Source organism: Balaenoptera acutorostrata, chromosome 4 (genome assembly GCF_949987535.1).
Source record: "Balaenoptera acutorostrata chromosome 4, mBalAcu1.1, whole genome shotgun sequence".
In the NCBI taxonomy this organism is placed as follows: Eukaryota; Metazoa; Chordata; class Mammalia; order Artiodactyla; family Balaenopteridae; genus Balaenoptera; species Balaenoptera acutorostrata.
Window position 1 is genome coordinate 132,623,110 of NC_080067.1, and position 254,265 is coordinate 132,877,374.

Below are 254,265 nucleotides of genomic sequence, written 5' to 3' on the forward strand. Positions count from 1 at the left end.
AAACCAAAATTAATGCTCTGGGCTCCAGAGCATTACACGTAATTGTGCATTCGTGTCTCCACTTGGATATCCAATAAGCATCTTAGCTCAATGTGTCCATCTTCCTCCCAATACTCTTTTCCTATATTCCCTGTGTTTTTCTCTTCTTCGAAACCAGAAACCTAAGAATCATCCCTGACTCCTTCTCCCTGACCCATATGGTCAGGCATCAATTACTACTATTTCTACTTTTCAAATTTATAGCTTCTTCTCTGATTCCCCACAACTGGCTTAATTCAAGTTCTCATAATTTACCAAACTGGATCATTGCCAAGGTCTTCCATCATCACCATTCTTGCTCCACTCCAATCCATTCATTAGATTCCTCACAGAATTATTTCCCTAAAACATAAATATGATCATGCCACTTATATACTTCCATCTTTTGATAACTCTTCACTGCCTTGAACAGAGTATTCAAATACCTAACCTGGTATACAAGGTAGTTTCTGATCTAGCCCCTTCCATTAACTGCAGTCTCATCACTACCCCAACTCATACGCACAGGCTCATGCAACTATTTTCCCTAACAAAGCACTTTCTCCCTTTGCATATATAGTTCCCTCTAACTGAAAATTTAAAAGTCACCTTTTCTTCCTTACCTGAGCAATTCCTACTTATCCTTTCAGATAGCTCATATGTTATCCCCTATCCTCTCTACTAGTGTGGATCTGACAATTTCATCCCCCAGTCTGGGTTACATTTTTTTTCAAGGGTTTATATCATCTTTATAATCATTTTTATTGTCACATTTATAACATTTTAAATAACTGTCTCCAATATTCCACTAAGAATTCAATGAGGGCAGGAATCATGTCTTACAAATCCTTCTGCCCTGATGGCCTGTCACCAATGCCCCATGATCAAGATATGGATTTACAGATTTATATGAATGAACAACAAGTAGTTCAGCATAGATGTATTATGAAGACATACAGGAAAATAGCCAGATCATGAAAAAACTTGTGTGTCAGACAAGTCATCTTAACAGGAAAGGATATGACCAAATGTACATGTTTAAAACCTCATCCTCATGGCCATGTGGTAAATAGACCATAGAAGAATAGAACTGGAGGAAGCAAGTGCTTTGAAATGGTTCGAGTGAACAATTATGAAAACCAAACTGATGACAACAAGGATAGAGAGCGGGAAGCAGATATAAATGACACTTGGAAAGTAAAGTGAAGAGGAGTCAATGGCCAATTCAATATAGGAGTTAATGAGGCATTACGAACCATGAGCAGCTCCAAGATTTCTGGCTTGACTGACTCGGAAGATAGATTACTCATTTTGTAAATCATCAAGTCATATTAAGCATATGCTCTAAACGGGCAATGTACCGGGTGCTTAGACCACGAGATAAATAAATAAAACATAGCCCCTGCCCTTCACAGTGTGCAGTGAAAGAGATAAACACACAATAGAACATAATCAATGTTATTATAGATCTGTAGGCAAGGTCCTATGGGGGAAAGAAAAGGAAAGAAAGTGCTTAACTCTGCTTGGGAATAAGTAGTTTGTAAAACTACCTAGAGTGAAATAAATGCCAAGAAGAACGAGGTACAGTCAACTGAAGTAGGGAATTTAGGAAGTGGAGCAGAGTCTGAAGGAGGAAGGGAAGACAATTGGAAGTCGAGATTGAGGGGCCTTTGGGTAATCCAGGTGCCAACCGTCAGGCAGCCAGAATGCAGAGTTCATGGGAAAGAGCTGAGCTACAGACTTCTTACACCAGGATTACCACAAGGGCCTAGTATTATTTTTTTCTGAAGCTGCCGTAACAAACTACCATAAACTCAGTGGCTTGAAACAACAGAAATTTATTCCCTCAGAGTCTTGAAGGCCAGAAGTCCGAATTCAAGGTCTGGGCAGGGCCATGCTCCCTCTGGAGGTTCTAGAGGAGAATCTTTCCTTGCCTCTTCCAGCCTCTTCTGGAGGCTGTCAGGGTTCCTACATTTGTGACCTCACCACTCCAATATCTGCTTCCATGGTTACATTGCCTCCTCCTCTTCTATCCATCCCAAACCTTCTTCTGTCTTTCTCTTACAATTCAGGATGATCTCCTCATCTCAGGATACTTAATTGTATCTACAAAGACCCTTTTTCTGAATAAGGTACGCTTCATAGTTCTGGGGATTAGGATGTGGACATATTTGGGGGGAGAACCATTCAATCCACTACAGGCATCCTAAGTGAACTCCTTGCTTTCACCACTGTGTCCTTCAGTCAATCCTGAAAACTGCAGCCAACGAGACTCAAAACTTAAGTCACAGATGTAGAAAACAAACTTATGGTTACCGGGGGGGGGCGGGGGGGGGAAGTGGGGTGGGGGGGGAGGGATAAACTGGGAGACTGGGATTGACATATACACACTACTATATATAAAATAGATAATTAATAAGGACCTACTCTATAGCACAGGGAAATCGACTCAATACTCTGTAATGACCTATATGGGAAAAGAACGTAAAAAAGAGTGGAGATATGTGTGTGTGTGTGTGTGTGTGTGTGTATGTATATATATATATATATATATATATATAAAACTGGTTCACTTTGCTGTACACCTGAAACTAACACAACACTGTAAATCAACTATACTCCAATAAAAATTTTAAAAATAAAACAAAACAAAACAAAACAAAACACCTTAAATCAGATCAAGTCACTTCTTCGTTCAAATCCCTCTATTGGCTCGCACTTCCAGTAACAGCCCAATGGTCTACCAAGCTTGAGTATATCTGGCCCCCAGTTACCTCTCTGGCCTCATCTCCTACTTCTGTTCCTCATGTTCCCTCCATTCCAGACACACCAGCCTCCTGGCTATTCCTCAACATGACACACACACTACACCTAATATACCATTGTATGATGGTTAATTTTATGTGTCCCCTTGACCAGGTCATGAGGTGCCCATACATTTGGTCAAACATTATTCTGAGCGTGCCTGTGAGGGTGTTTCTGAATGAGGTTAATACTTGTTTTAATTTTATCAATAATTTATTGTCAGTAAGAAGACTGGCTAATGGTAGTTTTCAGTAAAAAACCTTTACAAGATCACTGCATCACAAGTATACAGACACTATTAAAAAAAAAATAAAACTGTGTCATGGTGGTTTTGGTTCTAAACAGGTATGCAGAAGGTCCCCCTTACACTTTCCAATAATGAAAAATGCTTATAACTCTAAATTACAGCAACCCATTTAAGACATGTCCATGTATCAGATCTTTCCTCATCTTACATACCGCTAGAAATGAATGATTATATTGAAATGTATCAGTGAGATGCCATACTTCAGTGGAAAATGGCAAGTAGTGAAACCCCAATTATATTAAAAAATCAGGGTGCTAGGCAATGACACTAACACCATCAAAATTTGGCCAAAGACAAATGCACAAAACATCTTGAAAATCTAGTTAATACGATAAAAACTCAAATCTGTATATAAAATTTATCTTAAAAAAACAGGAAAATTAAAATGATCGAATCTATATAAATACATGAATCATGTTAACAAGATGTCAAGACTGATTTTCATTTCATGATTTTAACACAAATGTAAATACAAAAAAGATGTTCATAAATGGCACCATCAATGTAAATCTCATCCAGTGACAGTAGGCTAGGACACTAGAAATGATTCACACATCAAGAACTGTGGAATTCAGTACAGCCATGCCCATTTTAGCTCACCAAGAAAAAGCACTTAAGCACAGCTGCAAAAAACAATGCAGAAAATTACTTATATAATCTCTGGGTTCATTAAAATCCAGGCACTTTGCGGGGAGTTTGAGCATCAGACTTCCATACGTTGTTATGAATCTAGTGGAGGAACTGTCACCTCTTCAAAGTGGCCGCCATTGCACTCTCATGGACACTCATCAAGACCTCAGACTCCGAACATGCCGACATATCTGGGGAGGAAGGTGTGGGCATGTACACAGACATAGGCATGTTTTCTACAGTGGAGGCTTCAAAGTTTCTTTGATACCCTGAAGAGCAAGGGGCATAGTGTTCTCTACCAGTACTGTTCTCACCAGTGCCTACTTTTTGAGGTTCAGACGTACTGACACGATAGAAACTGGGCAGATAAGTGATTCAAGTTGAACTTTGGCCGGTTTCTCAATGAAGAACCCAAACTACCTGCAGCAAGCATGTCTCTAGGAGGGTTTATGGATTCAAACTGATCACTGAATTCTGGAGGTCATGTTGATGGTTCATCAGGCACACGAAAGTCTTCTAGTGATGGCAGAAAAATCACTTTCAAAGTCATAACCTCCAGGGTAATAGTTTGTATCAACAGCATTTGGATATGCTGAGTACAGGAGTGTCTGCTCATCAATAATTGGGGAATTCTTATATATGTGGCATAGGAACACTTGGCATCCAATCCGATGTATCCCAGTGATACCCAGTGTCATCACATGATTCAGACGGAAAGGAGCTATGGGATTGCCTTTCAGACAGGCTTTCCCAGGCACTGTATGAGTGAGAAAGCCTTTCCTCTAGAGGTTTCTTGGAGAGGCAAGGATCTAGATCCACTACTTTAGTGCCATGGTGGATGGCTCTGTTAGGATTCTCTATTGAGTCACTGTCAGGAGGAGAGTTCAAAGGAGGAGAAGGAGGCAAGTTTGGGGCTATGTACAGACATCTACTGCTTTTCGATGTCTGTGCAGAGACTAAGGGTTAAAGGTATTGAATTCAGGATGCTCTGGTATAACAGATCCTTCAAAGGAATTTCTGTAAAGATTGTTCCAAGAGCCACTTGGAACACTTGGATTGTAGGAAATAGGATGGATAGACACCTGGGGTGGTATGTCTGAGTAAATGTTCTTATTTACCTTTGAATCAAACTATGGTCTTGGCAAGAAAGCTGTGGTTGGTCCCAAGTGTCTGTCTTCAGGTTCAGCCTGGTGTTTCTTCTTTCAGCTAAACATCTTATGGCAAAGAACGAACACCACCACCAGTAAAAATATCCTTGTTATAAAAAATATTCCTATTCTTTCAGCCAATTTAACATGCCATGGAGTCAACACATGTTGATAGGAGGTGGCATTCTCACAGTATTTTCCTCTGTACTCGTGGATGCAGTTACAGTGACAGGAGCCATGTGTATTCTCACAAAGGGCCCTGTTATGGCAGAAGTTTCTAGCACATTCATCGATGTCACTCTGACACATTTCTCCCCTAAAACCTGAATCACACTGACAAACAGTACCATCCAAACTGTCAAAACACGTTCCACCATTTTTACAGGGTTCATCTTTGCAGCATGGACTAAGCTGGCATCTCTGACCAGTACATAATTGTCTACATTGGCAAACAAAGTCCATTGTCCACAATGCATGTATCACCATATAGGCATGGATTGGAGGAACACAGATTGATGTTCACCTCACCTATGTTTAAGGCATTGAATTTGCAGTAATAACCTCCAGTAGGTGATGAATTGTAAATGCCTCCATCCTGGCAGGGGTTACTTGAGCAGTCCCCTATAGCTGTTCATAAGCACCCAAGAGATATATCCACTGATTATTCAGTGTGCACATAGCTTCTTGGTTTGCTGTTTAAAGGGATCTCCTGCCCATTCAAATAAATGGAATCCATACAACCCCTGAAACCATTACTAACTTCTTCCATGCCCTGTGCCTTGCTGGTGGATATGACCCCCTAAAACACATGATTATCCAGGTTTTGATAATTATGTATTATCCAGGTTTTCAGAGCCCCTGGGGCTGTGCCTGATGCAGTGTGGACTTGGTCTAGAACCAATCTGGCATAGTTTCCATTCACTTCAAGTGACACTGCATGTCACAGCCCATCATTGACTTGAATGCTTCAAACACACACAATTCCAGGGCCACTTCTACAGTTAAATTTGCATTGTAGTCTTTCATTATTAATCTCCACAATGCTATAGTCAGCTACTTGTGTATACATTACAACTGCATGAGTAGAATATGTTCTAAGCCTCAGGGTCAGTTTCATCTGTAATTTGTTTTTATTTTCAAGATTTCCATTTTAAGAGATAGACTGAGTAAAGCAGATTGTCCTCCCTAATATACACGGGGCTTGTCCAATTAATCAAAGTCCAGAATAGAACAAAAGACTGATCCTCCTGAATAGGAGGGAACTCCTTCTGCTTGACTGTCTTGAGTAGGGACATTGGCTTTCTCTTGCCTTCAAGCTCAAACTGAAACACAGGCTCTTCCTGGGTCTCAAACCTGCCAGCTTTTGGAATGGGACTATGTCTTTGGCTCTCCTGGTTCTCAGGCCTTAGGACCCAGACTAGAGCTAAACCATCAGCTCTCCTGGGTCTCCAGCTTGCCAACTCACCCTGCAGATCTTGAGTCTTACCAACTTCCATAATCGCATCAGCCAATTTTTTATAATAAATCTCTTTATATGTATACCTTCTATTGGTTCTGTTTCTCTAGAGAGCTATAATACACATATCTTTTACCTATTTATCTTATTGGCTGTCTCCCACTGGAATGTAAAATCATGAGGTCAGGGATTTTTCTGGCTTGGTCACTGGTCACTTGGTCACTTTTAGAACCTAAAATATGTCTGGCATATTGCATGCATTCAAAAAAATCTCTTATTGGATTAATTCACGGATATATACAAATCTGAGAGTACTAACCAAATACTATATTTTCCTTTCAGTTTAAATAACATAGTACACAGAATATTTCTTGTAATTTTCAGTGGATTCTGGTTCACCTAAAATATCAGTGGTCTTTGGCAGGAGAGGTATGTAAGAAAAGAATTTAACATACAGTAAAATAAAAAGAAAGACAGGGGCTTCCCCGGTGGCGCAGTGGTTGAGAATCTGCCTGCTAATGCAGGGGACACGGGTTCGAGCCCTGGTCTGGGAAGATCCCACATGCCACGGAGCACCTGGGCCCGTGAGCCACAACTACTGAGCCTGCGCGTCTGGAGCCTGTGCCCCGCAACGGGAGGGGCCGCGATAGTGAAAGGCCCGCGCACCGCGATGAAGAGCGGTCCCCGCACCGCAATGAAGAGTGGCCCCCACTTGCCGCAACTAGGGAAAGCCCTCGCACGAACCGAAGACCCAACACAGCCAAAAATAAAAATAAATAAAAAATAAATAAATAAAGTAGCTATTAAAAAAAAATTAAAAAAAAAAAAAAAAAAAGAAAGACAGGAAGGCCTTGAATCATACAGTATGAAGGCACTAAATACCCAACAAAAAGAGGAAGGGACAGATAAGAATATATATCTTGTGAGAAGAAAATAAGTCAAAAATAGAATGTAATTGATAAGAAGTTTTAGATTATGCCTTCAGGATCAAATGTTTTTAAAGAGAAGTTAACTAGAAACTTCTCTAAATGTCTGTGCATAATTATATTTTTAGACTGCTTTTTCTGAAAGCTTTCTGGTTTATAGGCTATAAGGCTTTTATGAAAAGAGAAAAAGCCATTGAATTATATCATTTAAAAATTTGAAAGTTCTGCCTTCAAATAGAAGATGGTTGACTAAACGTACACATTTCCTTTTCTTCCCACCACAAATCCTTCTGAAGTAACACAATATAAAAATATGGATAAATATGGTAATGCAGGAAAGCCAGGAGGCCTTGGACAGAAACAATGAGGATTTCTTGAACATATGAAGGAGATAAAATGGATGCTGAATGTCTTTCAAAACAAGATATAAACAAATTAGGTTTTAATTCAAAAAGTGAGTCTTTTTTCAGAAGAAATCCTGAAACAAAATCCTAAAAGGAGAGAGGGCAGACAGCAGAAGCAAGAAGAACTACAATCCTGCAGCCTGTGGAAAAACAACCACATTCACAGAAAGATAGACAAGATGAAAAGGCAGAGGGCTATGTACAAGATGAAGGAACAAGATAAAACCCCAGAAAAACAACTAAATGAAGTGGAGATAGGAAAACCTTCCAGAAAAAGAATTCAGAATAATGATAGTGAAGATGATCCAGGACCTCACAAAAAGAATGGAGGCAAAGATCGAGAAAATGCAAGAAATGTTTAACAAAGATCTAGAAGAATTAAAGAGCAAACAAACAGAGATGAACAACACAATAACTGAAATGAAAAATACACTAGAAGGAATGAATAGCAGAATAACTGAGGCAGAAGAATGGATAAGTGACCTGGAAGACAGAATGGTGGAATTCACTGTTGCAGAACAGAATTAAAAAAAAGAATGAAAAGAAATGAAGAAAGCCTAAGAGACCTCTGGGACAACATTAAATGCAACAACATTTGCATCATAGGGGTCCCAGAAGGAGAAGAGAGAGAGGGGGGACCCGAGAAAATATTTGAAGAGATTACAGTCGAAAACGTCCCTAACATGGGAAAGGAACTAGCCACCCAAGTCCAAGAAGCGCAGAGAGTCCCATATAGGATAAACCCAAGGAGAAACACGCCGAGACACATAGTAATCAAATTGGCAAAAATTAAAGACAAAGAAAAATTATTGAAAGCAGCAAGGGAAAAACGACAAATAACATACAAGGGAACTCCTATAAGGTTAACACGTGATTTCTCAGCAGAAAATCTACAAGCCAGAAGGCAGTGGCATGATATACTTAAAGTGATGAAAGGGAAGAACATACAACCAAGATTACTTTACGCTGCAAGGATCTCATTCAGATTCGATGGAGAAATTAAAAGTTTTACAGACAAGCAAAAGCTAAGAGAATTCAGTACCAACAAACCAGCTCTACAACAAATGCTAAAGGAACTTCTCTAAGTGGGAACCACAAGAGAAGAAAAGCACCTACAAAAACAAACCCAAAACAATTAAGAAAATGGTAATAGGAACATACATATCGGTAATTACCTTAAACGTTAATGGATTAAATGCTCCAACCAAAAGGCACAGGCTTGCTGAATGGATACAAAAACAAGACCCATATATATGCTGTCTACAAGAGACCCACTTCAGACCTAGGGACATATTCAGACTGAAAGTGAGGGGATGGAAAAAGATATTCCATGCAAATGGAAATCAAAAGAAAGCTGGAGTGGCGATACTCATATCAGATAAAATAGACTTTAAAATAAAGACTGTTACAAGAGATAAGGAAGGTCACTACATAAAGATCAAGGGATCAATCCAAGAAGAAGATATAACAATTATAAATATATATGCACCCAACATAGGAGCACCTCTATACATAAGGCAACTGCTAACAGCTATAAAAGAGGAAATTGACAGTAACACAGTAATAGTGGGGGACTTTAACACCTCACTTACACCAATGGACAGATCATCCAAAATGAAAATTAATAAGGAAACACAAGTTTTAAATGACACAATAGACCAGATAGATTTAATTGACATTTATAGGACATTCCATCCAAAAACAGCAGATTACACTTTCTTCTCAAGTGCGCACGGACATTCTCCAGGATAGATCACATCTTGGGTCACAAATCAAGCCTCAGTAAATTTAAGAAAATTGAAATTATATCAAGCACGTTTTCTGACCACAACGCTATGAGATTAGCAATCAATTAAAGGGGGAAAAAACGTAAAAAACACAAACACATGGAGGCTAAACAATACGTTACTAAATAACCAAGAGATCACTGAAGAAATCAAAGAGGAAATCAAAAACTACCTAGAGACAAATGGTAATGAAAACAAGACGATCCAAAACCTATGGGATGCAGACCAGAACCAAGATGGTGGATTAGAAGGATGTGCTCTCACTCCCTCTTGTGAGAACTCAGAATCACAACTAGCTGCTGGACAATCATCAACAGGAAGACACTGGAACTCACCAAAACAGATACCCCACATCCAAAGACAAAGGAGAAGCCACAATGAGACGGTAGGAGGGGTGCAATCACAATAAAATCAAATCCCATAACTGCTGGGTGGGTGACTCACAGACTGGAGAACACTTATACCACATAAGTCCACCCACTGGAGTGAAGGTTTTGAGCCCCACGTCAGGCTTCCCAACCTGGGGGTCCGGCAACAGGAGGAGGAATTCCGAGAGAATCAGACTTAGAAGCCTAGTGGGATTTGATTGCAGGACTTCGACATGACTGGGGGAAACAGAGACTCCACTCTTGTAGGGCACACACAAAGAGGTGTGCACATCAGGACCCAGGGGAAGGAGCAGTGACCCTAGGGGAGACTGAACAAGACCTACCTGCTAGTGTTGGAGGGTCTCCTGCAGAGGCAGGGGGTGGCGGTGGTTCACCATGGGGACAAGGATACTGGCAGCAGAAGTTCTGGGAAGTACTCCTTGGCGTGACCCCTCGCAGAATCTGTCATTAGCTCCACCAAAGAGCCCAGGTAGGCTCCAGTGTTGGGTTGCCTCAGGCCAAACAACCAACAGGGAGGGAACCCAGCCCCACCCATCAGCAGTCAAGCTGATTAAAGTTTTACTGAGCTATGCCCACCAGAGCAACAGTCAGCTCTACCCACCACCAGTCCCTCCCATCAGGAAACCTACACAGGCCTCTTAGATAGCCTCAACCAGCAGAGGGCAGACAGCAGAGCAAAAAGAACTACAATCCTGCAGCCTGTGGATAAAAAACCACATTCACAGAAAGGCAGACAAGATGAAAATGCAGAGGGCTATGTACAAGATGAAGGAACAAGATAAAACCCCAGAAAAACAACTAAATGGAGTGGAGATAGGCAACCTGCCAGAAAAAGAATTTAGAATAATGATAGCAAAGATGATCCAGGACCTCACAAAAAGAATGGAGGCAAAGATCAAGAAGATGCAAGAAATGTTTAACAAAGACCTAGAAGAATTAAAGAACAAACAAACAGAGATGAACAATACAATAACTGAATGAAAACTACACTAGAAGGAATCAATGCAGAATAACTGAGGCAGAAGAACGGATAAGTGACCTGGAAGACAGAATGGTGGAATTCACTGTTGTGGAACAGAATAAAGAAAAAAGAATGAAAAGAAATGAAGACAGCCTAAGAGACAACTGGGACAACATTACATATAACAATATTCGCATTATAGGGGTCCCAGAAGGAGAAGAGAGAGAGAAAGGACCCGAGAAAATATCTGAAGAGATTATAATCGAAAACTTCCCTAACATGGGAAAGGAAATAGCCACCCAAGTCCAGGAAGCGCAGAGAGTCCCATATAGGATAAACCCAAGGAGAAACACGCTGAGACACATAGTAATCAAATTGGCAAAAATTAAAGACAAAGAAAAATTATTGAAAGCAGCAAGGGACAAATGACAAATAACATACAAGGGAACGTCCATAAGGTTAACAGCTGATTTCTCAGCAGAAACTCTACAAGCCATAATGGAGTGGCATGATATACTTAAAGTGATGAAAGGGAAGAACCTACAACCAAGACTACCCTACCTGGCAAGGATCTCATTCAGATTCGATGGAGAAATCAAAAGTTTTACAGACAAGCAACAGCTAAGAGAATTCAGTACCAACAAACCAGCTCTACAACAAATGCTAAAGGAACTTCTCTAAGTGGGAAACAAGAGAACAAAAGGACCTACAAAAACAAACACAAAACAATTAAGAAAATGGCAATAGGAACATACATATTGATAATTACCTTAAATGTGAATGGATTAAATGCTCCAAGCAAAAGACACAGACTCACTGAATGGATACAAAAACAAGACCCATATATATGCTGTCTACAAGAGACCCACTTCAGACCTAAGGACACATACAGACTGAAAGTGAGGGGATGGAAAAAGATATTCCATGCAAATGGAAATCAAAAGAAAGCTGGAATAGCAATACTCAAATCTGATAAAATAAACTTTAAAATAAAGAATGTTACAAGAGACAAGGAAGGACACTACATAATGATCCAGGGATCAATCCAAGAAGAAGATATAACAATTATAAATATATATGCACCCAACATACGAGCACCTTGACACATAAGGCAACTACTAACAGCTATAAAAGAGGAAATCGACAGTAACACAATAATAGTGGGGGACTTTAACACCTCACTTACACCAATGGACAGATCATCCAAAATGAAAATAAATAAGGAAACAGAAACGTTAAATGACACAATAGACCAGATAGAGTTAATTGATATTTATAGGACATTCCATCCAAAAACAGAAGATTACACTTTCTTCTCAAGTGCACACAGAACTTTCTCCAGGATAGATCACATCTTGGGTCACAAATCAAGCCTCAGTAAATTTAAGAAAATTGAAATCATATCAAGCATCTTTTCTGACCACAACACTATGAGATTAGAAATCAATTACAGGGAAAAGAAAGTAAAAAGCACAAACACACGGAGGCTAAACACTACGTTACTAAATAACCAAGAGATCACTGAAGAAATCAAAGAGGAAATCAAAAAATACTTAGAGACAAATGAAAATGAAAACATGACGATCCAAAACCTATGGGATGCAGCAAAAGCAGTTCTAAGAGGGAAGTTTATAGCTATACAAGCCTACCTCAAGAAACAAGAAAAATCTCAAATATACAATATAACCTTACACCTAAAGGAACTAGAGAAAGAAGAACAAACAAAACCCAAAGTTAGTAGAAGGAAAGAAATCATAAAGATCAGAGCAGAAATAAATGAAATAGAAACAAAGAAGACAATACCAAGATCAATAAAACTAAAAGCTGCTTCTTTGAGAAGATAAACAAAACTGATAAACCATTAGCCAGACTCATCAAGAAAAAGACGGAGAGGACTCAAATCAATAAAATTAGAAATGAAAAAGGAGAAGTTACAACAGACACCTCAGAAATACAAAGCATCCTAAGAGACTACTACAAGCATCTCTATGCCAATAAAATGGACAACTTGGAAGAAATGGACAAATTCTTAGAAAGGTATAAACTTCCAAGACTGAACCATGAAGAAATTGAAAATATGAACAGACCAATGACAAGTAATGAAATTGAAACTGTGATTTAAAATCTTCCAACAAACAAAAGTCCAGGACCAGATGGCTTTACAGGTGAATTCTATCAAACATTTAGAGAAGAGCTAACAATCATCCTTCTCAAACTCTTCCAAAATATAGCAGAGGAAGAAACACTCCCAAACTCATTCTATGAGGCCACCATCACCCTGATACCAAAACCAGACAAAGATACGACAAAAAAAGAAAATTACAAACCGATATCACTGATGAGTATAGATGCAATGTCCTCAACAAAATACTAGCAAATAGAATCCAACAACACATTAAAAGGATCCTACACCATGATCAAGTGGGATTTATCCCAGTGATGCAGGATTCTTCAATATAGGCAAATCAATCAATGTGATACACCATATTAACAAATTGAAGAATAAAAATCATATGATCATCTCAACAGATGCAGAAAAAGCTTTTGACAAAATTCAACACCCATTTATGATAAAAACTCTCCAAAAGGTGGGCATAGAGGGAACCTATCTCAACATAATAAAGTTCATATATGAGAAACCCACAGCAAACATCATTCTCAATGGTGAAAAACTGAGAGCATTTCCTCTAAGATCAGGAACAAGACAAGGATGTCCACTCTCGCCACTATTATTCAACATAGTTTTGAAAGTCCTAGCCATGGCAATCAGAGAAGAAAAAGAAATAAAAGGGATACAAATTGCAAAAGAAGTAAAACTGTCACTGTTTGCAGATGACATGATACTATACATAGAGAATCCTAAAGATGCCACCAGAAAACTACTAGAGCTAATCAATGAGTTTGGTAAAGTTGCAGGATATAAAGTTAATGCACAGAAATCTCTTGCATTCCAATGCACTAATGATGAAAAACCTGAAAGAGAAATTAAGGAAACACTCCCATTTACCATTGCAACAAAAAGAATAAAATACCTAGGAATAAACCTACCTAGGGAGACAAAAGACCTGTATGCAGAAAACTATAAGACACTGATGAAAGAAATTAAAGATGATACCAACAGATGGAGAGATATACCATGTTCTTGGATTGGAAGAATCAATATTTTGAAAATGACTATACTACCCAAAGCAATCTGCAGATTCAATGCAATCCCTATCAAATTACCAATGGCAGTTTTTACAGAACTAGAACAAAAAATCTTAAAATTTGTATGGAGACACAAAAGACCCCGAATAGCCAAAGCAGTGTTGAGGGAAAAACATGGAGTTGGAGGAATCAGATTCTCTGACTTCAGACTATACTACAAAGCTACAGTAATCAAGACAATATGGTACTGGCACAAAAACAGAAATATAGATCAGTGGAACAGGATAGAAAGCCCAGAGAAAAACCCACGCACATGTGGTCAACAAATCTATGACAAAGGAGGCAAGGATATACAATGGAGAAAAGACAGCCTCCTCAATCAGTGGTGCTGGGAAAACTGGACAGCTACATATAAAAGAATGAAATTAGAACACTCCCTAACACCAGACACAAAAATAAACTCAAAATGGGTTAGAGACCTAAATGTAAGACCAGCCACTATAAAACTCTTAGAGGAAAACATAGGAAGAACACTCTTTGACATAAATCACAGCAAGATCTTCTTTGATCCACCTCCTACAGTAATGGAAATAAAAACAAAAATAAACAAATGGGACCTAATGAAACTTAAAAGCTTTTGCAAAGCAAAGGAAACTACAAACAAGACGAAAAGACAACCCTCAGAATGGGAAAAAATATTTGCAAACGAATCATTGGACAAAGGATTAATCTCCGATATATATAAACAGCTCATGCAGCTCAATATTAAAAAACCAAACATCCCAACTAAAAAAAATGGGCAGAAACCCTAAATAGACATTTCTCCAAAAAGGACATACAGATGGCCAAGAAGCACATGAAAAGCTTCTCAACATCACTAACTATTAGAGAAATGCAAATCAAAACTACAATGAGGTATCACCTCACACCAGTTAGAATGGGCATAATCAGAAAATCTACATACAACAAATGCTGGAGAGGGTGTGGAGAAAAGGGAACCCTCTTGCACTGTTGGTGGGAATGTAAATTGATACAGCCACTATGGAGAACAGTATGGAGGTTCCTTAAAAAACTAAAAATAGAATTACCATATGACCCAGCAATCCCACTACTGGGCATATACCCTGAGAAAACCATAATTCAAAAAGACACATGCACCCCAATGTTCATTGCAGCACTATTTACAATAGCCAGGTCATGGAAGCAACCTAAATGCCCATCGACAGACAAATGGATAAAGAAGAGGTTGTACATATATACAATGGAATATTACTCAGCCATAAAAAGGAACGAAATTGGGTCATTTGTAGAGACGTGGATGATTCTAGAGAATGTCGTACAGAGTGAAATAAGTCAGAAAGAGAAAAACAAATATCGCATATTAACATATAGATGTGAAACTTAGAAAAATGGTACAGACGAACCGGTTTGCAGGGCAGAAATAGAGACACAGATGTAGAGAACAAACGTATGGATACCAAGGGGGGAAAGCAGCGGCAGGTTGAGGGGGGGTTGGTGTGATGAATTGGGAGATTAGGATTGACATGTATACACTGATGTGTATAAAATGGATGACTAATAAGGACCTGCTGTATAAAAAAAATTTTTTTAATTAAAAATAATTTTAAAATCCTAAAAGCATAGGCCGCTAAAGCTGACCCATCTATTAAGCTATGAGTTGGTTGGTAAGGAGATTAAAGCTCCATAGGGCTCCAAGTTCAAGTTGTAGTTGAGTACACCTTAATTTTCTCTATCTGCTAAGGTCCTCTTACAGCATAGTAAACCCACAGCTGAGAGAACAGGAGGACTACTATCAGTAAATAAGGGATTCAATAAATTTCTGGAACACAAAAAGCATAAGAAGGAATAGCTATTGATGATACAGAACAGAGGAAGATATAGCCTAAAACACACACACACACACACACACACACACAGACAGAGGCTGTACCACTGGGAGGTGTCTACCTGGTCTGTTGGTAAGACTCAGAAATACTACACTTGGTACATCAAATGGTTGAAGGGAGGTGCAGGCCCTAAAAACAAGAGGCTGCCGAGAAACAGTCAATCCTCTCCTGACAGCAAGGCGTTTCTCCTTAAGGAAGAAAAAAAAAGTGGGGAATTCTCTTTAAAAACGGAGTAAACTCTCTGGGAAAAACTGAAGTAGCTGGGAGGCAGCACCCCAGAGACCCCACCACTACCTCCAGGTTCCCTAAAAGAAAACTTGCCAGCTGACAGGTCCCACCCCTGTTCACAGACCTCATGGTCAGCTTTTCTATTTTCTCATTTTGAAATACGAATGGAAAACCAAGGATCACCAGACATTTGTGGAAAAAAACATAGTACACTAACTACAAATAACCTCAAGGAAACAGATAAAACCACACATAAAAAAAAAAAAAGGCAGAAAATAACTTAGAAAATGCTAATTTGTACCCTAGGAGAAATTAAACTAAGATAAAAATCTCGGTTTTGTGTAACCTAAAGCTTAATCAATACTGGGGGTCCTTTTTAAAATATAAAATTAGAAATATAAAACTTGCTGCAAAAACGAATATTTGTATATGAAAAATATGTCACAATTTAAATTACATGATCTTAGAGATTCCAATCCCTCTTTTTTGAGATCTATTCAGCCAGAAGTGCTTTCATAAAACTGTTTCCTGATTGTAACATAGCTTTACCTGCCCACTTAGAATACTCTACAACTCCCAGCAACTTTCTGAACTCAAGTGTGGGGTCATTAGTTTTGTGGTAAATTTATTCTGGCAAAGAAAAAAAAGGAGGGGGAGGAGAATGAAGATTAGAGAGCAAGAAAGAGGTATTTTTAATGTTACTGCCAAAAAACAAAAATCAATAAAAAGTTTTGAAAGACATAGTTGAGGAAACCTCTCAAAAAATAAGTCAAAGAACTCCTCAAAAAAGAGAGGAAAGGGGTTTCCCTGGTGGTCCAGTGGGTAAGACTCTACGCTCCCAATGCAGGGGGCCTGGGTTCAGCCCCTGGTCAGGGAACTAGATCCTGCACACCGCAACTAAGAGTTCACATGCCACAACTGAGGGGTCCGCATGCCACAACTAAGACCTGGTACAGCAAAAATAAATAAATAAATATTTTTTAAAAAGAGAGAGAGAAAAGATTAGACACAAAGAGGATTAATCCAAGTGGCCCATCATCAAACCAATAAAGAAAGGTTCCAGAAAAACGATTAGAGACAGCAGAACAGATAAGTATAAAATGAAAGAGGAGAATTCCCCTGGGTTAAAGACACACTCAGATTTTCAGACTAAAATATCCCCCCACATGCCCAAAAGTTGATGAGTAAAGACCCACACCTGTACATACTATTGTGAAGTTTTAGAATGCAAGAATTAAAGACAATATTCTAAATATTCCCAGTTAGAGAAAAATCAAAACATAAAAGGAAGCCACATACAAAGAAACAAGAATTAACCCAGCATCAGATTTCTCATTTCCAACACTAGATGCAAGAATACAATAAAACGTGGCTTCAAAGTTCTAAAGAAGGGATTGGCAAAGTACATCCCGTGGGCCAGACGCAGCCTGCTGCCTCTTTTGAAAATGAAGTTTTACTGGAACACAACCAGGCTCATTCATTTACCTCTTGTCTATAACTTCTTTTATGCTACAAAGGCAGAGTTGAGTAGTTGCAACAGAAACCATATGGCTCACAAAGCCTAAAATATTTACTATCTGGCCCTTTACAGAAGTTTGCTGACCACTGCTCTTCAGGAAAATGATTATCAACCTAGATTTCTACAACCTTCCAAACCATAATGCAAGCTGGAGGGTAAGATATATTTACAAACATGAAAGAACTAATAGCTTAATCTATCATTCCCTCTTGGAGAATGGAATACACAAGTGGAGTCATGACACAGAAAAGGAAAGGACGTGTGATCCAGGAAACAATGGCTCTTAACATCGGAGAATAGTAAGTGTAAGGATGACAACTGTGTAGCAAGTCAGGGCACCCAATCCATACTGTGTTGGGAAGACAGAGGAGAGGTCTCTAGGAAACAGAACTTGACAGGATTGACATAACGAAGAGACTGAGGTAGCGGGGAAATGAAGCTATGGTGAAGGCAATACTCTTCAAGGAGAGAACTCTATTTTCTCTAATAATGTAAATACTGACTATTGAGTTTCAATGTGTACCATGAGCCTGTAAGCAAACATGGAAGATTCTATCATGACTGCAAAAAAGAAAGTAAATGTCATCAATCATTACAGTGTAAAAGGAAAAATACAGATCAAGAAGGCTGAACGATTAAGGGGAGAGGAGACTTAAAGGAAAGCTCTCTTCTCTTTGTAATATCTTCATCTTACAAAATGAGGCAGGACTCTGATGTATCAAGTAATAAAGGTACAATGCTGACCAATACAGAAATCAAAAGTGATAATGGAACTATATTGTAAAGAGAGAAAAGAGGGAGTATGTGGTATAAGTGAATTAAAATGTCTAAATCTGATCAAGTAAGTAACAGTGATGTAAATGTGTCATTTAGAAGTGGGTTTTATAGAATTTTTTTTTCTTTGTTAAAATGTTTTAATATCAATGTAAAATGAGATCAGGGTTTTACAAGCAAGTTTCAGAACACGAACATCCTTTCCTAAAATGATTTATCTTCCTTTCAGAAGTCTAAATATGAACACATATAAATCTTAGGGATTTTTTTAATATCATGGTATTTTTTCCCATTTTAATACATCTGCAATTGACAAACATGCAAAAGAACTAAGTTCCAAATCAAAGGCCTCTAGTAGAAACATCCAAATTATAAATGAAGCATTTTAATTTACTTATTGGCCATACGCCCAGCAAGAAACCATCCTTTCCCCCACACCTCAGAAAAATAACCACCAATTCATTTCTAGGGCATTGATGGCATTAACAGTATTTAGCCCTCCCTTGTCAGCATCCAGACAGAGGACTTGAATAGACATATTTCCAAAGAAGACATACAAATGGCCAACAGGCACATGAAAAGATGCTCAACATCACTAATCAGGGAAATGCAAATCAAAATCACAGTGAGATATCACCTCACACCTGCTAGAATGGATATCATCAAAAAGACAAGAAATAAGTGTTGGCAAGGATGTGGATTAAAAGGAATTCTCATGCACTGTTGGTGGGAATGTAAATTGGTATAGCCACTATGGAAACAGTATGGAGGTTCCTCAAAAAAAATTTAAATATAACTACTATACAATCCAGCAACTCTACTCCTGGGTATTTATCCAAAGAAAACAAAAACACTAATCTGAAAGATATATGCACCCCAATGTTCATAGCAGCATTATTTACAATAGCCAAGATATGGAAGCAATATAGTCTGCTTCCAAAACATGAATGGATAAAGAAAATGTGCCGTATATATACAACAGAATATTACTCAGCCATAAAAGAGAATGAAATTTTGCCATTTGCAACAACATGGATGGAGCTGGATGGTATTACACTTAGTGAAATAACTCGGAGAAAGACAAATCCTGTATGTTTCACTTACATATGGAATCTAAAAAATAAAACAAATGAACAAATATAACAAAACAGAAATAGACTCACAGATACAGAGAACAACTTAGGGGTTACCAGAGAGGACTGGGGTGGGGGCAGGCAAAAGAGGTGAAGGGGATTAAGAGGTACAAACTACTAGGTATAAAATAAATAAGTTACAAGGATGTAATTGTACAGCAAAGGGAACTTAGTCATTATTTTATAATAACTTTCTATGGAGTGTAATCTAAAAAATATTGAATTACTATGTTGTACACCTGAAACTAATACAGTATTGTAAGTCAACTATAATTCAATAAAAAATTAAGGAAGTTTTTGGCCCTTAGTTCTTCAATTTTTTTTTTTCTACTCCTTTCTCTCTCCTCTCTTTCTGGAACTCCCATTACATGTATGCTGTACACTTTATGTTGTCCTAAGGTTTCTTTTTTCTTCAATTTTCTTCTTTTCATTTTTCAGATTGAATTATTTCTATTGATCTTTTTCTTCCTTCAAGTCTCTTATTTTTTTCCTCTGCCATTTCAAATCTGCTGTTAAGCCTGTTTGATAAAATTTTTTATTTCAGTAACTGTATTTTTCAACTCTAGAACTTACATTTTGGTTTCTTTTTATACTTTATACTTCTCTATTTATATTTTCTGTGTATTAAGTCATCATCATCACATTTTCCTTTCATTATTTGAACATAATTTCCTTTAATTCTTTGAAAATATTTATAATAGCTGCTTTGAAGTTTTTGTCTATAACCCCAAACTTGGGCTCACTCTGAGCAGTTTCTGTGGACTTTCTTTCTTTTTTACTTTTTTTTTTTTAACTGAGTATGGGTTATATTTTCCTGTTTCTTGCATATCAAGTAAATTTTGTTTCATAAAAATAAACATTTTTAGATAAATATTATAGGAATCCTTGATTCTGTTTTATCTTTCTTAGGGTTGTGGAGTTTTTTTAACTTTTTTTTAGTAATTTATCTGGACTTAAGCTGTGGAATCACTGATGTCTATTCTCAGTTTTTTAATTATTTTTTTAGACTATTTATCTAAAGGTCTCCCTTTTATACACATAGCTTTTTGGTAAGCCAATGATGTGGGCAGAGGTTGAGCTCAAATTCCTCATTCCCATAGGACTTCCACCTCTGTCAATTGTTTTTTGTGTTGCTTGCAAAATGCAAAGTTACAACCAGTTCTCAAGTTTTCCTTGACTTTCACTTTTCACCAGGCTCTCTCAGGTCTCCCCCATGCATGTATAGTTTTATAGTCAGCCAAGAATGTATAGAGAGTTTATATCAGGCTTTCTATGGATAACTCATTTCCAGGGTCTCCTCATTAAATTTCTGGCTAGTCTACCCTTCACCCCAACCAGAACCACAAAGTCAGGCTTGCAAAGCTATAGCTATTCTCCATTTATTCCCAACCATGTCCACCCCTTTTAAACAACAAAGCCAAGTATTTTCACCCCCCACCCAAATTTAGTTCACTTCCCTTGCAGCAAAGCTGTTTGTTTCAAGATCATCCCCATGCTGATAAAACTATCATTCTTGCCAGCCAAGTTCGGGTGGGGCAAGTGCAGGAAGGATGAATACAGTCCCAGTCAAAAGGCCACATTCTACTGTCCTTACCTGAAGTTCTAGCATTTTTTCAAGAATAAATGCTTCTCAATTTGTTATCTGACTTTGGATGATTTCCAGTGCCCAACCTCTTCACAGCTTCATAACTGGATTTGCCTTCCCTCAAAGAGATTTGAGAAAAAATACCACCTAAAAACACAAGAATAGACTGTTATAAAACAAATCACACCAAAAATCTAGCCACTTAGAAATGTTTGAGTCTTATGAAAAGTGCTTGAATACTAGGAAATTTAAACTCTGATTATGGACTAATTAGAAATTAATAAAATTAGGACAACACATATAAAAACTAATGAAATTGTGCCAGAGTGGTACACAAAGAAGTATTTTTAGCTTTACAATTATTTATAAGAAAGAAAGAAAGAGAGAGAGAAGGAAAGAAAGAGAGAAAGAAAAGGAAGGAAGGAAGGAAGGAAGGGAGGGAGGGAGGGAGGGAGAAAGGTCTTAAGGAATTAGAAAAAGAACAATAAAATAAACCAAAATAAAATAGAAGAAAGAAAAGCATACAGTTAAAAGAAGAAAGTAATGAAATAAGGAAGAGAAAATGAATCTTGGAAAATAAATATGGGAACTGGTTCTTTGGAAAAGAGCAATGAAATACACAAACTCCAAGCAAGTCTAATGAAGGAAAACATCACTAGAATTAAGCTCCATGAGAGCCTTATTTGCCACTGCATTCTCAGCACAAAGAAAATTGCCTGGTACATATAGGTACTCTGTAGGTATTTGTTAAATCAAAAAAAATGAATGAACAAACATTAAATTTCTTAAAGAATATAGAAACAAATACAGAATAGAACTTTTAAAGCACATGCTTCTCACTTGTAGGTCTGCAAGTTGGCTACGTATCTGCTGGACTATGTTGAGTTCCAGATTCTGGGGTTCAAGCTCTAAGCCCCAAGGCTCCAGGCTAAATGCTATGTTCAGTTCTATTCCATATATCTTCATCTTCATCTTGGACCAGAGACTGCTCATTGAATTCTCTTCTCATGACAGATCACAGACATACAAGAGGACAAGCAAAATTATGCAAGCACACTTAATGCCTTTACAAGCATCCATCCACTAACATTCTATTGTCCAAAGGTAGACAATGGGGCAATGTCTTAACCAGTTCAGGCTATAACAGAGTACCATAGATTGGGGAGCTTAAACAACATATATTTCTCACAGTTTTGGAGGCAAGATCAAGGTGCCAGCATGGTCAGATTCTCTTCCAGTTTGTAGATGACTGCCTTCTTGCTGTATCCTCACATGGTGGAGAGATCATCTCTCATGTGTCTCTTTTTATCACGGCACTATTCCCATTCATGAGGGCTCCACCCTCATGTCCCAATTACCTCCCAAAAGTCCCACCTCCAAATATTATCACACTGGGGATTATAACTTTCACATATGAATTTTAGGGGGCAAAAGCATTCAATCTGGGGCTTCCCTGGTGGCGCAGTGGTTGAGAATCTGCCTGCTAATGCAGGGGACACGAGTTCGAGCCCTGGTCTGGGAAGATCCCACGTGCTGCAGAGCAGCTGGGCCCGTGAGCCACAATTACTGAGCCTGCGCGTCTGGAGCCTGTGCTCCGCAACGGGAGAGGCCGCGATGGTGAGAGGCCCGCGCACCGCCATGAAGAGTGGCCTCCGCTTGCCACGACTAGAGAGGGCCCTCGCACAGAAACGAAGACCCAACACAGCCATAAATAAATAAATTTAAAAAAAAAAAGTGGGACTCCTGATATTCATCCCACTTAAAAAAAAAAAAAAAAAAAAAAGCATTCAATCTATAGCAGGCATGAAAATATACCACACCCACTCCAGTGCACTATATGGTTATATGCCAGAAGGAAGTAGTAATGGATTAAGAACAGTAATCCAATATACCACAAAGCTCAATTTACCACAATAACTAACATGAAAAATAAGACTACAGTGAGGTAACATTTCTCACCTATGCAATTGAGAAAAATCCTAAATATATTTTCTTGGTGAGGCTATGGGGAAACAGGCATTCTCATACGTTAATAGTTAGAATACAAAACAGTCCCTCTGAAAGGGAATTTGGCAACCTCTAGAAAAATTATATATGCATTTATACTTTGACCCAGCAATTCCACATCTAGCAATCTATGCAAAAGACACATTGGTGTGACTATCAGTTTTTATGTGTCAGCTTGGCTAGATTATAGTCCTCAGTTATTCATTCAAACACTAATCTAGGTGTTGCTGTGAAGGTATTTTGTAGATGTGATTGATGGCCATAATCAGTTTACTTTAAGTAAGAAGGATTATACTAAGTAGTTTGAATGGGCCTGATTCTTTCAGTTTGAAAGTTTTAAGAGCAGAAGTTTCCCTGAAGAAGAAGAAATTCCCACCTGTGAACTAGAACTTCACCTTACAAGCAAGATTTCTAGCCTTCCTAACTCCCTGCCCTGCCGATTTCAACTGACCTAGTCAGTCTCAACAATCACTCAAGCCAATTCCTTGCAATAAATATCCTACTAGTTCTGTTTCTCTGGTGGAACCCTGACTAATAAAATTGGTAAAAATACCAAAAGGTATAACACAAAAGTATTCATTATAGCACTATTTATAATTGCAAAAAATTGAAAATGTCCATCAATATGGGGACTGCAATGGAGGACTATAGCTATGGACTATATACTAGTGTTCCCCCAAAGTTCATATGTTGAAACCTTCATCCCCAATGCGATGGTGTTTGGAGATGAGGCCTTTAGGAGGTAATTAGGTCATGAGAATAGAACCCTCCTCATGAGATTAGTGCCTTTATTAGAAGAATCAGGAGACAGTTTGCTTCCTCTCTCCATCATGTGAGGACACGAGAAGGCAATATCTACAAACCTGGAAGAAGAATCTTATTACACCCCAGATCTGCTAGCACCTTGATCTTGGACTTACATCCTACAGAACAGTAAGAAATAAATTTCTGTTGACCTAGTCTATGATATTTCTTATAGCAGCCCAAACTGTATAAGACAATTATGCATCTAAAATAAGGAATAAAGACTAACTCTATCTTCTGCTATGGTGTGATATCCAAAATGTATTGCAAATCAAGAAACACAAGATAAAGAAAAGTGTAGACAGTGCACTGACATTTATGTAAAAAAGGAAGATATATGTTCAAAAATTGAAGGATAAATTATAAAAATATATTTTAAGGAAAGTAAAAGAAGAAACAGAGAGAAGACAGGGAGAAAAGATAAACTTCTCTAAATATACTTGTTTTCTAAATTTGAGTTTGAAACCATGCAAATGACTTACGAAAATACATAAAACAAAAATAACTCAAAATATAAAAGCAATACATAAAAATTGAAAGTAAATTAAAGAAGTGAACTTAATTGTGAATCACGTTATTAGCCAACAGGGAGAAATTACTTCAAGTGACTTTAAAACAAAGTATTTGGACTATACATCCCCTGTGGGCTATCCTCTGAGGACAAAGAGAAGTGAAAAAAAATTATAAAGTATTAACCTGTTTTCAGTAGTAACATTACCAGCAACAGTGTTGGTGTTATACACTCTGGTGTGTGTGTAGTAGGGTAAAGTAAACAAGTAGTAATGTAAAGATACCTGGCATGGGAGAGAAGAGATACAGGTGTGACATCAAAGTAAAGTAATACCATGTAGTTTTAAATATGAATTAGAAATATTAGTGAGAGGTAGTAGTTAATGATAAGGGTTAACTTGTCCAAGAATGGTTACCTGCAAGGAGAAGGAGCTGGCCTCTGCGAAGCTATGTGACAACTGGCTACAACCCAGCCACCCAAGGCAATCAATCAGTCCTGGCCAAGCATGATGTTTAGACCTAGCAACTCCCTCTGTATTAGTTTCCTATGCTGCTGTAACAAACCTCCACACACTTAATACTTTAAAACAACATAGATTTATTATTCTACAGTTCTGAAAAGCAGAATTGTAAAGTGGATCAGCAGAGCTCTGTTCCTTTAGAAGGCTCTAGGGGAGAATCTGTTTTCCTGCCTGTTCCAGCTTCTAGAAGCTGCCCACATTCCTTGGCTCATGGACTTCTTCCATATTCAAAGCCAGTGATGGCTGGGCCAGTCTTTTTCACATCAAGTTATACTCTGATACCAACTTTTTTGCTCCCCTTTGTTACATTTAAATGACCCTTGTGATCAAATTGGGCCCACCTGAAGAATCTAGTATAATCTAATTTTAAGGTCAGCTGATTGGCAAATGTAATTCTAACTAAAACCTTAATTCTCACTTTCCATGTAACATAACATATTCACAGGATCCAGGGATTAGGACGAGGATATCTCTGAGAAGACCATTATTCTGCTTACTAAACACCTCACCCAGGACATGCCAGGAAAGAGGTTTATGTTTCCCCAACTACGAATGCTAATGTGGCGAATTCTGTCACTAACTTGTTAGATCATACAGCTACAACCAGAAGGCTGGGACCCTGGCCCCCGATCACATCAGGAGAAAGGCAAGTGCCTCCCTAATCATGACGCTTAAAGCCACACAGCCCAGGAGTCAATATCACTCTCCCAAAATCTAAGTCTTTTCCTATCAGGTTTCTGTGACCCACCTTAGAATGTGAATGGTAACAAGGAACCTTCACATCTGCTGCTGCCAATGTACTCATGAATTTTCCCCAATGAACACCAACCCAGCAGCTTTGGTTCTATTAAATTATTTGCTCCATGGAAACTGAATACAGCCTAGTGCTTAAAGCATTCAATCGTGGTCAATCAAAATGCTTGGATCCTGCCCCATCAGATAATTTTGATAAGAGCAAACGAAAGTACTTAACACTCTAGCGAATTAAAGTGAACATTTTGTTACAGAAGGTAGTAATGTAGTAATGAGAAGAGAAAAGAACAATGACAGAAAACCTACACTATCCAGAACCCATATTCACACAACTCAGAGAGACAAGAACAGTAAAACCGAATGGGTGGTCAGCTACAGCAAGAACAGGGCGCTTGTAGTTTCTCTCGTTGGGATGAGACAAAAATGATCTTACTATCTTCATGGTACCAGGCTTCTTAAATCCCTAGAAGTCTCATAATTAGTTACACCAGTAGCTATTTCTAGAGCTAAGTTTGCCTGTTGCATAACATATTTTTTTAAATTTAAGAATATGCAGCATGAACAAAAATTAATTCAAAATGGATCATAGACCTAAATGTAAAATGTAAAACTCTAAAACTCCTAGAAGAAAACATAGAAGACCAAGAAGATCTTGGGTGTGTTGATGACTTTTTAGATACAACCCTGAAGGCTACATGATACATGAATGAAATAATTGATAAGCTAAACTTTTTTAAAATTAAAAACTTCTCTGTGAAAGACAATGTCAAGAAAATGAGAAGACAAATGACAGGCCTGGAGAAAATATTTGCAGAAGACCTAACTGTTGAAATACTGTTATCTAAAGTATACAAAGAACTACTAAAACTCAACAATAAGAAAATAAGCAACTGATTAAAAAATGGGTCAAACACCTTAACAGATACCTCACCAAAGAAGATATACAGGTGGCAAGTAAGCATATCAAAAGATGCTCTACCTCATATGTCATCAGGAAAATGCAAACTAAAACATCTAGATACCACTACACACATTAAAATGTCCAAAATCCAGGACATTAACAGCAAACGCTGGAGAGGATGTAGAGCAACAGGAATTCTCATTCATTGCTGGAAAGAATGCAAAATGACACAGCCACTTTGGAAGACAGTTTGGCAGTTTCTTACAAAACTAAACATAATTTTGCCATACAACCCAGCAATCATGCATCTTGGTATTTACCTAAATATCTAAAACCTAATTACCTAAATTCCTAAAATGATCCTAAAACTGAAGATTTATGGCCACACAAAACCCTGCACACAGATGTTTACAGTAGCTTTATTCATAATTGCCAAAACTTGGAAGCAACCAAGATGTTCTTCAGTAGGTGAATGAATAAACTGTAGTACATCCAAACAATGGGATATTATCAGCACTTAAATGAGCTATCAAGCCATGAAAAGACATAGAGGCATCTTAAATGCATATTACTAAGTGAAAATAGCCAATCTTAAAGGCTATTTACTATATGACATTCTGGGAACTCTAAAACTATGGGGACAGTAAAAAGGTCAGTGGTTGCCAGGGGTTGGAGTATGAGGCAGGAATGAGTAGGCAGAACACAGGATTTTTAGGGCAATGAAAAACTCTGAATGATACCATAATGGCAGATATATGTCTTTATACTTTTGTCCAAGCCCACAGAATGTACAACACCAAAAGTGAACTCCAAGATAAACTATAGATTCGGGGTGACTATGATGTGTCAATGCAGGTTCATGGGTTTTAACAAACATACCAATCTGGTGGGAATGTTAATAATGGGGCAGTCTCTGCATGTGTGAGGGCAGGGGGTATATGTGAAATCTCTGTACCTTCTGAATTTTGCTGTGTCTCTGAAACTATTCTTTAAAAAGTAGAGTCTTTAAAGAAAAAAAGAATACACAACTTGTCCTGGATTCTCTTGTACATCCTTGGACACTTGCCCAGTAGATTCATGATCCCAGCATATCTAATGCCCTAAAAGATTATATGAGTGTTTGCACACAATTTATTACTCCAAGGATGCCAAAGTTATTAATAAACTAATCTATACACACTTTTCTCCATATGAGGTGGGAATCTCCTGTTTTCTACAAATCGACCTAATGCAGGTAGAACTTCTTGAATTATTTTACATTGTTTCTCAGTATAATTTGCGAATATGATTTCCAAGTATAGTGGTAAAGACAGCATGTAAATGCAAAAGTGATCATTTAATGGTTAGAAGAACAACAAGAATAGAACAAAGAACTTTAAGATTTAAGGTTGTCAGTCTCTTCAGCAAGTGGTGTTGGGAAAGTTGGACAGCCACATGTAAATTAATAAAGTTAAAACACTCCCTCACACCATACACAAAAATAAACTCAAAATGGCTTAAAGACTTAAATATAAGACATAACACCATAAAACTCCTAGAAGAGAACATAGGCAAAACATTCTCTGACATAAATCATAGCAGTGTTTTCTTAGGTCAGTCTCCCAAGGCAATAGAAATAAAAGTAAAAATAAACAAATGGGACCTAATCAAACTTATGAGCTTTTGCACAGCAAAGGAAACCATAAACAAAACAAAAAGACAACCTATGGACTGGGAGAAAATACTTGCAAACAATGTGACCAATAAAGGCATAATTTCCAAAATATACAAACAGCTCATACAACTCAATAACAAAAAAACAAACAACCCAATCAAAAAATGGGCAGAAGAACTAAATAGACATTTCTCCAAAGAAGACATACAGGCACATGAAAAGATGCTCAACATCGCTAATTATTAGAGAAATGCAAATCAAAACTACAATGAGGTATCACCTCACACCAGTCAGAATGGCCATCATCAAAAAGTCTACAAATAGGGCTTCCCTGGTGGCGCAGTGGTTAAGAATCCGCCTGCCAATGCAGGGGACACGGGTTCGAGCCATGGTCCGGGAAGATCCCACATGCTGCAGAGCAACTAAGCCAGTGCGCCACAACTACTGAGCCTGCGCTCTAGAGCCCGCGAGCCACAACTACTGAGCCCGCGTGCCACAACTACTGAAGCCCGCGTTCCTAGAGCCCGTGCTCTGCAACAAGAGAAGCCACGGCCATGAGAAGCCCATGCACCGCAATGAAGCGTAGCCCCCGCTCGCCACAACAAGAGAAGCCCGTGCACAGCAACGAAGACCCAACACAGCCAAAAAAATAAAATAAAAGAAAGAAAAAAATTTTTTTTTAAAAAGTCTACAAATAATAAATGCTGGAGAGGGTGTGGAGAAAAGGGAGCCCTCCTACACTGCTGGTGGGAATGTAAACAGGTACAGACAATATGGAGAGCAGTATGGAGGTTCTTTAAAAAACTAAAATTAGAGTTACCATATGAGCCAGCAATCCCACTCCTGGACATATATCTGGAGAAAACTTTAATTTGAAAAGATACACGTGCCCCAATGTTCACAGCTGCACTATTTACAATAGCCATGACTTGTAAGCAACCTAAATGTCCATTGACAGATGAATGGATAAAGAAGATGTTTTATATATATATATATATATATATATATATATAAATGGAATACTACTCAGCCATAAAAAAGAATTAAATAATGCCATTTGCAGCAACATGGATGGACCTCGAGATTATCATACTAAGTGAAGTAAGTCAGACAGAGTAATACAAATATCATATGATATCACTTATATGTCAATCTAAAAAATGATACAAATGAACTTATTTACAAAACAGAAACAGACTTACAGACATAGAAAACAAACTTATGGTTACCAAAGAGGAAAGGGCAGGGGAGGGATATATTAGGAGTTTGGGATTAGCAGATATATATATATAGTATATATATATTATATATATATATTATATATATTATACATATTATATATATTATATATATATAAAATAGATAAGCAACAAAGTCCAAGTGAATTGCACAGGGAACTATATTCAATATCTTGTAATAACCTATAATGGAAAAGAATCTGAAAAAGTGTATATATATATATCCAAATCACTTTGCTGTACACCTGAAACTAACACAATATTGTAAATCAGCTATACTTCTATTTTAAAAAATTTTTTAAAAAACAGGCCTGGAGAAAAAAAATGGCCATTGGATGGGGGGCAAGATGGCGGAAGAGTAAGACGCGGAGATCACCTTCCTTCCCACAGATACATTAGAAATACATCTACACGTGGAACTGCTCCTACAGAACACCCACTGAACGCTGGCAGAAGACCTCAGACCTCCCAAAAGGCAAGAAACTCCCCACGTACTAGGGTAGGGCAAAAGAAAAAAGAAATAAGAGAGACAAAAGAATAGGGATGGGACTTGCACCAGTGGGAGGGAGCCATGAAGGAGGAAAGGTTTCCACACACTAGGAGCCCCTTCGCGGGCGGAGACTGCGGGTGGCGGAGGGGGGAAGCTTCGGAGCCATGGAGGAGAGCACAGCCACAGGGGTGCGGAGGGCAAAGCGGAGAGATTCCCGCACAGAGGAGCAGCGCCGAGCAGCACTCACCAGCCCGAGAGGCTTGTCTGCTCAGCCACCAGGGCGGGCGGGGCTGGGAGCTGAGGCTTGGGCTTCGGTCGGATCGCAGGGAGAGGACTGGGGTTGGCGGCATGAACACAGCCTGAAGGGGGCTGGTGCGCCACAGCTAGCCGGGAGGGAGTCCGGGAAAAAGTCTGCAGCTGCCGAAGAGGCAAGAGACTTGTTCTCACCTCTTTGTTTCGCGGCGCGCAAGGAGAGGGGATTCAGAGCACCGCCTAAACGAGCTCCAGAGGCGGGCGCGAGCCGCGGCCATCAGTGCGGACCCCAGAGACAGGCATGAGACGCTAAGGCTGCTGCTGCCGCCACCAAGAAGCCTGTGTGCGAGCACAGGTCACTCTCCACACCGCCCCTCCTGGGAGCCTGCGCAGCCCACCACTGCCAGCGTCCTGTGATCCAGGGACAACTTACCCGGGAGAACGCACGGCGCGCCTCGGGCTGCTGCAACGTCACGCTGGCCTCTGCCGCCGCAGGCTCGCCCCGCCTCCTCCATACCCCTCCCTCCCCCTGGCCTGAGTGAGCCAGAGCCCCCGAAGCAGCTGCTCCTTTAACCCCGTCCTGTGTGAGCAAAGAACAGACGCCCTCAGGCGACCTACACGCAGAGGCGGGTCCAAATCCAAAGCTGAACCCCGGGAGCTGTAGGAACAAAGAAGAGAAAGGGAAATTTCTCCCAGCAGCCTCAGAAGCAGCGGATTAAAGCTCCACAAACAACTTGATGTACCTGCATCTGTTGAATACCTGAATAGACAACAAATCATCACAAATTCAGGAGGTGGACTTTGGGAGCAGGATATATTAATTTTTCCCCTTTTCCTTTTTTTGTGAGTGTGTATGTATATGCTTCTGGGTGAGATTTTGTCTGTATAGCTTTGCTTTCACCATTTGACCTAGGGTTCGGTCCATCCGTTTTTGTTTTTTTTTTTTTACTTAAAAAATTTTTTTTCTTAATAAATTTTTTCTTAATAATTTTTCCTTATTTTTTATTTTAAAAAATTAAAAAAGTTATTTCTTAATAATTTTTTTCTTAATTTTTATTTTAAAAAATTAAAATTTTTTCTTAATACATTTTTTCCATTTTTTTATTATAAAAAATTAATAAATTTATTTTTAAAAACTTTTAAAAAACTTTTAATAAATTTTTTCTTAATAATTTTTTTCTTATTTTTTATTATAATAGCTTTATTTTATTTTATTTTATTTTATTTTATCCTCTTTCTTTCTCTCTGTCTATTTTTTCTCCCTTTTATTCTGAGCCATGTGGATGAAAGGCTCTGGGTGCTCCAGCCAGGCATCAGGGCTGTGCCTCTGAGGTGGGAGAGCCAACTTCAGGACACTGGTCCACAAGAGACCTCCTAGCTCCACATAATACCAAACGGCAAAAATCTCGCAGAGATCTCCATCTCAACATCAAGACCCAGCTTTACTCAACGACCAGCAAGCTACAGTGCTGGACACCCTATGCCAAACAACTAGCAAGACAGGAACACAGCCCCATCCATTAGCAGAGAGGCTGCCTAAAATCATAATAAGGCCACAGACACCCCAAAATACACCACCAGACGTGGACGTGCCCACCAGAAAGACAAGATCCAGCCTCATCCACCAGAACACAGACACTAGTCCCCTCCACCAGGAAGCCTACACAACCCACTGAACCAACCTTAGCCACTGGGGACAGATACCAAAAACAACGGGAACTACGAACCTGCAGCCTGTGAAAAGGAGACCCCAAACACAGTAAGATAAGCAAAATGAGAAGACAGAAAAACACACAGCAGATGAAAGAGCAGGGTCAAAACACACCAGACCTAACAAATGAAGAGGAAATAGGCAGTCTACCTGAAAATGATTTAATGATAGTAAAGATGATCCAAAATCTTGGAAATAGAATAGACAAAATGCAAGAAACATTTAACAAGGACGTAGAAAAACTAAAGAGGAACCAAGCAATGATGAAAAACACAATAAATGAAATTTAAAATACTCTAGAAGGGATCAATAGCAGAATAACTGAGGCAGAAGAACGGGTAAGTGACCTGGAAAATAAAATAGTGGAAATAACTACTGCAGAGCAGAATAAAGAAAAAAGAATGAAAAGAACTGAGGACAGTCTCAGAGACCTCTGGGACAACATTAAATGCACCAACATTCGAATTATAGGAGTCCCAGAAGAAGAAGAGAAAAAGAAAGGGACTGAGAAAATATTTGAAGAGATTATAGTTGAAAACTTCCCTAATATGGGAAAGGAAATAGTTAATCAAGTCTTGGAAGCACAGAGAGTCCCATACAGGATAAATCCAAGGAGAAACACACCAAGACACATATTAATCAAACTATCAAAAATTAAATATAAAGAAAACATATTAAAAGCAGCAAGGGAAAAACAACAAATAACACACAAGGGAATCCCCATAAGGTTAACAGCTGATCTTTCAGCAGAAACTCTGCAAGCCAGAAGGGAGTGGCAGGATATACTTAAAGTGATGAAGAAGAAAAACCTACAACCAAGATTACTCTACCCAGCAAGGATCTCATTCAGATTTGATGGAGAAATTAAAACCTTTACAGACAAGCAAAAGCTGAGAGAGTTCAGCACCACCAAACCAGCTTTACAACAAATGCTAAAGAAACTTCTCTAGGCAAGAAACACAAGAGAAGGAAAACACCTACAATAACAAACCCAAAACATGTAAGAAAATGGGAATAGGAACATACATATCGATAATTATCTTAAATGTAAATGGATTAAGTGCTCCCACCAAAAGACACACACTGGCTGAATAGATACAAAAACAAGACCCGTATACATGCTGTCTACAAGAGACCCACTTCAGACCTAGGGACACATACAGACTGAAAGTGAGGGTATAGAAAAAGATATTCCATGCAAATGGAAATCAAAAGAAAGCTGGAGTAGCAATTCGCATATCAGACAAAATAGACTTTAAAATAAAGACTACTACAAGAGACAAAGAAGGACACTATATAATGATCAAGGGATTGATCAAAGAAGAAGGTATAACAATTGTAAATATTTATGCACCCAACATAGGAGCACCTCAATACATAAGGCAAATACTAACAGCCATAAAAGGGGAAATCGACAGTAACACAATCATAGTAGGGGACTTTAACACCCCACTTTCACCAATGGACAGATCATTCAAAATGAAAATAAAGAAACACAAGCTTTAAATGATACATTAAACAAGATGGACTTAATTGATCTTTATAGGACATTCCAACCAAAAGCAACAGAATACACATTTTTCTCAAGTGCTCATGGAACATTCTCCAGGATAGATCATATCTTGGGTCACAAATCAAGCCTTGGTAAATTAAAAAAAATTGAAATCATAGCAAGTATCTTTTCCGACCACAGTGCTATGAGACTAGATATCAATTACAGGAAAAGATCTGTAAAAAATACAAACACATGGAGGCTACACAATACACTACTTAATAATGAAGTGATCACTGAAGAAATCAAAGGGGAAATCAAAAAATACCTAGAAACAAATGACAATGGAGACATGATGACCCAAAACCTATGGGATGCAGCAAAAGCAGTTCTAAGAGGGAAGTTTATAGCTATACAAGCCTCCCTCAAGAAACAGGAAACATCTCGAATAAACAACCTAACCTTGCACCTAAAGCAATTAGAGAAAGAAGAACAAAAAAGCCCCAAAGCTAGCAGCAGAAGGAAAGAAATCATAAAGATCAGATCAGAAATAAATGAAAAAGAAATGAAGGAGACAATAGCAAAGATCAATAAAACTAAAAGCTGGTTCTTTGAGAACATAAACAAAATTGATAAACCATTAGCCAGACTCATCAAGAGAAAAAAGGAGAAGACTCAAATCAATAGAATTAGAAATGAAAAAGGAGAAGTAACAACTGACATTGCAGAAATACAAACGATCATGAGAGATTACTACAAGCAACTCTACGCCAATAAAATGGACAACCTGGAAGAAATGGACAGATTCTTAGAAATGCACAACCTGCTGAGACTGAACCAGGAAGAAATAGAAAATATGAACAGACCAATGACAAGCACTGAAATTGAAACTGTGATTAAAAATCTTCCAACAAACAAAAGCCCAGGACCAGATGGCTTCACAGGCGAATTCTATCAAACATTTAGAGAAGAGATAACACCTATCCTTCTCAAACTCTTCCAAAATATTGCAGAGGGAGGAACACTCCCCAACTCATTCTACGAGGCCACCATCACCCTGATACCAAAACCAGATAAAGATGTCACAAAGAAAGAAAACTACAGGCTGATATCACTGATGAACATAGATGCAAAAATCCTCAAGAAAATACTAGCAAACAGAATCCAACAGCACATTAAAAGGATCATACACCATGATCAAGTGGGGTTTATTCCAGGAATGCAAGGATTCTTCAATATACGCAAATCAATCAACGTGATACATCATATTAACAAATTAAAGGAGAAAAACCATATGATCATCTCAATAGATGCAGAGAAAGCTTTTGACAAAATTCAACACCCATTTATGATAAAAGCCCTGCAGAAAGTAGGCATAGAGGGAACTTTCCTCAACATAATAAAGGCCATATATGACAAACCCAGAGCCAACACTGTCCTCAATGGTGAAAAACTGAAACCATTTCCACTAAGATCAGGAAAGACAAGGGTGCCCACTCTCACCACTATTATTCAACATAGTTTTGGAAGTGTTAGCCACAGCAATCAGAGAAGGAAAAGAAATAAAAGGAATCCAAATCGGAAAAGAAGAAGTAAAGCTGTCACTGTTTGCAGGTGACATGATGCTATACATAGAGAATCCTAAACATGGTACCAGAAAACTATTAGAACTAATCAATGAATTTGGTAAAGTATCAGGATACAAAATTAATGCACAGAAATCTCTTGCATTCCTATACACTAATGATGAAAAATCTGAAAGTGAAATTAAGAAAACACTCCCATTTACCATTGCAACAAAAAGAATAAAGTATCTAGGAATAAACCTACCTAAGGAGACAAAAGACCTGTATGCAGAAAATTATAAGACACTGATGAAAGAAATTAAAGATGATACAAATAGATGGAGAGATACACCATGTTCTTGGATTGGAAGAATCAACATTGTGAAAATGACTCTACTACCCAAAGCAATCTATAGATTCAATGCAATCCCTATCAAACTACCACAGGCATTTTTCACAGAACTAGAACAAAAAATTTCACAATTTGTATGGAAACACAAAAGACCCCAAATAGCCAAAGCAATCTTGAGAACGAAAAATGGAGCTGGAAGAATCAGGCTCCCTGACTTCAGACTATATTACAAAGCTACAGTAATCAAGACAGTTTGGTACTGGCACAAAAACAGAAACATAGATCAATGGAACAGGATAGAAAGCCCAGAGATAAATCCACGCACATATGGTCACCTTATCTTTGATAAAGGTGGCAAGCATATACAGTGGAGAAAAGACAGCCTCTTCAATAAGTGGTGCTGGGAAAACTGGACAGGTACATGTAAAAGTATGAAATTAGAACACTCCCTAACACCATACACAAAAATAAACTCAAAGTGGATTAAAGACCTAAATGTAAGGCCAGACACTATCAAACTCTTAGAGGAAAACATAGGCAGAACACTCTATGACATAAATCACATCAAGATCCTTTTTGACCCAACTCCTAGAGAAATGGAAGTAAAAACACAAATAAACAAATGGGACCTAATGAAACTTAAAAGCTTTTGCACAGCAAAGGAAACCATAAACAAGACCAAAAGACAACCCTCAGAATGGGAGAAAATATTTGCAAAGGAAGCAACTGACAAAAGGATTAAGCTCCAAGATTTACAAGCAGCTCATGCAGCTCAGTTACAAAAAAACAAACAACCCAATCCAAAAATGGGCAGAAGACCTAAATAGACATTTTTCCAAAGAAGATATACAGATTGCCAACAGACACATGAAAGAATGCTCAATGTCATTAATCATTAGAGAAATGCAAATCAAAACTACAATGAGATATCATCTCACACCGGTCGGAATGGCCATCATCAAAAAATCTAGAAACAATAAATGCTGGAGAGGGTGTGGAGAAAAGGGAAACCTCTTGCACTGTTGGTGGGAATGTAAATTGATACAGCCACTATGGAGAACAGTATGGAGATTCCTTAAAAAACTAAAAATAGAGCTACCATACGACCCAGCAATCCCACTACTGGGCATATACCCTGAGAAAACCATAATTCAAAAAGAGTCATGTACCAAAATATTCATTGCAGCTCTATTTACAGTAGCCAGGACATGGAAGCAACTTAAGTGTCCATCATTGGATGAATGGATAAAGAAGATGTGGCACATATATACAATGGAATATTACTCAGCCATAAAAAGAAACGAAATGGAGGTATTTGTAGTAAGGTGGATGGAGTTAGAGTCTGTCATACAGAGTGAAGTAAGTCAGAAAGAGAAAAACAAATACAGTATGCTAACACATATATATGGAATCTAATAAAAAAAGGGGGGGGGCATGAAGAACCTAGTGGCAAGACGGGAATAAAGACACAGACCTACTAGAGAATGGACTTGAGGATATGGGGAGGGGGAGGGGTAAGATGTGAGAGGGTGAGAGAGTGGCATGGACATATATACACTACCAAATGTAAAATAGATAGCTAGTGGGAAGCAGCCGCATAGCACAGGGAGATCAGCTCCGTGCTTTGTGACCGCTTAGAGGGGTGGGATAGGGAGGGTGGGAGGGAGGTAGACGCAAGAGAGAAGAGATATGGGAACAGATGTATATGTATAACTGATTCACTTTGTTATAAAGCAGAAACTAACACAGCATTGTAAAGCAATTATACTCCAATAAAGATGTTAAAAAAAAAAAAAACAGGCCTGGAGATGCAGAAGAGGGTACAAAAGAGCCACCGGGAATATTTAGATAATTTAAAAATAAATCTCTGAAAAGAGAAAACTGAGGATTATTTTATTTATATAAAAGAATACAGAGAGAAAACCAAACACCATTATGATAGTCGTGTGCTATGGACTGAATTATACCCCCCAAAATTCATATGTTGAATCCCTAGCCCCCAATGTAATTGTACTTGGAGATGGAGCTTTTAGGAGGTAATTAAGGTTAAACAAGGTCATAAGGGTGAAATCCTAATTCAACAGGACTAGTGGTCTTATAAGAAGAGAGAGACATCCCTCTCTATGTGCATGCTCTGAGGAAAGGCCCTGGGAGACCATGGCAAGAAGTTAGACATCTGGAAACCAGGAAGAGAGGGAGTCCTCACCAGGAACCAAATTGGCTGGCACTTTGATCTTGTACTTCCCAACCTCCAGAACTGTGAGAAATCGATGTCTGCTTTTTAGGCCCCCCAATCTACATTAATTTTTATGTCAGCCCAAACCAACTAAGTTAACACATCAAAGTACCACTGAGTTTGCAGGATGGTTCCAGGGCCTGGTTTGTACACACTGGTCTTCAGGCAGAAACAGAACACAGGATTGGATAGTGCTGGCGCTCAGAGAAGTCTCTCTGGTCATTTCAGAGAAGAAGAAAAAAAAAAAGTCAGTGGAGAGTGATTTACTGCGAGTGACTCATCAATTCACCAACTGAAGCTGAGAACGCTGGGCCAGGCCAGTAGAGATAAGAGCTCGGCTGGGGTCAGATACTGAGTGAAGGGAGTGCCGTGGGGGGGGGGGGGGGGGCTGAAGGAGTTTTCTCTATATGTGATGATGGTAGACGGGGAAGCAGAATGGTTCCCTGCCAATGTTGTTCATAAACCAAAATATTTTTAGGATCTCCATTCAATCCCAAGACCTTAACTCTTCCTTTATTACTTGAAATTTTCCAACACACTGTGACAACCTGGCTTCCCAAAACATAAAAAAGGAGAAATTGTCTAAGAGCAAAAAGTCTTCATTACCATAAAGTTTAAACACTAAGGTTATAAAATAAGTTATCTACAGAAAGCAGGCAGCATATATATAGACAAAAGGATTCTCATGAGGTAATTGGTGCGTACAAATGATTGACAATTAGGGCATAGCTAATCAGAGCCTATAACTCAGTGCAACGAACACTACTCTCTTATTTAGATGTCTGACTTCATTCCACTGTCCTTTTGGAAGGGGTGAAAGGGAAAGACAAAGTTGAAAGGTTAATTGTAATTTGTAAACTTCATCTCTTTAATGGAAAGAGATTTAAAAAGGAGAGGGGGACATGCCTTTATCCTCTGAAGGGGAAGACAGGCATCCCAGCATGGAAGAGTATCATGTAACACTCTAAACCAGAAACCCATTTACGGAGGAAATGCCGGTAGGAAAACATAGACTTCAGATTTACTTCCAAGACGTTATAACAGTGAAAGGAATAAAAGTTAAATTATGATGGGAAAAAAACCCAACTTCTGATGCTCTATGTATGAAAAACAAAAACAAACACCATTCATTAAGTCTGGACATCTTATGCAGGCAAATTTTTAGCCTTGGGCATTAATTATGGTTGTGCCACTGATGGGGTCTAGAGGATGCCAATTCAACCCGTTACATCCCCAGGAACGGAAAGCATCCACAAGTTCATGGAGTAGTGAATTATCTCCATTTTATTATTCAACTGAAACCCTGTGCTACATTACATAAGCTGGCCAAGCCTGAAATGTCAGTCTATTTCTTCACCCACCATCTAAAAAGTATGATCCACTCTGACAAATGTCTCTTTCTTATATTCTTCCAAAAGTCTGAGCTTCAAGATGAGTTTAATACTAAGCTTCCGGGAATTATTTTTAATTTTTTCCATGATTAATTTTTAAGGAGAGAGGTTGTAGGTTGGTTCCTAATCATTCCCTGTGATTATTGTGGTTTCTGCAGAATTTCATGAACTTATGGTGTGTTCATAAGTTCTTCTTCATTGGTATATAGTTGTGTCAGTTGCCACAATCTATTCATCATTATCTATAATAAGTAATATCAACAAGTAGACTGTGTCTGTGATCTGGGAGGTCACTGGTCTGCTCAGCCTCTGGTAGACATGAGTCATGAGGAGAAGGACAAGGATGCCAGCCAGATCAGCCCTGGACACACATACGGATTAGTTTGCTAGAGGTGCTGTAATAAAGTAACACAAACTAGGTGTCCTCAACAACAGAACTTTATTGTCTTATACCGTTATGGAGGCTGGAAGTCCAAAATGAAGGTATTGGCAGGGTTGGTTTCTTCTGACGGTTGTGAGGGAAGGATCTGGTCCAGTCCTCTGCCCTTGGTGTGTAGATGGCCATCTTCTCTCTGTGTCACTTTATATCATCTTCCCTTTATGTGTATCTTTTTCTCTACACACGGCAATTTTTTTAAGGACACCAGTCCTATTGGAATAGGAGCCCACCTTAAGACTTCATCTTAAGTAATTACATCTGCAATGACCCTATTTCCAAATAGGGTCACATTCTAAGGTACTGGGGTTAGGATTTCAATGTATAAATTCAGGGGAGATGCAATTCAACCCATAACAACATCCATGAAACAACACTTGTGCCAGCAAGTGGCTCCTACTTTCTCAAGCTCTCATTTGAAACAGGCACTGTGTATACATCATCTTATTTAATCATTGTATCCCTGTCTTGATCTGCTAAGGCTGCCGTAACAAAATACCATAGACAGGTGGCTTAAACAACAGACATATATTTTCTCAGATCTGGAGGCTGGAAAGTCCAAGATCAAGGTCAAGCAGGATTCGGTTTCTGGTGAGGACTCCTCCTGGCTGAATTTTTCTTTGCGTGAGTGTGGAGAAAGAGAGCTCTGGGATCTCTTCCTCTTCTCATAAGCACACCAGCCCTATCAGATTAAGTTCCCACTCTGATGACCTCATTTAACCTTTATCACCTCCTCACAGACGCTATTTCTTAATACAATCACATTAGGGCTTAGGGTTTCAACACACGAATTTGGGGGAAACAATTTGAGGGAAACAGTTCACTCCATAGTAATCCCTAATGGAAGACATTATTATCTTCATTTTACAGATGAGGAAACTGAGGCACAGAGAGGTTAATCCCCAGGTCCCACAGCTAGAACTAGTGTAAAATATCAGTCAGTTCAATTTCCAAAAACGATTTATCAGACTTCCCTGGTGGCGCAGTGGTTGAGAATCCGCCTGCCAATGCAGGGGACGCGGGTTCGAGCCCTGGTCCGGGAAGATCCCACGTGCCGTGGAGCAACTAAGCCCATGAGCCACAACTACTGAGCCTGCACTCTAGAGCCCACAAGCCTCAACTATCGAGCCCGGGTGCTGCAACTACTGAAGCCCGTGTGCCTAGAGCCCGTGCTCTGCAACAGGAGAAGCCACCACATTGAGAAGCTCACACACCGCAAGGAAGAGTAGCTCCCACTCGCTGCAACTAGAGAAAGCCCGCGCACAGCAACGAAGACCCAACGCAGCCAAAAATAAATAAATAAATAAAATTAAAATTAAAAAAAAAAAATTTACCTATCTACCATTACTGTGTATTCCAAACTAGGACCTAATATGAGAAAAGGGAATTTGGACAGGCTTTGCAGGTGTCTACAACCAGCAGGGGGTATGACCCACCCTGGTGGGGATCATGATTCCTTTCCCCACCACACTTTACCGCTCTTCTCCAGCTCCTGGACCAACGTGGATCTGGCAGGGAGATAGGACTGTGGAGACATACACCTGAGGTAGAGCTGGGTTTGAATCTCTTTTTGACTTCGTACTATGACCTAGGGCAAAGGGTTTAATCTCTCTGTGCCTTTGTGTCCCTCCCTCTTACGATCACACTGAGGACCAAAAGAATTAATACATGTAAGGAGTTTTAGAACAGGGCCTGGCACATAGTAAATGCTTTATAAATGGTATTTGTTATTATAATCATTCTTTTTCGAATTACAAGGAATAGGGAAAATGTAAGCATTAAGAACAGCGGGTTTTAAAATGTCTCCAACTTCCTTAACCAACCTGGGCCGTCTGTAAATTGACTACATCATTTCTAGCTTCCATGCCATCAGGCATTCTAGAAACTAATTTTCTGACATCAGCTTAATACAAACTATTCTAAAATGTCTCCTGCCCCACCTTGGGATGGAGATCCCACTATAGGAGACTTGTGCTGGAATCCAGCACTGGTCCTGTCTTAGCCACAAAAAGGTATGAGTCACGTGGCTATGGGGCCAAGTCCATTCCTGACTTTCCCCTCCTCCTCTCCACCTCTTCCCTCCCCCTCAAATTTCTTTCTTCTTCCTTCTTACGGTCTAAAAGTTTATTGAACTGAGGCTCAAAAATGAGTTACTCAACTAGGCTTGCAGTATACACGTGTCATGTTTTAGATTGATTTTATTCATTTCCATCCAATGTGTCAAAGGACCTGCTCCAGGAAAATGCCCCCCAGCTCTTGACAGGATGAGAGAAAGTGAAGAGAGAGACAATGAAACCAAAATTAAAACTCAAGTCCTTTGTGCTCCAGGAGTATAACCTTAGAGTGGGAATGGGGGGTTGGAGGAGGCGGGGGTGAAAAAATATTGGTGAGGCCAAAATTAAAGAAGGTCGGGGCCCTATATCCTACCACCCTCAAGTATAAATGTGGGTAACAGGCAAGGCGCGAATGCACTCAAACCCCGGGGGTACATCCCAAACCACACGCTGACTCCTGAACGGTACCGAGGGGAGGGGTCACATGGAGGGGTTCGTTGACCGTGTCTCCCTCTGTTGGGACCCGCTTGCCTCCAGCCGATTCCGGTGGGAAAGAAAAAGTCTCCCACTTGCTCCCTCTTCTTTCTCATCTGCAAGGATAGTGTAAAGACACCCCTGTCACCAGTTAGCTACTTCCCCTCTGCCCGCCGACTGAACGCTCATTTGAATGCGTTTCCTTTTCATTAAGAACAAAGGTTGGAGTCCGAGCCTCGCAGCGCGGGGGCCGGAAAGTACACGACGTGTGTCGAGAGCAAACACACACATACACACACACACACACACACACACACACACACACACACACACACACACAATGACCCACGAGAAAGGGAAAGGGGAAAACACCAATCCCGCGCTGGGCTTTTTCGACTTTTCCTTTAAAAAGAAAAAAGTTTTTCAAGCTGTAGGTTCCAAGAACAGGCAGAAGGGGGGGCGAGGCGGGGGTTTACAGAAAAGGCGCCTGGTCGGTTATGAGTCACAAGTGGGTTATAAAAGGGTCGCACGTTCGCAGGCGCGGGCTTCCTGTGCGCGGCCGAGCCGGGTCGCAGCCCCGAGGTCCCGTCGGGCCGCCTCCAGCCTCGGGACGCGAGCGGAGCCGAGCCCAACGGTGATCACGCGACGCAGGGAAGGAAGGAAGGTACGCCGACTTTGCCCTCTGCTTCTCCGCGCCGGGACGCGGCGGGCGGCGGCGGCGGCGGCTCCCGGGTCACCCCCCACGCCGGGCGCCGGGGGCGGGGGCGGCGCGCACGTGGCCACCACCTAGCGCCCCGCCCGGGCCCGCGAGCGTCCGTCCGAGGGGCGCCGTCCAGGGGATCTCGCCCGGGCCATCAGGTGGCTCGGGATGGATTTCCGGGGAGGAAGGGGGAAGGGGAAGGAGGGGTGCCCAAGACCCAGCCCTCGGCTTCTCCCCAAAGTTCCCTTAGTTGGTAGGAGGGGTACCAGGGACGTGGCCCTGGACGAGCTTAGCTAATGGAGCGGCCAGACAAGTGTGCAGAACAGACTTGAGGGGCAGGGTGGATTGGATCAAAAGGGACTGCCTTCAGGACAGGAGCCTTTTCTATTTTCTTTTGAAAAATAACAAATAATATACCTTCATTTTATAAAGTTAGAATCATAACGTCTTAGATATCAAGGTCTTTATTTAATCGACGTGAGGACTGAGCAGACGTTCCGTGAGCTTCTGTTTTTATTTGCTCGCATCGTGCCAGGGTGCACTTTGGCAGAAAACGTTGGTTAGCTCTCTTTATTCCCACAAAACCCCCCGTATGTGTCTGTCCTCCACGTACCAAGGGTGGACCAGTTCTTTGAATTTTCTGTTATCTAAAGCAGGCAGATTGGGATGATTATGAATAAAATTTAACCTGGAATTACTGAAGTTGACAGCTGACAAACGTATAAGCCAGAATCCAATCCTTTAAAACGAGAAGACTGAGGACCCGGGAGGTGAAGTTACTTTTCCAATGTCACACAGCAGATCCAAGACCCCATGTGATTTGAAGAGGCCAAAGGTATCTAATAATGCTCATAATTTAGTCTATATTTTATGTCAAATAGTTGAGGTCAAGTGGAGATATTCTTTTCATATGACCTTATGTAGAAGATTACATAAAGCCGGAGTTACTCTTTCTCTCCATTCATCTCTCTGAAGAAGTAGTGCCTCTGACGTATGGCTTTAACATAATGTATACTCTAAATGACTGTAGGGCAGCTGAACTTTGAATAATCATGGGACTGAGCTTTTAAAAATGGATACGTATATAGTATTGAATTGTCTATCCATGTGAACAGTAATATAAGCTATAAAGTTGCCAAGGCAATTTCCTGCCTATTGTCTAGTTTGATAGAGTCATCATAATAGAAAATTAGCAGGGTAGGTGGTGTTATCCCCATTTTGCCCATGAGGACTTGTGGCTCGGGGAATTTATGTTTTCTCTGGTAAGGTCACTAGGTCCTTAGTATAAAGCCTGCTTCTAGGGACGGATATGGGATGTGTGATGTGGGGCGTGGGGCTGTTCAGCCCAGGAGCCTTTTGACTCCATTTAAGCTCATGTCCATTGTACTTGCTGCCCCACTGATTTCTTTCAGGGGGCCAAAGCACCCTGAGTAATTACTTCTGCTGCACGGACTAGTGGGTAATGGCTGGTAATAACCGAGTTTCCTCATGCAGTGGGTCAGCTCTCCCTGGCCACCGGACCAAGCTTCCGAACCACATATATTAACAAAGAGAAACCTGAGCGCGGGCTGAAACCTGCGCTCTTTCAAGGCAGGACAGTGGCATTGGCACAAACTTCTAGTCTTGTTTTTACCTAACTAATCATGCGTAAAAAGTGTAACTTCTTGGTCTTAACAAAACAAACAAACAAAATCCCTGAATGCCATTGCTGTGCATGCAATTCAATTGCAGTAACATAACTAGTTAGAATGTGCTGTGAATTTTGTCATTCTGTACTTTCCAATCGCAAACATGGAAAATTAATAACCTTCATCTTTCTGCTGCTGTCGTCAAATCGGTCTTCTGTGAATCAAAAAAGCCACCCAGAGAAGCCCTAAGTTTTAACTTTTGAAAGGTTTTTTCATCAGCTGTTTTATGTCATGACTAAGAGCTACCGTTCAACTGAAAGGAGGTTTTTCATATCAAAGTAATAGTTCTTAACTGTTTTTTTCCTATCTCAGATCTAATGGAGGTTATGTATGCTTTTCCCAGATTTTTTTCTTTTTTAATGTGCATGCTCACACCCAATTTTGCATTCAGCATCAGGATGCTCCAGGCTTCCTTGAATCTCAGTCATGATCCTCCTGGGGGTGGAGTTTCATAATCTCTATTCTAAACCTAGTAGGACTAAAGAGCTTGAGTGGTAGAGACTGGTGGGTGGACTCTTCCTTGCCCCTGGATTGAGCACCACTGTCTTTGACAAGCTGGCGTCTCTACAGTTTTGTGAGGTCATTGGCTATTGCTCAGCTGAAGCCATCGATTTTTATACCTTCGTTGCTTTGCTGTTAGGCCTCCGAAGCCTGGTATTATGGAAAGAGCACCAGCCTGGGAATCATGGCAGGTTTCTAAGTCCCAAACTCTGAGCAAATGCCTGTGCCTTATTCTTCTCATCTCTAAAATGGGTGGCTGGGATTAAAGTCATTTCCAAAGTCTCTTAAACTGATGAAATTCTATGATTCCAGCGTGACTACCACTTCATTTTCATATAGCTCCTAAGACACAGCTGGGCTCAGTGAATTCATACCCTCTATGTCCAAAGAGAGCATACCAGTAAGTACCAGTATAATTGACTAGAGAATATATGTTTGTCTTTCACTGATCTTACTGCTTCAAAACTGTCACATGTTGGCTGAAATTGGCTAGAATAAGAAAATTGTGAAACATTTTTCTCAAGGAAAAATATTAAAATTTTAAATTTTAAAAGCTGCTCTTTATCCCACCTTTTGAATACATCTTTATCTCAGACTCTTAAGTAAATGCAGCATTTTCAATTTGATCACTGCTGTATAATTTTCATCTGCTGTGAAACACTTAAGCTCTGTCCATCAATCTTGTCTTTGGGTTTACAATACCCAGGGCCTCAAGCAAAACCACCCCAAAAGCACATCTATCCTTAAATAAATATGCCACGTGTCTGAACAGTTCAACACCCTCACTCACAACTCCAAGGCTCACAGCAATGTGGAAAAACACTTTGAACCAAAAGGCACAATTCCCACCCTTATGCAAGATGACACACTAGCCAGAAAATGGGGCTTAACATCAGTCGGGGGGCATGGTACTACATAGACTGTGAATACAACTGTGCTAATTCTGAAAAACAGGAACCACGCGTGGGTACATGGGGTTAAGGCACTGGCAGAAGGCAAGATTACTGAAGGCTATCAGACAGCTGATTTCATGAAATTGTGAAGCTGATGTTTGGATAAGGACAATGACAGATAATAACGTTTGTGTCGTGACTCCATAAACGAGAACGTTCTATACGCAGTAGAGGTTCTTGGCTGTCTTAACAAAATGCTATGCTCTTTTATGTGGCTCAGCCATGGTCAGGCCAGCATTGTGGTTCAGAGCACGGACGCCGGTGCCAGATTGCCCTCGTTGGTATCCCAGCAGTTTAACCTTGGGCAAGTTACTTCACCTGTCTGTGCCTCCTTGCCCCCAGGTGCAAATGGGCAGGTGATAATACTCATTCCGAAGGTTGTTAAGAGGAATAAGCCAGTCAGCATACATCGAGCAGTCAGACTGCTGCCCGGTCCAGAGGGTGCCCTGAGTGAGTGTTTGCTATTATTATGAATACCTTTATGATCTTTTATATTTCAGGAAACCAATTTGGAAAATGAGATACAAAAACAGCCTAAGAAAGTAAAGTATATATGTACAAAGTGGTCTCTAAAAGTTCTTGACAAAGTAAAAAGTTGTTTGTTTTAAAGAGCTTCTAACAGTCTCGGAATGCATTTCTCTCCTGATCCCAAAGAAAAACTAATGAAACATTTTAGAAAATCATTTCCAAGGAAACATCTTGCTGTACCTTTTAGCAGTTACTTATGATTTAGAGATTAGGATACCAAAGGATTATTTGGCTTCTACAGGTTTTTCAATAATCTCTAATTTATATAATGATTCAGTTATACAGTAGTAAATGTATCTTGACTTGTACTTTTAAAACAACAAGTGCAACAGTAATAGATGTACAGAGATTTACGGGCATTCGGCAAGTATTCATGACTGCTGCCATTAGCACTGTGGCTCGCACCCATTGTGATTATGAGCCTAGCACCCGACAAATGCTTTACGTTCATTGTGTCACTTCATCTTCACAACGACCTTTTCAGTAGGTTCTATCATTATCTCTATTTTTAGAGAAACAGCTAAAACTTAAAGAGGTCAATTAAATTACCAAGTACCACACAGCTAGTAACATTGCTGGCGTCAGGAATGGAACCCAGGCAGGTTGAAAACAACAGAACAATAACACCCTGGACCTTTCACTTAGATTCAGTCATTGTTAACATCTGCCACGTTTGCTTTATTTCTCTCTGTCCCTATCCGCCTCTCTCTCTACGACTGTATCTATATGCAGACCTGGCATCTCACCTCTAAATGCTTTGGCATGTTGTCTCCTAAGAATGAGAACATGCTCCTACACAATGAAAACACATGATTTTGGCATCCAACTGTGGTTCCAAAAAAAACACAACAGGAATGGAACCTAGGTTTTATCCACGACTTCAGATAATTATATCTGGCAGAATTCTCCAGCTTTATCCTATAATGATGATACTTTGTAGACTGAGATCCAAGCCTAGAATCTTCTGAATGTAAATGGTCTATTACTCATCTGGAATACCAACAAACCTCATTGATCTGCTTCCACATTTATAAGCTTCTACTACCCTAACTCTCCAAGAATCTGCATATTAGTTAAATCTTACTGAAACGCTCCCATGTCAGATCCAAGCCAGTTGTGCAGACAGAAATGCCTTTGGAGGATCTCAAGCACTTATTCAAAGCATTTACTGAGCGTGAGCTATGTATCAAGTACTGCGGTAAGACCGAGTCCCTGCCCTCAAGCACACCTCAGCACTAGTGAACGACATATCTCAGTGCTGTGTGATGAGTGCTCTGACCGAGCATGGAGAGAGGGCCGACCACCATGGGGGAGACAGCAGGAGGGAGGGTCACATCAGAAGACAAAGAGAACCCAGCCTCCAGGAGTTTGCTCTCTGCCAGAGAAAGAGAAAGAAGGCAAGGCGGACCAGACTATCTTCGAGGAGAAATTTGGAGTAGGAATATCTAGTGCCTAAGAGTATGTATGAGATTATGTCTAGAGATGACTTCGTGTGGAGTAGCAGACGTAACCCTCATTTGGGGTGTTACAGCCCTGACTAAAATGCTATGGGGGTGGAAGAAGTAAATGGTATGGTGTTTGCCTTGTAACACAGGGTATCCTATACACGAGGCATCTTAAGAAAATTAATTTTTAAATGGGCAAAACTAAACTGTTCCCAGAACTTGCTCAGTTTGTCTAACAGTTCTCTGTACACAAAATTTTCCTTGCCGTGATGGTGTGTAGAAATAGAAATTTATGAACTGTGTCTTGTAGAAAAGCTGATTTTTCCTATAATGCCAGACATAGGGGACCGTGTACATATAACTAACAAACAGGTTACACATAGTAAGTTCCAAAGGAGGCATCTTATTGAAATTCACTGTTGAGAATAGGCACTATAAACTCAAATGCACAGAGGAGGCCTAGAAGAGGTGACCCTTGAAGGATGGCAAACACCCAGAGTTGATACCTGCCATCACCTTTCCTTTTTCCTGAGGCGGGGGAGGTGAGGGGAAGGGGAGAGAAAAGATATTGAAAATAAATTATAAATGAAAAAGAGAAAATTATGATTAAAATTCTCTTCTGGAATATGATACTTTAAAGTTTAAGTTGTTAGGCACGTGGAAAACCTTTTGTGTAAATATGAAAGAAGAATGAACGGCTATGATTTAAAGCAATAGAATGCATCTCCCCTGAGCTCTCTCCTTCCCGACCCTTGTTTTTATCCATGATTGTTTGATAACATTTTCCCAAAGTTTCAGGCCTGAAGCTGTGCCAGTGTGAGGTCGGGGCATGGAGGAAGTCCCCACTGTGATACACTGGTCCAGGAGTCGGGCTGGACTCAGGCTGGCTCTCAAGCTACTTCTCACTCCATAGAATGACTCTGGGGGAAAATATTTCTAACCTGTTTTTTTCCACATCCTTATCTGAAAAGTGAAGGTATTAATCTCTGTCCATAATAGAACTATTGGGAAGGCTACTTAGCTTGTAAATAAGTTCCAAGGGAGTTTCACTAAAACTTCCTGGTTTTAAAATTGGGAAAAGCAGAATAATCCTCTAAGGCCAATATTCTTTCTCATTTGCGTATTCACAATCAAATGGTCACTCGGTATAATGTTTCCATGGTGATCCTGTGTATCCACACTGGCTTTCTTCTGAGACAGTTCAAAAGTATGAAGTACTTAGTTTTATGTGTTAAAATCATTATTGGCATATATCTTTAAAAACTCATTTTCTGAATTTCAAAATACAGAAACGTACACTCTATTAAAGCTGTTTCATGTGCAAACCAGTCTTTCCAGTAAGGAGCTCTTAATTTAGAAAAAGTAGGTATTTTCGTTAAAGAATTCTTAATTAGAACTATTAAGAAAAGGGATGTTCAATTTTTTATGGAAGCAAATGAAAGAATCATGACATAGTGAGTTTATAATATTTTTCCCAGCAATGGCTTATACAGGGAATTTCCTTAAATGTAAAGTTAATGATATGAAAAGTAATTTTATCATTTATCAAGAGGTCAGGGTATGGGTTATTTCTACAGAACAATCCATTTTACTTTTAGAAGATGCATTTTTGTGCTTTTTTTTATTGAAGTATAATTGCTTTACAATGGTGTGTTAGTTTCTGCTGTACAGTGAAGTGAATCAGCTCTACGTATACAGGTATCCCCACCATCTCAATCAGTAGCAGGTCACACCATCAATCCCTCTTTAATGATGGAATTCATGTGAATACAAGAGGAACATAATACTCTTTGCCGCATTTCCTGACAGCACAGAAGTTGACTTAACTCTAAAATGAGTTACTGAGATGTAACACAGAATAATCATATTCTACAGAAAACGAAAAAAAAAAAAAATTCACACGACTAAACACACTTTAGAAAACCAGTCACTTAAATATTTCTTTTTGTCACCAAATATTGAAGGTCTTTATGAAGAATTATTGAGAAATTGAACAATTTATATGTGGTTTTATAACATGTAGAGGTTGAAACACAGAGGACTAAACTAAAACTCAGGTGAGACTGTTTTAAATACTTAATTTGTGGCTCTTGTAGGCTGGACATGAAAAGAATGAGCTCTCGGATGATTTGAGGGTATATCCTCATCTTTCCTCCAAATCACTCTTTATCCCCATTAAAACTTACCCACCCTGGTCCTCCCTCCTCAGTCCTTGATCTCTGTTTTCAGAGATGACTAGCTAACTAACCTAACAAACAAGTCTAAGTTGAGGTGTCCATGGAGGGACTTCAACCCCACCCTTCTCCTCCTTCTCCAAATAACTGATTTGCCTTTCAAGGACATTTTACCTGAAACATTACCTGCCATCGTGGTTCTCCCACCCAAAGGAGATGGTTCTAATTGTAAGAAATTCAGACTAAGTAGAAGCGAAGGGAAGCACTACTATGTAGAATTGTTAGAGGGGCAGGTCCTTGGGGCATCACGTATGCAGGCACCCTAGTCAAAAGTTAATCAAGAAATTGTTCTTCCAACGATGAACAACGACAAACTTTCTCAGGATCTTGATTTTTACATACCTTCATTAATCTTCACTGCTTAGTTTTATGACCTAAATCAATACAGCAACTTCAGAACATAGGGAATTAGAGAAAGTTCTGGTGGGAAAGCCAGATACTGCTTTCTTATGCAATTATATGCTAGTCGCTTTCAGTGAGCGGATCCAAATAGGAATCAACATTGAATACCATTTTAATGATTATGTTTTTTACTGGTACATAAAAAAATTAAATAAAAATGGGGAATATTTAAAGGAAGTTATCTAAACTTAATCAGTTTAATTTTCAAAAGCATAATTACATTACTTTTCACCTATTAAAATGGCTTTGGAGCTAGGATTTGTATGGCTACCTCAATATAGGATCATGCCTTTCAGTAGAAATAAGTGTATATTCACTTTGTAGCAACAAATTAATAGTTTCCAAGTATTTTTACCTTTCATGGTGAGTAAAGTCAGGGCTGTCTCATGATGGCTTGGTTATGAGAGTCAATCATTGTGACTCTTTTCTTTTTAAAGAAAATTTCATAGCATGCAGTTCTTTTTTTTTCTTTCTTTCTTTTTTTGTTCACTTATTTTTAATTTTATATGCATCAAAAGTCCTTTGAATTTGTTTCCTTTTTCTTGAGTTTATCTGAAAGTAATATGCACACTCAAACACTAATAAGAGTTGTAAACATGTCCACATTCATAATTCCCATCAAAAAAGAGATATTTCTGAAAAAGGTTACAGTATTCTAAATTTTCTTACCAAGAGGAAAAATATTATGTATTCCAAATTCATGTTCATTACCTATTATAAAAGCCTGGTGAAGTGAAATATCTTGTGAATCCATATCTATTTCCATCTATATCTATATCTTTATATCTATGTCTCTATAACATTTGTTATATTGACAGACTCTTCATATCTGTTACATCAACAATTCAGATTTCTGCTTTTTGTTGTTGTTGTTGTTTTTGTGTTTGGGTTTATTAGAAGAGGATATTACACTAAAATTCTTGAGGCTTTCTATAATAGGAAAGGGGTAATCTTTCAAACTGAATGACAAGAGTTATGCAGGACCCATGAAAGAAGATACTGGAAATGCTTGGTATTCATTCATTCATTCAACAAGCATTACTGAGTGCCTACTATATTCCAGGACCTCTGTTAAACATAGGAATAAGAAAATGAATAAGACATTAGATTGTCTCAGTGTAGTAAGAGAGACTGATAAACAGGTAATTTAATCATGGTGTGATATATTCTATGACAGAGGTGCAGAGTATTATCGGAGCACTGAAGAAGTGTTCTTTTCTTGTTTTGAGAGATCAGAAGACCTTCTCCGAGAAGGTGATGTTTTCCAGAATGAGAAGTTATTGGCTAGGGGAAAAAGGAGAGAGAGGCACCCCAGGCAGCAGAGACACCGTATGCAAAGGTGAAAGTAAGGCTCCTGAGAGATCAGGCAGTGGAATGACTTGGTGCAGAAGGCCTGGGTGGGGGGTGTGATGGGAGATGGGCTGGAGACGGAGGACAAGTCACAGGTATGCCCTGCTAACAGTGGAGTAATCTGAAGTCAAAGGCTTCAGGATAAGAAGGCAGGGGCAGTGAGTATGGAGAAAAGAGCATGGATCTTTGAGTCAGCTAGGATGTATAATAACAATAACTCCCGGAATGCAGTTCTTTTGGTATGCAAATATGAAGTGGTTGGTGCTGAGAATAGCAGCAAAATAAGAAAATATATAGGTCTATAAAATTGTGGAAGGATCTAACTTATGATTCATATATGAAGAGATCCTTAGTGACAAACTTAAGACATATTCTACTCTGAATGTACAGCTACTGACATCTTTCCTGGCAAATCAATAAGGTAAGAAGAAAAGGATATATTGAAATAATATGCCCCCCCCTACAAAAATCATCCTTCAGAAAAGCATAATTTAAAGAAACTTTCCCCAGAGTGCTGCCTTCAGTTTAGTGCTAACTACCAGAGGGAGGATCGATCTGCCATATAATGAAAAATATCTATTGTTGTCATTTATCTAGTATATCTAGAGCTTCATTTTGGTAGATTTTTATTGACGATAAGAAGGAATGGTTCTGACCCTCAATTACTGAGTAATAAATTCTGTCAAGTACTACATTGAACTTGGAACCTATCTTCAGCTACTGAAAAGAATTGTGCTATAGTCAAGTTTATATTCACAATGGACATTTCCTGCTGTGGGCCTAAAAGTAGTGTGGGTCACAGGGTTTAAAGTATGTCTTTAGAACTGCCCTAGTCAAGACCCTCACTCTCATTTATATTGTATAATCCATATGAATTTCTCTGTATTGCTATACATTACACATTGTGTTTGTTACAGTCTTATCAAATGGTTAGCAGCTGTAGCTGTTGATTGCTGGGCCTATAATTATATACAATTCTTCTGCCGCCCTACCAGCTGGGCGGCTGTACTGATTCCAGAATCAGCCACTTCTTTTCTTATTACCTCATGACATCATCCTGTGCCCAATGCCTTGACTAATAGACTAGCCTTTGTTGTCTGTGATCACTAATTTCCACTCAGACTCACAGAGCAGTTCTGGTTTTGGTTAGCTTGGGTCCTCCTTGCAAACCCAGGCAAAAACAGTGAAAGCGAGCACAGCTTCACTGCTGGCTGAATGACCTTCTGGTCGTTCTAATATCTAAAAGTCTACTGACTATACTTTTAAAAATACTATTCTGGGATAATTTCTCCTTTATTCTGTTTATTGGGATTAATGCTTTTCATCTCTTATTATGTTTTAAATGAGATTTAAGATCGTGTAGTATATTTAGACAAACTGCTCATTCTGTGCAGTTTTAGGAATTCATCATGTCTGAGGGGTCTGCCTAGATAACACAGTACCACAGTTTCTGTCTGAGCACTATGAACAAAAGGGGCCCTGTGTGGTGCTTTTATTTCAGCATACCTTTAGTGTTTGAACCAATAAAAAAAGCTGTTAGAATTTTTAATATAGTATTGTGAAAACCATTGTCACTTTTCTGAGCACTCTAATAGGGCAATTGTGAAAGAAGATGAAAGAGAAAAAAATCTGATTATTATACTAAATGCATTTCCTTTAATACCTGTGCTCAGATGTCACCTTTAAAGAACAGGAGTAAAATTTATGGGAAGAACAGTATGCAAGCAATTCACCTTAAATACGAATTAGACACAGCTCTTTAAAAGAAGGTTGAATGATATTGGCTGGAGGAACTAACATTAGGATATTAATATACATTTATTGAGCATTTACTGAGTCCAAGGCTCTGTGGAAGGGGAAAAAAAGTCCTTATTTTTATAAGCTTTATTGACTGAAAATCTGTATAAGTAAACTAGAATCCATTATTTAATTCAAAGCTCTTCATCATTAAACTAATTCATCTCAGAAAACAGCAAAGTTAAAGAAAAAAAGTACTATCAGTAAGAATGACAAATTTCCTTGGTCTGGAAATTTCCAAACCACGATATTCTGCCCTGTCAAAATATATTCACTGGGGAATTTTTAACTTTATACATTCCTTTTGAACTTAATCACAATTTCACATCGAGCTGGCTTCATGATTAAATAAAAGAGAAGGTGATTCCCCTCTTGTGCTAAAGGCAACCACATACTTGAATGATACTCTGACTTCTAGGTTCTGCTATAGTAACACCGAAACCAGAAGCTTGTGGGAGAAATGTCGCTTTATCTGAGAGAGTAAAATCAGACTCTAACAGGAAGTAGCAAATTCATCTTTTTCTTTTTTCAATCCACTCTGCCGAAGGCAAGTAGTTTGAAACACAGCACTCTGTAAGTCATACTTCCTTTACGCAGATCAAAACCAAAGCCACTGGGTAGTGCTTCCCCCTAAGGAATCTCTAAATAGAAGATGGGGCCATTTTATGATGGATTCATTTGTAGGCAAGACCTCCACTGCCTGTATCATATCTCCTGAAAAATAAATAAATAAAGGTAAAACCACAACTATTTATTACAGAATGAAAATCTAGCCCAAACTCCTCTGTAAAATAAGTTAATTCTGTTTTAATCTTCATAAATCATTAAGTACCATTTTTAATATTTTGGCCTTTTACCTCAATTACCTACTTCTCAGGTGAGATATAAATCAGAAAAGATAGTACTATGTCAGAACGCAAGGTCTCGCCTTTGCATTTTAGCATTTGGGGACTTTGAAGAATGGTTTCATTTTTGTTTTAAAGATGATCCGTATGTGTAAATAATTCAGAACTATATTAGAATTGAAAACATAAATTTTAAAATAGTCTTCCAATACACTTAAAGGTAAAAATATCATCCTTTAATTGCCATTTTCTCTACCCTGAACAAATGACTAACTAGGATTTAATGAACTCTCTCCCTTAAAGAAAAAAGAGACTGTCTTTGCTTTCAGATTTATAGTCTGTGACTCCAACTTTATAACTGCATGTGCGTACACAACAATTTCTGTTTCTATTGCAGGTGGCACAGACCAGGAAGGGGAAATCTGTGGTTTAAATTCTTTATGCCTCATCCTCTGAGGGCTGGAGGCTTGCTGGAGGCTGTATGCTGTTAATGCTAATCGTGATAGGGGTTTTTACCTCTGACTGACTCCTACATGTTAGCATTAGCAGGGTATGGTGCCTGTTACTAGCATTCACGTGGGACAAACGACCATCGTGGGAGGATGGCAAAGAAGCGTGCGTCACCCCGTTGAATAAACTCAGACTTCAGGCTTTATTATTTTTTGTTAATCATAATATGGTCACTGGGATGTTCCACCTTAAATTAAGTGTTAAGAGTAAGGTCATTTAAAAGACTTATCAGCTGTATCCTGAATGCCAACATTTTTACTTTAATCCTCAAGCCCACATCCTTGTTTTTATCTTTAATGGAAAATATATTCGTGTCATTTTTAATTCGAAGTTATGGTTTGTCCATTGTAACTGTTCATGAACACTTTCAATAATTCAACTGGAAAAAATATGGCCTAAACACATTCTGAAACAAGCTTCTAGGATATCCTTGTAGTTGAAAATTAAAAGGACTACCACTATCCACTAGTTACATCATGGATTGTCCAGAAACGTGTATAAAAAGATTTAGAAATTGGTATTTTCCCCCATGTAACAATTCTATTTAGACAACTTTCGTGTAAGATGGATACTTTTATTTGAATCTTAAGGGGGAATTGAAAGGCTATGACAATTATCAATAATTTATCTTTTATATTTTTAAAAATTAGTATGGTGATTGACATCTGAGAGCTAACCCCTGTCTTTTCCCTACAAGATACAAAGATTTAATCAAAAGTTTAATATTTGAAATTAAGTCCCAAATCTAGCCACATAATAACACCGTGAGGTCAGAGAATCCACTTTTCTTCTCAGTCTGTTTCTCCTTCCACAGAATTGGGCTAATACTTTATGATGTTGGTGTGAGACTTACATGAGATAGAGAACTAGTTTGTAAAATATAAAGTGCTACATTAATGTTATAGTAAAATTAATCCAAGAACTAGTCCCCCTACTTTGTTAGAGAAAAGCTAATGATATGGTTTACAGAATTTTTCAGGTTTGGATTTCTATGCAACCTTTCTCGATAATTATAGAACTATATCACTTACCAATATGTAGCTAGTTGTAACTGTTAGCATATTTAATGTGTATTTGTATTAGCAACTCTTCTTAACGTTTTGTCAAAGGGGTTATGCACTGTAACCAAATAAATCTCTTGAGCCTTTAGTTGATTTAAAATAATTTTTTTGTTATGGCTTTTCTTCTTTTGCAAAGTACAAACTGTAATTTCAGAGGTTATTTACACACACACACACACACACACACATAAAAAAAAACAATGGGAAAAAATTATGCGAATACTAAGGGGAACATTCCTGACTCCTAGGACACAGTATTCTCATCTGAGGGCATCCCCTTGGCCTGTCCCCCATTTCTGTTCAAGTTATGTGTTACCAAGGTAAATTTCTCCTCAACCCGGAACATTTGGCTCCATGAAGCCCCCATGTAGGTATGTCACGTTGAAGGGTATTTCTTCGGACTGTGCGTCTCATCTGCACTGCTTGTCTACAAGAAGAGTCCTTGTTTTGAGTCCCAACTCTTCCAAGCGTGCTACCTACAGCCACCAAGTCCCATAGTGTTGGGCCTGGAATACACTAAGCTCGTATTACCTTCCTGCTGTGATAATGAAAAGCTATGACCAACAAAAAGGCAGATTAAGAAAAACTGTGCTGTGAAATGCTTCCTTTGAAGAGCACTAAACTACCCTACATGAAACTAAAGGGAGTTACTTAATCTCTGTAAGCCTCAGTCTCCTCATCAGTAAAATGATGAATATATTTCATAAGGATGACAGGCCTAAATGAAAGTGTTTGTAAAGAGCACCATGTCCACTGTGCGTTAGGTGTTAAATAAACACTAGCTTTAAAACTTTTAAATTTCAGTCTTTAAATCAAGTGATCTACCATAGCAGATCACCCCAGTAACTTCAGTCTAACCGTAAGCCTATGATGGCAACCAAGAGAACCTAGATACTGCCAGGGCCACTGGGTTTTCTCTTGGCCCCTTCCTCTCAGGCTTCTAGTTCCTGATCTCGTGGTCTTAGATGGAGTCCTTCTGACCAACATATTCGGTCATTTCAAAAATTCTTGGAGCATGAGTAAGACTGGGTGTGTGTTTGGGTTGAAGGAAGGGGTAAGTGACAAGAAAGAGTGTGTGTGTGTGTGTGTGTTTTGAAGTGACACCTAAGGATGGCTGAAGAGAAAGTCAGCTCTGTGGTAGATGGTGTAGGGAAAAGGAACCCAATTTTGTACACAGAATAACTGAATTGAATGAAGCACTACATTATGCAGGACCTGATTTCTTTAAAAAAAAAAAAAAATTGAAGAATGTCAAGATGGTTTTCTACGATCTGACCCACTTCCCCAGAAACTTGCTAAATTAGAGACCAGTCCTTTCCTATCCACTGTCAGCAGCCAGATAGACCCAGTAGCTTAAAAATAAAGGGAAGGAACTTCCCTGGTGGTCCAGTGGTTAAGACTCCACGCTCCCAATGCAGGGGGCCCGGGTTCGATTCCTAGTCAGGGAACTAGATCCCGCATGCCACAACAAAGAACCCCCATGCTGCAACTGAGAGCCCGCATGCTGCAACTGAGAAAAGATCTCACATGCTGCAATGAGGATTCCGCACACGGCAATGAAGATCCCACATGCCACAACTAAGACCCGGCGCAGCCAAATAAATAAATAAATATTTTTTAAAAACTAAAATAAAGGGAAAAGAAATAGAGGAATAAGAAGAAAAAAAATGAAGTCAGGGGATTAAAGAATGTATAGAAAACATGGAGTATTAGAATTTCCCCAAAAATAGAGATGAGCCAGGCTTTGTTCAAAGAAGGTGGGGAAACCTGAAGAGGAAAAAAGCTTGAAGAAAATAGAGCCCATAAATGGGCAGCACTCAAAAAAGCTGACCCATTATGTGGTTCTCCACTTATAATGACCAGAAAATGGTGAAACCAACTGATGAAACTTGCACATAAGCTTTCCACTTTATATTTCAAATTCTCTTATATGCAATGAGTATAGAGAAATAATATACACGTAAAAGATTTGTTGTGGTGGTGGTTATTACTACTGTATTTTAACTAATCTAAGTGTTCCAGTATTAGTCTTCAGCTGGCTAACACATACATATTCCTAACCACTTAAGTAATGATTTTTTTTAGGTGGATTTCTCAACTATCATCCCAAAGATGTCTTCTCTATCTTGGATCACTCTTCCACCCTTCTTTGCAAAGCTCAGGGGTTTCCCAGATCACTAGCACTTAACACACTGTATCCTAATTTGTTTTGGGGTGTGAATGATTGCCCTAGAGGAAGTGGTACCCCTGAGGGCCCATCCACCATCTTGCATTTCTGTATCCCACTCAATGTTTACTGACTTAATCACACCACTATCATTCCAAGTCCAACTGTAAAAACAGAAATAAGTTTAAATACAATAAACATTTCACTTTATACTGATAGGCTCAAAGAGGTGATTTTGGGTAAATAAAGGTTCATTATAGCAAACAAATGACTGGAAAGTTCTACATATAACTGAAGAGCTAGGGCAGTGACTCTCACCTTGGAAACTTGTCAAGGTGCAGGTTCCCAGGCTCCCACTCCCCAAGGTTCTTATTCTGTAATGAAGCTGAGGAAACTACCTTTTTGCCAAGCTAACCAGGTGATCCAGATGCAAGTGGTTCATAAACTGAGTCTGAGAAACAGTAGTTTATACCCCGTGCTGCTGTTGGTGTGGCAACTAGGAATGATGCTCAGCAGAAATCCTGCAACATACAGGTGTAATGTCTGTTTACACACCATTCACTCTGTGTAATGAGAGGTGCTGCAATGTGGGCTGAGTGATGAGATGCCCTTATCGTTGATCTCTTTGGGGGATAAGCAGCAATAAATTTCAGGTCCCATTATCCTTCCCTGCCAAAATCATCCAAACCATCTCAATAAAATCCAACTGGCTTGAAAGTTGCCCACTGAAACCAGCTATAACCAATCAATGACCTCTTACTATTTAGGCCTAACAGATCAGCTGCTACTTAGAGCAGTAGTTAGGGAGGGTCAAGTAGAAGGAATTGGGCGCAGTTCCTGACAAAGGAGTGGATTGACTAAAGAAACAAGCATGAAATGTCGCTGCCATCCTATCTCACCCTCTCACCCCTGGGCTGTCAAGGCCTCACCAACCTTTATACCCAGTCTCCGCTTAGGAAAATCCTACCCTTTCCCAAATGCTGACAGTTCAGCAATTTCTGACCCCTTTGCCCATGCTGAGCACATAGGAAAAGAGCCCTGAAAAGAGTTGCACCCAAAAGTGATCCTTCTCCTCTGTTATCCCAAAGTACAGTTTGTATCTCATAAAAGTGCTTCGCACTGTGCCCCGCGTCCATTATTTGCATACATGTTGTCCTCTCTTCTAGATCATGAGCTCCTGTAGGGAAGAAATATCATTTTAAACTTTTCTGTATTCCACTCAGCTCAGGGCCTTGCTCACAGTTGCTTAAGTGGAATGGGAAAATGTATCCAAGTCTCCACTGACTTTGGAAATACAGCTTGTTCTGATGCTGGAGACTATCTGTACCTGGCATATGTGTATGTCCAGACCTGAGGGATTGTTTTTCAGGTTGACTTGTATGGACTCATTACAGACAGCTCAAACATCAATTTGGCTTTTCCTAAATTCTGCAGCTCAAGAAGGCAGTCTCCATATTCATTTTAAGAAATTCCATCATTAAAAATATATATATGAAAATTTGTCCTTTCTCTCTCTCCAGGCAGGCTTGGTATAATAACATGCAACTTTGAGATCCCTTAGAAATAACACTGCAGTAGTAGCCACCCCCAAAACTATAAATATTTTCCCTTTCTTTCAATATATTTAACCATGTATGAAATCTAAAATCTAATTGAAGAAATTTATCTTCAAAAGGATGTTATCTATATTTTTCAAAACTGAAAATACACATACTCTTTGACCTATAGGATCACCCACAAGAATTTATATTATAGGGCTTCCCTGGTGGTGCAATGGTTGAGAATCTGCCTGCCAATGCTGGGGACACAGGTTCGAGCCCTGGTCTGGAAAGATCCCACATGCCACGGAGCAGCTGGGCCCGTGAGCCACAATTACTGAGCCTGCGCGTCTGGAGCCTGTGCTCTGCAACAAGAGAGGCCGCGATAGAGGCCTGCGCACCGCGATGAAGAGTGGCCCCCGCTTGCCACAACTAGAGAAAGCCCTCGCACAGAAACGAAGACCCAACACGGCATAAATAATAAATAAATAAAAATTTAAAATAAAAACAAACAAACAGAAAAAACTCTTCCAACACTGGAAGTTTCTCTTAAAAAAAAAAAAAAGAATTTATATTATAGAACTACTAGCACACGTGGAGCATCATATGTACAAGGTTACCAAATGAAGCATTATTTTAATAGCAAAAATTTTAAATCAACCATCAACAGGGTTCTAACTAAATAATGGTACACCTTTATTTAACACAAATACAATATTCAGTACAAACAGAATACTATATACTGAAAGAACAGAAACAATGTATGTAACTTCTAAAACAGAAAGGAAAATATAAAATTAGGAAAATTGGATCAATCCACTATATGGCAAGAAAGGAGAGTAAGGAACAAAGAAATGGTAATCACAGGAAGGGGTATATGAATGAAAACCTACTTCTTAAAAGATAGTAATTCCAAAACTGGATTTTAAAAGAAAATAAGTTTTATGCTGTTTATAAAAGAAAGCCTTAAAACATAACAACATTTAAAAAGTTGAAAAGGGAAAGAAAAACATATACCTTATAAATACTAACAAAAATCTAATGTAAAAACAGAACCAGATTAAAGAAAAAATAGATTGAGGAAACCAGATTAAGGGGGAAAAGCATTATTAGGGATACAGAGGATGCTTATTTACTGACAAAAAAGAAACAATTTGCCACCAAGTTATAAAAATTCCAAACCAGAATACATAATGCTAACAAAATAGTATCAAAATAAAATAAGCAAATATAAATTGTCAAATCCACAATCATTGTAGGAGAATAGATTTAAGGCAGAAAAAACAAACAAAAAAAAGATTCCTATGTGCTTTTTTAAAGAGAAAACCTAGGGCTTCCCTGGTGGTGCAGTGGTTGAGAATCTGCCTGCCGATGCAGGGGACATGGGTTTGAGCCCTCGTCTGGGAGGATCCCACATGCCATGGAGCAACTGGGCCCGTGAGCCACAACTACTGAGCCTGTGCGTCTGGAGCCTGTGCTCTGCAACAAGAGAGGCCACAACAGTGAGAGGTCCGCGCACCGCAATGAAGAGTGGCCCCCGCTCGCTGCAACTGGAGAAAGCCCTCGCACAGAAACGAAGACCCAACACAGCCAAAAATAAATAAATAAATAACTTTATTTATTTTTTAAAAAAATGGTAATAGCCATTTTGAAAAAAAAAAAGAGAAAACCTAAAACATAATGATATGAAAAGTTAAAAGGAATGGAAAAATATTTACCACTAACCTAAAGAAATCTCATGTAGAAGTATCGGTATCGACCAGAGGGCAGACAGCAGAAGCAAGAAGAACTACAATCCTGCAGCCTGTGGAACAAAAACCACACTCACAGAAAGACAGACAAGATGAAAAGGCAGAGGGCTATGTACCACACGAAGGAACAAGATAAAACCCCAGAAAAACAACTAAATGAAGTGGAGATAGGAAAACCTTCCAGAAAAAGAATTCAGAATAATGATAGTGAAGATGATCCAGGACCTCACAAAAAGAATGGAGGCAAAGACCGAAAAGATGCAAGAAATATTTAACAAAGATCTAGAAGAATTAAAGAGCAAACAAACAGAGATGAACAACACAATAACTGAAATGAAAAATACACTAGAAGGAATGAATAGCAGAATAACTGAGGCAGAAGTACGGATAAGTGACCTGGAAGACAGAATGGTGGAATTCACTGCTGTGGAACAGAATAAAGAAAAAAGAATGAAAAGAAATGAAGACAGCCTAAGAGACCACTGGGACAACATTAAACGTAACAATTTTCACATTATAAGGGTCCCAGAAGGAGAAGAGAGAGAGAAAGGACCCGAGAAAATATCTGAAGAGATTATAATCGAAAACTTCCCTAACATGGGAAAGGAAATAGCCACCCAAGTCCAGGAAGCGCAGAGAGTCCCATATAGGATAAACCCAAGGAGAAACACACTGAGACACATAGTAATCAAACTGGCAAAAATTAAAGACAAAGAAAAATTATTGAAAGCAGCAAGGGAAAAATGACAAATAACATATAAGGGAACTCCCATAAGGTTAACAGCTCTTTTCTCAGCAGAAACTCTACAAGCCAGAAGGGAGTGGCATGACATATTTAAACTGATGAAAGGGAAGAACCTACAACCAAGGTTACTCTACCCGGCAAGGATCTCATTCAGATTCGATGGAGATATCAAAAGCTTTACAGACAAGCAACAGCTAAGAGAATTCAGCATAACCAAACCAGCTCTACAACAAATGCTAAAGGAACTTCTCTAAGCGGGAAACACAAGAGAAGAAAAGGACCTACAAAAACAAATCCAAAACAATTAAGAAAATGGTCATAGGAACATACATATCGATAATTACCTTAAACGTGAATGGATTAAATGCTCCAACCAAAAGACACAGGCTTGCTGAATGGATACAAAAACAAGACCCATATATATGCTGTCTACAAGAGACCCACTTCGGACCTAGGGACACATACAGACTGAAAGTGAGGGGATGGAAAAAGATATTCCATGCAAATGGAAATCAAAAGAAAGCTGGAGTAGCAATATTCATATCCGATAAAATAGACTTTAAAATAAAGAATGTTACAAGAGACAAGGAGGGACACTACATAATGATCAAGGGATCAATCCAAGAAGAAGATATAATAATTATAAATATATGTGCACCCAACATAGGAGCACCTCTATACATAAGGCAACTGCTAATGGCTATAAAAGAGGAAATCGACAGTAACACAGTAGTAGTGGGGGACTTTTACACCTCACTTACACCAATGGACAGATCATCCAAACAGAAAATTAATAAGGAAACACAAGATTTAAATGACACAACAGACCAGATAGATTTGATATTTATAGGACATTCCATCCAAAACCAAATTACACTTTCTTCTCAAGTGCGCACAGAACATTCTCCAGGATAGATCACATCTTGGGTCACAAATCAAGCCTCAGTAAATTTAAGAAAATTGAAATCATATCAAGCATCTTTTCTGACCACAACACTATGAGATTAGAAATCAATTACAGGGAAAAGAAAGTAAAAAGCACAAACACACGGAGGCTAAACACTACGTTACTAAATAACCAAGAGATCACTGAAGAAATCAAAGAGGAAATCAAAAAATACTTAGGGACAAATGAAAATGAAAACATGATGATCCAAAACCTATGGGATGCAGCAAAAGCAGTTCTAAGAGGGAAGTTTATAGCTATACAAGCCTACCTCAAGAAACAAGAAAAATCTCAAATATACAATATAACCTTACACCTAAAGGAACTAGAGAAAGAAGAACAAACAAAACCCAAAGTTAGTAGAAGGAAAGAAATCATAAAGATCAGAGCAGAAATAAATGAAATAGAAACAAAGAAAACAATAGCAAAGATCAATAAAACTAAAAGCTGGTTCTTTGAGAAGATAAACAAAATTGATAAACCATTAGCCAGACTCATCAAGAAAAAGAGGGAGAGGACTCAAATCAATAAAATTAGAAATGAAAAAGGAGAAGTCACCACAGACACCGCAGAAATACAAAGCATCCTAAGAGACTACTACCAGCAACTCTATGCCAATAAAATGGACAACCTGGAAGAAATGGACAAATTCTTAGGTATAACCTTCCAAGACTGAACCAGGAAGAAATAGAAAATATGAACAGACCAATCACAAGTAATGAAACTGAAACTGTGATTTTAAATCTTCCAACAAACAAAAGTCCAGGACCAGATGGCTTCACAGGTGAATTCTATCAAACATTTAGAGAAGAACTAACACCCATCCTTCTCAAACGCTCCCAAAAAACTGCAGAAGAAGGAACACTCCCAAACTCATTCTATGAGGCCACCGTCACCCTGATACCAAAACCAAAGATACTACAAAAAAAGAAAATTACAGACCAATATCACTGATGAATATAGATGCAAAAATCCTCAACAAAATACTAGCAAACAGAATCCAACAACACATTAAAAGGATCATACAACATGATCAAGTGGGATTCATCCCAGGGATGCAAGGATTCTTCAATATACACAAATCAATGTGATACACCATATTAACAAATTGAAGAATAAAAACCATATGATCATCTCAATAGATGCAGAAAAAGCTTTTGACAAAATTCAACACCCATTTATGATAAAAACTCTCCAGAAGGTGGGCATAGAGGGAAACTACCTCAACATAATAAAGGCCATATATGACAAACCCACAGCAAACATCATTCTCAATGGTGAAAAACTGAAAGCATTTCCTCTAAGATCAGGAACAAGACAAGGATGTCCACTCTCACCACTATTATTCAACACAGTTTTGGAAGTCCTAGCCACAGCAATCAGAGAAGAAAAAGAAATAAAAGGAATACAAAATGGAAAAGAAGAAGTAAAACTGTCACTCCTTGCAGATGACATGATACTACACATAGAGAATCCTAAAGACATCACCAGAAAATTACTAGAGCTAATCAATGAATTTGGTAAAGTAGCAGGATACAAAATTAATGCACAGAAATCTCTTGCATTCCTATACACTAATGATGAAAAATCTGAAAGAGAAATTAAGGAAACACCCCCATTTACCACTGCAACCAAAAGAATAAAACACCTAGGAATAAACCTATTTAAGGAGACAAAAGACCTGTATGCAGAAAACAATAAGACACTGATGAATGAAATTAAAGACGATACAAAGAAATGGAGAGATATACCATATTCTTGGATTGGAAGGATCAACATTGTGAAAATGACTATACTACCCAAAGCAATCTAGAGATTCAATTCAATCCCTATCAAATTACCAATGACATTTTTTACAGAACTAGAACAAAAAATCTTAAAATTTGTATGGAGACAAAAAAGACCCCGAATAGCCAAAGCAGTCTTGAGGGGAAAAAATGGAGCTGGAGGAATCAGACTTCCTGACTTCAGACTATACTACAAAGCTACAGTAATCAAGACAATATGGTATTGGCACAAAAATAGAGATATAGATCAATGGAAAAGGATAGAAAGCCCAGCGATAAACCCACTCACCTATGGTCAACTAATCTATGACAAAGGAGGTAAGGATATACAATGGAGAAAAGAGAGCCTCTTCAATAAGTGGTGCTGGGAAAACTGGACAGCTACATGTAAAAGAATGAATTTAGAACACTCCCTAACACCATACACAAAAATAAACTCAAAATGGGTTAGAGACCTAAATGTAAGACCAGACACTATAAAACTCTTAGAGGAACATAGGAAGAACCCTCTTTGACAAAAATCACAGCAAGATCTTTTATGATCCACCTCCTAGAGTAATGGAAATAAAAACAAAAATAAACGAATGGGACTAATGAAACTTAAAAGCTTCTGCAAAGCAAAGGAAACTACAAACAAGACGAAAAGACAACCCTCAGAGTGGGAGAAAATATTTGCAAACGAATCAACAGACAAAGGATTAATCTCCAAAATATATAAACAGCTCCTGTAGCTCAATATCAAAAAAACAAACAACCCAATCCAAAAATGGGCAGAAGACCTAAATAGACATTTCTCCAAAGAAGACATAAAGATGGCCAAGAAGCACATGAAAAGCTTCTCAACATCACTAATTATTAGAGAAATGCAAGTCAAAACTACAATGAGGTATCACCTCACACCAGTTACAATGGGCATCATCAGAAAATCTACAAACAACAAATGCTGGAGAGGGTGTGGAGAAAAGGGAACCCTCTTGCACTGTTGGTGGGAATGTAAATTGATACAGCCACTGTGGAGAACAGTATGGAGGTTCCTTAAAAAACTATCAATAGAGCTACCATATGACCCAGCAATCCCACTACTGGGCATATACCCAGAGAAAACCATAATTAAAAAAGACACATGCACCCCAATGTTCACTGCAGCACTATTTACAATAGCCAGGTCATGGAAGCAACCTAAATGTCCATCAACATATGAATGGATAAAGAAGATGTGGTAGGGCTTCCCTGGTGGCACAGTGGTTGAGAACCTCCCTGCTAATGCAGGGGACGCGGGTTCGAGCCCTGGTCTGGGAAGATCCCACATGCCACGGAGCAACTGGGCCCGTGAGCCACAACTACTGAGCCTGCGTGTCTGGAGCTTGTGCTCCGCAACAAGAGAGGCTGCGACAGTGAGAGGCCCGCACACCACGATGAAGAGTGGCCCCCGCTAGAAGCAACTGGAGAAAGTCCTTGCACAGAAACTAAGACTCAACACAGCCAAAAATAAATAAATAAATTTAAAAAAAAAAAGATGTGGTACAATTATACAATGGAATATTACTCAGCCATAAAAAGGAACGAAACTGGGTCATTTGTGGAGACACGGATGGATCTAGAGACTGTCATACAGAGTGAAGTAAGTCAGAAAGAGAAAAACAAATATCGTATATTAACGCATATATGTGGAACCTAGAAAAATGGTACAGATTAACCGGTTTGCAGGGCAGAAATAGAGACACAGATGTGGAGAACAAACGTATGGACACCAAGGGGGGAAAGTGGCGGATGGCAGTGGTGGTGGGATGAATTGGGAGATTGGGATTGACATGTATACACTAATATGTATAAAATGGATAACTAATAAGAACCTGCTGTATAAAAAAATAAAATAAAATTCAAAAAAAAAAGTATTGGTATCAGAAAAAGATTTTCAGACTAGCACTCAGAAGTTGACACGCTGATCCAACAACCATCACAATTTTGAAAAAAAAAGAATAAGAACTCACCATACCACAAATTAAAATGTGTTATAAAGCTGTAATAATTAAAATTGTGTGACAGTGGTGCAGGGATAGACGAATGGACAAGCAAGGTGCACCCAGGCATTTAAAGGAATCTGATACATGTGTGGTATTACCTCTAAGAGTAGGAAGAAAATAAATGGTACAGAATAACTGACTATCCATGTGGGGGTGGAGAGGATTCAAAATTAGATCCCTTCCCTCACTCTATATGCAAAATTAAATGTCAAATAAATGACACAATTAAATATGAAAAGACTTTAAAATATTAAAAAACACAAAATACCTTATAACTTCAAGTTAGGGAAGGCTTTTAAAAATTTCCTAAACACATATAAATCATAAAGGAAAAGATGAGTAATTCTGACCACAGAAACAGCATCAAAGAAGTTAAAAGGTAAGCCAGACTAAAGATATTTGCAGTGACAAAGGTTTAACTTTCTGAACATATAAAGAACTTGTATTAAAAGGACCAAAGAGGGGACTTCCCTGGTGGTGCATTCGTTAAGAATCTGCTTGCCAATGCAGGGGACATGGGTCTGAGCCCTGGCCGGGGAAGATCCCACGTCTCAGAGCAACTAAGCCCGTGCACCACAACTACTGAGCCTGCACTCTAGAGCCCGCAAGCCACAACTACTGAGCCCGCGAGCCACAACTACTGCAGCTTGCTTGCCTAGAGCCTGTGCCCCTCAACAAAGAGAAGCTACCACAATGAGAAGCCCGCGCACCGCCACAAAGAGTAGCCCCCGCTCGCCGCAACTAGAGAAAGCCCGCGCCCAGCAACGAAGACCCAACGCAGCCAATAAATAAATAAATATATAATTTTATTAAAAGAAATAATAATAAAAAAATAAAAGGACCAAAGATCCAATAAAAAAATAAATGGGGCAAAGCCTTAAACTGATAACTCACAGAAGAGGAAATCTTATTGGATACTAAACAAAGGAAGAAATGCTCATTGTCACTATATGCTCAGTATTAAACAAATTAATTTAATTAGATAGGATCATGCATATCCAACCGACCAAATATTTGAATGTGTGACAATGACAAGTATTTGTGAGGGAGTAGGGAAACAGGAACTATCAGACTGCTGATAGGGAGTAAACTGGTACAACTACTATGGTGACTGACTAACAATATTTAGTAGAGTTGAAGATGCATGTTCTACTTCTAGGTATGTACCCTAGAGATACTGTCAAATGTGTACACAAAGAAACATAAACAAGAGTATTTTCTGCAGTACTGTTTATAATACTAAAAAGTCAAGACCATCCTCAATGGTCAATAAGAGAATGAACTAATTGTGGGATTAATCATACAAATGGGATACTATATACTCCTACAGGTATTAACCAGCTCAGCACATATACTAGCTCTACATGTATCAACATGTTAAATGTGAACACACAATACTGAGCAACGGAAGCAAATTTCAAAAGGATATGCATATCATGAAACCAATGTTTAGTATAAAACACAGAGAATAATAGACATTGCAAATCATGAATGGTAAGGATATGCACAAAAAAAGGACAGTAGTTCTTCTTGGAAATGACATGAGGAAAACTTTCAATGGATAGGCAGCTTTTTCTTTATTTAAAAACGAAAGGAAAAAGGTTAACAGTGGTTAATTTGGATAGTGGCTGTAGGTCAACATTCTTGGTTGCAAACAAGATCTGTTCTACTAGTTTAAGCAAAAAACGGCTCACAAGGCTGAGATCAGGTTACAGGACTCAAAGAAATGCCCATTACTACAGCACAGAGCAGCTGCAGGGAGAAAACCACTGAGCACAGCCCCACACCTTGTACCACGACACGGGACCCTCCGCCGCTGCTGCCTTAAAAGCCACATGTCACTGTTCCCCTCGACAAACTGGATCCCATGTGCCATGGTCTTCACAGCAGCGCTTTCAAATTTCACACAGGTGTGTCTAACTAGTGAGCCTAGGATGCCTGTCTGGGCGCTGACTGCAAGGAAGGTTTGGAAATTAAGTTTCACTCTCCACTTGGTAAGACACATAAAGGGGGAAGTCACCAAACAGTGGATGTTCAAGCAGGGCTAGGTGCCCAAAAAGCATGAAAAATATCCATCCAAACAAGGGTTTGTTAAATTATTTTTTGTAAGCTCAAAATATTTCACAGTTTTTTAAAAGAAAAAAAATTTCAAAGTATAAATCCACCCAACAACAAAGGGGATGGGAGAGGAAAGCAGCAGCAGACAAGAAATTTCGCCCAGTTGCTAAAAGATGGACAGTGAAGTGACCAATGCAACAGTAGAGGATGTCACCGCCTAGAATACATGCGGGAGTCCAGCAGAAGAGAGCCGACCTGCCCAGCTGGCCTGGAGAAGCTCAAAGATGGTGGAGGACAGAAGACAGAAGAGGGGCTAAAGAGAATGGGATCAACTAAAGGTCTATATACAAACCAGTTGATCTCTACCCCATACCCCCTGCCTCCAAATACAGAAGGGCCTGAATCCAGATATTTGCCCACAGGTAAAATACTGGAGGGATCTCATAAAATAAAAGGACAGTCTGGGGAGAACGAGAATAGTCATTACAGAAACCAGTCACCAAGACTGACAATCTCTTCATTCTAGCGTTAGAAAATCCCCATCATAACAGCCAGCTTCACCTACTCATCTTTAGAGAAGCCAAACCACGCCCATACCACAGAGCTACCACTCAACCTCCCTACAGCCGCATTTTCAACTAAAACTAACAACCAATAATCGCTAGATTTGAAAAAAAAAAAAAAAAAAGCCTGAAACATGAAAGACTGAGATAAGCAAAAAATCCAACTCTAGAGGAAAGAGATCATTCAGGGACTAGGAAATAGATGAACGAACAAATCAATGAATATAACTCTATTAGTATCTTCAGAAAGATTCACAAATACATACTGTAACTGTTAAACATGAACAAGAGAGTGGTACATAAGAGCACGTCAGTGAAAGCACCTGGGTCCAAATTCCAGCTTTGCTACTTGCCAGTTCTATGCTCCCCAGTTTCCTCATTTACAAAATGGAAACACCTTCTCAACAGGTTGTTGTGAGGATTAAATAAGAGACTCCATGTGAAAAGCTCACCACAATGGCCAGTATATAGGAAATACTCAGTTACTCAGTAAATAGTCAATCCATCCACAAACACTTGCCACTTGGCACAATGATGTTTACTGCATCACTCTTTACAACAGTGAAAAATGGAAACTAGGATGGTCCTATTTATGTTTGTAAAAGATGGCATTTGTATTTGTGCATATATGTTTATACATGTACAAAAAAGGACTGAAAGGAGAAAACATGCCGAAGTGTTACATTCGGGGAGAAGAGGAGACAGGGTTGTTTCTGTGTAAAATTTTTATTGTGAACATAAGTTGTGTTATCCTTTAGAGAAAGGAAAAAGTAAACATCAGTATACATCTTAGGGAGAAAAAGACAAAAAGCACACACAAACATTACATAGAAAACTTTTATTTTAATTTACTATACATATCTAAATTTGAGGAAGTTACTAGGCAGATGCACTTTCCTCTGTAGGCTGAGTTTGATCTTCAGTTACCTGTAAAAACATAAATAGCTTTACTTTTCTAATAAACACTTTTAGTTTTACCCTTCACCCACCATTTAAAATCACTGCACAGCCTTTCTCTTATAATGACCCTGTCTTTGTCTTTCTCCTTCAAGAGTAATTATTATAGAAAGTTAAGGAGAAAGAGAAGAAAACTTACATGACCAATTTCCCAATATAAATTACCAAGTACAACAATTCCATTAAAAATACAACCTGAGGCATATAGCTAGGCTTCTCAAGATGGTCATTTTATTTTTCATCTATAAAATGAAATCATTAGTATAAGAAAAATATCAGCAGTGCTGCAACAAGGTATTTTAAATCAATCTATTTTGTTGGAAAAAATCAATAATTCTACTTTGAACATAGTATAATACAGGTTTAGTAGAAAAAGATATCTGTATGTTAATATTTCTATTATATATCACTCAGACATAGCAAACAAACAGAGCTAAACTGTATTCCTCATCACCCCCAAAACCTGCCCTACTTCCTGCATTATCTATTTCAGTGAAGGGCTCTACCCAGGTGCCCAAGCCTGGCATGAGAGAATCCACAGTTCTCTTACCTGCATATTTAATCAACAGTCCTATTAATTCCGCCTAAGTAACTCTCACAGCCATTTTCACTGCCCTGCCAGAAGGAACTTCAGGATCTCATCATCTACTATGGCTTAAGTCACAGTCATCTTCCATGCTGCCCCCAGAATGAGCTTTTACACAGGAATAGTTTACCAATAGGTCACTTCCTTATTCAAATTCTCCAGTGTCCTCCAATCACCTTCAGGAGGGGAATGCAAATTCTACCTCACGGAAGACAAGCCCCTCATATTCTATTTCCAACAAACTGATCTGGACTCATCACCCACCCTACATGTGACTGTGCATCCAGATTCATCTTACATTCACCACGCACTCCATTCCTCCACGCCTCTTAGGCGAGTAGCTTCCTCTGAGATAAACCCATCCTCAAGCAAATTATCTGCCTGGCCCACTTTTATTCACCCATTAAAACCAGCTTAAGAAACACCAATTCCTGGGAAGCTTCCTGAACGAACCCCTCACAGCTGGGTTTGGGTCTTTCTCTTCCTTACACCAGAGCCCCACATGTACACCTGAATTGTCTGCTTATAAGTCTAGTTATCTTGTTCAAGTAACTTCCTTGAGGACAGCAAGAAGATTTTGTTCATTACTGTACCCACTGTTCCTGGCACATAACAAACATTCAATAAGTCTGTGTAGTTAAATCAATGAACCGTATGTTTAACCTACTCCCTTTAGACGAGCAAACAAACAGTGGAAGAAGGAAACTGAACCAAAATAAATGTTGCAAAAACAGCTAATCACTGATTTCTACTAGATACTCTAGGTTACTGTCTCTACTATTTTTCTACATTTCTTATAGACTCATTTTTTTCTCTAGTTTCTTAATCTAAAATGGACATTGTGACCAACCAAAGAGACAAAGTTATTCTCCCTATTCAAAAACACTTTCTTCTCATGAGAAAAAGAAAATTTACATCACCTTTACACAAAAACATTATAGCTAAGTGCCTAAATAGTGAATTCTATCTGTAAAGTCATTAATAAAGACTAGGTTTACACATCATCATGCAAAATAATCAATAAAAATTTATTGGGTAATCCCCATTTGCCAAGTGCTGTGTTCAAACTTTGGCATTACACATAGTATACAACAAACCCTGAATGGGTTAACACAATGTAAATGTACTAGCAAAAATAATCAGAAAACAATATGAGGAGGTATACAATCAAGCAGAAATTGCAGGGGTGGATATTTGTTCAGAGATTACTCTGAGAATGCTACATGGAGAAGGTAAGATTTGGACAAGGTCTTGCAGAATGAGTAGGATGTAGATAGACAGGAGGAGGATGGGAAACAGAGTCTAGACATAACTGTCATACAGAAACAAACCTGAGCATAAGTTTGAGTTAACAGTATGCAATACATATTTGAAAGTTGCTAAGAGAGGAGATTTTAAACATTCTCACCATAAAAAAAAGCTAACTCTCTGAGATAATGGATGTGTTAACTAACCTTATTGTGTTAATCATTTTGCAATATATAAATATAACGAATCATTACACAGTATACCTTAAGATTACACAATGTTGTATGGCAACTGTATTTCAATAAAGCTGGAAAAAAATGAAGTGACAGAAGAAGGTAAACTAAAACAAAAAATAAAGAAACAAGAAAGTAAGTTTGATGTGTACTTGTAAGCTTGACTAGAGTGGAAACTTAGGGTAACTAGGAAGGGTTCATGAGGCCAGGTTACACAGGATAGCTATCAGATAATGTAAGTAAAAAGTTAACACTTAGTCTCTGAAAGAGTGAACAGGGATAATCGTGGTCAAGAAATATAATCATTCCTATTTGTGAAATCTAGATGCTAGTGACACAGAATAAATGACAGTAACACAAGTATTCAAATTTGGTTCTTCAGGACATTTGCATATTTAATATGTCAACTGTCGAGGCAGTTTTAAATCATATCTGGCAAATCTTTAAATGTTCATTAAGTTTACCAAAAAATTATCAAGACCTAATTAACACCATTACAACCATTAAGAACTACAACTACTATACGGTAATATTCTTATTTTTCTTCAAGTTCTATATCATTCCCATGATACTAACAAATAAAAACGAAAAGAATTGCCAAATGACAACTTTTCTCTTGCCAAAATACTAACAGGGTCAACAACCACAATACCACTTTAGCTACTGAGACAACTAATTACTTTTTTCTTTCTTTCTCTTTTCTTTTTTCTTTATTATTTTGTTGTGGTGGTAGTAGTGGTTGCTTAATTTCAAGGAAAATTTCTTGATAGAAATGTACTCACATGTTGTCAAAAACACCATTTTCCGAGACCTTTCCAGTAGTTTATTCCATATTGTAAAATGTGCCTTGAGAAGAAAAGATTTACTATGAATTATATAAAGCACAAAAGTTACAATAAAAGAGGCTGAGTCTTTACACAGGTTTTAAACAAAACAAATACATAAAAAGTTTGGCAGTACTAATGAGGCTAAGTGGTTCCAAAAGTGAGTTCAAGTAGGGAAAAAGGGTACATACTATACAGAACAGCTGCTTTGTTTAGCATTTAAGGAAAAAAGACTTAAGGACTGAATATGCCATTCTTCCTCTTTGTCCTTCTTAATCATTACCACCGTAGAACACATTCCTTCTAATGGGAAGCAAAAATCTGTCCCACTTTTCCACCCATTCTTTTCTTAAATAGCCAATTCCAACATGCTAGTGGTCATTCTTAAATCACAAGCAATCACAAGGAAAGGTTCATTAAGAACCAACTGTGACGCAAGAGGAGGGGATATGGGGATATATGTATACGTATAGCTGATTCACTTTGTTATACAGCAGAAACTAACACAACATTGTAAACCAATTATACTCCAATAAAGATGTTAAAAAAAAAAAAACCAACTGTGACATCTCACACTGAAAGAGCAGACCTAGAGGATTTAGTAAATTACCCTAAAGAACAAGTAAAAACTAATGAAGACAACAGTAAAGTTATAGAACCAATTTCCTTAATTCGTAACAATCTCATGCAGCAGAGGATTGTCAGAATGCATAAATGAAAACTGCAAAGTGCAAAACGACCACATCAATGTTACTAACTCAGCTGAAGGTGATACTGAGGGATATGGGTGGGTCAGGGACTATTTCAAACTGGATGAGCTGGTAAAATCTGTAATAAAAGGTAAAATTACTAAATATGTACATGCAAACCTTCTGGAGGAAGAGCAGCATGGTATGTTAAAGGGAAAACCATACCTGGCTCAGGCAGAATGAGCAGCGGGTGGGAGACTTTAAGGTGTGAGTGGAATATAACGGGTGATGGAAAAAGCGGTATGAGATGAAGTCAGAGAGAGAAAGGCAGGAGCCAGACAACATAGGGCTTTGTGAGACAGAGTGAAGGGTTGGCATTTGTTCATGAGAAGCCACTGGAACGTCTGGGGCAGAGGAATTGCATGATCTGATTCGTATATTAAAAGCTTCATTTCGGCTACTCAGCAGAGAATGTGCTGTGGGGGCAAGAATGAAAGCAAAGAAGGGGAGTGAAGAGAAAGCAACAGGGAGGAGGGAAGCAGTAGTAGATGAGCTGCTATGCCGTGGATGCATTCGGAATATGTTTTAGGGTTAAGAGTTGAAAGGACTTGCTGATGGATGGGATGGGGCATGGCTATGAGGGAAACAGAGAATCAAGGATTACCTCAAACAGCCGGCTAGATGACAGTATCATTTACTGAAATGGAGAAAGCTAGGAAAGGAAGGTGTGTGGAAAAAACATGTAAAGGACACGTATGCTAAAAACTAAAAAATGCTGATGAAAGGGATGAAAGAAGATTTAAATAAATGAAAAGATATATTGTGTTCATAGATTGGAAGGCTCAATGCAGTAAAGACATCAATTCTCCCCAAACTGATACAGAGGTTTAATAAAATTCCTATCAAAATCCCAGCAACAGAGAACCATTGAAGATGGCAGAAGAGTAAGACGCGGAGATCACCTTCCTCCCCACAAATACATCAGAAATACATCTACATGTGTAACAACTCCTACAGAACACCTACTGAATGCTGGCAAAAGACCTCAGACTTCCCAAAAGGCAAGAAACTCCCCACGTACCTGGGTAGGGCAAAAGGAAAAAGAAAATCCCAGGAAGATTTATTGATAGAAAAAAGATTACCCTAAAGTTAAATGGAAAGGCAATGGATCTAGAATATCTAAAACAATTTTTATAACAAATAATAACATGGGAGGAATTATTCTACCTGATTTTAAGACCTATTAAAGCTATAGTAATCAAGATTGTGTGATATCTGGAAGAGAGACACAAATCAATGGAACACAATTGAGAACCCAGAAATAGACCCACACATTTACGACCACTGATTTTTAACAACAGTACAAAAGCAACTCAACAGAGGAAGGACAGTCTTTTCAACAAATGGTACTGGAGCAATTTGACAAGTATAGGGAAAAAGAAAACAATGAACCTCATCCTAAATCTCACACATTATACAAAATTTAACTCAAAATAAACTACAAACTTAAATATAAAACTATAAAACTTTTAGGAAAAAGAATAGGGGAGAATCTTTGGGATCTAGGGCTGGGCCTTTAATTCTTAGAATTGACACCAAAAGCATGATCCATAAAAGGGAAAACTGATAACCGGACTTCATCAAAATTAAAAACTGCTGATCTGTAAAAACCTGTTAAGAGGGAAAAGACAAGCTACAGACAGAAAGAAAATATATGCAAACTACATATCTAGCAAAGAACTAGTATCCAGAATATTAAAAAAAAAAAAAAACTCTCAAAACAACAGTAAAAAAGCAAACAATCCAATTAGAATGTGGGCAAAAGAGAAGAACAGACATTTCATCAAAAAAAGATATACAGATGGCAAGTAAGCCCATGAAAAGATGTTCAACATAACTGGCCAGTAGGGAAAAGCAAATTAAAATTAAATAAGAAACCACTACAAACCCATCAGAAGAGCTAAAATAAAAATTACTGACAACATCAAGTGCTGGCAAGGATTAGAAAAACTGATTATTCACACACTGCTAGTGGGAATAGAAACTGGAACTTAGCTTGGTAGTTTCTTAAAAACTAAACATGCCCCTGCCATATGACCCAGCAATTGCACTCCTGGGCATTTATCTCAAAGAAATGAAAACATATATTCACAGAAACCTATACACCAATGTTCACAGCAGCTTTATTCATAATAGCTTTATTCAAAGTAGCCAGAAGCAACCCAAATATCCTTTAACAAGTGAACGGCTAAACAAACTGTGGTATATCCACACCAAGGAATACCACTCAGCAATTAAAAGGAACAAACAAGTTTTTTTTCTGTTTTGTTTTGTTTTGTTTTGTTTTGTTTTTATTTATTTATTTTTATTTTTGGCTGCATTGGGTCTTTGTTGCTGCGCACAGGCTTTCTCTAGTTGTGGTGAGCAGGGGCCACTCTTCGTTGCAGTGCGCGGGCTTCTCATTGGGTGGCTTCTCTTGTTGCAGAGCACAGGCTCTAGGTGCGCGGGCTTCAGTAGCTGTGGCACTCGGGCTCCGTAGTTGTGGCTCGCGGGCTCTAGAGCGCAGGCTCAGCAGTTGTGGCGCAGGGGCTTAGTTGCTCCGCGGCATGTGGGATCTTCCCGGACCAGGGATCGAACCCGTGTCCCTTGCACTGGCAGGTGGATTCTTAACCACTGCGCCACCAGGGAAGCCCAAAAGGAACAAACTATTGATATACTGATACATGCAACAATTTAGATGAATCTCCAGAGAATTATGCTGAGTGAAAACACCCAATCCCAAAAGATCACAATACTGAATGATCCCATTCATATGACATTCTTGAAATGACAAAATTATAGAAATGGGGAACAAGTGAGAAGTTACCAGGAGCAAGGAGGTGGAGGCGGGGCAGACGGGAGTGGGTGTGAGTGGCTGTGGCCATCAAAGGCCAACATGAGGGATCCTCGTGAAGGAACTGCTCTGTATTGTCACTGTTTCCATGTCCATACTCGGGCTGTGAGAGTGTGCTAATAGTTTTGCAAGATGTTACCATTGGAAAAACTGGGTAGAGGTACTTGGGATCTCTCTGTATTATTTCTTAGGACTGCATATAAATCTACAATTATCTCTAAATCAGAAGTTTAATTAAAAAAATAAAAGGATTAGCAATGGGTGGGAGTAATACGGAAAATGATATGGAATAGATCTTCAAAATAGATTAGGGAGAAGAACGTGCCAAATGTAAGGCCAAAAGGCACCCCTGAAGGTCCTATCAATATGTGCTCCACCACTCCTCACTGCACCCTCCTCTATACTAATTTGAAGTATTAAAAATACTATCTCGAAAAAAAAAAAAAAAATACTATCTCGGACTTCCCTGGTGGCGCAGTGGTTAAGAAACCGCCTGCCAATGCAGGGGACACAGGTTCAAGACCTGGACCGGGAAGGTCCCACATGCCGCAGAGCAACTAAGCCCATGCGCTACAGCTACTGAGCCTGCGCTCTAGAGCCCACATGCCACAACTACTGAAGCCCATGCACCTAGAGCCCATGCTCCACAGCGAGAGAGGCCACCACAATGAGAAGCCTGCGCACAGCAACGAAGAGTAGCCCCCGCTCGCCACAACTAGAGAAAGCCCACGCGCAGCAACGAAGACCCAATGCAGCCAAAAATAAATAAATAAATAAATTTATTAAAAAAGAAAAACTATCTCAATTTGATTTAATTTTTTCAACTAATACTTCTTTTGTAAATTATCTGTTTACATCCTGGGTAAAATTATTTTAATCATAAACCCAAGTTGACAAAATATTAGTGTTACACAACTTAACGAAAATTAAAATGTATGTCCTTCAAATTGGTATAAAATCAAGACCAGAATCACACTCACACCCAAACTGAATGACCTGAAACTTTAAGCTTTACTTACTCTTAAGTGCACAGGTAAAGAGAGACCCTGGAATCTTCGTACAAGACTTGACTGGGTGGCTTGAAGATTATGAACCGCTGACACTTCGTACTGGAAACAAATACTTGTTCTTGGAATAAGAGGGCCCTCACTCACATCAATGAAGTCACCAAATCTGATTCGATTTAAAAAATAAACAAATAAAACCTCAAAATCAAATCACTTACAATAGTTAAAAAAAATCTATTCATTCTCTTTGCCATTACATCCCTAATCAAGAACAATCCATGTGGATCAATTCCATCTCTAATAGCCCCTGACACAACAATCTCAAGTGATGAGACTAAAATTTTAGAAATTAAAATCAATGAATCTTTTTCTTACTTAGCATTGATATAATTTTAAAGATTTTTTAAATAATTTTTTTAAATTAATTATTTATTTATTTGGCTGCTCTGGGTCTTTGTTGCTGCGCGCGGGCTTTCTCTAGTTGCGGCGAGCAGGGGCTACTCTTCGTTGCAGTGAGCGGTCTTCTCACTGCGGTGGCTTCTCTTGTTGCAGAGCACGGGCTCTAGGCGCACGGGCTTCAGTAGTTGTGGCTCGTGGGCTCTAGAGCACAGGCTCAGTAGTTGTGGCACACGGGCTTAGTTGCTCCGCGGCATGTGGGATCTTCCCGGACCAGGGCTGGAACCTGTGTCCCCTGCATTGGCAGGAGGATTCTTAACCACTGCACCACCAGGGAAGCCCCTTAAAGATTTTTAAGATCACTAAACACATCATGCTATCAAGTGGATCCAATGTCTAAAACTGATATCCTATCACCTTATAACAACTAAATGCAACAGAGTTTAGAATTTAGCATGTAAGACAGCTTCCTAGAGGAAAAAAGTTAAATCTGAGTCAAGAAAACATGAAGTTGAGAAAACAGATACAGGCCGTGAAGCCATTTTTGCATAATGCATTGTCTTACTTCTCTCATCCTTGCATCAGAAAGCACATTGTGATATAACTTCCTTATATGTAACATAAGTAGTAACTAATTAGTCATATTCATGTTTCTATATACATATGAATCACGTTCAATTCATAACAATGAGTATTTAGCCCAATTTCAAAATTAACTCTAAACATTACATTTTCTTACAATGGTTTCCAACTCTTTCAGAAATAAAAATAACAAACAATAAAATGAGGAACAGAAACCACAACTGTTCCCGAAGATGACTTAAAGCTTCCAATTACCACCATAGCAAAAAATTGAACAAAGCAGTAAAAAGTAAGGTAATAAGAACAACAAATTAAGGTACAAATCTTTTCCAGTCATACACCAGTCAGGTAACAATAAAACTAAACCTTCCTATAAATTAGCATAGCAGTCAATTTTTATATTTTTACTTACCTGTGTAGCTTGACTATTCTCTCAGGGTTCTGAGATGCCTTCTCTTCTATGAAATCTAATTTGTACCTAAAAAGCAGCAAAGAAACAAATGTTTTAATTCTAAATGTATAAAAAGGTGTTTAAAGCCACTTCCCTTTCTCTTCCTCTTCAGCCATAATTTTTGCAAGAGGGGTTTACACTTGGAACCTGCCCTTCCTCACCTCCCATTCACACCTCACCTCCTTCAATCTGGCCAGAGCTTCACAACTCCACCAAACTGTTCTCCTTGGTGCCAACCTAATGGACACTCTTTAGTCCTTATTTCCACTGCTCACCTCCACTTCTCAAAGTGTTCTTTTCCACCGGCTTCTGTGGCATTCCCTGCTGCTTGTTATTTTAACTCTCTGGTCACCCTTCTCTTTCCCTGCCCTTCAAGGGTTCTGTCCATAAACTTTTTTCACTCTAAGCATCCTCTCTGGGCTAGCTTCTTGATTTGCACAGTTTTAATTACCACTTACGTGTTTATATCTTCTGCACCTCTGCTTCTAATCCACATCTCTTCTGAGCCCCAAACTGTATATCCAAAACACTCCAGACATCAACCAGGGTGTCTACAAGCATCTTACACTCTCAAGTTCTCAAACTGAACAAAAACTCACCCTCTCTTTTCTCACCAAACTTATTCTTATTCCTGAATTCCCTAGTTTAGTAAAGGACACCACCAACTACCCACATCTCCAAGTGAAAAACTTCAGAGATTTCCTTGATTCCTGTTTCTCCCACCACATTACCTCCGTCCAATTCATTACCAAGTCACATCAATTCTACTGCCTAAATGTCTCTCAAATCCACTTGGGTCTGTCAGTATAATGAATAGTACAGATGGAACTGCACAGCCCAGGTTCAAATCATGACCTTGCCACTTACTGTTAAGGGCCTTGCCTATTTACCCCAGAATGCTAAACAAACATTACACACGTGTGGCAAGGTTGGGAAGCGTCAGTTTGTGCAAAAACATCCACTTACTGCCACACCCCTTCTTCCACAGCCCTGATGATTACTGAGGGAGCCAATTCCCTTGAATACTTGTTCCTCTTGACCCACCTCTAAGAGAAACTCCTGTCCCCTGGGAGCCAAAGCCACTGAAAGTTCCCCCTACAGGAGAAAGGCCCCATCACTGATCCACCTTCAACCTCCAAAACTCTCTCCCCTCAAACTTGCCCCTAAATGATCTCTCACCTCCCTTTACACATTCACCTAAAGTTACCAAAGTCCTACAAGTCTCTCCTAGACTTTGACAGTTGAGTGGGAGGAAAGGGAAATCTCAGTGTAACATAAAATGAAAGTCTAGAGTACGCTGCCCCATATGGTAGCTATGGAGCACTTCAATGTAATTAGTCCTAATTGAAATGTGCCTTAAGTGTAAAATACACACCAGATTCTGAAGACTTAGTATGAAAAAGAGAATTATAAAATATTAAGTTTTTAATATCAATCACATGTTGAAATGTTTCAGATATACTGTTTAAATAAAACTGTTTTATTAAAATTAACTTCAGGGCTTCCCAGGTGGCGCAGTGGTTGAGAATCTGCCTGCCAATGCAGGGGACACGGGTTCGAGCCCTGGTCTGGGAAGATCCCACATGCCGCGGAGCAACTAGGCCCGTGAGCCACAACTACTGAGCCTGCGCGTCTGGAGCCTGTGCTCCACAACAAGAGAGGCTGCGATAGTGAGAGGCCCGCGCACCGCGATGAAGAGTGGCCCCCACTTGCCGCAACTAGAGAAAGCCCTCGCACAGAAACGAAGACCCAACACTGCCAAAAATAAATTAATTAATTAATTAAATTTAAAAAAAAAACAATAGACCACATTTAAAAAAAAAAAAGAAAGAAAAAAAAATTAACTTCACCTTTATTTTGAATTTTTTTTAATGTAGCTAACTAGGAAATTTAGTTATATAGATGACTCACATTATATTCCTATTGGACAACACAGCCCTAGAATTGTGGTGGGGGAGGTGACTTGATAAATTCTGATAATTTAAGGAATTTTCTTATAGAATTAATGGTAATTTAGTTGTAAAGAATTATTTGTACTCCAGTTCAGTATATTCCTACTGCTTTCTAAGTACACTGGTTCCAAAATATGCTAAATATTATAAACTAGCCCCATGAGAATCTGTGCCTCATTTTATAAATAGCTAAAGAAATTCCAAACCATTATCTTTAACAATTTGCAGGTGCATATTTTGGCTTTCGAATCTAGTATCTATATGATTTTTTGCAATGCAGATATTCCTTTCTAATTAATTCTGATTTTAATTAGTTTAACATTAAAATTTAGTTATGTTCTCACAATTAGTAGAAGATAAATTGGAAGTTTTCTGAGTGAAAAAGGGAATTGAGAAGGCAGGCAGGATTTAACATGTTGGCGAAGAAAATCTATCAAATGGTTAATTCCCCTACAGAAGACTAAGATCTGTGTGAATGTTTTACTTCAGCTGTTAGCTGCCTCCGAACAGCTGGTATTTTCTGTCTTACCCTTTTCATCTGAAGAGTGGAAAGATGGGAAGGAAAGGTTGCCAAATGCAACAGTTTAAATAAATTTAAGTTTAAATTCAAAATAATGCAGTTTCTTAACGTAGGCTACCACTTCACAATGGAAGGAAAAAAGGGAAACATATTGCTATGGTGATATAAAGAAAAGGACTAGCCAAAGAAAAAGAGAAGTAAGACAAAGTCAGAAAATTATCAAAGGTGTGGCAGGGGCACTTCTTCTCAGTGAAATAATGAGATGAACAAAAGCAAATAGGCTGGTGCAGAAAAGAGATCCCAGAGCTAAAAAGTAAAAAGTGCTACATAAATACATCAAATATGAAAGTTATTAAGAGCTGAATTTTCTTCACTGCATACAACTTTGGGAGGTTTAATTTTGTTTAAAAGGAAGCCAACACTTACTTATTGTGTTGAAATATTTCTAACGCCACTTTTGCTTCAACTTCCAGAGTTTCAAATGGAAGATCTTTATAAATTAAAGCACGAGCATCTTTTGTGAAGGAACATAGGTTCTCCTTAAAAATGAAAGTATTAACCTTTTGTAACAATTTACTTAAAAACATTTTCCTATAAGGCAGATAAAACTGTATGCTTAATATTATAAGTCCAACTACAACAAAAAGCAAAAAGCAAATTTGCTAGGAAAGAAAGCATTAATTTGCAACAATTAAATACTGGAATCATAAAATATACAATTAGCAATTTCTCCCAATTCTATAAATTATAAAACTTGTAATTAAATAGCTGCCTGTTAGAAATAATTATTATGGATAATCCTACAAAGAAATTTTAATAAACATTTCATTCAAATTATACAGCCCTATAAATGTTTATTAAAATGATGGTGCAACAAGTAGAAATACTAATAAGTAAATGGTAAGATACAAAAATTTGTTTACACTATGAGTAAAACTAAGCTTTTTAAATAAATGCATGAGGAAAAAATTATTATTTATGTGATTCAGAAACTTTCACTAGGAAATGTTATGTCATCATTGGCCATGTCCAAAATATAGCATAAATCCAATATTAGAAATTTCTGTTTAATGAAAATGTCAATTTTACACAATTAAAATGATTAATAATACACATTAACAATCTTTATGAGATTTTTAATAAAAACTATAGTTGAGTTTTCACACTATAAATCATAACTAATACAGAAAAGATCAAGCACTATTATGCAAATAATTTTTGTAATAAAGTTCTTTCCATAAACTTCCTAATAGACTCTTTTGAATGAAATGACTCTTCTCCATTCTTAAATGGATAATTTTCTGTATAACCAATGCACATTCATGGTTTAATATAGCTGTTACTTGACTGTAACTTTCCCCCACTTTCTAAACCCCATGGTGCCTGCAATTAACTAGTACATTTATTTTTTAAAGTTTTATCTTTAAAAAAAGGAAAAGGAGGCAGCAAGTTTCATACATAATGAGACTTAAATTTTCATCTCAGTTTCTACTTAACTCCCCCAATAAAGAACCTTGACAGACTTGAAAAAAAAATTATATTGCCACGAGTCCACAGATCATGAAGAAACCATTCCAAACTCTCCCCTCACCCCGCCCCCATCTCTCCCAATACCTCTCTTCCCTCTCTCCCTTTCTCTCCTTTTTCCTTCCTGTTTCCCTCCTCTCTCTCTCTTGATATTAAGCAGTAACGGCAGGATTACACAAGAAATAACTGTCAAAGCCAGCATTTAAACCTGGATCTTCCCTGACTCCAAATTTTTTTTTTTCAGCTGTCATTTGGATTTCCTTTTTTTTTTTCCCCCCCACATCTTTATTGGAGTATAAATGCCTTACAATGTTGTGTTAGTTTCTGCTGTACAACAAAGTGAATCAGCTATATGTATACATATATCCCCATATCCCCTCCCTCTTGAGCCTCCCTCCCACCCTCCCTATCCCACCCCTCTAGGTGGTCACAAAGCACCGAGCTGATCTCCCTGTGCTATGCGGCTGCTTCCCACTAGCTATCTAGCTTACATTTGGTAGTATATATACGTCAATGCTACTCTCTCACTTCGTTACAGCTTCCCCTCCCCACCCCCAACCCCCCGTGCCCTCAAGTCTGTTCTCCAGGTCTGCGTCTTTATTCCTGCCCTGCCACTAGGTTCATCAGTACGGCTTTTTAAAATTCCATATATATGCATTAGCATACGGTATTTGTTTTTCTCTTTCTGACTTACTTCACTCAGTATGACAGATCCCAGGTCCATCCACCTCACTACAAATAACTCAATTTCGTTCCTTTTTATGGCTGAGTAATATTCCATTGTCTATAAGTGCCACATCTTCTTTATCCATTCATCTGTTGATGGACATTTAGGTTGCTTCCATGTCCTGGCTATTGTAAATAGAGCTGCAATGAACATTTTGGTACATGACTCTTTTTGAATTATGGTTTTCTCAGGGTATATGCCCAGTAGTGGGATTGCTGGGTCATATGGTAGTTCTATATTTAGTTTTTTAAGGAACCTCCATACTGTTCTCCATAGTGGCTGTATCAATTTACATTCCCACCAACAGTGCAGGAGGGTTCCCTTTTCTCTGCACCCTCTCCAGCATTTATTGTTTATAGATTTTTTGATGATGGCCATTCTGACTGGTGTGAGGTGATACCTCATTGTGGTTTCGATCTGCATTTCTCTAATGACTGGTGATGTTGAGCATCTTTCCATGCATTTGCTGGCTGACTCCAAAATTTTTGCTTTTAGAAACTACAATATTTCACTAAATCCAAGATGCACCACTAAGAAAAAACATTACCAGTTATAATCATAAGATGCTATCTACTGTAAGTCACATTTGCTCCAGAGAATTACACTGAGTGAAAAAAGTCAATCCCAAAAGATTACATACTGAATGATTTCATTTACATAACATTCTTGAAATGACAAAACTATACACATAGAGAACAGATTAGTGGTTGCCACAGTTTAAGGATGGGGGGGATGGAGACTAAAGAGAAATGTGGGTAATTTTGGCAGTGATAGAAATGTTCTTGGCGGGCTTCCCTGGTAGTGCAGTGGTTGAGAATCTGCCTGCCAATGCAGGGGACACGGGTTCGAGCCCTGGTCTGGGAAGATCCCACATGCCGCGGAGCAACTAGGCCCGTGAGCCACAGCTACTGAGCCTGTGCGTTTGGAGCCTGTGCTCCACAACAAGAGAGGCCGCGATAGTGAGAGGCCCGTGCATCGCGATGAAGAGTGGCCCCCGCTTGCCGCAACTAGAGAAAGCCCTCGCACAGAAACGAAGACCCAACACAGCCAAAAATAAATAATAAATAAATAATAAATAAATTAAAAAAAAAAAAAGAAACGTTCTTGGCTGTATCAGTGTCAATATCCTGGTTGTGATATGGTACTATGGTTTCGGAAGATAATACCATTGGGGAAACTGAGTAAAAGGAACATGGAATCTCTATGCATTATTCCTTACAACTCCATGTGTATCTATAATTTTCTTCAACTAAAAAAAGTTTAATTAAAAAAAGTTATAGAAACAAACAAAAGACACATTTGTTTTCAGAGATATTAAAATGTGAAAAAAATGTACATAGTGGAATTGATAAAATGGTATGCTACACTGCCTCCCCTCTTCTGATCTCCAGCCTTCCAATCTGTAGGACATACAGTTTTGCTTCATTAAGAATTAGGCATTTGTCTGTTCTCCCCAATCATAACTAAGCCTCTAGGCTTGACTTTTGAAAGCCGTCAGCATCCTCTACCTACACAGCACCTGATCTAGATTCACTCTGTTAGCCAGGCTCCTGCTGCTATCCCAGTCCCAGACCAACAAGGAGCACCGTCCTTATCACGGCAGACCAGTCCAGAAGAGGCTAGTTTGCTGCTATTTAGTTTGCGGCTATTTGGGTTACCTTTGTCAAAGCCTGATATTTTAATTCACCGCTCCCCAACTCTCAATGTAACCCTTGTTGATAGGAAGATCTCAGGATGCAATAGGCTTAAAATGGCTTAGGGCAGTGGTTTTCAAATTGTGCTCCAAAGATCCAAGGAGGTAAGGCTCCAGGTCTCTCACCCCCACATCAACCAAGATAGTTAAGCTTCTATATTTTATGCTGGGTACCTCGCTGTTGTGAATACCCTCAATCATATACATCTGTCTTAAATACACTAAAAAGCAACAATAAAGATTGACTGATTCTTTTAAATATCCTCAACATGCAGTACCATTCAACAATACTAACACAGGAATCGTTCCAACAAAGAAAGGCACAGACTCTAAAATTAATACTCCAAAGAGTAGACTTACTTTTGTTGGCATCCACTCATCAAGTCTCTTATCCAAAACTACATCATAGCAGAAGGCTCCAGTGATTACTGTAAATCCAACCAAAATAAAAAGCAAAGTCAAATCTGTTAGGGTAGAAAGTTACTAATTTGCAACAAATGAATATTTAGACCATAAAATGAAGGGTCAAAAATCTCTCCCAACACTACAAATTATAAAATTGTCACCATTATTCCAGCTACTTGTCAGAGCTGTACCAACTTTCCCCCCACCATAAAACTAACTCACCTTTCTGTTAACCCAACATCACCAGTATTTTTTAACCATTCACATTTTCTTCAGGAATATTACCACCATAGAGAGCTCAAATATTAGTTACTAGATATAAAAATTCCCAAAGAGTAAGATATTTAATAAGTAGATGAATAACTAAATGGACATGAAATGTTTAATTTTTTTAATATCTTCTAAATTTCATTTTTTGTTGTTTTGTTTAAAATCTCTTATTGCCAAATCAAATATTTTTTGGTATATAAACTTCCACCTTTTTAAAAAAAAAATACAATTGTGATCCTATTACACATACTGTTGCAAAATCCTAGTTTTAGGAAAATTACAAAGAATGTGAACTGTTCCACCTCCCCAAAATGGTATTCCTCTCCAGTGTCAGGGTCATTTCTGGTGAAATGGTACCACCTAAACACAGTTTTCTACAGAAGTCTATTTATACTCATATCTCCTCCTCCTCACATTCTGTTCGGAAATAAGTACTTAAAATGGTAAGAAATAAATACTGACACAATATAATTACATGAAATTCACATTCAAAAGAAACATTCTCCTCTAATCCTATTATGTTAATAATTGACCTCCAATAATTAAATAAGATGGATTTTTTTACCATTATAAATAGAAGGTATATATGACAGTAATAGGACGGATTCTGTTACCCATAATAAATGGAATGTATGTATGATGGTAATTTATATTAGACTAAATTAGAAGTGAACTCTATACAACATCAAAAATAGGTACCAAAATATTCAAAGATTACAGAAAGTGTGTGTGTCTATACACACACACACACACACACACACACACATATGTGTATGTGTGTGTGTGTGTGTGTGTGTGTTTATTTATTTATTTATATGTGTACATCACCTGGAACTTCTGGAGCTCTGACCAAACTGACCACATATTCATCTTTGAATGCCCTCTCTATCACACAACCCATCATCATGGCACAAGAACGCCAATAAGCCTAGAAAAATAAAATACACACAAACATAATAAACATAAGATTTACTAACATTTCTTTAATATTAAAATTTAGGTTGACTTTTGACTTAGGAACCATTTCTCAAATATCTGTCCATCTCTGCATTTAGAAATGGTTACCATCAGACCATGACATTACCACCACCAAGCAAAACCCACAAAAGAATAAAGCACCAACTTCATGTGGTTAGCAATGTTTGTATAAGATATCAGACACTATAATGTTTATCAACCAATAAACAGTTTTACTATCGGTAGTAATTTTATTTTTAACCCAGGATAAAGTTAACTTGTTAACAAACTTGTGCTAAAGTAAAATAAATATATTAATATGTACCTGTTTATAACGTACATAAATATGGAGGGTTAACCCAACTTTTAAGAATTATTTATGGGCTTCCCTGGTGGCACAGTGGTTAAGAATCCACCTGCCGGGCTTCCCTGGTGGCGCAGCGGTTGAGAGTCTGCCTGCTAATGCAGGGGACACGGGTTCGCGCCCTGGTCTGGGAGGATCCCACATGCCGCGGAGCGACTGGGCCCGTGAGCCACAACTACTGAGCCTGCGCGTCTGGAGCCTGTGCTCCGCAACAAGAGAGGCCGCGATAGTGAGAGGCCCGCGCACCGCGATGAAGAGTGGCCCCCACTCGCCACAACTAGAGAAAGCCCTCGCACAGAAATGAAGACCCAACATAGTAATGAATCAATCAATAAATAAATCTTTAAAAAAAAAAAAAAAAAAAAAAAAAAAAAAAGAATCCACCTGCCAATGCAGGGGACATAGGTTCAAGCCCTGGTCCAGGAAGATCCCACATGCCACGAAGCAACTAAGTCCGTGCGACACAAGTACTAAGCCTGCGCTCTAGAGTCCACGAGCCACCACTGCTGAGCCCGCGTGCCACAACTACTGAAGCCCGCGCGCCTAGAGCCCGTGCTCCGCAACAAGAGAAGCCACTGCAATGAGAAGCCCGCGCACCGCAACGAAGAGTAGCCCCCGCTTGCTGCAGCTAGAGAAAGCCCGCACACGGCAACAAACACCCAATGCAGCTAAAAATAAATAAATAAAAATTAAATAATAATTTTTTTTAAAAAAAAGAATTATTTATGACTCCTATCCTATACCTAACATCACGTATCACTTAGGTTATTCATATTTATAACAAAGCAACCTCACTATTAACTGGGCTTTCATCTCACTAGCATTTTGATCCATGGACATGCCCAATATGGGTATCCATGCAATGGCCTTCCCAGAGTCATAAAGACAAACATAAGTCCTACACCATCTTAAGCTCTGTACTGGCACTGCTATCACTAGGCACTTGACTTTCCTAAGCTCTTCTCCGTTATCTGAGGACAACAAGAGTGGGCTCATTTGGTTGCACATGGCAGAGACTGCTCCAGAATGTGTTCTACACAACCACACAAATACACTAAAAATAAATGCAAACCCAGGCCTTGAAGGCCAGTAGCAAAATGCACTTCTTCATCTATCTGACTTGATTGTTTTTAATGTCTGGTGAACTCCAGGGTCAATGCCTAGGTTCAAATCCAGGCTCAGCCACTTAGCAAACTGGTAACCTTGGTCAAGCTACACCTCTCTTTGCCTGAGTTTATTTATCTGTAAAAAGGAGATAATAGCACCTTTTACGGGATTTTTTTTTAGTGAGGATTACATGAGTCAATACCTGTGAATCACTAAAACAGTGCCTGATATACAATAAATGTTCAATGTTAGCTACTACTATTATCATGCCTACCATTTCCTTCTTTAAGTATTTCATTTCAACAAATATTTATTAAATACCTACTGTATGTAAGTCAAGGACAAGATCTAATAAGGGACATGATCCCTGTCTTCACAGAGCCAAAAATCCAGTACATTCAACAGTTCGTATTACAAGGGAAAATCAAACTACTGTATCTAGAGACACTAGCCAAGTGTTGTGAGGCCCAGAAGAAAAGAGGGATTCATTCTGACAAGAAGAAACTGAGAAGTTCCACAGAGCATATGGCATTTTAATGGAACTATAATAGATAAACAGGATTTTAATAGGGAGGAAAGAAAATACTCGAAGAGCATCAACAAAAGCAAGGAGGATAACACAACAGAAACCATTAGTGACCAAGTCCTCCAGTGTGGCTGGAGCAAAGAGGAAGTGGAAGATGCCGTGGAAGGTGAAGCTCAAAAGGCAGGCAGGGGTGAGAAAAGTGTCCACGCAGAACTGGGAAAGTTATATGAACGGTTATCAGGTAGGCAAGTTCTTTAGGGATAAGTGACATCATCCTTAGTCACATCATTTAATAAAACTCTTGCAGGACTATTAAGGAAGACTTTCAGATTAAAAAAGGGTGGGGGGGTGGGAAAGTTAAAAAGTTATTGAAATAATCCAGAAAAGATGGTGAAAGACAAGAATGAAATTACTGAACTATACAGGGTGACTAATAAAAGTAAGCTGAACGAAGATATGAATGTCATTTAGTTTTCTCAAACCAAAATACAGAGACATTTATGCCACTGAAGAGTTTTGAACTATGAACATGCCTAATCTACCAAGTAAAACTCTGATTATCTAGTACAGTACAACATTTGACCTTGGCCAGATCTGTACATTTCAAACTCCATAGGAAACAGATTTTAATTTAAAAAAAGACTAGAAAAAACTGGGGGGAAGGGTACCAAAGAACATAGAGGCAGAAATACCTTATTGACTTCTCCTGGATCATCATCTTTGAAAGTAAGAAATTTAATTTCACATGACTTGGTCAAAGGCTTATACATGTCCCAAGGCTGTCCGTCCACAAGAGCCAGAATGGACTTCCTGCAGTACCACTCACTTAAATCTAGGAATTTAAAACAGATTGAAGATCTAACTCTAACAAAACCCAAGTGAAAAAGTACATGTTTAAGTGCTACATTAAGAAATAAAACAACAGAAAGGCAAGATTCTGCAAGCTTTTTTGGGGAGAAAAGAAAGATTTGTAGCCAATAAAAAAATAATTCCCAACACATCCAATGTATTGCTAATTATTAATGAAATTACCCAAACAAAAATCATTAAGGCTAAGTCTAACTTGAAATTAATCTGTCAATTATTAAGTAATAAAATAGTTTTCCAAGAGCTACACTTAAATATTCAGAGAGCAGCATCTCTGCTGCTGATATATTTGGCTATATGTACACACAATTTATAAGGGAAAATATATAAATATACATCCCAGTAAGTCTGTTCTAGATGGGTTTGGGGTCTTGCTCCCAAACCATCTTTACTTCCCTAACATGGACTCTTCAAGTTAAATACCATAGTTACCAGTTTTTATTCAATAATTATCAGTATGAATTCACACATAAACCAATCAGCTCTGGTCTGTTATACGACTCCAGAATGCAACTCCAACCCTGATTAGATGTTTTTTGAGTACCCAGCTATTCACAGAAGTGGTCAAACCACAGGTCTTAATAAGTTCCATAAGGCGGGGATCATGCCTATTTTTGCTCACTCGCCAGTATATCTAGAGACTAGCATCAGGCCTGAAATACACTAGGTACTCAATAAAATTTATTGAATGATTGACGATATGAGTGACAAGCAAGTCTGAGGGCAGCGGTCATGCTAAGAGTGGTTCAGAGGCTTCATCTCTACATGTGATGTGTGTAAAACTCCTTAAGGGCCTGAGCTGTGTCTTAGCCTCCTCTGTATTCCTAATGCCTATCCTACAGCAGAGGTTCAATAAATGCTTGCCAAACAAGTAAGCAATTATAAGTACTAATTCAAGTGCCAAAGTAAAGGAAGATTGAGAGTACACACTCGGCAGGTCAGCTTAAGCTTTTAACTAAAATTAATTACTTAAATGGAATCATTACTGAGTTTTCCAAAAATCTGAACAACGCAGCCAGTCATATATGAGCGAGCATGTAGGTGTACGTATCTACTTTTTGTTCTTTCGGAATTTAAACGTTACCAGTTCTATCAAAGCTACTACAAAAGCATTTTGATCGAAAATAACATAGAGGCCTTGTTCCCTTCATTTCCACACCAAATCACACACAGGGCCTTGTTTTCTCCCTTAAGATATGAACACAACAAACATTTTTACCCCAATCACATTCACCCCATGCACTCACACATTTACTACATGTACATGTAAATGTAAACAAAGACACAACACACACAGAGGCAAGTGGTGAGCAGATAAAAGACTTAAGTTAGGCTATAAAGAGCAGAAAAGGAAAAGAAGGCCAAAAAAAGCTGATCATCTGAGGCCAGGGCAGTCCCTCCACCCCAAAATCCTTTAATGGGACTCACATGGTAACTGCTGCCATTACACCACAGTGTGTCTAAAAGGGGCAAGCACACTAGTAGCAATGCTTTCAGGTCTGCCTCCTGCAGGAAACAATGACAGCCCTCTAAACTCAGCCAGATTCCAGCAAGTCCCAGGACGACCTATGCATTACAGCACCAACCTTTCAAGACCCACAGTACCCTCAACTGCTAAGCCCGCAGTGAACACGCAGGAAGATGCTAGATAAAGGAGAACTTCCGGGAAGTTCAGGGAGCAATTACAGCATCTTGTCTCCTCTGCACCGGTTCTTCTCCTGATTTATGCAAAATCTTCACAATGGTACCCTGATTCGTTACTTACGCATGGCACAACTATAAGGAGTTGAAATGTTTTTATTCATGACAAAGACAGTGCCAGGGTCAGCTTTCCCAACGTGCTTAACTTCAATCTTCTCAGTTCGGGGAGTTAATGAGAGCTGCCTTTTTTTCTCTTTGTTAAAGAGATCATTCTGCATTTCTGTCAGTTCGGTCGGTGACAGCTGAGAAGCAGGTGATGTTGCTATAAATCCTGTGCAGAAGTTACAATAAATGTGAAAACTGACCAAAAAAAATAATATATTGCCCCACCCTGTTCCCCTCCCGTATCACCATCCTCCACCAAGGAAAGAATAGGAGGCAAGGGAATTTTAAACGCTGTTCGCCAAAATGAGTTCAGAAGTAAACTTAAACCCCTTTCTAATATTAATAATTAAAACGCCCACGGAAAAGAACTGCAGCCTGCCCTGATCCGCGCCTTTACTTCAACTTTGCTTTCACCATCAGATCGCCACTTCCCACCAGTTTCCTCGGTCGTATTCCAATCTGTGCTTTACAATAACGGGCAAAAAGTAACCAGGAAGTGGAGTCAAAACCAGACCAGTCATTGGAAAGGTGAGCAAAACTGTCGCTTTGAAAACGTCTTGGGGACAAGAAAGCTCCACGAGACTGCAGGTCCCACGCCAAAACTCTCCATATGTAGAGCGAGAAATGCTAAGCTTATTTTCCAAACCCCAAATCAGAGGATTTGGCAAGGCATGTACGAGTCCAATGGGAAAATAAGGACACGTTTGCACCGGAACGTGGTCTCCCTCCCAGGGGCGCCCCAAGCTCCTCCCACGGCCCCGCCCCTGCCCTCCCCGTCTCTCTCGGGTCCCGAGATTTGTACCCCAAGGCCGGGAGGGGGCGGCCAACACAGCAGGGACTCAAAAGACCCTCCTCGGCCCCCAACCCCGCGGGACCGGCCTCGGGCCCAATCTGGGCAGACACCATCCTCTAAGCCTCCCTCCCTGACCCTACGGCCGCTAAAACTCACTCCAGCCAGCCCCGCCGCCGGGGGCGGCCCGCCAGAGCCGCAAGCTCCAGACTCCTACGGACATTGCCTCCTCCACGGCCCTAGGAACCGCCGTGCGCAGGTCCTTCTCCGTCTTCTTCCCCGGAAACTCCGAGCGCGCACCCCAGGTTCCGTCAGAGAATTTTGTTCCGGGCCAGGCTGTCGGGCTGCATCCGCCACCAGGGGGCGCGCTCGCGCCTCGCTGAGAGTCGCTGGAGGCCTGGCGTCCAGAGCCCGGCTTGTTGCCGGCGCGCGGAGGATGACCCGGAGGTCCTGGGCCCCACGGCGGCCGGTCAGCCACCCGGTGGGCTCTGCAGGGGGACAAGCGTCTCCTTTGGAGCCGCAGAGCCCGACACTCGCCGTCACCCTCCGCCCTCCGCAGGTTCGATCCCCGCCTGCTGGGCGAAACCCTTGTTTCTCTCAAAGTATGTTTCTGGGGAGAAAAATTGAGAAAAGATGACGTCTGTTTACTCTTACTTTCGTGGTCAGCCCAGCCGGCCACGTCGATGGCATCTTCAAGCTCTTGGCTTAACTCTCGGTTTTGCAAGGGTGAGTTCTTAGGGTAGCTGGAGTGGGTCTGCGCCCGGCTTCTCCATTTATTTAGCCGTAGTAATATGGACCTCAAAACGTGTCCTGTTGACGTTGGAGGGAACTTTGTAATCCGTAGAGCGTTTTACAATTATCTAGATTAATTTATATACTATATAGAGAGCACGTTAAAAGGATCCCATGTTAAAGGGTGGAATTTTTGTCTCTTGTTCACTGATGGATCCCAAGCGCCCAGAACGCAGCGTGGCACACAGTAGGCGCTCAATGTATATTTGTTGAACGACTGAATGCCTTTGCATTCAGCGCAGTGTCTGATTCCTTTGTCGGACTAGGATGTTGCTGCTATTGAAGTAAGCATCCCAGAGGTTTAGTATGGAAATGCTCTTATTCAAAGTTGTTTACTGCTATAGCTTTATTTAAATCGTGTAAATTGACAAATTCAGCCCAAGGCCTTTCCCCACTCTGCTCCTTGACTTGCAATTGAAACACACCACCACCAGGTGGCGATACTGGCTAAGGAACAGATGGGCACCGTTAAGACTCCCTCTTGCCAGGAAATTGGGGAACGGTGGTCATAAGGCACAAACCTAGTTATAAGATAAGTACTGGGGATGTAACGTACAACATGATGACTATAATCAACAATGCTATATGGTGTATTAGAAAGTTGCTAAAAGCGGAAATTCTAAAAGTTCTCATCACGAGGAAAAAGTATTTTGTTTTCGTAACTTTATGAGGTGATGGAAGTTAACTAAGCTTATTATGGTGATCATTTTGCAATATATACATATGTCAAATCATTATGCTGTACACCTTAAACAGAGTTGTACATTATTTATAAAACTGCAAGAAAAAAAGAAGACTCTGTGCTTGTTAGATCTGTCACCTTGGCCAAAATTGTACATTCGCAACAACTGCACAGGGAAAGTATAATTATCTTCACTTTTTAAATGAGGAATGTAAGTAAGTGTCCGGACTTGGATTTAAACCCAGTCTGCGTTTTACCGGACCACCTCTCAATTAAGATACTATTTCAAAACAAACACGAAATATGCATACATCAATATATATGTGTGATGTGTATGTATCAGCAAAAAATGTGTATTTTTTGCTTCCTCCTTTAATTTGATCCCTTGGTGATCTTTGTTTCGCTAGCCTTTTCGAGTCTGTCCCCATTTAACCTCATGTAGTTGCCTTCAGAACATTTTAGAGTAATTCTTAAACAAAGCCTCAGAACATAAATTTAAGCAAGTTTAATCATGAATTGCTCAGGAAGCAGTAATTGGAAGTCACAAGTATCACAGAAATTAAGTTGGCTGGAAGGATGTTAGAAATGATATTGTCCAACAAATACTGAATGTATGGCCAGTCATATTGAACATGCCAATCAATCAGGTTTACTCACAACCTACTCATGCAATAAGCATATTAATCTTCATTTTCTAGGAGAGGAAATTCAGGTTGGGAGAGCTTGAGAGACCTACCTGAGTTAGATATTTGGCCAAGAATCCCCCAAAATATTTCCTTACCCTAAATCTCCTATCTTGCCCCCTTCTTTATCACCCCTCTCCCCAAATCTTAGTCTCACTTTCTCAATTTCCCTCCCAAATAAAAAGAATCAGGTCTGTGACAGTAAATATCGAAGGTGAACTTAGAGCATCTTATTGTGCCAGAAGGCAAGAAAATACTCAAAGACAGGAAGAAACATGTTAAAAGGACACAGGATTCAGCTTAAAGGGGGCTCCCATTGTACAAATATAGTTTGAATTACAAAAAGAATAATGATGAAGGATTATAACGTTATATATGCTAAAAATCCATGAGCCCATAGTGATACTCAAAAATAAATGAGAGTGGAGAGGACATTTTCTTTACAAAAGAATGCCAAGTAAACACATAGAGTGGGAATAACAGAATGGGGAAAAGTCAACCATTCTGCAACTACCAATGTAATGTTTAATTCAGGAAGGGATCATCTGTGGATACTAAAACCAATGGGGAAAGTTCGTTGAGGGTCAAGATATTCACAAATATCACCCCACAGATTACTGACAAAACATAAAGGGATAAAGGAAACTTTTCAATGGAGAAATCTGGTGGATACCACCTTAACATCGTGGTCAAACTTGTCATCACCCAAAATGGGACAGCTTGACATTATTTGTGCCTCCTTGTTGTGATATAAACAAATAATCCATGTAGTATTCCTACTGTAAATGTTGACCCTGAATCTAAAGAATTATGAGGAAGAAAAATCAGATATATCCAGAAAATGATACATTCTATAAAGCAACCGGCCTGTACTCTTCAAAAATATCAGTTTCATGAAAGATGGACCAAAAAAGGTCAGGGACCTGCTCTAAATTAAAGGAGATTAAAGAAACATACAACTAGTACCTGTGTATGATCCTTGCTTCGATCATGGATCAGAAAGAAAAAAATGTACAAAGGATATTATTATGAAAGAAATTTGAATATAAACTGTATGCTAATTAATATTATTGTATCAATGTTACATTTCTTGGATATGATCATTGTATTGATATAGGAGAAAGGCTTTGTTCTTAGGATATAATGTTGAAATATTTAGGGATGCGGTATCTTCACACCTGTAAGCAACTCTCAAACAGCCCAGTAAACAGAGAGAGGGAGCAAGAGAAAGGAAGCAAGTGTGGCAAAATGTTACCAATTGGTGAAGCTAAGTGAGGTGCTGATGGTCCCACTCTTTCAACTTTATTCTCAAATTTTTCCAAATAAAAAGTTGGGTGAATAACCACAGTAGTTTTCAACCACAAAAGTCGGTTTTGCGCACACTGCCTGTCAGGGGCAGCAGCTACAGGCCCGCTGGGGCTCTGCAATATTATCCCAGAATCCACGCTGTAAAAGCAGCCCCTGCTTGGGACTTGCGATTCTGTGGCAAAAAGAAAAGAGAGCAAGGACTCATCAGGACCCTTCAGAGCTTCTGCTCAGATCCAGCTGGTTCTCGGCCTCCGAGTCCCCTCACCCCAGCAAGTGCCACAGCCAAGCCCAGTGGAGTCCGGCAGGAGGTGTCTGCCTTCTGCAGGGAGCCAGTAAATGAGGTTATAAAAGTCTCCTTCGAGAAACAGAACACTGAAATCTAGAATCCAGTAACACAGTTGTTCTCCCACAATCACGAGATGAGCTGGGACTTGAATGCAGGTCAACCTCCAAAGCCGATGCTTTCTTTTTTGCTCAAATTTACATGTTTTTTTAAATCCAAATAGTTGATTTTACATCTTCAGATTATTATACATTTACTCACTTGCAAAATAAAAAAAATATCATACCGTGGAAAATTTCCTCCCAGCTTCTTTCCCCATTCACAAGTTCTTAACGAAAACCTGACAGGGGTTACCAGTGTTGTTAATTTCTTATGTATCCTTGAGAGTTCTTGAGGCCTCAGTCTGCTAACCCAAACAGATAATCTTATTTTCCACCCTTTTTGACCCAAAATGCAACCAAGCAAACGTGTGGTTCTTTGCCTTGAAAAGCTGTACTTTTTATCAGTTTGTGTTCATCTGTTTCCCCTGAGGAAGAGCCACCAAGACAGAGTTAATCAAGCAAGGGTTTTATTAGGGGAAACACCTATGAGAGAAAAGGGGGAGGAGCCTGGTAAAGCTGACCCCTCATAAAATAGAGAAGGAAGGAAGGTAGAGAGGAGGCTAAAGGAGGGTCATCAAGGCCTTGAGGGGTGTCCTTGAGCCAAAGCCCACCACCAGGGGGGTCCCAGTCTCGCAGGAGTGGACCTGCCTTAGTGTCCTGGCCACACCCAGTCTTTGGCTGGGAGCAGCCTTTGGGGGTATGGCTGCAAACATGGCCATGGATTTCAGAGTCAGCAGCTGGGGCTCTCGGTCAGTGACGCTCCCTGTACTTGGAGGTCTGTGAAGCACACAAGATAAGCTGTGTTTAAGAAGTGAAAGAAGCCCTTGCTATGCATTTTACATTTCCTACGTGTTAAACACACACACATGCACATTTCTAACAGTTATCTCACATCAGGGCACAATACCCTCCGCTTGCACCTGGCCTGACAGGTGAGGAAGGACAAGCTACCCCTAAGAAATAGCAAGAGAGAAAAACGCAGGTGCAACCCATAGCTAAACTTCAACATCAGTCCTTACCAACTCTCTAATGGGCTGAGGTGGCAGCGGAGGGTGTGTGGGGGTGTGACTGTATGCCTGTGTGTGTTGGTGGGTTTCTGGAGAAATGAAATGCAGTTGAATATAAAGATGTACATACAGTCCACTTCTTCCACTACCATTCCTCCTTAAACCGTCCCTTTCTTCTTTATACCACAAGAAAATCGTATCAGTGCTTTTCCTAATAGTAAAGAGAGAACCCAAGGATACAGATCATCAAGGCACAGAGTTTCTTGTACATAATATTGCCTTTTTCCTTTTTGAAAAATATGCATGTATGTATGTGCATGTGTGTATATAAACTGTGTTAAGAAAGTAACACAATTTTTTGTTTCTGACTCTTATTAATAGATACCAGATAATGTTTATTTAAAATACTAATGACTCAGTAAGTCTTGAAAACTATAAATTAAACCACAAGTTGAAGAGATAGTAAGGATCATTTACTCGACTCACCCCCAACTCGTTTAATAGAGAAAATAAGTTACAGAAAGGCTAGTGTTTGGCTCAAGGTCATACCGAATGCTAGCGTAGCATCTGGGATGACGGGAAACAGCAGGGCATGTGAAAAATGCCAGGACTCCTGAAATTGGCATGTGTTCTTTAGAATGCTCTGGATCATCCCACCCAGCCACAGCAGATCCTTCATTGCATAGTGTTGTGGACACTGCAAGAATTCTCCCATTTGCTTAGGGTTTCAAAGATGTACTAATCCCTCAAACACATGTTAATATGTGTGTTTTCTTTGATGAAGAGGGACAGATATAAGCTTGCGTCTCCAGAAGTAAGCTCCGCCTTCAGCACCACCCACCCAACCTATTTCAGAGTGGGAAAGATCACCTACAAATTCAGAGTTTTTCAGAGTTGGGGGTTCATGCTCTTGGGGTGGTGGGGTGAAAATTAACTAAGGCAATGCTCTTTTGATGAAACAGAATACTTTCCTCCAGAATCGCTCTCCCTTAATTATACATAGCCTTTTTTCCACTCTTTATTGTTGTTTGAAACTCTTGACTCCCCCCCATCTTATTCCTTATCCCTTGGCTATGACATTTGCCTGTCCTTTCTCCCCTCCCCACCATCCAATCTTGACCTGCCCTGGGAAGAACACACAAGCTGAGTCCTGATCACCCAAAGCCACCTTCACCCACAGACTAACTCAGGAAATACAGTATCGTGAGGAGTAAAAGCATCAGTTAGATCCCAGATCTCCGCTTCTTAGCCCTGTGGCCTTGGGCCAGTTGGACCATAACTTACATAACCATACTTTCTTTGAGGTACACTTAGGAGGATATTTGAAATATTTTGCAGCAATGAGTACCTATGTATCTAAAAATCTGCGCACTGGTATAAGTATTCCTATAGAAGAGCTTCCTAGCAGTGGAATTGCTTGGTCAAATGTATATCATTTGAAATATTGATAAGTGCTTCCAAAGTGTCCACCAAAGCCATTAACAGACAAGACAAAGCAGAGATACGTTTATTCCAGATGATAGTTTCTAATATTATCATAGTGGTAAAAGGCTACACTTTCCCCGAATCTTTGAATTTGCAACTGAGGTCCAAGGTCACACCCTCCAATCTTGCGCCTTTCGTGTTTCAGATGCAAGAGCTTTTTTAACCTGGCCAGGCATTCGCCTGTTTGAGTCTGGCATTTATTTGCTGGAGTAATCAAAGAAAATGCAAACTCAGAGCCAATAATTTCAGCTTCTGTCAATCTGTAGTTCAGAGGGCTGGATTGTATCTCTAAATCCTATTATAAAGGCTTGTGCCAAATAATTGCATATCTTTGATTAGAATGAGTTGATCTAACTAGACTTTTCTTAGTGTTTTCCTCTAGACTCCCTCTCAACTATTTTTACATTTTTTATTGCTGTTTTACATTACACAAACAATAGTCTCTCTATGAAAATCCAAACATTAGGAACATATAGAGAATAAAGTATGAAACACTTCCTTCCAGATCTTGCTGCACTCTGTATCTATATATCTATAGCTATGTCTCAGATATTCTTATTTTTTCAATCCATTACTTAGTGTCTAACTGCTCTATACTGACATTATTCGAGTTATTCAAATAACTCTCCAAGTAGAAGTGGCAAAAGCAATGAAATACAGGGACAACAAGAATAAAGAAATAGTAACTCCCTGAACATTTCTTTCTGTGACAACTGTGGGAGTATTTTGATAACTGTTGGCAACAGGACACTGCATGTGATGTGGGGAAGGAAACCTTGGCATTCAAACAAGCAAATGGTTTGACGACAGTTTATTAAATTTCTGCCATGCTTGCAAAAGCCAGTAACAATTTCTCAGACTGCAGAATTACTACATGTGACAGGTTTGAGAATGTTTCACAATTGTCATCAAGTAAATCACCCTTCAAAATTAAAAATTATATGAACTCCTTCAATAACTGTAACTGCTAAAACAAAAGCTCACTGGTGTATGTATTTAACCTGTGCAATTTGGATGATTGCCATGGAATCAGAGGCTAAGCAAAAACATCCAAGTAAAATTATAATTCAGTTTTACTGGTAGGTTTCTGTCAAACTATTACATCTTCTTCAGGCCCAAAATAGTCTACATTCCTTCCCTAAAAATATAACTGTGAATGCCTACATTAAAAACAGATTTCAAATCGATAGCTAACTTTATACCTTAAAGAAGTATAATAAGAAGAGCATACTAAGCCCAAAGCTAGCAGAAAAAAGGAAGTAATAAGGATTAAAGCAAAAATAGAGAAACAGAAATAGAGAACAGAAAAACGATAGAGATAATCAATGAAACCAAAAGTCGGTTCTTTGACAAAATAAACAAAATTGACACACTTTTAGCTAGATTGACCAAGAAAAAAAGAGAGAAAAAGAAAATTACTAAAATCAGGAATGAAAGAGGGCACATTACTACCAACCTTAATGTAATAAAATGGATTATAAGGAAAGCTATGAACAACTGTATACCAGAAAATTAGATAACTTAGAGGAAATGGACAAATTCCTAGAAAGGCACAAACTACCAAAACTGACTCAAGAAAAAGTAGAAAATAAGCCTATAATAAGAAAAGAGATCACATTAGTAATTTAAAACCTTCCCACCAATAAAAGACCAGGTTCAGATGATTTTACTGGTGAAGGCAGCTAAACATTTCAAGGAAAATTAATATTAACTTTTTACAAACTCTTCCAAAAGATAGGAGAGGCAGGAAAACTTTCCAACTCATTTTATGAGGCCAGAATTACTCTGAAAACCAGAAAAAGATATCAAAAGAAAAATATACAGACCAATATCCCTTACGAATATCTGTGCAAAAAAATTCCCAACAAAATACTAGCAAATTGAATTCAGTAATCTACAAAAATATTATATACCATGACCAAATGGGATTTATCCCAGGAATTCCAGGGTGGTTTAATACATGAATATCAATCGGTACAATACACTATAAAATAGAATAAAGGACAAAGAACCAATAATCTCAGTAGATGAAGAAAAGACATTTGAGGACTTCCCTGGTGGCGCAGTGGTTAAGAATCCGCCTGCCAATGCAGAGGACACGGGTTCGATCCCTGGTCCGGGAAGATCCCACATGCTGCGGAGCAGCTAAGCCCTTGCGCCACAACTACTGAGCCTGCGCTCTAGAGCCCGCGAGACACAACTACTGAGCCCGTGAGCCACAACTACTGAAGCCCACACGCCTAGAGCCCATGCTGCGCAACAAGAGAAGCCACCGCAATGAGAAGCCCGTGCACTGCAACGAAGAGTAGCCCCTGCTCGCCTCAACTAGAGAAAGCCCGTGCGCAGCAACAAAGACCCAATGCAACGAAAAATAAATAATAAATTAATAAATTAATTTAAAAAAAAGAAAAGACATTTGAAAAATCCAACACTTTTTTTTCTATTGATTTACAAATGTTGTGTTAATTTCAAGTGTACAGCAAAGTGATTCATACATAAATTGTATATATATAATATACATATACATATATGTTCTCTTCCAGATTCTTTTCCATTATAGGCTATTACAAGATATTGAGTATAGTTCCCTGTGCTATACAGTAAGTTCCTGCTGTTTATCTATTTTATATATAGTAGTGTGTATATTTTAATCCCAAACTCCTAATTTATCCCTCCTCCCTTTACCCTTTGGTAACTAAATTTGTTTTCTATGTCTGTGAGTCTATTTCTCTTTTGTAAACAAGCTCATTTGTATCACTTTTTTAGATTCCACATATAAGTGATGCCATATATTTGTCTTTCTCTGTCTAATTTATCTCACTTAGTATGACAAGCTCTAGGTCCATCCTCATTGCTGTAAATGGCATTATTTCATTCTTTTTTATGGCTGAGTAATATTCCATTGTGTGTGTGTGTGTGTGTATACCACATATATACCACATCTTTATCTGTTCATCTATCGATCTATCGATGGACATTTAGGTTGCTTCCCTGTCTTGGCTATTGTACATAGTGCTGCAGTGAACACTGGGGTGCATGTATCTTTTTGAATTTGAGTTTTTGTCTTTTCTGAATATATGCCAAGGAGGTTTGCTGGATCATATGGTAACTCTATTTTAGTTTTTTAAGGAATCTCCATACTGTTCTCCGTAGTGGCTGCACCAATTTGCATTCCTACCAACAGTGTAGGAAGGTTCCATTTTCTCCACACCCTCTCCAGCATTTATTATTTGTAGACTTTTTGATGATGGCCATTCTGACTGGTGTGAGGTGATACCTCATTGTAGTTTTGATTTGCATTTTTCTAATAATTAGCGATGTAGAACATCTTTTCATGTGCCTGTTGGCCTCCTGTATGTCTTCTTTGGAGAAATGTCTGTTTAGCTCTTCTGCTCATTTTTTGATTGGGTTGTTTGTTTTTTTGATATTGAGCTGTATGAGCTGTTTGTATATTTTGGAAATTAATTCCTTGTGGGTTGCATCATTTGCAAATATTTTCTCCCACTCTGTAGGTTGTCTTTTCGTTTTGCTTATGGTTTCCTTTGCTGTACGAAAGTTTTTAAGTTTAATAAAGTCCCATTTGTTTATTTTTGCTTTTGTTTCCATTACTCTAGAAGATATATCCAAAAAAATATTGCTGTGATTTATGTCAAAGACTGTTCTGCCTATGTTTTCCTCTAGGAATTTTATAGTATCCAGCCTTACATTTAGGTCTTTAATCCATTTTGAGTTTATTTTTTGTATATGGTGCTAAAGAATGTTCTAATTTCATTGTTTTACATATAGCTGTCCAGTTTTCCCAGCACCGCTTTTTAAAGAGACTGTCTTTTCTCCATTGTGTATTCTTGCCTCCTGTGTCATAGATTGATTGACCATAAGTACGTGGTTTTATTTCTGGACTTTCTCTCCTGTTCCACTGATCTACAACACCCATTCTTGATAAAAACATTCAACTATTGGTTGGCCAAAAATTTCGTTTGGGTTTTTCCGTAAGATGTTACAGAACAACCCGAATGAACTTTTTGGCCAATCTAATAGAAATAGAAAGGACCTTCCTCAACAATCCACAGCTAACATTATATACAACAGTGAAAGACTAAATACTTTCCCTTAAATCAGGAACAAGAAAGAAAAGGATATCTACTCTTTCCACTTCTATTTAACATTGTACTGGAGGTTACATCCAGGGCAATTAGGCAAGAAAATAAGTAAAAACATCTAGATGGGAAAGGAGGAAGTAATACTATCTCTATTTGTAGATGACATGATCTTGTATATAAAAAATCCTAAAGAATCCACTAAAAAATTATTAGAACTAATAAAAGAGTACAAGAAAATTGCAGGATACAAGATCAATATACAAAAATCAATTCTATTTCTATAGACTAGCAACGGAAATTCTGAAAATAGAATGAAGAAAATAATTCCATTTACAATATCATCAAAAAGAACAAATTACTTAGGTATAAATTTAGCAAAGAAGTGCAAGACTTGTACACCGAATACCACAAAAGATTGCTGAAAATAATTAAAGACCTAAATAAATGGAAAGACATCCCATGTTCATGGATCAGAAGACTTAATATTGCTAAGATAGTGACACCCCTCAAATTGATTCACAGTTGCAATATAATCCCATCAAAATCCTAGCTGGCTTTGAAGAAACTGACAAGCTGACTCTAAAATTCAAACAGAATTAAAAAATAATCTCAAAAAAGGAGAACAAAGTTGGAAGACTCATACCTCATGACTTCTGAACTCAGTACAAAACTACATGAATCAATACAATGTGGCGCCGGCATAAAGATAGACATAGAACGACAGAGTAAACTGAGTGTCCAGAAATAAACCCTTATGTTTATGATCAGTTGATTTTTGACAAATGTGCCAAGGCATAATAGGGAAAGACCTGTCCCAGAGCCATTTGGGACACTTGTTTGTTTTTTTTTAATAATTTTATTTGTTTATTTTTTTATTGAAGTAGAGTTAATTTACAATGTTGTGTTAGTTTCAAGTGTACAGCAAAGTGATTCAGTTATACATATATATATTCTTTTTCAGATTCTTTTCCATTATAGGTTACTACAAGATATTGAGTATAGTTCCCTGTGCTATATATACAGTAGGTCCTTGTTGTTTACCTATTTTATATATAGTAGTGTGTGTATGTTAATCCCAAAGTCCTAATTTATCTCTCTCCCCAACCTCCCACCACCACCTCCACGCTCCCCATTGGTAACCATAAGTTTGTTTTGTATGTCTGTCAGTCTATTTCTGTTTTGTAAACAAGTTCATTTCTATCATCTTTTTAGATTCTGCATATAAGTGAAATTGTATGATATTTGTCTTTCTTTGCCTAACTTACTTTATTTAGTATGATAATCTCTAGGTCCATCCATGTTGCTGAAAATGGCATTATTTCATTCCTTTTTATGGCTCAGTAATATTCCATTGTGCATATATATATATATATATATATATATATATACACCACATCTTCTCCTGTTGATGGATATTTAGGTTGCTTCCATGTCCTGGCTATTATAAATAGTGCTGCAATGAACATTGGGGTGCATGTATCCTTTCAAACCATAGTTTTCTCCAGATATGTGCCTGGGAGTGGGATTGCTGGATCATATGGTAGCTCTATTTTTATTTTTTTAAGAAACCTCCATACTGTTCTCCATAATGACTGTACCAATTTACATTTCCACCTACAGTGTGTAGGAGGGTTCCCTTTTCTCCACACCCTCTCCAGCATTTGTTATTTGTAGACTTTCTGATGATGGCCATTCTGACTGGTGTGAGGTGATACCTCATTGTAGTTTTGATTTGCACTTCTCTAATAATTAGCGATGTTGAGCATCTTTTCATGTGCCTGTTGGCCATTTGTATGTCTTCTTTGGAGAAATGTCTGTCTACGGCCATACCTTCCTGAACATGCCCAATCTCGTCTAGAGAAATGACTATTTAGGTCTTCTGCCCATTTTTTGATTGGGTCGTTTGGTTTTTTGTTTGTTTGTTTGTTTGTTATTGAGTTGTATAGCTGTTTGTATATTTTAGAAATTAATCCCTTGTCAGTCGCATCATTTGCAAATATTTTCTCCCATTCTCTAGGTTGTCTTTTCATTTTGTTTATGGCTTTCTTTGATGTACAAAAGCTTTTAAGCTTAATTAGGTTGGGTGTGTTTTGTTTTTCTTCAGAAAAGTTTATTTTATTTACTTCTCCCAGGCAAGTGAAAATCCTGGTGAGGTGTCATCATGCTCCCTTGCCTCCTCTTTCTTTCCTTTGCTCTTCTCCCCCAAAGAACAGCAGGAGTGCTAGAATCAGTTGGAGAGAGCAAGATAAAAACAGTGAAGAGAAGTTTCTGTTTCTCTCCCCCAGTGAATTGGCCTTCCAACTTGCAGTCAAGGCCTCCGTAAAATTAAACTTGTTTTGATAGAAATTACTTCTCTTGGATCAACTGAATAAGTGGAGCCAGTAACATAGCAGAGAGATTTTGAAGATCCAGCAAGTTTGCATAGGAGGAGAGGATACCAAATTAAGTTAAGTCTTTGGTTTCTTATTTATGAAGATGAGGTTAATTTTTCATTCACTTTTTGTTATGTGTATGAAATTTTGAAATGTGTGTGAAATATGTGTGAAACATTTCAGCTGTACAGAAAAGAAGAAAAAATAGTATAACAAATGCCATATACCCACTGTCTAGATTAACAATTTGCCACATTTTGCTTCTTCCATGTTTTTATGAAATATTTTCTTTTATTCATTTTTAAAATTGAAGTGGAGTTGATGTACAATATTATGTTACTTTCAGGTGTATTATACAGCAATTTGACATTTGCACACATTATGAAATGATCACCACAGTAAGTCTAGTAACCATCTGTCCCTGTACAAAGCTATTATAATATTATTGACCATTTTAATATAAATTACAGATGTTATGACATTTCACTTCTAATTTTTCAGTGTGTATATTTTTAATAATAATGACATTTTCTTACATAAAAGCAAGTTACACTTGACTAAAACTTTTGAGGTTAAAACTGGAGAGATTTCCAGTACCACAAAGCTTTCATTATTATTCCCATCACTCTTTCCCTTACTAGCAGGAGAGGAGGGAAAAACTTGGACCTGTTAGAATTGGTCCAAGTACCAGCTGAGACTTTATTTTTTGGTGTTTCCAGAAAGGCCCTGACATCAGAAAGCAAAAATCTCTTTAATTCTAAACTATTGACAAAGACTGTGGTCAACTTAGGCCAAAAGCCAAAGCGCTCCTCATTGAAAAATGCAGTGGAAAGATTTGGCTAAATACCAGTAGCTTTTTTTTAATTAAGAATCTCAGTCAAAAAAAAAAAAGAATCTCAGTCAACATGTTGGAGGTTTTGAATGCAGAAAGAAGGGAAGGGAGTATAGAAAAGAGAAAAGTGATGATAAGAGGAAGATCAGAAGAGAGAAGAAAAGAAACAGTCTTATAAACCCCAACTCAGATACCACAATCAAGGCATCTCTTTCTTCTATCTCCCTATATCCCTTTCTGTTCTAAGATTCTTTTTTTTTTTAATTTATGTATGTATGTATTTATTTATTTTTGGCTGCGTTGGGTCTTCGTTGCTGGGCGCGGGCTTTCTCTAGTTGCGGCGAGCATGGGCTACTCTTCGTTGCAGTGCGCGGGCTTCTCATTGCGGTGGCTTCTCTTGTTGCGGAGCACGGGCTCTAGGTGCATGGGCTTCAGTAGTTGTAGCACGTGGGCTCAGTAGTTGTGGCTCACGGGCTCCAGAACGCAGGCTCAGTAGTTGTGGTGCACGGGCTTAGTTGCTCCACAGCATGTGGGATCTTCCTGGACCAGGGATTGAACCCCTGTCGCCTGCATTGGCAGGCGGATTCTTAACCACTGCACCACCAGGGAAGTCCTGTTCTAAGATTCTTGACTTACTAGGACAAAATTAAATATGCTTTAAACAGTTTATGAGAGAGAGAGAGACACCGTGTGTGTGTGTGTGTGTGTGTGTGTGTGTGTGTGTGTTTGTTTTCAGTGGTTGGGGCAGGAGGGAAAAGAAAAAATCTGTAGTTGAGTAGAGGTTGCTTATCATACTGACAGCTTTCCAGCAGCAATAAAATATTGTATTGTTACTAGAAGACTTGCTTATTCTCTGTTTCTGAATTTGAAGAGTAGCCTAGTTTTATAGTTGAAAATGCCTTTAAAATCACATACCTCAGTCCCATTTTCTATATATGAGGAACCAAAATTCCAGAGGTTTTAGATGGCTTATCTAAAAGTGTTTCTAGGGAAAAAGATGTAGTTTCTGGAATGGCCAATATATCTCCACTTTTGATTTTCAGTGCTCCAGGATGTTTAGGCCCTATCCTAGGGAGGAATGACAAGGATGGCCATTTCCGCCATAGGCTCTAACTCCCATATCCTGCTTCTTAAACTGCATCCACCCCATCAGGCATTTTCAAGGTCTCCACCAAAGTTCCCTGCCATTGTATTCACTGGCTCCAAGCCAGCAGACAAACATTTGAACTTCTGTCCCTGCAAGGATTCCTAGCACTTCAGGGAATCAACAGCCTGGCCTTTGTTAGAATATCACACTTCCAGGAAAAAAATATTTTTGAAAACTCTTCCAATTCCTAGGAGCACTCACATCTATAAGGCACAAGGCAAACCTTAAAATTCAGTGAAAAGCAAGAGGGTTTTAAAGGTTATCATATGAGAAAACATGCCCTTTCTTGACCTCTCCAGAGAAACACAAATCTTGGCTTGTTTGGTAGACAGAATGTTGTCACTTAGAGGGTTATATTGGTCGTGAAACCAAATGTTAACCTTCTGCTGCTCTTCTGGTCAGCTACTTTTCATCAGGGCCAAAAAGAGCATTCCGGAAAGATTAAAACTATCCACCTGCTTTAAAGGGGACAGATCCAAGAACATAGCAGATTCCTAAATCTTTGAGAGTAAAAAGGCGTCATTCTGTTTCTTGTCTATCCATCTAATTTTTTCTGAAGCAAGTTTATTCATGTTCTCTAACTCCTTCTCAAAGGTCTTAAAGATGAAAAATGCAGTTGAGATGCTGGTAAGAAAAGTTATTTGAGGTATAGAATTTCATCAGCATTAAGAATTTGATTACGCAAAAAAATTAAAGGTTTATACAGATACATTAGAGAAAAATGTGTTCAGGATACATAGTAAACACTAAACAAATCAAAAGCAGCCTGTTTTTGCTACAAGTACTCCTATTTATCCGTCTTAAGTTGGAGTACATACTAAATTCTGTACTTCAAAAATATGCCTTGAGAACTAGGTCCAAAGAAAAAGGGCTGCAGTGGATTTTATCTTTTTTTCTGTACTCCAGGATAAATTAATGAAAATGCAAAGAATATTTTTATGTCATGTTTTTCTTTGTTGGCCAATGCCAAAACATACCCTCTTGGCAAATAGGCAGGTAATAGAATCCACTACTAAAAACTCAAATTCTACTGCTGCTAATTTGGCCATATGAATCAAAACTTCTGACTTTTTTACCACCAACTACCCTGAGGAAATAATCAGACAAGAGTACAAACATACAAGAATGTGCATCACAGCTTTATGATGTTAAAAACATCAAAACAACCTAAAAGTAAATAAATATGGATCTGTTAAACAGTTATTATATCCCTACAGCGAATACAATGTTGCCATCAGCACTGATATCGTAGTAGATTGGCTGACTTGGAAAAATGGTTATAAGAGTGTAGGTAACATGGCAGTGCTATAGAGTAAAGGCTTTAGATATAGACAGACCTGGAACCATGTCTTGTACCATTGACCAACTGGGTGTCCTGGGGCAATTTATTGGACCTCATTCAGACCTTCAGTTCCTTCATATGTAGAATCAAAGGAGATCATGAACACAGAGCACTTAGCAATGATTAGCAATGAGATTGGCATGTAGAGATACTGAAGCTTAAAAGCAGTACTACTGACTTTAACATGGATCATTTTTTTTTTAGTCTTTATTGAATTTGTTACAGTATTGCTTCTGTTTTATGTTTTGGTTTTTTGGCCTCAAGGCATGTGGGATCTTAGCTCCCTGACCAGGCATCGAACCTGCACCTACTGCATTGGAAGGCCAAGTCTTAACCACTGGACCACCAGGGAAGTCCCGACTACTGACTTTAAAAAGACATTGTTAGATGTTATGGACTGAATGTTTGTGTTCCCTCAAAAATCATATGTTGAGACCCTAATCCTAATGTGATGGTATTTGGAAGTAGGACCTTTGGGAGGTGATTAGGTCATGAGTGTGGAGCCCTCATGAATGGGATAAGTCTCCTTATAAGAAGATGCCAGATCTCTCTTTCCTCCGTGTGAGGACACAACAAGACATCGGCTGTCTACAACCTGGAAGGGGGCCCTTGCTGGAACCTGATTTTCCCAATGCCCTGATCTTGAACTTCCTATCCTCCAGAACTTGAGAAATAAATATCTGTTGTTTATAAGCCACTCAGACTCTGGTGCTTTGTTATAGCAGCCTGAACTAAGTTGTTAGGTTAAAAAAAAACTTACAGTACAATCACACTCTTGTCAAAGATATACGGATCCATATATCCAACCAGTAGCTATATATCTGTTGAGCATTTAATAACTGACAAGCACTTTGTTAGGAAAAGAGACTGCAATAATGAGATTAAAAATTAGACCCTGTCTTCATGGAGTTCACAGTCTACTACTGGTGACTGATTGTGACTAATTGAGTTTAAAATCCCAGCTTTGATACCAGAGAGGAAGAGGGTAATGAGAGCTTGCAATAGTAGGATTTGATCTAGTCAGGAAGGGCAGGAAAATTTCCTAAGGAAATTGAAGTTTAGCAGAGACAGAAGGATGAAGAGGTGGTGACCAGCTGAGATGGAGGCGAACTGACAGCAATGCACATAACAGTTCAGCGCGTTGAATCTGGACTAAGCCCAGTGCCGTTGCAAACCTTACTCTACCCCCCACAAGTTGTTGTGATTCTGGGCTTGTCACTCAATCTCTCTGTCCCAATGACCTCACCTGTAAAATGGAAATAATAGATTTTCTCATTTATATGATTATGAGGATTAAAGTAGGTAATATGAAAAGAATTTAGCATAGTGCCTAATATGTGTATAGCAAATATTCAATACGTGCTAGATAATACTAAAGAAAGAACAAAGAATGAAGATCCAAGTGCAAAGAGGGAACAGTATATGCAAAGGCCCTGTGGTAGCATGATGAGAAAAAGGGAATAAAGTGGTGTTGTATATTCTCCTTTTACTCTGAAAGCTGCTGGAGTCCTTGAAGGTTTTCAGCCAGGCTCTCCATGGCCTCCATCACTCTCCCTCTCAACCTTTGTGCTACAGTCCCACCTGCCGACTCTCACTCTGTGTACTTGTCACAAGGTCTGTGCACCTGGTGTTCCCTTTTCATAGACTGTTCTTCCCACCTGTTTTCTCCTACTCCCTTCAACTTCCAGACTAAGCGTCACTCCCTCAGACTAGCCTTCCCTGACTTCCCAAATATGCAAACCCTTAATTAATTAGCCCCCCTAGTATCCATGCTTGCTTTGCCTGATTGATGTCTATCTCATCCACAAGATGAGATATGTTGTCTGTTACTGCACATAATTGTGTCCCAAGCCATCAGCATAGTGGTTGGCCTATAGTAGGTGCTTATTTCATGTTGGGTAATGAAAGAGAGAAAGGATGGGAGAGAAGGAAGAAGGTAAAAAAGTGGAGAAAATTGAAGTGGGGTGAAGCGGTGATAAAATCAACTCAATTTTAGACTTGATTTTAATCTAAATATTTAAAAATCAATTTTAACTGATTTTGAGTGGTACATCTAGATATTCTAAAAACATGGAAAACTGATTTGGAGTTCAAGAGAAAGATCTGAGCTAAAGAGATATAGACTACAGAGTTATTAGAACATGAAAGATAACTGAAGTAAGGGAATGGGGAATAGCAGGGTCTTTAGAGACAGATGGTTTGGGTTCATTACCTGTGTGAATGTGGGCAGGTTATTAAGTCTCTAAGTCACCAGACAGATATAGAGAGATAGGTCCCTATCACAGCCAGCCAGGCTCCCAATAGTGTGTTTCCCACATCCCCAGGCTGCCTCATACCCAGCTGGTCACTCAGAGTACCCTGAACATTCCTCATACAGAAATCATAGAGATTTTGATCTTCTATTTGTTTAGCATCTGGAGTTGATCAGGTACTTACTGATACCCAACAGTTATAGATAGGGCTGTTTAAAAATGCATAATCATACCTTTCCCAGCTCCCTCATTGGGTTGTTGCAGAGATCCAAAGAGAAAATGCATATGAAAGGACCTGCAAAATATCCTGTCAAACAAATGAAGATGACATTATCATGACAGAGATCGAGTGACAACATTCAGGATGGCTTTTTCTTCTCCCTAGGAGAAGAGAGAAATGCACTCCACTGGAGTCCATCTTCTCAGATATCTTAGTAATTAAGAACATGGGTCTTGGAAGTCAGACAAATCTGGGTTTAAAGCTGTCTCAGTTATTTCCTAGTTGCCTAGTCCTGGGTCAGGGACTTAACTTTCCTAAGCCTTTGTTCTCATCTGTAAGATGATAATAGTACCTCTTCACAAAGTTGTTTATCAGATAACGCCTATGAAGTGGTCTGCACAGTGCCAGAAAATAGTACTTAATACATGGTAACAATTAATATCATCATCGTCTTTAGAAGTGTTCTGGAGAGCAGCAACCAAATGGAAGAATCACTGCATCTTTCCTAAATCTTTTTAGTATCCTCTCATCTGGGCTGTATTGCTATAGATCCAAGATGGTGAGTTAGACTGCAAAGCTCCCGCAACCCAACAGAGTTTTACTTCCCCCACTCACTCTTCAATTAAGGACATACATTAAGTGTAGCTGTCCTAGGCAAGGGGTCTCAGGAGAAAATTAGATATAATGTGGGTCGAGTTATATACAAAAAGGCAAATCCATTCCCAGCCAGCACTGAGGGATCTACACTCTTTGGGGGACTGCAGAGGAAAGACATAACTAGCATTCATTCCAGGCCTGGCTCTTTTCTTATCTTGCTGTGTGACCTTGGGTAAATTATATCACTCCTTTGGTTCTCATCATTCTTAACTGTGAAATGAGGGAGGGGAAATGTGGGGAGGGGATGGAGTTGGGAAGTATCTTTTTCCCCAAGTTTTAGTTGTTATGACTCCATCCTTATAGACTAACTGATGTCTGTCCATCCTTTGTCTGACCCTGGCAAATGTTTGTTAAATGCTGTCTCTTCCCCAAGAAAATTCCATTTAAAAAGTCATTTTCATATTACTTAATTCCCTATGAAGTTGCTAATTATCCTTCAATTTTAAAAAACCAACCACTGAGTTGATAATAAATGTGCTTTTAGAAAAGAAAAGAAAGCATTAATACATGCACCCGAATGTTCATTACAACACTATTTACAATAGCCAGGTCATGGAAGCAACCTAAATGCCCATCAACAGACGAATGGATAAAGAAGTTGTGGTACATATATACAATGGAATATTACTCAGCCATAAAAAGGAATGAAATTGGGTCATTTGTTGAGACGTGGATGGATCTAGAGACTGTCATACAGAGTGAAGTAAGTCAGAAAGAGAAAAACAAATATCGTATATTAACGCATGTATGTGGAACCTAGAAAAATGGTACAGATGAACCGGGTTGCAGGGCAGAAGTTGAGACACAGATGTAGAGAACAAACGTATGGAAACCAAGGGGGGAAAACTGCGGTGGGGTGGGGATGGTGGTGTGCTGAATTGGGTGATTGGGATTGACATGTATAAAGTGATGTGTATAAAATTGATGACTGATTAAAAAAATAAAATAAAACAAAAAAAAGAAAGCATTAATAACTAATTTATTGATGACTGGTGAATCTCACTTAATTGTCAGGTAGAACCACCCTGGAGCTGTTAAGCCACGTAGGAGCAGAGACTGTGAAAGACTGTCCTGCTTGTAGTAATTAGAACCAGGTGAGGCTGTTACCGAGCTCGCTCTGCTCACCGCACGACAGGCCGGTGAATCGAAGAGGGGGTGCTGAGGCAAGGAATAGGACTTTATTCGGAAAGCCGGCAGACCAAGAAGGTGGCAGACTAGTGTCTCTGATAAACCATCTTATGCGGGTTTGGATGCCAGTTTCTTTTATAGCAGAGAGAGGGGGAGGAGATGAGGAAGTAAAGTAAAAAGGCCATAAATTTTGCAAATATCCCCTGTAACTGGCTAGCCTTGGGGAGGGGATGTGTTAATTTCTTGTTTCTTGCAGCCTTCCACAAGTGAGCCTGGTCAGATTGTCTCCCTGTGAGCTGAACAGAGGCACTTTAACATTCTGGCAGAGCGGCAGGGTTCCCTGAGGCAGGCCACTATGTATGATGATAACAAAAGCAACGAAAAGCAAAGGTTAAAGTCAAAGAAACGTGGAGTCCGATTTAGCTCTCCCCTGTTACAAGGCTAGTGAGGGTTTTTTTCTTTCTTGGAAGAAAGTTTTGAGCACTGTATTGTTATAATAACTGGAAGAAAGATGTCACTTTGGGAGGGTCATGAAGACTACATTCTGGAGGGGCTGTAGAATAGGGCTTCTCTAAATAGGTTTATTTGAGCACAAGTCATGAGTGTGCTTATGGGCATATCAGAATGAAAAGCTGAAATCAGGCTTATTCCAGAACACAATCTGAGGGATAATGATGAGGGATGAGTAATAAGGATCCCATGAAAGACCTTAAATTCTATCCACAGTCAGTTAAAATGTATATGAGAGACACTTGGGAATTTATGTGGTTCTGGAAATGGAAGACTTTTTTTGCTCTTTTCTCTAATTTGCAGAGTGCGGGCATTTACCAACAACTTCTCCACACCTGTGAGGAAAAATAACCCATTCAACACAGAAATACCAAATCTGAGATGTTGTGAGAAGTCACTCAGCTTAAACCCAGCCCTTCTCTGCATTGCTTGTTTTAGGAAATGTGCCTTGTCACCTCCTCAACATTACTTTGAATTCAGAATTAGAGTGGGTGGAAAGAAGGAAAAATGGTAAGACATTCTGAAATACCCCATTTATGTTTACCTGACAAAATGCTTATAGTATCAGAGTGAAAGTAATTATGACACATGGGAGGGGGCAGGGAGGGCCAATACAATCCTGGAGAATAGAACAGAGTTTGGAGGGACGCCCCTGGTAATTCCTCCCCATTCTTCCCTACAGTTGCCCCATGCTCCCTGGGGTAGGGATTCTTACAAGCAGATCAATAACGAAACACACTCCCAACCAGGCATTAATGAAGCGGCATTAACTATTACTATTCCTTTCACCATCCTGCTGCTGTTTTGTTTTTTTTGTTGTTGTTTTTCTTTTTGTCTTTTTGGCCCTGCCATGCAGCTTGTGGGATCTTAGTTCCCTGAGCAGGGATCGAACCTGGGCCCTTGGCAGTGAAAGCGCTGAGTCCTAACCACTGGACCGCCAGGGAAGTCCTATGCTCCTGCTGTTTGTAATCATTTCAGTATTCATTTTAATCTTTGCACTAGTTTTATACTTTATTAAGTAAAGAACACGAGTCTTTAAATTTTTTCTACAGGTTCTTTGGAGGCTTGCTTTCTCTATTGTCCAAGTGTTTAATGCCCTCATAATTACTAAATGCAGGAGACAATTTTCAATCGTCTTTTTAGCACTGAAGACAGTAAATACCTCCACCTTTGGCTCCTGATTCTCTCCAAGTTCCTCTCATACATTTTTGACTGCTCTTTCTTGTGTTCTTTTGTTTGTTTTAAGTTTGTTATTAGACTTTATTTTTTAGGTTTTAGATTCACAACAAAATTAAGCAGAAGGTATGGAGATTTCCCATATACGCCCTGCCCCCAGCACATCGTAGCCTCCCACATGTCTCCCACCAGAGTGATATATTTGTTACAACTGATGAACACACACTGACATATCACAATCACCCAGAGTCCATAGCTTACATTAGCGTTCACTCTTGGTACTGTACATTCTATGGGTTTGGACTGTGGACAAAGAAATATTGCCTGACATTTAAGTAATCAAAGAATATTGCCTGCCATCAAGCCATCAACCACTGCAGGTTCCCGCAGTGGTGCACCCTGAGGGGAATTCAGGATGGTGAAAAACAGGATACTGGCCCTAGATAGTTAAGATGCATATCAAAGGAATGATTTTAATGAGCTCTGACTCTTGCATCTTCCTGTACAAAGAAAAGCACTAAACTCATTAACTTGAAATGTCTGTTTTTGTGATTAGCAGTAATCTTTTGACGTTCTACTACCTGGGTTTGTTTGTTTGTTTGTTGTAGCAAAAACTCCTATATATCCTGGTTCCTCCCTTACCTCTTCCGAGCAGTCTCTCAGAGCTTAGCTGAGAGGCTGTATCCCAAGCTTAAGCCCTCAGAAAGTTTGCCGAATAAAACATAATTCTCAGCTTCTAGGTTGTGCATTTTTTTTTTCAGTTGTCATGGGACTGAGCCCTGAACCTGGGGGGTCTGCACTAATTCTGGGTAGTTAGTGTCAGAACTGAATTGAATTGCAGGACACCCCCTCGGTGTCTAGAAAGTGGGAGAATTGTCTGGTATGAGGGAAGAAAATCCCATGCAAAAAGATCATATACACTAAGTGTATGTTTAGTTTGGTAAGAAACTGCCGAAGTCTCTTCCAAATTGGCTGTACCATTTTGCATTCCCACCAGCAATGAATGAGAGTTCCTTTTGGTCCACATCATCACCAGCATTTGACGGTGTTGTTGTCAGTGTTCTGGACTTTGGTCATTGTAGTAAATGTGATAGTGGTATCTTGTTGTTGTTTTAATTTGCACTTCCTTGATAACATATGATGTGGAGTATCTTTTCATATAGTTGCGTGTGTTGACCTAAAACAAATAGACTGCCAGTTATTTCTCCAGCAAAGACGGATTTACTTGGGATCTGCAGAGAATTGCCATTTGGGGTCTGCATCCATGGTGAGCCAAATGCAAGTCCCTGCACTGCAAGGGAAGGAGAACACTTTTATAGAGGGTAAAAGGAAGTTGGGAGGGCTAAAATAAACAGAGTCCATGGCTTTTCATTGGTTGAGTCCTTGCCAGGGAAGGAGTCTTTCTTCTTCCTCTTGGGCTCTGCTATTGTCACAGGGCATGAGAGCTTCTCATTCTGGTCCCCCGACTCTATTTAATTGAAGTTTCTGTTTTTGTTTTTAATTTATTTATTTTATCTTTGGCTGTATTGGGTCTTTGTTGCTGCCGCGCGGGCTTTCTCTAGTTGTGGCGAGCAGGGGCTACTCTTCGTTGCGGTGCACGGGCTTCTCATTGCGGTGGCTTCTCTTGTTGCGGAGCACAGGCTCTAGCTGCACAGGCTTCAGTAGTTGTGGCTCTCAGGTTCTAGAGCGCAGGCTCAGTAATTGTGGCACACGGACTTAGTTGCTTCGCGGCATGTGGGATCTACCCGGACCAGGGATCGAAGCCGTGTCCCCTGCATTGGCAGGCGGATTCTTAACCACTGTGCCACCAGGGAAGCCCGTAGTTTCTGTTAATTAATTTTTTTATGCTTACTATCTCTATATCTTCTTTGGTGAGGTGTCTACTAAGGTCTTTGACCAATTTTTTTTGTTTTTAAGTCTTTATTGAATTTGTTACAATATTGCTTTCGTTCTATGTTTTGGTTTTTTAGCCACAAGGCATGTGGCCAAAAACCCGCACCCCCTGCATTGGAAGGCGAACTCTGTAACCACTGGACCGCCAGGGAAGTCCCCTGACCAATTTTTAAGATTGAGTTGTTTTCTTATTGTTGAGTTTTAAGAGTTCTTTGTATATTTTGGGTAATAGCTCTTTATTAGATACATTTTTTGTAAATATTTTCTCCCAGCCTGTAGCTTCTAATTCTCTTGAAATTGTCTTTCAAAGAGCAGAAGTTTTTAATTTTAAAAACTTTAATGAAGTCTAGTTTATCAATTCTTTCTTGCTTGAATCATGCCTTTGGTATTTTATCTAAAAAGTCACCACCAGGGACTTCCGTGGTAGTCCAGTGCTCCCAATGCAGGGGGCCTGGGTTCGATCTCTGGTCAGGGAACTAGATCCCACATGCTGCAACTAAGGATCTCACGTGCTGCAACTAAGATCCAGCGCATAGTAAACAAAAAAAGTCACCACCAAACCCAAGGTCCTCTAGATTTTGTGCTTTGTTATTGAAGGGGAGCAGAACCTGTCACCCCAAAATATGCCTCTTTGGCAGGAGAATTATTTTAGGCTGATATTTTTAAGAAACAGCAAACATAGGAAAAGCCCTGAAAACTGAGTAGAAGTACAAAAGCTCCTTTTGTAGGAGACATTTATATTTCTAGGGGAAATCTCTATTTGTATGGGTATCTCCCTCTCTGTACCGGGAAGAGAAGGGTGATTCTAAATCTCTGGAAACACTTATTAATGGAGAAGGCAGTGAATTAAATCTGCAGAACAACCTTACCCTTGTTTACTGTGTTTTTGCTGGTCACCTCCCATAACTGGCCTGGGTGGGGGCATAGGGGGAGACCGCAACATCTTTTGTCTTTAACTACAGACGGCATCTAAGGTGGTGACTTGGGCCATTTTGGAGAGTTACTCAGTGTTCTTGGATATCTCGCTTGAATATAGAAGGTATACAAGTTACTAAATGTGTTTGTTTTTCTCCCATTAACCTGTCTTTTCATTATGGAGGGATCTCAGCCAAGAACCTAAAAGGGGAGAGGAAAAATTATTTTTCCTTCCCCACATTATCTTCTAGAAGTTTTGTAGTTTTGCATTTTACATTTAGGTCTGTGATCCGTTTTGAGTTCATTTTTTGTGAAAAATATAAGGTCTGTGTCTAGATTCACTTTTATTTTTTAACATGGCTCTTCTTCCTACCTCTTATTGGATTTATTTCCTTAGATTTACCTCTAGATGAATATTCACTTCTTTTTCTGATTGATCTCATTCATTCACTCTCATGGCTTCTCCCATCTTCTAGAAAGGTTCTCAAATACCAGTCCATTGAATAGTTTCATCAGAGTCAACCAGGGTGCTTATCAGTAATGCAGTCAGCCCTCTGAATCCACAGGTGCTGCATCCTCAGGTTCAACCAACCACGGATCAAAAATATTCGAAAAAATATTCCAGAAAATTCCAAAAAGCAAAATTTGAATTTGATGTGTGCTGGCAACTATTTACATAGCACTTCCATTGTATTAGGTATTATAAATAATCTAGAGGTGATTTAAAGTATATAGGAGGATTGAGTAGGTTATACGCAAATACTAATGCCATTTTATATAAGGAATTTGAGCATCCTCAGATTTTGGTAACCACGGGGAGTCCCGAAACCAGTCCCCCTCAGGCACCAAGGACGAGACTGTACAGCTTCCCAGGTGCCCCTGAGATTGAAACTTCTGGGACTCAGAATTTTTAACATAAGTTTAAGTAGAGAATCATATTTAAGGATCTCTAGGAGATTCCAAAGAGCAATCTTAGCGATCACTGTTCTAAGGGAAGCTGATGATATTTACATCTACTTCTTTTTTTTAAATAAATTTATTTATTTTATTTATTTATTTTTGGCTGTGTTGAGTCTTCGTTGCTGCGTGCGGGCATTCTCTAGTTGTGGTGAGCGGGGGCTACTCTTCGTTGTGGTACGCGGGCTTCTCATTGCAGTGGCTTCTCTCATTGCAGAGCACGGGCTCTAGGCGCACAGGCTTCAGTAGTTGTGGCTCGCGGGCTCTAGAGCGCAGGCTCGGTAGTTGTGGCGCTCGGGCTTTGTTGCTCTCCGGCATGTGGGATCTTCCTGGACCAGGGCTCCAACCCGTGTCCCCTGCATTGGCGGGCGGATTCTTTTTTTTTTTTTTTTTAAATTCATTAGATTTTTATTAAGCATTTTTTTTAAAATTTTATTTATTTATTTATTTATTATTTATGGCTGTGTTGGGTCTTCGTTTCTGTGCGAGGGCTTTCTCTAGTTGCGGCAAGTGGGGGCCACTCTTCATCGCGGTGCGCGGGCCTCTCACTATCGTGGCCTCTCCTGTTGCGGAGCACAGGCTCCAGACGCGCAGGCTCAGTTATTGTGGCTCACGGGCCTAGTTGCTCCGTGGCATGTGGGATCTTCCCAGACCAGGGCTCGAACCCATGTCCCCTGCATTGGCAGGCAGATTCTCAACCACTGCACCACCAGGGAAGCCCTACATTTATTTCTTTATCAATTCTGAGGGCTTCCTGAATTCTAGCCCAATTTTTCTAATAGTTGCTGGTCATCTCACTAGATAACCCTTAGTCAACTCATCCCAATCCTGTTGGAACTATGTATGCTGCCTACGTTTCTTTTTCAGGTAATGATGCTATTTATAACCACATATAGCCACCCAGGCTAGAAATTTCCGTTACTACAACTCCCCTGCTTTCTCACCTCTATAGCTGACACAATCATCTATATAGACGACACAATCCTGCTGTGGAATACCATTGGAATCTACCTGCCTCTTCACTTACTGTGGCCATTTACTTCATGCCTCATCTCTTTCTCAGAACACTGCAATGGTTTTCAGATTTGTCAAACATTCTGATTCTCTTATCTCTAAACCATTCTCTACATTTCCATATGAATCATCATTCTAGGACAACAATGTCTTATAGAACTTTCTGGAATGATGGCAATGCTACATATCTGCATTGTCCAGGAGGACAGAAACTACTCCCATGTGGCTATTGAGAACTTCAAACGTGACAAGTGTGACCGGAGAATTGGATTTTAAATTTAATGGAATTCAAATTTATATAGCCACATGAATCTAGAGGGTACCGTAATGGACAGAGCAGTTCTACTGTGGATTATTTTATATCCTACCCTAGTGCTTTCAAAAAGCTCTTTACCTACAGGATAAGGTCTAGAGTCTATAGTATGACGTTGAATGACACTCATAATCCAATCATCTTTTCAGTTTCTGCCACCTCCCCTCCCCTATTCCACATGTTCTACTCTAGCACTGTAGAAACTTGCTTTTCCTAAACAAGCCATAATTTTTAGATCTCTCAGCTTTTGAGCCTGCTCTCTGCTCTGCCTAGAATGTCCTTCCCTTATTTCCTTCCTTTCAAAAGTTGCCCCAACTTTCCATGCCGATAAAGAGTATTTGGGAGTATGTGTGTAGGTTATATGGCCTGCATGCATCCCCAACGTAGCAACCTCCCCTTAGCCTTGACCCTTGACCTTGAACAAGCTGTTTAGTATCTCTCCGCCTGGTTATCTCATCTGTAGAGTGGGAATGATATTTTCTCTCTAACAGAGTTGTTGGAGAATTAGATATTGCACTATTCAGACTCCACTGCTGAGAAAGCACTCAATAAAAAAACGTAATATTTTCTGTCCTCCCGTAACACTTATGACGTGGTATTAGAGGTCCTTCCAGATGGGACTCACTCTCTCTTTCCTCAAGACTGTGAGCTCCTTAGCAGCAAGGACTTGATCTTGTTCATCATCGTCCTCCAGCAGCCGGCATATTGTAGCTATTTGATAAATGCCTTGACTAGGAGACAGCTGAGTGAATCAATTATTCACATACCGTGTCACAGAATTTTTTTTAAAAGTACCCCCTTTTTTTTTTTTTTAATTTATTTATGGCTGTGTTGGGTCTTCGTTTCTATGCGAGGGCTTTCTCTAGTTGCGGCAAGTGGGGGCCACTCTTGATCGCGGTGCGCGGGCCTCTCACTGTCGCGGCCCTCTCACTATCGCGGCCTCTCTTGTTGTGGAGCACAGGCTCCAGACGCGCAGGCTCAGTAGTTGTGGCTCACGGGCCTAATTGCTCCGCGGCATGTGGGATCTTCCCAGACCAGGGCTTGAACCCGTATCCCCTGCATTGGCAGGCAGATTCTCAACCACTGCGCCACCAGGGAAGCCCCAAAAAGTACCCCTTTTGTGTGTATCTTTAGCAAGGAGCAAAAGGGCAGATAGTTGCGGCAAGAATGAGAAAAGAGGGTGCCAACAACTTTTCTTGTAAAGCATTAAATCTTTCTTGTTACTGCCCAGAAAAACTGGCGTGAGCCTGTTGTTGAATCTGTATCCTTTCTCCTTGCTTAACTAGAGTATAGCTCTCACATTTTTGCCATTTTGACTTTCCTTTCTGGGTCCTCTGCCCCTCTCCCGCCATGGGCATTAAGCTTCCATCACTGTCACCAAGGAAACAGCAGGGATGCTCATTCCTCACAGCTCTGCCTATCTGAACTCTGGTTGCCTTTGTCCACTGAGCTAACTAAATTCTTCGTGTGCACACCACTAAATCGACTGTCTTCTACACAGAACTTTATCCATTATTCTACGTTTAAAAAAAAAAACAACAACAACGTATAACTATTTCTTCTCTTGGGAATGGTCTTTTTCCAGACCTGTCAGTACTGTTGAATGCAGCAGACATTTTCGGTCCCTAGGAGGAAATATATAAATTGCCTGTTTAGCCCTTGCACTGTGTGCACTATATAAGTGCGGGTCAATTTTAAAGCGCGCACCAGAGCATTCATAATGGGTTTCGCTTTTAAAAGCACTGCAGACCAAAAATAAACCTGACAAAGGGCAGCTGTAGAGTTTTAACATGTGGAAAACTCCACAGGCGGCAGTTATATAACTGGAAAGAAACATGATAAATATTTCATACCGTTAGATGAACTTCTAACTCTGACACGTGAAAAGCAAAGAACACAAAACACACCTCAACTCTCCACAAAGAAGCAGAAAGCTTACACCGAGGAGAGGCCAAGGCGATTGCTAAAATCTGAGTCCTGCCTTCCAGCTCGAGTCTTGATTGCTTTTTTTCCCCCCTTCGCCTCCAAGGCGGAGCCGGCGAACCCCATCTCCCCGGAGCGCCTCCCCCGCAGGTTCGCGGGTTGGCCAGAAATTTTCCAAAAATCTACACCCTTAGGCTGAAAACCCCCAAAGAAGTTTTGTGCCAAGGAGGGGAAAAGAGGAGTCGGAGCAAGGCAGGCGCAGTCCCTCCTCCTCCGCGCCCCACCCCCAAGCCCTGCGGCCAGCGCCTCCCGCGCCCGGGCTCCTCGCCCTGGGGGACAGCTGGCAGCCCCGCGCGGGACCAGACACAAAGCGGATAAATCCCGGCGGCGCGGGGGTGGGGGCGGGGGCCGCCCGCCCCGCCAGGGCTTCCCTTCCGCCCGTCGCCTCCTCCGGCCCCCTCATTAGGACCCAGCCGACACCTAGTCCGGCTTCCTCGGCCCGCCCCGTCCCAACCTCCCCACACGCCCCCCCCCAAAAAAAAGAACTGTCCAGCCCCCCCCAGGCCCCCGGTTAGGCCGGACCCGCCTCTAGGCAGCGGGCTAAGAAGACGCCCCTGGAAGGGGGAAACTGACATCCCATCAGGCCCCGCCCCTCCCCGCCCCTCCGCTGCAAGAGTCTCTCCTCTCCCGCCCGGAGAAGTTCAGTGCCCCCCCCGGGCTGCCTCCCGCGCTCCCGCGCTCCCGCCGCCGGGACCCTCGGCTTTCGAGGAGCCGGCAGCTCCCGACCCCGCGAAGATGGCGAGGAGGAGCCGCCACCGCCTCCTCCTGCTGCTGCTGCGCTACCTGGTGGTCGCCCTGGACTGTAAGTTGCTGGGGTACCGCCACCCTCCCACCCACTCCTGCTGAGACCAGCTCCCCCAAACCTACAGCCCCTACTACGCTCGGCGCTGGCGGAGGGCTTTCTCTGGGGCCCCGGACGGAAGGTCTGCCGCGGGGCAGCTGACTTGACACCCAGCGAGCCCAGAATTCGGGGGTGCCGTCTGCGGCGGGGGGCCGGAGGTCTTCGGTTTAGTGTAAATCGCCTCTGATTTTGTCAGTTCTAGTTAGAGAAAGTTAAGGCTCCACACCAGCAGGTTCTCATCTTCTTGCAAAGTTGGGTTAAGTTTTCAAAGACACGGAGAAGTGAATAGAATGCAAAACTCACTAACTCCTTAGAAGATGCTAAGATCCCAAGATGGCATCACTCGGAGGCAGGCGCCGGCCACACTCTTCGCACTAGAGCGGGGGGCACTATTAGAATTTTCTTGGCTTTTGAGGGTCCCAGTTGTGCCGCTAATATGCAGTGCACTTTTGGGACGCGGGGTGGAAGGAAATTCCTGGCTGCTGAGCCGGAATTACTTGTATCCTCTCCACCTGCACATCTACATTCAGTTAGAGGAGTCTGGTCTGGGCGCTCCAGCCAGCTGCTGTGTCCTCAGGGGACGTCCAACGGGATGATTGTTAGAAAGATACAGAAGCTCTGATGCTGTAGCGGGAGACTTCCCAAAGCCAACTTCACGGGATGGTTCTAAACAGGATTTTCACGGATTCTGGGCTCATAAGATTTTAAATCCTGGGAATGGTTCCTATTATTTTGTTTTCCTCGCGTTAACTTTTTAGAAGAATGGAGATTACAATAGATCTTTAGCACACTTAAGAAACGAAGTTTTCCTTTTTCTTTCGTTTTAACTTTTTTCTTTCCTTTTATTTATTTTTAATAGAATGCATTATTGTTGTTGCTATTCAAGTTCTGGTAATATAATACTTAAAATAACCTGCAGGTTGCGTGTCTAATAGCATAAAACAATGACTTTCTCGAGCTCTCATTGCCTGAGTATTACTCAGCTCAACGTGGTGTGAGTTTTTGTCCCTAAGTGGGGAAAGAAGGTGCAAGTTGTCTCAGTGAAGGGGGCATGTGCTGACCTATATTATAGGAAATCAAACCAAGAAGTCAAGGCTTCACAATAAAAACCATTACGCAATTTTGACACATCAATTGGTATCATGTTGAACACAGACAAAAAAATCACTAATGCCGAAAGGCAACAGAGGGGAAGGCTGGAGGAATTGTAACAAAACTACTGGGAAAGTTATGTATTTCACTGACAGTCTTAAATTTGAAATAAAAAGGACTGACTTTAGTGTAGAATTATCACTAATTAAAAACAGAGAAAATGATTTTACTCTGGTATTCCTACACAGTAATCAAAATAGAAACAAGACACCCTAAGTTTGAAACTGTAGCCAAGAATAACCCAGAGGCAAACACAGGCTTAGATGAATAGGCAGAATAAGTGCTTTTTCAAGCTTTGGCTAACATTAACACTTTGGCCCTCCTAACCCTGACTCCTACAGGGGATTAATTTGGAAGTGTGCAGGGATCTTTTCTGTATTGTTCCTGGGATGCCAAAAGGCCTGGTATTGCAAGAATGTTTTATTTGCTTTTTAAAAATATTTTAAATTTTATAACAGTTTAGACTTAAAGAAAACTTGCAAAGATGGTATAGAGAGTTCCCATATACACCACACCCACTTTCCCCTATTATTAATATTTTACATTAGTGTGATACATTTGTCACAATTAAGGAACCAATACTGATACATTATTATTAACTGAAGTCCACACTTTATTCAGATTTCCTTCATTCTTCCCTGATGCTCTTTTCTGTTCCAGGATCCCATCCAGGACACCACAGTACATTTAGTAATCCTGTATGTATCCTTAAGCTCCTCTTAGCTGTGAGTTTCTCAGACTTCCCTTGTTTTGTTATTACCTTGACAGGTTTGAGGCGTATTGGCGAAATAGTTTGTAGAATGTCCCTCAATTGGTATTTCTCTGATATTTTTCTCATGACTGGACTGGATTTATGGTTTTTTTGGAGGGAGATCTCTGAGGTAAAGTATCATTTTCATCACATCATATCAAGGGTACATACTGTGACCATGACTTATCACTGTTGATGTTAACCTTTATCACCTGGTCGGGTAGTGTATGCCAGGTATCTCCATGGGTTACCTTCCCCCCCACCTTCCATACTGTATTTTTTGGAAGGAAGTCACTATGTACAACCCACACTTAAGGAAGAAGAGTTATAATCCACCTCCTTGAGAGTGGAGTAGCTCCATAAATTACTTGGAATTTCTCTGCTTGAGAGATGTCTCTTCCCCCACTCCATTCATTCATTCATCTATTTTTTTCTCAGTATAAGCTCATCAATATTTATTTTGCACTTTGGATTACAGTCCAATACTATTTTATTTATTTTAGATTGTCCAGCTTTGGCCATTGGGAGTTCTTAAAATTGGTTCCTGTGTCCCTTTGACATCCCTCCATCATTGTGTATATATGTGTGTTTGTTTGTTTGTTTTTAGCACTTCCTTACTTTCTGGTCCCACAAAATGCTCCAGGCTGATCCTGTGTATATTTTCTGCTCCAGTTCCAGAATGAACCACTGCTCCAAGGAGCCCTAGTTCCTTTGATTGGAGAATGGTATTAGAAACCAAGATCTGGGTACTAGGTACATTCATTGCTTTTAGGGTGTTGTTGAAAAAACAAGAATGTTCTTCAAGGCTAAGTTTCACTCCACCGTCCTATTTTTGATTTATCCACTCAGGTTTCACGTTCAGATCCAAAAACTGTACTGAAGGCTTACCTATGTATCACACTGTTCCTAGGACTTTCCTGTATGTTTTCTCTTTTTAAGTTCTCAACAAATGCATGAGATAGAACATATCTTCAACTTACAGGTAGGGACCCTAAGGCTCAGGAAAGCTAAGTTACTTGTCTAAGCTCACTTATCTAGGCTGGAAAGAGGTGGAACTGGGATTTGAAGATCAGAGACTTTGTTGCATAGATAGCTGGCCTTCACTCCTCTCATTTTTCTGAGCACTAAACTCTTTTTGCCATCTTCATTCAAGGAAAGACAGTGTATTCCTTGTGCTCTAATTATATACTCATCTTCTTGATATTCATCCCAAATACGACTGTACCACTCTTTTGTCTCAATCCTAATATGTATAATATCATGCTCATTCCCATTCTTTCTTTTTACTTCTATCTGTCAATATTCTTTGTTTCTTTTTGGTAGTCAGGAGGATTGCTTTTTGTTGTTATTGCTGTTATTTAAATTCTGATTTCAGTGTACCTGTTGATAGGTGGACATTTATTTGTGTGTTTAGTTGAATTATATTTTTCTTTCCCACTAAAATAGAAGCTCCATGTGGGAAGAAATTTCTTGATGTTTGCTCACTACTGTATGTCCAATGCTGAGCAAAGTGCTTGGTTAATGGTACGGGTAAATATACACCTGTCGAAGGGGAATGGGTTAAGGTGGAGTGGGTGGAAGAAATGTATGGATAGAGTTAACGATCGTATTATAAATCATGAAGCCCTAACTTATTCTACGTAGGTGAGATGTCAGATTTCTCTGAGGTAACACTTAAGAAAAGGAGTTGAATGTGAACAAGAGCAGTGTGCTGTTCTTGGCAATACACAGCTGGTGGCAGCTGGTCCTCAGATCTAGACTGGAACCCAAGCCAGGCAACTTGGCCTGAGTTTGTAATCTCTCATCAACTGACAAGGACCGTGGAGGGGGAGAGAGGTTTGGATCTTCTGCAAAATTACAAGGTTCTGCCTCTATGATGGAATTGACCCAAAACAGCACTCCAGGAAACCAGTGCCCAGAAAATTCTGCCCTCTGTCAACATTGTTAAGAACAAAGCATCATAATCAACTTGCTGAAGAGAACTGGTTCCATCTTGACATAGTCAACATGAATGCAAAGGTCAAATTGTGCTTGCTGGTAGACCCGATAATCATTTTAAGACAGTAACAGACATGACATTAAAAAGGAAGATGTCAAAAGCAAAAATATCAGCATAAAGAGAACAGTGAGTTCCCTATGGCTGAGGACACTCATTTACCTCCACATGAGCAGTTCAATGAGAGAAGCCCATGTGAATTTACACACATGTGCTCTGCCCATGGTTTCTATCACACTGTCTTCCTCCAGTGGGCCTCTTTGGTGGAGAAGATGTATTAGACCATAGAGGCAAGAGCTACTGTGTTAAAGTCAGACCAGCAGAAATCTGTAAAAGCCATTGTTTAAAATAACATTTCTTTACATCCCATAACAATGTAGTGACACCACTGCTGAGCCGATACTCCAGGCTATTTATATTGCCAGATTGATGTGTTGTTTTGTTTTGTTTTTTAATAAATTTATTTATTTTATTTTTGGATGGGTCTTCGTTGCTGCACGCGGGCTTTCTCTAGTCGCAGTGAGCGGGGGCTACTCGTTGCGGTGCGCAGGCTTCTCATTGCAGTGGCGTCTCTTGTTGCGGAGCACGGGCTCTAGGCGCGTGGGCTTCAGTAGTTGTGGCACGTGGACTCAGTAGTTGTGGCTCGTGGGCTCTAGAGCACAGGCTCAGTAGTTGTGTCACACAGGCTTACTTGCTCCGCGGCATGTGGGATTTTCCTGGACCAGGGCTCGAACCCCTGTCCCCTGCAATGGCAGGTGGATTCTTAACCACTGCACCACCAGGGAAGCCCCCCAGGTTGATGTTTCGAGGAAGATGAGGGTGAGTCAGAATCTGGGTCAAGTGCTTTCTTTGGCAAAAGAAGAAAAAGAAAACTTAAAACTGGGCACTACTTTCTTGGAAGGTGTTACTGAGGTCAGAACTCAGAAAAAAAAAAGCCCAAATGTATGTTTCCTATTGTCGCAGTAACAAATTACGATAAATTTAATGCAGCACAAATTTATTATCTTAAATTTCTAGAGGTCAGAAGTGTGAAATAGGTCTCACTGGGCTAAAATCGAGGTATGGGAAGGGCAGTGTTCCTTCTGGAGGGTCTAGGGGAGAATCTGTTTCCATGTGTTTTCCAGCTTCTAGAGGCCAGCCATGGCCCCATTCCTCCAGATGCAAAGCCAACAATGCCAGGCTGCCATATCTCTGGTTCTCTCTCTTCTGCCTCCCTCTTCCACTTATAAGGACCCTTAAAATTACATCAGGCCCACCTGGGTAATCCAGAATAATCTACTCATCTCAAGATCAGCTGGTTAGCGACTTTATTCCGTCTACAACCTTATTTCCTATTTACCATGTAAGGTAACATATAGGTTCCTGGAATTAGGATGTGGACACCTTGGGGGGGGGCATTATTTTGCCTACCACAGCAACCAAAATTAGGATGTGTTGTGTAATCGGTGTTGTGGCCAAGAACATTCTAGAGCCCATGGAGCAACCATAACTCTTCCCTTTAAATTATACTTCATAGTGTTATAGATTTGCATTTTTTGAGCTGTATTTCAGATGGCATAGTGTAGTGGTAAAGAGCACGTACTCTGATGCTGAACTCTGCTCACTTACCAGCTCTGTGACCTTGTACAAGTTATTTGACTTTTGTGTGTGTTTGTTGACCCATCTGTAATGGTGATAATCCCAATAACAGTACTTACCTCATAGAGGTTTAGGGAGAAAGAAATGTGTTCACATGTATAAAGCACGTAAAAAACTGTTACTGTTATTATTGTTAAAATTTAGGGGCAATGAAGTTAAACATTCATATTATCACTTATAATGGATTTCTGACATTTTTGAGAGTCATAGACAAAGAATAGGCTGTTTCATAAGTACTGTACTAGTTTAAACAGCCTGTTTTATTTACTTTTATTATGTTAAGAGTTTATTTTAGGGAATTCCCTGGCGGTCTAATGATTAGGACTCCACGCTTCCACTGCAGGGGGCACTGGTTCAATCCCTGGTTGGGAATTAAGGTCCCACAAGCCGCGCAGCATGGCCAAAAAGTAAAATAAAATAAAATAACTAAAATGTTAGATTAAAAACTTTAAAATGTTAAAAAAAGAGAATTTTTTTAGAATGTGTTTTTTAGAGTTTTATTACAAAATACACACACATACGTCTCTATCTATCTGTCTATGAAAAGATTATACCCGTAACCAGGTAAAGAAGATGAGGGAGACCATTTCTGATGGCGCCAACAGCATGCACAGATGTCCTTGGGGGAGAGCGTTCAGGAAGAGGGTGAAGGAATAAAATAAGTCCTTTAAGGCCAGAGTACGGAGAGCAGGGGAGGGTGAGAGACAGCAACCAGGTGGTGGGGGGCTTTGTGAGACACAATTAGGATTTTGAATTTATCCTAAAGTAAGGAAAAGCCATTGAAGGCTTTTAAACACTGAATATCAGTCAGATTTGCATTTCAAAAAGAGAACACAGTGGATGGAGGATAGAGAATGGGCAGATTGGATAGGTGGGAAGTTGGAAGTGGGGAGACCAACGATTGGAGTGGTCCAGGCAATTACTTCCTAAGTATGTCTTTTATATAGTTTACTGAAATATATACATACACAAACATAGATCATTAAACATATACATATACCCAGAGAAAATTGTTTTATTATTTGAAATGTAGTTAATTAATCAGGGATTTGAGAAAAATTGTTCTTTGGTTTTTAAGGAATTAAAAAAAAAAATCATGTATACTGCAGGCGTTTCCAACTTTCTGTTCAGCTCCCAGCATATAAACATAAAACAGTAGCTCTTTGGGTTACTATTTCTCTTCTTTCAGTGTTGTTCTCTTTTCCAATACCTGAGTTTGTCTTCCACCAGTATTTTTTTAAGTGTTTTTAGAGTTTCACCAAGTTGCCACCCTTTGGAGGGTGATTTGATTAGTTGTGATGGGAAGAAGAGTGGCCTTCTGTGTTACTAAGGGTATGAGTGTGTGCATGAGAGAGAGAGAGAGAGAGAGAGAGAGAGAGAGAGAGAGAGAGAGAGAGAGAGGGAGGGAGAGAGAGAGAGGATGTGTGTGCCCAAATGAATGCCTGCTGACAGGCCCACAGAACCCTACTCAGGATCTTCAAACCAATGAGTGGGTCAGCAGTGTTCTGCAGTTTGAATTGTTCTTATGTTTTATGAGGAGAGAAGCAAAACACTGTCCTGGACGTAGTCCTGTGAAGTAGGTCAAGAGCTGCTCTCTTAAAGGGAACCCTGCTACACTGTTGATGGGAATGTAAATTGGTGCAGTCACTATGGAAGCCATATGGAGGTTCCTTAAAAAACTAAAAATAGACTTACCATATGATCCAGCAATCCCACTCCTGGGCACAGATCTGGAAAAGACAAAAACTCTAATTTGAAAAGATACAGGCACCCCAGTGTTCATTGGAGCACTGTTTACAATAGCCAAGACATGGAAGCAACCTAAATGTCCACTGACAGATGAATGGATAAAGAAGATGTGGTAAATATATACAGTGGAATATTACTCAGCCATAAAAAGAATGAAATAATGCAGTAAGTCAGACAGAGAAATATAAATAGCATATAATGTCACTTATATGTGGAATCTAAAATGAACTTATTTCCAAAACAGAAATAGACTTACAGACATAGAAAACAAACTTATGGTTACTAAAAAGGAAGGGCGGGGAGGGATAAGTTAGGAGTTTGGGATTAATAGATTCACACTACTATATATAAAACAGATAAACAACAAGGACCTACCATGTAGCACAGGGAACTATATTCAATATCTTATAATAACCTATAATGGAAAAGAATCTGAAAAAGAATTATATATATATATATATATATATATATATATATATATACTTTGTTGTATACCTGAAAGTAACACAACATTGTAAGTCAACTATACTTCAATAAAAAAATAATAATTTAAAAAATATGTTTTTCGGAAACAATTTTGAACGGTTCCCGAAGTACAACCACAGAACTGTATAATGTTCTAAGGGACAGAATTCGACGAGTACTGATTAAACCATAATTTTCCTCCCAGAAATTCTCTAAAACTGTTGAAAATAGAGGTAAACACTTCATTTTACTCTAAGTAAACGGGTCATTCATGCCTGTTCAACTGCGTTCTCCAGATCTTCAGAGGATCTCCTACTGCTGTTGTTGACGTTGCTAACAGCCCACCTGGAAAGAAACTTTGTGGAGAAAAATGTCAAATATTTCCTTCTAGAAACTGGAAGTGGGGAAACATACAAGAGGGGACTCTATGTGAGTAAATAAAGTGCTCTTGAATGATTTAAAAAAGAAAAAGAGCCACTCTCTTAGCTTTCCACCATCTGGGCTCCAAAAGCCCTGAGCAAGAATCCTCGTGAGCATAACTGACGTGAGTTTTGGTCCTTAACTAAAGAGTCTTGTCTCTCTCTCTCTCTCTCTCTGATGTCATTGGACTCAAGATTTTATTTGTTTCGTTGGATTTTCTATTTTGTTTTAGTTTTCCAAATGCCTCACAGGGACATTTTGGGACAAATTTGTCTTTATACTTGTACAGAGTGAAGAAGCCTAACTGGTCTCTCTCCTTTATGCAAGGTGTTTCCGGTTTGCTGGCTCACATCTTGTCAAAACAGTCGCCTGCTGTTTTCAGTTTTAGCTTTTCTCACACTATGAAAACTTGCTCAATACTTTACGACGGACGTGATCAAAGACAAAAATAGATCACTGTTAAATGCATCTACTTACATGTTCAACTAGCATAATTTATGTATATGGTGAATTCGAACATCACAGAAAAGTTATCAAATGAGAACTGTCTCCTTTACAGTCCTCCTGATTTTTATTCCACTCCCACTCTTTTAATCTGATTGTTTAATTGAGGTATAGTTGATGTACAGTATTGTATAAGTTTCAGATATACGACATTCACAATTTTTAAAGGTTATATATACTCCGTTTATAGTTATTATACAATATTGGTTATATTCCCTGTGCTGTACAATATATCCTTGTAGCTTGTTTATCTTATGCATAGTAGGTGGTACCTGTTAATCTCCTACCCCTATGTTGTCCCTTTCCCTCACTCCCTCCGCTCGTAACCACTAGTTTGTTCTCTATACCTGTGAGTCTGTTTCTTTTTTGTTATATTCACTAGTTTGTTTTATTTTTTAGATTCCACATATAAGTGATATTATACAGTATTTGTCTTTCTCTGATATATTTCACTAAGCATAATACCCTCCAAGTCCACGCATGTTGTTGCAAATGACAAATTTTCATTCTCTTTTTATGGCTGAGTAATATTGCATTGTGTTTGTTTGTGTGTGTGTGTGTGTGTGTGTGTGTGTGTGTATGAGACATCTTCTTTGTCCATTCATCTGTTGATAGACACTTAGGTTGCTTCTATATCTTGGCTACTGTAAATAATGCTGCTATGAACATTGGGGTGCATGTATCTTTTTGAATTAGTGTTTTTGTTTTCTTCAGATATATGCCCTGAAATGGAATTGCTGCGTCATATGGTAGCTCTGTTTTTAGTTTTTTGAGGAACCCCCATGCTGTTTTTCACAGTGGTTGCACCAATTTACATTCCTACCGATAGTGTATAAGGGTTCCCTTTTCTCCACTTCCTCATCAATGAAGTAGCCCACTCTTAAGTTTCTTGCATGTGATTCCAGAAAAATCGTCGGGGGGGAATGTAGTTCCAGCATATATGAGCATACCTGTATAGTTTCTTTAAAAATAAAAATCAAAATTACTGTGCTTAATGTTCTGCACCTTCCAACAGATCAAATCATATTGTGTATAATATTCTGTGCTTTCCTACAAAGTATCTATTTTTACCAGTAGCTAAAGCCATAACCCAAAGCTGGGTCGCCAAACAGGACTCATGATAACATCTTGAAGAGGCCTTTTTAAAACCCTGTGGCAAGATGCAGTAGGGACTATCTTCTAGTTAAAACCACTAAATATAAGTAGTGAAACCAAGTGCTATAACAAAACAGAGGGAAATAAACTCCCAAACCAGTGATCAAAACTAGAAAGAGAAAAATTCCAACCTAGACCCAGTGAAAAAATCCAAAGGAGAAGAGAGTAAGGGCCAGAGAGGACAGAGACACCAGCACCAGTTAGGATTTACAGACAAGTGCAAGCTGCTGCTATTTTTAAAGGAGAGGAAAGAAGTAATGACCACAAATAAAATTGGGAACACGTTGAGCTACTGGGAAAGTGCTAAATTTGAAAAGAGAGAATTGTGTTTATGTTCAAAAAAAATGCTGTAGAGTCACTTTAAAATAGGAATGGATTCTAATCGGAAGTAGAATGGACATAATACAATAAACAATGACTCAAGTGTAAATAAACACTGATCTATTCAATCCAATAATTTAATTACTGGTTCTTATTATTTAATCCAATAATCTAAACACAGTGAGCTCTGCCATAAAATATATAAAAGTTTTACATAAACTGATTGGGGCTATGGTATTATTGTACCATAACCCCATATAATGCTTTTGGTCCCAGAAGAAGTCAGGTTCTTTTGTGTTTGTGCCCCGTGTGCGTGTGTGTGTGTATGTGTGTAAGGGAGTGAACCTCTATGCCATTTTATCTAGATACAATGTTTCTCCTCCCAGCCTCCATCTCTTCTACTGTTGTTGTCATCCTTGTTCAGATGTTCTCCATGTTGCCAAACGCAAGTCCTCTCTGAAGGTCTAAGTCCAAAATCCCTTACCTCTTCTTTTAAGTCTTTCCAAGTCATCCATTTTTCAAAGCCAAAGTCTACTGCTTATTATAATCCTGGTGCTCTTGGCATGTTCCTGGTTCTCTTACGGCACTTATTGGGCTGTACAGTTATCATTTTACACGTGCATCTGGATTATGAGTTCGCTGAGGACAGAGACAACACATCTTTGTGTCCCCAGCAGCTAGTGTGGTGCTTGGCACATAGTGGTTCTTTAATAATTAGTTAAATAAAAGTAAGTAACCTGGAGTTTAAATGTTTGTTTATTTGCCTCTTAGCTTCATAAAATTACATAACTTTTTAGTAATACAAATCCCAGGAGACATGTAAAATTCATAGTCCTTAATGAATGTATGATTTTACTGCTCCTCGAACTCCCTCCTTGCTTGTTAACTGAGACCTCCTTAGAGTTACTAGGAAGTATAGAGACAGATCTGCCTTAAACAGGTGCCGATTCCTGGATGCCTCCTTGTATCATAAAAACACATAAGCTTCTCTTGAATTGACAAACATTGATTATAAACTCAGATGAATTAAACAATACCTCCTCACAAACTGCCTGAGATAAAACACAACATAGGATGTTACCAAGGTTTTTTTGTTTGTTTGGTTGGTTTTGTTTTCTGCACCTCGCAGCTTGTGGAATTTTTTAGTTCCCCGACCAGGGTTTGAACTCAGGCCCTTTGCAATGAGAGCATGGAGTCCTAACCACTGGACCGCTAGGGAATTCCCACAGAGTTTTAAAAGTACTCTCTGGGACAAGGGATTCCAGATTTTCCCCTCAAGGTTCAATCCCTTTGCCACTCAGTTGATATTATAGCAATTCATGTCCCACAATAGTGAAAAGTTTATTAAGAAAGATGAGAGGACAGGGCCTGATAAAGTGATCTTTACTTCCAAACCAAAGATGGTTTTCTTAGGCATTCTTGTCCAGTAACATTTTCTTGTGGGATCTCCTCATTAGCACTGAAAAAGTTTCCTCAGAATCCCGGTAACTCATCATCTCAGTCCAAGGGTACCATCACATAGTTCAGCGTTAGGCAAATGCCAAGATTAGATACGTCTTAAGAATCTCAGCTCTATTGTGCTACTCCCCCGCAAAAGTCTGTCTGAGGATGCTGGAATATTCAAAAATCGCTGTCTGGAGCACTGGTCCTAAAACTTTTTTTTGATTCCATATTCTACTTTTTTTTTTTTTTTAAAGAGCATATGCCCCAACATAAGTTTTTGGTTATAAATTACATACATGTGTTTTTGTATTAATATATTACATTAATTATAAAATATACATAAAATAAATATTATACTAGATGCTGGAAAATAAACAAACACTAATACCTTTGGGCAGAAATGAAGTGGTGGTAGCCCTATATTACAGAATTTGATAAAGCCTCTGTAATTAAAACACTGTGGGACTGGTACATGAAGAGACTGACAGACAGATGGAACAGAATATAAAGTCCAGAAATTGGCCCAAGTTCACTTATAAATTTAGGATAGATAGGGATAAAAATAGAGATCTATCTATCTAAACCTACCTTTCTATATGTCTGTATTTATCTATCTATCTGTTTATTTATCTACGTATAAAATGGTAGCATCTCAAACCATTGAGAATTCTTATTAAATATTGTTACAACAGTTGTGCAGTGATTTAAGGGAAATTGGATCTGAACCTGATAGTGTACATAGGGATAAAGTCCAAATGAATCAGAGATCTAAATGTAAGTAAGCAAATAAATAAGACCATTGCCCCCAAACAAAACAAAACAAACAAAACAAAACAGAACAAAGCATGGTACGTTCTTCTATGAATTGGACTATATATCCAAAGAGCATCTGCATGAAAAAGAACACTATACACAAATCAAAAGATAAATGTCTAATTGGGAAAATATATTTGCAGTTTAATCCTCAACCAAAGAGTATTATCACTGATATAACAAAGATCCTTAAAAATGGAAAGAGAATAAAAATATAAAGAACAAAATAGAAAAATGGCACATGGGCATGCCACACACACACACACACACACACACACACACACACACACACACACAAGCAAACCCCAGAGAGTTCCCAGAAGAAAAATTCAAATGATTCTTCAAGTATGAAGCTCTTGGGAATTCAATGGCCGTCTAGTGATAGGACTCCTTGCTTTCACTGCCAAGGCTCCCGGGTTCAATCCCTGGTCAGGGAACTAAGATCCCACAAGCTGTGCAGCCAAAAAAAAAAAGAAAAAAACAACTGATAAGTATGAAGCTCTGCTCAACATAACTTGAAATATAAATTATTAAACCTTCACAAAGACGGCATCTCTTGCCTACCAGATTAGCAAAAACACATAACTCATCTGCATGTTCCTTTACTGAGGTTGTATGGAAATAGGCACTTTCACACACTCTTGATGGGCAGTGTAATGAGGTGTCTGCTCTGGAGTGGAATTCAGCAATGTGTAGAAGAATTACATATCTACCCTTTGACTCATCCACCCCACTACTGGGAGCCTGTTCCAGAGCTGTATAAAACAGGACATGATTCATGCATGATATTTTTTATTTCAAAATTACTTATTAAAAAAAGACTGAAAACAATCAAATACCCATCAGTAGGGGGTTGGCTGAATAAATAAAATGGTGTGCAATGTCATGAAAAGGAATGAGGGCAGTCTCCATGTATGGATATAGTAAGTGAAAAAAGCAAGGTACAGAACTGTATAGCTTCACATGGTACATTTTTCGGAAGAAAGAAATGCTGGGAAGTTAAATGAAAACTATTCACAATGGGTAGAAGGGACAGGAATAGAACAGATTTCTCTTAATAACTTATTACATAGATTTGATTTTGAAAACTTAAAGGTTGTATTTAAAAGATAAAATTCATTAAAGCATCCATCTGTGAAAATTGAAAACAGATGGAAAAAGATGAACCTACTGTATATCAAATCAGTGATATAACCACATAGAGGAAAGAAGCTCCAGTCTGAGCTTAGAAAATAATATTCCCCTGAATAGTAGGATATACTTTAGGGATGAATAAAGCTACAAATACTTTGTAAACTAAAGTAATTTAAAATAGTGGTTTTGTTCTTTTGAAACTACTTCGTATTACAGGACAATTCAAATCAGTAATTATATCGATATAGAAAGATAAAGATTTTCATCGCAGGAAAAAAGAGATACATGTATAATGTTTTTTAAAAAGGTAAGTGAAAGCCCTATAATGTTATATTTGATTTGAAAAATCACTATGAACTCATGATGCTTTTTTCAGATGCAAGAATCTGAAAAAGAATATATATATACATAAACATATATATGTATATATATACAGTAACTGAATCACCTTGCTGTATACCTGAAACTAACATTATAAATCAACTATACTTAAATTTAAAAAAATGAAAGAAAAAGAAAAATACAAAAAAAAAAAGAACGACACATTTTCTGTGTCTGTCCACTAAAAAGGCCTAGATGAAATCACAACCTGTATCAGTCAGCTTTTATGAAGTAACAAAAAAACCCCAAATTTCAGTAGTTTGCAACTATATGCATCATTTTTGCTGCTTTTCAATTTTGGTGGCTCCAGGTCAGCTGCAAAATCTCTGCTCTACATGTCTCATTCCAGGCCCCAGGCTGAAAGAGCTGCCCCTATTTGGGAGAGACAGTCCTTGTGGCCAAGGGCAAAGGCAGGAGGCAGAGCTAAATCATGCAACAGCTCTGAAAGCATCCACTTAACATGATGGATGTCCACTGGTCAAAGCACGTCATATGGCCAGACCTGGAACTGGGGTAGGGGAGTGTATTCTGCCTGCCGGGATGCCCTGGAAATCATGCGATAATAAGTGGGAAGAGAATGAGTAGTTGGGAATAATAATATAATCTATTCTACAACCCCATAAAAATGATCACAGACTGTGATCTAGATACCATTCCACACTAGCAGTGACTCGGGATCTTTGGAGGAGCATCTGATTCCGTGTTTAGAGTTGGGCATATATGAGTGTGGGACATTTTGTTGCACCAGAAAGCAAGTTAGAACTCTCAGAGCTACTGAGGTTGTGTCTAAAAGACACAGGAATCAACATAAAAGGGCTCTCTTTGGCCAAATTAGAGGCAATTTGAGAATCAAAAAAATTTTTTTAAATATTGAATGCAATTGATTTAAAGATGTTGAATATATTTTTTAATGTATTAATTATGCAGATACCAAAAAGAGAGAGAAAGTCAATTAAAAAAAAAAAAAGACAGTTACCACCCTTTGGTCACCATCTGAACTAAGTCAGTTTCTTCTTCCTCTGATATTTGGCGGTCAATAATAAGGCTTTGTCCTGCTTTCCTTTATGTTTGCATATGTAAGCACATCCTTAATTGACAAGGAAAAGTTCTTCTCTATAGAATTCAAGCTAATAAATGCGCAAAGATAATAGAAAAAAATAGAATCTAATTATCATTATCCTGCAACTTGTAATTGGCTTAGGATATGATTATTAAGGGGTAAAAACAGAAAAAATGTTGATGGGAAACTTTACAATGGAGGGATCAGTCTGTTTATCACCTGAAACCACTATTTAGTCTTAACATCATTAAAAGTGGGACAACCAAACATTCAGTGATACAATAGGAAGCATATAACATTCCCTATGTAGTATTCTTGACCATCCCTCAAAAAAAAAGGTGACCTTTGCTTGAATCAACCCTCTAGACAAGCTAGCTTCTTTTTGAAGGAGAGTAGATACATAGATTAAATGACCCCACAAGGCCACACACAAACTCAGAAACTGGGCTTTTCTACAGAATAACTGACCAGGTTTCTGCAACAAGTCAATGGCATGAAAGGAAAAAATAAAAGGGAGGAAAGAGCAGGTTAGCTCTAGATTAGAACAAACCAAGAGAAAAAGCCTACAAAGCAAATGTAATGTTGAGACATGGTTTGGATCCTGATTCAAATAAAACATCAAGAAAATTGGACTAGGGCTGGTTATTAGATTATACCAAGGAATTATTTTAAATTTTGTTAGTTGTTCTAATGGAGTTGTAGACATATGTCTTCAATTTGAGTTGATACCTACTTAAATATTTAATAAAGAAAAAATTGTTAATATATATGATTTGCTTGAAAATTCCTCAACAACAAAAAGGGGTAGATGAAGTAAATGTGGCAAAGTCTTTATAACTGTTGAATCCAAATAATGAAATATGGGGTTTATTGTTCTGTTCTCTCCACTTTTATGTCTATTTGGAAATTTTTCATAGTAAAAAACTACTTAAACCCATAAATACAAATAAAGAGAAGAATGTGCCAAATATATAGAAATTCTAATATTTTTATTCACCCCTCTGGGTTGTCTTATACATTCTACCTTAGAGTTTACTGGTTTAAAGAGAAAATAAATAGACCAAAGTGAGTCTACAGAAGATATCTGAATTATCTGTTTTCTTAAACTCTACACCTTAGCCAGGGTAGTCAATATAAGAAACCCACATTCTGTTTAAATAGCCCCCTTTTAAATCTAGTTTGTCTCTTTCACACTAATAAAATGCCTTCAGACAAACAAATGAACACCCTGCCACTAACTGGAACTCCACGATCCTGGGTTACACTGCAAAATCTTTTAGTGAATCTACTGCATAACAGCCGTTTTTCTTCATGATGTAGTGTGGATCTTTCGGTTCATTTATTTTGAAAGGGACTTTAATATTTTATTCCCTAAAATGTGAAAGGACCCATTAGATGAGTGCATGTCATATTCATAGACAGATGGCAAGAAAAGATGAATGTAAAAAAGTGAGTTGATTAAATTCCTAAATATTTAAAATTTTTTCTCCTGCATTTATTTAATGGAGGCTGACTCAATCAGGCCTTTCTTATCAAGCATCTGGCTCTTCTAAACAACAAAAGAGAACACTTGCAGCCTTCTTATAGGGTAAGGTCATATCCAGCATTTGACATTATCAACTCTTTCAAAATTGCTCATACTTTCTAAAATATTTAACGTTCAAACCCATGTCATTAATAACTTAATGTCAAGTTCCAAATGAGTTCTTTTATTTATTTATGGCTGTGTTGGGTCTTCGTTTCTGCGAGCAGGCTTTCTCTAGTTGTGGCACGTGGGCTCAGTCGTTGTGGCGCACAGGGTTAATTGCTCCGTGGCATGTGGGATCTTCCAGGACCAGGGATCAAACCCGTGTACCCTGAATTGGCAGGAGGATTCTTAACCACTGCGCCACGAAGGAAGTCCCTGAAATGAGTTCTTTATATGATTTAATTTCCCATAGTTCCTCGAACTCTGAAGACTCCAAAGCTCTAAGGATTCTCTAGAGAAGACTCTGGTTGTGGGGAAAAAATGGAAGAAATAGAGGCATTTGGAAGCAACCTAGAGCCTGTGTCAGCAGCTTATGCACACTAGCAATGTGGTCATTTATGTCAGAAGCTATTTTCAACACTTTCCCCCAATGCGCCATGAATTCATGAGCAAGAGAATGTAGATGTTAATAGAGGAAAGCGTTTCACTTCACCTTCCATTCTGTTATTTCTTGGTTTTAGAGTGCAAGCAAGATTGCATCACCACCCTCTAATAGAATTTATATTTAGAGTCCTAATTATTTGAACAAACAAGTCTTATCTCTCTAGCCTGTACCATTTTACACGTTCAACTATTTATATGTTTAGCGGTGAGACACCAAATCTGCTGAGGAATGATGAGACCAGTCAAAACTAGCCTTTTGCATTACATGGGCTAGAATAGCTGAAGAAATGTATTTTTCTAATTATTAGGAAGAAAAAGGACAAGTGATTTTGGAAGTGGGACACAGAGATACTTTTTTTATAAAGCTAAGTTACCTCACCAATGAGTGTGTAGAATAGTAATGTTTTTTCCCAGAGGACAGTGGATTCCCATCTTTTACCTGAAGGAATATCCATTACATTTTTCCTGACGGGGTGACTCTGGGGCATGTTCAAACTGACTGGGATGATGGGCAGAATCACCTTCACTTTTTAAATTAATTTTATGAATTATATTTCTAATGTATGTTTGACAGTGATACATTATCGAATTTATAGGTTAAATATCCATGTGAAATGTCTCTACTGGATGGTTCAAAGAACCTCCTTATATTTTAAACCATAAATGTCACATTTGTTCACAAGGAAGCAAAAAGTATGATGTAAATAAAATGGAGCTTGGGATCCAAGGAACTAAGATTGTGTCAGTTCTGCTCTTAGTAATGATATGGCTTTAGAAAACGGCTTAATTTTTTTCAGGTCTTATTTTCCTTATTTGTAAAATGAGGGAGGAGGTTTGATTTAATGATGATAATGTTTTTTATAATTTAACGTTTTATATTTTTTAATGGGGGAAATGTACCATACTTAGCCTGTGATGATAAAATTTTGTGGAGTTGTGAACATGTTTTAATTCTAAACTGCCTTTTTCAGAGTTCTTATTGGTTAAAACACAGAGTTTGTTTTGAAAAGAAGCAAGACGTGGGCTCCAAAAGTGGCTTGGTATTCATGGAGCTCATATCTTCATGTATATTATGTTTAGTTTCTATTTGATGCAGTAGGCAACAGGAAGTTGCTGGAAGTTTTGATGAGTGAAACAATATGCCAGAAAATTGGTATTTGAAGTAAACAATAATTTTGACCTCTACATGTAGGATAGACAGGAGGAAAAAGTAACTTCAGCCCAGGTATTAGGTAATACAGTCCAAGATTAAAGTGGTAGCTGTCAAAAAAATTGTTTAAAAAGAGTTAAATCCAGAAGACATTTAAAATAGAAATTGGTAAGTCTCAGTGATTGATTAAATATAGGGGACATCAAAGAAATCAGAACAATACTTCCAAGTACTGTAAACATGAAGAACCAGAGAAATCATAGTATTTAAATGGAAAAGGAGTGATTATTGTCTATAGTTCAGGAGGCAACAAAATAGCCAACTAGAAATGTCTGTATAGACTATTGGAAAGAGTGTGAGAAGCGTAACTCCTCTGTACCTATCCCCTGTATGTATGTATGTATTGCATGTATGTATGTATTTATAATATTATTTACATTTTTTTGGCCACGCCACGTGGTATGCAGGATCTTAGTTCCCCGACCAGGAATCGAACCTGTGCCCCCTGCAGTAGAAGCGCAGAGTCCTAACCACCGGACCGCCAGGGAATTCCCTATCCCCTATATTTAAGTGGTAAATAAAAACAGTAAAGTAGATTCACTCTGGGAGAAAACATGCAGGTAGATTAGTAGGGGGCGAAGGACTGACCTCGGGAGAATGTGCTCAGTTAAAGATTTAAAGGAGCAGAAACAATGAAGAAAAAGTGCCCAGGGAAATAATAGACAAGCAACAGAACAGTGTCATGGATGAGGGGAGGAATTTTGCCAAGTCAGTTGTTATCTGGAGGCTAAGAAGGATGAAGAAGAGGAAAGATCAGAGTGAAGTAACAGGCAACCTGAGGGATTAAAAAGTAAAGAAAGAACAAAATTAGCATTTGAATAGAACTCTAGGATTAAAAAAAAATACTTTCACCGGAATTATGGTATTTAATTCTCGTGTTAACATCCCTTTGTGGTACCTAGAACTATTTTTATCACGGTTTCATAAATGAGAAACAGAGGCTTAGAATGTCTTTAGGGATACAGTACTCAGAGGCAGGACTTGAAGTTAGAACTGCTGACTCCAAATCTCATTTTTTTTCCTTTGTGGGTGGCAAAGTATCAGGAAAGGTAGAAGGCTGATGAGATTCGGGGGGAAATGAAGATGCTCTTTCCTGGTGTTCACTTCAGCAACATGATGCACGAGGCAGGGAGAGAGGGAGCTTACCCCCATCTTGTTATGTACAGATTTAGAATCAGCACACAGTGCCCTGCAGGCGCAGTGCAAAAATGACTAATTGTTTCTATCGTAATAAGAAGATAATTTGAATCTACTATTTGGAATGTGGTTCATGGTTTAAATATCTTAATGAGTTATTAAATACTTTTTGATATTTCGTATATTTGCACTGTGGTTGTCTCAACATATATAAATGCCTTCCATGTTCACAACTCAAATTGAATTCAGAGCAATATTAACCCGAAGGGTAACCCATAAGCCTGCAATAAATATTTCATGATCTGAAAATCTTGTTTAAGTAAATGGGAAAAATATCCAAAAATGAGCATATTCAATATCATCAGGGATTTATTATCGAATTTAGTCAACCTAAGAGTATCACAGATCATTTAAAAGGGAAATGGAGAAAGTCCCCCTAATTTCTAGCCTTTTTTCTAAAAGTTAATATTATAAGGTCTTTCAGAATGTTGAGTCCAAGATTTCTAATTAGGCTTTGGGCACTTATAGCTTAATTAATATGAGTCTCTGTGTTATATCTTTTTTAAAAAATAAATTTATTTTTTTTTGGCTGCGTTGGGTCTTTGTTGCCGCTCACGGGCTTTCTCTAGTTGCGGGGAGCGGGGGCTACTCTTCGTTGTGGTGCGAGGTCTTCTCATTGCGGTGGTTTCTCTTGTTGCAGAGCACGGGCTCTAGGCACGCAGGCTTCAGTAGTTGCGGCACGTGGGCTTCAGTAGGTGTGGCTCACGGGCTTCAGAGCGCAGGCTCAGTAGTTGTGGCGCACAGACTTAGTTGCTCCGCCGCACGTGGGATCTTCCCGGACCAGGGCTCGAACCCGTGTCTCCTGCATTGGCAGGCGGATTCTTAACCACTGCGCCACCAGGGAAGCCGTGTGTTATATCTTTGAAGGTGGAGAAAACTGGGTTATGATTTCACAATTTGCTTACCTTTCCAAAGATTTTTATTGAAGATGTGGATCAGAGATCTTAAAGATCATTTAAAAGGGTGATAGTACATGCCTGAAAAAGAATAAAATAGTTTTAGGCATACTGTTATTGAGAGATAAGAAGACTTAAGAGACATCAATTATCCCAGTTAAATTCATCAAAATTAGTTAAAGTTTTCTTAGCTGAAAATGTTATCCTTTGAAATACAGCATATTGTGAGTAGGAAGAATTATATTGGGCTTCAATTTGGAGCAGTGAGTAATTCAAAGTTGAAAGAGGTAAGATAGAAAGTAACAGAATTGAAAAGCCTCCAAACTGTATAAAATAGGTCTTGAATAAATCCTGTATCCTCTCCGGTACCCCATTTGCAGTTTTGTTGTGAGGACAGGTACCACCAGCGTATCATGATACTGATCATAAGTTTCACTCTTGAAAAATTAACTTTATGGTTATGTTACATCAGCTGTATAAGTGGAGAGCACTTTCAGTTTATTAAACAAAGCTTCCAAATTTCCGTTAGCTCAGAGCGTGTTCAAGGAATTCAATTGGGAACTATCCCCAGGAGGGGTGTTCCTGCCCCAGGTGGTGTCATGGAGTTCTGTAGGACCTATTTAATTGTCACAGTGATGGGTGGTTTGCGGGGCAGGGACCAGGCTGATAAACATCTGTGTGCCAAGCCACGCTGCAAAATAATTTCCTTGTGTCCCTCACTTTTCATCCTCCATGACTTCCTCAGATTCCATTGCATGTTCATATAAGTGCAAACTTTTTACCTATGAACACAGTTTTTTTGTTGTTGCACAGCCTTAATATATATCTAAATATACAATTTTCTATTCTAATGTCCACGGTAACCCGGTTCTTTATTTTTCGGTACCATTTGGAATGGCTTCTGGTTTTCTTACTTCTCTTAAATCCAATTTAATGTTATTATTATTTTTTATGAGCTTTTTTTTTTTGGCCGCGCACCATGGCATGCGGGATCTTAGTTCTCCGACCAGGGATCAAACCTGCACCCCCTGCAGTGGAAGCATGGAGTCTTAACCACTGGACCACCAGGGAAGTCTGTTTTATGAGCTTTTTAAGAAATTTTATTTTTCTAAATATTCTACATATAAGAGAGGTCGTATGGTATTTGTCTTTCTCTTTCTGACTTATTTCACATAGCATAAGGTCCATTCATGTTGCTGCAAATGGCAAAATTTCACTCTTTTTTAATGGCTGAATAATATTTATTCAGCTTCTTTATGCATTTGCCCGTCGATAGTAGTTTCCATATCTTGGCTATTGTCAATAAGTGTAGATTAATATCTGACATCTTCACTGTGTCTTCTAGTATACTCATGTACAAGCATTTATAAATTGAAATATATATTATGTTACTATAAATTGTTTTCCTTTTATTTCTCCTTAATATTAAAGGAATATTATATTTATATAATATAGATAAATATTATAAAAATATATTTATTATATATTATAAATATATTATATATATTTATATTTATTATAAATATTATATTTATATTTAGTTTTCCAAATTCTGTATATATAATATAAATATATAATGTTAATTATCTATAAATTTTGTTTCAGGATAATAAAAGAGGCATCAAAAATTTATTATGAAAAGAGATTCTGATAATGCTGAGAACCAGTGAGTTAAAAATAAATAAATGTAAATTACATGTATTTCATCATTGCACTAAATTCTTCAGTTAGTGGCAGTTGAAGGTAGGAAATTTATTATATATTCTATTTTTAGGGAACCAACTTTTCCCTTTCCAAGGTCCATTTTTAGCTGACATGAGAAAAAAAAGTGAAATGGGAGAATAATGTTAAAAATAATGACACTACAGAATGCACTGCAGGAAAACCATGTGTGCATATATGCACATTTCACTAAAATATGCTAAAGTAGTTTTTTCCTTTTATATGTAGTGAAGGTATTTCTAGTTTAGTGTTATGCAGTGTCAATATTTTAGATTTTTGTACAAAGAGGCTATAAACCTTTAATACAATCAAAGAAATGTTAAAATATAACTAAAGCTTAATACTTTATTTTAATTCAGCTAGTTTTATTCATTGGTCTAGTATGTCAGGTATTGTGCTAGATTAAAAATATATATAGTTTAGGGACTTCCCTGGTGGCGCAGTGGTTAAGAATCCGCCTGCCAATGCAAGGAACACAGGTTCAAGCCCTGGTCTGGGAAGATCCCACATGCTGCAGAGCAACTAAGCCTGTGCGCCACAACTACTGAGCCTGCGCTCTAGAGCCTGGAAGCCACAACAACTGAAGCCTACGTGCCACAACTACTGAAGCCCACACGCCTAGAGCCCATGCTCCTCAACAAGAGAAGCCACCAGAATGAGAAGCCCGTACACCACAACGAAGAATAGCCCCTGCTCACCGCAACTAGAGAAAGCCCGCGCTCAGCAATGAAGACCCAAACAAAGCAGCCAAAAATAAATTAATTAATTAATTAATTTAAAAAAATATATATATATAGTTTATAGTATATTTAAAATATGTTTTACATTAGGTATATAGTTTATACTACATATAAAATACTGTAAAAGAATTTATAATACATCTGATTTGAAGACAAAACATGTTCAGTCTTGTTTACAACAGACATTTAATTATCTCCTTTTGTGTGTTTAGCGCAATATAGGTACAGTTCCTAATATCACCATGTGCCAGCACTACCCAATGGAAGAATCAGATATGTAAGAGACAGTTTGTAAAAGCAAACAAATAAGGGCTCGTAAAAAGTGCTGTGTCAGATAGGAGAATGGATGAGTATGTATAGAAGGACAGAAGGGGCTGGTGAAGCCTTTACCTTTCCTGATATTTCAGCGGGGTGTTGAATTATACAGAGAAGTTCAGCATTTCTCAGGAGAGTGTTGGGGAGCGGGGATTTGAGGCAGAGAGCCTTTGAGACTGCAAAGGCTTTTGGAGTGAAAAGAACCCGCGTGAGTGGGAGACCCATGGTGGGTGACTTGAACATAGGATATGGAGCGGGGCAGTGATTGAGGGGGAGATTGAAAGACAGGAGCTAGTTCTGAAAGGCCATTTGAAGGAATTTGGAATTCATCCTGAAGGCAAAGGGGAAGCCTCTGAAGGAAGCTAAATATGATCAGATTGTGTTCTCAGAATCTTAACTCGTGTAGGAGGGCGGCAGATGAATTGCGAACTTGTCCACATCTGTATTCATTCTTGGCTGTTTCCCTCCTGAATCAAAGGAAGTGGAGTGTCTCCTGTCGAAAGCTAATTCCTTACTTGTGCTCATGATGCTATTCTTCTAGTCTCATTGGATCCTTTTCTTCAGCATTTATTCCCTATCTCATATATCTTCAACTTATCTTCATTATTAACTCTTTTATCACAGGCTATAGACGTGTTCAAGTCTCGCAATTTTGAGAGGGAAAAAGATCCACCATGATTCTATAGTCAAACATCTTGAATTGATGCTCTATATTTATTTTCTCCATTTTTTACTGACCATTCAACCTGCGTCAAACTGCCCTTCCCACGCCATTGAAATTGCTATCATTGTATCACCAGTAACTTACTAGTTCCTAAATTCACAGCTTACTTTCATCAAAACCTTACTTGACCTCTGGGACTTCAGACATTGTTGATACTCCCTTTTTGCAGGTCTGCCCATCTTTGATTTCCATGACATCATTCTTTCCTGGTTTCTCTTACTTCTCTGATTACCTCTTCTCAATCTTCTACATACTTTTCTCTTAGACTTTTTCTCTCTTATTCTACTATAAATCATATCCCCCTCTTGGAAAGTCACAATACTCCTTAGCATATTAAGAGCTCTGTAAAGTCCTACAATAGATAACTTTGTTTAACTTGCTAACCCAATGTTTGTCAAATCTTTATGACCATGGAACCTTCTTCTTCTATGAAATGCTCAAAGTCAATGGCCAATCTGAGGGATGGGAGACAGAAAAGGAGCATCAGAAAAAAGAACCAGGAGGGAAATGGTGTCACAAAAGCCACCAAATGAGCCAAATCATAAAATGCTATTTAATTTTATCAAAGTAGATTGGAAAGGAAAGTTCCATGGGTAGTCAAAATGGCATTCAGAGCTTTCACAGGAGAACTTCCTAGAGGTGGTGAGACTTAAGAGGGACCTTGAAGATTGGAAAGAATTTTAATGGAGAATTTTAATGCCCACACCTCCCCTCCAAGTGAAGACTTATGTGAAAATAATAAGGAAGATTAAATTAAACATGTTCTTGGAGATATAGACATGGCTCTGAGAAGGGTGTTTGTTAAAGTTTAAAGAGGAGTGATTGACTTTGTAAGTTTATTCTAGATGAGCTTTCTCAGAACATAAATGATTATGGAACATTTCTTAAAATTACAGTGTATTGCTGAACCTCCAGAAGGAACTCCTAAGATACAAAGAACACTTGTATTAAATTAGACACTCCAAAATTAATTTATTACTGTAATTCCTTATGATGCTTGTATTAGTCAGAATTCTCCAGAGAAACAGAACCAATAGGATATGTGCGTGTATATAGATATAAATATATAGATATATAGATTTATTTTAAGGAATTGTCTCATGCGATTAAAAAGGCAGGCAAGTCCAAAATCTGCAGAGTGGGCCAGCAGGCTGGAGACCAAGGAAGAGCCAACGCTGCAGTTCAAGTTCCAAGGGTGTCTGCTGGCATAATTCCTTCTTGCTTGAGGGAGCTCAGTCTTTTGTTCTATTCAGAACATCTACTGATTAGATGAGACCCACCTACACTATGGAGGGCAATCTGCTTCACTCAAAGTCTACCAATTTAAATGTTAATCTCATCCAAAAACAGCCTCATGGAAACATCCAGAAAAATGTTTGACCGCATATCTGGGCAATGTGGCCCAGCCAAGTGAACACAAAATTAACCATCACAATGCTATTTTAAATCATACATCAAAACTTTTAAAAAGCAAATAATTTTGTTTTAAAAGATAAAACTTCTCACCTTTGTGGTTATTAAAATTAGAATTTTTTATTAAATTTATTTTTACTTTTAGGTGACAAAGATGTTTTTAAAACAAGAATGGTGATTTATGGCATTTAAAATCACATTTAAGGTAACTACTCAGAAAGATATTTTAGGAGTCGACTCATCATTTTTAGCATCAAATATGTTTAATTTTTCGTTGCAGCATAATATGAAAATTGATTCTCCACAGTGATGCTGTGATAAACTAAGTGTTTTTAGTTTCAAATTGGCTGCTTCAAAATTTTTTATTGTTTAATCTTGTGCGTCTCATCCCTTAATTTAAAAAATTAAGCATAGCTCTTTATATTCCATTTTCATTTTCTCCATAATTAAATTCATTTCCATTCATTTGGCAAATATTTATTGAGTATCTACTACACATCATGCATTATTCTTAGCCCTTGGGCTATTGATAAAGAAATAAAGGCCCCTGCCCTCAATACATAAGTACATTATATACTATGTTAGAATGACAGGTTCAATGGAAAAAAGAGAAATCAAAGCAGGATTAAGGGAAACAGGAGTTTGAAAGGGAAAAGGTCAGGTGCAGGTGAGATTGTGATATTAAACAGGGTCATCAGAGTAGACTTCATCAAGGAGGTATCTTTTGAGAATAAACTTGAAGTGAAGGACTTTGTAGACATCTGAAGGAAGAGGCTTTCAGGAAGAGGAAATAGACAGAGCCTGGCCTGTTTTGAGGAAGAAGAAGAAGGCCATTGTTCCTGGAGCAGAGGGAGGGAAGAGTTAAGGAAAGAAGGTCTGAAAGGCAATGAGGCCAAATTGTATAGAGCCATCTCGGCCAATGAAGGACTTTTACCCTTACTCTGGTGAAATAAAGAACTAATCCAGGGTGCCACGATCTGATTTAGCATTTTAAAGGATCACCTTAGTGTATGTGTTGAGATTAAATTCTGCAGGAGCAGGATAGAGTAGGAGACCAGTCAGGAATTTATTGCAGTGATCCAGGCAAGAGACAGTGGTGCTCAGATCAGGTGGTAGCAGTGGAATTAGTGAGAATGGACAGTTTCTGGATGCATTTTGAAGGTAGAGCTAATAGGGTTTGCTGATGAACTGGATATGGCATGGGCTTTGGGAAGTGGAATCGTTAAAGATAACTGCAAGACTTTTGGCCAGAGCAACCAGAATAATCATCTGAGGTGGGGAAAGTGGAGCAGGTTCAGAAATAAAGATGAGGTTTGGACGTAGTATTTGAAATGTCTGTTAAACCTTCAAGGTTGAATAGGCGTTTGGATCTGAGTCCAGAGTTCAGCAGAGACACCTAGACTGGAGCTATGTATTTGGGAGTTGTTAATATCTGGGAGTGTTTAATGCCCTGAGTTTGGATCACATCATTAAGGAAGGAAGCACAGACAGAGAAGAGGAGATGTCCCATCATAAGATCCATGAGAAGGAAACCTAGACAAGTGTGTTGTCCTGGACGTTAAGTGCAAAAAGCATGTAAAGGAGAAGGGTATGATGAATTGTGTGAGATTAAGGTAGTTAGGGAAGGTTTCATCATAAATCATGTTTTACAAATGACAAAACACAATCCAAAGAGGCTATAACTGTCCCAAATATGTCAAAGCAAGAATTGAAACCTAGGTCTTCCCTTCTCTAGGCAGCCACTGTAATGAAGAAGTCAAGCTAGTCATTTTAAAAAGGAAGAAAAATAGGAGTTCCTTGGTAGTCTAGTGGTTAGGATTTGACGCTTTCACTGCCATGGCCTGGGTTCAATCCCTGGTGGGGGAACTGAGATCCCACAAGGCAAGCTGCACAGCCTAATTAATTAATTAATTTAAAAAAGGAAGAAAAAGTAATAACTCTAAAAATGCATTCTATATTTTTATAGTCCATCCTAATACATGATTACTATGGAGTCATTTATGAGACACTAAATTTGCATCAACACATTGGATAAAAAACAATGTAGAGTGAGGAGAGGGAGAGGAGAAACAAATGTTTGTAGAGATTGGACCCTTGCCAGGATCGAGGCTAAGCAATTACGTACTTTAATTTAATCTTTACAACCTATAAGGAAGGCATTGGTAGCTTCATTTTACCTAAGTGGAAACTAAAGTTTAGAAGATTGAGGCTGTAGCTTGCCCAAGGCGAAGTGACTAATCATTCATAGAACAGGGTTTCAAACCTAGATAGATCTCATTTCCTCTCTGTCAGTTCTGACTTCCTGAAGACCAAGAATGATTCTGTTTTCATCTGGAATAAAGACTTAGGTCACATTTCTATCAGACTACCCTTTCTGCACCCATCTGGACTTTAATGTTGCTTTTTGTTTGCCTTTGGATGATATTCAGTCAAAAAGCCAACCTGTGGAAGGTGGTGGTGTTGGTGGTACAATACTATTTAGCTCTTTATCCCCATGGGTGAGAAGTCAGTTCTAATATCGCCTCATCAGAAACTTGAAATGCTGAGACTGACTCTACATAATTCAAAATATCTCGCTGATTCTGCCACAAATTCAGTCTTCCTCATGCTGTACAGGATGTCAAAGCCATTTCGCTTGAATTATGTTATGGCAATTAGACTTTTGTTTTTTAATTTATTTTTGGTTGTGTTGGGTCTTCATTGCTGCACGCGGGCTTTCTCTAGTTGCGGAGAGCGGGGGTTACTCTTCATTGCGGTGCGCGGGCTTCTCATTGAGGTGGCTTCTCTTGTTGCAGAGCACGGGCTCCAGGAGTGCGGGCTTCAGTAGTTGTGGCACGCAGCCTCAGTAATTGTGGCTCTCGGGCTCAGTAGTTGTGGCTCGCAGGCTCTAGAGTGCAGGTTCAGTAGTTATGGCGCACAGGCTTAGTTGCTCCGCGGCATGTGGGATCTTCTCGGACCAGGGCTCGAACCTGTGTCCCCTGAATTGGCAGGCAGATTCTTTAACCACTGCACCACCAGGGAAGTCCCAGCAATTAGACTTTTGCCTGCCATATTTGGACACGAATACCTTTGTCCACCTTTTTAGTACTTGATCTGAATAAGCGTCAAAAATTGGATCTCTACTACTCATTTTACGACCATTCCAGGATGTAGCTCTGTAGGCCCTGCTGATTTGAATGCATGCAGATTGTCTTAGTTATGTTGAGCTGCTATCACAAAAATACCACAGACTGGGTAGCAACAAACATTTATTTCTCATGGGTCTGGAGGCTAGAAGTCCAAGATCAATGTGTTTGAAGATGCAGTGTCTGTGAGAGCTTGCTTCCTTGTTGCAGACTGATACTTTTTTGTTTGTTTGTTTTGTTTTGTTTTTTAAACAGCTTTATTGAGATATAATTCACATACCATACAATTCACCCTTTTAAAGTAGATAATTCAGTGTTTTATTTTAACATATTCACAGATTTGTGCAACTGTCACCACTATCCAATTCCAAAAGATATTCATTACCCCCAAAAGAAACCCCATACCTGTAACAGTCACTCTCCCCAGCCCTTGGCAACTACGTACTGTTTTCTGTCTCTGTGGATTTGCCTACGCTGGAAATTTCATAAAAGTGGAGTCATAATATATGGCCTTTGTGACTGGCTTCTTTCACTTATAATATTTTCAAAGTTTATCTGTGTTGTATCATGTTATCTGTACTTCATTCCTTTTCATTGCCAAATAATATGCCATTGTATGGCTAGACCTCATTTTATGTATCCATTCATCAGTTGATGGACATTTGGTTTGTTTCGACTTTTTGGATTTTATTTTTTATTTTTTTATTTTTTTTAAGAAATTCACTTTCTTTTTATTTATTTATTTATTTATTTATGACTGTGTTGAGTCCTCGTTTCTGTGCGAGGGCTTTCTCTAGTTGCGGCAAGTGGGGACCACTCTTCACCGTGGTGCGCAGGCCTCTCACCATCTCGGCCTCTCTTGTTGCGGAGCACAGGCTCCAGACGCGCAGGCTCAGTAATTGTGGCTCACGGGCCCAGTTGCTCCGTGGCATGTGGGATCTTCCCAGACCAGGGCTCGAACCCGTGTCCCCTGCATTGGCAGGCAGATTCTCAACCACTGCGCCACCAGGGAAGCCCTTTTTGGATTTTATTAACAACACAGACTGCCAACTCCTCGTATCCTCACATGGTGGAGAGAGAGAGAGGGCTCTCTGGGGTCCCTTTTATAAGGACACTAATCCCATTCATGAGGGCGCGGCATCCTCAACACCTAATCACCTCCCCCAAACCCTACCTCCTAATACCATCACATTGGGGGTTAGGATTTCAACATATTAATTTTGGGGAGACACAAACATTCAGTCCATAACACAGATGTTCATTAAATCATTTCTTTCAATTGGCCTAGTTGACTGGCCCTAAAAAATGCATTCTGGTGTTAGCTCACAGTTGGATGTGTAGGACCAGTTTTGAAATAAAAGAATGAGTCAGAGAACTGTCTTTAATAAAAGGAAGGGGAAATTATAGTTCTTGGATTTGAGCACCCTAGAAATCAGGGTAACTAACCCTGAGCAATCTTGCCTGACAGTAGTAAAATATGACAGTTAAGCAACGCCAAGCCATTGTTTCCATGTTCTGCTTCAAAATAAATGGTTCTTGTTCCTTTGGCTTCCTGAAGATTAATCAAGGGAAACATGAAGCAACAATAAACTGGGAAGCTTTCCCTTAGTTTTCAGATCTCTTCTGGAAGCATTTATGGTAATAGAATTTAATTAATAACACATGTATGAAACTTAAGGGCTAAAGCTTTTATGAATCATCATCCGGCAGGAGAGTTAAAAACTAAAATTTATTCAACTCTCATATTTTAAGAATTGAAATTTGAGAAAGAGAATACAATTTACTTGGTCATATAAAATCTTAGTATTTTAGGGACTTCCCTGGTGGCACAGTGGTTAAGAATCCGCCTGCCAATGCAGGGGACACAGGTTCGAGCCCCGGTCCGGGAAGATCCCACATGCTGCGGAGCAACTAAGCCCATGCACCACAACTACTGAGCCTGTGCTCTAGAGCCCACGAGACACAACTACTGAGCCCACGTGCCACAACTACTGAAGCCCACGCGCCTAGAGCCCATGCTCCGCAACAAGAGAAGCCACTGCAATGAGAAACCCGCGCACCACAATGAAGAGTAACCCCTGCTCACCTCAACTAGAGAAAAGCCCGTGCACAGCAACAAAAGACCCAACACAGCCAAAAATAAAATAAATAAAATAAAATAAGTTAATTTTTAAAAAAATTTTTTTAAAAATCTTACTATTTTAAAGGTTGAACTATCAGACAGTGGACCCTGGAGACCACTTTACTGTGGGTGGTCAAATTTAGAAAGCTAAATAAACTCATTAATAAGGAGCAGTCCATAACTGTGTGCTGGGATGGATTATTAGAGTTCTCACTAAGAAAAATTATACAAAAAAATCTTATCCTTGCAAATTTTACAAAATATGCACAAATTACTAGGCCCTCTTCACTTCACCCCCAGGCCCTTAGGAGGTGTCCAGGCAAGGGAGGGCCCCAAAGCTTAAGCCTTATTAAACTCAGTCAGTCTGTCTCCTGTTATGTGTCTATTCATTGTATTCTATAAATCTTCTAATTCAGAAAAAGATCGAAAACATTAGCTGTGCCCTATCTTCATTTGAGAAATACAAAGATAACTTCATTTGCAGATTATAAATTTAACGGACTGGTGATATTAGAGATCTTTTTGATACTCTTTATGCTAGTCTCTGTAAAACACAATTTGTATTCATAGCTGCATGTTCATGCTTTCAAAACATAACTTTTGCTGCATTTAACGGTTGCTATTGATTCCTGAAATTCAGTCAGTAAGGTGGAGAAATAAAACTCTTGAAGTGGAAAGAAAGTTTAAAACAAACATCTATATAGAGTAGGGGATAGAGAGAGCTTAACAGATGGTAAAGAGCTATCTTCTCACATATGTTGCTTAAGTGGATTTATAAATATCAAATGACTGTAGAATAACCATTTCATTGTCCCCTGGCCCAAACAGCCACTGAATAATCTGTGTTGTCAGTTGTTAGGACTTTCTGTGCAGATCTGCATATCGTAGAAATTCAGAACCAGAGTTCAGAATCCAGATTCAGAAGATTGGTTTTAGATCTTTTGCTCAGAACTGATCAAAATTCTGAAGAAGTGACTAACATACGTCTTCTCAAAAATTGTTTATTTGACAATTATATTAGTATGTTTATTGCTGCTGAGAAATGTAACTATCGAATGCTGGTGGTGGTTCTGGACTTTTAATCTTGAAAAACTATATTGAAGTTTAAGAATTAGCAACTGTAATTTTAGATTAAAGGGCAATGAATAATCTTAAAGTATCAAGTTCTCAAAGCCTGATGTACCATCTGTATTTTAAGGATGTTCCTGAGACACAACCCCGACCACAAATCAATTAGTGAAGAGAGACACTCAGGTTTATCTCCCATTTTAGTATCTTGGCCATTGTCTATTTTGATACTTGACATCTTTAGTAATGATTTTTTATTTTACACTAACAGAGTGTTAAGGCCATTGTTTTCTGGCACCCTAATCTTAGGGAGAACGAATTAGGACATAGAATGGTTAATATCCATGCCTTACATTGAGTATGTGATTCCTATTAGCATCAGTGTTGGAAGATGGCATTTCCTCATCTTGTCTGAGAGTCTGCTGGATTTGAGTTGACTGTTGTTGTCTATCTAAAATCTATAGTCAATGCCACTGGTGAACAAATTGTGTTTGGCTGAGGCTGTCACTTGGGGAGTGTCAAAGAAAGATCTCAGAATGCTCAGAGGGCTTCTTTCATGTCCTAGTGGTGAGTATCTGGTGAGAAATTTAGCTACTGATGGCTTTCTGATGCTGTTGGCCACCATTAAACATTTGAAGATGTGCTTGAAGAACATTTCTTTGAAATTTTTGAGAATTTATTTTACTGTAAGAAGTTAATTTATTTACTTCATTGCGAATATCACATGAAAAATTTAATCGTCCAGTTGTTTGGGTAACGGAAAACTGTGACAGTTTCCCTAAATTTACTAACGCATATAGTTTTATGAAAACAACTTATACTTAGTTCCAAAGCATCATTTGTCCTTCTTGTATTCAAATGATCAAAAAATCAGAAAAAGGAGGGAGCATAAAACTTTTGTGCAGTATATAACAAATATACAAAGTTTGTTCAAATTAATTCATTCACCATAAACATCTGTCCGTTAACACTTTCTCTGTTAAAATGGCAATTTGTTATAAACTCCCTGAATAATATTTTTACAACCCTAAAGATTGATAGTGGATGTGAAGTTGTCTGCAGAGTGCCTGAGAGTAACATTGTCTGATACTGATTTCTCCCAATGCTTTGCACAGATCTGAGAATGGGGGATGAGGGGGTGGGGTGGGAGGAGGTCTGTGGAGCCAGACTAAACTCTCTGTAGGTAGATGCACATCTTGGCTTCCCTGCTTTCTAGTGTTGTGGCCTTGAGCAAGGTACTTAACCTCTCTCAATTGTCACATCTGTCAAATAAGGATATTAACAGAGTGGAGTCACGTCTTTGTTAGATGCTAGGTTCTTAAGGGGAAAATTTATTCATTGTCAAAATCACACTTAAATTCTTTAGGTCATCACTAACTCACCAGGACATCAGCCATGGGTAGCTCCAAGGTCAAACACATCTTCTATTCCTCCTTGTGCTTTTGTGTGGCTCTCCTTTCTCTGAACATAGGATGCCAATGTCTCATTAAGAAGAAGGGCCAGAATGGCCCGAGACTAGAAGAACGTGTCCGTCTGTGTGTCTGTCTCTCTCTCCCTTTCCCTTACTCCTTTCCTCTCCCTCCTCCGCCCTCTCCTCTCCCTCCCCTTCTATGACCTATTATGGTTGAATGACAGATAGTGAGAGAGATGAGTATATTATCTAATATATCCTAATTCCTACCTCATTGGGTTACTTTCTATCCATATAAATGTTTATCTGTAATAAATACTGGATGGTATTATTGTTACTGCTAGCCCTATGGATTTTTTAAATATTTGTTACTCTAATAATTGTATATAAGTGATTAAACCACATGACTAAGGGCTTCCCTGGTGGCGCAGTGGTTAAGAATCCACCTGCCAATGCAGGGGACATGAGTTAAGCCCTGGTCCAGGAAGATCCCACATGCTGCAGAGCAACTAAGCCCTTGTGCCACAACTACTGAGCCTGCGCTCTAGAGCCCGCGAGCCACAACTACTGAGCCCGAGAGCCACAATTGCTGAGGCTGCGTGCCCCAACTACTGAAGCCCGCACGCCTAGAGCCCATGTTCCACAACAAGAGAAGCCACTGCAATGAGAAGCCCGCGCACCGCGACGAAGAGTAGCCCCCGCTCGCCGCAACTAGAGAAAGCCCGCACGCAGCAACAAAGACGCAATGCAGCCAAAAATAAATAATATAAATAAATTTTAAAAAAGAAAACACATGGCTATTTTTATTTTTGAAAACTTATGAAATAATTTATACTCACAGTTTTTATGACTTGCTTTTATGCACGGTATTCTCTCTAACGTACTTTTTTAAAAGAATTTTTTATTGGGGTATAGTTGATTTACAATACTGTGTTAGTTTCAGGCGTACAGCAAAGTGAATCAGTTACACATATACGTATATACACTCTTTTTTAGATTCTTTTCCCATATAGGTCATTACAGAGTATTGAGTAGAGTTCCCTGTGCTATACAGTAGGTCCTTATTAGTTATTAGTCCTTATTTATTTTTGGCTGCGTTGGGTCTTCGTTGCTGCACGCGGACTTTCTCTAGTTGTGGCGAGCAGGGACTACTCTTTGTTGTGGTGCACGGGCTTCTCATTGTGGTGGCTTCTCTTGTGGAGCACAGGCTCTAGGCACACAGGCTTCGATAGTTATGGCACGCAGGCTCAGTAATTGTGGCTCACGGGCTCTAGAGCACAGGCTCAGTAGTTGTGGCGCACGGGCTTAGTTGCTCCACGGCACATGGGATCTTCCCGGACCAGGGCTCGAACCCGTGTCCCCTGCATTGGCAGGCGGATTCTTAACCACTGTGCCACCAGGGGAGTCCTCTATAATGTACTTTTAAAACAAACAGAAAACCTCTGTAACATCTCAGTTTTTCCTAATCATGTTTTCAATGAAAAGTGTTCACTTAAATAACACTTTTATAGTAAATTTTTAAGCTGTGATAGTGTGAATACATATTTACTCTTAGTCAAACCAAATTATTTTAGATGGGTGATAGACATATAAGAACTTTCATTCTTACAGTGGGGGGAGAAAAGAATCACAAAGGTTTTATTTGACTAGGAATTACTTGACTTGGGGATTTAGAAGTTATGGAAATAATCATCTCTTAATCTCATTTTATGAACTTCTGCCAGTGATTTTGGCACACATCCATAACTATGAAAGACGTTTTGTAGCTAGGTTTAAAACAATTTTTGACCTTAACCAGTGGCCCTACATGACAAGTTTTTGTTTATTTTTCTACTTAACTTACTCAAGAAAAGTGAAGAAAAAAAATCAGTTCAAGAAAGCAGCCAGCAGCCTGCCAGTGCAGGGGACACAGGTCGAGCCCTGGTCTGGGAAGATCCCGCATGCCACGGAGCAACTGAGCCCGTGTGCCACAACTACTGAAGCCCAAGCGCCTAGAGCCTGTGCTCTGCAACAAGAGAAGCCACCGCAGTGAGAAGCCCGCACACAGCAACGAAGAGTAGCCCCCGCTCGCCGCAACTAGAGAAAACCCACGTGCAGCAACAAAGACCCAACACAGCCAAAAATAAATAAATTAAATAAATAAATAAATATATTAAAAAAAAAAAAGAATACGGCCAACAGATCCTATTCCTAACATCTGCTAGTGAAATATTGATACAAAACATTTTGCTTTCATAAATAGAGTTATTGGGTTCAAGTTAGAAAAATAAAACTGAATTCGAAGACTTAGGCTGGAAAACAGTAGAAATCTTATTTTTTTTTTAAGATTTAGAGCTTTCTGTTTAAATAAGTTCAACGTAAGTGACTACACTTTAAAAAATATTTTTACTTAATTAAAGGCAAACCTTGAAGTAAATAGAATTAGAGGAAGCAAGACAGCTAGGAGAAGATGCTTAAAATCATTGAAGGAAATATTCAGCCTACCAAGAAATGCTATCTATTCATTAATTTAATAGTACTAAGCCCCGTTATAATTTGTTTGCCTTCATAGTTTTTGCAATTCAACCAATCCTTTCTTTTTCCTTGTCTGAGACACATTTTTTTTTCTATTCAAATATATACATACAAAAGTTATGAGGGAATTAATAAAATTCCTGAAGTTAACAGCTGTTATTTTCCATAGAACTTTAAAAGTGATTTTTGAAAATTGAAGAAATAATCCTCAAAGGAAGTTTTAGCAAGTAGAAAAGTGGAACTGAGAAAAGGGAAGAGGGACTTCCCTGGTGGCGCAGTGGTTAAGAGTCTGCCTGCTAATGCAGGGCACATGGGTTTGATCCCTGGTCCAGGAAGATCCCACATGCCACGGAGCAGCTAAGCCCGTGCACCACAACTACTGAGCCCGTGTGCCACAACTACTGAAGCCTGCGTGCCTAGAGCCCATGCTCTGCAACTGCAACAAGAGAGGACACCGCAATGAGAAGCCTGTGCACCACAACGAAGAGTAGACCCCACTCGCCACAACTAGAGAAAGCCCGCACGCAGCAACAAAGACCCAACGCAGCCAAAAATTAATTAATTATTTATTTTTTTTAAAAAAAGGAAAAGGAAAAGATGATTCAATCTGATCCTAAATCTTACAGTCTCAGATTGGACTAATGTTTGCCTCAAATGAAAGTAGGCCCAAGACTCCTAAAGAAAATAAACATTCTCAGTAGGCAGTGTGGTGTTTGAAAAGTTCAAAGATGTGATGTGAAGGGAACAAAGATTATCTTTTCCTATTTTGCCAACATTGTCCCCTCAACTGGTTTCTAGGGAATATGAATCTTCATTGTTTTGTCTAAAAAGTATACTAAAATAGTTCAAAAGTCACGAGAAACGCCAGTCATAATTGGAACTTCTCTGAGCACACTAATTTACACATTTCTAAAGGAGAAAAGAGACTCTTTCAAAGTGTACTTCGAAAGTTTCACAGAATAATGGTTTAGAATCAGAATCACAGGCAAAAACATTCAACGATCATGTCATTTAAACGTAGGTGTAATGCACAAGGACCCATGAGACCCTAACTTTTCTCCAGCTCACTTAAGAGGATTCTGGCTTGGCCAGCTTAGTCTCTTCCCTTTCTCTGCTGTCTGAAAATCCAAACCCTCCTTCTGGACTCTACAAAATAAAGTTGAGGCAGGAGAGGAGAAGCTGGAAAAGAAAGGCATGAGGGGCTGGGGGGGAGCAGTTCAGAGGACTATGGGACATATTCTAGCATGTGACAAAAGTACATGGAAAAGGGAAAATAGAGTATTTTAAAAGATTTCTTGGACCCCTTCATGGTTTTTGAAATATGCAAGCAAAAGAGTTATTTTGAAATTACTCTTTGGTGGCTCCAATACCTCTCTAAGACTGAGCCAAGTGGGTTACTGCTGTATACAAGTATATTTACAAGGATCAGTAAAAAGGATCAGTTCAGGCCTACATTCTTCACATACATTTGCCAGTTTCCTTAGTGAAGATGTTTGCAATTTAGAGATACGTAGAACCTGAATAGTTAAACAATGTTGAACAGTTGAGCTAGACATTTGAGGTTTATAGTTTTTTGAGATTTTTAATTTCACAATTAGATTTGCTGTCCAGGCTTCCAAGAGAAGAGAGAAAGGAAAAAAAAAATTATCCAGAATAGCATGTATTCTTCAGGAGTGATCAAATCTGGCACAGTGGAAGATTCATTTACATGTCAGTGTACTTACAGATGAATGATTGAAAGACAAGATGCCATGTCATATGAAGGATTTTTCTCTCCTTCACAAAAGTGTAATAAATTATTTCATAGTTAAGAAATTCTGATCTTATAGGAAGTTTCAAAATCCTTGAACTCATGGTTCCTTGCCCTCCTTAAGTCTATTCCTGGGTTGTCAAACCAGCCTAGCTGTAAGTCTAGAGCAGTGGTTCTCAACCAGGTAGGACTTCCCCATCCTACACTCAGGGGACATTTGGCAATATCTAGGAACATTTTTGGTTGTCATGACTTGGGGTAGGGGGGTAGGGATGCCACTGGCATCTGGTGGGTAGAAGCAAGTGATACTGCAAAGCATCCTACAATGCACAGGACAGCCTCCCACAACAAAGAATGATCTAGTCTCAAATGTCAGTAGTGTCAACATTGAGAAAGCTTTATCTAGAGCTTTCCTCTGAGGTTACCTTAGTGCCCTACTTCTCCAGTCATAGCCTCTTAGCTTCCATCTTCCTGTTATTCTTCTGAGCCAGTCCTTGCCTTGCTTATTACCACCAATTTCTCAACCTATGCCAACTTCATTAGACCAGTGGACTTTTCCACCCGGCATCTTTGTTAATCTGCAGTCCATCCTCATAGTTCAGCTTGGAAGGAACATGATGTGAGGCCCAGTATAGAAGAGTAATAAACACTGTGGGCTTTGGGTATAATTTAGGTAAGTTAAAATCCCAGATCCACCACTTACTACTAATATAACCTTGGCCAAGTTTCTTACCCTCTCTGTGCCTCAGTTTCCCCACCTGAAAAAAATGTGGATTTCATCAGGTGGGGAAACTGATAATATCGTCACCATCAATCATCATCATCGGGCTTCCCTGGTGGCGCAGTGGTTGAGAATCTGCCTGCCAATGCAGGGGACACGGGTTCGAGACCCGGTCTGGGAAGATCCCACGTGCTGCGGAGCAACTAGGCCCGTGAGCCACAACTACTGAGCCTGCGCGTCTGGAGCCTGTGCTCCGCAACAAGAGAGGCCGCGATAGTGAGAGGCCCGCGCACCGCGATGAAGAGTGGCCCCCGCTTGCCGCAACTAGAGAAAGCCCTCGCAAAGAAACGAAGACCCAACACAGCCAAAAATAAATAAATAAATTAATTAATTAAATAAAGGAATTCCTTTAAAAAAAAAATCATCATCATCATCATCATCATCATCATCATCATATCAGATCCCATTAGGGATTTCAGTCCTATAGATCAGTGATTTTTCCAGGATTGGAAAATCATGGAACTGTTTAGGGGGATAACAAAGGTGTTCTTTTTGCATTTTTTTTAAAATTTTATTTATTTTTATTTTATTTATGGCTGTGTTGGGTCTTCGTTTCTGTGCAAGGGCTTTCTCTAGTTGTGGCAAGCGGGGGCCACTCTTCATCGCGGTGCGCGGGCCGCTCACTATCGCGGCCTCTCTCGTTGCGGAGCACAGGCTCCAGACGCGCAGGCTCAGTAATTGTGGCTCACGGGCCCAGTTGCTCCGCGGCATGTGGGATCTTCCCAGACCAGGGCTCGAACCCGTGTCCCCTGCATTGGCAGGCAGATTCTCAACCACAGCGCCACCAGGGAAGCCCCTGCATTTTTTATCAGAACTTTATTATACAAAGTTTATAATCATTATATATTATGTATATACTATGTACATATGTACTATGTATATATCATGTACAAACTATGTATGTACTATGTACATTTCATAGTAAATACGTTGAATGACTCATTTCTATATGATATAGGTATAGTCAGGGATAAGTTCATAAAGCAATTTATGTCCTTACATAAAGCACTAAAAATAATTAGCTTTTATTTGCAGGGGGCAATACCTGTGACAGTACTGGATCGCACATTAGGCTGAGTTAAGGACATAAACTCTTGTTTAGCAGTTGAGCTTGTGAGAGTGTGTTGTCTGCGGGGGCAGCAGTGGGGAGGGGTGCAAATAGATGCATGAGTTCTGCTTTGGGAAATGCTTGAAGGGCAAAACCACAATATGGAAAATGGAAAAAACATATAGTTTGCCTTAGCTTTTCCTATTTTGATACTTTAAAACTTATGTGTTATGAATTGTGTGAAACTGTCACCAAACTTCAGGCTAGTTTTCTTTAATATGGCATCCCATTCAAACATTTGAAAATGGCCTTTTGCACTATTTTAATTATCCTATCTGTTTTAATCTTTCAGATCATAAGGCCTATGGATTCTCTGCCTCAAAAGATCATCAAGTAGTCACAGCAATAGAGTATCAAGGTAGAGTACCTTACTGATTTTCATGGTCTGTATTGTTGAAATAACTCACAGAGATGACACACGTTAGTGCCTTTCTATTTGTCAGGAACCTCTGTCTCACTTCACGCTAACTCCTCTGCTGAAATGCTGCTCACTGCTGTTTCCCCCTTGAGAACTGTTTCTCCACCTCCTCAGTAGAAATTTTGGACATTCCACAAGAGACCTGATGTACAAAGAATGTCTCATTACATAAAGTATCTGCAACAAAGCAAATCTAATTTGTAAAACTGGGAGAAGGAGATCTTGCAAAGTTTCCAGTCAGCTAAATTTGGTAGATGGGAATTAACACTGCAAACCCCACTCTATGTATTTAAGATAACGTTAATATAGTCTATTGTTGGGGTATCATTTTGCTACTTATTTTAGCCTCTTAAAATATTTATAAGGGAGGAGTTGGTATTTAACAGGTATAAAGTTTCAATTTTGCAAGACGAAAAAGTTCTGGAGATTGCTTGCACAACAATGTGAATATATTTAACACTATTGAACTGTACAGTAAAAATCATTAAGCAGGTAAATTTTAAGTTATGTATATTTTATCACAATTAAAAAAATTTTTTAAGGATCTAATAACCAAAAAGAATTATGAGCCTTTATAAATTTACTTCAAACGTTGACTATCTACTACTTCTCTGAAGGGTTTTTACCTAGAACACATTAATAATACTGGGCAACCTGAAAAATTACTGTTTCTTAAATGTGATGCTTCTTTAGACCATAAACATTTAAGAAACTGATTTCAAATGTCTGATCCCTTTTCTTTAGGCATGTCTTAGTTTCCTGCAGTTGGAGAGAGATAGGTTTGGAGTAAAGAGAAAAAGATTTTAAAAAGGGGCCTGGCGTGAGAAGAATTAAATGATCTAGTATTTAACCGGTGCTTACAGACATGCCTGGCATATAGTAAGTTATATGTGCTTGTTAAATAATAATATGCTATAATAAGAATGAGTGAATCAGTCATTCACTTAAATAATTATTTAGGTTATTCAGGTTCTTTGAAGTCCTAATATTTTACATGATTAACCTAATAAAACACTCTTTATCATGACGTAGTTTTAAATGGGGAGAGGTGGGAAAAAGAAATTAATGATTGGTAGTAATTTGGGACTATGGAGTACTTATAGGGAAGACAAACAGGGCTGGGTGAGATGCCCAAAAGGAGGCTGGAAAAGCCAATGAGTGAGCACAGTGAGAGGAAAAGGGATCAGTGTATCCATGTGGGACAAAGGAAACAAAGTTAATTTCTCTCACTTTTTACTTTTCTGGAGGATCTTACTGTTGGGTCCAACTGGATACCGTGGATATTCATCTCTGCCTCCCCAGGCCCTACGCCATGATATCTGAATTAGGATGCCAAAAGTGTATTCTTTAGTCTTACATTACTTTAAAAAAATGTATTAAGGTGAAATTCACATAACATAAAATTCATGATGTTAAAGTGAACGATTAAGTGTCATTTATTATATCCACAATGTTGTGTGACCACCACCTCTATCTAATTTCAAAGCATTTCCAACACTCTAAACTAAAACCCTGTACCATTTTTATATCACTTTAAAATGTATGTTTTATTTTTAAAATAAATCCTTCTACAGATAGGAAATAGAAAATCCTTCTATGTTTATTGCAATCAAATGTTAGTCTTATTTACTCCCAAGTATTTTCTATTTTTTTAATCTTGCCTCTGCTCCTTTTAATTAAAAATTACATTTTGATTCTATTTTATGTGTGTTCGAATCATTCCAACTTGGCTTTCCATAAAGCAAAAATAAATTTCTATCTATCTTCTTCAACATTTCACTTTTAGGATATTTTATGCAGTAACTTAATTTTACTTAAAGCCTAAAATATTTTTTTGTTTTTACTTTTTTTAATTGAAGTATAGTTGATTTACAATGTTGTGTTAATTTCTGCTGCACAGCAAAGTGACTCGGTTGGTTATGCATATATACATTATACATTCTTTTTTATATTCTTTTCCATTACAGTTTATCCCAGGACATTGAATATAGTTCCCTGTGCTATACAGTAGGACCTTGTTGTCCATCCATTCCATATGTAATAATTTGTATCTACTAACCCTAATCTCCCAGTCTATCCTCCCCCACCTTCCCTCCCCCTTGGCAACCACAAGTCTGTTCTCTATGTCTGTGAGTCTGTTTCTGTTTTTTAGATAGGTTCATTTGTGTCATATATTAGATTCCACATATAAGTGATATCATATGGTATTTGGCTTTCTCTTTCTGACTTACTTCACTTAATATAATAATCTCTAGCGGCATTCATGTTGCTGCAAATGGCTTTTTCTTTTTTTTAATTTATTTATTTTATTTTTGGCTATGTCGGGTCTTTGTTGCTGCGCACAGGCTTTTCTCTGGTTGCAGCGAGCGGGGGCTACTCTTCGTTGCGGTCCGCGGGCTTCTCATTGCCGTGGCTTCTCTTGTTTCGGAGCACGCGGGCTTCAGTAGTTGTGGCACTTGGGTTCAGTAGTTGTGGCTCACGGGCTCCAGAGTGCAGGCTCAGTAGTTGTGGCGCATAGGCTTAGTTGCTCCACAGCATGTGGCATCTTCCCGGACCAGGACTCGAACCCTTGTTCCCTGCGTTGGCAGGCAGATTCTTAACCACTACACTACCAGGGAAGCCCCCTGTAAATGGCTTTTTTTTTTTTTTTAATGGCTGAGTAGTTAGTATTCCACTGTATGTATGTACCACCTCTTCTTTATCCATTCATCTGTCGATGGACATTTCGGTTGTTTCCATGTCTTGGCTATTGTGAATAGTGCTGCTATGAACATAGAGGTGCATGTATCTTTTTGAATTATAGTTTTGTCCGGATATATGCCCAGGAATGGGACTGCTGGATCATATGGTAATTCTAGTTTTAGTTTTCTGAGGGACCTCCATACTGTTTTCTGTAGTGGCTGCACAAGCTTACATTCCCACCAACAGTGCAAGGGGGTTCCCTTTTCTCCACACCCTCTCCAGCATTTGTTATTTGTAGACTTTTTTTTTTTTTTTTTTTTTTTTATTTATTTATTTATTTATTTTTGGCTGTGTTGGGTCTTCGGTTCGTGCGAGGGCTTTCTCCAGTTGCGGCAAGCGGGGGCCACTCTTCATCGCGGTGCGGGGACCGCTCTTCATCGCGGTGCGCGGGCCTTTCTCTATCGCGGCCCCTCCCGTTGCGGGGCACAGGCTCCAGACGCGCAGGCTCAGCAATTGTGGCTCACGGGCCCAGCTGCTCCGTGGCATGTGGGATCTTCCCAGACCAGGGCTCGAACCCGTGTCCCCTGCATTAGCAGGCAGACTCTCAACCACTGCGCCACCAGGGAAGCCCCTATTTGTAGACTTTTTAATGATGGCCATTCTGACTGGTGTGAGGTGGTATCTCATTGTAGTTCTGATTTGCATTTCTCTAATAATTAACAATATTGAGCACCTTTCATGTGCCTATTGGCCATCTGTATGTCTTCTTTGGAGAAATGTCTATTTAGGTCTTCTGCCTATTTTTTGATTGGGTTGTTTGTTTTTTTTGTTGTTGAGTTGTACTAAAATATTTTATGATTTGTGTATATGTATATGTGTGTTCCCCCCAATTCATTCAGTTTTTTGTCTTTTGTCTCTCTGATGTCAATAAATCATGAATTAATTAATTCCTTCTTTTCAGTACTGCTTTTCTGTATCACTTCCCATAGTGAGGCCAAAAGCAGAATGAGGGTAAAGCGAGGGCTGCTCTGCCAGGCTTGTAAATTACATGAGCAGTCTTATGCAGAGAGCACAACCCTGAGAGCAATAAATCAGAATTTAATAACATGCTTTTCTCCACAGAAGTAATAATTTATGGTAATTCTCCAGAACTACTTTGGTAGTATCCATTCTCTTCTTGCATTATGTAAGATTTTGATGATTTTTAACTTGAGCACAGAGAATGAAATCAAATGAGTCAACAATACAGAATCTTAGAAAAATTAAAATTCACAATGATTCTAGCTGTGTGATTCCTTAAAGTGATTATTTTGCTACATGTTGAACAAATGCTTTTTCCAAACAAAGAATTATCTTTTCTCAATCCAAACTGGAACAGATATTTTTGGCAATGTAATAATCATCTTAATAGAAAAACTTGGTGCATTTTTCTGTTCTAATATGCCTTGCTTTGAGAAAGTATGATTTATGTCTATATTATTTTCTTTGCTGTCTCAAACACAGGAAACACTTTAGCTCAAATCTGAGTAATTTGGAGGTAGATTTATGATGTTATTAAGTATGGATTTCTACCATGCCAAGGCAAGCTTACAACTACAAGTAAGAGAAGTGCCTCATGGGTAAAAGTAATAATAACCATTTATGGAACCTGGACTATATACAGAGTATCATGTGCACCCAAGTATGCAAATATATTATCTCATTTAATCTTTTTTTTTTTTTTATTGATTGATTGATTGATTGATTGATTGCTGTGTTGGGTCTTCGTTTCTGTGCGAGGGCTCTAGTTGCGGCAAGTGGGGGCCTCTCTTCATCGCGGTGCGCGGGCCTCTCATTATCGCGGTCTCTCTTGTTTCAGAGCACAGGCTCCAGACGCGCAGGCTCAGTAATTGTGGCTCACGGGCCTAGTTGCTCCGTGGCATGTGGGATCTTCCCAGACCAGGGCACGAACCCGCGTCCCCTGCATTGGCAGGTAGACTCTCAACCACTGTGCCACCAGGGAAGCCCCTATCTCATTTAATCTTTACCACAACTTTGCAAGATGAGTAATGTTGTTCTTGTCATTTTACAGATGTGAACACAATCACATCTTTTTTTAAAAAGTTAAATAATTTGCTCAATATCACACATCTGGTTTATGGCAGAGGTCTAACTTCAAAGCCTGTGCCTTAAACTACTATATTATGGCATAATAACGCCGAGGGCTAGACACAGAAAATTATGCTGGCCACGAATGTTGAATTTTGGCTGAAAAGAGAGAGGAGAGTCCATGGTAGTTAGCTTCTCAGTTCACTTAGTTCTTTATCCTCAGATGTTGGCCCCATGATTCTAGTAGATTTACTGTTTCTCACAGTTTTGGAGGTCAAGGTGTTCCCCTGCTTGGAACACTCCCAAAGAACCACAAGGCGAAATTCAGATTCCAGGAAATTCAAAAATTCAAATTCCCTCTTTTAAGTCTTTGGTTAAATATCACCTTCTAAATGAGGTGAACTCTGACTGCTCTGTTTTTTAAAACTGCACCCCCATTCCCCAGATTCCCAAACTTCCTGTACTCTGATCTACTCTTATTTTCATAACACTCATGACCTCTTAACATACTGTATAATTCACTTCGTGATGTTTCTTGTGTGTCTGACCTCCTGCAAATTGTAAGATCCCAAAGGGAAGGGATCTTTGTTTTGCTCACTGCTATAGCTCAAGAACAATGCCGGACACACAGTAAATACTCAATATATTTTGGACAAATTGCATAGACCATTTCTCCACATTTTATATGGTCAATGAGATTGAGGCTAGAGTGGAGTCACTTCACTTAAGAAAACCATTGGTTACATTTTTAACATAATTTCTGCAGAGGTTTTCCACAGAGTAATGAGTATAGAAATCAGGAAGAACTGACCAAAAAGAGCGTGTGTGTGTGTGTGTGTATGTATGTGTGTCCAGTTAAATATGTGAAACAATATGATTATTTGAGTGTATATTTATTCCTAAGACCTAGGAGTGTGAGCTAAAAATGAGTGTGGGTGTGTGTTTAATTGTTGGAAACTCAACAAAATACGGGAAGGAAACCTATCTAAAACTCAAGACTCCGGAAGGCCACCACCCATTCTCCGTAATAACAGAACAGAACCACGTTTCCTCAGACAAGTCCCTCGGCACACATTTGTCTGTGTAGCGTAATTGTAAACATGTCTGTAAAATGATGTCTGTTTGTAACATAAAACCTGCTTTTAAAACTAGGCATCCTTAAAAACAACTTTTGGATTTTTTTTTCCTTGTCTTTCTTTTCTCTATCCTACTTTCTATCTTCCATTACCTGTTACTCTATTTCTATATTTCTAGCAATGTGTCTATCCTACTTTCTATCTTCCATTACCTGTTACTCTATTTCTATATTTCTAGCAATGTGTGTGGAACTAAAAAAAAAATTAGAAACTACATTTTAACAGAAAAATCATAATTCTGTCACACAGAAATCATCACTGGGTTAATATTTTCATACATATTCATACAGGCTTTTTATCCATATCTATGTGTATACTTTTAATAAAACCTGGGATAAATATTATAAGTATTGCTTTCTAATCTACCATGTCATATAATATCCTGAATTATTTTTTTTTAACGGCATCAAGTCTGCTTAACATCAAAATCAGAGGTATGAGAAGGATTTTAACATAGTTTCTCTTCTAGTCAAAGATACTGTGTTTTTTAGGTCAAACTGTGTGCATTGTGGAGGAAAAAAAGTTTCAGAAATATGAATTTGAGGGAACTCTGCTCAGTACTCTGTAATAACCTATATGGGAAAAGAATCTGAAAAAGAATGGATATATGTATATGTATAACTGAATCACTTTGCAGTACACCTGAAACTAACACAACATTGTAAATCAACTATATTCCAATATAAAATAAAAACTTAAAAAAATATGAAATTGACACTCTGGAGAGCTGGCTGAAACATACTTTAAAAAATAGTTAGAACTAGAGGTTTCCATTTGGCAACTTGAAGCAGTTGGCAGGCAGGCCCTGGGTTTTTCTTCCGTCCGTCATCTTGTTTGGACAGTTAAAAGAGGGGGCTCCTTGGGTAGTTCCAGGAATTCTTTAATGACATAAGTGCAGTAAATTCCCCGTGTTTGTAACCTTAGTGAGCTACATTGAGGCGGTTAAACCTGATGCCAAGATTAAATCTTTGAATAAGTTTTCTGGATTGAGGTGAGGGGTAGGAGTCAATGATTTATTAGGAGACCATATTGGGTGTGTATTAATGTATTTTCAGAGAAGGTTATCAAAAAAGGGATCTGAGTGAGAATGCATCGTGTTGAGGGACCATTTGGGGTTCCATAGCATGGCCTGGGCTGGGCTAAGTGCCTTTCTTTTTTTTTTTAATATTTTATTTATTTATTTATTTTTGGCTGTGTTGGGTCTTCGTTTCTGTGCGAGGGCTTTCTCTAGTTGCGGCAAGCGGGGGCCACTCTTCATCGCTGTGTGCGGGTCTCTCACTATCGCGGCCTCTCTTGTTGCGGAGCACAGGCTCCAGACGCGCAGGCTCAGTAGTTGTGGCTCACGGGCCTAGTTGCTCCGCGGCATGTGGGATCTTCCCAGACCAGGGCTCGAACCCGTGTCCCCTGCATCAGCAGGCAGATTCTCAACCACTGCGCCACCAGGGAAGCCCATAAGTGCCTTTCTTAGGCAGTAGGTGTGAAGCATCCACTATTTACCTCCATCCTGGCACTCATCACCTTGGACTGAAATTACACTGTCTTATTTGTCTCTTGTACCAGACTGTAAACTCCTTGAAGACTGAGATAGATGGGGAAGAAAAAGATAAATAGTTAATCATAGCTGCCATTTTTAAAGACTTACTATGTCCAGGCATGTGTGCTTTGCATATATTATTGTATATGAAGACTCAACAACTCTATGAGATACTATCTTATTTTACGGATGACAACTGAGGCTCAAGAACTAGGGAAAGTAGCATAGTGTCACAAAATTATTTTGCGAAATAATCATAATGCTTTCAATTCATCTTTGAATTAAGCCAACATGGTACCTGTTGAGGAAATTTATGAATAAATAAATGAATGAATGGATAAAAGAATAATTTAAGGATGTTAAAAATTTATTAATTAAGTAAAATATTATTTCAGAGGGAAAATTTTTTAAAAAGTATTTTTGTTTTTGTTCCTAGAGGTTATTTTAGCCTGTAAATACCCAAAGAAGACCAGTTCCTCCAGATTGGAGTGGAAGAAACTGGGGCACAGTGTCTCCTTTGTCTACTATCAACAGGCTCTTCAAGGTAAGATGCTGGGACTCGATAAGGTGAGAGCAAGAGAGCACCAAATACCCCAGGTCCTTTAATTAACCAACGAGGGCAGGACATGGCTGATGACTGAGAATGTGTTTCTGTAAGTGTGAGATGAAACCAGTAGAGACTGAGACCCAAAACACAACAACCACAAAAACAGAGGACAGAGAACAGAAGAAATTCACCTCCATGCATGAACTCCATGGAGGCCCTGGACCCCTCATTTCTCACCTCACTTCTAGAGGATGTAAGATGCCATTGTTCTTGCTGGCCCAGTAGATTAAACTCTTGAGAGAAAGGAAGAAAAGATGGTGTGGGGTTGAGATGAAGGGTCACTGCTCGATTGTAGTAACTTTACCCTTTTTCCATATCACCATTGAGAAAGCAAGGCCATCACTGAGAAGTTTAGGGAGTTAAGACTTAGGGGAAGGTAAATACAGCTACCCTTATCCAGTGCTTTCTTTTTTACATTTTTTATTGTTATACATTTCTTTATACTCCCTACCCTTCTTGTTGAATATATAGTGAGCTTTTAATTTAAAGTATTGGTAATGATAGATAAAATGCAATGATGTCTGGGATTTAGTTCAAAATAATCCAGTGGTTAAAGGTACAGATGTAGTAAGACAGGCCTAGCATTGATTAAAATTACAGTTGGGTGATGGTTTGTTGAGGTTCATTTTACTATACTCTCTAATTTTGTGCATGCTTGAAATTTTCCATTATAATTATTTTAAAAGTTGGAAATACAACTTAAGTATAATAAACAGGTTATTATTTTAAAATACGTTTTACTTTAATTTTAAAGAATTAAAGTGAGCAAATGTTTAAAGTTCATAGAAAATTTAAAATATCCCTCTGGTTCTTACCTGTTAAGATAGGATTACGGGCAGCAGGGGCCTAATAGCACAGCTGTCTTTACTTGAATTTTCTGTAATGCTAATCTAACGTGATACAAAACACTATTTTAATTCCGCACAAATTACTATCAAAAACTAATCCAAAGAATGTTTTTAAAGACCCCCTCACCTTCTTTTTTGTGGCAGTATCATGCAAGCCACCACACATAAAGTTACTGTTCCAGCTAGTTAAACTAGGCTCTCCAGTATCTTTTGAAGATGTGAATCTATTTATTCTAGCATACTAAAAAGGGGATGAGGCAGGAATGAGGGTTGAATTCTTTAAAATAAAATATGGGAATACGGAACTGAGTGTTCTTTTGTGAACAGCATGACATTCTAAAAAAGAAATAGACATTTGAAAGAGCAGCACTCATATATACTTTTTAAATTGAATTTATTAATAGGAAAATAAATGCAGTGGTTACTGAATGAAGTGACTAGAGAAAGGTAGTGTATAGAAAGTTATTATATCATTATTAACATCATTGTCCTCTTTTTCTAAAAGGAGATTTTAAAGATCGAGCTGAGATGATAGATTTCAGCATACGGATCAAAAATGTTACGAGAAATGATGCCGGGAAATATCGTTGTGAAGTTAGTGCCCCATCTGAACAAGGTCAAAACCTGGAAGAGGATACACTCACTCTAGAAGTATTAGGTGATGTGCTTGTCTTTGTGTGATTACTGTTCCCACCCTCATCCCCATCATCCAACCCTGGAGCAATGAGGCAACTCAGGGCCCCAGAGAGTAAAGTTATAAAGGTGGACCACCAGCACCGCTGTTCCTGCAGAATCTTGGCTATTACTCCTTTTCACCTCGTTGGCTGCTGAAATTTTACTGTTACTAACTTATTATGACAAAATCTCTTTTCAATTAAGATTGAAGTAAACCTTAATGGTCCTCCACTGTACATAGAAGCATTTTCCCCAAGAGTTTATTTATTTATTTATTTTTTAACATCTTTATTGGAGTATAATTGCTTCACAATGGTGTGTTAGTTTCTGCTTTATCAAGAGTTTATTTTTCAATCACTTTCAGCATAGGTAGTAATTCTCTTACCATATAAAATAGTCTCAAATGAGATGATAGAAAAGCAATAAAACAAAAAAAGTATTGGGATTAGGAGATGCAAGCTATTATATATATAGAATGAATAAACAACAAAGTCCTACTGTATAGCACAGGGAACTATATTCAGTATCCTGTGATAAACCATAATGGAAAAGAATATGAAAACCAATGTATATATATGTATAACTGAATCACTTTGCTGTACAGCAGAAATTAACACAACGTTATAAATCAACTATACTTCAATAAAATAAAATTTTTTAAAAATGTAGGCTGGGGAAGTATAGAAGTTATTTTGGTAAAGAAAGGAAATTAGCATTTATTATGCAGCTAGTATGCATTAGGCTCTTTCACATGTGTAGTTTTACTTAATCTTTACTGACAACCTGATTTTTACAGATGAGGAGATAGGTGCTAAGTGATTTTCCTAAGGCTGCAGAGCTAGTAAGTATCTGGACCAGGATTTGGATCCAGATGGGGTTAACTTCAAAGCCAATATATTTAGTTACTCTAAGACTCACTGATAGATAGCAACTGCCCATGATGACAATTGGTGAGGAAATGATCAGTTCTTCTCCATAGATGTTACTATAAACTACTAAGCAAAGAGAATAAAACAACTCCTCTTCCTTTTTCTATATAGTCCAGGCTCTTTCTAAAATTCTAATGATGTACTTACTGTTATAGAAGAAATTTCATTCAGAAAACCTTGCAGGAGATTCAGCTGGTGTATTAGTCTTCTGCTACGTACCAAATGATCACAAACTTAGCAGCTTAAAACAACCACCCATTTATTAGCTCACGGTTCTGTAGATCAGAAGCTCAGCACAATGTGGCTGGGTTCTCTGCCCAGGATATCACAAGCCTGAGATCAAGGAGTCAGCTGGGCTCAATTATTGACTGGAGGCTCTGGAAGCAAATCTGCCGTCAAGCTCGTTTATTCTTGTTGGCAGATTTCAGTTCCTTATGGTTGTAGAACTGAGGTCCCCTTTCCATGCTGGCTATCAGCTGGAGGCCACGCTCAGTTCCTAGAGCCACCACATTCCTTGCCATGGGGCCTCTCTATCTACAACCCGACAAAAGCATGTTGAATCCTTCTTGTGTTTTGAATCTCTGAATTTCCCTTCTGTGACCAACCAGAGAAAACTGCTTTTAAAGAGGTCATGTGGGGACTTCCCTGGTGGTCCATGGGTAAGACTCCACGCTTCCAATGCAGGGGGCATGGGTTTGATTCCTGGTCGGCGAACTAGATCCCGCATGCATGCCCGCACCTAAGACGTCCACAGGCTGCAACGAAGATCCTGCATGCCACAAGACCTGGTGCAGCCTAAATTAATTAATTAATTAATTAATTTAAAAAACATCAAAAAAAAAAAGAAGAGGTCATGTCATTAGGGCAGACCCATCTAAATAATCTCCCCTACCTTAAAGACAAGGGATTTGGGACCTTAATTACATCTCTAAAATCCCTTCAGAGTAGTAGCTACATTTGTGTTTGATTGAATAACTGAGAGAACATGTACATACACCAGGGCCGGGGAACTTGGGGGACCGTGTTAGAACTCTGCCTACACAGACAGTTCTGGGTTTTCCTGGATTTAAGTAAAGTCTGGTTTACTTTACAAATCCCTGGGACCAGAATAACCTTAATTCAGGTATTCTCTATCTTGGCCTGAATGGGATTTTAGTTTGAGTACTGATCCTGAAAATATACTCAGGTTTGACTTTGTTTGACTATAGTTGATAATAATACATTAAAATCATTGATGAGGGGAAAAGTAGAGATTGTTTATCTAGAAAAGAATAGCTGTTGTAGTAGCTAATGTAGTGTTTGCAAGTGTAACAGGTAAGCCCTGAACTCTCAGTGAGTGGCTTACATAATAGAAGTTTCTTTCTCATGTAAGTAAAGTCTAAATAATTGGAGACAGAGACAACAGTGGTGGAACTGTATTGCCCTACTTAATGAAATCAGTAGGGACCCAAGCTAATGTAAGTGTGACATCTTTGATACACAGCTTTCTGAGGTCACCATGGGTATTGACACCTCCTTGGTAGTGGGAGGGGGAGGGGGAGGGAACGGATGGAGAATCATACAGGAAGCTTTTATGGATCAGGCATGGGAATAGCATATAAAACTTTTCCCCAGATTCCATTGGTCAGAACTCATGCATGTGATCCCATCTGGCTACAAGGGGGCTGGCAAATGTGGTCTAGCTGTGTGCCTGTGAAGAAAGGAAGTGGGTCTCTTGAACAAGTAGCCAGTCTCTGTCACAGGTGTCCAATAAATCCATCTTTAGCTGGCTGTTAAAATCCTCATTTAGCTTGTAAATAACCAGTGCCATTTGACTTCCATCCTCCAGTGGCTCCGGCAGTTCCGTCATGTGAAGTACCCAGTTCGGCACTGCGTGGAACTGTGGTGGAGTTGCGATGTCAAGACAGAGAAGGCAACCCGGCTCCTGAATACACGTGGTTTAAGGATGGCATCCGTTTGCTAGAGAATCCAAAACTTGGCTCCGCAAGTGCCAACAGCTCATACACAATGAATACGAAATCTGGAACTCTGGTAAGGTCATTTCAAGCATTGGCCTAATAACTGTCTTGCATTTGGAAAAAAAAAATATTAGAACTAAAATAATGGAGAGTAGAGGGCTGATACCATTGCTCGTTAAGTAGAGAGAGGAAAGGGTAGCAGGAAAGATGGCGGCACTGACATAGAGAAGTGATGGAAAAGGCTGCCACAGGAGAGGAGAAGACAAAACAGAGAACTAGGGAGTTGGACACAAAAAGGTCTGCACCAGGGGCCTGATGCAGGCCAAGATGGAGTCATGATGATGGATCAGGCCTGGAAAGGTACTAGGTGCAGTCTCATATTTATTATATCAGGGAAATGCATGAAAACTCCCTTGGGAAGGGGACCCTCCTACACTGTTGGTGGGAATGTAAACTGATGCAGCCACTATGGAAAACAGTATGGAGGTTCCTTAAAAAACTAAAAATAGAGCTAGCATATGATCCTGCAGTCCCACTCCTGGGCATATATCCAGAGAAAACTAATTTGAAAAGATACATGCACCCCAATGTTCATAGCAGCACTATTTACAATAGCCAAGACATGGAAGCCACCAAAATGTCCATCGACAGATGAAAGGATAAAGAAGATGTGCTGTATATATATATATATATATATATATATATATATATATATATACACACACACACACACACACACATACACACATATATACACACACACACATATATATCACATATATTTCATTCTTTTATATTTATATATAAAAGAATGAAATAATGCCATTTGCAGCAACATGGATGGACCTAGAGATTATCATAATAAGTAAGTCGGACAGAGAAAGACAAATATCATATGACATCACTTATCTGTGGAATCTAAAATGTGATACAGGGCTTCCCTGGTGGCACAGTGGTTAAGAATCCGCTTGCCAATGCAGGGGACACGGGTTCGAGCCCTGGTCCAGGAAGATCCCACATGCTGCAGAGCAACTAAGCCCACGCACCGCAACTACTGAGCCTGTACCCTAGAGCCCACGTGCCGCAACTACTGAAGCCCGCACGCCTAGAGCCAGTGCTCCGCAACAAGAGAAGGCACCGCAATGAGAAGCCCGCGCGCCGCAACAAAGAGTAGCCCCCGCTCGCCGCAACCAGAGAAAGCTTGCACGCAGCAATGAAGACCCAATGCAGCCAAAAATTAATAAATAAATAAATTTTTTTAAAAAAAGGTAAACAAGAAGGTCCTACTGTGTAGTGCAGAGAACTATATTCAATATCTTGTAATCAACCATAAGGGAAAAGATTCTGAAAAAGAATAGAGATATACATGTATGTATAACTGAACACCAGAAACTAACACAACATTGTAAATCAACTATACTTTGATAAAAAATTTTTTAAAAATAGAAAACTCTCTTGGGGATGCCCTGACCTCAGTACCAGCCATGTGAGAATAGTGACTCTTGCCAGCCTATGATAGGATGTCTGTGTCATTAAACTCTTCCATGACTAGCTCGTCAACAATTGACTTTGTGACTTGAGTATCTATTACTTTAGATTTAGTCCAGATTGTCTGATCGATTGAAAAGCCTTTCTAAGGAATCCTGTTGGAAATCTGTAAATAAGATCTTTAAAGTTAATGACATTTACAAATAAAAGTATTTTTACTGTTTTTGTCTCTGACTTTTTAGGGTAGAGATGGGAGTAAAAAAAGACAATTAAATTTGAAGCTTTTTTTTTTTATTCAAACTAATATGTCAGTTTAAAAATGCTGCATTTCCAGCAAGCCAGAATTACTATCACAACCATTATCAAAAGAATCTTAAAGGCATGGTAATAAAAATTTTAATAAATTTTTAGAGGAGGTATAGTATTTCCTTTCATCCCTTCAGTCTACAAGTGCACGATAACATTTAAAAAGTAGATCCTCTGGTAAGTAATAAAGCATATTGATAAAGTGACTGAAAGATAAACATATCAGTGGATTGATATGGCTACTCCCCAAGGAAGGGACGCTCTGGCCCTTTCAGCGTCAGCAGGCTCTGTCAGCAGGTCCGAGTGATTTTACACTGAGAAATTGGGCAGAAAACCTGCTGTCACACTTGGCTATATTTACTTTTCAAATTTATTTTTTCTCAGAGCAGGTGATGAAAAGCCCCAAGACAAGTCTGAAAAGATACAGATTCACTTTCCTCAGCTCAACCCTTGAAATATCTGTGATGTCAAAGGGGTGCACCAGGGCAGAACCAGGATGGGTTATTTTCTGAAAAATGAGCAAAACAAAGACTCCAGTGTATGGAAGACAAGGGCTTCCTTTTAATCACCAGTTTTAATATCCTAGAAGATCATTTTCGGTGTTAGTCTAACTTACTGTTTATACATAACCTTGGCTTTGAGTTCATGGTGAACATCTGTAAAGGAGTCTGGCTCTTGGGACTGAGGATTCCATAAAGTGAGAAAACACAAGGGAAAGCTTTCTATCGCACCATGTTGAAGGATACAGAAAGAAGAGGTATATGGGCAGTGGGTAGGGAAAAGAGAGGAAAAGGCCTTCAATAGATCAAAACCCTGGCTGTTTTTAGGCACATATATTACATGAGGATACAAGACAATGAGGAGGTGCTCCTTGGAGGTTCATGGCCTCTCTTGGAGGCAGTCAGCAGTGACCACTGTGGTACCGAGGGTGTGACAGGAGGATACTGAAAGAATGCGTCCGAGCACCCCTCTCACCCTCCTTAGGTCCTGGCAGGATCCTTGAAGGTGTCCAGAACACCCTGAATTCCCTCCCTCCTACTAACTACCTAACCAACTTCTCTCCTTCTATCCATCAATCTACCCATTGTTTCTTTCCTCCTGTCTACCCGCCTGCCTCCCTTCCTTCTTTCTTTCCTTCCTTCCTTCCTGAAATTCTCCAAGGTGCTAAACTACTGTGAAGCCTGTTACATCAGAGTCTTGCCTTTCATTTGCTTTGGCACAGAGTAGACAGAACAAGGGTTGGTTGGACTTTATCTTTTCATAATTTTCACAAATTCTACAACTGATAGAATTTGTAATCCTATAAATGGCATTAAGACTTTCCTAGGCCCTGTGCTACTTCCTGGTAGTAACTCTGGCTCTTTAGAGGAAGTGTTCATTGTTTGCTGCTGCAATAAACTCACTTGTGACTTAGAAAACTGCCTTTAAGGCTAAGGAGGCCTTTATTTATAAATGGTGTTTCCTAGGACTTAGAACTACCTACAATACTTAATACTACCATGTGCTGTAAACTTTAAAAAATGCCCACTGTCTTCCTAACTGTACTACTTTTTCAGTATCACACACTAAAAAAGACACTTCCTGTATATATTTGTCTTTCTCTGTCAAATTAAACAGAGGCCTAGCTAATTACTCCTTGAAGACATGGCAGATTTCTGAATTCACTGTAAAGATATAAAGTCCTAGGGACTTCCCTGGTGGCGCAGTGGTTGGGAATCTGCCTGCCAGTGCAGGGGTCACGGGTTTGATCCCTGGTCCGGGAAGATCCTACATGCCGCAGAGCAACGAAGCCCATGCGCCACAACTACTGAGCCTGTGCTCTAGAGCCCGCGAGCCACAACTACTGAAGCCCACTCAACTAGAGCCCATGCTCCGCAAGAAGAGAAGCCACCGCAATGAGAAGCCTGCGCACTGCAGAGAAGAGTAGCTCCCATTTGCCTCAACTAGAGAAAGCCTGCGTGCAGTAACGAAGACCCACTGCAGCCAAAAATAAAATTTAAAAAAAAATTTATAAAGTCCTAAGTCACTGAAAAGGAAAGACCAACTTAATGGTAAATTTAAGGAATACAGTTCTTTTGGGAGTCTACTGATAGATTTATTGCTTAAATAAATATGTATTTTTTTCTTCTACAAATAGCAATTTAATACTGTTTCAAAACTGGACAGTGGAGAATATTCCTGCGAAGCCCGTAATTCTGTTGGACATCGCAGGTGTCCTGGGAAACGAATGCAAGTAGGTAAGCACGAAATACTGGGAGGAACAAATGGTTTGCAATTAGTACATGCAAATATTTGGGGGTGGAAGGAGCAAGGAGTAAGTAAGAGCTGAGTTATTTGAACAATAAATGGAAGGGAACGTTTAAAATCAGTTTGACATAATGTTACAAAAAGCAAACATGCTGTTTTAATCCAGCTTCCAAGCAAGACAGGAATATTTATCATTGTATTTTATAGATTTTTGAATTTTTCAAATAATTAATTTTAAAATATGCTCATCTGAGCAATCCTCTTTCAAACAAAAGCTAAGAGCCCTATAAGTTGCTCGGAGTCAAGAATTCAGAATGGGGGTTCGAATTCCATCTCTGCCACTTATTAACTACATGCTCTTGGGCAAGTTAATTAACCTCCGTGCCTCAGTCTCCCCAAAATTGAAGTTATAATACACTGTCCTCATAGAGTTGTTAGGAAGATTAAAATAATTAATATTCAAAAGTGTTAGAATGGCACTGGTGTATTTTGAGCACTATATAGGTACTGGCTATTTTAACTGTTGGTAATTTTTTTCAAACCCCTGAAATACTACGTTTATACTTATTATATTTATACTTATTGCAGAGCAGGCCGTCCAAAAAGACACTTTTTTATTTTTCGCCATGCTGCGCGCTTGCAGGATCTCAGTTCCCCAACCAGGAGCTGAACCCGGGCCACGGCAGTGAAAGCGCCGAGTCCTAGGCCATCACGGAACTCCCAAGACATGTTGAATATAGTTATGGATCTAGTTTGCTATAAAACATAGCTGCCATATATTATATTACACAAAATAAGCTGCTTAGAGTCGAGTAAAATTCAGGCTCAATTATCTTTTCAGATTACATGAGTTTCAGAGCAAACATTGTTTCTCATTTTACTTTTAACAATTTGGTTAAATTCATCCTCGTATGAAAGCCGTGTTTTGAAAATGGTTGTGTAATAGAGAGGGAGAAGCTGGAGATGTCACCCGAGGGGTTAAAGGTCACTTGAACTATGCATTTTTTCCACGCGTCTTGAGCTATGCAGATACGTGGGCAGTAATTTATATTGTCTGTGTACAGTTAACTCAGCATGATATTTTAAAGAAAATATAATCTTATTAGACTTCAGGATATCCTAAAGTATAAGATATTCAATAGTATACTCTAATTTCCACAGGTAAGTTTGAATTTCAGGTTTTTTAAAAAAGTTCGGGGACACATATTATCTACCCAACTCACTCAAGTGTTGACATTTAAAGTCAAACATAAGCATTTGCTTAAATTATCAGAAAATATCCCTCTCAATGCTGCTTTGGAGTTATTAGAAAATTCACTATCACATTTTATTTTTTCTTTAAATGATCATGTTTAATTTCAGTGCCTAATTTAGTTTTATCTTAAGAAATAATATAGGTGAAGTCATGGTTTTGACATACTAGTTAAATTTTTCCTAGCATGCAGTGAATAAATACATAACAAACTTTAAAGTTCTGTGTTTTGCTAGTAGTATCACTTTAATTTGAACATGATTTCCATGTATCTATTCTTTCTGGTATAAGTTGACTTAAAAGTTAGAATTGCTTTGTTTAAAGCTCACCCATTGACCCTTGATGTTTTACATCCTTGGTTTGGAATTCAGATCTTTGGAAATACATAATTCATGAAGTCTCATTTCCAGTTTTCTTTGTGAATTATCACCAACAACTTGTAACCAAAACCTGTTTACTGTTCTAAATAAATCCTTTCTGAAGTACAGAAAGAAAGTAAATCATGGGTGTGCTGATTATTCCCAGGCTGCTTCATTGTACAACTCCAGAAAATTCTGCTCACACTTAGCATTTTAGCATTTGGTCCCTTTCCTTTTATTTTAGAATAATGATACCCTCCTTTTATTGTGGCTTTTTTTTAAAGAAAGAACACACAATATTTTCATACACGTTATTACATTTTCTCTTTAGTGAGGCATAATAAGGTGGGCATATTACTTGCTCAGAATCTCACAGTAATGACAAATGGGATGAACACAACTTACCTCTAACTTACAAGTCTTCTATCTTCTATTTCTTTGAAGAAAATAAAATAACGTTTATACCATGAGTTAGTACTTACAGGATAAGACAGTTTTTTTGTTTAGAATTTGCCTTTAGCTTGAATCCTTCATAGATGTCAGATTCATTGACAAACTACAGGACAGTTTTTTGTCAATGAAAATTTCAATCTAAGGGTGATTATAGCCCTTAGGTTAAACCCTTTGTAGGTGTCAAATCATTGACTATTACAAAGAAAATCGTAGGCAGTTTGGTTCTCAGGAGTTTTATTTAGTTATTAATTTAATTTTGCCTTAGTTTATGATTATTGTGGAGTTCCTTTTTTCCTCTCTGCTATTTTTTATCCAAGTGAATAAATAGATGAATCTCCACCTCCCAATACCCAAGCAAATATGAACTGAGTTTATATCAAGCAATAATTAAGGTTTCCTACTCTAGTCAAATTACTCAGCCTTTCGAAAGATTGACCCAGTTACCTTTTTTAAAAAAAATCAGTTAGGGGCTTCCCTGGTGGCGCAGTGGTTGAGAATCTGCCTGCTAATGCAGGGGACACGGGTTCGAGCCCTGGCCTGGGAAGATCCCACATGCCGCAGAGCGGCTGGGCCCGTGAGCCACAACTGCTGAGCCTGCGCGTCTGGAGCCTGTGCTCCGCAACGAGAGAGGCCGCGACGGTGAGAGGCCCGCGCATCGCGATGAAGAGTGGCCCCCGCTTGCCACAACTGGAGAAAGCCCTCGCACAGAAACGAAGACCCAGCACAGCCAAAATCAATCAATCAATCAATCAAACATACGCATCTGATTCAAGATCCTCATTAAAAAAAAAAAAAAAAAATCAGTTAATATTTCAGAGGCATCTGGAAAAATTAATAACACTTGGCATTAAGAAAAAAATTTAAGACCAGGAAGTTTCATGATAAGCAGACTCATTCAAATAATATTTCTTAAAAAATCACTCCCAAACTGTGCACTGCTTTAAAATATCTAAAATTACTATTGAGAAACTGCTACCTAATAATTTCTCCAAGTTATTTAACCATATGCTAATTAATACTTGCTTTTAAAAAAAGAACTCTTTGTTCCTTTAAAAATGTAGGAATTTGCATATTAATCAATACATAAGAAGTCTCTAAATGACAGAAGAGTGTGGCTCGTGAAATCCTCATGGACAAGATGGAAAAATGTGACCCAAATTGAATGTGTAGATGGATTCACACATGGTTGGATCCCTCACCCAGAGCATGCTAGTAAATTTTGTTATATGAAGATACATGTCTAATAGCCTGTTAAATAGTTCTTTCCCAAAGTCATGTTTATCATTTTATTAATGACTTGAATGTATTTTTGATGCAGTTCCCAGTTGCAGAAATATTAACCTCAGAAGGTTAATAATCTAATTCTTGGGCAACAGAATCAGTAACTGGAAAAACCTCACAAGTTGGTAACATGGTAGTGATTTTTCAAAGTTAGGTCCAAAAAATGCAGTTATATTGGGTTAGAGGAAAGATGACTTAGTAGCAACAGGAAAAAGCCTTGGGAAGTTTAATTCATTTTTAACTTAATGGGATAACAGTTTAATGGCATATATGTATGTGGGTGTGTATGTGTGCGTGTGTACACACACCCAACCACAAGCCCATATAAATTCAAGAAAGAAGATGTTTCTGATACTTAGTTTTATAGAACAACAGTGGCATGGGCTTTCTTTGGGGCTGAATGAATTTTCCGTATTTGTGAAATTAACACAGATGACGATGTAGAGGAATTTTAAGGAAAATTTGAGGGGAGTGTTGTAGTAGAATACTTGAACTCACTGAACTTCAAAGCTCACTTCCAATCTGATATTTAATCATATGGATTATTGCATCTCCACATGCATGCAAGAGAATACCATACATTTTATTTCTGGATCATAGAACTTTTTAAAATTTAAGATTCTTGCAAGACTTAGCTCTGTTAATATTTTCAATCAATTTTGAACCATGTCCGTGGAAGTGAGTTAGTGGAACAGGCTTAAAAAGCATGAAACTATCTGTGTTTATGGTATAGCTACAAAGGGGAGCTTTTTTTTGTTTTGTTTTAATAAATTTATTTATTTATTTATTTTTGGCTATGTTGGGTCTTCGTTGCTGTGCGCAGGCTTTCTCTAGTTGCGGCGAGCAGAAGCTACTCTTCAATGCAGTGTGCGGGCTTCTCACTACGGTGGCTTCTCTTGTTGTGGAACGTGGGCTCTAGGCGCGCGGGCTTCAGTAGTTGTGTCACGCGGGGTCAGTAGTTGTGGCGCACGGGCTTAGTTGCTCCGTAGCATGTGGGATCTTCCCGGACCAGGGCTCGAACCTGTGTCCCTTGCACTGGCAGGCGGATTCTTAACCACTGTGCCACCAGGGAAGTCCAAGGGGAGTTTTTTGAGCTTTTTTGATTTAATGACTACATCGGTCTGTCTTTTTGACGTGAATTCATGCATGGTTTATTTTGCATTCCAGATGATCTCAACATAAGTGGCATCATAGCAGCTGTAGTCGTTGTGGCCTTAGTGATTTCTGTCTGTGGCCTTGGCGTGTGCTATGCTCAGAGGAAAGGCTACTTTTCAAGTAAGTGAATTTCACTCTTTGCCAGACAACTTCTTGTGGATATAGAGTTTCCTTCTGAGACACTGTTTCTCCTAAGATGTTCTAACAGACTCTGGAGAATATTTTTCGTTCATTTTCTTGCAATAGAAAATGTCCAAGATGACACGAGGGTGAGTCATGAAGCACCCCGGCGAATATAGGGAGGAAAAGCAGAGGTGTCTCATCGCAACATTCCAGGAATCATCACAGAATATGTGAGAGGCACCAGGGAGGGGCATAGTGCAGCGATACCGAGAGATGTGCAATGGGGGTGGATATTTATAGTACACGTACATGTATTTAAGATCCTTTTATTTTAAGTAAGGGATTGTATATCTCAAGATGAAAATTAATTTCTAGTTTTATGATAAGAAATTTCATTGGAATAAATCTGTGAAATGTTTTATCAGTATAGAACAGTGGAATGTTGAATGTCGAATTTAGCACAACTGTATTTAGAAGACAATTGTTCAATTAAAAACTAGAAACCTATTGTATTATAGTTGCTTCTGAGGTTTTTAATTCTTCAAGTTTAGGTCTCTTGGAACTCCCATTTGGTGATACAATAGGTTTGATGTAAATGGATGAGATTTTTAAATGTTTTATTCTCTTAATGCGTTTCTTTACTCCCAGTCTTTAAAGTTATCTGAGACCTTCAAAGTTGCAGAACTCCATCAAGTCCACCAAAAATAGTGTATAAAGTAGAATTTTTAAGGATAATAAATTTATAGCGTGAACAAGTTTTAGACCTGCTGTTTTATAGTGAACATTAATTTTGAAGTTTAGGTTTAAAAAATATCTTATACCAAAATAAAACTTAAATTTAAAGGGGGTTTCTAATAATACCTATAAATAGGTATTGTAAAATGTTTCCATGAATGTGGTTTCAAGGATATTCCCTATAATTAAGAATAACTGCTCTGTGAATTAATAGTAGCTGTTGTGTGGTTCTCCTATCCAGTCCAGTGTAATGTAATCCGGCTGAGTCCCCCTGCTGGTCACCAGTGGAAATACAGACAGATAAGGTTGCTCATTCAAAATTCTTGTCTTTTCTCTCTACCTGCAAAGAATACCTGTCTGAGTGTTTTTATTAAAGACTTGGTAAACGTTTTTTCTTAAAACACTGAATTAATTAAAGATTTTACGTGAATATTATTAGTTCATTAGCTAAGAATGTTACTCTCATTTTCATCTAGCTGGAAATCTATCTAAGAGAACCATTTTCTTGAACTTGCATTTCAGACAGGGGTTGGCAAACTATGACCCATGGACCAAATCTGGTCTGCCACTTGATTTTCTATGGCCCACGAGCTAAGAATGGTTTTTACATATAAACACTGCAGTCTATTTGATAATAGGGCACCCTAACGTCGAACCCCCAAATAAGAGAAATGTTATCCCTCCAAAGAATTCCATTCTTCTAATTAGTAGACCTGTATTACAAGACTTTGATTATTATTGTTATATTTTTAATTCATTGATAAAAATTTTTGAAAATTTGTTTTCTCTTTTGTTATGTAAGTACTTACTTAATATCCTCGATTTTACCTCTTTGCCCACAAAGCCTAAAATATTTGCCATGTGGACCTTTACAGAAAAAGTTTGCCAACACTTGATTTAGAAGGTATACAATGTCAGCAAGTGAGAATCAAAACTGAGAAAAAGGAATTAAGCTCAAACTCATTTTTATATGAATCTGTATCATACCCTATTAATTCCTGCATTAATGATATATACTTGTTCTTTTGTAGAAGAAACCTCCTTCCAGTAAGTATACTTTCTTAATGCATGCCTTCCCCCATATCAACTACTTTTTTGTAGTTTAAAGTCAAAAGTGGGAAGTTGGGTTGTTTGTGTGGGTTTAATTCTGTGGGCCGTGACTCAAATTCATCAAGGAACACATCCTACCTCATGCCTCATGCCAACTTGTCAATGATGCTTAGTTACCTAGAGAAGAAATATAGTCACTAATTTGACTTTGTAGGCATTTCCATAGTACTACTTGAAAAACTTTTTTTTCTGTGTTTTGCTAAATTTAAAATGTTCAAATAAATTTTTCCCTAACAGTCATTTTTACATTTAATTGAATACCAAATATATGTCCAACCCTGTCCTAGGGACTGATAACAGAGCAGTGAATAAAATAGACCAAAAAAACCCCTCTGCCCCACGGAGCTTGCATTCTAGTAGAGTAAGGCAGAAAGTAAACAATTACATGAGCGCGACAGTATGTCAGATTGTGATAAGTATTACGGAGAAAGATAAAGCAGGTAAGAGAACAGAGAATGCACAGGGGAGGAGTGGAGATTGCCCTTGTAAATAGGTGGTTAGATAGGACCTCACTGATGAGGGGACATCTGAGATATGCAGATAAGCAGAGGGGAGAGAACAAAGGGAAAGATCTCGAAGCTCGGCATGCCTGGAGTATCTGCGAACAACAAGGGGACCAGTGCGGTTGGAACAGAGTGAGGACGATGCAGGGAGGAGATGAGTGAACACAAGTAGTGTAGTGGGGGCCAGATTATATGGAGTCCGTTCCAGGCAGTTGTGAGGAGTTTGGCTTTGGTTCTGAGTAAGATGGGACATCATTGGAGGACCTTGAACAGAAGGGTAGCATCTTCTTATTTAGTTCTTAGAAGCTCACACTCAACTGCTCTGTTGAGAATAAGCTATAAGGTGACAGAGGGTGGAGGAAGCAGGGAGAACAGTTAGGAAACTACTAACTAATCTAGACAAGAGAAAATGGCGGCTGGTCCCAAAGTGACGGTGTCAGAAATGTTGAGAAGTGATAGGATTCCGGATATATTTTGAACAGTTTGCTGGTTGATTGGATGTGGGCTGTGAGAAGAAGAGAGAAATCAAAGATGGCTCCAAGGCTCTGGGAAAGATGAAGTTACCATTTACTGAAGCGTGAAAGGTTTCAGGAGCATGTTTGAGAGTGGTGGTGGAGGTAGGTAGAGAGGTCTGTCTGGAGTGCTTTGAAATTTTTTTTAATATTTGAGATGCCTATTATACTGCCAAGTAGAGATAATTAGTGAGTAACTGAATATATGAATCTGGAGTTTGGGGAAACATCTTAACTAGAGTTAGAAATTTAGGAGTCATTGGTGCATGAGATCTGGACGAGATCACCAGAGTCTCCAGTTAATTTGCAGTTGATTTGTGCCTGTCCTTCTTGTATGTACGGAAATGGCAGACCCAACCTCGACTCTATGGGCGTTCCCCTCTACTCTCAGCTGCCATGCTTCGGAGACTTTGTCATCTTCTAAGTCTTTCGAAGACCAAGGAGATGCCATTGATTTCCTGTTCCTAGACTTGCTCCTCAATGATGGTCTCTGAGCCTCATAATATCCCAGTGCAAGTCCAGGATGAGGTCCAAGTTAGCAGGACTAGCGGTAGCTAGCTCAGGAGTGAGTTCTGAAAAGCAGGGTAGCCTGATGGTGGTATGGCCAACCCCCCATCGCACCCCAGGCAATTGTGAGGATTCCCACTTTTATTGAGTAAGATGGAAAGTGATTGGAGGGAGGGTTATGAACAGAGGAGAGACATCATCTTATATATGGAGAAAGGCTGGCAATGCTAGGGTGAGGGAGGTTATTATTCTTTCATTCAGTCCCTATTACTGTCTCTATTAACCCAGGCAGTAATCTGGGAGGCAATATCTTTATTCCTAGACACATCTTCCATTTGTCAAATCCATGCTCCTCAAAATTTGTTGGACAATGAATTGGATGTTGTATTAGTCTGCTAGGGCTGCCTTAAAAGTGCCATCAACTGGTGGCTTAAACAACAGAAATTTATTTTCTCATAGTTCTGGAGGCTAGAAGTCCAGGCCTCTTTCCTTGACTTAAAGGTGGTATTCTCCCTGTCTTCACACGATCTTATGTTTAAACATCCCTGTTTATGTCTGAATTTCCTGTTCTTATAAGGATATCAGTCATATTGGATTAGGACCCACCCTAATTACTTCATTTTAATTTAATTACCTCTTTAAAGACCCTGTCTCTAAATACGGTCACATTCTGAGGTACTGGGAGGTTGGGACTTGAACCTGTGAATGTTTGGTGGGGACACAGTTCAGCCCATAACAGGTAACTGGAACCGTAGTCACCACATAAAACTTTCTTTCCATGGAAAAAATGAAATTTGAGATTATAATGATTAAACTTTCAAAATAGTAAATGTCAATGAGTTGAGTTAAAAGTTAGTAAGTCTCTGGTTTGCATATTCCGCAAAAGTCGTTAGTATCTAGCCTTAGGCTACAAGTAGACACAAAGGGCTTCACACATACTGATATTTTGTTGCATGGTTTTCTCTATGAATATTGTCTATAAATATAAGAAATTCAGTTAGGATTGCTGGGGGCTTTTGTACCTGGCTAAGATAAATGTTCATCTTCCTGTTGAGAAAATGTGTGGAGGTAACATTAACTAAAAGAGGATATATGTTTTAGAATTGGAAGCAATAATATAGTAAATGCTGTCTTTTATGTTCCACAAACAGGAAGAGTAGTTCTGCATCTAAAGCCACTGCAATGAGTGAAAATGTGAGTATTTTTAAAGTATATTTCCCTTTTAATATACCTTGTACTAGTGTCTACCGCTGGTCTTTAGAAGGAGCTAAATAAATGTTAGCTCCCATCCCCTGTCTGGGAAGGCAGCATTTGTAGAGCAGTGGGGCTTTATCATCCCATTATGTTCTGTCATGGTGTTTTCTATTATTAGTCGGCCTCCTTAGTATCATTAGATCTGGCATTATCGGCTCCATTTTATAGATGAAGAGATTAGGACACACATTCTCACAGTATTACAGTGGCCAAGCTGGGACCCAGGTACCTTGATTCTTGTCAGCTTGACCAAGCAGATCACTTCCAGAAGATCTGTGGTTCCAGGACTCTCCTGTGGTTATTCAAAGCACTTGGAAATTTTAGGGATATGGAATATCCTCTGCTTTTGCAGAAAGGAACATTTCAGAAATCCTTGAAAAGATGCAAGAATTATCTAATTCAGATGGTTAAGGGAACATAATTTAGATGCTTGGACCCTTGTGTACTTTTGCATTTGTAAGCACTGCATTGAAGCAGTAAATACCATCATTGCTCAGATTTTGTAGCTCTTTGGATGGTTATTCAGCCTTCTGGACTATTTTTCAGCAATACAGTGAGGGAAGGGAGGTTCCCGATGTTTTTAGAAGTCTAAGCCCTTTCTTGAGAAATGGAGCGCTACTTCCCTGAATTTCTTAGTACTCTGTGGCAGGGATTTGCTTAGATTTCCTTTCAGTAGAGCTTGGGGTGGGGCGTGTATTTTAAACACTTAAGTGACTCTGATGGACACTGACCTTTAAGACCTACGTACTGTTCCATAGACGTTTTTTCCGCCAAAAATTTAAAAAATTGTCTACTCCAGAATCTATCATGGAAATCACTTTATTTTGTGGTTTACAATACCAAAGCATATTGTTCATTAATTAGCAGACAAGCAACGTGTTAACTCTATATTTGCTCCTATAATTTGTAGAAAATGTTCCCTGAGTGCAACAGGAAGAGACACTTTGTGGCTGAGTCGGAAGAACAAAAGCTTCGCTCTTTTTCTTTGTCTTCCGCTCCGTTGCCCTCATCAGCCAAGAGCAAGAGTGTCCAATTTGAATTCTGCCCTAGAGCCGGGTTTCTCAACATTGGCACTACTGACATGTTCTTCTAATTCTTATATAACAATTTATATAAGAAATGACAATTTCTTCTAAGGCTTATATAACGAATTTTTTATAACGTCACATAATTCTTTGTTGTCCTGTACGTTGTAGGATGCTTAGGGGCGCCTGACCTCTACCTGCTAGATGCCAGTAGCATGCCCCCAGCAAACAGGACTTCTCCTGTTCTAATTCCCACTCCTACTTCTTTATGCTTTAGGCAAAGTTTCATGGATTTGTCTCCTGGTATTTAATTATTTAATTCCCCATTAAATAGATTTAATTAAATATACGCTGGTTTGTACCTGCAAGATTCTCATAGTGGATGTATCTTTGTATTCATAAGATTTCTATATTTCTTTAAACGTTAAGTAATACATCATATTTAAACTTGGTTTTTCTTTCTTTTCCTAGGATTTCAAGCACACAAAATCCTTTATAATTTAAAAGAATTCCACCTTTGCGATGCACCAAAACCACAGTTGTTGCACTATTAAAAGATTATAAAACTCTGCTTTGTCTTACATTTGCCAAGAGTACATGAGGAGGTGAAGTTGGTGTTTCATTATAGTCTTTATGACTGCTACATCACTTGAAATTTTTATTTTACACAAATAGTTTTGTCAGCAGCTACAATACAGTCTGGCTTCTTGTGTCCGGACAAAGTTAAAGGAGTCAAAATACTTTGTAATATTCTGGGGCTTGTGAAGTGTTAAATATCATAACTTCTAGAGTAAGTTACTAAAAAATATATCATACTGGTTGTGAAATTAATCCACAGAGCATGAAAGTATAAGCTGTGTGCACCCTCTCTGTGCAAGAGTCTGATTTAGAGGGTTCAGAAAATACTCTGACAGATGCAAAAGGAACCTCTGGTCTCATTTCTCCCAGAATCCTCCTTTTCCCCCTAATACAATGCTTATTCTGTTGCTCATTTATCACTAATATATTCACAGAAGGGAAGTGGCAGGAAGGGTCTTATACCCGAGGATTTGCACTTTTTGTTTACTTTCATGTCTGAGAACCAAAAGCAACATGAAGAAAAATACCTAAGGGCCAGAGCTCACTCACCTGGTGTGTGTCGTTGACTTCTTCATTAAACATCGTTCTGAGAGTTAAGCACAAACCCAAGAGTCTTATTTCACCCCCAGAGCTGCTTGTTGCTATTTCCTTCCCCTAAGACCCCTTTGAAAGAGGATCAGTGACTTTGACATCAGAACTCGCCATTGGAACCAACACACATAACCCTACAGATACTTGTCCCTGCGTGATGGTGACTTCACATCTCTCTGTCTCTAAAAATCGTGCAGTGAAATTTTGCATTGGGCCGAGTCCCTTGCTGTTACGGCCAGTGGTTTTCCAACCCTGCTCATGGCAAAGTCAGCGATATGGAGGGGAGGAGTGGTTGCCTGACAAGTAAAATGAGATGAAACAGCTCAGCGTGGCTCCTGGCACCTGGTGCTACGCTCGATACGTAGAAAACACAGGAGAAATGAAATGAAAAATGGGTCCGATCATCTGGTTTCTAAACTGATGGATCACAAAGACCTCCAGCTAGTGTTACAAAGCGAAAATTCCAATGATCCATGTAGTAGGGAGAGTCATTAGACTGTGTTGAAAGCATAAGCATCCAGAACTTATTTTGATTATTCGTTTCATATTGAAAAGACCATATGGCTAGGGCATTTCCAGTTCCAGGCAAATCTAGACGAAAAGGTCCCTCACTGCCTTTGACAACTTTGAACATGGTTAAACTGCTTTTAAAGGAGTCCACTCTTTTTGCCCAATAGGCAGAGTGAATCGCCAGGATTCACGGGACACGCAATTGGATTAAGTATTCACCAAGTGCCAAATATATGCCTGGACACCAGGTCACTGGGAAGATGCCTGTTGTCACACTGCCCCCACTTGTCTGTGACATTCAGTGATTCTCACCAGACCCCTTCCAACAGTTTCCGTAAAGGGCCAGGTAGTAGATATTTTAAGACATGTAGGCCATATGGTCCCTGCTATAACTGCCTGTACTGTACTCAACTCTGCCATTTTTCCTGTCATTGTATTGTAGCATGAAAGCAGCCACAGACAATACTTTTAAAATGGTCATGTTTGTGTTCTTAAAACAGCAGGCAAGGACAGGATCTGGCCCACATGCATAGTTTCCCAACTCTCGGTGGTGAAGCATGAAAAGAAAAAAAACAAAAAACTATCATTATAATTCTTAGAACATTTTGATTTTGTTTTCGTGAAGTAAAACTGTTTTATAAAGGTTAGGGCATTAGTATCTTTAATAGCAAGTTTTGTTTTGTTTTAATTATTATCATTGTAACTACATTTAATTTATTTTTACTTGGGGGTTTAACCTAATTAAATCTGGAACTGTTTTTCAATACAGCCTTGCAAAAAACTTCATCTCACAGGTGGTGTTGTCTGATTAAAGTCTACATTAATAAAAATAGCTGAACGTGTTCAATTTTTTAGCCCCATTTAATGGTGCAGGGGAAGAGTCATTCACCTATTTTTATTCAATGAAACCCAGGAAACTAGTCCCTCTTACCGTCTGTAGCTACAAGGCTAATGCTTTAGCTGCCTAAGATGAGAATCTCATCTCAGTCTGGGTGCCTGCCAACCTTTCCAATGCTGAAAAAATGCTCTGAAAGTAAAATGTCACAACTATTTATTGAACACTTTATATATGTCATGGAAGTGGGGGGTGGATGGAGGTGAGGCTCTATAAGATCTCATTCACCTCAACGATTGTATAAAGAGGGCAATGTCCTCATTTTACAGATGAGGAAACTGAGATGAACTGAGTCAGTGACTGCCAAGTTTACAAAGCTGACAAGTGAAGAAGCAGTGTCTACGTGACCCAGGTCTATCCGATGCAGGATGTTTTACACAAGATGTTTTTTCTCTGCCCCCAACATTCCTTCCTTTTAAATTCTCAAATTCTTCTCTCCTAGGACAGCTTCCCTTCACCCTGCCTAGTCTCACAGCCTGTGATGCTTTCTGTCTTCCCTTTGCCGCTACCCCAGGTAAATGCCATGGTGGATCATTTCATCCCCTCGCCACAGATACCCGAATCTTTAATTTTATTTTTTTCAAGATTGAAGCTAACCACGATTTAAATTTAACCACCATTTAAATTATATTCTCTACCACTACCACCCTCCCTATCTCCATTTTCAACCTCCCATTTATTCACAGACTCCATCATTGGCACGATTGTCACTACTTTTTATCTCCGGCTACTATCTCACACCTTTTGTCTTCTGGTACCTTCCTCCCTCAAGTACCCCCTCTCAGTAGCACTTGTAATCTCTCCCGTTCTGAAGGCTCCTTTGCCCTCTAGTCTCCCCCTCACACACCCCATCAGTCTAAGTTACTGCCAGATTACTCTCTTGAACACTGTCAACTCCCTTCTCCCTTTTCTCCCATCCCCTTGCTGAAAACCTTCCACTCTTTTCCATTACATAGTCTCTCACCGAGGCCTAAACATTTTAGCCTGAAATTCAGGGCCTCCCCCCACGTACACACGTTGTCATATTGTCACACCTACCTGTTCAGCCACATGTTCCCCTATTCCTCTTTAGTTGCCTTATGCACCCATCAAACTGAACTAAGGTCATTGTATCTCAACGACCCTTTTTTTCTCCTCCTTTACCCGGAAAGCTGATTCTCCTAATCACAAGATACGTAGATTCTAGTTACTCTTCAGGACATCTTTCAAATTCCACCTCCTCTATGCAGCCTTCCCTCGTTCTCCCTTCTGGAAGAAGTTTCTTTCTTCTCTGAATTTCCATAGCACTTGGTTTTCTTATGGCACTTGTTGGTTTTATATTTCTTAATACAGTTATGTATGTACATCTCTGGCATTACCACCAATCTATTAATAGAAGCACTTTGAGAAAAGAGCCATGTTTTACATACAGATTTATAAGCCCCAAAGTATTTAACTGTATCTAATGTGTAGTCGGTATCCAGTAAGTGCTAAATGAATTTTTTAAGATCAAAAGAGCACTTGTGAAAGGGCAATTGAAATATTTATTGATAAAATTTCTCCATAGATTTAGAATATTAATAACATACTGTATTTTGCAATGTTATTATAATCCCGTTCATTTGTTATGCAGAGTCACACAAATTAACGCTGCATGAATTAAGGCTGGACAGACATGACTTTTATTCTACTCCTATGAGTTATTAGGCATCCATTTCCACACAGTTCTTAAAAAGATCTTAAAATATTTTTCTACTTTCAAGTAAGACATACTAGAGTATAATATGTCTTTATACTTCTTACTAAGAAAATGTTCTCAAAACAAATAGTGTTGTCAACAAAGGACTTGTTTAACCTCTTTAAGACTGAGGGCAGATGGTTTTAAAGCTCCATTTTATAATCTCTTTTCAACACTGAATGTGCTACACAGAAGTGCTTCTTAAAGATGGTGTAAAAATTGAGATTTTTTTACGACCTGTAGTTAGATTCCTAAAGTTGCCCCCTGCCATTTAACTTTTCATTCTCAAGCTTCCTTTCCTTCCAAATATTTAACTACCATGAATTATACTGAAGTTGCTGTAGGTCAAGAAACTTTGTTTTCTAAATTGTAGGAGAACATATAGCAAAAAGGATTAGAAAAATTTTTATACGTAAAGACATATTCATGTAACAGAATGTCGACTGGCATTTTTCCTGTTGCCTGAAGGCTGACAACTACCTCACTTTCTAAAGAAACCCATAACTAATTTGGGTATAAATACCTGCTTTGATGTTCATGAAGAGACGGTTGTGCTACCCTGAAATTATTACCCTGGTCCTCTCTCCTTTACCCCACCACACAAAATCCGTAAACTGAAGTGTATAGGGATGGATTGGGGGTGGGGAGCAATGGAGAGAGACAGAATGAATTGTCCAAGTCGTGTGAGTTTGTCAAAGTTGTGAGTTCTATTTCCCAACTCACCCCCAAGGCAAGTAAAGAGAATTTTAAAGAGAATCACCTGCAACAATCGAAGGCACCTGCCAAGAAGCAAAGAGCTATTTGAGCAGAGTGAAAACAGAGTTGGAAAAAGATATCAATGTAGAGAGCAGGGGAAATGGTGAAGCACCTATCTTCCGATTGTGTCTCAGGGCAAGGATGTGTGAGTTTCCTGTGGTCAAGTAGGCATCTTTGAAAGTAGCTGACCTTGAGCCTTCTTGCCAGTGTCTGAGAGCAAACATCTGAAATAAGAGTCTGAACTGTACCATTGAGGTGGAAGCTGAGGGGAGTTTGGAAGAGATGGGTCAGATCTCCCATTTAAGGTAATCTGCATAATGAGGAAAACTTTCTAGCCCACAGAGCCCCAAGAACTCACACATTAAGAATCTAACCAGAGTCAGCATTTATAGGCCTGCCACACCAAGGGTAGCAACAATCAAAAACAAAATTCTACACTAAATGGATTTAAGTAAAAATCGCCTAGAACGGAAGCCCTCTTTAGTTAGTGCTATTATTATTAAAAGGAGTACTAGACACGTAACAGGCAGGCACATGTCCATTTCCAGTTCCTGTACCTTTCCTCAACTCAGATATGCCCTTATAAGAACACCAGTCTTCTTATAAGGACACCGGTCAGACTGGATTCAAGCCCACCCTAAAAACCTCATTTTAACTTAATCCCCTTTAAGGGTCCCAATCCCCAAATACAATCACATTGGGAGGTTCTGAGAGTTAGGGCTTCAACATATGAGCTTTAGGGGAACACAATTCAGCCCACACCACCAGGCAAGGGAGAAAAATGCCATTTTAAACAGCTAAAAGCCTAGAAGGTTGAGGTCATTTGTAATAACATACAAGGTGGTCCCAAATGATAAGTGCAGGACCACTTTCTTGTAGGCTGAAGTAACAGATAAAGGCTGGAGTTTGCAAATTTGGGGCAGCCTCACCAGAAAGTTGAAGGGGCTATGAGGAAGCTGGGGCAATGGTTAACATCCATGACTCAATGCACCACTACAGCATTCAGCTGGAAAAAACAGAGCACTTCTCTGGTCAAAATTTAGCTAAATGCATAGCCCTAAGATGTAGGGCATAAGAGTAGGATGCTTAACACGGTATTCTTGCAGTAAAGCCACAAATGGAGTCCTTCTGTTTACATAATGAAGACATTGGGATGTTCAAGCAAACTCCAAGTAGTTGCAAGACAGACAAAATAAAGTTTATGAAGATAATAGGTGTGAGATTATAAAAGGTAAAATTCAACTAAACTCTGAATGGGGGAGGGAAACATGCACGGAAAGGGTCAGCCCCATCTCCACCTAGACTGGCAGGGTCGCTGTTGACCCCAGGCTGCTTGCCTGCCACAGGAGGGTGGAGTAGAGCCACTTCAGGGGAGGGGAGGTTAGACAAAGGAACAGATCAATGAGGCTTCCTTGGTTACCTTTAATGGTGCCATGATGAAACATCGAATTCTGTTTCAACGTCTACAACTATTTAAAAGTAGTCCAACTGGGCTTCCCTGGTGGCGCAGTGGTTGAGAGTCTGCCTGCTAATGCAGGGGACACGGGTTCGAGCCCTGGTCTGGGAAGATCCCACATGCCACGGAGCAGCTGGGCCCGTGAGCCACAGCTGCTGAGCCTGCGCGTCTGGAGCCTGTGCCCCGCAACGGGAGGGGCCGCGATAGTGAAAGGCCCGCGCACCGCGATGAAGAGCGGTCCCCGCACCGCGATGAAGAGTGGCCCCCACTTGCCGCAACTAGAGAAAGCCCTCGCACGAACCGAAGACCCAGCACAGCCATAAATAAATAAATAAATAAATAAATAAAATAAATTTAAAATAAATAAATAAATAAATTAAAAAAGGCTGCTAGTAAAAAAAAAATTGTTAAAAAAAAAAAAAAAAGTAGTCCAACTGACCCGTCATTGCTTAGCTTCATTTGAAGAAAATTGGGCAGTTTCTTCCCACTACTTTACCCTCCCCAATTCCATCTCTTCACATCTTACTAATCACACCTATACCATCAGGAAATATTTGTGGATCTTTTGAAAAAGGTATTCCTCACCAGGTTGAGACTTCAGCTAGTACGGCATGCCATAGTAAAAATCTATTTCTCTTTTGAAGTGAGCTAACCTCATAAGAAAGGCTGTATTTTTGACTTCACATTTTTAAAGAAAATCTCTAAAGCTTTACTGAAGACAGGTATTCACTGATACAAGTCAGAGAGACTGTCAGATAGAAAAAGGCACAGCTGTTTTTCCTGTTTTTTTAAAAAAAATAACTAAAAATAGAACCATCTACCCTCTGAAATTCCGATGCGCTTGCTCTGCCGCTTCTCCGGCACATCATACCTGCTGGATCTTCCGTCAGCTGGGCAAACACCACCATACAGCTGAATATTTTAAAGGAAATTCCTTTGTAGAACCCTCCCCTCCCCGGCTCCCAGCTCCCCCTGATCTGTCCATATAGCCCCATGATAGACACTGTGATCATTACACTGCAAGGGAAGAGGAGGGACCTGAGTTACTGGGATACTAAAAGCATTTGACATACAAGGAGATGGAAGTTAAAACACAGTGGATGTTCCTGGACATATTCACAATCACACTTGAGTTTCCTGAAAAAGCTGTGATAAAGGATTTATGAACCATTTCTTCATATTCTGGGAACGGGTGTAACAATCTCCACAGCAAACATTCCTGAAGTCAGGGTGGCTCCCCTCAGGCAGTGAGTCTCCGCAGCAAAAAGGACACCCCTGCACTCAGAAGAATCTGGCAAGTTATGCGCAAGTGGTACCCAATTAATCCAAGGTCTCCATCTGCTCTGATATAACCAAACGGGAGGATCTAAAAACACAGAATTCAATACACTCAAGTGTACACCCAACACCACCAAATAATTTATTTGAAATCAGAATTAAAAGAACATATGACAGTTGTGAAATATGTTTATTCTGTTACTTCTGAGCAGTTGTACAACTAATCTAGGACAGATTACCAGATAAATTTTACATTATTTCTTCAGGACTGTGGTTTGTCGACGACTTCAAACTTGGGATCTAAGAGGAAAAAAAGGTTCAAGCTTAGCCATACTGCAATAAAGTGCATCTTCTAGAAAGTTTTAATATTTAACTCATCAATCTTCTGATTTTTTAAAGAAACATCTACATGGAAATATAACAACTACTTAAGATTTATTCAGGACTTACAGTGAGCCAGGCTCTCTATGTCATTTAACTACAACCATCATTATAAGGAAAACAGCATAATTCTCCCCAAATGTCAGATGAGAAAGAGGGACCAATTAACTATCCAAAATCACACAGCTCATAAGTGATATTGTCAGGAGTTTGATTTTAAATCCCTGCCATTTAACCTCTATGCTATGTGATCTCCTACTCCAATGGCATTTATCCCAGAGCTTCCCATGCACATGTCACTGTTCTAATAAATTCACATGTAATTGTCACTTAATCCTCTACAAAACCCAAGTAAGTATAAATATTCTCCACTTAAAATGGTCTCCCACAACAATGAATCTGTGATTAAAAAGACTTACCTTCAAATGTGAAGTTAGGGAACGTATTCATGTCTGCTTTACCATACATTTGCTTAAGCTTAAAAAGCTCCCTGTCTAGTTCTTGCTGATACTCTGCGCCAGCATCAACAGGTCCTCCAGATGTCCTGTTGTGTAAACGACCAAGTAAAAACAGATTTTAAGCATTAGTTTACAAAAACAAAATTAAGTTTCATAGATCTTCTAAATGTAGGGAAAAGCAGACTTCTCTGAAAGATAACAAGCATTTCCACTTGAATTTCAGCTCAAACTATTTTAACTATTACGAGGTTTCATATAAATAAAGCAACTTCAAACAAACCTCTAACATTCAAGGTCTGTCAGTATCAAGGACAGTTATTAAAAGTCAGAACCTCTCAGGGTCTAGGCAGCAATACGGTATAATGGCCAAGTGTGTGGGCTCTGGGACTGCTTCCATTTCAGCGTCAGCTCTACAATTTAGTAACTGTGTGAACTAGAGCAAACCGTGTGAACTAAACTCTACACCTACAACTCGCAGTCTTACCCGACGGCGGCGCTGAGAGAATGAGAGATTGTGCACATGCACCACTCGGCATAGTGCCTGGCACACAGTGAGCGCTCAGTTATCTACTATCACTGTGATTTAAATCAACCACCACTGGACGGCGTTCAAAAACTTTAAGTCTCTATAACAGGGGCCTAACAAAGAAGCAAATTACTTCCTACCCCCAGAGGTTTTGCCATTTAGAAGAAAAAAATAACATGTTTATAAACAATTATGCTGTAAGGGAGTTAGGTGATAACCTACAAAGACACAGTTTAACAAAAAGCTACTTGAATTGAGGGATCACTTTTGCTAAGCTAAACAGGGAAATTTCATTTTAAAAAGGTGGCCTTTGTGACAAACCATGCATTTGGGTCAGATTTTAATTTGAGACATTCTAAGACTGAAAAAGCAAGGATGAGGAGGTGGTAAAGCACTGGCTGTATGTGGGGAACACTAAGCAGCCTAGATGGAAAAGCCAGCAGGACTCAGATCACAGGAGGCCGAGAATGTTAAGCCTGGGAGTTTGTATTTTGTTTGCTAAGCAGTAAAATGACAAAATTAAAGCTGTGCTTTGGAAAGATAAATATAGCATCATGGACCAGCAGTGGGCCAATTAGATCTAATTATCTGCACAAATTCTGTTTGTCATAATGTTACTGCCCACTTATCAATGAACAATATAATAAAAAAATTTGTAAGTGAAAATTCTATCAAGGTTAATATTTTCACCCATGCCTATGATAAAAACATAGGATCTTATTTATGCTACAGAATTTCCACAAAAAATACTGAGCCAGCTCTAATTTAAGAACTTGTTAATGATGTTTATTGTTATGGACCCAATTTTCTTCTACATCAGCATGTGCAATAGAACCTTCTGTGGTAATAGAAATGCTCTATATATGTGCTGTCTAATACGGTAACCACTAGCCATATCTGGTATTGAGCACTAGAAATGTGGCTAAGGCAACTGAGGAACTGAATTTTTATTTACACTTCATGAGAATTTGAATAGTCACATGTGATTAATAGCTACAGAGACATACAGTTCAGTTCTAGATAGAGCCTTCAACCAGATACTTTGATGACTGTTGTCCAGCTCTGGGACCCACAAGCTTTTAGAAACATTCACTCTTCCAAGCCGCCTTCCAAAATGCACCAACTAGAAAGGAGCATTCCTTCCTATGAGTTCTCCAAACACTGAATGTGTCACTTATCTTAGCATCTAACCTATTTAAACTTATATTGTATTTACTTGCTTAGAAACCTTCTACCCCATCAGACTTTAAGAATATTGTGGAAATGCAAAGTGGCTTCTTTCTTTGTAGCCCACCACTGTTAATAGTCCAGTGCTTTGCACATGGTAGACAACTAAACAAAACAAAACTCTGAATTGATCTGTATCACTTTTCCAAAGATTTGGGCGTTGAACTTGATGCTGACTAAGGTCATCATTCATCTCCAAAACTGTGTGGTTCCAGTATTATGTTTCTCCTGGACTTGTTTTATGCCATAAAGCAGGAATCTTTTGATATTCCCAGGAATATATAAATATGGAAGTAGCATTAAAGAAAAAATGCTGTCATGATGTCACAGAAAGGGCACTGAATTGAGTTAGAATATTTTGATTATGTTTTCACCACAATTAGTTTTATGACCTTAGGCTAATCAATGTCTAAGGGGCTTAGTTTTCTCAAATATGGTTCCTAAATGATTTCTAAGATCCCATGTACTTGTATGAATTGATTCTAGCTTACAATAAATGACATTATAGTAGGGATATATCTAAAATGGCACTAGATTTAATGGGATTCTCCCTTGGAACCCATATAAGGAAGATAAAATTTGGGACTTAAAAAAAAAAAATCAAGATTCTCATCTTTTTTGGAGCAGGTAATGAACCTTTATGACAGAGATCAGCTCAGTGAAGGTCTTAGACACTTTCAAACACCAAGTAATTTTTTATTACCATCTCAAAACTTACATACTTTGAATATTCACACTTACACCACGGTTGATTATCTACCCACTTACTGTCGCTTAGTTCTATATTCTCTAATCTTGTCCACGAAGAGTTTCTGTACAGGATCAAGTTCCTTATTAAATGCCACTGCTGTAAAACCGATGTTCCTCCTCAAAGAGACCAAGACTGCAGACTGAATGACAGAGGTCAACCTGAAGAGCCTCTGAAGAATCATGGTGATTCTGTTACTGGAAACAAGCACCAGAATGTGAAGATACTTTAAAATAGATATAACTGTAAAACACCTGTTAATGTGTTATAGTGGGCATCTAATTCTACTAATTGCTACAGAACTTAAATCATACCAGAACTCAGTAAACACTAAGAACAGTCACCTGACCATAGCTCCCTTCCCCTCTCTACGCCGCACTGCAAGTTTTTTGCTTCTTAACCAGAAGGCCCCAGGACCTAGCAGCAGTTAGGAACCACTCAGGCCTGCGTGCGGCTCCACTAGGGTTAGACGCAGAAAGAAAACTCAGAATCTGGGATGGGATGTTTTCTTCTCCATGAATTTATTAGTCTTGGCTGCCCACCCTCAGCAGAAGAAGAATAATACTGATCCCCAAATTAACGTACCATAAGGTTTCCCTGACTCCCTCAAAAGGCAAAAAGGGAGCTGTGCAGGGAGACTGGAGACAGTTGCCTGAGCCTCAGTTTCTACGTCCCGGGCCCACAGGGAAAGAAACTGCTCTGCTTGTTACAACTGCAGGATTCTAGACATTCAAGGACACTGTAAAAACCAAATCTAAGTCCAAAAGAACCAGCAAGGAAAAACAGCAACTAGTCCAAGGGAGCCCACCAACAAGAGAGGGAAAATCAAGCAGTACAATCTAATTAGTGAAATAGAATTTGTGAAGGAGAAAAAAGTCTGAACTTTAAAAATAAGGACTTAAAGACTTCTAAGCCCTTAGACTTCCTGAAGCTAAAATACATGGTTATCTAACTAAAAAATTACAGTATATAAATTAGAGGATGATCTCAGTTGAGACCTCATTTAGTGTCCTGAAAAGATCAAACGGAAAAAAAAAATTGTATGCAAACAGAAATTCCAAAAGAAAAGAAATAAATAAGGAGACCATAAATAATTAGAAGAAACTGCCCAAGATGAAGAAAGACTGATTAAACTGAAAGGGCTTACCAGACCCTTCTGGGATGATGATAAAGATTCACACCTCAATATAGCCTGGTAAAATTTCTGAACCTTAAAGTGAAAACCCAACATGCTAACGTGATTCCCATGCCCCCCCCCACCAAATTACCTAATAACAACAATAACAATAAGCATCATCTCACTGACACTGGATTACTATTAAATTATAATACTACTGCTCAAAGTGTGGTCTGGGGACCAGCGGTAGTATTGTCTTACTGGTCTACAGTAATACCAAAATTGGCAATAAGCATTTAGAAACGTTTACAGCAAATTGACAGAGTAATTCATATCTGTTGAATTTAATAATACAAAAAAGAGTTCATATTTTGTGTGTCTTCATTGTTTTGTTTTTCATCTACTAATTTTCCCAGTAATTCATTTTTACTGTATTCTTCAAAAATATCCACAAGGGTTGAGGGGAAAATGGCCCTTTACTAATGAGAGTTGGAAAGCACTAAGCTACACGACAGTGGAGTAGCACAGCAGTTCTCAAATACAGGCGGCGGTATCCCCCGGGGAGATATCTGGCAGTGTCTGAAGACATTTTTGGTTGTCTTGATAGCAGCGAGTGTTACTGGCCTCTAGCGGATAAAAACCAGATGCTGCCAAACATCCTACAACAACAACAACCATAACAACAGCCTGCCCGCAACAAAGAAACACCTGGTCGAAAATGTCAATAGTGCAAAGGTTGAGAAGCCCTGAAATTGCACATAAAAACCACCAAAAGAGGGCTTCCCGGGTGGCGCAGTGGTTGAGAATCTGCCTGCCAATGCAGGGGACAGGGGTTCGAGCCCTGGTCTGGGAGGATCCCACATGCCGCGGAGCAACTAGGCCCGTGAGCCACAATTACTGAGCCTGTGCGTCTGGAGCCTGTGCTCCGCAACAAGAGAGACCGCGATAGTGAGAGGCCCGCGCACCGCGATGAAGAGTGGCCCCCGCTTGCCGCGACTGGAGAAAGCCCTCGCACAGAAACGAAGACCCAACACAGCCAAAAATAAATAAATAAAAGTATTGTTATTAAAAAACAAAACAAAACACCAAAAGAAATCCTACAATCAACCAAATATCCTTCACCTGCCAGCATGAAAGAAAACTATTTGAAGAAATTAAAGATTTCATCATACATCACTCTTATACCTCATCAGAGGGGAAAAAAGGGGGGGGGGGAGGGGAGACTCCAAGCAAACAACAAATGACCTTAATAGCATTCTCATTTTACACACACAGAAACTGAGGCTTAGCAGTAAGTACGTGATCCCAGGTTACACAGTAGAATCTGACAGGACACAAACATATTTTTCAAATTGTGCAATTCAGTGTATATATTCCCTTTTGGCAACGTAAAGACACACAACACTCTGCAGTGTGGTCACCTAACACTTGTTCAGCCCTAGGTATTTTGCAAAGTACTTCTAGACATATTCTCTCCTTGTACCCTTATGGCAATACTGTAAAGAAACAGAGAAAGGTGTTCTTATCCCTCCTTTAAGATAAGAAAATGTTTAAGAAAAGTGATTATTCATATTCCCACAGTTAATCTGCTCTAACATTGCAAAGATCATGTTACTCCTACTGCAACACGGGTAAAACCCATTTTCATTTTTTCTATTTCTATCATCTAAGTACGAATGATTCCCAAATCACACCTCTAATTTTGGTCTTTTTCCTGAACTCCAAACCTACACATTCGACAGCACTCATCCTTTCCTAAGTCCTACCGGGCCCTCAAATTCAACTTATCTAAAAAATGAACACATAATCTCACTATCAAAACTTGCTCCTTTTCCTTTATTCCGTTTCATTTTTCCCCCCCACTGATTAAATATCTAGTGAGAAAGATACATGTTATTACACAAATAGGTATAAAATACCAACTATGATTAAGTTCTCTATTCGAGTACTATGAGGGGCCACGCCAGCCTATGATTGGGATTTGACACACTCAGAAAGGCTGGGGAAAGCAACAGCAAGAAAAGGGTGCAGCGTAAGAGGCGGCCTTGTGCTGAGAGGGAGCACGGGTCTCCCGTTTACACTGATGACTGACCAGCCTCTGGCTGCGTATTCGGCGCATGTTCATTGCTGAAGTCAATCCACAACTCGCCTGACTTAACCGGCTCCCTTTTTCCCTCCTGGAATCCGTGATGTAAAACAAAGCTTCTTAACCAAGTTTTAGCACCACCAACATTTTTAGGTGGGTTGCAAACTTTCAAAATTACCATCACCCTTTCCCCTCTTACGTTCTACTTTTAAATGCTGTAGTTCAGAACAATCGCCCGCGCGCCAGGGCTGAGCAGGCCTGGCTGCAGACCGGCCCCGCGGGCATGACCTTGGCTGCCCCAGCCGGGCGGCGGGTCCATGAAGCGCCGGCGCCCCTGCCTCCCGCGCCACCCTGAGCGTCAGGCTGGCCCTGAGAGCGGTATTATCAGGGCTACCTACTGAGTCTACCGCAAACTTCAAGGCCTAAAGGCGCCGAGGTCAGCAATGACTCCGGGCCAGGTCGTGAAGGCGTCCGGGATACAGGCTGCTCTCTCTTCCAGAAGGGCAGAGGTGATAGGCATCCCAGACCTCGTGAAGAAACCCAGAATCCTCGTCCCTAGAGGCCAAGTGAGTCCAGTTACCCTCCCAGTCACCTTGCACTCGGTCCCGAGCTGCCAGAGCCACCGCCGCCACCGCCACCGTTTTACTTCCGGCCCTGGCTCCGCCCCCCCGCCTACCCGCCATCGCAATGCATTATGGGCCGCCGTTTCAGTCGGTCGACACTCACCGAACAGGAAGCGTCTCGGAGACACTCGGCGACCGGACGGCTCTAGGTGAGACAGAAGCCAAACAGGAGGAGGAAGTGGAGGGTAAGTGCTTCCGGGTCTCCTGGCGACGCCTCCGCCATCTTTCCTTCTCCCAAGTTGACCTGCTCTCTTCTTCCCTCTCGGAAACCTTGTTATGTACGCATGCGCACTTGGACTGGCCTTTCCCCTAGTTCAATCCCCACCGCCCCGAGTCAGCGTCCTCTTCCTTGGTGTGGTTGAGGTGTACGACTGTGCAGGCAAAGTGACAGAGTGTAAAACAAAGCGGATTGGGGAGTTGGGCTCCCTTGTGCCTCGTGAGCCGCCGTTGCCTCGGGCGTTCGTTTCGCGCAACCTGCTGGGAGTTGTAGTCCCGGACCCGGGGGTGCCTGGGAGGCGGGAGGGGGGGGTTGGAGTTTCTCTGCGCCGTTTTCGCGGGAAGGGCCCAGGGGCCTCTCACTTCGAGTCGCTGGAGCTGCGGGTCTTACCGGGAGAGACGCTGCACGTGGAGCCCGCGCCGCTGCGATTTTCAGCCGGCTCTGGACTGCGGGCGGGGGCGACGGGGCCGAATCCGGAGCGGGTGAGTGCGGCCGCTGGGGAGGAGGGGAGCGCGGGTCCGCGCGGGCCGGCTTCGTTCCGGGGCCTTCTCCCCCACAGCGGCCCCCCCGCGGCCGCCTCTGTGTTTTGTTTCCGCTGGTCCCCGGCGCTGTGACTCCCATTTCCGTTCGTGGAGACTTGAGGGAGCCGGGTGGGGAGGGGCGGGGGAGGCTGTGCGGGGAGCGGAGGGGAGGGGCGGGGGGCGCGCGGCGCGGGGCTCTGCTAAGCCGCGCGCCCTCGGGGCCCCGGTCGTTCGTGTCACCCTTCGCCGCCCCCTTCCCTCACTGTCCCCTGCTCGACTGTCCGCCGTGGTCCGCATTCGCCGCGGTTGGGATCTCATCCTGACGCCCCGGGGATTTCAGAGGAACATGCAAAACCAGCCTCCTTGCCAACTCAGCGATTCGCTTTCACTTCGTATTCAGTTGTCTTTCTAGAATTCTTACAGTTGCATCAAAGCCATCTATTAATGTATATGGTGTCCGTTGGGTTTCTTTTAAAAACGAGGAAGTGTGAGGCAAGGGGAAAATGATGAAATAATGTAGCTTGTCAGCTTTTTTAGTTTTTGTGGACTGGAAGATACGCCCGCGCGTGTTTGTATTTAGGAACCCTAGTTTGATTAGGTTACGGCAGAGAGGACAACGCCTAATGTTGACCTGCAAGATGACGAGTAGTGATTTGGAAATACACGCAGTAGGTCTGAGTCGTGAGAGGAGCAAAGTTTTAGAAAGGTCCACTTAAGCAAAGTGAAGAACTTGACAGTGATAACGTTCTTAGGTACTTTGTTTTCTTAAATATCAAAAGAAACTGGTCAACTCGTTCGGAACTGCTTTAAGGGAATAATAATCTCTCTCTCTTAGGGTTTGATTCAAGCTTATTTGTTTTTAAACATATTCTGACATTAGGTGGACTTAAGCAGTTTTTACGTGGATTGCGTCTACAGGACCAATGCCGTGAGGGGTGTATAGTCTTGAAATAAGAAAATAATGAGCTAGGTGTTTCGTTGAGGCAAGTCATGAGAGCATGTGGAGGCTGAATACTAAATTAAAACTGTTGACTTTAATCTCCCTCCAACTTTTATTTATGAAACTTCAAGTTTACAGGAAAATTGAAAAAATTATACAGTGAAATTATGCAAGGAACACCTTCACCCCCAGGGTCACCAAGTGTTAACCTTTCTCCATTCTTGCTTTCTTTCTCCATGTGTATACACGCAGATGTATGTGTGTTACTTTTTCTTAGTTATTGACTTTATCTTTAAAAAACAAAAATGTCTTTTAATTTACTCAGGATATTTAACAGTATTTTTTAGCTTGAGAAAATGTGCAGTTATCTGGCAGGTACTCCCAGATTGCACTTGTATTTATGTATCCTTTATTTATTTATTGTCCTTTACTGGGAAAAATTGGCCTAAACTCTGTAAACTAATAATGTGTTCCAGTGAAGAATAATCCTCAAATTGTATCTGTGGCTCTAAAAGAGAATGATAAACATAACTGTATTTTAAAGAATAGTAGCCTTTCCTGGAATTGTTAGTTAAATATAAATTTAGTTTGTATTCATTTTGTGCAGTGTTCTGAACCCAGGTTAGATTTAATCTAGGAGAAACCAGGGTGTCAAGGGGCACCTTTTCCTAGGGGGAAGGGCTCCAAGTAATGCTCTCTTCTCCATTTTCTTACGTATTGATATAGAATCCTGGGGAATTGTTTCCAGAAAAAGAGCTAAGACCCACTCAAGCAGTGATATCAAAGATTTGGACAGTTTCCCAAATCTCTCCATTGCTTCTTTAGCTTAAATTTAGAGAATTGAGAAAGAGGAAGATCAATTCAGGGACTGTAAGTAACATGATTTTTTTCCAAAAGTATATTGGATTCATTTTTTTTCTTTATTTGGCACCTTCTAGAGACTGATCTATGACTTTTTTGGAAGATCACAGGGTAAATTTCTTAACAGTCCTCTGTCTTAGTGCTTATACTAAGAGGTACCAAAGGTGTCCCTGCTGATAAGCCCTCAGGGCCATTTCTAAGCTTCTGGTTGTTACCAGAAAACTGGGTTCATCTCTTGGTGGGTGGCAAGACAAAAGACACAACCAAGCCAAAGATCAGAAGAAGAAAGGGTCTACTACTTGCAGCAAGGAGAATACCAGGATCTTCCCAAAGCGGTGTCCTGAACAGCAAAACTGAAGCCCTTTTAAGCTAAGGGTACTTGCATATTCATGAAGGGTCTTGGGTGGTGCATGCCAATTCATGAAGGGGCTTCAGGGGGAGAATTCAGCATAGAATTGAGGCAAAGGTTGACAGCATCCATGCTTTAGTTGATTGAAGTCACAAGGGTCAGAAAAGGTCAACATTATCATCCCTTAGGTTACAGTTGATCTGGTGGTTGAGCGCTAGAGGGGGGTTTAAATTCTGAAAAACAGCTTAAGAAAGTGCTTCAGGCTAATCTTTACCATGGAAACAGAACTGGGAGTCTTTATAACTGATTTGTTATCTTTGCTATTGTTACTCCTTAAGAGCATTATTACTGAGACCTGTTCAAGGGTAAGCATTGTGGCCAGGCTTAGATCCCCAAATGGCTTAGGCCAAAAATGGCTCCTCTTATGTCAAGAAAGCCATGCCTGGTCCTTCTTCTCTGGGTACCGCCTACCCTATCTGATTACAGTTACTTCTTCTTAGGCTTTCTGTTTTTCCAGAGTTCCTAGAAAATTCACTTGTGTTCTAATCTTTTTTTAAAAGTTGGTTATGGTGGTGGGGGTGGATGTCCCTGTAGGCCCTGAAAATATAACATAAATGATCCTTTTAAGTGCTGTCCTGCTATAAACCTTATTCTGTTTCTTACTTTTTTCTGTACAGTTTTTATGATTTTTGCGTGTATGTGTGTGTACATTATCTCCTTGTTTCTAATGGCTAGTATAGTTCCGTAGTATGTGCTTCTTTCACATTTTCTTGTATCCGCAGTACTCTCTTACCATGGATACTTGTATTGGCTTCAGCTTTCAGCTATCTCCAGCAAAGCTGCCCTTAACATCCTATTATCAATCATTATGAGAATGTCTCTGGAATGCTTATCTAAGGGCAAGATTGCTGGGTCATAGGTATAAGCACTTTATTTGAGCAAGTGCTGCTACATTTTTCTCCGAAATAGTCCTGTCTGTACTCTATCAATAGTCCGGTCTATGCTCTATGCCCCCATGTCCCTGCTAACTCTTTTCAGTATTCAACATTCTAGCTTTGCCATATATGCACAGTGTAAAGTGAATAATTTGAATGTGAGCATTTCTTCATGTCCGTAGCCATTTTGGTTTCTCTTTATGTAAGTTTCCTTTTTCTACGCTTTACTGACTTTTCTAATTTGTCCTGACTTTTGGGGGGGTGTTATCAACTTGCAAGAGTTCACTGTGTATTCCAATTATTAGTCCCTTGTCATGTATGGATATTGGAAATATCTTTTTCTACTCTGTAGCCTGTCAGTTGAATATAACTCTTAATTTTTTTATTTTTTTTTTAATTTTTTTTTTTTTCCCCCTACTTTATTTATTTATTTATTTATTTTTGGCTGTGTTGGGTCTTCGGTTCGTGCGAGGGCTTTCTCCAGTTGCGGCAAGCGGGGGCCACTCTTCATTGCGGTGCGGGGACCGCTCTTCATCGCGGTGCGCGGGCCTCTCACTATCGCGGCCCCTCCCGCTGCGGGGCACAGGCTCCAGACGCGCAGGCTCAGCAGCCGTGGCTCACGGGCCCAGCCGCTCCGCGGCATGTGGGATCCTCCCAGACCAGGGCTCGAACCCGTGTCCCCTGCATTAGCAGGCAGATTCTCAACCACTGCGCCACCAGGGAAGCCCTAACTCTTAATTTTTATGTAAGGAAATCTATCAGTTTTTTTTCCTTATGGTTTATGTTTTTGGAATTTTATTTAAGAAATAAATCCTTTTCTATCATTAGACCACAAAAAAATTCCCACCATTTTCTTCTATTAGCTTCATAGTTTTACCTTTCACATTGAAGCCTTTTAGGCTTCTGGAGTCAGTTATACAGTGTGTAGTAGTTGTTATAACATTCACTTATCCAACACATTTTAATATAGTGCCTACAAAGGGAGAGGCACTGTTCAAAGTTCTTTGTATACATCTGTGAACAAATACCCCTTCCCAGGTGAGCTTTTGTTGTCCTCCAAGGATGGTCCCTGTTGGGTCACCACCACCTGTTTTGCTCGAGTGCTCAGGATGAATTCCACAGTTTTACACATAGTATCTGTTAAGAAATAGGCTTTATGGGGAAAGGGAAGACGTACTAGGCCAGGGTCAGCAAGAAAAGAAAACAAAAGCCCTTCATTCTTTCATCATCCAGACCAAAATCTGCTGGGCCCTAGGCATTCTGCTGGATGTGCATGATGTGTATCTGTTTCAGTGGAGAGCCCCACCCTCTTATTATCCTTTCTTATTGTAGGGGAGCTGTGAGAGCAACCTTAATAATGTGGGGAAAGTCAGATCATTTTTGTACTAGGCAGTCTAGATTTGGATGCCAGCGATTTATAGACTAAGTTTTCAGAAAACCTGCTCCCCAGCATTTGGAGATGTTTGGACCTGAGGAGAGTTACAATCCTTTTTTTTTTTTTTTTTTTTCTTTTTTAAAATTTATTTATGGCTGTGTTGGGTCCTTGTTTCTGTGCAAGGGCTCTCTCCATTTGTGGCAAGCGGGGGCCACTCTTCATCGCGGTGCGCAGGCCTCTCACTATCGCGGCCTCTCTTGTTGCGGAGCACAGGCTCCAGACGCGCAGGCTCAGTAATTGTGGCTCACGGGCCCAGCTGCTCCATGGCATGTGGGATATTCCCAGACCAGGGCCCGAACCCGTGTCCCCTGCATTGGCAGGCAGATTCTCAACCACTGCGCCACCAGGGAAGCCCTACAGTCCTTTTTAAAGTGGGAAAGAAGACTGTGTTAGTTTCCCAGAGCTACTGTAACAAATTACTACAAACTTAGTGGCTTGAAAACTATTTCTTATCATACATTTCTTTAAGTCAGAAGTCTGAAATGGGTCTTTCTGGGCTAAAATCAGATGTTGGCAGAGTCGCGCTTCTTCTGGAGGCTCTAGGGGAGAATCTGTTTCCTTTTTCCAGGTTTTAGGGGCTGCCTGCGTTCCTTGGTTTGTGGTTCCTTTCTTTCGTCTTCAAAGCCAGTCATAGCCAGCCAGTCAAGTCCTTCTCACTTTGAATCACTCTGGATCTCTTCAGATTCCCTCTTTCACTCTTGTGAAAGATCCTTGTGATTTCCTTGGACTCACCTAGATAATCCAGGATAATCTCTCTATTTTAAGGTTAGCTTATTAGTAAACTTTATTCCCCTTGGCCATGTGATTTAGCATAATCACGGGTTCTGGGTTGTTATTGTGCCTACCACAAAGACCTTGGTCCCTTGAGAAGTTGGGACCTGGGAAAGCCCCTCCCACCTCCAGTAGCTAGGGGAAGTCCGTAGGCCAGGCAAACCAATTTAAGTTCCTGGGGTCACTTTTGGACAGTTTTGGTTTTTGCACCTTGACAATGATCCAACAGAGAAAGAGAGACAATAAATGTAGTAAATTATTAGTATGTTAGAGGATGAGTGCTATGGACAAGAAGAAAGATGCAAGGACAAGTAAGGAGGCCAGTGTGGGAGAGGGGGTCAGAGCAGTAGTAGAATGGGGGTGGGGGTAGATCATGTAGGACCTTGTTGGCCATTGTGAAGTCTTTAGATTTTTTTTTACTGTGACTGGTATCAGAGGAGTGCTGTGATGTAACTTCACTTTTAAAGAGGATCACACTGGCAGTTGTATTGACTGAGAACAGACTGCAGGGGGGCAAGGGCACCAACACAGGGAAGCGTGTCAGGAAGAGGCTGTTGCGGGTACGAGAGGGGGCGGCTCTCGTTCTAGCGTCTGTCTGCGGTGTGGAGCACGCGCTGAAGTCCAGGGACCCGGAGTGTGACATCGTGGAGCCACGGGCGGTTCAGCCTCGCTCAGCTCTGGGTAGTTTTCCTGTGAGGGCGGCCTCAGAATAAGATTGTTCTGGGCAAAGTATCTGAATGTGGTGCCTGGTACTCAGTAAGTAATGGCTATTATTAATAGGAATGAATATTTGAATTCTTCATTTTGTCAAATCTTTAAAGTGGGAGCATGGACTCCTTTGTAAACATTAAAATACCAGATTTAGAGGACCATTCCTTGTAAGTCAAAGAGTCGAAGGCACTTAGAAGTACTTTTTTAGATGTAGTAGTAAACTTAGAAAACTCTATTCTGGACTGAGAGTATATATCGAGTCCAGAGACAAATTCACTGACCTACAGTGAGGTCCTGATGGCCTGAAACTTACAACATTAACACCTTGGAAATGGCCATAAAGAAATACCAATATATGCAGCTATTTTATGCATTACTTAGCATATTTTAAATTATAATGTTTTAGTATCAGGAGTACAAATGGTACAAAATGGCACATAATGTATCAATGGTACAAAAATCAATGGAAGTTTAACGTAGCAGGTAATAATTTTACACGAGAGAATTAAAAACTGAAGTAATGGTTTGTTTAAAATGGATAAAACCACATCTGAAAAACAATCATAAAAAATTCTAGTGTTGGGACTTCCCTGGTGGCGTAGTGGTTAAGAATCCGCCTGCCAGTGCAGGGGACACAGGTTCGATCCTCGATCCCTGGTCCAGGAAGATCCCACATGCCGCGGAGCAACTAAGCCTGTGTGCCACAACTACTGAGCCTGTGCTCTAGAGCCTGCAAGCCACAACTACTGAGCCCACGTGCCACAACTACTGAAGCCTGCGCGCCTAGAGACCGTGCTCCACAACAAGAGAAGCCACCGCAATGAGAAGACCTCGCACCACAACGAAGAGTTGCCCCCGCTCCCTGCAACTAGAGAAATCCGGCGCTCAGCAACAAAGACCCAACGCAGCCAAAAATAAATAAATAAAAAATTAAAAAAAAAAATTCTAGTGTGTAATCAGGGCAATAATGCACATATCTATAATGATTTTGTTACTTTATTTTGCTGTCTGAGAATATTGTACTGGAATTTATAAGAAATGTAATTTGTAACACAAAGCTGGGATTAACTTTTAATTTATATTATTCTGTGAGTATAATGGTTTGCAATAAACTCTGCTAATAAGGTACAGCTTTTAGCTGAACGATTGTAAATTGTTCATCTCCATGTTGTTTTTTTTTTTTGGCCGCACCATGCGGCATCAGGGATCTTAGCTCCCTGACCAGGGATGGAACCCATGCCCTCTGCAGTGGACGCGCAGAGTCCAAACCACTGGACCGCCAGGGAATTTCCATGTTGATTTTTAAGCTGCAGGTTTGAATCTGTTATTAAGCCTGAATTGCCGTAACATAGTTGACATGCCTTCACTTAATTTTGAAGTAACCTGAATTAATTTATTGACTGAGATTGGGCTGAAAACATCCCAGTAAATCCAAGGGAATGATAATGATGTCATGTCAGGCTAATAAACACCATTTAAACAAAAACTAGTTTATAAATATCACTTGTGGATTTTCTTTTATATGTGAAGATTACTTCCTCCTCTTCTGCTTATCCTCTGCTTTTATTTGAATTGGGTCTTTACTTCTTGTATACCGTGTCTGCTTAGGCAGATAATTTCAGAATGTCTTACATTTTAAGTTTTGTAGGGTCAGCTTTTGAAATACTTCAATCATGACGAAAAGAGAAGCAGAGGAGCTGATAGAAATTGAGATTGATGGAACAGAGAAACCAGAGTGCACAGAAGAAAGGTTGGTATTTTTTGAATTTACCACTTTTTGTATTATCAACATGCCTAATTAAAATTAAGAATCAAGCCAAGTTCTTTTGGGGGCCTTTTTTTTTTTTTTAACTGACCTCAGCATTTTGGGGGATCATGTATTGCCTTTTCCCTCAGACTTACTGGGTTTGTTGGTTTTGTAGCTGGGAGGAAAAGATAGTTTTAAACTAAAGATAGTAATAAGCATAGCTGATAATGATCAAGGAATTGATTGTGATGGTTTTTCCCCCTCAGGCACTGTTTGATTCTTTTTCCTTTTGTCAGTGCTGATTACTTTTATTTCAGTAAGAGTTTAATCCACACCCTGAACTAATTCAACAAATAACAGCTGTCTGGAGTACATGAATAAATGAGACTGTAACTTGCCCTTGTAGAGACTACCTTGTATTTGAGGAAACATACAGCCGTATGAGCCATCACAGTACTAAGCATATAGAGAAGAGAAAGGTGTTAGTTTTTGGAATAGTAGTAGAATATTACTTACTCCATTAAGGAAGGAGGGCAGTGGTAATGAGTTCAGAATCCAAGGAGAGAATATGGGTAAAAAATAGGGATTTGGGAGTCAAGAAGGTTGAGGAGGGTAATGGCTAATAGTCCTACTTTACTCTGTAAAGCAGGAGATGAGATAATATGCTGAAAGTAAAAGGACCTAAAGGGTAGTAGAAAACTTACATAGAGTAACGAAGGTTTAGAACAACTATGATGGGAATGGAGAAGATCACTAAAGTTGAGTAGGATGCTGAGTGTTGAGAGTGCAGCTGAGGTTAAAGACCTTAAATTTTTTAAAAATTGTATTGTGGTAAGAACATTTAACACAAGATCTACCCTCAATAAATTTTTAAGTGTACAGTACAGTATTGTCAACTGTAGGCACAATGTTGTGCAATGGATCTCTAAAACTTACTCATCTTGCATAATTGAGATTTCATGCCAGTTAATTGGCAACTCCCTCATTTTTTCTGCCCTGAGGCCACGGTTACTTATGCCACCTCCTGCTCAGAGGAGATGTTTGGCTCTAGCTCAAAAGACAAACCCCAGTTTAGTGTCCTCCGTCCTGTCCTCTCCCACCATGCCCTGGCACAGAAACATTTTCCTGACAGAAAAGGTCTAAAATACCTTGACATGACTGCCTGGGAGACCTTAAATTTTTAATGGAGCTTTTCAACATGTTCGATTATGCTATTTTCTCCAGCAGAAGAAACAATAGGCTACATGCCTTTCTTAATTTTCATACATATGCACATATAAATGTTTAGGTTGTGTGTGTATACGTACATACATACATTTACTTATTTATTTCTGTAGCACATTACCCCAGAACTTTGCAGCTTAAAGCACCCAACTGTTGTTATCGCACAGAGCTTCTCAGAGTCCAGAACCTGGGGACAGTTTAGCTGGATGGCTCTGGCTCAGGGTACTTTGTGAACTTGCAGTGAAGCTGTTCGTCTGGGCTACAGTCATCTGAAGAGCTGACTGAGGCTGGCATATCTGTTTCTGAGATCACTCATAAGACTGGTGACAGGACCATTCGCTTCCTCACCACATGGGCTTCTTTCCGTGCAGGGCTGCTCATGACGTGGTGGCTGGCTTTCCCTAAAGCAGATGGTCTGAGAGAGAGCCTTCGCCATGGTGTCTTATTTTTAAATAACCTAATCTAAGAAGCAGTACATATATCACTCTTAGTCCTTAGTCCTTTGGTCACACAGTCCAACCTTGGTACAATTCGGGAGGGAACTATAAAAAGGTGTGAATATTAGGAGGTAAGAATCATTCGGGCTGTCTTGGAGACTGACATGCACGTATTTATTTTTATATATACATACATACAAATGGTCCACGAAGTCTGAAGTTTTTTACTGTTTGACCCCTTACAGAAAACCTTTGCTAATGTCTCATGTAAGAGATTGGTAGTTACTGTGGTTGATAGTTACTGTTGACCTGGGGAGTAGCTATGTAAAGGGAGCAGTTATAGCTAGCTGTCTAGTTGTAGCAGATTGCTATGCAGAAATTTAGGTCCAGTGATGTGAGATCATCCACACTTTCTCAAGGGAAATTGGTAATCAGATTTTTTATATGGATCTCCCAAGGTTTAAATGGTGGCAACAGAATATTAAAAAATGTTTTAAATGTTGAGCTCATGTAAAATAGGTCTTTAAAAATCTGTGTTAAAGTGACATTTGACTCTTTTAAAGATTATTGTTATGAAAAAAAGAAAAATATAGCCCACTCTGCTATAGCTGAAGAATTAGTAAAAATACTCACTTAGCCAAAAGACCCAATTATTTTACCTTAACAAATAGTAATAATAAGAATATGTTTACTATTATTTTAAAATAATCTTGGTTTTTTCATTCATGACTGTTCTCTTTTATAAATTTTAAAAGTTTTAGGAATTTAGGCTGAATACATTCAGTGAATATCATGTGTATGTTGCATTATACTTGGAATTTATGTGAAAATGGAACTTGACAAATTTTTAAATACATAACTGTTTTTGACAACTGCAAATGAATTTAAACCATATATAAATTAAACATGTCATGAAACTTGATTGAATTCTAGGTTTATCAATTAAGCAAATACTAATTGGTGCCTATTTTCTGTTTGGCTTCAAATAAGGATTCACAAAAGATACGTAGAATTACTTACCAGAGATTTTACCCTAAAGGAACTTTGTAGCATTCAAAGTATGAAATAACAATGCAAAAGAGCCCTTAGAGAGTTTTAAAGGAAAATTATAATTTTTTAAGGTGGATCTAGACTGATTATAACCAGTAGTTTTCAGATTAGATTAAATGGAAAATATTTTTGATAACTTATATTTTCATGTCTTATAATTTATATTATTGTATTTATCTTGGGAAGAGAAATTGACTAGTAGAGATGGCATACAAGTTTTTTTTTTTTAACATCTTTATTGGAGTATAATTGCTTTACAATGGTGTGTTAGTTTCTGCTTTATAACAAAGTGAATCAGTTATACATACACATATGTTCCCATATCTCTTCCTTCTTGTGTCTCCCTCCCTCCCACCCTCCCTACCCCACCCCTCTAGGTGGTCACAAAGCACCGAGCTCATCTCCCTGTGCTATGCGGCTGCTTCCCACTAGCTATCTAGTTTACGTTTGGTAGTGTATATATGTCCATGCATACAAGTTTTGAAGAGGCTTTTTATATTCCTTTCTGAGCCTAAAATTCTTCAAAATAACTTGGAAATATAATATAAATGCAAACTTTTCCCCTTAAATATTGTATATGCAATATTTGTATGTGTATACACACATGCATACATATGTATGTATATAATGAGGTGTATTTGCAAAGGTGCCTTAAATTTCAAGCTACCATTTCTCTGTGCGATGTGATTCAGTATTAAGCTTGGCAGCACTAGCTGGCGATGAGCCTGCCGCTGTGAAAGGTGTCTGTGCAGAAAGGAGTTTCAAAGGCCAGAAATGTGTTTTGGTGTTGAATTTTGTTTTCACCATATCATTGCATTAATATCCAGGGTAAGAATGTCATTGTTAACCATTATGTTCTTTAACACTGGATCCTTGAACATTATATTCTTTAGCATTGTTGAACAAACCTACACTCCAGCTGAATGTGTAAGCCAGGCCATAGACATCAATGAGCCAATAGGCAATTTAAAGAAACTACTAGAACCAAGACTGCAGTGTTCTTTGGATGCTCATGAAATTTGCCTGCAAGATATCCAGGTATTATTTTTTTCTTTTTTGAGATTTGTATTTCAGCATTTATGTCTGCGTTAGAAATGTTTTGTTGTTGTTGTTGGCCTTTTCTCTCTAGCTGTGGCCTTTTTCTCCATTTGACCTATATTATTATAAAATGTAAGCATTTAGAAGTAAAAAGAATTCTTTCAGCAAAATTTCCTCCACTTAAAATTATTTTTAAAAGATTGAGTAATAAATCAAACATTCTTTTTTTACTTTGACAAATATAAACTGAGAAGTTTAAATACATTTTAATCAGAGCATAAAACGTAGAGTAGTGAGAAGCACATTGACCTTGGAAGCTGAAAAAGTGTGTCCTCCCACCCTGTTTCTAACTAACTTTTAACTTCTTTGTGCATCAGTTTCCTCATCTTTTAGAGATAATTTGACCAAATGATTTTACATTCCCTTCCATCTTTATTTGCTCCAGCAGTAAATTTTGGATAAGGATTTAAATACCAATATATATGTATATTTCTTGGAAATTACTGCAATAGGATTTTACCTGTGGTAGTATTATAATAACACATTGTGTTTGCAACATATTTATAGTCATGTTTTATGGTATTCTTTCAAGAAAAGGAGTATTTTTACACTATGTATCAAAGGTAGTTGCCTAGATAGGATTGCTCAAATAGTTTCTCCAGACCTTCCTTGAACATATGAATAAGTACTAGAGGTTTATTCTGTTTTTTAAGACTATTTTATACTAATGTATATTATGTCATCTTTTGGATTGTTTGGTTTGTTTTCTTCTTTACTCCTCCCCCTCCCTGCCTTATAATATAGCTATTCCATATATTATAGAACTTTTGCCTTAGATTTTTAAAAATTCAAATCATCATATGTCTATTTTTAAATCAGATTTTGATGTAGAATAAGTTGAAATTTTAATGAAATTTGTGAATTTTAGTTGCCCTTTTAACCATACCTTTTTTTTTTCATCAAGTCTAATAAATGTTGGGGGAGGAGGGAAGTTGTTCTTCTAAAGAGAATATAGGTGGCTCTAATATTATTATAATTTTAGGATTTAAGGTTTCATGTCTCTCAACAGTGAGAGGGTAAATTAATATAATCTTTTTGGAAGGTAACTTGGCATTAGGGTTTGTTAATGTTGAATGTGAAATATCTAGCAGTTTCTCCTCAAGGAATTGTTCTTAAAGAAATGCTCACCTCGGTGAGCAAAGGTGTATATTGCATGGTTGTGCAGAAACTGAAAATATCTCAAATGATCCAAAAATAGGGAATTAGATAAATTCTATAGATTGGAATTCAAGGCAGCCATTAAAAAATGGTGAACTAGAGCTATATGGGCAATTTAGATTGAATGAAAAAATATTTGCAAAACATTTCTAAATTATTTATTCTTCACATCAGTGTTTGAAGTCAGGATATTCTTAATCATATTCTGCAGATGTAGCAACTGAGATTTAAAGCAAGTAAATAATTTGCCCAATGCATAGCTACAAAGGGATGCATTGGAATGTGAACCCAGGCCTGTGTGACTCTAAAACTCTTCACTTGTTTGAGACTGGCTTTTTAATAAAGTTTTTATTGAATAATTCATTGTCACTGGACTTGACCTGTTTTTTTCTCATATGTAAAATTAAGAGGAATCTGGACTCAATCTCTTACTTGCTTTTTAGCTCTGATATTTGTTGCTGCTCTTATAAAACCTGACCTAACCAAAACGAAAGTAACACCTGCAAAGTACCCAACCTATCATAGGATCTCAATATATATTGGTAGAATAAATGGAAATATGCATAATTTATAGTATCATAGAATTCAGAGCTGGCCTTGCATCTAGGGCATTTTGCATTTCTTCCTGTACCCCTCCCCCTTCTTCTCCTCAAAAAGGATCTGAGGATAGTAACTTCTGTTCCCATGTCAGTTAATGCAAATATACAGTTGGAGTCAGAATGCTTGCTGCTTGTGGTAATGCTTTTGTATTTTCGGATGAGTGCTGACTTCAGAGCTGATGAACAGCAGTTGAGTTGCACTTCTCTAAGGAATATGACCTGAGATCAAATATCATGCTTGAGTTTTGTCCTTGTGTCAGCTCTTAACTGAACTAGCTAGAGTGTCCAGTACCTGAGAGCCCTCTTCAGAGTTACACAGGCTTTAGCTTCTAGTAGATAATACCAGTGTCTACTGGAGAGGGGAGAAATCTTGCTGTGAGGAGAATTTTTAGCAAAATGTCAGGCAGAGACTGTTGTATTAAGGAGTGAAGCTGCCACGTTTGACCTGTCCGAATGTAGGGTTACAAAGTTTGTCTTGTCTCTGTTTAAGTTAGATGCATAGTCACTTAAGAGTTTAGGCTTTATGTGTATGATGTTTTTAATATTAGAAAATATGTTTGTACCATGACTACAGTATTGGCTGAATTCTTGGGAATGAGAGTGGGAGGAGCTTTGTACCTCCAGCTGTATGATATGCAGACACACAGAGATACACATTATTCAAAATAATTACAACAGAAGCCTGTTTTTAAATGGGTGACAAAATGTCTAGAAGTCAGAATTACTTTTTGCCATTTGTGTGAAATGTATTCAGAAGCACTGATACTGAAAGATACTGAAAGGATACAGAATTATGATTAAAGATATTCATAGCCAGGTCAAGTAGTAAGGTTATAAGTCCTTTAACTTCATTAACTTTATGATCAGAAATTTAGAGTTAACCCTGATCTTAAATGTGTATCATTGGTTACAAGGGAGATATGGCAAGAATTATGTAAATAAATTTATATAAATTGTCCCCACTAATAAAACACCCTTGCTTATTCATGGCAGATAAATAGCATTATCTTCTACTTTAAATACTTTTACGGAAAAAATAGTTGCCTTTTGGCATTATTTAAAATTCTAAACTAGACTCCAGAGCTAGAGAAAACCACCACTTACAATAAATCCTGTCGTTTGTGTTGTCCTTAATTGCTACCACAGTGGTTAAGTTATTTTCAGTTTTGGCAAAGAATTAAATGATAGGACAACTTGAATACTTAAGCGTGCTCCTATAATTTAATTAGTGTGCCTCAGTAATTAAGTCCTGTTTGGCACATCCATTTATATTAAACAAGATGACTGAGCTAAAATAATCTTAATCATTTTATCTGTGTTTAGCTGGATCCGGAACGAAGTTTATTTGACCAAGGAGTAAAGACAGACGGAACTGTACAGCTTAGTGTACAGGTAATTTCTTACCAAGGTAAGTTACTTTTAATGTTGTTATTTAAAAGTTTAGCTCATGTTTTTATAGTATGGGAACTCAATTTTATAAGTTTTAGATGGTTGTCTAAATTAATGTGATGTTATAGCCAAATATTCATGCTTTTGGTTTAATTGTTTTATCTGTCAGGATGAAGCAGATAGTATAACACATTCTACCTACTTTAATTGGGAAAGGGTATATTACAGGGTAGTAAATAACAGGATCACAGGGAGGGCTGAAAGAACAGGTTCTAGTTGACTTTCTAAGAATGCCTCAGCCACGCTGTAGAACTGGACTGCCAAGGAAGCTGCTGCTCTGCCGGGATCTGGAAAATGCCAAATCTGAAAGCCACAACTATAGCTATCGGCTTGGAACCATGCTGCCTTTTCAGTGATTCACATTAGCCAAAAAATGGATGCTGTGTGCTTGCTTGTCCCCTCTTAACTCATCTCCAAATAGAACGCTCATGGCAGTGACTCTAGAACCTAAATCACATCTGCAACCCTAGCTGCAAGGAAATGTATAGTCTCTACAATTTAGCACAGAGAGAAGAATTTGCGAAGGATGTGATGTGACCCAGTCAGCCATGTCCATCACAGTATTTTACTAATCTGTGTAAATACACAAGTTAGAAGATTAAGAAACCATTTTTGGTGGGTTGAATTTTAGTTTTTTTAAATGTGGCTTTTTGGGATTTCTAACCAGAGTTTTAGACTAATTTTCATCTCTGAACATATTGTATTGCTCACAATTATGTTTCACAAACCAAAGTTTTCTTCACATTATGAAAATGGTAATTACCTACTTATGATCCTTAATTTCCCCAGGATTTACTATTGTTGGGAATAGGAAAGAAAATCAATCTTTGTTTTTTATCTTTAAAAGTTTAGTGACCTCTCAGTGCAGGTGTGTTAAAGAAGAGTTGACTTGATGCAATTTGAATGGAGGATTAGGGGATAATTTTTAGGAAAAAAATCTTCAAAAATTATAATTTTTTTCCTCATGTATATTTGAAAAAACTGACTTCTACTTACACCACCTGATGAGTGATAGCTGTATATTTTCTTGTAATAATACTTACACCACCTGATGAGTGATAGCTGTATATTTTCTTGTAATAATGATTTTCCTGATTGAACTTCAGAATATTGAAATTGAGTTTTGTTTTTTCTTTCAAATATACTTTGATTAAATTTTGATATAGATTGTAACCGAATCGGTGAGCAAACAGTAGCTGTTAAGTAGTATGATAGTTTTTTAGAGCTGTTACTTTAACATAAGTATCTGAGATTATTTCATAAAGGGCTAGTTTATTCTATTTTGAATATCTTAAGTATTTGGGTTTTTCTTCATTCAATTGAAAATGAAAATCAGAATTTAATGATGTGAATTTAATGTAACAAACTTAGTGTCTGTTCATTTTTAATACATGTACTTTGTCTTCTAAAAAGAAAAGGAGTCAGTAAATAATTTTAATTTTTTCAACTTCTCAGGATAAGTAGCTACCCATTTATACTCTCCATAGTGTAGTTTTAATTTTCTATTCCATATTGGTACTTTTTTTCCTAATGTTTGCAGGTGGGGTGTGTGTGTGCTTGCGTGCATGTGTGTGTGTATATATGCATGGTGGTGGTGGTATTATTCTTAAAATTATTTTAAACTTATAGAAGAGTTGCAAGTATAGTAAAAGAATTCCTGGGTATCCTTCACCTAGATTCCCCAAATATTAACTTTTACTACGTTTGCTTTATTCTCTCTCTCCCTCATCCCCACATTATTTTTTTGACCTGGTTAAGAATGAGATGTAGACATTATTCCTTCCTATCTCTAAATACGTTAGTGTGTTTTCCGAAAACAAGAAATTCTTTTGCATGACCGCAGTTCAGTTATCAAAATGAGGAAATTAATATTGGTACAATACTGTTATCTAATCTATCAAAGTTCTGTTGAATTGTTGTTGTGTTTATCATTTAATAGAAATCTGTTTAAGTTCTCTAGACATAATGCTAAAAATATGTAAAATGGAGCCTTGCTCTACCATTTGAGAACATATAAACTAAACTAAATTTTAATTTGTTAGAGACTTGCGTGTTTTCACTTAGATATACTTTTTTTTTTTTTTTTTTTTAATCACTGGTAAGGAATTGAACCAAAGCTAAACATCCTGGAAATCGTTAAACCTGCGGAAACAGTTGAAGTAGTTATTGATCCAGATGCCCACCATGCGGAAGCAGAAGCACATCTTGTCGAGGAAGCTCAAGTGATCACTCTCGACGGCACAAAGCACATTACAGCCATTTCAGATGAAACCTCGGAACAAGTGACCAGATGGGCTGCTGCTCTGGAAGGTTATAGGAAAGAGCAAGAGCGTCTTGGGATACCCTATGGTAACAAAATACATAATAATTATGTTAGGTAGAATAATAAGAATTAAGCTTGACGTGGAAGACAGTAGGGTGAGTAAATTATCTATCTTAAATATAGAAATTTTAGGAAATATATTGATTTTCTTTGTTTTTGTTTTCTTTTTTTTTGGACTGTAACATATGATGGTGCTGGGAATACAAAGATAACAAAGAAAAAAATCTGCCCTTAGGGCATTCACAATGTAGTTGAAGAGGGAGAATATAAATGAAAAAAGATAATTGCTATAAAGGTAACATGTTTTTAAGCTGTCAATAACTGGTATAAAGAAACATACTGTTAGAATCTCAAAAGGATCATAGTGGTCTGGGGGAAAATTGGGAAAGAGTTTATTATAGACGAGGAAACTGCTAGACATTGCCGACAGGAAATGTTTGTGCAAAGCTGAGAAGTGGGAGTATGTGTGAGTAGTGAGACGGTGCAGTGGGTAAGGAGTTATTCTGTAGCATTGTAGAACTGTTTTTGATTGATGGAAGTGACAGTTGAAAATGAATGTGGCAGTGGTATATGGCATAAGTTGGAGCAGGTAGTTTGGGTGTGACTAGGTGATAATACTTAGGTTAGCCTGGACCAGGTGATTTCTGTGGGAGCAGAAAGCAGGAGTTGAATCAAAATAGTGATGGGACTGAGCAACTGATTGATGGATTGTGTGAGGGTAGAGAGGGGAGATTCAAGTATTGATCTAACTTCTCAAGCTTGGGTGACTAGGCAATAATAATATAAGAATTGGTTACATCTTCATTACATATTTCCTGAGCCAGGCACCATGTTAAATTCTGGGCTTTCAGTAGTGCACAGGAAAGATAGTCCATGCCTTCTAAACCTTAGTGGGGAAGGTAGGAAAGTCTGGTATTGGAAAGATTTTTCAAGGGAAAGTGTTGATTGTACTTGATTTTCAAGTAATAGTACAAATTCAACTGGAGGTCACCAGAAAGTAGTTTCAGGTGCACAAAATTTGGATTGGAGATAAAGATGTTATCTGGGACTCAGTCACATTGAATTTGTGTTAAAGTCCTACAAGTAGATGCAGTCTCTGACGGAGAGAGATAAAATGGAAGAGAACATAATGCTGGACCTTGTCAACATTTAGGGTTGAGGAACAGGAAAGGGGGGAGACATGGAAAGCTTAACAGATAGAAGGAAAATAAGAACTGTATATAGTGCCAATGAAATTGGGAAAGAGTTTTAGATGGTCACAAGTCTCGACACTGCTGAGAAAGTCAAAGAATGCTGACTGAGTAATATCTATTACATTTGGTCATTAGAGGCTCATTGGTAGATTTAGATAAAAGCAGCTGCTGAGTTGGAGCGACAAAGCTGAATTATAAGAACTAAATAAACATTGTAGAAATGGAGAAAATTGAGTATTAATTTGGGGGGGGGCAGGTGGGAAGAATGCTGGGGGAATAAATAAATAATATTGAAGTTTCAAGAGTTGGTGGTGACCTGAGTGTATCTGTAGATAAATGGTGTGGAACTAGTGGGAGAAGGAAAGATTAAAGAAGCAAGGATAGGAGTTATTCACTGGAGCATAACAAGATAAAAGAGTCCAGTTTGAAGGATGAGACCTAAGCCATTCCTCAAAGAATAAGAAAACTGTTAAGACCAAGTCTAGTGGCAGTGTGGAGCTTTTCATTTGCTGTCAATTTCAGGTTTTTTGTGTAGCATCTCAGTCTGGCCCTGTGCTGCCCAGGGCCGTAGTCACCAGTCCCATGTGAGCACTTGAAATATGCCTGGTCTGAATTGAGATACGCTGTAAGAGTAAAACACCCAGTACAAAAGGAAATGAATGTAAAAATCTTATAAATTTTTTACCTAGATTACACGTTGAAATGAAAACATTCGGATGTATTAAGTGAAATTATTATCAAAACAAATTTCATCTGTTTCTTTACCTTTTTTTTAAAAAATTAATTAATTAATTAATTAATTTTTGGCTGTGTTGGGTCTTCGTTTCTGTGTGAGGGCTTTCTCTAGTTGCGGCGAGCGGGGGCCACTCTTCATCGCAGTGCGCGGGCCTCTCACTATCGCGGCCTCTCTTGTTGCGGAGCACAGGCTCCAGACGCGCAGGCTCAGTAGTTTTGGCTCACGGGCCCAGTTGCTCCGCGGCATGTGGGATCTTCCCAGACCAGGGCTCAAACCCATGTCCCCTGCATTGGCAGGCAGATTCTCAACCACTGTACCACCAGGGAAGCCCTCTTTACCTTTTTAATGTAGCCATTAGAAAATTTTAAAGTTACATCGTGGCCTGCATTATGTTGGACAGTGCTGATCTAGACAATTTCAGCCTTCAGTGCTGGGGAGTTTTCCTTCATTATTATTTTGATAATAACCTTCTGTGTTTCTCTGTTCTTTTTCTAGAACTCCTATCGAATCTCCTGGGTTGATCATCTACATCTTTTTTCTTCCTTAGTTTTCATCTTCATATCTATTTGTACTACTTTCTGCCAAATTTTCTTGTCTTTTTTTTTTAAATTATATATTATTTATTTATTTATTTATGGCTGCGTTGGGTCTTCGTTGCTGCGCGTGGGCTTTTCTCTAGTTGTGGCGAGTGGGGACCACTCTTCGTTGCGGTGCACAGGCTGCTCATTGCAGTGGCTTCTCTTGTTGGCGGAGCACAGGCTCTAGGTGCGTGGGCTTCAATTAGTTGTGGCACACAGGCTCAGTAGTTGTGGCTCGCGGGCTCAGTAATTGTGGCACATGGGTTTAGTTGCTCTGCGGCATGTGGGATCTTCCCGGACCAGGGCTCGAACCCGTGTCCCCTGCATTGGCAGGAGGATTCTTAACCACTGCACCACCAAGGAAGTCCCTTTCTTGTCTTTATATTGCAACCTGATTTTTATTTTCAATTTACAAGGGCTATTTATTTTGGTTGTTTCCTTTCCATAGCATTCTGATCTTATATTACAGATATCATGTTTTCTCTCCTCTCTATGTTGATTACAGTGAAGTGGGGGTTTATTATTTTTTTGTTGTTGTTTGCAGTTTGTTATTGCATTACTTCTGCTTCCTCTGGGTTCTGTTCTTCTGTTTATTTTTGGTCGTCTAGTGGTTTCCTTTTAGTCTCTCAAATGTCTGATTATTTTTTACCATCTGTTCATATTTAAGAGTGAATAACTTTAAAGCTAATTAGTTTGAAGTCTGGAAGGGGTTTGTTCACTATGCTGGTAAAATGGGGTGTTGGTCATTTTATTAAAAGATTTTCAAGTGTCAGCATGTATAGATCTTTTTCCTGGGTCTCCCAACTTCTCTGGAAAATTGGCCAAACACCTGTCAGGAGTAGAAGGTTGGGGTGAGGATTTAGGGTTGATGTGTGTGTGTGAATGTTGCATTCTGGAAGTGGAAAGGGGAGTGGAGTGGGTGGAGAGGGTCTCACTCTTCGGTTTGTAGACTGGTCTAAAGTGTTACTGGTGCCTACGTGGTGGGGAGATGCTTTCATTTCTGTCATTTCCCACTCATGTTCCTGTGAGTTTACATCTTTCAGAAGTTTCTTTACTGTCATTTTACTAAGGACTTAGAGAAAAGAGGCGGGGAGAACATGCATGGCAATTAGTTATGTTAAACTAGAAGACCTGATATTATTTAAGAAAACAAGGCGGACTAACTATTTTCCCCTAACTTTTTGATCTTGATACTTTTTTGTTCATGTTTACATAAAATGTGCTTACTTGAACTTTGAAGTGTGTTTCAGGATAGCTTTTCTAACTTTCCAGAACTCCTTCTGTTTGTTGTTTTTGAGTAGTATTAAAAAATAGAGCCTCTTGCTTTCTCAGTTCTTGTCTGTTCCTTGACTTCACTTTTATCTGGACCTCCTCTTTCCCTTTCCCTTTCCTTCGAGTTTCGATACTACTCAATTTCAGTTCCACTCCAACCAGTTTCTCCTTATTGTGGTCTTCTCTTCTGGAAGTGATCCTTGGCTTAGTTTGAAAATTTCACAGGTGCTTCACTGCTCCATCCCCTTTAAAGCTGACCATGGACCTTTGTATTCCTCTGCTATTGGGTTGGGCAAAACTGTGCTTTCAAAGAATACTTCCTGGCTGTGTTCAGTTTTTTGCACGCTCAGGATGGAGAGTGAGATGTTCCTTTGCTTCCCTCTGCTTTCTCCTGCACAGATGCTGATACCATACAGGTCTTGTGACTGTTACTGCATTGTCTTCACCTGCATGTATTTTGGGTTCCATAGGGATATCATGTCACCTGGTTTAATTGTAAATGTCCATGGATTTTTGGTTTTGCTCTCTAGTTGCTTTTAGTGGTGGGTTTTGTTTTGCTTTATGTGTGCATTCAGAGAAATTTTAAAACTTTGCTGCCATCTTCTTAGAATCTTCCTTCCTTAACTTCTTTGTGAAAAAAATCAAATAAAAAATCAATTCTGTGGCTTTCAATCCTGTATTATGTCATTTTTATTGTAAATTGGCTCTTGATAAGTACCTAAGTGTTATTTTTCCTCACTTATTTTCTTATTGAATAGCATGCATCTTGGGGACATATAATCAATACCATTTGGATAGATTACCTTCTCCGTGCAGAAATACCTATACCAAAATTAATTCAGCTAGTATTTATTAAAATTCTGTGAGTAGAAATTCCGTTACGTGCCAGGGATACAATCATGAACTATTTACACATGTTGGCCATCTTTTTTATTTGTGAATTCATTCAATAGTAAAAAATGATGAAGAAAATGAAACTATTTGGATTGGATTCACCTTTTATAGATTTAACAAATGTACGCACAAAGCGCCGTGGTAAGCTCTGAAGATTCAGTGGTTTACAAGACACAGTCCTTATATTTAAGACCTCAAGGTTTTATAGGGGGAGACAGCTGAGTAGACATGCAATTAACGTTTGTATTGTAAGTGCCACCATAAGGGTAAGTGCAGGAGCTACTAGCTTTTTACAAGAAGTAAAAGTAAAAAAAAAAAAAAAAAAAAAAAAAGAAGAAGTAAAAGTGAGGAAAGATTACGTTCATATTTTGGAGAATACGTCTCCCCAGAAACCCCTTATAGTTTTTTTTTTTCAGTGCATCAAATCATACACTACTACAAAATAATTTTTTAAAACTTGTTTAATTTACTCCATTTCCTACAAGGTAATCATGTATTTTATTCTTCCATTTGGCCCACTGGAGAGCAGTTTTGCATTTTGTTTTTCTTGGGAAAATTCCACACTAACTGATGGAGAAATAAATGAATCCATCAAAAATTTAGATTAAGAAATTGAAAAGGAGCTAAGGAGAAAATAGAGCATAAGAATCTTTTTTTTTTCATATAATGAGTTTATTTACTTCACTTACTTGAAAAATAACAACCTGTCTGGATTTTATCTGCGTGTTTGTGTGTGTGTGTGTGTTGACAAGTTAACTGTAAATTTATATAATATCTAAGATGCGACTAGGCCAATGCTAATATTTTTCTCTTTAGATCCCATACAGTGGTCCACAGACCAAGTCCTGCATTGGGTGGTTTGGGTAATGAAGGAATTCAGCATGACCGATATAGACCTCACTACGCTGAATATTTCCGGAAGAGAACTCTGTAGTCTCAACCAAGAAGATTTTTTTCAGCGGGTTCCTCGGGGAGAAATTCTCTGGAGTCATCTGGAACTTCTTCGAAAATGTATAAAATTGAAATTATTGTCTATTTGCATTGTAGCTTAAGTTTAGTTTTATTTCTTTATAACTTTGTTTTCATCTAAATTGTTCATTGATAATAGCAATAATAATTAACACTTATTAATTGTGTAAGGCTGTGCTGAGAGTTTTATATGTATTATCTCATTTGATCTTGTACTAATGCCACAGATCATTACTTTCCCTATCTTTTCAGATACATAGGAATCTGAGGCTTAGAGAGCCCCTACAAGGTTATAGAACCTAGGGTGAGGCAGAGCCAGGATCCAAACCCAGGCAGACTAACTCTAGAATCCAAGTTCTGAAGTAAAATTCTATGCCCTGCATTTAGCTCTGTTCATATATTCTAGTTGTTGACTTCTGTTTCATCAGTCACTTCTGTCCTTTATGCTCATCTTCTAGAAATTTAAGATTATTTGTTCACAGATGGCTTCCCTCTCATTCCCTTCATTATTGGGATTAAATCTTTTAAAATGTCTTTTAATTGAATGGGATCTTAAGGGAGAAAGGGGAAGTGTTAAGTATGCAACCCACCATCTTGAATTGGAAGCCACTGGTTATAGTGTTACCATGTTGCTTGACAGACATTATTATTATGATTATGGCTGTCCAACAAAAAGAGCTCAAATAGATGTAAATTATTTTGCTTGAATTTTAATCCATCTTATATTTCAGTGACTGTTAAAATATCTTAGCAGTAACCCATTCCCTGACGCTGTTAAATAAATCAGGAATGCTAGCCAAATCCATATAGTTTTCAGAATTTGTGAATAGGACACTCTGACTTTGTTTTATAATGGTTATGGATGAAAATGTAACTGGTAGCATTTCATCCTACTGTGTACCCAGTAAGGGGACAGATCTGGTAGAGGGATTTTTCACAGTCATTTAATGTTTAGGGTTTTCATCTGCTGTTGAATAAGAAATAAGCTCTGTAAAGAGGCTTTCCTTCATTGTTTTTATTGGTAGTATCTCTCTTGTGTTGGTTCTCTTAAATATTAGGAGGAAAAAAATATTTAAAAGACTTATTACATTCATTATATTTACAGGGTTTATTTCCAGTTTCAGTTCCTATTAGATAAATAAGTTGAATGTTCTGGTTGAAAGTTTATCCTTGGCTTCACAGGTTTTCTTCTCTGCAGAGCTTTTCAGCTGAGTAAGGTAAATTCTGAATTGTTTCAGGTTTTTAACATGTAAGTTATGTTTACAGAAACATTTTCTTGTAGGGACTCTCGAGAATAGAACAAGGACAGTGTTTAGACTACAGTTTCGTTTTTCTCAAATTCATGGTTTTCGCTCTGTCTCCCGGGTCAGCACTTTTTGGTTGTTTCTCTCTGGTTCTCCCAGTGCATCTCAAATGTTAAAGCTCATTCGGAGACTTTTCCTAGTACAGGGGGCAGAGAAATCTTGTGTATCTTTCCATCTCCTTGCAGTCAGTAGTAGAATGGGTCTTCTTCAGAAGAGCTCTGCTCTGGAATTGTTTTGTTTTCAAAAGTAACAAAGCCCCAGAGCCTAGATGAGTACCTTAGGGAATTCCTTGCTTATCTGGCCGTGGTTCTTTGCCTGGCGAGGAAATCCCATCTGGTTTGGGAATCTAATTCTCAGAATCTGGGAATGGATAGGGTGATGTGTAAGGCTGTTTCTGGCAGACTTTCTATAATTCACAAGCCTTACCTCTCAGAACAGGCTCCTTTGGGTCTAGTTCTCTGGCCCCTCCTGTAGAGTGAAGTCTACAGCATATTTCTGAAAGGCATTTATTAACCCAGCATTTATTATGTTTTCCTCAATGATCTACCAAGGAGACGCAGTACTGAACAGGTAGCGCTCCATCTTTACATATTTGTGTTAGTTTTCCCACCCGAGCCACCAGCTTCCTGCAGCTTCCCTTCTGGTGAAACTTCATCGAAGTCCTGCAATACATGGGGAAGATAATTAGGAAACGTTCCAGTAGGACCAGCTCTATGATGTCCTTCTTCGTGTGAATATGTCTTCTGTCACCAAAGGCACAAAGCTCTCAGTTTGCTGAGGGTCTTCTTTAGAAAAAAGAATTGCCTTATACCTTTAGGGTCCAAAGTTTCTTCATAAAATGGCTCCGTACGCTCAGAGCTTTGTCCCTTAGGGCTCTGCTTCCTTCATGCATGACCAGGATTTGAGGGCTATAGAGGAATATGATAATTAGAGTGCCTGTATGGTCTTGGACCAGCCTTTCCAAAGCCCCTCTCTTTCTGTGTTCTGCCTTGTTATCTTGAGAGTTCCCCAGGAAACAAACCAAACTCCACTCTGAAAATCAGGGCTGAGAAGCTGATCTTACAGATCAGTAATGCCTGTGCTGTGTGGCGGTGACTCTCTTTCGCCTCTTTTTGGTCTAGGGCACTGTGTTCATTTACAGTCACGAATGGAACAATTTCATTCCAATAGCACTTTGCCTTTTCAAGTTACTTTTATAAAATGTGAGGGAAAATATACCACAAATATAAAGCATGCATTTTTCTTCAAGAGGGGCAGTGGTTCTTGGGGAGAATGCTCAGAACTAGGAATGTGGATAAAAGAATAGTGTCTTCAATTTACTGAAAAGTTAACTGTGTTTCAGGCATTGTGCTTCTTAAAAATATTTTCCTATAATCCTTACAAGCACCTCATAAAGTGGTAGGTGGGGGTATCTCATTTCAGTATGAAGAAATCAGTGGTGAAGTTGGTTGAATAATTTACCATAGTCACACAGCCAGTAAGTGAGTGCTAAGATCAGAACCCAGATCTGAGGCTAGTTCCATGTAATTGTTTAAACTCCCAAACTCAGGACCCCCAAAGAAAGCTCCCATCTGATAGGTAGGATTCAGATCTCTTTTTAGTTTCCCAGTCCTCTCCAGCTCTGTGTCTTTAGTTGGATCCTGGCGTGGCATCCTAAGTAGAACTGTGTTGGGAGCCCAGGCCCCAGGACTCACTCAGTACACAGATGACTGCTGGTAGGTGCAATTTCAGTTCAAGAGAGAAGCATCCAGTCTATGACGGGCACTAAATAGGCTGAAGGAATATAGACTGGGAAGTGTAACTCTTGTCTGAGAGGTAAAGAATAGCATTTAAGTAGGGAATAGCAACAGGTGAGTAATGAATGCTTCTCCAAAGGGTTACTAGGACCTTTTACACTGTAACTCATGTTGAAAGCTGTATTTGTAGACATGTTAAATTATTTAGTTCAGTTGTGACACTGAGGACGGCTACAATTCCACTGAAAATTTGGCTGTCTTTAAGAAGAAGCATTCTAAAGTTAAAGCCATTTTATTAAAAAATGGATGTTAGAAAAGTAAATTATGATGCTCTCTCAGATCATCTTGAAGAGAAAGAACCTTTTTGATGAAGAAAGTATCTAAATAATTTCATTCTGATGTATATTCTTATCTTTGATCTGTTATTGAAGATTTCCTATTTTACATAAAACATAGATAAATAGATTTAGAATAGGTATTTACATTTAGAAAACCCTGGTTCTCTGAATAACTTTTCTGAACATGAAAAGAATTTGGAACTTTCCTTCTGCTACTTCTCGTAAAAATATCTTTTCCCTGTAAAATGACTATCAAGGATTTTTTTAGGTTATTATGCCAATAAGTTTCAATTGTTTGATGTTTTGCTTTTTTGTTTGCTTGGTTTTTGTTTTAGTTGTGGAGTTGTTGTTTTTTTTTTTTTTTTATTAAGTTGAATTTTACTGGATTGGAGTTTGCATTTCTGATTTAAGTGAAAACAAAAAATTTTTATGTGTGTTCTTCAGATGTATTGGCAAGCCAAGAACAACAGATGAATGAAATAGTTACAATTGATCAACGTGAGTATTCATGTGCCCATAATATGTGGCCCAGTAAGAAATGTTTTCTTTATTTAGTACTGCAAGGTAGTAAAAAGAAAAACTAATTTTTAAATTTCGTATGAAGTATTTTAGATATACAAAGAAATAATAAAGTATAACCAACATCTGTATATACCATAAGAGATAAAACTTTATATATCAGGTTTACCTGTTACAGATCCCATTTTAAATGACTGTCCTGAACTTGATGTTTATTATTCTATGCATATTTTATCTTTTTACCAACTTACATAACCATAAACACTTTAGGGCATTGTTGTATACATGTCTAAACTTTTGGGGGAAAATGGTGATATACTGTGCATATCCTTTTGTAACTTGCTTTTTTGTTTAACATTTATGAGACCCATGTTGATACACGTAGTTCAATTTTATTTTCACTGCTATATATTATTTTTAAAACTTTGTGAACATCATTGAATGAATATTGTAAGAATGCATGTGAGATTCTCTGGTTGTAATATCACGGGGTTTCTACCCTTTCAACCTTACTAGGTAAGACCAAAGTTTTTCTCAAAGAGGGTATGTTTGTACTCTTATCAGCGGTGGAACGTGAATTCTCATTTGTCCACATTCTCCAAAATTTGATAAACCATTTTTTATGAACAAATATTTTACAAAATAGATTTTTAAAATAACTTTAATGTATCACTAGATTTATCACATCAGTAAGTTTTTCCAAAATAAGGAGACCAACTTTTATTCGCCATGTTAAGATTCACAAACTGTAATACCGACATTATACCTTATCCTCTGAACTTGTGCTGAGGTAATTAGAGGGGCGTTAGTTAAACTAATTGCATTTTATTTCTTTCAGTAATTTTTTCCACTGTTTGTATTGGAAGGAGAAAAAAAATTTTTTCCCTTGTCTTGCTTTGCAGCTGTGCAAATTATTCCAGCATCAGTGCAGTCTGCTACACCAACAGCCATTAAAGCTATAAATAGTAGTGCAAAGGCAGCTAAAGTACAAAGAGCTCCAAGGATTTCAGGAGAAGATAGAAGTTCACCTGGGAACAGAACAGGTATTTTTGCATTATCATCTGATATTTATAAAATTTGTCGAATTATGTATATTTCGTTTTATTTCACAGTATGAAAATGTGAATATGGACTGTTTCTCTGGCGATACTTAGCATTTGTAAAAAAAAAATTTGTGTTTTTAGTGTGGCCGAGGTATGCACTAGAAGACCTGTGTGTTGTCTTTTGCCCTCTGTTAATCCATAGCATTGTGGTCAATGTTTGTCATTTTTGTCAATTTTTAGGAAACAACGGCCAAATCCAACTGTGGCAGTTTTTGCTAGAACTACTTACTGACAAGGATGCTCGAGACTGCATTTCTTGGGTTGGTGATGAAGGAGAATTTAAGCTAAATCAGCCCGAACTGGTTGCACAAAAATGGGGACAACGTAAAAATAAACCTACAATGAACTATGAGAAACTTAGTCGTGCATTAAGGTAAGAATTTATTACTTTTCTTTAAGTATCAAACCTTTCTAAAAAATAGCTTCTTATTCTAGTGTAAACACTATTATGTAATGATGTTAAAATACTCGTTTATAAAATGTTGTTTTCTTTATGTAAATAAAAACTAATTCACATTTATGTTAAAAATTACTTCTTAAAAATTTTTACTAATAATTTGAGGTACATAGAGTTTTTTAAAAGATGATTCTAAGATTATTTGTTTTTATCTGATTTAAAAGCATGTACTATGTTTAAAACCAGCATATCTAATCTTTGAGGTTTCTGCTGTTTACATAACAGAGATGCTATCGTTTGGTATAGGTGAACTGAATGAGTGTAAATTCTAGCAAATACGTAGATATTGTCAATTTTTATAATTAGATGCAAAATGTCAACCCATTTCCCTGTTTTTCCTTCCCCCACAATCTGCCTAAATCTGAATATCCAAACTTTACATCAGTTGAGTTGGAGTAGAATAATTATTTATAATTTCTCGTAAGTGGTATGAAAGTTTTTGACATAATTACTGTCATAAATTATGCTTATTACAACGATAGAAATTCAGTATGTGCACTTAAGTGTCTGAGAAGTAAGATATATAGGAATTATGTCTATTTTTTTGGAAGAGTGAATTTGGTAAAGCAGTTCTGCAGTTTACTTCCGTATTCCTAAATAACATGCTTTTACTGCTACTTCATGTTTCACTAGAGCGTTGTTTGTGAATTGCACACGGAGATTACGATTTACCTCTCATCATTAACACACACACCCTTCCCATCCCTTCATCCAAGTGTAATTATATAATTACGTGGAAGTGTTGGTTAGATCAGTATTTATTGTTACAGGATCATGGCATGTAAGTACTATTACATAGTTTATCATGATTATTTTTCTTTTCCAGAATGACCATTTGTTTTCCTTAGCATACATAAGTAACTACAGTGCTTTATTTTCAATGTACTTATCACTTATTCAGTCTCAAACACTTTGCCAACTATCTGAAGATCCTTTCTGTATAATCAGTTTTGACAGTTGATGTGATTGTGTACATAACAAGTCCCCTCAAAATTACAGATGAATTATTAGAATTAATAATTAAGATGTCAGTTCTCCCCAGATTGGTCTAACTTTCAATGCAGTAACTGCCTGAATAAATGTTTTCATAGAACTTGACAAGATAATTGTAAAATTTATATAGGAATATAAGGTATCATGATAACCAGGACACCTGAAGAAGATTAGTTAACAAAGTGGGAAGACTTGCTCTACAGGATATTGAGACTCACTGTAAAGCTACAACAGTAAGACAGTGTGCTCTTTGCTTAGGATAGACAAATAGACCAAAGATTAGAGTAGATAGCCCGAATAGAACCAAGAATATAGGAACATTTGATTTAAAGATGGCAGTGGGGAAAAGACCTACTTTTCAATCAGTAGTGCTGGGACAGTTGACTATCCATATTGACCCCTTCCTCATAGCATACTAAAAATCAGTTCTATGTCGCTTGTAGCTCTAAATGTGAAAGTAGAATAGGGAGGCATCTAGAAATACCTACTTGACTTCAGTAGATGAGGATAGACATTAACAGAGCCAAAAGCACTAACATAATGGAAAAGATCAATAAATTGGACTACATTTAAATTTAAAACTTTCGGTCATCAGAAACCATCATTAGGAGGGTGAAAGTCAAGCCACACATATCTGACGTAAGACTCTTACCTGGAATATCTAAAGAACTCTTACAAATCCATAGGAAAATTAGGAAAAATGGGCAAGAAACTTAAGCAGACACATTAGACTAGAGATTGTCCAAATGGCCAATGAACATATGCAGTGGTGCACAGCCTCATTAGTAATCAGGGAAATGTATTTTTATTTATTTATTTATATTTATTTATTTATTGGCTGCGTTGGGTCTTTGTTGCTGTGCACGGGCTTTCTCTAGTTGCGGCGAGCAGGGGCTACTCTTCGTTGCGGTGCACAGGCTCCTCATTGAGGTGGCTTCTCTTGTTGCGGAGCATGGGCTCTAGGCGCGCAGGCTTCGGTAGTTGTGGCACACAGGCTCAGTAGTTGTGGCTTGTGGGCTCTAGAGCACAGGCTCAGTAATTGTGGCGCACGGGCTTAGTTGCTCCGTGGCATGTGGGATCTTCCCGGACCAAGGCTTGAACCCGTGTCCCCTGCATTGGCAGGCGGATTCTTAACCACTGCGCCACCGGGGAAGCCCAGGGAAATGTATTTTAAAACCACAATAAAATGGTACAGTGCACATCCCAGAGTGGCTAAAACTAAAATAATTGCTTGTACCAAGTGTTGGTGAGGAGATGGAGCAGTGGGAATGCTTCTACACTTTTGGTAGGAAGGTAAACTGTGGCCGATAACCCAGCAGTTTGTCTTCTAAGGATGTACCAGACAAAAATGTACATATATGTTCACATGCGTGCTTATAGCAGTATTATTTATAACATCCCCAAACCAGAAACCACCCAAAAATCTATCAACAGTAGAGTGAATAAATAAACTATAATATACAAGGGAATACTGTGTATCCATTAAAAATGCACTGATATGGGTGAATGTCACAAACATAATGTTCAGTGAAAAAAATCCAGACCCAAAAGAGTATATACTGGATTTATATAGTAGAGTTTAAAAAAAAACAGCAAAACTAAATTACAGCATTTATGGATGCATGTTTGGGTGATAAGACTATAAAAAGAAGCAATGGAATTATTATCATGAAACAGGATTGTGTAACCTTTTAGAGCAAGGGAGGGGTGATGACGGGGAGGCGCCGCAGAGGAGCTCTAAGGTGCTGACAGTGTTCTGTGTCCTGACCTGAGTCACAGTTAACAGGGGACTGTCCACTTTGTAATAAATCACTGAGCTGTTCGCTTTTGTGTCCTTTCTGTTTGTGTAATATATTTCCCAATTTCAAAGTTTTTTAAAAATATAAGATAAAAAAAAAGGGGTGGGGAGAAAAGAAATCATATCCATGAAAATACAGGCATCGAGGCTTCCCTGGTGGCACAGTGGTTAAGTATCCGCCTGCCAATGCAGGGGACACGGGTTCGAGCCCTGGTCCGGGAAGATCTCACATGCCATGGAGCAACTAAGTCTGTGTGCCACAACTACTGAGCCTGTGCTCTAGAGCCCACGAGCCACAACTACTGAGCCCATGTGCCACAACTACTGAAGCCTGCGCGCCTAGAGACCGTGCTCCACAACAAGAGAAGCCACCTTAATGAGAGGCCTGCGCACCGCAATGAAGAGTAGCTCCCGCTCGCTGCAACTAAAAAGAAAGCCTGTGCGCAGTAACGAAGACCCAACACAGCCATAAATGAATGAATGAATGAATGAATGAAAGAAAATACAGGCATTGTGTACCTTTCTACTTTCTTCATTTTAGGGAGGAAACAAATGCAGTGAGTGCTGTTATATGTGGTCGTATGACGCATCTACTAGATTGGAGGAAGTATTAAGTAAAATTAAGTGTTAATTTAAATGAGAATGTATGGGTATGACGTTTTATAACCTCTTACCAAGAAACATATGATTATACCAACTCCATTTTTGTTTTAGAAATGTAAAACCACTTTCCCTCTTCATTTTCCTTTTTTCGCAAGTGTCTTATTTGTTACAGCCTTACATATTATGTAGAAATTTTCTTAAGAAATTGAAATGCCTACAGCATTTTAACTGGATGACAAGCATTTGTGGTTTGTGGGCTGAGATCTAAATTCTGTATTAATGTAATTGACAAAAAAGGAGACAGGAGACTATGCCCAGTGTGTTATATCTCTTACTGGGAAAGTGAACATAACCATTATACTTTAGCTGTTCTAGAATTAGGGAAAGATGACATAATTTCCTGCATGTAGTCTTTTCATTAATGGATTTTTGGTTAAACTGAGTGATTTTTATAATAAAATCCTGCTAAATGTGATCGTTTGTACCACTGGTCCTTTTGCAAATAGTTGTTTCTTTTGTAACAGCTCTTCGTCAAATGGCGCAAATGGGCAGTGCAGTTTTAAAGTAAAGTCTCCAAAATCTGCCAGCCCAGAAAAGTTTCGACTTACCTTTTTTTCCTATTATTGGAATTGGCAGTGCATTTGGGGTAAATAAAGTCTGTTTTCCAAAGTAAGTATAAATCCAACTCTGTTTTATATCCATAGAAAACAGCAATAAACCAGACTTCTAGAGTGATTTACCCAAATGTACCTGTGTAGGTTTAGAAACATTGTTTCTTTTATTTATTTATTTATTTATTTATTTATTTATTTTTGGCTGTGTTGGGTCTTCGTTTCTGTGCGAGGGCTTTCTCTAGGTGCGGCAAGCGGGGGCCACTCTTCATCGCGGTGCGCGGGCCTCTCACTATCGCGGCCTCTCTTGTTGCGGAGCACAGGCTCCAGACGCGCAGGCTCAGTAGTTGTGGCTCACGGGCCTAGTTGCTCCGCGGCATGTGGGATCTTCCCAGACCAGGGCCCGAACCCGTGTCCCCTGCATTGGCAGGCAGATTCTCAACCACTGCGCCACCAGGGAAGCCCAAGAAACATTGTTTCTTTATGATGTCCTCTTTTATGTTTTTCTGTATCCTCTCTTTTTTTTTTTTTTAAGCCCTTTTGCTTACTCTTTTGAGGCTCCCTATTGGTTTGGAGAATTTCTCTGAAAGAGGAGAGCCTTTACATATTAAAATGATAAAGATGAAAGCATAGCTACATAATAAAGGATTTTGTACAAGACAGAGAGGAAATGGACATTCCAACAATCCAAAGAATATGTGTATTAAATTTTTATTCATATTATATGAATAAAGCTATATATCAATATAGCTTCTATTTTCTAGAGGGCTATATGTGGCAATCATTGTGTGCTAAGCAGTTTACAAAGATAATCCTTTTAATCTTCAACAATTCTATTAGTGTTAATACTGTTTTTTTTTTTTAAAGAAATTCACGTTCTTTTATTTATTTATTTATTTATTTATGACTGTGTTGAGTCTTCGTTTCTGTGCAAGGGGTTTCTCTAGTTGCGGCAAGTGGGGACCACTCTTCATCACGGTGCGCGGGCCTCTCACCATCACGGCCTCTCTTGTTGCGGAGCACAGGCTCCAGACGTGCAGGCTCAGTAATTGTGGCTCACGGGCCCAGTTGCTCTGCAGCATGTGGGATCTTCCCAGACCAGGGCTCGAACCCGTGTCCCCTGCATTGGCAGGCAGATTCTCAACCACTGCGCCACCAGGGAAGCCCCCAGTAATGTTTATTTTTAAATCAGTGTTTCATCGTAATTTTTGAAAATATGTTTTGAAGATTTAGTACGTAAAATTTTAGAGTGCTTAGCATTGAAATTTTGTTCTGAAGTTTCCTTGGATAATAACATTAAATATTTTATATAAACTCAGTGTTAATTGCTATTGCGATAGATACAATACTAGGCTTCTTATGGCATAATCTGTGAAATATTGTAAGAAGTCCAAATTTTTTAATTTAATTTATTTATTTATTTACATCTTTATTGGAGTATAATTGCTTTACAATGGTGTGTTAGTTTCTGCTGTATAACAAAGTGAATCAGCCATACATAAACATATATCCCCATATCTCCTCCCTCTTGCATCTCCCTCCCACCCTCCCTATCCCACCCCTCTAGGTGGTCACAAAGCACTGAGCTGATCTTCCTGTGCAATGCGGCTGCTTCCCACTAGCTATCTATTTTACATTTGGTAGTATATATAAGTCCATGTCACTCTCTCACTTCGTCCCAGCTTACCCTTTCCCCTCCCCGTGTCCTCAAGTCTATTCTCTACGTCTGCATCTTTACTCCTGTCCTGCCCCTAGGTTCTTCAGAACCATTTTTTTTAGATTCCATATATATGTGTTAGCATATGGTATTTGTTTTTCTCTTTCTGACTTACTTCACTCTGTATGGCAGTCTCTAGGTCCATCCACCTCACTACAAATAACTCAATTTCGTTTCTTTTTATGGCTGAGTAATATTCCATTGTATATATGTGCCACATCTTCTTTATCCATTCATCTGTTGATGGACACTTAGGTTGCTTCCGTGTCCTGGCTATTGTAAATAGAGCTGCAATGAACATTTTGGTACATGACTCTTTTTGAATTATGGTTTTCTCAGGGTATATGCCCAGTAGTGGGATTGCTGGGTCGTATGGTAATTCTATTTCAAATTTTATTTCAAATTTTATTTTCTGTTTTGTTTGTTTTGTTTTTGGCCGCACCACACGGCCTGTGGGATCTTAGTTCTGCAACCAGGGATCGAACCCCGGTCCACGGAAGTGAAAGCCCATGTCCTAATCACTGGACCACCAGGGAATTCCCAAGAAGTCCAAATTTAAAATTTTTTTATATAGTCCTAATGTGTTTTCTCTTTTTTAAAGGTATTATTATGATGGGGACATGATTTGTAAAGTTCAAGGCAAGAGATTTGTATACAAGTTTGTCTGTGACTTGAAGACTCTTATTGGATACAGTGCAGCAGAGTTGAACCGTTTGGTCACAGAATGTGAACAGAAGAAACTTGCGAAGATGCAACTCCATGGAATTGCCCAGCCAGTCACAGCAGTAGCCCTGGCTACTGCGTCTCTGCAAACAGAAAAGGATAATTGAGCCCAGGACCTTTTGGGAGTCCAAGGTCTTTCTTAAATGTTAGAGCAAGTATTGCTCTTACCTTTATTACTGAATTTGAATCTTCTTTTATTTCTAGACTGTACAATCTGTTGCATGATTTTTTTATAAATATTTCATACTCTTGTGAATTTGGATCTTTTTACTTTGAGCATATATTTTAGAAAATATGTATGTTAAACGATCACCACAATGTCTTTAGGCAGGTTCATTGTGGGATAGTTTGTTAACAGTCAAGAAAGCTAAACTGGTCAGTATTAATGTCTAGCCCAACCAAAAATAGCCAGTAGCTATTGATGAAAAATAAATGAAAGTATCTCCAGGAAACAGTCTGGCTTAACTATTTTTGAAAATATAACTGTTTCCCCTCTCTGCTGCTTTAGATGTTGCTTTTACATAGAACCAGAAAATGGAATTTTTCACAGCTGAAGCATGTATGCCTGTTTCATCTAATCAAGCAGAGCTAAAATAGTCATATCAAATAAAATTATAATATTGATAAATTACTGAACTAAGAACATCACGTTATTAAAGTAATTTATATATTTGCAAGCAAAGGACAGTAAAAAGACTGGCAGAGGAACAGTGCTGAAGAAAGAGATCCAGGTTTAAATCTGGCTTTACTCAAGCCAATTTTAAGAATTTACTGTATAGCTATTTCATAATGTCAGGCCAAGAGTTTAAGTTATTATAAGAGAGGCATTAAATTCTAATAAACCAACTATTACAAAAATTCTCAAATGATCTCTGCTTTCCCTATCAGAGATCTAAAAAACTGAAAAAGTATACCTCAACCCAAAAATAAAAGTTTGGTTTAGTTTGGTTTGGTATGGCTTTTTTTTTTTTTTTTAATTACCCTGTAGTGCTGGTTTATTATACAAAGCAGCTTATATAGTCCTGGGTTTCTGATGAAGTGAAGACTTTAAATCAGTCAGTAGTACTTTACCTTTCAAGACATTAGTAAATTACTTGCAAATAGTTTTAAAAGGAAGTTTTGAACTCCAGTGTAGGCAGACTTTTCTTAAAACAAAATTTCCCATGTATTTAATTTTTTCCTTTGAATATTATATATGAGTGTACAGATATCTATATGTCCAGTTGACCATCTTATATATATATACATGTACACACATATAAATGAAGACATAATATTCAAAGCAAAGATACTTCAAAAGGTGATAACTCAAAAAAAAAGGTGATAACTCATTTAAAAAATTCTTTAAAAATTAAATAATTCTTACATATGTAAAACTGTTTACTTAACACAAGCCAATACGAAACAGAAATGGCTAGAAATGTCTTTCTTTTTTTCTTGCTTGCTGTGCTTGGTTTCCTTGCTTTTTTTCTTTTTGTTTTAAGATATTATGCACGAATCATGATATGAGATACTGGCAAATAATCCTCTTATAGCAGAAGATTGATTCTCAAATATTACTTTATGTACCTTCTCCCTCATCATCGCCTTTAAATCCATCCCTCTAAACAGCCTAATAAGAGCTCAGTACTTCTGACTAACTAGGAGGAAAGTGCCGTGCTAATGCGGTCAGAGAGGCGCTGCTAGCAGTGGCTGCCGCTAGTGCTAACTGGTGGTTTGGAGAGAGCCATAGGGCAGGGGTCTCAGGGGCAACGCGTAGAGGAAGGCGTCGGTGACCTGCTTTTCTGGGAACCTCAGATCATACTACGAAGTGTTCTGCTGTCGGACTGCAACGTGTAATGTCACGTCATTCATATTTTTATTGTGTCTAAGTCCTCTAAGACCCTGCAGTAGAATCTAAAAAGAATAAAATTTGTAATTTCCATTTTTACCTTTTTATAAACACATACAGAATAGACTGACAAATTATTAGTTTAATTTGGATGCTGTGATTGCAAGAATATCTGAATAGAATAGCAATATGAAATAATATATAGAAGCTCTAGTTCAGATAACAGATAGCTAAAAAGAAGGTTTGCACCGTCCTCTGACGGCCTGGGAAGTTGACAAGTCACTTACAGTTTTAAAATAATAATAATAAAGTTTACTCTTCTGGTATGTTATCAAGAGCTTAAAAATATTGACTTTTTGATTTAAAATGCTTTGGGGGAGACATGTTAAAGTTTTAGCGAAGATGACAGATTTCCATTATGTCTCAACTGTATGTATATATATTTTTAAGACAAGGAACACCCATATTTCTTCTAGATCCCTAAAATCAAACTATTATTTCTTTTTTCCTTATGTGTTCCTCAGATACTTTTTTTTTTTTTTAAAACCACATTCTATCCATTTTCTTCCTTTGCAGTTTTTATTTTATTCCTCATTATCATTTGAACAGAGACAGTTCTCATACATGATCAGGTGCTGTTTCTTTTTTCTTCTTTGCCTCTCACCATTGTTTTCTGCACCATAGCATAAGTAATGAGACTAATTTCCCCAGTTGACTCAAGAAACTTCTGTTACTTTGTCTCAACTTATAAATAAACTATTTCCATTGTCCTTATTGAGGTTGCAGTTATCAGAAGCCAAGTAGTCTTTTCTTTTGTTGAAAGATAACTTGTGTTCTGAAAGAAAATATAAAATAATTTGCTCTGCTTTTATGAATGAAATTTCCATAGAAGAATTTACAATATATTCAAAAGGGAGAAAGATAAAATTATTGGCCATCTTCCATACCATGTAAGTACAAAAATAATGAAGTGTGTTCAGTTTTGTTTTAAAACTTTTTTTCCACATGAGATTCTCATTGAGCCAACTTTCATACATATCTTGCTGACCTTAAGTTTAGAAATTTGTGTTGGCATCAGAAAATCAAACAAATTAGGCAGAACTGCTCTGTGGTTGATTGTCACATGAATTGACTCATCACATTTATTTTTGTGTCAGTCTGTGTCAGTTAATTAGGAAAAATTGTTTAGTTGTTTTTCTCCCCTGAATAAATGGTGAAATTCAACTATGATATTTCTTTAAAGGATTGTGCCTCCGAATATTTTTGGTGAGGTCTGCTGTTTTACATATTCATCATTTTATGCTACTGCCTTTTAAAAAGAACTAATGTATCTTTGAAATAGCACAAAAATGTTTTAAAATTCATAATTTCAAAACAACATGTGACTAACTTAATGTCTTCATATCTAGAGGGTATAAAAATATTGATATTTCAGTGATATTTCACTTGCTGCCAGAAAAAAATATTCTCAGTCTTTTGTAAGAGGGAAGAGGATTTTTGCATACATTTTTACTCTTTAAATAAAGACACTTGTACTGTCATAACAACAATTATGTATTTCTTTGTGGCTTTTTTTTTGTAATTTTACATAAGACAGTTATTTTCTATTTTTACTCAGATAAAAAAATATTTGTGCATAAAATGTAAAAATAGTAAAATGAGAAAAATAAAACTATTATACAGTATATTTCTGTGTTTTTTAGAAGTTTTTTCCCCATCATACAGATAGTCTCAAATTCCTGGGATATTAGGTTAGATGAAAATATGACAGTTCACATCTAGTATATTATGCATATAATTCCCATATACTTTACTTAAAAACTATCAATTTGGGAAGAACAAATTCCACTGAACTAAAATTAGGTGTTAGAGAGTTTAGTCTTAAGAAAATAAATGAAAACCCCATCCACAAAGCTGAACTGTTTCAGAATAGCAACAGAAGAAATGGTAACACTGAGTACTTGTCAGAAGGGAAGTTGATGATCGTTAAAATAGAAATTCTTAGTAAAGTTTGTGGGTTTTTTGGTTTGTTTTGTTTTTAATTATGAAAAATTACCTCTCCATGTTGGCTGAGAAACCAGGACCAGAGTATAGAGGAGTGAAAGGGGACAGGAGAAAAACCTGACTTAAGCTTTTGTTTATGGTCAAGCAGTGATCACATTTTGACTGACATGCTTTAAAAAGAAACAGTTTGAGTGAAATAAACTGCTTTTCACACTGTCTAATTTTATCTAGTTTGAAGTGATGAAAATCATCAGTTAGGAAATTAGTGAGGTATATTTGTCCTCCCAAGACACTTTTTTTGTGTACAACTTTAAAGCTTAATTTGCAAGCTAATAAGCACATGTTTAAAAGACTTTACTACTGGCAAACTGATTTAGAACACGACTTTTAAATTTTTCTGTGGTGTGAAGGATGACTTTTTAATTTCCAATTTGTCACAGACTAAAACTTTTATAAAAAGTGAATTAATGTGGGGAGGGGGAAATGGGGAGTTGTTTAGTGGGTAGAAAGTTTCAGTTTTACAAGATGAAAAAGTTCTGGAGATTGGTCACACAGCAATGAATATACTTAACACTACTGAATTGTACACTTAGGCATGGGTAAGATGATAAATTTTATGGTACGTGTATTTTACCACAAAGCTTTATTTTAAAAAAATCAATTACCAGGAGAATTTAAAAATTCAATTAACTCACCAAATTAACAATACAGAGGGAAAAAAGCATCATCTCAGTAGGTGCAGGAAAAGTATACAGTAAAATTCAACATCCATTCATGATGAAATCTCTGAGCAGACTAGAATTAGACGGGAACTTCCTTAACTTGATAAAGAGTATGAAAAACCTACAGCTAGCATCATGCACAATGGTTTGTTTTCCATCTAAGATTTGGGGAAAGGCAAAGAAATATCTGCTGTCACCATTTCTAGTCAACACTATACTGAAGACTACCTGGAAATAAGGCAAGAAAAAAGAGGCATATGTATTGTAGGAAATAAAACTTAAGAATACAGCAAATATATTGAAAATCCTAAAGAACAGTTTTTTTTTTTTAACCTGCTAGAATTAGTGAGTTTAGGGAGATAAGACACAAGGTCAGTATACAGAACTCAATGTTATTTCTACATGCTAGCAACAAATAATTGGATATTGAAATTTAAAGCTACCATTTACAATAGTATTAAAAAGCATGAAGTAATTGGGGAAAAAATGCAGCAAAATTTGTGTAAGACTGGTCCAATGAAAACCACAGAAATTGCTAAGAAATGTGAAAAAAAAAAAAAAGGAAGATATATACTCTAATGGTCAATTGGAAGACTCAGTTCTGTAAATGTTGATTGTCTCTAAGTCCATAATCAACTCAAAGTTGTGGCAGTCTTTTTTGTAAACAAGCTGATTATAAAATCTGTATGTAAATGCAAATGACCCAGAATAGCCAAAATAATTTGAAAAAAAATTAGAGAACTTGCACTGTCTATATAAAGCTTTGCTATTCTTATACAGCACGATGTATTGAGATAAGGATAGATATGGACTAGTGAACAGAATAGTCCAGAGATAGACTCACACATATATAGCTAATTGGGTTTTGACAATGGTGACAAGGTACCTGAATAGGGAAAGGATAGTCTTTTCAACAAATGTTATGAAAACTGGATATATTTATGGAGAAAAGTGAACCTCAATCCTTACCTCCTATCGCACATAAAAATTGGATGGCTAAAAATGGATCATCAACCTAAACATAAAATCTAAACATAAAAAGTCTCAAACTTCTTGAAACTAATATAATATTGTCAATCAACTATACCTCAATTTAAAAATAAAAAATTTAAAACCTCTCAAACTATTAAAACAAGAAAATTTTCATGACCTTGAGATAGTCAAAGATTTCTTAGATAATAAAGCAGAATCATAAAGAAAAAAATCAGTAAAATAGACTTCAAATCTTTTGAAAGCTCTGTTCTTTGAAAGACACTAAAAGTAAAAGGCAAAACACAGGTTGGGGAAAAATACTTGGAATACACTTATCTTACCAAGTTCTTATTTCAAAGATATATATGGATCTCTTAATAAGACCATCCAGTAATATACGGTCAAAGTATTTGAACAGACATTTCACAAAAGATGTGCAAATAGTCAATAAGTCTATGGAAAACTGCTCAGCATTATTAGTCATCGGGAAACACAAAAGCACAATTCAGTACCACTAAATATTCCTTATAACTGCTAAAAGTTAAATGCCTCACAACACCAAGTGCTGGTGATGACATGGACCAAATGGAAATCATTCATGTCGCTGGTGAAAATGTAAAATAATAGCACGCTACTTTGGTAAAGTTAAACACATTTTTGTCACAACCCAGCAATTCCAATCCAAAGCTTTTACCCAAGAGAAATAAAACATATCTACTGAAAGACTTGTACACTAACGTTTATAGCAGCTTTATTCATAATGGCCCCAAACTGTAAACAATACAAATGTTCATCAGCAGGTGACTGAACAAATGAATTGTGGAATACTCATGCAATGGAAATACCACTCAGCAATAAAAAATAGTGAGCAACTGCTTCACCAAGAACCCTAGAAAAGGCACATCTAATGTGTAAGAACAGAAGGCAGATCCCTGGTCACCTAGGGCTGGGGATGGGGGATGATTTTCTGCATTGGGCACAATAATTTTGAGGGCTGATGAGCCCATTCTATGTTATGCTACAATTACATGGGTGGAGAAATTTGCCAAAACTAAATGCAAAACTGGGAGCGTGAGGCTATGTAAATTGCACCTCAATAAAGTTAAAAACTGAATTACTAGAATGATGAAATGAGAAAGACAAAAATACCCACTTTTTAAAATTTATCAAGTTCAACAGACATAGATTACTCTGTCAAATTGCTGTAATTGTTTCAATGTCTGTCCTTATCTCCCTGTGGACAGATAACAAGAGTTGACTGATATTCATCTGCAGACCACACTGATTTTTAGAATATTTTGTCATTAGGTGATGAACATCAGTTTTAACTGAATGATTATGGCAATGTCACTAGTGTATGAAAATGTCTCTGTAATCTGAGGAAAGCATTTTCTGATATCTGCTAACAAGGTAATTGATCTTGGGGTCTGTACTTCATGACACAACTAACACCCAATTAACACCTATGCTATTTTTAGGTGTAACAGTAACTAGATATGAATGGAATAGAACGACACTTAAAGATAATAAACTATTGAGTGTATCTATGAGCAACTCTTCAATTCACTTGCTCAGAAATCTATGCAAAAAAATTGTTCTTATATTCTCCATACTAAAGGAAAAGTGAAGCCTTCTATCTCTAAGGTTGGTTTTACTTTATGGATAAAAGGATATGGTACACATTCCATTAGTACATCCATCAGGATTACTGTGTAGTTGAACCAGAATGTTCGCTTGGCTTAGTGATTAAAGGAAAAAGTTATGCATTAAGAACCCCATAGTAGGATTCTTGTCTTCAGCTCTCAGATTATAAAATGGAGAGGATCTTTTATTTTAAAGAAAATTCTTTAACTGTGACTATCTACCCTGTTGGTCTGAAATTTATTAAGTGATTAAACAAATACAGAGTACCTAACTGTACAGAATATATAAGGCAGCATGTCAAGGAAAGAGCCAGAAGAACTAGGTCATAGTCCCAGGTTTGCCACCGACTAGATACGAAACTGAGGGCAAGTCGTTTAGCCTCTCTGCTCTTCCATATCCTCCTGTCTAAGCTAGGATAGTTGATACATTTGTCTACAGTGCAGGTGTATGGAGAGGATTAAATGGAATCATGTAGGTGAAAGCATTGCATCTTACAATTATGTAACACTAAACAAGCACAAAGGTCTGGAAAAGAAAATTACCCTCCAAAGAATACTGTTTTCTATTGTTGAAATTAGTGCTTATCTCATTTAATGATAAAATGATAGAATATTGTAAAATGACAAAATGCTGTAAAAATGGTAAAATATTGTTGAATGCCTGAATGAATGACTAAATGAATAATGGCTAATTCTGATCACTTAGCACAATACCTTCTAGGTCCATCCACGATGTTGCAAATGACAAGATTTTATTCTTCGTTATGGCTGAATAATATTCCATTGTGTATCTTCTTCATCTTGACTATTGTAAATAATGCTGCAATGAACATGGAGTGCAGATATCTTTTAGAGTTAGTGCTTTTGTTTTCTTCAGAAAAATACCCAGAAGTGGAATTTCTGGGTTGTATGGTAGTTCTATTTTTAATTTTTTAAGGAACATCTGTACTGTTTTCCACAGTGGCTGCAGCAATTTACATTCCCACTAACAGTGTACGAGGGTTCCCTTTTTTTCACATCCTCACCGACACCTGTTATCTGTTGTCTTTTAGATAACTGCCATTCTGATAGGTGTGAGGTGATTGATACCTCATTCTGGTTTTGATTTGCATTCATCGTGAATGGCATCTTATATCACTTATTTTATAGATAAAGAATAAGTATTATATTTGAGAACTGCTTTTTTTCCTTTGGTTTTTTAGGATATAATTGAAATTTGGATCTGCTGAAATACATTATTGTCAGCATCAATATTGCATAGGGAAATAGATAAAAAAAGAAATTGATTAAAAATATCAGAGGGACTTCCCTGGTGGCACACTGGTTAAGACTCCATGCTCCCAATGCAGGGGGCCTGGGTTTGATCCCCAGACAGGGAATTAGATCCCACATGCATGCCGCAACTAAGGAGCCTGCCTGCCGCAACTAACACCCTGCACAACCAAATAAATAAGTAAATAAATAAATATTAAAAAAGGAAAAAGAAAAATTGATCTCACACCACATTCCTTATAAAAAATATTAGGAATATCTTATTGATCACATATTTTTATCCACTTGATAGGGTAATTATGTCCATTTGTTGATTCTAAAAATATATTTATATTGAAATATTTTCTCTTTCTGACATGAAAACAATAAAATTTGTGTGGAACTTCTTTTTTCTTTTTTAAGAAACATGCCATGGTAGTAAAGTGCGTGCTCATATTTGGGTAAATAGGAGACACAGGGAAAACAGTTTTTTGCCACTTCAATGCTTAATTCTTTTCCATAATATATTTGATTTTTATATGCCTTCTAAAATCAATCTGAGAACTAACATTGTAGAAACTATTTTGCATTCAAGTAATTTCTCCTAAATGGAAAATTTAGGTTGTTGCACTGATTGACTCCAAATCTCATTATGAACACACAGCAGCTGATACCAATGGTTTAGGTTTGAAAAAGTGAAGGGCATAAGATGATCTGTGGCATTTTATTTTATTTTATTTATTTTTCTGTTGAAGCTATCACATATAATACATTTTGCTGTAAACTTTATATGATGTTGACATTTTATGAAATATTGATACTTCTTTTGTTTCTAACAAAGAGCAGTTTAGATACATGAATGACTCAATAATTTGCAAAAAATTTTAACATGCTAGGGAAGAACTTTTCAAAGTAGAAGAAATGAAGTGAGCATTCTCAGAAGGCATTACTAAATGTACCATGTTACTACTCTAGATTGATATACCTTAACCATAAAATTTGATTTAAAATGACCCCAGATGACAGAAATCAGCTGTGTCACATACTAAATTTTGACTCTGTTATTAAATATAACAAACTAAACTATACCTACTTTAGAATTCATTGAAATCCTAAAAATGCTGAAAATTTAAAATAACAAAAAAAATTTAAAGATGTTTGAAAGAAATTAGTATAAACAGAAAAATTCCCACATGAAATGCTGAAATGTGAGAAAATGATAAAATGTAATTTTCTGAATATAAGACTAAATACCCTGTGATCCTTAATATTAAACATCCATTGATATTTTTTTATTATTCTTCAAGGAAAACACTTAATACATATTATTAAGACAAAATGAAAACTAATCAAATGCAACTTTGCAGATATTTTCAAAATTGCTAAAAACTAATACCTAACATAAATAAGCTTTTAATAAATCTTTCAGTTTAGGGCACTGAATATTAGTAACTTATTTTATTTAAGGAATCTAGAACCAGTTAGTGTGTAACACATGGATACATTTAAGTTACTTCTTGACTACGGGACTTGTCTATACAAATGAAATGCTCTTTTCAATAGAACTAATGTATTATAAACACTTCTTCATTTATTGAAAGCATCAAACTCAACAGTGTGCAATGCTCTGTTCATTTGTTCTCAGCTTTTAATTTGTGAATGAGCCACCTGGTGATCCTGTTAAAATATAGATTCTGATTCATTAGGTCTGGGGTGGGACCTGAGATTCTGCATTTCTGACAAGCTCCCAGAGGATGCTAATGCTATTTGTCTGGGATGACACTCAGTGTAACAAGGCTGTAAAGAACAGAAAATATCCAGAACAAAATTAACAATGAATGTGTTTAGATTTCTCTGTTTGCACTGGCTTCAGTTCTTATTTTTTTTTAACATCTTTATTGGAGTATAATTGCTTTACAATGGTGTGTTAGCTTCTGCTTTATAACAAAGCGACTCAGCTATACATATACACATATCCCCATATCTCTTCCCTCTTGCGTCTCCCTCCCTCCCACCCTCCCTATCCCACCCCTCTAGGAGGTCACAAAGCACCAAGCTGATCTCCCTGTGTTATGCGGCTGCTTCCCACGAGCTATCTATTTTACATTTGGTAGTGTATATATGTCCATGCCACTCTCTCACTTTGTCACATCTTACCCTTCCCCCTCCCCATGTCCTCAAGTCCATTATCTAGCAGGTCTGCGTCTTTATTCCCATCTTGCCCCTAGGTTCGTCATAACCATTTTTTTTCTAGATTCCATATATATGTGTTAGCATACAGTATGTGTTTTTCTCTTTCTGACTTACTTCACTCTGTATGACAGACTCTAGGTCCATCCACCTCACTACAAATAACTCAATTTCCTTTCTTTTTATGGCTGAGTAATATTCCATTGTATATATGTGCCACATCTTCTTTATCCATTCATCTGTCGATGGACACTTAGGTTGCTTCCATGTCCTGGCTATTGTAAAGAGAGCTGCAATGAACATTTTGGTACATGACTCTTTTAGAATTATGGTTTTCTCAGGGTATATGCCCAGTAGTGGGGTTGCTGGGTCGTATGGTAGTTCTATTTTTAGTTTTTTAAGGAACCTCCGTACTGTTCTCCATACTGGCTGTATCAATTTACATTCCCACCAACAGTGCAAGAGTGTTCCCTTTTTTCCACACCGTCTCCAGCGTTTATTGTTTGTAGATTTTTTTTATGATGGCCATTCTGACCGGTGTGAGGTGATACCTCATTGTAGTTTTGACTTGCATTTCTCTAATGATTAGTGATGTTGAGCATCCTTTCATGTGTTTGTTGGCAATCTGTGTATCTTCTTTGGACAAATGTCTATTTGGGTCTTCTGCCCATGTTTGGATTGGGTTGTTTGGTTTTTTGATATTGAGCTGATTTCATATTTTGGAGATTAATCCTTTGTCCGTTGCTTCATTTGCAAATATTTTCTCCCATTCTGAGGACTGTCTTTTCATCTTCTTTATGGTTTCCTTTGCTGTGCAAAAGCTTTTAAGTTTCATTAGGTCCCATTTGTTTATTTTTGTTTTTATTTCCATTTCTCTAGAAGGTGGGTCAAAAAGGATCTTGCTGTGATTTATGTCATAGAGTGTTCTGCCTACGTTTTCCTCTAAGAGTTTTATAGTGTCTGGCCTGACATTTAGGACTTTACTCCATTTTGAGTTTACTTTTTGTGTGGTGTTAGGGAGTGTTCTAATTTCCTTCTTTTACATGTAGCTGTCCAGTTTTCCCAGCACCACTTACTGAAGAGGCTGTCTTTTCTCCATTGTATATTCTTGCCTCCTTTATCAAAAATAAGGTGACCATATGTGTGTAGGTTTATCTCTGAGCTTTCTTTCCTGTTCCATTGATCTATATTTTTGTTTTTGTGCCAGTACCATACTGTCTTGATTACTGTAGCTTTGTAGTATAGTCTGAAGTCAGGGAGCCTGATTCCTCCAGCTCTGCTTTTCTTTCTCAAGATTGCTTTGGCTATTCGCGGTCTTTTGTGTTTCCGTACAAATTGTGAATTTTTTGGTTCTAGTTCTGTGAAAAATGCCAGTGGTAGTTTCATAGGGATTTTATGGAATCTGTAGATTGCTATGGGAAGTATAGTCATTTTCACAATATTGATTCTTCCAATCCAAGAACATGGTATATCTCTCCATCTGTTTGTATCATCTTTAATTTCTTTCATCAGTGTCTTATAATTTTCTGCATACAGGTTTTTTGTCTCCTTAGATAGGTTTATTCCTAGGTATTTTATTCTTTTTGTTGCAATGGTAAATGGGTGTGTTTCCTTAATTTCACTTTCAGATTTTTCATCATTAGTGTATAGGAATGCAAGAGATTTCTGTGCATTAATTTTGTATCCTGCTACTTTACCAAATTCATTGATTAGCTCTAGTAGTTTTCTGGTACCATCTTTAGGATTCTCTATGTATAGTATCATGTCATCTGCAAACAGTGACAGCTTTACTTCTTCTCTTCCGATTTGGATTCCTTTTATTTCTTTTTCTTCTCTGATTGCTGTGGCTAAAACTTCCAAAACAGTGTTGAATAATAGTGGTGAGAGTGGGCAACCTTGTCTTGTTCCTGATCTTAGTGAAAATGGTTTCAGTTTTTCACCATTGAGAAAAATGTTGGCTGTGGGTTTGTCATATAGAGCCTTTATTATGCTGAGAAAAGTTCCCTCTATGCCTACTTTCTGGAGAGTTTTTATCATAAATGGGTGTTGAATTTTGTCAAAAGCTCTTTCTGCATCTATTGAGGCGATTATATGGTTTTTATTCTTCAGTTTGGCAATATGGTGTATCTTATTGATTGATTTGCATATATTGAAGAATCCTTGCATTCCTGGGATAAGCCCCACTTGATCATGGTGTATGATCCTTTTAATGTGCTTTTGGATTCTGTTTGCTAGTATTTTGTTGAGGATTTTTGCATCTATGTTCATCAGTGATATTGGCCTGTAGTTTTCTTTCTTTGTGACATCTTTGTCTGGTTTTGGTATCAGGGTGATGGTGACCTTGTAGAATGAGTTTGGGAGTGTTCCTCCCTCTGCTATAGTTTGGAAGAGTTTGAGAAGGTTGGGTGTTAACTATTCTCTAAATGTTTGATAGAATTCGCCTGTGAAGCCATCTGGTCCTGGGCTTTTGTTTGTTGGAAGATTTTTAATCACAGTTTCAATTTCAGTGCTTGTGATTGGTCTGTTTATATTTTCTGTTTCTTCCTGGTTCAGTCTCGGAAGGTTGTGCTTTTCTAAGAATTTGTCCATTTCTTCCAGGTTGTCCATTTTACTGGCATATAGTTGCTTGTAGTAATCTCTCATGATCCTTCGTATTTCTGCAGTGTCAGTTGTTACTTCTTTTCTAATTCTGTTGATTTGAGTCATCTTTTTTTCTTGAAGAGGCTGGCTAATGGTTTATCAATTTTGTTTATCTTCTCAAAGAACCATCTTTTAGTTTTATTCATCTTTGCTATTGTTTCCTTCATTTCTTCTTCATTTATTTCTTATATGATCTTTATGATTTCTTTCCTTCTGCTTACTTTGGGGTTTTTTTGTTCTTCTTTCTCTAATTGCTTTAGGTGTAAGGTTAGGTTGTTTATTTGAGATGTTTCTTGTTTCCTAAGGTAGGATTGTATTTCTATAAACTTGCCTCTTAGAGCTGCTTTTGCTGCATCCCATAGGTTTTGGGTCGTCGTGTTTTCATTGTCATTTTTTTCTAGGTATTTTTTGATTTCCTCTTTGATTTCTTCAGTGATCTCTTGGTTATTAAGTAGTGTATTGTTTAGCCTCCATGTGTTTGTAGTTTTAACAGATTTTTTTCCTGTAATTGATATCTAGTCTCATAGTGTTGTGGTCGGAAAAGATACCTGATACAATTTCAATTTTCTTAAATTTACCAAGGTTTGATTTGTGACTCAGCTATGATTTATCCTGGAGAATGTTCCATGAACACTTGAGAAGAAAGTGTATTCTCTTGTTTTTGGATGGAATGTCCTATAAATATCAGTTAAGTCCATCTTCTTTGATGTTTCATTTAAAGCTTGTGTTTCCTTAGTTATTTTCATTTTGGATGATCTATCCATTGCATTTTATTTTTTAAGTGAAGATTTTTGGTGCAGAATTCCAGAAATGGCAGAATTACCCTCCAGTTAAGATATTATTCAAGGATTCAAAATTCATACTAACCTTTCTTGTTCTGTAAGCTGAAAAAGAGCAGCTGCCAGGCAGAATTCTCATGACAAGTTCTTGTCAAATTCTCAGTACTGAAGCAGAGCAATGAACTATTGAATAGCAGTAAGCTTCGAAAGAATTTAGCAAACAGGAAGTCAAAATCTTGCAGAGGTGAAATCATTCACCTTGGTGGATTTAGAGCTGAAACTTTCCATGATATGTATTTGATAAACTTTTGTGCTGCTGGGGGAAAAAAAAATTCTTCCTCATATTTATTTCTTGTGAAGAAAATTAGCTTATTTCATCCCTGTTGAGAAACAATGCTATGTATCTTTGCAAAGGTAAATCAAAGTAAGGTGGTTTTCTACATTTTCACTTCGTCTGTGAAGATACCAGAGTTTCCTGTGGCTATTTGATTTTCAAGTCATTGGCAATATCTTTGAAACAGGATCATCCCAGGTGTTCTTTCTCAGATGAGGAATAGTTGAACTTGAATCAGCCTGTGGGACCTACTGAGAGTA

The 254,265-nt window shown here is 38.8% G+C and overlaps 4 protein-coding genes across 17 annotated transcripts; 2 read left to right on the top strand and 2 right to left on the bottom strand.

Moving 5' to 3' along the window:
- Positions 1–70,381: 70,381 nt before the first annotated feature.
- On the bottom strand, positions 70,382–93,199 carry MRPL39 (mitochondrial ribosomal protein L39). Its single transcript, XM_007164137.3, has 10 exons — positions 93,095–93,199; positions 92,105–92,311; positions 90,165–90,304; positions 87,347–87,446; positions 86,204–86,271; positions 82,323–82,435; positions 79,386–79,451; positions 78,008–78,161; positions 73,365–73,428; positions 70,382–70,485 (listed from the first exon to the last, which is right to left on the bottom strand). The coding sequence occupies exons 1-10, from the start codon at positions 93,156–93,158 to the stop codon at positions 70,478–70,480; spliced, it is 984 nt and encodes a 327-aa protein (XP_007164199.1). The 5' UTR covers positions 93,159–93,199; the 3' UTR covers positions 70,382–70,477.
- A 29,563-nt stretch (positions 93,200–122,762) lies between these two features.
- On the top strand, positions 122,763–189,893 carry JAM2 (junctional adhesion molecule 2). 7 transcript variants are annotated; one of them, XR_009008242.1, is made up of 11 exons: positions 122,763–122,889; positions 162,430–162,495; positions 170,432–170,539; positions 171,956–172,108; positions 174,883–175,085; positions 178,944–179,043; positions 183,566–183,673; positions 185,443–185,458; positions 186,507–186,641; positions 188,195–188,237; positions 189,794–189,893. XR_009008242.1 is itself a non-coding variant. In XM_057545954.1 (11 exons), the coding sequence occupies exons 1-10, from the start codon at positions 122,823–122,825 to the stop codon at positions 188,201–188,203; spliced, it is 894 nt and encodes a 297-aa protein (XP_057401937.1). In that variant the 5' UTR covers positions 122,763–122,822; the 3' UTR covers positions 188,204–188,237; positions 189,794–189,893. The 7 variants fall into 7 exon arrangements, 3 of the variants coding, with proteins under 3 accessions (XP_057401937.1, XP_007164200.2, XP_057401938.1); XM_057545954.1 differs by lacking the exon at positions 186,507–186,641 and adding an exon at positions 184,653–184,716; XR_009008241.1 differs by having other exon boundaries at positions 186,507–188,237.
- Positions 189,894–197,275: 7,382 nt separating this feature from the next.
- On the bottom strand, positions 197,276–204,508 carry ATP5PF (ATP synthase peripheral stalk subunit F6). 3 transcript variants are annotated; one of them, XM_007164146.3, is made up of 4 exons: positions 204,374–204,508; positions 200,465–200,641; positions 197,905–198,029; positions 197,276–197,404 (listed from the first exon to the last, which is right to left on the bottom strand). In XM_007164146.3, exons 2-4 carry the CDS (start codon positions 200,626–200,628, stop codon positions 197,367–197,369), a joined length of 327 nt encoding a protein of 108 aa, XP_007164208.1. In that variant the 5' UTR covers positions 200,629–200,641; positions 204,374–204,508; the 3' UTR covers positions 197,276–197,366. The 3 variants fall into 3 exon arrangements, with proteins under 3 accessions (XP_007164208.1, XP_007164207.1, XP_007164209.1); XM_007164145.2 differs by lacking the exon at positions 204,374–204,508 and adding an exon at positions 204,240–204,372; XM_007164147.1 differs by lacking the exon at positions 204,374–204,508 and adding an exon at positions 204,046–204,233.
- Positions 204,343–243,155, top strand: GABPA (GA binding protein transcription factor subunit alpha). 6 transcript variants are annotated; one of them, XM_007164141.2, is made up of 10 exons: positions 204,343–204,455; positions 212,651–212,760; positions 216,362–216,506; positions 219,647–219,731; positions 221,876–222,121; positions 227,585–227,779; positions 231,560–231,613; positions 232,537–232,677; positions 232,918–233,110; positions 239,518–243,155. In XM_007164141.2, the coding sequence occupies exons 2-10, from the start codon at positions 212,684–212,686 to the stop codon at positions 239,744–239,746; spliced, it is 1,365 nt and encodes a 454-aa protein (XP_007164203.1). In that variant the 5' UTR covers positions 204,343–204,455; positions 212,651–212,683; the 3' UTR covers positions 239,747–243,155. The 6 variants fall into 6 exon arrangements, with proteins under 6 accessions (XP_007164203.1, XP_007164206.1, XP_007164201.1 ...); XM_007164144.2 differs by having other exon boundaries at positions 204,372–204,455; positions 212,659–212,760; XM_007164139.3 differs by lacking the exon at positions 204,343–204,455 and adding an exon at positions 204,830–204,969.
- The last annotated feature ends 11,110 nt before the right edge of the window (positions 243,156–254,265 follow it).

What these genes read in the sequence shown, in the direction of transcription:
- ATP5PF (XM_007164146.3), bottom strand. Translation starts at nt 200,628, where the DNA reads ATGATTCTTCAGAGGCTCTTCAGGTTGACCTCTGTCATTCAGTCTGCA. An exon ending in GAATATAGAACTAAGCGACA is followed by an intron (nt 198,030 to 200,464) that starts GTAAGTGGGTAG and finishes TTTACACAACAG; the next exon opens with GACATCTGGAGGACCTGTTG. An exon ending in CCCTAACTTCACATTTGAAG is followed by an intron (nt 197,405 to 197,904) that starts GTAAGTCTTTTT and finishes TTTTCCTCTTAG; the next exon opens with ATCCCAAGTTTGAAGTCGTC.
- GABPA (XM_007164141.2), top strand. Translation starts at nt 212,684, where the DNA reads ATGACGAAAAGAGAAGCAGAGGAGCTGATAGAAATTGAGATTGATGGA. An exon ending in ACAGGTAATTTCTTACCAAG is followed by an intron (nt 219,732 to 221,875) that starts GTAAGTTACTTT and finishes ATCACTGGTAAG; the next exon opens with GAATTGAACCAAAGCTAAAC. An exon ending in TCTGGAACTTCTTCGAAAAT is followed by an intron (nt 227,780 to 231,559) that starts GTATAAAATTGA and finishes TGTGTTCTTCAG; the next exon opens with ATGTATTGGCAAGCCAAGAA.
- JAM2 (XM_007164138.3), top strand. Translation starts at nt 122,823, where the DNA reads ATGGCGAGGAGGAGCCGCCACCGCCTCCTCCTGCTGCTGCTGCGCTAC. An exon ending in CACAGCAATAGAGTATCAAG is followed by an intron (nt 162,496 to 170,431) that starts GTAGAGTACCTT and finishes TTTTGTTCCTAG; the next exon opens with AGGTTATTTTAGCCTGTAAA. An exon ending in CCACTGCAATGAGTGAAAAT is followed by an intron (nt 188,238 to 189,793) that starts GTGAGTATTTTT and finishes TTCTTTTCCTAG; the next exon opens with GATTTCAAGCACACAAAATC.
- MRPL39 (XM_007164137.3), bottom strand. Translation starts at nt 93,158, where the DNA reads ATGTCCGTAGGAGTCTGGAGCTTGCGGCTCTGGCGGGCCGCCCCCGGC. An exon ending in ATGAGTGGATGCCAACAAAA is followed by an intron (nt 82,436 to 86,203) that starts GTAAGTCTACTC and finishes TTCATTTTTAAG; the next exon opens with GAGAACCTATGTTCCTTCAC. An exon ending in GAAATATTTCAACACAATAA is followed by an intron (nt 79,452 to 82,322) that starts GTAAGTGTTGGC and finishes GCTGCTTTTTAG; the next exon opens with GTACAAATTAGATTTCATAG.